Source organism: Microchirus variegatus, assembly GCF_963457635.1.
Source record: "Microchirus variegatus genome assembly, chromosome: 12".
NCBI classification, from domain to species: Eukaryota; Metazoa; Chordata; class Actinopteri; order Pleuronectiformes; family Soleidae; genus Microchirus; species Microchirus variegatus.
In genome coordinates, this window is record NC_139813.1 from 5,846,424 (window position 1) to 6,134,781 (window position 288,358).

The following is a 288,358-nucleotide window of genomic DNA, read 5'->3' on the forward strand; positions in this document are numbered from 1 at the left end:
AACTACCAACTGTAATTCATTGCGGGCCACCAGAACTGTTTCTGCGGGCCGCCATTGGCCCACGGGCCGTACTTTGAGAACCAATGCTCTATATGATGTGAACGGGATGACTTAGTGGTCTTACATTGCACCTACGTGAAATCGGCGTGTGTTTAAATGGTCGCCATGTTTGTTGATGCCTGCAACGTGGCACTCAGCACTGCCCTCTAGAACAGGGGTGTCAAAATCATTTTCCCTGAGGGCCACATCAGCATAATGGTTGCCCTCAAAGGGCCAGATGTAACGTAATGTCATACAGAATAAATGTAAACGCACCCTCGGAAAAAGACTTTGAAGCACAGCCGCAATAAAGCTAGCTTTCACTGCCACGTCGCTTTTTGGTGATGGCTTTTGTGAACACATTCTGCTGAGATTGCAGTTTGCCTTTTAATTCTTTGACAATTTGTTGTTTTTTGTTTAAAGCAGCATAGACCTCGCGTGCCACATAAAATGATGTGGCGGGCCACATTTGGCCCCCGGGCCTTGAGTTTGATACGTGCTCTAGCTTGCGTAACATTCATACTGACGCAAAAGACGTGGTAGGGAAGCGACGGAGAGAATGTTTGGGACGGACGGACATAATTCAGACGAAAATGGAGTATAAATCGGCTTTGACACTGACATGTAACATGATGTGCAATTTACCTACAGTTCCAGGAGAGGAGGCGGAGTCTTAGAACGCTCCATCGTGGAAATGCTAGACAAATATTAGCCCTGATCGTATCTCTCTTCTTCTTCTTCTTTGAAGACGTTTTAGCCACAGAACGAGCTTTGATTGGAAGTAAATTTGTGTAGAGTTGGACACTTTGACCTACTTCACTGCCGCCACAGAACGACTCACTGTGTCTGCATGCAAGTGGAACTTGTGTATACAGGACATCCTGAAATCAAGGCTTTTTAAAAAAAAGAAATGAGTTTATTAGTGAGAAGGGCTTGGATAAACATAATTATGTGCAGAAGCTGGCATTTCCTGCAGCACTCAAATGCAACAACAGCCAGCCTGCCAAACAAAACAGAGCTGGATAATAACACAGTGGCAGGAGTGTGAAAATTTGACTTATTTCTACTAGGGCAGTTTTTGCAGTGCAGACTGTGACCTTTTACCATTAAAACACACACAACACAGTGTGTGTGTGTGTGTGTGTGTGTGTGTGTGTGTGTGTGTGTGTGTGTGTGTGTGTGTGTGTGTGTGTGTGTGTGTGTGCGCGTGCGTGTGTGTGTGTAAATGTATTATATCTTTGTGAGGACATTTTGTCCGGTCTCCACAGGGGCTTTTTCAGGGTTAAGACTTGGTTTAAGGGTTAGTGTTAATGGAATAGGTTTATGTTATGGTCAGGCACATGGTTGTGATGGTTCAGGTTAAGGTAAGGGACTAAGGGATGTATAATGTCTATGATGTGTCCTCACTAAGAAACAAAAACAAGTTTGTGTGTATTTTTTTTACTCTATTAGGACTTTTTTCTGGCATAAACACTGACCTTGTCAGGACCAGTAGTCCTCATGGAACAAAACCTGGTCCTAAAGAGGTAGAACTTAATTTGTGAGGAAGTGGTTTATGACGTTATAATGTTTGAATTTTACTTGCACTTATTTTTATGGTTAACTTTGATGATAAGGCTTTCTTTCGGCTGTCCAAATAAATGGAAGTCAATGAGAGTCCTTAAAAGGATAACGCTGTGTGTGTGTGTGTGTGTGTGTGTGTGTGCGTGCGTGCGTGCGTGCGTGCGTGCGTGCGTGCGTGCGTGTGTGTGCGTGCGTGTGTGTGTGTGTGTAACAATTTGCTTCCCACTTTTACAAGCAGGACACACATAATATACAGGATCAAACCTTGAACTGTCACATGCTTCAGGACATGTAACCAGTCTTTGAGTGGAGTAATTAAATGAAATGACTACAAGGCAGATCGGCTTTCATAATTTATTGATTTACTTTTCAACAGCTAGAGATAAAAAAAAATAAAATAAAAGGCAGAGTGTCTTTGTAGCTGCACGCTCACTGAAGTTCCTGCCCTTCATACTGATATAAAGCACAAACAGAAAGATTGTATTCGATGACTGCATTCACACGGATCCATGCTGATAATTAGCTTTGAAAGTTGCTTTTTTTCTTTACTCATCAGTGTTTCCACATAAATGAAACTTTCATGTGTCCTTTTTTTTGCCAGAGATATCAGCTACAGGGCAAAGATAAGAAAGTGGGTGAAAGTTGCGTTCTAATATCACTCTTTGTCTGCTTTTATGACAGCGGTCAGAGGGCGTGTCCCGTCCTGTCCAGATGGGGGCGTCTGATTGGCTGAGACGCCTGAGAGCAGCTCACCTATGCTGCCGCAGTAGAGCAGGGAACGCATGGGCCACTTCTGAGGAGAGGACACCACATGAAACCAAGACAAAGTTACATTTTTATCACCGTATTTTAAAATACAGAAATATATGATGTCTGTTTTGTGCTGAGCAGTTCATTGTAAAGTCATGAGGTAACAGCTTATTTAGAGAAAGATAGAGCAGCTTTATGACGTCATCAATAAAATGTTTAAATCCATTATCAGACCATTACATTATTTTTACTGATGGACATGATTTTTTTTTTTATGATGTCTGACTTTAAACATTAAGTCCGACTGAAAACTTTGACACTGATTCAGGGCAAGTCATGTGTTTATTTTTGTAATATAAAAAAAAAATGTATTCAACATATTCACATTTACAGTAAGAGGCTGACATCGAGGAAATTGGATTAGCTGCTGGGATTAGCACCAGCGTTCACCGAGATCCTCATGTGCAGAAGTGGTAGAAGATGAGTGACTGAATAATAATAACAAAAAATCATTTCCAAGTGATGTCTGGTAAATGAATGCCTGGACGTAGCAGTGCATGCTGGTTCACTGTAACACAGTCCTGACATGAACTGTGCACAGCCATAGCTAATGTTATCAGTGAAACCTGTGATTACAGACACTGATATGACAAATCCTGCACAACCTTTAAACCTACTTTTGACCTACTTTTACCTACTGTTAACTTCTAACTACAAGACATGTTATTGCAATAGTATTTGTATGACCAGTTGTATAAAAGTATTAGTAATTGTACAACAATTGTGTTGTTATTTCTTCAGGAAGCACATTTTATTATGAATGTAATTATATTAGAATGTAAATACAGCATCATGTGGACACTAATAACAGGTGTGATTTGCTCATTCTAATTCTAATATACGAACACACATTTTACATTTTTTTTTTCTCAGATTTACAGTTACGTAAAATGACAGAGAAAGATTCTGGCTCTGAGTGTCCAGGTATTCAACATGCAATAAAGGTGTAAAGGTACGATTAGTGGTTTTAAGTACTCAAACAGTGGGTTTTTATTCTCTTAATATTATAATAGCATGCTAATAACGGCTAATTATCAAAAGCAGTGGTTCCCAAATACTGGGCAGGGACCCACAGATGAGTCATGGGAGATTTTTCTGGCGTAACCCCAAATAAATTTGCAGAATTTTTCCAACCTTTTATTTAAAATGTATGTGTCTATGACACAAACACATAAGGATGAGAGGTTTTGAGTATCACCCAGTGTTTCTTTTTTATTTATTTATTTAGAATTTCTTGCCAGCACAATTCAGAAATTTAGCAAATATATATAGCAACAAGAGGGAGAGGCAGATTCAAAATAAATAAATAAATGATAAATAAACTACTATTACAAATTCAAAATGAGATTAGGTGTTACAGATATGGCTGTAATTTGCTTCTGTCACAATTTATTTTGTGATTTGTGTCACAATACTCCCTATGTAGGACGTTTGGGAAACACTGATCTAAAAGTAACAGTAGTTATTTTATGTTCCTATATATTGTCTTTTAATCTGCTCGTTATCTGAAGGTCATAATATACTCGTAATGGGCTAAAATGTTAGTCTTGTATTGTAACTACACTCTACCTTGTGTATTGGCGCTTCAGCACCTGCTTTTGTATGTGCAGCATGTGTATCTCTGTCAGTTATCATGTGCTCTGCACAATTAGTGATTCAGCTTCACCTTCACAGGATGCAGGTATCCGTCTGACCTGGAGGACAGCGTGTTCTCAGCCAACATCCCTCCCTGGTCCAGAGTCTCTGTTAGGTAAGCGATGTAGTTGGTGGCCAGAATCAGAACGTCCAGCTTAGATAACTTAGTGTCGGGTGGAACTGAGGGCAGAGCAGCCTGTGGTGGTGAGAGGATGAAGTGGATCAGCTGGAACTGGTGCATTTGTAACTGCACAACATGCCCAATGTAAATATTGTTTTTCATAATTATTTATGGAGATTTTTCCTCTATCTAATGCTGTTGTACATTATATTGTTATTATAATGATGATAACAACAACAACAACAATAATAATAATCATCATTATTATTATTATTATATATTGTAAATTTCACTGTACATTATAATAATAACAAATACATAATTAAGTTTGATTTGGAGGCACATGAACCTTACAGTATGTGAACAGTTCTGCAGTTTTCTGGATTATAGAAGGGAATCCAAAACACAATTTACCATTCATGTCTAATATAACACTATTAAAACCTAATGTTTGCATTAAACTTCGTTCAACCATTGATTTACAAAGATAAGAAATGGAGAAGTGGAAGCAAGTGTCGGGCTGCAATGATTAACTGATTAGTGAATGAATTGTCTACAAATTTCATAATCTGTAGTGGTTTTCTCATCTTAAATGTGAATATATTCTTATTTAAGACAACATCATCATGTTGTATGAATCTAAATGTGCAAATAATTGTTGAGCTCTAGTTGGCATGTAAATTAGAAAGGTTTTGCAAATAACATAAATCTGTTTGAAAATACCGCCCTCAGTTGACTCGATGAGTTGATTGTCATTTATCCACTTTTAACCAAGTGTTAAAATACCTGCAGGCTGTGGAACGCCTGTCGTAGGCTGTGAACGCGGTTCCTCTCTCGTGCTGCATTCTGTGGCGAGTGTTGAGTCCTCAGAGTCCTGGACTGGACCACAGACCAACAGCTGGCACCAGGGTTTGTCCTGGACCCACACTTTGACTGGCCCTAATGCAGAGGACGTGGCAAGACAATACAATCAGTGGCAAAGCATTTCCTTGTTGTTATTTTCATTTCAATCATTACTTGAGTCAAGTATTAGAATTTCTTCAGGAGCTTTTCTGGCATAAACACTGACCAATAGTCCTCATGGAGAACAAAACCTGGTCCTAATGAGGCAGAACCTCATTTCTGAGGAACTAGTCATGTTTAAGGCTAAGATTTTAACTGTGGTTAGGTTAAAGTTAGGGTTAGACATGAAGTGGTTAGGGATAGCTGCAGCATAATAGCATCTTTGTGTGGACATTTTTCTCTGGTCCTCAACTTTAAAGGGCTTTTTTCAGGGTTAAGATTTGGTTTTAAGGTTGGTTTAGAATTAGATTAGGATTAAGCACTTAGTTGTGATGGTTAAGGGTTAGGGAATGCATTATGTCTCCGAGTGTCCTCACTACGAATGCTGCACAAACCCACAGTGTTTCAGAGCAGAGAACTTTGCCAAATTTTGCATGATTTACAACCTCATTTCTAAACACTTACTATATAATTTAAATTTGACAAGGTGGTTAGTGACACAGTTTTTCCTCAGGCTATGACAAACACAATTTAAAGACTAACTAATGGCTTCATGCTCTAAGACACTTTCCTCCAGGGGACTCATTGTGTTATTAGCAGAGAATAAACTGTCATCAATCACCAATAAATACTCTACCTTTAAAGTCTTGCTTCATCTCACTGCAACAAATTTAAACGTATTACTTTAAAAAAAAATAAAAACACATCCAGCGTCAGAAAGGTTCACAACTTTACTGTAACTGTAATAGTAAGCATTGGCTGTTTCTCCTGTGCTTGTTACTAATGATTATTTTCATCAGAGATGAATCTGTTGATTATTTTATCAGTCACTTGATTAGAAAAGGATGTAAGACGTCGTATAGAGCAGTCTGACATGTAGGGCTGTATTTCAGTTTTTTTTTTCTTCTTAAACCAAAGTCTTCAGAGAACAACAAATACTAAATAAATTTAAATGTTGTCGTCTGAAATAGTTAATTCTACACAAACAATGTAACGTCAGATTGTTACATTGTATGAGGAAGTCCCTGGATTCTTTTTTAAAATCTTAAATGGGGTTCTTTGTCATTGAAGAGTAAAGAAACCAGAAAATATTCACATTTATTTTTATTTAACTCTCGCTGGCACTGTAGCCCTAGTTCTTACATTAGCAATAACATCATTTGTATCAGAAACATTACATTTGACTCATTTTGTGAATACTTTTAAGCAACAAGTTACGACGTTTCCTTGTGATGATGCTTCTGGTTTCTCACAATCTACTTTGGAACCCAGCATTGTCCTTCATTTGTGAAAAGCCATGTCATATTTGATCTATTGAAATTTAAACTACAACTTATTTGATATTGTCTTTATTATTATTATTGACTAGAACACATCTTACTAATGCTTTAACAGTTAACACAGACTCACCCACTTCCTTGGCTGGCGGCGGCCGTTGCTGTGTGCGTCCTGCCTGTGTCGGTGCACAGATGCTGGGCCGCTGACCGCACCGGGCTCCTGGAGCCGCGGCTCCTCCGTGAAGCTGGAGTCCAGCTGGTGGTTCTCTGCAACCTTTTTGAGACCTTCAAGAGGATTCACAGCCATAGATGCAGCTGAGGTGGCTCTCCTTCAGGACTTTGTTTCGGTCTGTATTTGTTTGCTTTGAATATTGTTGTCAAACGATCATTTCACGATTTTTTCTTGGTAAATACGCAGAAGAACTTTGAAGCAGTTTGAGGTGATTTTTTTTATATCTGGTCTGAGAACACATTTTTAAAATACATCTTTCAAAAGAGACTGTACAAAAAGGATAACGTTCTATTCTTCTGCAGCAACAACAAAAAAAAAACCTTGCGATATTCAATGAAACGTTCACCACACCTTTGTGATGCCCCACTTCCACTCAGGTCCCCAAAGAAGTGGTGAAAACACCATCGTCACTTGCTGCTTCTCTGCGCATCAGTATCCATCTAGAGGATTCCTCAGTCTGACCCTCTCTCTCTCTCTCTCTCTCTCTCTCTCTCTCTCTGCTTGTTTCCTTATCGGGTGAGGTAATGTGGAGAACTTCATATGCTCCTTATCTCAGCCGCCCGGTCGTCCTGATCCTCCCTTGGCTGTTCCTCTGCCAAGAAGAGCAGGCAGGCAGGCAGTCGGGCCTGGGGGAGTACAACACTGGGTGGGAGGGTGTATAGAGCCAGGGCACTGGGGGGCTTGGGAAACTGAAAAGCTCTGCTAGCAGCTGGACGGGGCTGAGGGGGGTCAGGGGCTCGGGACGTTGCGACATTGACCGTTATAGCAAAAGGGAGGCGGAAATGCATTTTAGGCTTGTTGAAAAATGTTTTCGGGGCGTCTTAACTCTGCTGTACTGAATCTGTGACCTTCATGTGTGGTCATGCACAACAGCATCAAGGACAACAAATGTGTTTTTGGGACAGATTTCACGCCACAATCGGAGATATTCAAAATAACCGGGTTTGTAATCTGAATGGATCTGAACTTTGCAAACAACTTTTGTGACACTCTATTCTATTATAGTACTAGCTAATCACCTGACGGTCTGAAGCCAGGGTTCGCAGGGTTTTAAGCAGCAACTGTCCTACATGGTGATGTACAGCAGCATTAGCAGCAACAAGCAGCAGCAGCAGCAGCGATATTAGTCATTTTTACATTGAAAAACATATTTAAAATGGTTATCATGTGATATTTTTACAAATCTGTGCAAAACAAAAGACACTTTCTTCAGTCTGTAGAATATGATGTGCAGGTCAGGACAATATTTACTGTAAAATAGTATTTTGAGACACATTCTGGCTTTAACTAAATGGCCATGTTGTGATTTCGATAATATTTCGTTAATATTTCGTTAGTTTTAGCCCTATTTGATTGTTAACAGTTTTAATGGTCCACACCAGTGTGTAATGTTTAGGATGGTTTTACAGGCAGAAAGTGAGTGTGCCAACCATAACCAAACAAGCAATATAAGAACCTGGCAGCGGGAGATGATTTTTATATTACAGATGGATGGGGTTCAGCCAGAAAAGAGACGATTAGTGACAAAAGAGCTGGTGTTTGGCCAGAGGGTACACATATTTTTCACGCAATATGAGTAATTCAAATACTTAACAGTGTCAAGATTTAGACCTGAATCAATAAACATTACTAGATCCCCATATACACTGGCTCTCACCTGAGAAAAGTGACTTGGTTACACTATAATCAATGAGACAAAAATGCTGACGTACAGTATGTTATTAACACTGGAGATCATCTTAAATGCTCAATTGGACTTGAGTAAAGTTGTTTTATGTTATTTGGTTAGAGGAATGTCTTACAGTCAACACTGTAACAACGAGTAACCGCTGACCTCCCATCTGCAGCTGCTAAGTAAACTGTTCCCAGGACTACAAAGCTTGTTATGAGGAAGGCAGACACACAATGAAAGATCACAGGGAGAATGAAATAATGAATACATATTGGCATCTGTTGTTGCTTTAATATGCAACTTTAATATGCTTTAATGTGTTGGATACAAGTGAAATGGCTGGCTATATAACAGGTGTAGCATATCAGCTTTTACTCTAGCTAACAAGCTGAAGATGGAGAGTATTGGTTACAATAACTGCAAAAAAAATGATATATTTGTTTCAGTTTTGCATGACTTAACAGATCAGAATCAGGAACATATTTTCTGTATAAACACTGCATTTTATTGAGTTAAGCCCGATTTATACTTTGGCAAAAATGATCCAGTCGTCTCCATGGTAACTACACAGCTCCAAAATTAACTTACATCAGTGTGATATTAGTAGTATAGTGTATAGTAATAGCACTGTATACACTGTTGTAATATAAGTAGTACTTTTAAATCTGTACTTTACTTAGTTATTTATATTTCTGACAACTTTTACTCCACTACATTTCCTAAATAAAATGTGTACTTTTACTCCGATACATTTCCCTTTACTTCTAATACTTAAGTACATGTTATATCAGAAAATGACCACAGTACAGTAAATGTCAGGTACTTAAAGACTTTTACTCAAGTAATGTTCTAAAAGGTGACTTTAACTTCTACCAAAGTCATTTTCTGGTGAGATACTTTTGCCCTTGAAAGTACTTGAAAGTATTGCTTTCAAGTACTTTATACAAGACTGAGTGTATATCCTTCTGTCAAGTGGATTATTTGCTACTGCTACTTTTTCTTTATGAGGATAATTGATCGTGAAAACTGCTGAATTTAGTGAAGCAAGAGATTTTAAAAACTATAGACAGGAGGTAGACGTGGGAGTGTGTCCACTAAACAAGAGAGCAATCACACAGAAAACATAGGTCATTTCTGTGGCCCAACACAGTTTAAGTCATGTGCCAGAGTATAAATCAGGTTTTAATCATGAAGAAGTATGATTTGGAATACACTATATACAGTGCTTCATTCATATGTTCATACACTGTCTGTGTGTCAACTTTCAGTTCACCTCTTATTTGTTTTCATTCATTAAGCTTCTCATCGTGTGCCTAGGTTTTCATTCACCTGTTCCACTATTTCTTCTCCACGATCTTGGTGAACTTCTGAATGTCCTCTGCCATCAGTTGGGGCTCCTCCATGGCAGCAAAGTGGCCACCGCGGGCCATGTGACTGAAGCTCACAATATTGTGGAACTTCTTTTTGGCCCATAATTCAGGCGTGTACACAAGCTCGTCGGGGAAGCAGGCGATCCCACTGGGAACCACGACAGGTATCCTTTTAAGAGATGATGATGGATTCATATCAGTTTCAAAAGAGAGAGTTTTTTTCTTCACAATAAATACATTTTCCTGCTATAGCTTTAACATTGTGCTTTGCCTTTCGGGCTTCATCAACACAAATTCTGTTTTAGATATGCCTGCTGTTCTCACTAGGGCTGGATATTGCATAGCATTTTTTATTGACATCAATATCTGGACTACGATACGGTTATTAAAGTTTTTTTCCCCGAAACTTGTGTATTATATACATTCAATACACACAGACTGAAGTAGTTTAAGTCTTTGGTTCTTTTAGTTGTGATGATTTTGGCTCACACGAGAAAGCAGAATTCAAGATCTCACATATATATATATTATATCTACTTAATACTTGGTTGGGGCACCTTTTGCTTTAATTAATTGGTTGTGGCATGGAGGTGATCAGTGTGTGGCACTGCTGAGGTGGTATGGAAGCTCGGGTTTCTTTGACAGTGGCCTTCAGCTCATCTGCATTTTTTGCTCTCTTGTTTTTTATTTTCCTCTTGATAGACCTGAACCCCATAGATTCTTTGTGGGGTTCAGGTCTGGTGAGTTTGCTTTTACAGTCAAGCACACCAATACCATGGTCATTTAACCAACAGTGTGGGCAGGTGCCAAATCCTGGAAAATGAAATCGGCATCTTCAAGAGCTTGTCAGCAGAAGGAAGCGTGAAGTGCTCTAAAATGTCAGACACACAATGACATTTGTTTTCAAAAAAACAGTGGACCAACACCAGCAGATGACATTTTACACCAAACCATCACAGGTTGCGGTTCTCTCGGTTGGTGGTGCATATTTTTCTTCAACACTTTTTTTTTGTTAACAAGCTTGGATACAGCACTATGAACAGCCAGCTTTGGTGATAATTTTTTGTGGATCAGCAGTCTTCCCCATGATTGTGTAGCCTTGTAAATCAAACTGAGAGGCAATTTTAAAGGCTCAGGAAACATTTGCAGGAGTTGATTAGTTGATTGGCATGTGACACTATAAAGTTACAATAATGAGATTTTTCACCATATTCAATTTTTTTTTTGAGATACTGAATTTTGCTTTCTTGTCAAATGTGAGCCCAAATCATCACAATTAAAAGAACCAAAGACTTAAACTACTTCACTATGTGTGTATTGAATGTATATAATACACAAGTTTCACTATTTGAGTTGAATTATTGAAAGAAATTAACTTTTCTACGATATTCTAATTTATTGAGGTGCACCTGTATACCCAGCCTGAATTTCAATGCTAGCTGCTAGCTTCGTTGAAGTTTTCAAAACTATTTGGTATGGTATATAAGTTTTAGTCTGAAAATGATTGATTGGTTCTTATCAGTCACAACTTGACTGTCAGTTGTCAACAAAAAGCTCTTTACAACTGAAGAGGAGAAAATATGCTCTGTTTACACAGGTAAACACATGCGATATGGTCGTGACCCAACGTCTGGCCTGGACCCTAATCGATTTCTTTGAAAACTGTGGTATGGATTAGCCTTAGAGAAACCAGATGGTCGTTGTCACTCACTTGGCGTGTGGTGGGTTGAGGCCTTTGCCGAGGTTTTCTTTGTAGAACCTCATTGATGGGATGATGCATTCAGAAACCCAGTAGATCATAACATTAGTCAGCAGGTCATCCAGAGAGAACTTCCTACAACACATCATAGAAACATACAAGAGTTCATATTATTGCATATTACAGTTCTGCTATGCAGCTGTAGGACCTGTTTGTGAATTAGTACCTTTTACAATACAATGAATACATGTGTTTCTACCTCGATTGTACTACTCTACAAATTAATAATATCATGTACCTGGTGAGTCCTCCATCCTCCAGGTTCCTAAATTCACCTTTGGTCCAAGTGGAGAACTTCTCCAGAATATAGGTCGCCAGACCCACAGGAGAATCATTCAGTCCTCGACCTGAAAGGAAATTTGATCAAGAAAAACAATTGCATGCAGTGCATTTGCTGTGATTGTAAACTGGTGTAACCACACTACATGTGGATCTCAGGCTCTTCTTAACAACAGAAAACATTATATTTGACCACAGTGTCAGTTAAATGCAGCATTTGCAAACTTGGTGTGATGGCCTCTCGGTCCTTACCCACAGTGTCGGGCTTGGTGGCTTGAATATGCATGTAGCCACTCTCTTTGAGGACGTTCACCAACATTTTCTCCTTGCAAGGAAAGATGCCCTTGACATCCATGTCATTGAAGCCGAAGAGATTAGGGAAGTAGCGGCCGAACATCATGGATAAAATCATGGACAGACTAGGCTTTGCGATTGGGGCAAAGTTTACATGCAAGCCCTTGACTGTTCTAGGTATAAAAAAGTGAAACAAGGCAATGTAACTTTGAAGCATTGAATCATGTGCATAAAACAAAATACAAAAAAATACTGACTACACAAATAGAGGTCTGGTGTTTCCAGGGCAAGAGGTTGTGCACTTCACAAGCTAATGAATATAATATACAGCAACATTTCTAAGTGAAATTATTATTTTCAAGTGTTGAGGAAGCAGTTGTGTTTCTTACTTGGGCTCCAGCTGAGCCATGTTGGTGGTGATCAGTGAGCCCCAGTCTCCACCCTGAGCATAGAACTGCTGGAAGCCCAGCCGCTTCATTAGCTTCAAAAAGACGTTTGCTGCAGAAACTGAATTAAAGCCTGTTCACACACAAACACACATTAGAACCTTCATTTATTCTTTAAACCTGTATTTTGATGTTAGTGTGAAACATCTGTGACTGAATAAGAAGAGCGGGTCATATTAGAAACTAAAGGTCGGTAGGTTCATCCCTGGCTCCTCAAGTCTAGGGCTTATAAATTTGGGAAAAAAATTCTGACAATATAAATCCTTTTTTGAAGTTTCGGTTTAATATTTGCCGATATAGTTTTCAAACAAGATGAAGCATTACCAAATAACACCATCAAAAATATTAAAGTGATAAAAACAGAAAATCTCACAGAAAATTGCACACCTTAATGTAAACGCACCAGTATCCAACTTCCTATTCAACAAACTTTAAAAAAACCACCAGAGTCTGGGAACAACACCGTAAGTCAGTGTTTCGACACAACTATGTAAATGCTCCATACATGCTCTCACCTTTCTTGTGCGGCTCTTCGGAGAAGCCATATCCAGGTATGGAGGGACACACCACCTCAAACACAAGGTCATCTGGGTTTGAAGGCTCTGTTAACAGTGGGATCAGCCTGTAGAACTCATAGAAGGAACCAGGCCAGCCGTGAACCATGATCAGAGGAATGGCAGTTTTTCCCTGAGGCACTTTCTTGGGCTTCACGTGCAGGTAATGGATATCAATGCCTGTACGGAAGATGAATAACATACAGCAGCTTAGAGAGAGGACAAAGCCTTCATCATGGATGTTTCAAGAGTGTGTGTCCAGCTTCACCTTCAATTGTGGTTTTAAAGTGGGGGAATTGGTTGAGTTTGTCAACTTGACTCTTCCAGTTGAAGTCATTTCTCCAGTAAGAGATCACTTTTTCCAAATACTGCGAGTTAAAGCCATAATGGAACTGGCTGTCCTCCAGAGAAGCAACAGGACGTGTCTGATCTATTCTTCTGTGCAGGTCCTGGCAGGAAAGAGAGGAGATGTGAACCCTCTCATTGTTTTCATCAAACTCTACTCAACAAAGAGGAAATCTAACCTCCAGCTCTTCATCACTGGTGTTGACTTTAAATGGCCGTATGGTCTCGTCCTCCTCACCATCAGGGGGTGCTCCACTTCCCCACCAGCCATCGTCTACCTTCAAAACCTGGTTCTTGCTCCTCTGAACCAGGAAGAAGATGAGTCCTCCAATTACAATACCAACCAGCACTGCTGTGAACATGGTGCTCAGTGTCTGGGAGAAAGATGGCCAATGGTGAGATAAGATATTTAGGTAAGTATTCAAGATAAAAGTTTTTTTTAAATGTTTTAACTTAAGAAGTTCAGCAATTAAAGCTTTAGTCTCAGTTCAAACTCAAACGTCAGTACAGTTCTTCAAATGCCCTTTAGCTTTATCAGGCTTTCATGTATTCTACTTAAAATGGCTTCCATCCAGGCAGGCATAAATGTCTGATTGACTGATTGAAGGTGCTAAGAGGGTCATTCGACAGGTTGTCCAGCTCTGAGGAGAACAACCCTGTCAGAGTGACTCATACTCACCTCACTGATCATACTTTATATACCCTCTCACACATTTATCCATTTTGACCTTAAGCTAACTCATTGTAGTGTTTGCAAACTTCTGTTATGTCACTACTGCAGTGAATGAACACTCAGAGCTTAACAAATGGGTATATATACCTTTGCTCTGATAAATATGTGTCATTTTATCATGGAGGTCTAAAGTTCCTCCTCAACTAACAGTGAGAATTGTGGGACCTTATGTCCACATAGCGTGTTTCCTTGTCAAACAATCTCTGTTTATATAATGAAAACTCAAATACAGGGCTGGGTGATGTGTTATCATGATAAAGAAAATGTCAGTGGATAATTATAGTTATCATTATAAGTTACTTTAAGATTTTGCTTCTAGTTGAAAGTTAAAGAAAGTAAATTGTTTGTTTAAATAAATCACACATCTGGGACAAAGTTGTGCAAAAATGCAAATGTGACTAACACTAACTAAACCTGGGATGAGCCACTGTGATACTCACTCACATGCAACAGCATTTTAGCTGAGTCATATTGTGGGCTGCTTATTTCTTCTCAATGGGAAAATATTTGTTCCACAGTTGGAGAATTTTATTTTATTGTGCATTCCTAAATGAAACTAATAATAAACACTGAAAAAATGACCAAGGGTCACAAAACTTAAGGCTTGAATTGTAAAGTGGCCAATAGATGCACCTTTTGTTGTAAATGAGTAGTCAATAAATCAGGATAGTGTGGAATTGTAACACAGAATTAACTTCCAGTGAGGTAATTTCAGTCTGGGCCACAGACAGAGTGAGTGTTTTAGTCATGAGTGTAGAGATAAATATGGAAGCAAACAAAGGAGTTGTTGTTAGTGTTGCACTGTTGCTGTGGTTGTGGCCTCACTGAGAGGATTTAGTAAAGAACTGGCTGGCCAGGCCCCTCAGCTACAACTCCTGCGAGCTGTGTGACAAAAAGTGGTTAAAGTCATTGGGGAGAGCTACCACAATGGAAATGCACAGGTATTTCGGCAGTTTAGCCACTAAGGCTGCAGCTATCATCATGGTCGGCCCATGAGTTGTTGGTCCAGAAATTGTGAGAATATGGTGTGGTATTTGTTTCCCAAAACTCAAACTGACAACATCCTTAAATGCCTGTATTCTACACAAAGCAAGGATATTTAGTTAACAGTCATACACTTGCACTGAAACATAAAATATTCATAAAAGAAGCTGACGTTTAGAGCTGCATCTAACAATTAATATTATTATTATTTACAGTATCAGTAGCCACACAGCAGTTTGTGTTTTTATTTATAATGATATTGTGTATAATGGCCAACTCGTCTTTATTTTCTTATTATATTCATTTAAAGGTGCATTATGTAATAAATCTAAAGCAACTGGCCATAAAATCCTCCTAATATGTCACAGAGACTCAGGAATAATATTCATATAACAAAGTGAACTCACCAACAACAGTACAGCCAAAATATTTGCATAAAACATTTTTTTTTGCAGACAGCAAATCATGTTTATGTTTTGAAATCATGTTTTGGCATGTGGCGCCACCTACCAATCATTGCAGTCAGTAAAGTCTCAGCTGCCGAGCAACCACGGGTTGCCAGTTACCGTTTTTGGCCACATTCTTACATATGGCACCTTTAATCTTCATTTCTAATATTTTGGCTCATGTTCTTGCACCAATAACCAAAATACATTCCTTCCATTGTGAAAACTTCACTTGGCAATTAACCTGATTCTGATTCCAAATTCAAACCACCAGTTCCCGGGCACATCAACAACCTCTGTGTGCGTGATATAAAATCACTTATTTTCTCTATGGGCTTTGGTTCAGGGGAATTAACAGTTAACGGAGCATATCAAATGTCAGGTTCCAGTCTGAAAAGGCTCTCTTATAGCAATATAACACGGCAAACACGTTCTAAAGATAACATACAAGCAGGTGTGTAATTTAACTTTTGTTAAGTAACTAAACCGGTATTTCCTTGTGTCACTGGTAACAGGGGGCGCACACAGTCCACACTATGTCAATGGTATACATAGTCTACACACTTTAAAAAACAAAGACAAACAAAAAACCAACTTAATTTTCCCTTTGACCCAGATTTGGTCAACATGGGCGCACGCGCGCACACGCAGCATATTTTCACAACTTTAACATGAATTGCTGTCTTTCAGGTACAACATAATAATAATAAAAAACTAAACTGAGCATATGCTACAGTAACACAGTGATACAGAGGCCACACAGTTTCAAAATTAGACCTTAGCCTCAAACAAACGTTTTTGTTTGCTGCTTTCTAGAACAGTCTGCATCACCATCAGCAGACAGCGCTGTTATTATTTAGTATAACGGCAGAAGGATTAGCAGTCTGCTAAACTAGCTTGTGTGTTGCTGCTATGGTCTCATTTCGCCTAAAAGTAGCAAAAACATGACACTTGACAGGTCACATAAATACACTATGTACTGACTAGCTAAAGTACAATGTAGTTAAACAGTACTGCGTTATGTAACCGGCGCTTATTAAATTAAAGTTGTTCTCTCTATTTGGGCTCAAACTCGCTTCGTTAAAGTTAACTAACTGTGTAATGCTATATATATTAAATATGCGCGTGCTAGCTAAATATTGCATCTTACACCTTTACACCGGGACTTTAAAGTCAGTACTGTCAGCCTTTGCCCTACATTCGAAACCATTATCCTTTTTATTTAATAACGAGTCCAACAACTATTTAAACAATATCTGTTGCAGATATAAGACGATAGTGCTATTAAAATAATTACGTTTAACTAGAAGACACAGTCGATTTAAGTACTTTACCTGTTGCTGCTGCTGCTGCTGCAACGATGCGAAGTGACGGAGTCGCTTACTGTTCACGTTCGATTATTATGTGCTGCCCTCCTTCCTTCCTTCCGTCCTTGCGCCCTGGTCGAGTGAAGCGAGGAAATAAAGGGAGTAACAATGAGGGTTTGGTGCGTTCACGTACACTGGGTCACGTAAACTGCACTTTCGCCTCACTATCTAAACACGTACAGACTGAGGACGAGGTCTACCCTCTACCACATTGGTTCTCAAAGTGCGGCACGGAGGCCAATGGCGGACCGCAGAAACATTTCAGGCAGCCCGGTGAATTACAGTTGATAGTTTTAATCCAGGAGTTACTAAGCTTGTTAAATGTTTATTGGACATTACTGGATACAGACCAATAAGTGTAAACAAAAATAGAGTATTTAAATGGTTTCTATATGGTGAATGTTAGTGTATTATTGGGTTATAAGCTGGTACTAAGCAGGTAGCTACAGCACCCAATTACTAACTATTTACCCAGTAAATATATGGTAACAGAAATGTGTTACTTGGTATTAACCTGTAATTAGAAGGTAAGAACAATGGCCAAAATACTGGGTAATTACACAGTAAATTATAAAGCGTTATTATATTAATGCTTAAATTACATTATATTAGTACTTATATTACTTAACGCTAAACTGTAGAACTGCAATCTGGTCATTAAAATGATTACCATTGGGATTTATTTCTGTTTTTTTTTCCTTTTTTTCCTTTGGCGGCTCTCAGTCCAATGTTGGGTTCCTAAATTGGCCCTCAGGTATCAAAACTTTGAGAACCCCTGCTCCACCATGAAACCAGGGCTGACGACTCTTTTATCAAAACCAAATAAGGATCTAATGAAATGACATAATAGGCCAATAACACTTCTTTGTAATTAATTAAATGGTAGTCTTGTGTTTGCTAACTTAAACATGTTGTTTTTTTATTTGAGTTGAAAAAGTGCAAATTAATCCCATCGCATCATTGTAAGGATACTTAGATAATGTCCCTTCCTATACAAAGTGAGTTAAAACTATGTATACATACATGCCAAATTAAGGGAGGAAATGGAATTTCATGAAAAACTCGAGATTGTGAAAAAAATCATCAGAGATAGTGTCTGTAAGACTGGGGAAGAGATAGGCCTTGGTGATGAGCCTTAGTTGAGGAAAGCTGGACTTTATGACCTCTGAGAGTTGTTTGTCAAATGTAAAAACTCTGTCAAAGTGGAAGTCAAGGCTTTTAACAGAAGTGGATTGTTGGGACCAAAGGACCCAATGCACCCATATCTACTAAATCAGGGTGAGCAACATCATGAAGGCAGTCTGAAGGGCTGAAGATAGTCCCTGTTTCCCGATGGAAACAATAGAAATATACCATGTTTTTTTAAATATCGATCCAGATGCTGAACTAACAGTGTTATCCATTTTATTTGAACTAATTCAGACATTAGGGAAATGCATACTAATTATAAATCAAATTGTTTTCTGCAAATTCCACCATATTTTTTGAACATGACTCCAACAACTATTATAATTCACTCTTAGACTGAATCACTGTATTTTCACACTTGTGTCTGCATGAGGGGATATTGAAATTATTAAATGTGTTTCCCTACAAACTCCATCATATTCTTGCATATATTTCTATATAATAATATATAGATATATATATAATAAAAATGATATAAAAATATGAAATTCTTTACTGCAAACTTCACCATATTATTGTACAATGATTCTGTCACTACTGATTTGGCAATTCTCATTTTAATGTGGCAATTTTAATATCCTGCGGAAATCACTGTATTTTCACATTAGTTTCTACACAAGGGAATATGAACAATTCCATCAAAAAAATATGAAATCTCTTATCAAAATTATATTTTACAGTAGGGTTAAGTAGGTCACAGTAAAATTTGCACATTAGTGTTGACGATTGCTTGTAAATTGATGTGAATGTGGCAGAGGTCAACTGTAATGTCCTACCGTTAACCCTTGAATCTCACTTTGCTCTTAGGACACTTCATCTTTTAAAGAATATTGAACTCTCATCAACACAATAGGCTTTACAAACAGCAGCGTTTGAAAAGAAAAATCACTGAAACATTTTAAGCTTACTTTATAGTATTTTTTTTTTACACACCATCATGTAAGAAATACAGGAGAGATGCCAGTTATTCTGGGGTAAATGAGCATTTATTGAACATGTAACTTAACTATTCTCAGTATACGAGATGGCATTTAGAGGTTCCTCTTTAGAAATCATAGGTTTTCCACACTATAGTTGGGAAATAAAATCACAAGTCTTGCTTCATTCAGGTGACAAGTCCACGAAGAAGAAAAAAAAACTTATATAAATAGATGAGACATGCTGTGGCCTACATGTCTATCCTTTTCAGCCCCTTTATAAATAAATAAAGGCAATAAAAGACAAACACCCAATGAAATCAAGGTGCGAAATCTGCTTCAACGGCAGCAGAGGATTTATAATATTATACACGTTTTCCCCAAATCTGACGCATTTCCCATCTTAATATTCCCCTTAAATTTCCCAGCAGCCTTCCCTACTTCACATTAATACCATCAGAGATGTCATCAAAATGCCTGACTAAGAATATCAAGAGAGATTTGATGACTAAGAATGTTTTGTAATTAACAGAAAACCTGAGAGAATAATATATATACAGTAAACCTTTATATCACATCTCTGATGGTATTAAATTAGTTTAGCTGGTCAGATTCTCTCAAGACTCCACATTGTACTCTGGTACTGTGCGCTCAACAATCAGTGTCCTCTGAACTCAGTCCAGGTGCTTCTAGAGGGCGAGTGCCACTAGAGCACAGTTTTTTAATCCGTCTCCATGGAGCCAGTGTGTGTCTCCTTGGACACCATGAGTCGCATCAGTTTCCCGTGGAGCTTCTCGATCTTCTTCACATCTTGAGCCTGGTCTGTCTTGTACTGTAAACACTGAAGAGATGAATAAAAGAAAGAAAAAAAAACATGAGGGCTGTAAAACTTAGCATTGGCATAAGATTGTGAGGTTACATCAAACTTAGTTATAAACACTAAAATTGATTATGACAATTCTTCCATGAGCTTATGAAATGTAAGATATATTTCTATCAGCAGTTGCATGTATCTTGTTTGTTATGATGAAATACTTCTCAATAGGCATCTGGTGAATCCTGGCATTGTCATTTTGAAATATGCACCCCCCAAAAAAGAAAATTTTACCACTGTAACCTCCACCCCTGTAAATTTTCATGATTTTCCTTTATAAATCATTGGTTGTTTGGATAAGAAATTTCAGTTAAATATATCATATAGGAGACAATCATGGTGATATTTGAGACGTGAAATAAAGTTTATATGATTTACAGAAAGTGTGCAATAATTATTTAAACAAAATTAGGCATTTGCGTAGATTTCAAACTTTTGCATACCACTGTACGCTTTTGCCAGAGTTTTTTTTATCGGTCTGTTAGTTAGCAACATAACTCGAAAAGTCATTTGATTTGGATTTGGATGACATGTTCCTGGGACCAGGAACAAGTGATTAAATTTTGGGCGTGATCCGTGGACATTATCACTGGTTACAACACTCGCCATCTGACCCAGGAACGCCAGCAGGGTGTATTTTAAAGGTGCCTAGCTACCTTGGTGGAGGTCTTCGCTTTCCGAGTGCTTTTTTTTTAGTTGTGTATATTTAGCTAGTCCACTGACCTCATTTTTTGGTGCTTAAATGTACTGAACCTTAACCAGACAGAATCTACACTGAAGAAACATGTAAATGTAAGTTTAAAAGATCCATCACTTTTTCTTGTTTTCTTGGCAACTAGTCCACAGATTGCATTCCTGTACTGGTGCATTGTGGGTATCTGTGATAATAAATTCAATATCAGACAACAAAACTAGCAACTGGTATAGCATTTACCACATTTAAGATCACACTAGTGGCCCTCAATGGATTTCATCAGATGGATTTTTGATCATTATAGACTAATTGTAGCGTTTTTTATTTGAACTATACATTCTTCTGTATGACAACAAGTACTTTTATAATAATGTGAAATATATTAATAAATGCCATTATTAATATATCATGAAGAAATATCATGATATCACGATTCCATCTTAAAGCTCATATCACCCTCCCCTACTGAACATTTGTTTTTTTTCCCCACAAAGTTGTTTTTCTGTTTGTTCACTTTACTCTCCTCACCAGACCTGAAGCTCATGTGGCCCCCAGGTCATTCATGTTTGAGACCCCTGCTTTAGATAAACCTACGTGGCCATGTTATATATACTAACAACAACATTTGTTTACATAACATAGCGGTCAAACGAATTTTCAACACATTGACCAGAAGCCACAGAGAGATAATACTATACCATCCGTTAAAAAAGTAAAATGCGTATGACTGTCTAACAGCAGGTCAAATCAACCATGTTCAGCCCGAGTCTTACCACAGCATTGTCAGTCACTTTAATGCACAGGTTACCGTCGCAGTGTCTGTACTTGAGGACCACTCTGACCTGAAAACACAACACAGACCAGTCAATACATTTCACAACTGTTAACTTTCTAAAACAAATCAGCGCTACACTGTTAGCATAGCCATGTTGCTGGTGAGCTAGTCGGCTAACAAGCTACCCAGATAGCATACTACTCTGCTTGTAAGACTAATTTAACATGTTTTACCTTCATGGGGTCTGTCAGATATAATTTTTCTGCTGCGCGGGCGAACTCTTCCCAAGTCTGATAGTAAGGCATTGTTTTTATATCCAAGAGGGCAGCTATTCGACCGAAAAATCTGTTTAAATCGTGGACTCCAGTCCGCAGTCTTCAGAACAGTGAACACCACATCATCATCAGCACGATCACAGCCAATCACAGTGAAGAGAGCGTGGTGATGAAGTACTTCCGGGTTAGCCTTTCAAACAAATATACTATCCTATGTTTCTTTCGTCCTCTGGGACAACAAATAACAAAGGATTCATCAACATATACATTAATTAATTATAATAAAACATAAACAAAACAAAAAGCGCTACATATTCACCTAGCCTCTCGTCAGAGCCTTTCTAACTCCGGCCAAGCTTTATTTTGAAAAAGTTCCAGGCGTTTCCCTGTGCTGTTTTTGACGATTAATTCTTACATGTCACCATCTAGTGGCCAATATTAAAAATGACTGAATCTCCAAAACAAATATAAAAACACAAAAATAGCACGTCACGTCTATTATCTGACTCAATCTGACCTTTTATTGCAGTTTTAGAATTGAATATTTACTCTGACAGAATCGATACCTTTCCTTCAGGTTTTAGGTCCTAAAGTAATACCTTTATGTGAAAACACGTTTTCTTTTCTGGTACGTTAATATGTGAGCATTTCTCTGGCTGCTAAGATCACAAAGTTTAGGCAAGTGGTTAGCAAAACTGGCCCGTCAGCATGCATCCGGCCCTGTAGGTGGAATTAGTTATTTATTTGGAATGTATATATATATAGAAAATAGACAGGTTTTGGAAGCTCATGATCAGTGGCTACAGCTGTAATTCCATATGTTATCCACTAGATGGCAGACAAAGCACATGGGTGGTTATGGTTGACTAATTAAGAGCTTAATAGACTCAAGAGAGCAGCGTTTGCACAGTATGGAACTTGTACTTGTATTTATATTTGCACTATATATATAGTGAGGTCCAATAAACGTACAAACCTATGTTTGGGAGGACATTTAGTCTGAGGCCCACAACATTGAATGGTGTTTTCAGGGTTAGTGTTAGGGTTAGGCATTTAGTTATGATGGTTAAGGTTAGGGTAAGGGGGTGGTGGAGACCAAAATCTGGTCCTAAATGAGGCAGAACCTAATTTCTGAGGAACTGGTTAAGTTAAGGGCTAAAGTTAAGGTTAGGGATAACGGTATGTTTAGGCTGTCCAAATGAAATGAGTGGAAGTCAGTGCAGTCAGTGTACGCAGAGGAATACTGTGCACAAACACAGCTGATGTCACAGTAACAGAGCAGGTGAGGAGTGGGTGTTTCACCCGTGGCCCATTAATCATTATCTGAGTCAGTCACAGCTCAGTCACACAAGTGCACGACAGTGCGGCTATTTCAGAACCCACATCAGCAACAATACATACATGCATGCATAGATAAAGAGTCAGTGTATGCGTTAACACACCCACAACTTTAATTTAATTAAATCCCAACACTTTATTATTTCCTCCAGGAGCAATTTGAGGCAGTGAGTCTGCAAAAACAAGCAGACTATCATGTTACTGTGCATCACTGTCTTCAACACTCAGTGGTCCTGACCAGAGCTGTGGCTCCAGCTGTTGTTCATTTTTAAGGTCAGTCAGGACTCACCTGTCATTTTCATGTCACTTTACTCATTGAGAGAAAAATCGATAAAATATGGAAGGTATGGAAAATGCCCCTGCTGGACTATGATATTATTTAAAAAAACAAAACAAGGTTGGATTAGAAGTTTAAAAACCTGAAAACACGGAGGGAGTCAGAAACAGGCAGTAGAAAACATAAGACAACACATTGATTGAATTGTGTACAAACATCAGTTGTGCACAGACAGTTTTTCCTTAATTGACAAGGTAATGTGCAGAATTATTATCATTATTGTTTATTTCCATAAAATATACATATAATTACATTATGTTACATTGTGGTTGATTAAAGTATGCTCACATTCACGTTTTCTTCACGTTTGAAGAACATTACTTTACAGATACATAACACTATTAAAGCCAATGATGTTGATGTTGTTTCTGTTGTGGTAATTGTATAGATTTCTTATTGTTTATTTATTTTTTCTTATTAATTACTTAGTTATTTATTATAAATTATGGTTGACCTGTTTTTACTTTATTTCAGATGCTTATTCTGTAAAGATTTATTGAATGGTGCTTGAAATATGATGTTTCATTTCAGAGTATCTTAGGTGGTGCGTTCAAGAACATCTTTTTTACAAACATTTTGACATGTGGATAACTTTTTAGCACACGTCTTAAATTATAAGAAAAAGCAGCTTTATTTTGCAGATTTTCATAAAAAAACTTAATCTTAATTCAGACTTTTCACATAAAACTCCCATCACAGTTCATCAGATGTTTTGTATTTAATGTTTGGATGTACAAAAGCATGATTGTATAGTTAATATATATGATATATGATGTGTAGCATGAGGAGTAAATGAAAGCTGCTGCCTCTCAGCTCTGTAATGTCAGCAGCTTCTCTGCTCGCCGGCTCACATCACATGCACAGAGAGATCCAACTTGGTTGCCAATGGAAACCTGTACGTGCTCCGTCCCACACTTTGCGTGGACTGCTGCCTTCATGGCTCGTCGGAAATAATCAACTCGCGAAGAGGCTCCACAGAAAAAACAGCAGTAACACAATACTTGTACTTTGTATAGGTTGTATGCTATTCAATAAATTGCAGAATTTAAAGGTGTGAAATGTTGGTTGATATATTTGAATGATAAGTTAATAATGACAACCTGAGGCAATAATTTCTAACATAATTGGCCGTTTTGACTCATTTGGTAAACTATATTATTACCTACACCATGCTCTTCAAATAGGTCTAATAACATCACTCTGGCAATTTATTTGTGTAATCATAAAAACAATAAATAAAACAAATTAAATTGGGCACTAATTGCTAACCAAATAGGTCTAATAGCATAATTCTGTCAATTTATCTTGAAAATTAAGTGTGGAGTATTCTTTCATAACTACACCTCATTACATGCAAAACCAATCAAAAAACCCTTATTTCTACACCTGGTTTCTATATTATGTTATACATAAAAGTCACCTTTATCTAAAATTCTGTCCTTTTATTTGAAATAAAAGCAATTCGATGACTTTATTGTCATCAAAGTGTACAAAGAAATAGCTAGTTCTTCAAAGGTAAACAACAACAAAGGACACAACAAATGACTTTGAAAAATGTTTTTTTACATTTTATTTTGCATTGTTATTGTCTTTTACCATTACAGATGAGGTCTTAAACAAAGCCAAAGTGTTTTGTATGAACATCAGTGACAACAAACTCGATTTTAAATCTATAGTTACTACTGTAAATCTATTAACAATGATATATAAAAAAGGGCTAATCACATCATTCCGTCAGTTTATTTAGTTGATCATGATTAGAATAAACACTAGAATAAAAACACTTTTCATTTCATGATTTCAATTTTGTCATTAATAGGCCGCTGCTGCATTTAAATTGTTTTTGACACCGGAGTGTCGGAGCCTCCCGTGCGTTCGTGAACGCAGCACGCGTAGCGGCAGAGGCAGCGGCAGCGGCGCGGTGTGAGAGCGGCACAGCCTCCGCCACAGCCTCCGCCACAGAGCCGCAGCACAGCCCTGACACCCACAGTGCTCCAAAGACACGCCGCGACAGTCCCGCTCTCCTCCTCCTCCTGCTGTACGTGACTCTTCGCCGTCCGCGGAGCCGCGACGCTGCTGGAACATGTAGGATTCGACTGTTCCACTCTTTTCAACTCATATTTTATTTTATTTTATTTTTCTATACCTTTTTTTGTACTTTCACCGGATAGCCTGCAAACTGTGAAACCTCGTCAGACGGACGGACGGACGGACGGAGTCCCCCATTCATCTGGTCGCCTGTAGCCTTGAACCGAGCGGCGAACTTTTATTGAGAAGTACAGAAGAAGTGAGCTGCTAAATACCCACCGCCTGTGAAACACTCGGCCTGACAACAGCAGCGTCATGAGGTAAGAAAAGCTGTCAAATGTATAAAATATGCAGCAGTGCTGGAGAAGTGTGTTCTGTGTGGACATGGACACGGTGGAGTGAGGCGTTCAGGGACCACAGTGTTGCTGTGCGTTAGCCTGTTGTTGGCAACTTTACTCTTCACAGACAGGTTCTGAAACGTGGACGTACCTGGGACTGCGGAATGGAGCTTAGGTTGTTCTTGAACCGACACACACACACACACACACACACACACACACACACACACACACACACACACACACACACACACACACACACACACACACACACTGCACTTACCGTTAGATTATCTGGTGATTTGGTTTCATTGGTGTGATGCTGTCTCACACACATTAACACACATTTGTGCAGCTGTCATTGTTTGGACAGCCTAACCAAAAATACACCTAATGATGAAATGAAGCTGACATATATTTATTAGGTCTTCCTTTTATTAAGTGGCTAAAATATATTCTTGGTCTTAATGGCAGTCTAAGAGCATGCCTGCCTGTCCTCACTGATGTCTTGGTACAGGGGACATGCACAGCACAGTCAGCACTGACTATTATGTGTCAACCACATTTACACACAGCAAGTTAGAGATGCAGTTTTATTTCTATTTATAGTTTCCCTCTATTATCTACTCCACTGTTTTCTCTTTCAAGACACCAAATCCCCTGTAAAAACTATTGTTGCACTTGAGCTTTAACAGTCTTTGACAGCCTCACAACACACTGTCATGTTACCACCCAAGGTCCACCACAACTGGCCTGGTTCAGTTTTGACAGCAGGCTTGAAGCTGTTCTTGTCGACTTCTATGCCCCTCAGGAATGCGACCCGTTAAAAAAATGCCCGAGGTTGCTGATAAAGCAAAAAGCGTGAATCTGTTGGACGTGGGCTAACGGAGCGTGGCAGGTTCGGTCACAAAATTTCCCTCTGGATCTTGAAAGTTAAGATGTAAGAACAGCTTGTGTAGATGTTTGATTTTCCTTTTTTTTTTTGTCATTCATAACCTAACACTGTATTTATGTGTTAAGAAGTGAGACATGCAGTGTGGACAGGCCAGCCCCCCTTAACAAAAAAAAAGCCCCTAATTGAATCCAGCTGTTGGAATCTCTCTGTAGGCCAAACTGCAGTTAACAATAGCTTTGTTTGTTTCAGAGATTCATATGTTGTGTCCATGCCCCAGGGTGGAAACCACACACTTTTCATCTTTCTCTTCTTCTTCTTTGCACTTTATGTGAATTGTGCCATTAGTTGTATTTAGCCAGATTTAGTTGTGTTTTGGAGCAGGAAATCCCAAAACTTTTAGCCCCAAGTAACTGGGCCACACATTTGGAGATGTGTATCCCCAGATTGATGTCACACTGTTTCCTGTGTTGTTGTAAATTGACCTTTTACATCTGATATTATCAATCTGTCTGTCATAATCACTCTCAGGGGTCATGTGAGGAAAGGAAATCAGCAGTATGATGATATATTTTTACTTGGGATGAGCCAGTAAGATTGGTCAGATCAAATATCTGAAAGATGTTACATCCATCACAATCCAAAGTCTTCTATCTCGCAGTACTCCCTGTGCACTGTAGGACTGTAGGAGTGTAAGTCAAACAGCATTTCAGCTGAGTCATGTTTTGGGCTAGTTATTTCTTCAAAAAGCTCCAAAAAGACTGTATCAGTCTGATGTCGGCTTCTGGAAAATACTCATGTTGTGATATCGGTATTGGACACAAAAAAAGTGATATTACTTCATCCCTATTTTTGCGTTTTCACCTCTTTTCTGCTATTTTCCCCATTGCAAATTAATGGGCACCGATGCTGGACGCACATGAGTTAACATGATGGGGAATCAGCAATGTGAATGCTGCCGATCAAAGGCAGCTTTGTGATGACTCAGCATTCACACTGCGTTTTCTGCCAGCAAAAGTTTTTTTAAGGGGTAAGAGACCATGTTTTTTCCCCCATCTGTTCCTGTTTGCTCCCTGTCCTAAAGATGCAGCAGTAATAAAACTTCCCAGATTTCCTCAGTCAGACGTGGTGTCACGTCATCATAAGCATCCCTGCATGTAGATGTTAGGTGAATGCACGTCTCTGTAGTGTTTTAAATACTGTCTTTCTGCCAAAGTCTCAATCCTTTAGCCAAGAGGAAAACACGGTGAAAGTAAGATTTCAGGGGACTGATGTAAATATATTTTTTTTATATCACCATTAAGATGGTCATAGTTTTTTAACATTATAGTGACAAATCAAAGTCAAAAAGTTGTCTATGGAGATCAGTCTTGCAGGAAACCAATATTTTGGATCATATTTCTCCTGAAACTGGAGCAGTATTGAAGGAGAACACCTCTGCACCACTGAAGGCAGCTGAGCTAAGCAGAGACACAGTGACTTGTTGTTCTCCAGACGGCTGTGGTTGTTTTCCCTGCTGCTTTTTAAAGGGAGAGGTGCAGTGTCCAGAAGGGGGGAGCATGTATTGTGTGTCTTTGAGTGGTGGAACAGGTGTGCCTCAGCTGTTTGGAGCCGACTCATGCAGGACAGTTGTGTCAGTGTGTCAGTGTGCCATACTGTGAGGTGAGGAAAAAAAGTCTCTAGACATGGTGTCGAGACTTTCTTTAAACATCTTGTCATCAGAAGTGTATTAATGAAGGAACAGCTGAGCGAACACATGTAAACTTTTCACGGTCATTAACCATTAAGAGTAAATTCAAATTTTCTGCTCGGCTCAGCTGACAATAGATCTGTCAGCACAAGAAGGAGATGACACACATTGTGTTGCTGTTTCTTCCTCATTTTTCGATCATCTTTCCTATTTATTCACACGCTGTCGGCACAGCAGTTGTCAGCTGACAGGAGCAATCTGGGGTTAAGTGTCCCAAGGACACATCACATGTAGACTTGCGGAGTGTGAAACTGAACCCGCAACTTTACCACTGAGCTGCTTCAATGGCTCATTGAAAAAAAGTAATAATAAAAAATAAGTGATGCACAATATTATAGGCATGGTATCGGTATGCTTATCGGCTCTAAAACCCAGCAAACATGCCAAGATCCCCTGATATGACTAATGACTAAAGCAGTTGGCTGACTTCTATGCTTGCTCCCTCACCAAGTATTTTTTTAAATGTTCATCGGCATCTGCTGTGACATAATTATGTTAATTCCACTACAGAAGAGACTAAATGACCGCAGTACCACACTACATATCGGCATATAGGATATTGGCAAAAAGTCCAATATCGTGCAAATTGGCATTAGCTCAAGTCATTGCTATCTTAAGGATGTGGTCACTGCTTTACTGTACTGTTAGACAGCCTTTTCAGCCTGAAATCTGAAGTTTCAACATGGAGTTGTTGATCCACTGCTGCCTCCATTAGTAAGTTCAGTTCAAATGTGTTTATTTTTTGACTTCAGTGTTTGATGTGTGTTTGTTCAGCTTTACCAAAGAGACACAAAATTATTAGATGAGTAGTAGACCAGCAGCTCCTGCATTCTCATGATATAAAGTGCAGTTTTTCTATGGACTTTGGTGGGGAAGAGTGAGTGGACTACAATCTTCAGTTTCCAGTCAAAAAGGCTATTGAACAGTGAGATAAAGTGGCAAAAACATTCTTAAGCAAGTGTGAGTCTCAGGTTCTTAAGCTTGGGCAGTCAGAGTTCCTCATAGGGCTGAACGATTTTAAGAAAAGATCTAATTGCGATTTTTCTGGCAGATATTGCGATTTCGATTTGGCTGTGTGTTCTTACCTCACTAAAGTCACGGCATTGCAATTACAGTTTATTATATTATAGAGTGTGCCCCTCATCTGGTGCAGACAGACGGGCCTTTCTTTTCTGCGCACAGCCCCTGCGCTGTGCGCTCCTCCATCTCCAAGTGGGCTCTCCGTATCCAACACAGCCTGGATCATTTCTCTAGCTTTACCCCCACATCCAAATAATGATCTTAATGCGGAGAATCGAGTACAGTCGCCATGAAGTGCAGGGGATCCCAGTTGATCCTAGTGTGGTGAATGAGTGGTGTGAAGTGAATGTCGCGGGGAGTTCATAATCTGCGCTGTATGCAGCCAAGTTTCGCTTTTGCGCGAAGAGACTTTCCAGCATTAATTAGTTGCTGTTCCACATTGTACTTGCATCTTTGGTGTTCCAAACTGATCTTGGACAGACTCTAAGCTGGAATAGACAGGCATGTGCTGGCTGCAGTTTTTGCATGCGTCATCACAAAATGGTTTTGTTGTTTTGGTTTTGTTTTCGGTGATAAAAGTCTTTTGGCCGCAGAATTTTCAGTGCATCCCTAAATATAATATATTTATTGGCAAGAACAATATAACTGTAATAATGACGTATTTGATAGTGTGATTTGGGGTTCAGGCACCTGGCTTGCCGATTACTTGGGGGCGCATTGCCTTTGAAAAAACCCTGTGCCTAATTTTTATCACATTGAGCGAAGTTACTGGGGGAAACGGGAGGAAAAAATAGGGCGTCTTTTGGGGAGCGTTCTACCTAAAAGTAGGGCGTCTAATTTCTTATTATTTTCAGTACAGGATGCCCGAATGCCCTGCTAGCTAAAAGCACTGCAAAAAAATGGAGCTTTGACGATGATTTGTCTGAAATTGCAATTTTGATCAGAAAACGATAAATCGTTCAGCCATAGTTCCTTATACAACCTCACTGAATCATCCCTTTAAGGACCAGCAGCACATGGTTTTTACCTGACCATTAAGGTCAAATTGGGCTAGAGCACATTCCTAAATCATGAGGATAAGAATTATTTATACCGTGTTCCATTTGTGTTTCTCTGTGTTGTGTCGGGCCACATGTAGCACTGATGTCAGCTTATCTCAGTTTGATAAGCTGCATCGTCAGGGTGACGGACGGGGGCTGTGAAGTGTCATGGCAACAAGCCTTGACAGTCGCTGAAAGGCCTCCTGCCTCCCAGTCACTGCAGGTTCACACCATTGATGACAGAAGCTAAGGCCGGGGCTATGTCCAGCCCGGAACCTTTTTTTTTTCTTTCTTCTTTGTTATCTATCTACTACAGCAGTGGGGCTGATGGATAGTATGTGCTGACAAACACCCCCCAGTTACTGTGGAGTTCAAGCTGGACTTGGGCCAGTCACTGTATATTATCTCATCTAAATGAGGTCTTAATGAGGTCGGCCGGAGGCTAAATTGAAATGAGAATACATTTGTCATCAACATTGATTAAACGACAGTCACTGGCTCAAGTCTTGACTTTTATTGGGTCTAAACAGTGAATGACATACATATAAATGGTCTGATAAATAAATCAATAGATCACAGAGCTGTAATTTACCAACACAAATAGATGCATGAATGTAATATCACAAAAGTCAATTGAATAATAAGCTGGAAAAATCTGGAAATGTCCCTTTTCCCTCTCTATTTCCTTCTGAAAATGAGTCAATTTCATGGTTATTGAACACATTTTCTTTGAAAGCCATTGCCAATTGCCTCTGTATTTCCTTATATTCTCCTCCTGCTATTTTGAATGCGTCCAACACTTTACTGTATAATAAACATTAAATGCACATCAGTGGGATAAAATAGAGTTGTTGTGCTCACCTCATCTCCTTTTGAAGATTTTGGGTTGATTTTTAATTGCTACTGGCTTCCCGCCACCATCTGCCCCTTGCCCTCCTTATCTCCTTCCTTCTGTCCTCCCTCCTCAGCGTCTCTCTCTCTCTCTCTCTCTGCCAAACCGTCATCAGTCTCACTCCTAAAAAAAGGAGGGTGGGGGGATTTGCAGGCTTTTGCCAGCTTGGATTTCTGTTCCTTCTGCTTTTTCTAATTCATTCCAAGTCAAGTCAAGTCAAGTCAAGTCAAGTCAAGTGTTGTGACATCTTGTGTCTTATTTTGCAGCTGTCTGTCATCCAACTGTTTGTAGATATAAGGTCAACTCAGACAGAAAATTAACCACAGGTCACGTTTGGGGCAAGATACAGCTCTGAAAGACCTTTCCCCGTAGCATTAGTTGTTCTGGCATCAATTTGCTGTGGTCAAAATGTGGTCGTTTTTTTAAAAAACACGGTTTTTCTTCTTTATAAGATTTTAAAGGAAGATGAAAAGGACCAATTAGAAGGGATGAAGTAGAAGGAAATTCCTATTACAATTGTATTTTTCTGTCCTATTGTTTAGCCTTATTTTGAAGCAGATGGCAAATATAACACACTTGCAATGCATTTTTAACCAGCAAACATATGGCCCACTATATGGAGCATAATTACTGTATAACAGGTCCTATACCAGAGTTACATCATATGGAAAAACCTTAACCTTAACTGTAAAAATGTCCCCTTTTAACGAGAAACACAAATGTCAAAATTCTGATATTTGACATGTCAAATAATTGCAGTGTCTTTTATTTTGTATGTCATACCTTGTCATTTTGTGATTGATTTTGCATCATTATCATACACAGAACATTTGCTGTTGTTCTCTCTTCCCAGAATGCATTGTTTAACAAACCTGACATGTCCCTGATGATTTAACCTGTAATATTATATGAACAGAGCAGAAAGTAAATGAAGATCTCCGTCTATGTTGTTGCTCAAATCTCTTTGAAGCACATTTTTTCCCCAAATATTTGACATTATTGCTGATTTGATTTCTCCTTAGCACCACGCTGAAGGTCATGTTCAGTGTTTCAGTGTCTTTCATCATATCGGGTGATGAAAGACAGCAGAGGCAAACGATGCCATATCACTCTGCCCTGTTTTTCCATCAAGCTTAACTATTTTCCACATCATATTAGTGTTGTATTGGAGTCATTTTCTAGGGCTAAATGTTTGTTTTTTATCATTGATTAATCTGGGGATTAAAGGTTGACCGATATGTTTTATACGCAATGAATGCTGATTTTTTTCCCCCCTCCATTTGATAAAATACGATAACAAATAATAATAATAAAAAAGGTTAGCTTTAGTAATGAGTTTTTGAACAACAATCTAAATTTTATGTCTGCATTGCAGTGCAATTGTCTACTCTATTTTCAATAAAACTCATGTCTAAAATTAATATTAAAAACATGAAACAGGTGATGAATAAACAAACTAAAAATGAAGTGTAAGTGATTTGGCAGCATGAGATCCAAAAATAAACATAATTTGTAATAATTGACAGATTATAAAGTAATAATCAACAAAAATATGGCCTGTCTACCCCAACTGTGGATTCTTTTTTTTTTAATAATAATAACAGTTTTTGTCCATTTAATGGAAGAAAATTGTGTAAAAATACCGATCCGTGATCCCCAAACGAAATTGAAATGAAATTGCACCAATAATTTAATTCATTTAAAGGTGCATTATGTAATAAATCTAAAGCAACTGGCCATAGAATCCTCCTAATATTTCACAGAGACTCGGGAATAATGTTCATATAACAAACTGAACTGACCAACAACAACAGTACAGACAAAATATTTGCATTAAAAGAAAATTTTTTGCAGACTGCAAATCATGTTTATGTTTTGAAATCATGTTTTGGCATGTGGCGCCACCTACCGCCATCTACCAATCATTGCAGTCACTAGAGTCTCAGCTGCCGAGCAATCACGGGTTGCCAGTTACGTCAGAATACGAAACCTAAAAGACCTCGGTATTTTGAATTTTAATGTAGTAACCGTTTTTGGCCACATTCTTACATATGGCACCTTTAATAATTGATAAATTGTTGCAAGACTATTTTGCTTGTGTTCACTGCCTACCACGCTCATTATTTACCACACTATCACTCTATTTCCTCTGAAATGAAAGTGCAGTGTAGAGCGGCATCGCGGCAGAATATGACACTTCTGTTCGAACATGAGCAGCAGTATTTGAAAGCTGAGCCCGTTTCATTGATCCTATAGAAGGAGCAAGTCTGATATTGTTCACACTTGGTGAAGATGGTGATTGACAACTACCGATCAATAATGAAACGGCTGTTTTAAAAGCTATTTAAAATCCATACTGAGTGCTATTGGACCTTTTACTGTATGTCTGTATAAGTGGTGATGTATGATAAAAGACTGGTTTTCACCAACTTTGCTTCACATTTCCATTTCCCTCTCTCATGTTTGTTTTACAGAATATCAAGTAGTCAAGGTCTGTTGTTGGATTAGCAGCTGCGTCGCATTGACACGCCTTTTCACTTTTCACACACAAGCTTGGACCTACCTGTCAAAACCGCACACTTGATATTTATAGTTTTCTAATAGAAGTAGTATGATTCTAGCGTGATGGCTGTCAGGCAGGGCTGCAACGAATTATTATTTTCAAAAACGATTAAACTATCGATTGTTTTTGAGATGTTTGGTCCATAAAATGTCAGAAAAATGTTGACAATTTTCAGATCAGTGTTTCCAAAACCTCAGAATTATGACATTCTCAAATGATCCAGTTTTATTTATTTATTTGTTAAAGGCAGCAAAGAAACCAGAAAATCTTCACATTTAAGAAGCTAAAAAATTTAAAAATAAAAAACAATTGTTTAAATCCTACTGTAATGTAGTTTTTATTGAACAGTGCTTATCCTCGTCATCGATTAATGTTTTGATTACTTTTTCGAATTATTGATTAGTTGTTTGGGCTAAAATGATTTAAAAAGTTTTTAGTTTTTTTTTTAGTTTTTCTGGTCCGATATACATAGAGAAACCAACTTTGTAAAACTTAAAAACTTCAAAAACAGCTAGAATTGACTAGTTGTACTTTAACTCTCTATTGAGAGTAGAAGAATGCAATGTTTGTTCTTATGAAGGTAACGTGAAGTGTTTATGTGGTTGTTAAAGTTTAAAGGTGGAACAATGTGTCCACTTAGAAAGGTCAGAGACCACAGCACTGATGCTGTCAGTGTGTGTGTGTGTGTGTGTGTGTGTGTGTGTGTGTGTGTGTGTGATTGACAGGAAGCTTTGTGTGTTGAGCTTGTGAGGTGAAATTCCCTCACCTTCCTGTGGCTTTGGTGTGCTCCTGTGACTGACATCAGCTGCTTAGTACAGGAGGGTGGCACACTATGAACCTGTGTGTGTGTGTCTCTCTGTGTGTGTGTGTGTGTAGTGTAGTGTCTCCTGCTGGAGCAGAGTTTCAGCTCTGAAGCATCAGTCACTGACCACACATGTGTTGCATGAGTGAATAACAAGGCGCTGTCACTTTTTTTCAAAAATCACGTTTGCATGGATATTATGTGACATGATAACCCTTGTTTAAAGGTGCATTATGTAATAAATCTAAAGCTAACTGGCCATAAAATCCTCCTAATATGTCACAGAGACTCAGGAATAATGTTCATATAACAAACTGAACTCACCAACAACAACAGTACAGACAAAATATTTGCATTAAAAATAAATCTTTTGCAGACTGCAAATCATGTTTATGTTTTGAAATCATGTTTTGGCATGTGGCGCCACCTACCGACGTCTACCAATCATTGCAGTCAGTAGAGTCTCAGCTGCCGAGCAACCACGGGTTGCCAGTTGCGTCAGAAAACGAAACCCAACAGACCTCGGTATTTTGAATTAGAATGTAGTAACCGTTTTTGGCCACATTCTTACATATGGCACCTTTAACAGTAAATCATTTGTACAAGTAGTACAGTAAATTCTTTTTTTAGATATGCTGCTATATTGTGTAAAAAAAACGTGTAGCGTGTTGTTATCGACTGTAACAATGGCTAGCCCAGGATACGTTCGCGTCCAAATTTATTTTCTGACATCTCAACTAGAGCACGGTCCACTTTGAGGTGATGTCACTCCCAATTCCCAGTTCTGATATCAATGCAAGGTAACATAGTCAAGCTGCACTCAAAGAGCAATATGTTGTATCACGTGGTAATTATTTAAGACAGTCTGATGTGCTTCTAGGCTGTATATTCTGTACTAGAATTGGTCTGGTGTAATACGTTTGAACTTTCTTGAAGTTTGAACAGAAAAATCAAAAGTGACTGACTAGTGAGTGATTGAGAGTAGGGCTGCAACGAAATGTCATACTTTCATACTAATACTAATTAGTATATAAAAATTTATTAGTTCTTAGGTCTGGAAACTGTCAGAAAATGTTGATCTGTGTGGTTTTATCCATGAACCAAAATGTGTCAGTTTAAATGATTTCTTTGTTACAAGAAAATGAATGAATCATCTGAAAACTTCATTTAAAGGTGAAGTAAGTAGTTTATAGTGCCATCTAGAGGAGAGGCTGAAATTTACAACAAAGAACTGCTCCTCTGCTCACCCCCTCCCTTCCCTGAGCGATACGGTATCCTCAGCCGGTCAAATGTCGTCCTCGTTGTCTTTCTCCGTGTCAGCAGATGAGGTTCGTGAGGCGAGGGAGAGGGCGGAGCTACCACAGCCGTAGCAGACGAAGCGGAGAGAGAGGAGGCGGGACTTCCGCTACAAGTAAAGAGACGCTTGATTTGTTCTCTCACGTTTGTCCTTACAGGCTCCGGTAGAAACATGGCGTCTCGCTTCTAACAGTGGCTATGCAACCGCGGCCCGCGACCATGTTATTTTACATGACTTTTTGAAACACTACGAAAATGAAACAAAAACTATTATACAGCGACTAGACAATGCAGGAGCACATAATATGTATACAAAAGTGGATTTTGGGTTATATAAACCCATAAATACTACACAGTGTCCCTTTAATAATTAAAAAAACTCAAATTGACAAATTGATTATCAAAATAGATCATGTTTATTTAGTGAGAGTCTACTGAGAGTGCAGGCTTGCAACAATTAATCAATTAGTATTAGACGACTAAATTAATCACGAACCAAAGGGGACACAGTTTTGTCCCCATTTGAAAAAGCCATGTCCAAATAATTTGTCTTTAGTCTCACATTTGTCCTTAAAGTTGGCCTATAACAGAGACACTGCACACACACACACACACACGGAGAAACAAATACTTCTATCAGCAGAAGTGGTTGTCCCGGCAACACAACAATGCCGCTGAGTCGATGCTCCGTTTGCAGCCAATTCTGCCCTTGATAGATGTTGAATGAGCTGAGAGTCACAGCTCCAGGAAGATGATGAGGAAAGACAAAAACACGGTGGTGGAGGAGGAAGAGGAGGCATGAGTTAAAAAAGGAGCGAGCTGTGACACTTCGCAGTCAGGACTCATTTGTCCTCCATAATCAAGCAAACCCCGGACAAAGCTCCTCATCTTTGTTCCTCTGGACAATGACTATGCACTGTAAAAAAAAAACAATCATCAGACACATGAACTCAACACGGTCAGCTGTACGTGGGGTGGTGGTGTGTCTCTGTTTGTGTGTTTATGGCTGAAAGTGAGGACCCATTTTAATTCAGACCGATATCTTTGTGAGGGCATTTTGATTTTTGACGAACAAGACGTTGGCAAGCTGTTGTTAATAGAAGAAAAAAAACAACTTGTTTTAAGAGTTAGGGTGAGGCCTTAAGTTGTAATGGCTAAGGTTTGGGTTAAGGTCCACTGAACGCATCATATCCATGAGTGTCCTCACGAAATAAATAACAAAAAGAAAAAACATCGGCATCGGTATAAGCCATCGGCCAAGTTTTTATTTTAAACATTGGCCCAGAATTTCACAATCGGTGCATCCCTAATAAAGAGTGACTGACTAGTGAGTGATTGAGAGTAGGGCTGCAACGAAATTGCAGTGTCCTCACTAAGAGTGCTGTACATGAATGTGTGTGTGAGTGTCTTGTCAGGACCAGTAGTCCTCATGGAGACCAAAAACCTGGTCAGGCAGAACATAATTTCTTAGGACTAAGATTTGAATTGTGGGTTAAGGCTCAAAAAATAATAATACTACTACTACTACTACTGCTAATAATAAGACTTGGTGTTAGGGTGAGAAATAGGTTAGCTTACGATCAGTGGTGTTCACTCATTATGTGCTGTGCTTTATCGTCTATTTTCTAGACCTTAAACTAGTGATTCAGACCATTAACCCCTGAGGAAAATGTCTCCTGACATAGTAGAAAGTCATTTTCCCATATACTTTGTTGAAACTGAGATTTTTCCTCAACCAGGGGAGTTGCCCCCTAGTGGTCAACTCCCACTTCTGTCCTACTTCCTGGGCTTCAATTTTCTAGGCGATGTCAGTTTGTATATACAGTCTGTGCATATGTGGTTCCAGTGTTCTAACTTGTTTAATATTACTTTCCCTACCCTTGCAATGGGTTGACAAGTTTAGTTTCCCCCAAAGTGCTATGCCATTGTCTAATTTGCCTTGGCACAGTTTGTTAATGACTCAAAACAGTTTTAACAGTTCCCATAATAACAGAAGCTGTCATAATGCCACGTTGTAGATCTGTGTACAGCTCTGCTGTTCGTCTTGCGCTTGTTTGTGCTATTATGCTGTTGCACAGGCACGTAATTATGAATAAACATGTCACTGTCAGCTGAGAGCAAGACCTTCTTACCTTCAGGTGTGCTGAGGTTACTTTCACACTCTTGTCTGTGTACCTATCACTTGGGCTCTGTCGAGCATGTACAAGTTCACATGCACACACACATTATCTGTGGGAAACACTGCTGTGTGTGAATAAATTACATTACAAAAAGTAAAGGAAACTGCCAGACTTTGCTCATTAAACACTTAGTTTTGCAGAATAATGAGCTGTGTTCTGTCTCCTTAAAGATAATCATTACCATGCTCTGTCACACCTATTACATTTATTTAAACTATGAGATAAAGGTCAAATTGTTTAAAAAAAAAAAAAAAAAAAAAAAAACCTCAATCCTCTGAAATCTGCTCACAATTTCAAGAAAACTTTTTTTTTAAACTATAAATTCTAGTATGGTTACAGAAAAGTGTCCAGCAGAAGCAGCATTGTATTTGAGGTAGTTAGCACAATGATAAGCTAGCCTCTTGGCGCTAGCTAGCTTACATTTAGCATATCTGGTTTAACTGCTAGCTAGCTAATGTAATTGCAACCCTAGTGCTAAATCAATAATTGTCATTAACATAACTCCTACAGATTCCATTCATACATCATTACACACACGGGTGCAGGAAGTAGCATTACTTTAAAACAAACCATTAAACTAATGTTGTTAGTGATAGTTCAGGCTTTTTCTTTTGAGATTTTGCATCACATGTAGTACGTCTATTGGAATCTGAACATGTCATTATGTTTGAATAAGAAGACATAGTTCCATCATGGCAGTTTTATATGCTTTTAAGGACACTGCTTTGACTTCTGTTCATTTGGACAGACTTAAAAAAAAGCATTATCCTTAACTTTAACCATAACCAGTTAAGGCTTGAACCTAACCACAATTCAATTATAAGCCCAAAACATAACTAGTTCCTCAGAAATTAGGTTCTGCCTCATTAGGACCAGGTTTTGGTCTCCACAAGGACTACTGGTCCTGACAAGGTCACTGTTTATGCGAGGAAAGGTCCTAAAGTGGGAACAAACACACACTCAAAGTCCCTCTTTAATTTAGGGTTAGGAGCGATTCTAGGAAATGGTTTTCTAATTAGGTATTATCAAAATGAGGCACGCTCTGGCTCCCCGTTGCGGTGTGAATAGCTCTCTCTCTCCTTCCTCGCTTGCTTATCCCTCTGTTTATTTGTTTGTGTGTGTGTGTGCTGCGGAATAATTCATTTTGTTTGGAAGCGCAGTTTGCAGTTGGCTCATAGCAACTCCTGAGTTTACTTCTTCTGTCCTTTTTTTTTGTTTTTCCGCGCAGCTGAGTCATTGTGTGGTTACATTTGAAAACATTGTTCTTCTTTGCTGATCTGAAGTAAAAGCTGCTGTCTTACGGTTTTATACCACCATCTTTCATCTTGTCGTCCTATTACGCCTTTAATTTGAAAGGCCCAGTTAAAGAGATTGTGTTGTGTGTCTGATCCACTAAAACCTGAGTCTCCTTATGTCCTCACCGACTGACCTTTGGTCCAGTGAAGCTGTCAGTGGTGTTTGCTCTGACTGAGTCGACCCTACATGCTCCTCTTTGTATATGTGTCTATGATCTGATGAGAGGCTCTGCCCTGTTTGCTCTCTGACCCCCTTTTATTCACCATGGCTCCACCAACTGTTGAACCGTGTGAGTGTAGGGCTACATGTTATTCACTGGAAATTTGTCTGAAGCACAAAAAACGTTGAGCTGATCACTTTTTTTTCCACCATAGTATGTGTTGATAACAGTCTATTTGTTGTGTTTGACCAATTCCAAACAGTAATCCAAACCCAGAGCCCTGTTTTCGTAGAGCTACGTGCTATCCTTGGCTAATTTAGTCAAAATATTAATAAAAGGTGAAAAAACAAATTCATATTCCTCAAACCGAGATACTGGAAAAGTGTTGTTTTGAAGTCGGAGTGAAAATATTGCACTTTAATATCTATTAATCTCCACTTTGTTTTCACAATTCAGGAGTTTGCAATGTGACCTAGTGGGGGGAGCTATACAATTTTAGATAAAAAGGGGGAATTCTAAGGCTCCCTAAGGGGGAAATGATTGTTTCTTCTTGTATTTACCTTTAAAGCTCACATAGAGTGGTCCTGTTGTACATATATGTTAGTTATGGAGGTCTACTTACATACATAAACTTGATTTTATGGTCATAAACCTCCTAGTTGCTGTAAACGAGCCACTGTTTCCCAGCCGCGATATTTCAGACTCAGCTCTCACACCCAGAAGACAGAGTGTGTTGTGATTGGTCAGCCAGCGTAGAGCCTTCCCAACTGTCTTGTGATTGGCCAATACCCGGAAGTGACATATTCAGCACACCCGCTCTCAGAAATGCAGCTCCCCCCTCTGGAATGGTGGATGCACTGCTACTCATTATCAAAACATTGTTTTAATAATGTTTAAAAATAGCTTCTTCATGACTCCCCGCCGCAGTCCCTTTTGTGATAATGAATGAAGATAATGAATAGCATCCAACTCTAAATACGTTAAATTGGTCAAGGTGCATGAAAAACCTTGCAATTAAAGTGGAGATATCATACTACTTGCAACCATGCAGCTTTTTAAAAACGTTATATAATGTATATAAAGAGTAATGTAAAGAGTTATGCTGAACTGAGGTTGGTTAAAAAGACTTGAACTCATGAATAAAAGCGTTTTCATCATGGTTTGTTTGCTACAGGGACAGCACTTCCAGCAATGGTTACGTAGTGTAGCTTTAATGTCCTGCTGTGATGTTGGATGACCCTGTTAAACAAAGTTAAGAGAACATTTAATTATGCGTTAGGACAACTTGGTTTCATATGAATGTCCTGGACATCTTGAGTTCAAAGTCCATTGTGTCCTCACACTGGGACATTACAGTACATGGAGAACAGGCTGCAGGGACTGAAACATCAGTGGGAGAAATGATGTTCTGATGCTGTGGACTGAAGGAAAATAATCTGCAATTAAGATTGATCTTTACAGATTGGATGTATTGATTCAATTGTATTGCAATTTAGATTTTTTTCAAATCTCTTTCTTTAATTGATTTAATTATGATTTGATTTGTGATAAACCTTTTCAATTTAAGGTCAGTGTTTACTGTTAGATTTAAGACAAAACAGATTATGAGATCTTAATGCGAAGGACCATAATCTAATATAAGGATGGGAACATTATGTATTACATCTTTTTAAAATGACGTTGAACAAAAACAGTCACAAATAGAATAATTTAATTGTAGCCTTTGCAATTTGAATTGTCATTACAAACGTCAGCAGTTGTTCAGTCCTAATTTATTAAGACAGTAACTCATGAGTTTTATTTCCAAAATCAACACAATGAACGCAACACTGTTTTTCTTTTTTTAATGGTTATGGCAAAGGACAAAGGTTATCACCAGCACTTATTAGTTTAATACATTACAGTTCTTCCTTATTAACTCTTGTTGAACTGTAATAACTGATGACTATCGATATAATCCAATTATAGTGGTCTATTTTGAGTTGATGTAGAGATAGCATTCATTGTAGATGGCTTTAATAATAGCCTGTGTGTTGTTTTTATTGTCCTGTTTAGATACATTATATGTCTATTTATTGAATGTTTACACCATATTTCTTAATAAGGAAATAAAACATGGATTTTAATTTTTATTAAATGTTTCACTAAAAAGAACTTGAAATGACCATGCCGTGACTGAACCTGACATACATTGGAGTGTGTGAGTGTAGGACAGTCGGCTACTTGGAATCCTCCTCCTCATCACATCTACCTCTTCATGTTGAAACTCCACCTCGTCTCTATAACAAGACTCTAATTAAAATTTCAGTGGTGTGTGTGTCCCTGTGCGTCTCTGTGTGTGTCTGATGCCATGCTTTCTCCTCTGACAGCACACAGTCTGACAGCTGCTGCTCACATGCAGCCTGCTCGACACCTGTTGCCACACGAGAACACACTAACAGTCGTGGACGTACATTAGTTGTTGCTTGACCGGGGGCGTCTGCTTTTCTCATTACAGCAGACGGATGCTTTTGTTGTCCTCGCTGTTTGATTTCCGACTGCATCTCTTCACATTATAATGCTGCTGTTTGTGAATGTTGTGCTTCTACCTGTTTGTGTGGGAGAGAGGAGGTCAGACAGTAATCTTCATAGTGGACGTTAGTCAGATTAAAGCAGATTACAGCTCTCTCTCTCTTTCTGCTGCATAGTCGAGCACCACAGGAGGCTTCAGAGCTTGATTAGTTTTTTCCTGTAACCCTTTGCTTACAGGACAGAGATGCTGTTTATTTGCACATTAAGGAAAGTGAACTCTAAAATCATCCAAGATATTTTTAATGAGGGAACATCTGGGCTCTTACCTTTTCCCCATTTAATCTAGAATATGATCAGATCTTTATTGATCCCAAGAGGGAATATGGGTTATAATGGTTGCTGCAGCCAAAAATAGATGAACCTAACCCTGACTATTTGGGATGATTCTATTTAAGTAATGTTTTTTTCCTCCTAAAATGTAATTCTATTTAGATTTTTATGCTGCTCAGTTTTAATTAGGTTTTGTTTATTGTAGATTTATTGCTGTTGGCCTGAGTGACAATTTTCATTCTTTTTTAACACAAAGTGAACCTTAAAACTTATTTTTCTTTTAGATATTGTGCATTCTTATCTTATTTTTATTCTTATCTCTACTTTATTACTTACTCTACATTAGAGTGTAATTAAATTTTTTTTTTTTACCATATTGTATTTTATTTGATTCTATTTTTACTCTTATATTACGTTTTATTTCTTTTTACTTGTACTTAGAGTGTCATTTTTACCATATTGTATATTATTTTATTCTAGTCTTACCTATATTTAGAGTGTGATTTTTTACCATGTTGTATTTTATTGTATCCTATTTTTTTTTTTTTTTTTTTTTTAAACATATCTTTATTGATTTTTGCATTTAAACATCAACATCCAACAATTAAAACACATGGCAGTGATGAAAATAATAATGAAAATATTATTAATAATAATAATGATACAGAAAACGTAGATCAAATAACAAAATAAAAATCTAAAAAATGATTTAAACCAATAAATGAGTCAAAAAATTACTGAGCATTAAATAATAAATAAATGAATACATACAATACAATAAATAATACACTAAAAATAAAGCAAACATAATCCATTAATATTAATAACAATATACTTAATACTGGTTACATCTTACACTCCCAGCCATATTTTCCTTATCTCATTCTCCCATTGCCTCCTCCATATCTCCATCCCTCAACAGTTCCAGAAACATCTTCCAAATGTCATAAGATTCAGTAGCCCTCTTTCTAACAATATAGGTCAGCTTCTCTAGAGCCAAACCCGAAGTTAAGTTATTCAACCAGTGGTTAACAGAAGGGCATTGTATCCTATTTTTACTCTTATCTTTACGTTTTATTTCTTTTTACTTATTATGCCCTTGCACATTTCTGCACCTCTTGTCACCTTAACTGAGCTGTTGTAAATGTGTGTTTCCCCCCCGGGGGGAGGAATAAAGTCATTCAATTCAATTCAATTCATTTTTTAATATTCAATTATTACATTATTTTTTATTTATAGTATGTTGAATAAATAGATATTCAAATAAACCATGAACAAAACTATATATGAAAATGATTAATTACTCAGGCCTAGTATACAATACAGTATGAAACACACTTATACTGTAGATTGTAATGTGCTTTTCCACAATAACAGGCGGTGGGTGGTTAATATTATCCAAGTATTGCCAGTAAATGGGACATCATCCTTGTTTCCAGACATCACTGTCAGAGAGTCCAGCTCTTCCCACACAACACCACATCATTCATCAGTGTTTACATATGTCATTGCCTTCATGGTGTTAGTGTTTGAGTTCACGGTGTACACCTGGGCTGTTGGCCCACAGTGTAAAATACAAGCAGGAGCCTGGGTTAAGATGACAGTCAAATGGGATTATAGGGGTGAGAACCTGGGCAAGATGTAAATCTGTTTGACCACAGCCGGGGAGAGACGCTCACTGACTCTGCTCTCCACTGCACTGCAGCCTCACTTTGTAATATGCTGTGTTGTATTTGTATCACAGGCACCTCCACCTGTTTACACTTCCTCTGTCACTGTTATGTGAGCGCAGGGTCAGCCACTGAGCTGCAACTGACAGGGATTCTCTATTTGAGTATGATTTTTTTCCTTTCCCTTTCTTAATTTGCTTATAATCTAGTGTCTGGTGATTTCCTTAGATTATTTCTGTTTGCCTCCAGCTGCACTGTGCACACAGTAATCAATATCAGTGTTATAAAGTTGACTTTTGTAAGAGAATGTAGTTGCAAGATTAAAAAAAACAAACAAAAATAACCAACCCTAAAGTTGTAATTAGTTCCACTGAAGTGATGCCCTGATTTATCAGCTGTTGACAGTAGATAGCACAAACTTGTGACACAGAAGTCGCTGTTTAGCTGCTTTAATTATGCAAACTCAAATGAGCCACGGTTCAAGAATGACTTCCTGCAATCAGTCAAATTCTCTTTGCCAAAGTAACAAAAATAGCTCCGGTGGCTTATGTTTGTATCTGTTTATATTTTATATTTGTGCAAATCACATTGCAAGTGTTGCTGTAAACGGTGCTGAGTTATCAGTGTAAGTGCTGTATCCACACACGTAACCTCAGGCAGCAGATGTCATTGGCAATAAAAACTAGAAGAGGCTTATGAGGCAGCTCGTAATGTCACTGCCAAACTAATGCCTGATACCCTGCCCTGCCAGCTAGTTTCTCACTCCCCTCTCTCTCTCTCTATTTGTTGACCTTTTAGGTCCTTTTCTGACCAGTAGTACTCAAAACCTGGTCCTAATGAGGCAGAACCTTATTTCTGGGGAGCCGATTAAGTTCCGGGCTAAGATTTGAATTGTGGTTAGGTTAAGGTTAGAGTTAGACATTACGGGACTCATATTATACCCTATTTCTCCAAGTTAACCTAGTTCCCTGGTGTCCTTATGAACATGCCTGTGACATGCTTTGGTCAAAATACCTTGAGGATGAAGCACCACAGCAGTTCAATCACACTGCCAAAACAGGCCTGTTCAGAAGGGTCGGTTTTGAATGCCTGTCTCTTTAAATGCAAATGAGACACAGTAACTACGTCAGTGTCACTGAAGCCCAATTTATAGCCCTCTGTGTTGACGCAGAGCCTGTCGTCGAGCCTCTGCGTCGTCTCCAAAAATATTCAAATATTCAATATACAAAATATTTTTTAAGTGTCCGTCACTCCGTCAAGGGATAACGGAGACGGCAAGAGCTGCGATTGGTCCTCAGGACAGGCCTAGCTAAGCTGCTCTGTGCTGGCTCACAGTGCGCACCGAGCATCCAAAGAGGCGGAGCTGATCACTGCCGACAACGTCGCTGCCAAATTATAAATACGTCATATCTTAATACACAAACCACATGTTTAGACTCTAAATGGCCAATTTCTAGCATCAAATTATCTTAAAACTGCGTTTCCGGACACAGAAAAGTGAGAAATGGCCACTGTTTCAACAACAAACAGTCTTTCTCTCTCTTTCTCTCTCGGACGCCATTGCTCACTGTAGCCAAAAGCACAACAACAGCGACCCCTACTGATTGTGCGGGAAATTGCAGCGTGTAAGTATGAAGGCTCGAGGTGTCTCCGTGGTTACGCAGTCGGATAATGCATTACACAGTCGGAGATGTATAATGTGGCCTTAAGGCTCCGGCAGCTAACAGTAGTTAGCATTTGGGAAAGTCATAATTTGCCAACCCTAGCCTTGCTAGACATTGCTGTCATGTATAAAATGTATCCACTGGACATGTAAATCTGAGGCTGGAAGTTTGTGTAGAACTCTGTGCTGCACTGTGCAGCCAATTCCAGGAATTTGCACAATGTGACAACTCACTTTTGGCTTTTTTCCACACTTTGCCTACTCATGGGGCCTCCAGAGTCCCAAATATAACCATTACAATGATTAAAAAGTTGATTTTGTCTCCTTTAACTGATTATGGATAACACATATACACATCAGCTCTCCAAATGAATGGAACTCAATTGAAGAAATTTGTGAGGACATTTTTGGCTGCTCCACACAACTTTTAAGAGCTATTTGTTCAATAAGCAGCTATGGAAAGCTTTGTGTCAATGAGTGTCCTTGTTAAGTATGCTGTACATGAATGTGTGTGTGTGTGTGTGTGTGTGTGTGGGTGGGATGCTCTGTTCTTCCTCTCACACTCACTACAGGCTCTCCCAGTTTAAAGGCATCATCCACACTCTGCTGTTTTCATTTAAAAATGCATCAATACTGCTCTGGCAACACCTGCTCTCTACACGACCCCATGAGTTTTAAATGCTGGCTCAGTTTTATTTGAAAACTCCAACGCTGTGTTGTAGTGTGGACAGGCAAAAACCGTTCCATTCTTCAGCACCCCTAGCACCCAGAGTTAAATGGTACGGTACGGTCAGGGTGGAGCCGGTACGACAGTCAGCTGATTGGGTGACAGAAAAACATCATCCATTGTAACCGGTGTTTCTTCAACACCCGCAGTCTAATCTCATAGTTTCTTGGGACAAACAGCTACAAAAAAAGAGCTGCTGAACATCCTCTATTGCGTTGTGTTCAATCCTGCCATTTGTTGTCATTGCACTGCTACATTATGCTATGTATCTTGCTGATGCGACCATCGGGCACAGTCCACACCTCGCCTACCAAGTAAAGGTACTGTTCAGTCGAAAAACAGGCCTGACCCAGGGCTTTACCTTTCCAAACAATACCAAACTGTACTAAACCGAAACATACATTGATGGACACACAACATATCAGTCTCAAGTGGGTTTTTGCATGGGGCCTGGAAAGGGTTCTAAGTGGGCAAACACTGCTTGGGACCCATACCAAGCATGGGCATGCTGGCTGGGTTATAGTGCTCTGTACATGCCCAGTGAAACCTGACTGTTCATTTGATATTTCAGTTGTTAGTATTGTATGTTGAAATTGTGTTGAAAAGGACATCTGTGTATATCTGAATCAGAACCTGTCCTGAGCCATTTGCAGGCCATTGTGATGAGACGCTGTGGTTTAGTTTGTAGAGAACTGGCCAACCGGGTGTGAATGTGTGTGATGAGTCAAAACAGGTGGCTGCTCTGTTTGTCCATCTGTCCTCCCCTCCACATGTGTTATTCCTGCTCAGGTCAAGGGACGCAAACTATGATCTGCAGAGTCAGCAAGTCTGTTGCTTCTGGTTTTAGAGTGTGTTAAAAGTCTGGCAGCAGCATTGTGCCCCCCCCCCCCAAAAGGATCTGAAAGGGAGACATTTAAAGAATGTTTTAATATGATGGTTTCAAATGAGGCAAGAGTTAAACGAATAATTTCACCACCACAAGTGCGTAAAAACACACTCCTGAATATAGTTCAAACTAATGCTCCATTCACTACTTGAGCTCCTTTAAATGTAAGCATTTGTAGAGGACCTTTGCTGGCATAAACACAGACTGTCAGGACCAGTAATGCTCATGAAGCCAAAACCTTGTCCTAATGAGGCAGAACCTAATTTCTCAGGAGCTGATGAAGTTTAGGAGTAAGATTTGAATTGTGGTCAGGTCAAGGTTAGGATTAGGCCAATAGAAGTGAGGGTAATGGTTAGAGTCAGGCTCTGGAAAATGAATATAAGTCAATGTAATGTCCTCTGAAGTCATAAAAATAGGTTGTGTGTGTTCGTGTGTGTGTGCATATGAAACCTAGAGCAGTGCTTGTCCTACAACTTGTACTGTGCGAGTCAAGTCTGCTTATCAGCTCAAGATAAAGAGAAATGCTTCACTTTGCCTGTTCTGCTTATCTGTCCTCCCTCTCTCTCTTGCTCCTTTCATTTGATAGCCATTTTGTATTTTAATGAAGGTGAAGGTCGTATGATGCAAACATTTTCACACGTCAGCGTCTTCATTGTTAGAATTTAAACCATTTTATTATTAATTATCATGGTAAATGTCAGATAATGAATTATGCATAGATTGGGACAGGATTGGGACATTGCTCGTTTGAAGTCATAATCCTGATCTCAAATATCATTTCAGAGTCGATCTTTGCTTGTTTTTTTTTTTCACTTGATAAAGATCAGTGATCACTGGCAAGCATTTCGCCAGCTGCAGGGTTTTCCACAAGCATGTGCTGTCTGCTGCTGTATTAATAGTGATCAAGTTCTTCATGTAGCTCCGCTGTAGACGGTGTAGAGCTTTATCTAGGTCAGGATAGGAGTGGCATTTATTTCATATGGTCTATGTTTAATAAAACTGGCCATATTTTAGTACAAGGCTATTCTTCTTGGGACGCTGCATTGACTTCATTTGGACACCTTACAAAAAAACTGAAACTTAACCATTTCCTAAGAAATTGGGTTCTGCCTAATTGGGACCAGGTTTATACAGTATATATACATATATATAAATATATACAGTACATATACATATATATATATATTTATATATATATATATATATATATGTACTGTATATATTTATATATATGTATATATGTATGTATATGTTTATATGTATGTATATGTTTATATGTATGTATATATATATATACTTATGTATATGTGTGTATATATATATGTTTGTATATATATATATGTATATGTTTGTATATATATATATGTATTTGTATATATGCATATATACATATATATATGTATATATGTATATATATTTATATACCGATATACCAATACGCGCCCAAGCACTCTCAATATATTGGATATTAGCAAGCCCAATATCGTCCATCCCTATCTCATAATGTGTTTTCACTGAAACATCTTGATAAACATATTGTTCTTTTGTTATATTGCTAGTTCTACAACTGTGTACATTATTAAACCTTTCAGCATGTTGTTGTAACACATCCACCCAGTTTCCCCCTCCAGCATCTTAGTCGTTGAAGTGTGTTAGATTCTGTGCTGATGCAGCTTTCTGCACAGCGCGAATCCTTGTCATCAGAACAGTAAAAGCTGAATTTCCACCTCGTCTTTGCTTCTGTTGCTCTGCGTCAGTGAAACGTCTTGCATTATCAGCTCTTTAGCAGCTCTATGTCAAGTGAACGCTGTTTTTTCCAGCCTGTCTTTCACTTGTTTCTCTCCGTCTCTCTGCATCGTTCTCTTGTTGTTTTCATTCACTCCTGTCTCGTCTTTTTCTCTTCTCGCACCTAACCCCTCAGTCACTTTTCTCGCTTTTCTCCGTCTTTCTCACGCCCCCGCACTAACAGATGGGTCATAGCTATTGTTTCACACAGCAAACATTGCCAGGTTTTAAAGCCTCTGACAGCAATTATTAGTGTGCTTCATATCTTTCTGTGTGTGTTGGAGACTGAGACAAATCTCCAGAGTTGGGAGTTGCAGTTCTGGCCACAGTTTTGTGTCCAAACCTGAGAGAGAACTATATCATCGAACCCCAAATACATTCTGTTAATTCTGTCTGAATCTGACCTGATCAGTCAGGCACTGATTCAGGTTCAGACAGTTTCCCCACGGTTCCGTATGTATCGCGTTTTTTGGGCCACGGTATCGGTATGATTTTGATATCTTAATATAAAACTGCTCAGACTAGCAAAGGCAATATTACATTGTAAAAATAATTAAAAGCACAGTTATAATCACACCACAAACATTATTTAAACAATAGTGCACTATCAGATCAAATTAAACCGCAAACATAAAACCACACACATTAAAAACAAATAAAGTTTAGTGCGATCCAACAAAAATAAACAACATTTTAAGCCACTCACAGAAACTACAACTACAAAAACACCATGCTGCTCCAAGTCAAAGAGACGAGTGATGACGCTTGCTCTGGGTGGCGCTGTAGAGCGAGTGTCTGTCGAATATCCAACTTCAAACCAACTTCACTGCGCTGCATAACAGATGCTTGCACACACCGTGGTTTGATGGTTGACATTCATTTTCTCATTGTAGTCTACGCTGAATCCTAAATGATCTCACACAGCGGACTTATACGAAGGCGGTGCCGCTTCAAACTTCCTTTTTTCACTCGCGCTGATTGACGCTGAAGGCGGCATGAGCAGAGCAGCTGAGTGCGCAGAATCAAGTGGATCTAATCACGCAGCATTGCGTATTTTAATACATTTTGATGGACTGAAACGTACCGAAATACAGTTGCGTATTGAACCGAACAGGGTGTACCGAACGGTTCGGTAAAATTCCGAATTCCGTTGCATCCCTAGGACCGAACAAGTTCTCAATTAATCAAGAAAATTATCAACAGATTAATTGAGTATGAAAAATATCAGGCTGTACCTAACTCAACAAGCTACCCAGCTCTGAGTACAGGCCTTGGTCATCTCCTGACTTGACTCCTGCAAGACCCAGCTCTTCCAAGACGATCTTCTGTCCTAGCACTTACCTTACCCCTCCTTCTGCACTTGGATCCACTTCTGCACTCTCAAACTCTGTCAGTCCACTGTTCCTATCTAGTGGATTGCTTTCCAAGACGTCTTCTATGTAGCTTATTTCTGTTTTGTAAGTCGCTTTGGATGAAAGCGTCTGTTAATGCTTAATTGTAAATGTAAATAGGATATTGTCATTGTAAATATGTGTCTGTTTTACACAGTAGGTCAGCTCTTTTATCATCTGCACTTGTGTCTTGCGTCTTCAGAGGGATACGGGGGTCAAGTGGGCACCCTCCTACACCTTCCTTGGTGTTTCATGGATAGGCCCACTACTGTGTTACACACGGTGGCTGAATGCCTCCAGAAACGCCATCACAAACTCAGCAGAAAATTAATTGAACCAGAAAAACAATGAAGAAAGACACTTACCTTAAACACTTACGACACTTACCTAATCATGGACAGTTGAGCTCATTGGACTTGATGTTGGAATCCCAAGAAACGGCATCATCTTGATGGATTTTGTTTTTACTGATTGTGATTGAAGACACTGTCCCAAGAGAGTGTGAAGCAGAGGTGAGAGTAGGGAGGCATCCGCTTCATCAGGAGTCTTTGTTTCTCTTGCTGAAGCTTTTGCTGAGCTTTTGTTTTCTTTGTGAAATTCGGTGCCGAGTCAAGACCTTTGCATAAATGCCAACAGTGTGTGTGTGTGTGTGTGTGTGTGTGTCCTGCCACCTCACTTTTACTCCCACCTGTTGCAAAGACACAGAAACATAAGCAAAGGGGCACACACACACACACACACACACACACACACACACACACACACACACACACACACACACACACACACACACACACACACACACACACACACACACACACACACACACACACACACAAGATCATTACAGTACTCATCACTGTAATGAAGCCTGGGTTTGTCCAGGGTACTGCAGCCTCCACTGTTTGTGATAATACATGTCATAGAGTTTGTTTTATTACTGCTATTCTCACCAATATATGAAAGACATTCACCTCAGTTTGTGCAGAGTCTGTCAGCAGAGTCATTCAGAAAGCACGCTTGACACAGCTAATACGATTTCAGTGATGACCTGTACATTTCTTTTTAGAACAGAACAATGCAGCTCAACTTGAAATTAGCGAAGTGCAAAGGCTGCAGTCGAATTGCTTCATTCTATAATATAAAAAATCTAATGCAACCTTGCAAGTAAAATAGTCACCAATATGTTGTTCAACAAAGAAATCGTCCTAATAATTGTTTTGTCACCAAGGAGACAAAACTGTGTTAGTAGTGGGTTGAATCAAGCCAATGAACCTATAATTTAGACATTTCATACCCAAGTATGTGCTCAGCTCATGAAGGTCAATGTTTACCCTTGTTTTTTTCTTATGTTGGTGTTTTCAGTGTCTTCTCAAGGTTGACTTATTACTTCCTCCAAGTAGCTTAGGTTGTAATCAGTATGGGTCCGTCCTTCTGTTAGCAACTTCCTGTCTAGAGTTTTGACAGATCAATCTCAATTTTTCTGTGATGGGTATGTGATCACCCAAGTGCATCTGGACAAAAGTATTTGGCCAAAGTGTTAAGTATTGAATTCAGGTGTTTTAATCAGGCTTTGGGCTCGGCTCCTTGTCTCCAATGAAGGACAATATTAATGCTTCAATATACCAAGAAGACATTTTGGAAAATGCTTGTTGAGGAAGGCCCTTTAACATGACTGTGCCCCAGTACACAAAGCAAGGATTATAAAGACATGGTTTGATGAGTTTGGTGTGGAAGAACTTGACTGACCTGACCTGAGCTTCTTTGGGATGAACTGGAGAAGAGATTGAGAGTGCCTGACCTCATAAATGCTCTACAGAATGAATGGGCACAAATTCACATAGAAACACTTCAAAGTCTTGAGGAGTCTTCAAGAAGTGGGGAATATGTTAGAGCAGCAAAGGGGGGGACCAACTCCATATTAAAGTACTGTATCTCGATTTAAATACATCATCATATTCTCTGTTGGTGTAATGGTCAGGCTTCAGAATATGTTTGCCCATATAGTGTATGTTCCCATTGAATTTTGGTAAGAATCTGATGATCAAGAAATCCATTTCTCTTATAATGGGCAAAGCTGTAAAAAAATCATATCTTAAAACTTGGATCAAACATCAGATTTGAATGGAATGTGGTGTGTATGCAGATGCAGGGACTCTACCATCAGGCTAAATTTCAACCAGATTATTGATTTGGCTGCAATTTAAAATTTAACATGTGAAATCACATTTAACAAGTTCAGATAGATATCTCAGCAACATTTCAACAGATCAGGAAGAGTTTTGTTATGCTCATGTAAGATGATAATAGCTATATGCAGGTAAAGTTCTATACACATCCACAAAGTCTTCTGGATCCAGTGGATCAAAATGTAAAGATTTCAGTCGCTGGTTTGTAAAACACAGGTGACTAGTGTCGAAGCCTTGGTGGAGGGCTGTGAGCTCTGAGTGCTCTTGTTTGTCTAGATACTGTTTACCTCGGAAATTAGAAAGTGGTTGTGATTGACTGCTGTGAAAAATATTGATGCGAGACTAGCTGCTGTATTTAGTTTCTGTTAGTCACTGCTGGGGCTTTTCCGTCCAGGGTCTTACTCTGGAAACTGTTGAAGAAGAAGGACAGAGAATTTGTTGTCGGGAATCTTTCCGTGAGCTGATGGCTGAAGTCAAGCCCCCCCCCCCCCCTGCCTGCTTTGGTGGAGTAGTTCTTGCATCTTGCCACATGGGTGGATTATTCTACAGTTTGTGCACATGTACTGAATTGTTCCACTGACTGTCAAGGCTTCATAAAGGAATGTGAAACAAGATATGCGGACACGCACACACACACACGCTGTACTCCTATGGTGCTCCAATAAGTTTAATGACTCCCCAGGTGATTTATGTGTTTGGTTCAGACTGTCAGCTTGGTCTCATCTCATCTGGACCCAATCACAGGACCATAAACCACAAGTAGGTATAGAAACCCAGAGGAATCAGCTTCTCCCAGTTTTTTTTCCTCTTAATTTTTTTCCCCTCAAGCTTCATTACATTTGGACAATGGCTTTAAAGTTTCAGTTGGTAGGATTTTTGGCATGATTGATCAATAATTCCACAAAAATCTCTCCTAACAAAGAAGCCAGATGTAGCGTTTACAAATAAACGCAGCATAATAAAATGTTGATTATAAAAGAGTAACTATATTTTACTATGTACATATTTTCTTCCCAATAGAAGAAGATCATTTGTACAGCTCAGTCTGAGGCTCACCTGCAATACTTCCAAGGCAAAACCACATTATTCAGAAGAACTGCATTATTAACTGCACATTCAACTCAATTATCACCTACTTTTCAAGCAATCCTGGCCACCAAATTATTTTTCTTCTTCATCTTGGAACAAGAGAGTTGCAAATAGGGCTGTCTCATTTCCAAAAATCATTCTTAAATGTGTTTTGTGTGACATGCTAGTCTTCTCAGAGGTGTTTGAATACCCACCAACCCACAACATTTACTTTTATTCTTAGCTTTGCTCCTTCCCGACTTAGGGTACGAAATCCATTTTAATTTTTTCGCAAATTCCATTTTATTTTTTCCCCAAATTCCGTCTTCTCCATCTTCATTTTTTAGAATTCATTTTTTTGATTTTTTTTTTTTTTTACACCTTTTATACTTACTTCACCACCACAGAGTGCGTGCTTTTTGTGTCAATGAATAAAGTAATCAGCCAGTGAATCTTGCAGTGCTAGTCACGTAAAATAAATCAACATAAATAAAAAAGTGGTAGTGCTCCCTCATCTGGTGCAGACAGACAGCCCTTTGTTTTCTGCGCACCAACACATACTGAATTATTCCTCAACACACAGCTTTATCCCTACATACAAATAATGATCTTTATGACAAGGATCGAGTACATTTTTTATTTCCAATTCCGTGATTCCGTCCATTATTCCGTTAACGTGACATCATAGGGCCCTAGCTAACAGCTGAGCTTACAGCTAAGCTAAGTGCTTTTAGCTGCTTTGGTGTTGTGATTGGCCGTTCAGGAGGACAGTTTAGCTTCTTTGTGTCTTCCATTTTTACGGCAAATCAACATCGTCTTTTTTCTCTTGGGTCAAGAGGGCATGCAAAGTGGATCTAAGGTCTGGCGACGCTCACAGTGCCTCTGCTTGACAATGGATGGGAGTTACTTCAGACAGTCTGATGCGGTTCTAGGCAGTATATATTTTTTTAAACTTGACCAGGTTTTTAAGGTTTGAGTTTGAGGTTTGCTTTCCCTCCAAATTGGAACAGACGAACAGCAAAACCACGATCAGCTAAGATTCTGCCTGTGCATGGTGTGATTTAACTGTAGAATCTAGGGTTGAACAAAGCTATTTACACTACAGCACCCAAAACTTTTCCTCATGCAACTAACAATAGCGTTTGTGATGCATTTCTAACCCTTACCCAAAAAGTGTGTATGAAATATAAATTATGAAACTAGATAGCTACTGTATTATACAAAGGAAGAACAAGATGATTAATGAAGGCGTCTTCTGCTCACTGCTTGTAGCCTGGACAAAGTAAAAAAATAGCTGTCAGCTAAAATGTGAAAATTGCGAAACAGCTTTGCTTCCTTTCTGGAGACTGGATTTCTCTGTGCCTCTCCACCATCAATCAACTTATTAGCAGACTCTGTACTCGTTCTCTCATTCTCTCACCACAGTACAGCAGCAGGCTGGATCAGAGCTCCATGGTCTGACCACTGTCGACTCTGAGGATTATTAATATCATGGTCTGGATGAGCTGCTGAGGCCCTAAAAGGGAGCCTGGGTTAGAGACCCAGACCCAGTGTGTAACACTGTCTGCATGCTGATATCAATCCAGTTGTGCCGATGCATAACCGGCCTTTTCAGAAATGTAATTCACCAACAGTTTAACAAATAGTCTGCTCTGATTAAAATAAATCATGTGTTTATATTTGTACAGTCTGTACTAGGGATGGGACACGATACCTTTCATGATAAAAATCACTTCAGTTAACGTGATAATTAGCCCTTAGATTTTTACATTAATGAACCACTTGTTTTCAGAGCTGTAATGGTGTGTATCAGCGTCATTACCTTGTTTATGAAGCCCTGAAGGTTCGAAACAAACAGTTCAGCCATTGCTGAGAACGCCGTGTTTATTGTAATCTCGGGGCTCAACGAGATCTCTGAAAATCCCGTAATAGTTACGTAAACAGCGGTTCTCCTGAACAGCAGATCGTCCTGCTCCGGGCACTAGTCCGGGCACATCCGGTTGCGTACATTGAACCGCAGAAGAAGAATAACATCCGTTTGTGGAGGTGTTTCACGAGCGACGGTGTCTTCTGACTCCGGGTCAAAGTCATAAAAGAGACTGCGGCGGGGAGTCGTGAAGAGCTATTTTTAAACATTGTTAAAATAATGTTTTGATAATCAGGAGCAGTGCATCCACCGTTCCAGAGGGGGGAGCTGCGCTTCTGAGAGCTGGTGTGCTGAATATGTCACTTCCGGGTACTGGCCAATCACAAGACAGTTGGGAAGCCTCTACGCTGGCTGGCCAATCACAAGACTCTGTCTTCTGGGTGAGAGAGTTGAGTCTCAAATCTTGCGGCTGGGAAACACCGTCAGAAAAGAGGATTTCTATCGGCTCGTTTACAGCAACTAGGAGGTTTTTGACCATGAAAACAAGTTAATGTATGTAAGTAGACCTCCATAACTAACATATATGTGCAACAGGACCACTCTGTGAGCTTTAAGGCTACTATTTTTCTTTTTTTTACCAACTCGCAAAATCCCTTGTGAGAGAATTTCACCATTATTGCAATTTCTTACCAGTATCCTGTCCTTATTTTCCCATGGCACTTCTACATTTTCTCTATTTCATCTGCATCAGTAAGATTTCAGAAGACGTGCACTAACCTGGATGAAAGCCTGGCACAGTATGGACACAAGACTCATACATATGCAGCTAATAATGTGGAACATAAATTAGCCCTTAGGCTGCATTTCTCATTTTTCTAGAGCTTATTCACACCAGTAGCTGCACAGCACTAAATGTATCATAAAACCTCACAAGTGGCTTATGACACTTCTGCTTACACTTCATCTCCACATAAATAAATTATGTAATTCTCCTGTTCTAAAATGGCAATGATATACTGTAGGTGCTTTATTTTGACAACACCATCTGTCAATTTTTTTTACATTTACTACCAAAAGAGAAGGGAAGAGAAGGCAGGATTTTCTTGGCATTATTGATCAAAATTCCAGCCTTTCAGCATAATGCAAATCCATTGATCTGAGAGAGAAAGAGAGAAGAGAGAAAACGATACCTCTGCACCTCCTTCGCACTCCAACCGCAGAAAATATATGGCTTGATCCACACGACTATGTTTTCATTTAAAAGCTGAGTTTTCAAATATAATGTAGGCACACAAGCATTTTAGCTGCGTCAAATCTAAACCTTAAAGCTCACATAGAGTGGTCCTGTTGTACATATATGTTAGTTATGGAGGTCTACTTACATACATTAACTTGTTTTTATGGTCAAAAACCTCCTAGTTGCTGTAAACGAGCCAATAGAAATCCTCTTTTCTGACGCCTTTTCCCAGCCGCGATATTTCAGACTCAACTCTCACCCCGGCTTCCCAACTGTCTTGTGATTGGCCAATACCCGGAAGTCACATATTCAGCACACCAGCTCTCAGAAGCGCAGCTCCCAGCAGTGGCTGAAATGTTTGTTTAGAACCTTCAGGGCTTCTTAAACAAGGTAAGGACGCAGATACACAATAAAAAAACAGCGTTAATTGGAACTTCCGGTCTAGGTCCGCTTTAAAATGCGTATCACAGTACAGGTCAGGTACATGAGGCTTTCACATGGTGACATGGAAACAGAACTGTAATGCTACAATATTTTTCTTTCACTTGAGTTATCCTTAAACACGGCATTGTTTCAAGAAATGTTTTCATCCACACTAAATACCTGAAAGTGGATATAATCACAGAGACTGAATGAAGAAAGCCAATGCGACGAAGGAAAGAAAATAATAGTTGCCATAAAGTGAATAGACCAAATAAACTCCAAACTCAAGAGGAGGAAGACCCCGCTGCCAAAGATCGGGGCAGCTAAATAGATGCCAAATATTGCAAAAATAGAGGAGGGATTATGACATCATCGTTTTCTAAAAAAAGCGTATTGGTTGTTTACATGAAAATGCATGGGTGCCGTTTTGAGATTTTCTCACTCTGCGACCCCGTTTATCAAATATAGCATTTCAGTGCTCCCAAAATGTTAGTTCCGTGTGGATAAAAAGCTGATACAATAACACAACTTACTACAACACAGTAGTAAAAAAGCCAAATACTGCGGGTCCAGTACTGGTGGCTACTGCCTAAACTGGAAAGAAACCTAAAAATTAAAAAAGAAAGAGAGTCGGACAATAAACACAAGAAAACACATGATTATACGGGCAGAACTTGGACAGATTGCCTCTAGTCTCTAGTGATTGTGTCAGTCTGCTCTCATCTAAATAGAGGAGCTCAGGACAGAGAGCTATGACCACAAAATGTTACTTTATTAAAAGCCTGTGGATGAAACTAAACAGACAGCTATGTGTCCTGCCTAATGCAGCTTTAACCACAACTGTTAAAGATCAACATATAAAAACAAATGTTGACCCTCTATTTTTCACAACAAAGTGTGTTTAATTGGTGTGTCCACTTTTTGCTGTGGAGGCCTCGTATCTTCTGACCTTCTTAATGGTCTGCAGATGCCGTCACTTTGAACAGCCTTGTTGTGGTACAGGAGCAGCAGCCTGTGTAACTATACACCGAGGTCGCATGTCCTCACAAAACCCAGGAAACCGAGTCCATGAAATGAAACGGCCACACACTCACAAACAGAACCCAGTGTGAGAGGAATTCCTCGTTCTCAGCACAAAGCGGCTGCAGAGGAGGCCGAGACAAAACCTTCTCTCCACACTGCCTTCTCTATTTTGACCTGACCAAGACGTGGAAAAGACAGTGGCGAACTGGAAAGTTGCCCCTGTCCTCCACAGGACGCCTCTGTACTGCAGGTACAGAAGACCTCAGTCATTCACTCGATCTGCTGTTTGTATTAAAAACATTTATGGTTGCAACTTTGCTGTTGATGGAAAAGAGTGAATGTGCTGACAGGAACATTCTTGTACAGGAGGTTGCAGAACCTGTTCCTCTTTAAATAAAATGCATACTCATGCAGCATACTTGTGTCTTTATTGTAGATATTAAAGCGGACCGAGACCGGAAGTTCCAATTAACGCTGTTTTTTTGGTGTGTATCTGCAACATTACCACGTTTATGAAGCCCTGAAGGTTCGAAACAAACAGTTCAGCCACTGCTGAGAATGTATTGATTTGATGTATTGTAATCTCGGGCTCAGCGTGATCTCTGAAAAAAACCCTTCTGGTTACGTAACCAGCATTTCTCCTGAACAGCGGATCATCCTGCTCCGGGCACTAGTCCGGGCACATCCGGTTGCGTACATTGAACCGCAGAAGAAGAATAACGTCCGTTGTGGAGTTGTTTCACGAGCGACAGTGTCTTCTGACTCTGGGTCTGACTCTGGGTCAAAGTCATATAAGGGACTGCGGCGGGGAGTCGTGAAGAAGCTATTTTTAAACATTGTTAAAACAATGTTTTGATAATGAGTAGCAGTGCATCAACCGTTCCAGAGGGGGGAGCTGCGCTTCTGAGAGCGGGTGTGCTAATTATGTCACTTCCGGGTATTGGCCAATCACAAGACAGTTGGGAAGGCTCTACGCTGGCTGGCCAATCACAACACAGTCTGTCTTCTGGGGGTGGGATTTCAGTCTGAAACACCGCGGCTGAGGAGAGCGTCAGTAAGGAGAGATTCTCATTTACAGCAACTAGGAGGTTTTTGACCATAAAAACAAGTTAATGTATGTAAGTAGACCTCCATAACTAACATATATGTGCATAGAAGTTGAGGAGGGAGTGGCCTATGCAGCCAAGTGATTAGTCATATTGGGGGATCTTGCCGTGTTTGCAGATATCCAATAATACATTTTAGAGCTAATATCTGCCTTTAGTGATATTGTGCCAATAATACTGTGCATTCCTAATTTCCTCAATCTGATTATAAATACATATCTTCTGTATTTGCACATTTCCTGACTGCTCATGAATTCATGAATTGAGCTCCGATACGATTTTTACAATCATCGCATTCAGATCACCTGCAATTATTTTTGGAAAGTTTAATTCTGACATGAAATTTCATATCATCTCATGCGTGTACCAGAGATCTAGCACATCACTGCTGTTTTTCAGGGCCTGGTGAAAAAGTACATGTGTTCAACAAACATCTCAATAATTAAAGGCTGAGGAAGCAGAGTGAGGGCTTTGAGACATTTCTTACTGTTGACTCAGTGTTTGATTATGCTCCGTCTGTTCCAAACGCTCATAGTTTCATCAAAATGCATCGTAACACACTGCTCTCATGTTGCGTCACCCGTCAGAGGCAGTGGATTTCACTATATTTGGGCAAAAACTTTGAGCTTTTGGAACATAACTGAGCATATGGATTGACAGCAGAGCCGTGGTTTATATTGCGGCAAGGTTTTTTTTTTAAATGTACATTTGATACTTTTGCTCCTCTCCCACAAACTTTGTTGCTTTTGGATTTCATTGCAACCGATAACTCACGCTGAGCACTAAAGATGTTATGTTTAATGTTTTATAGGTTTGTTTTAAGGAAAACTGATCTTCTAGAAGTATACTAGGAGCAGGGTAAACCGATGTAGTGAGGAAAATGCAGCCCTGAATTGAGTACTGGAAAACCACAGTTTTGAGTAGAAGTATGTGTACTTCACCAGGAAATGACTTTGGCAGAGGTTAACTTAAAGTATCTAATATTGATTTAATGAAGATATTATGAAAGTCGAGGTCAAAGTTAAAGCTGCAGTATGTAACTTTTCTGTGATTGTTATTATTCTGCTTTGTCTTTGTGAACAGAAAAAAATGGTTATTTGAATGCTACGTTCTTCATCTGAAATTGGGATGCACAAAATGTATTTATGCGCAAAAGATATCGGCCGATATTGACGTTTAAAACGTTTTATTGGATATTGGCAAAGACTATATGACTAATGACTAAAACAGCAAGTTGTGACCTACCTCCCTGCTTCTTCTTTGAATTCTTTACTTGTGCTTTCATCAACTTTATTACTGCAAAATGATCAAAATTCATATCTTCATCTGCTGCAACGAGTGTGCAAAATATTATGATGTTAGTTTCACTACAGACGGAGACTAAATGACCTCTGGATTTTGGTGTAGCACTTTCGATCACATATTGGCAAAAAGTCCAATATCATCCAACCCCAATCTGAAAAAAGGCTTAGTCAGGCAATAGCAACTGTTAGCAACTATCAGACTTGACTAAAGGAGTGCTTGTGTGTGTGCAGCAGCATCGCAGGGGTGGTATTTATATCATCAATCTCCCGTGAACAGCTGAGCACTAGAATTCATTTCTGAAACTCTTATCGCCGTCGGTTCCGTCTGTCAAAAATGGTTGTGTTCCTCCTCAAAACCAGTTGGGCTTTGAAATGGTGAGAGCTGGCTTTTCTTGGGCTTCAAGAAATGTCATTGACCCACTAACCCTTTTCTGCTTTGTGAATATCATGGAGAATATATCTATCCATGCAATAAATATCTGTCTTTCTCGAAATTAACTGTGGGATGTTTGTCTCAAGAATGGAATTTATTTGTTTTGGAGCGGTTTAAAACTAAAATAAATTTAGCTTGTAACACGTCAATTTGTAACATACTGCTTATGGAGAACTTCATTTCATATTATGTAATTAGCGCAGAGTGTAAGCCCGAGAAACTAAAGCTGAGTGGGAAGGAAGTTGTTTGGAACTATGTGTTGGGTCACACACACGCACGCACGCACGCACGCACGCACACACACACACACACACCCTGTGTCTCCTTAATCCTGTCAGCTCATTGGTCCACTCGTCTCTCAATGGAATGAAAAGCCCATCACCATAGAGACCACATCAATGCACAAGAGGTGAACTGAGGAGAGGCTGTGAATAAGAGCGAGAGAGAGAGAGATGGACAGAGTGGGGGAAAGAGAAGATATTGAGAAGGAGGGGTAGAGCAACAGGAATGAACTGCAGGGATATAATGGTTGTTAACGTCAGGGTCAAAGGTAAAATCCAGGTCACTGGCCTTTCTCACTCTCTCTCCGTCTAAACTTTAAGACCAGACACCCACACTAGTTTGTGACTTGGAGTCTCTAAAAGGATATTTATAAGAACTATAAGAGTTGTTAATGAACAGAAAATAGGTGATGGAACTTTGGGTTTATGTGCTGCCCCTTAGTGACCACAACAGGAAAGAAAAGATTACTATGGGAAACAAAAGCACCACGACCACCAGCAGCAGCAGCAGCAGCAGCAGCAGCAGCAGGTCCTGCTCTGTGAGGGACACAACTTGTAGAGGGCAGCTCCTTGCTGGGGAAAGTGTCAGTTATGGCTAAAAAGCAATAAAGTGAATAAAAGAGGTGTATGAATGGACAGTGTTTGAGAGTGGGCAGAAGGAGGCTGGGGGAGTGAGAAACGTATAAAGTAGGACGTTTATTGCCATAGAAAATTGTGGTTTCCTTGACACTACGTGCGTAACTTTCTCTTTTTTTCTTCTTCCATTTCTGTCTCATTGTCTTCTTTCTTAAAGGCGCCATATGTAAGAATGTGGCCAAAAAGGGTTACTACATTCAAATTCAAAATACCGACGTCTTTTAGGTTTTGTTTTCTGACGTAACTGGCAACCCGTGGTTGCTCGGTAGCTGAGACTCCACTGACTGCAATGATTGGTAGACGGCGGTAGATGGCGCCACATGCCAAAACATGAATTCAAAACATAAACATGATTTGCAGCCTGCAAAATATTTTTTTAATGCAAATATTTTGGCTGTACTGTTGTTGTTGGTGAGTTCAGTTTGTTATATAAACATTATTCCTGAGTCTCTGACATATTAGGAGGATTTTATGGCCAGTTGCTTTAGATTTATTACATAATTCACCTTTAACACGATTGCTTTTGTATCTTATGGTGCCATTGTACATTTCTGCAAACTACAAATAGTTGTGAGCTAATGTTTCTGATTACTGTTTCTTATTTTACTGACTATATTATTGTACGTTTTATTTCTTTAATTTTTATTATATCTTGTAGTTTTTTATCTAAAACACTTTGGATGCCTTGGCTATATAGGTTAACGCTGATTGATTGATTGCTTGAATGATTGTGGCTGCGTATTACAGCAGCTCCTTTATTAACTTTTAACTGCACTGACAATGAACGGCATCATATCAGTTGAAGCAGCTGTTCCAATACGTGACCTTAGGTAATGTTTCTGTCTCAATACTATCATCGCATCATTTGCTGTTGTATCGATGTAATCAGCACAGCGAAGTCTTCCCTGCAATATTCTGCTCTATTGATTTGTTAGTTTTACTGACAAATATTATATATGAATATTCTATGGTATTTTTTTTGTCGAATATTTGAATATTCCAAACTCTGGTGCATGAGAGCTGCTTGGGGGATCTGCAGTATGTTGAGCCTAGAGGAGAAGCCTCAAGCTGCATTCAAGAAATGTTCAAGTCACTCCTGCAAACATACAAGGCGATCATTGATAAAACATTTGTTTTGTATCTTTCTAAGATATTCCGAATGATTGCAGCAACTAATCAACTTTTTATTATCAAGCAAATAATCAAATACTCATGGTAACATGGTAGTGCTTTAATTGATTTATATGCTTTTGGAATTTTGAGGAAATGAGCATGAAGATAACCGTTTACTGGTAAATAGAAGTGATTCCCATGTACCTAATGCTGTGTACCAGGCACATGTTCTGCTTTTCACTTCCTGAAAGGTATATTCTTTTTAAAAAAATAAATAAATGCTTTTTTGTATCTGCAAGGACATCAGTGTCTATATTATGATACGAAACAGCACTTAGCATGCATGGCTAAAGTGAGCAGCAGTCATAAAGGCCACATTATACTTCTCTGACTGCGTAATGCGTTACCCGACTGCGTAACCACGGAGACCCCTCGAGCCTTCATACTTCTCCATTGTGGTGCCGGATACGCACTGCAATTTCCTGCTTGATCAGCAGGGGTTGCTACGCAAGGTTGTTGTGCTTTTGGTTACAGTTTGCAATGGCGTCCGAGAGAGAAAGAGAGAGAAAGACTGTTGTTGTTGTTGTTGCAGCGGAATAACAGTGGCCGTTTCTCACTTTTCTGTGTCCCGGAACGCAGTTTTAAGATAATTTGAGGCGAGAAATGAACCATTTAGAGTCTAAACATGTGCTGTGTGTATTAAGATATGACGTATTTACAGTTTGGCTGTGGACCCTCGGTGCGCACTGTGAGCCGGCACAGAGCAGCTTAGCTCGGCCTGTCCTGAGGACCGATCGCAGCTCTTGCCGTCTCCGTTGTCCCTTGACGGAGTGACGGACACTTAAAAAATATTTTGTGCAGTCAGAGACAACGCAGAGGCTCCCCGACAGGCTATCCGTCGACGCAGAGGGCTCTTTACTTTACGCAGGAGTATAAATTGGGCTTCAGTCTGCATCAGACAGCAGCCACAAGGCAATCTGCAGCAAGGACAGCGACAACTGCTGATGGCTCATCGTCCACTGACGCTGACAATAGTCTGGTCCTGAGTTGTTCATGGGTCACTGACTGCTGCAGCTTGCTCAAATGCTGTCCTTATGTCTCTACAAGAGTGAACAGCTCAAATGTAAGAATGTCCAGTTAATCGCTGCAAATGATGGTGATAAAGGTTTTTACTTATTTCATCTTTGACCTCCTCTTTTTCCAACATATTGCAATTGTAAATTTGAAAAGATAAGAACCTGCAATAAGCAGAATGAGAATACGAACTGGATTTGATCAAATTATCCAACCTGATTTAGGAATGTGATTAGTTTTTGGCACAGAAAGCACCTGGTTAGGATTAGGAAAAGAACATGCCTTGGCATCAACATAATAACATAACCCCCCAAAAAACCAGTGCATCACAGTGTTAAAACAAATCAACATATCCTCATAATAGTATTAAAATTCACCAGGATGCTGCAGTGATTGATCTCAACTCTTATGCGGATGATTATGTGATTTATTTCAGGACCTTTCATGAAGATAATTATTCTTTGTGACTCATTTAATTCTCTTCCATTGTCAAAGAGGAAGAAGGACATACTGAATCTATTTTTCACTCTTCGGTTAATGAAAGTTTGAAAAACCTGGATGAGGAACCTTCAGAGAGATCATTAATCAGACCTTAAATTAACTCACATCCCGTAACGTGGTGAATGGTTATACAAACTATTACACCGGAGTTAAAACTCTGGTTATTTTCGGTCTCATTTTGTTTGAGTGATGAGCTACAGCATCCAATCAGATGGCCCCTCTCCGTCTGTGAAGGACAGCATCCTTCACCATGTCTCCTCACTCTTTACTCCTCTCAAGGGAACTGGGGAGTGGTTCATGATGGGAACTATTTCTGTGCTTCCCAAGGTTAGTTTCAGTTGATTGGGCTTCAAATCAATCACCGAGCGCAAGATGGTTATATACAGAGCGGATGAGACTGACTTGTTGTCATGTTGACGTCTCATTGTCATCTTGAAGGTCTTTGCTTTTCAGTTGAGCATTAAGAAATGCAATTTTCACCCAATGAAAAATCCTTTTAAAGAACTGAAACAAATCAGTGTGCTGGACAGCTGGTACCTACAGGAAGACGTCCACACATTAAAAGTGACCAGTGTTCAGTTTTATTTGTTTTGTTTTTTCTGATACTGGTGATAAACCGGTACATTCAAAATGGTGCATGAACCCCAAATCTTCATGTAAAATTAAAGTTGCACTGAGTAACTTATTTAACCCCCTCAGTGAATACCGAGTAATATTGTATTACCCAGTTGCAGGAAGACAGTTGAAACAGCTGAACATCCTAATTATTTTAGTAGTAAAATTTACATTTCGTGGGCATTTACGGTCTCCATCGGGTTTCATACCCCAACTTGTTGCAGCCGTCACGATGCGCTAGTTCAATACTGCTATTTTTTCCTTCCTCGTTGTCTTGACATAAAACAAATTATCTGAGAATGATGATTGGTGACACAAGCTTTAAAAAACGATAGACTGAGAAACACTGCGTGAATTCATGCAAACAGAATTCAGTCTTGCGCCCCTTGGGCTGAAGACAACTCCTGCAATGCTTCATAGTCTCCCTCTCCATTTGGCAATGGCTTAAATGTAACAGACATTCATTTATATTTAAATGTGGTACACTACAGCTTTAAAGAAAAACTTGTGAACTTAATACATTAAACCGCAGTTTATATAAACACCTTAACAAATGTCGGTAAATATACACAATGAATTCACATCATAAATAAAGCCTGACTTTTCAGCACATTAAAATAATTGAAAGCTGCTTTAATATATGGTGTATTTGCACTTTCATTTTATTGGTGTCTAAATAAATCATGTCAAACACAATAGGACTTACTGCACTTAATGTCTGTAGACATTTTGCTTTGCTATTTACATGCCCCTAAAGCCACATAATGCTGTCTCAAATCATTGTAGCAGTGATTAACAGCAGCTAAAATAGCTAAAGGTGGTACTGCTCATGGTTGTACAACTTGTTCCTGAATGTGATCAACTGTCATGAGACATATTCAAGTGTCCCAGTGAGCCATGTTGGTTCGTCAGTGAGCCAGCATGAACTGGGACCTTGAAAATGACCCCTGAAACTGAAGCAGCCAAATGGAACTCAGCCATCATTCATCCCACGCCCCCTTCAGGCAACTGTGTCCACAAGAGCGGAAATGTTTCATCACTGTTATATTTTAAATTCAGTCTTTGGCAACTATTGAAAACTATGATGTGTCTCTCTTGACACATGACTATTGGATTATTCGCTTCATTATAAAAAAAATCCATCAGTTTCTGTGCCTATTCATAATCTATTGGAAATACACAACATAAATGTTTTATCAATGATTGCATTTGTAGAAACAAATGTCTACTCCAGTGACTGCCTATATTTGCGGTGCATCTATTTAGAGCTGCAACTAACGATTATTTTCGTAATAGATTAATCTGTCGATTATTTCCTCGATTAATCGATGAACCGATTGGTCCAGAAAATGTCAAAAAATGTTAAAAAACATTGATCAGTGTTTGTCAAATCTGGAAATGATGATGTTCTCGGAAGTCCTGTTTTGTCCACAAACCAAAATGATTCAGTTTTAATGATTTCTTTGTTATGTGGAGCAAAGAAACCAAGAAAATATTCACATTTAAGAAGCTAAAACAATCAGAAATATTGTGTTAATAATGAAAAAAGCTTCAAACCGATTACCGATTATCAAAATAGTTGGCGATTAATTTAGTAATCGATTAATAATGGATTCATCGTTTCAATCGTTCCAGCTCTACATCTATTACTTCAACATAGCTGTGACAGAAAGTACTCCGATAGTGGACTTCATGTGTGTTTGCAGAAGTGATTCATTTTATGTGATTTCATGAAGCTGTTCCTCGAAGTTCAACATCTTTGAATACATCTCATTAGCCGCTCCTGTTAGCTCAACACGCTGTGAACCCTACATTACGCCCACAAGCTCTCATGTGCTGGAGTTAAGACTATTTAAATTTACCCATCCCTCGTATTTATACGGTAGTTTGCCATATGGAACGTGGTTCTCAGTACTGAATGGAATGTTTTAACATTTGAAACTGTGGCAAACACACTTGCCTGACTAAATCCTCGAGGTATGATGTCATTGATTTACTCACCGACATTTTTTTACAGATGACACATTTTACCTTTTTTAGTAGCAGATGGTTGCATGGCTGTGTTTCAGAATGGGTAAACCTTCTATTGCTAACGTGTCAGCAATCCAGGTTGATGACGAGTGCAGGTCAGAATATCTATTTTGGTCCAGGGTTGAGAGGCATTCTTCAGGGAGGGGCAGCCCCCACCCGCCTTCCACCCCGGTGGACCCCCTCAACTGAAGACTAATTGAAGCCCACCACCACCACCACTACCCCAACCTCCCTCTCGCAGAGCTGCTCCACTTTTAACCCTGGCACCAGTGAGGTTAGCAAGTGTAGGCGGATGTATGTCACTGTCTGTCTGAACACTGGTTGACTCCCCCCCCCTCCCCCCACACACACACCATCTCTGAAGTCTGGCAACCAGTCCCACAGCCACAGCAGCTGCTCAGTCTGCCAGTCAGTTGGAGAAAGTGAACATTTGACGAAATTGGACTTCCAGAGACCGAAAGACTTTCTCTGAGGTGGAGGTGCTGGATTCACCTGTTGCTGGTGCCAAGATGACTCGTGACTCGTAAGTCTTAGCGACTCTTTTGAAATGTACAGGCCAAGACGTTGCGGTAGTCGACTGTAAAATAGCCTTATTGTTTCCCCAGTCGTTGAGTTTGTCTTCTTCCCCACCTCTACCTTTCTGTCCATGCTCTTGCGTGACTGTTCGGTTTGTCTACCCACTAAAATGTAAAACTAGCTTTAGCTTTTAGCATGACTCACCTATTCATTCATAATATGGAGGCTCTGAAAGGGAAACTTTGATAATTATAGAACTGCTGTGGCTGCTGAAGACTTCATGTACAGTCAAACAGTCGTCAAACAGTCAACAGTCTCTTGCTGATGGGACACCGCTCATGTTAGTGATTTATTTACTAAAAAGATGTGAAGAAATATGTTTAAAAAGATCTTATCAAGCTGGTGATGGTCTTTTCTATGTCTCTGTTGAGTTGTATCATTGTGAACACTGTGGAGATGCTGCTAAATCCCGTTTAAAGCTTTTTTTGTACTTCATTACTTTCAGGTCATGCAGAGTAGCACTCCCATCAATTCATCTTGTAAACACAAGCTTTTTGTTGTAGTAACACTTTGCCAGCCTTGTACGTTGTACTGTATTTTGTCAGTAAGGGTCAGTCGTGGATTTTCAAAGTGTACAAGCATGTTTCTGTCTTTATTTTCCTTCATAAAGCTTCAGTCGGCGTTGACTAAGCTTCTATCTGCATGTCACCTTCCACTGCTCCTGCCACCGGCCGGGGCCAAACTCACCCAGCAACAATGACATCATTGTCCAGACCGGACAACAAAAGCAGTGCGGCTCAAATGACAGCATGTCAGAGTCTTGTTTCTGTCCAACAGAGACAACTTAAGTGTCCCACTGTTTCTGTGCTCTGTGGACTTTGAATGTCGGATTAAGTAGGATTTTTTTTTTTATGTCAGTGAGGTCTTTTCATATTTGTCTTGTTGCAGCCTCAGTCATCTTCACTACAGGATACACCCACACCAGATGGTCTTTGACCAAAAGCATTCTGCTCCTTATCAAATCCATTTGTGGCCTAGTTTCTGCATTTGATATTGAAAGTAACTGAATCTTTGAGAGTTCCAGTAGATGAGGTCTGCTCTTTTGGAGTGCTGAGGAGGCAGAGAGAGACTACTGAACTGTCCATTACAAGAGAGTTAACACTCTTGGTCTACAAAGTGGTGTTGTCAACAAACACACACACAATATCCAGAGTAGTTTTCACCTTGTGTCAGAAGCATAGGGCAGTGAGTTCACATTAAAGCTGCTGTCAATGATGTCATCTTTTGGCTAAATTCCTGTTACTCTACCCTTTGTTTCCTCATGGAGTTAGGGGTTCTGATTCCTGATTAGAAGCGTTATGGGATAATAATGGATACTAGATATAGGCTATATCCAACTACACCATTTTCATTGCCTGTTTTTGTTGTATAACTCTTGGACTGTATTTTAGTCTGAGCGGGCAAACACAGAGACCTTCGAAAAGATTGATGCCGTTACCGGCATGGAGCTCTGGGTGCCATGTAAGTTTGTAACACCACCATGGTTGCAGGAAAAGCTTCTGCAAAAATGAACAGTGCTAGTGTAGTTTTCCAGCCGACACTGCAGTTCACTGCACACTTTAAATCCATGGAGATCGAGCACTATATCACAAAACTTGACAGACTGAATGCATCTAACCCTCATTATGCCCTTGTGGTGCTTTTTTTTATATGGAAACAACTGTAGCGGAGATTATTCTAGACCTGCAGTACTCCAATCTTTATCTTTCTCATCCTACTCCAGAGAATGGTCAGACATCATGATAAAACATGCAAACTAAACAAGATATTTAAAGGTAGACAGCACTGAATTCTGTCCCTGATATGAAGTGATTACAACATAAGCTGATTCTGTTGCATTTGGGTTCCCATCTCTTCGTCTTGTATGCTTGATTTGAGTGCGTTTCATGGCAGATTCAAAACGTTTGCCGAAAATGTTCTCCCCTTTTCTTGTTCCTGACTGTTTTGGCTTCCAGGGGCACAGCAGTTATTATTTATATTATATATATACCATCCTCACATTTCTTAGCTGACAAAGATAGGAGTTGCCAGCACATTGCCTGGATTATATGCTGTCTGGTATATAGATGTGTCTATGTAATGGAACAGGGTGGCTTCTTGTTGCATGATGCTATTGCATGACATCATCTAACGGTACTCTCTTCACTACCTTATTGGCTCTTTTTGACCTCAACACGACTATCAGCTATGAAACACTTTTATTTTAAATAACCATGACGTTGCTGGTCAAGCAATTTGGTAAAATAGAAATCCTGAATCTTACTTCCCACTATTTTTTCTCATGAGTAGTACTCTCTGAAAATAACTGCATAGATAATTAACGTCCAACCTACAGTATGCATGGTGTACATTACATGGTCACAAGATATGTTTTCAGGTGTCTTGGTATGGATTCAGATGATTCTGATACATTACAAATGTAAATGCATGATTGCAGATGGTTTTTTTTTCATAATCTAAACAATCATCTACATCATCAACATCTTTTTCATGAGAAAATGACTTAGTGACCCAAACACTCTTGATCAGTAATTTAAAGTAGTTAGAGCTGATATTAGCTGCCACATGGGCCTATAATTCAAGGTTGAATCATTACACTTGATTAAGTTTTTAAATTTGCATTCAATCAAGCCTTCAGTCAACCTTTGCTTTACCCAGTCATTTTGAGGTCAATCTGATAAATTAAATAAGATATACAATAAAAAAAAATGCCAAAGCAGAACATCAGCTTGTGTTTCAGGTCGTTCTTTGTTGTGCTCTCATGTAAAATGATCTTCCAGCATTTCAGCATGTACCTGAACACATCCTGGCCTCTTATTCAAGGACAAAAGCTTTCTTTTTCTACTGTACTCTGGTCAGTTTTGGCAGTTCTTTAGTTCTTTCTGGGAGCGCTCTTTTTTTTTACTGCAATAGAGTGCTCACATGTCTGGTCTGTAGCATGAGAACAGTTGACTACCTATCATGTCTTGTCAGGATTTCTTTGTTTGAGAATTAAATGCGCCATTGTTATCGCAGTGCCGGCTCTGTCTTACGGGGAAACGGCGCCATAGAAGTCCTGGTGCACCTGTCCGCTACTTGATATGGAGGCTATTAGCTATTCATGTCCCCTGACGCTCACGCATGTGTGTCTCTGAGCAGCAGGAGGGTGTGTTATCGTTGGGGTTACTGTGCTTCACTGTCCGCTCAAGGATACTCTTTAACAGCAATGGATGACTTTGTGACCTCCTTGTCACCTGATCGTCTCTGTCATGATGTGTCTTCCAGTGTTTTTGCCGTAGTCAACAGGGGGACAACCAGTCACCCAGGGACACTTTGCTGAGCTACCATTCATGATTAATGAACCTTTGGCAGGCAGCTATGCACTGTCTTTTATAATCATGGCCAGCTTTAATCTCCTCCTCTTACTCGTGCAGTTGCCGTTCAATATGTGCTTATTTTTTGAGGCTGTGGAAACAGCCCTTTTAACAACATAGCTGTCCCATTTCTGCTGATATCTCGTACATTTCTTATTCAAGCAACGTCAAAGTTGGCACTGTGCACACTGGTGTTGTTAGCAAGTCACCTGCCAAGTTTGAAATGAAACGATTGTTAATCGCAGTTTTGCGATTAACAATCAGACATTCCTGGCATTTATACATAGATATTTTTCTGCTGTATCTCTCCTTGCTGTTGTCCCTCTGTCTTTCCACACTTCCACCTCTGTCTGTCTGTTTGTATTCATGCCTCACTTGTCTGCTTTCTCATCATGTCTCTCTCCACTCTTGCTCTAATCTACTGTCTCTGTGGGAAACAGTCTGGCACCAAAACACTACATCTTTCTTTTTGCTCATTTTGCCGAAAATAAGTCAGTTGTTCTCAGAGTTTTTCTCCTCGGGCTTGGCTTAAAGGTATATTTCAGTGTTTTTTTGAAGGGATAGTCAAGGTTTTCTGTGGTTGTTAGGGATGCACCGACCCACTTTTTTTCACTTCTGAACCGAGCCGATCTCTGAATTTGGATATCTGCTGATACCGATACTATTCCGATATGGATGCTCTGTTTGCTTTAATATTATTATCATCATTGTTGATGATATCATTTCGATTCTAAGGCTTTAATAAACTCCTTTATACAGGCAAGTATGATATGTACGACTTTTACAACGTTTACAGCAACTTTAAAGACCCCTGGCTATTTTTTTAAGTTTTTGAGAGTGAGATCCTGACATTTTGGCCAGCCAAATTCACGTGACAATGACCAAAAACCGGCATATATACCGGCTAACGTGAACCCTGGCTTGGACGAGTGTGATTTTCATTGTTTTTATGCCGCTGTCAGTACTGTTCTCCTCAGCGAAGCAGGCGTTTAAAAGCGGTGACGGCTGGGATTAAGTCGGCTGAAGAGAGCAAGTTGCGGAGCTGAGCTTCCTGGTTAACTCCTGGTCAATCATGGTCTGCTGCTAGCTGGCTGTACACTGTGGAATGGATTTCCTGAACGGAGTCATGCGTCATTACTCCGCGTCTCATTGAGACACGCCTCAGTTCAGAGAACCCATTCCACTTTTTGCAGCCAGCAAGCAGAGCAGTCAGGGAATCACTTGAGGAGACTTTTCAGCAGACACACTCACAGAAATCTCTATAGTTGGATCGGAAATTTCCGATCTGTCAATTACGTCCGTATTGGAACCCGATACCGATACTGGATCTGATCGGCCCCATCCCTAGTTGTATGAGGTACTGACATATAGTCAGCTCTGACTTTACCATGCACAACTGAGAACCAACCTTAGAAGACACAGGAAGCTGATTTAATCCAAGTTTCACCTAATAAAATCCACAATAATTAAGTCTACATTACTGAGAATATGGTTGCCCACTTTAACTTACCATAAGACAGAGTCTTTTTCTGACTGGAAACTAAACCGCTCATTCTCCACATCAACATCCATAGAGAAAATCAGCGATTTTAAACACAGGAGATTTTGATTCACTGTCGCCTCTGTCTGTGTATTCAAATGTTATTTCATTTTATTTAGATTTCTTGTGTGACTTTACTGTTTGGATTTACCTATGTGACACACATTTAGCACATGAGGCAGCAGTAGAAAAAGCAGCTCCCTTGTCCCCAAGAGCTAAAAATACCTATTTTCTCTATGGAGTTTGGTGCAGGAGAGGGAGCTGTTTACAAACCTCAGTTACAGTGCTGAGATAAAGAGGTTAACTTATTCTTAAGATGTCAGACTTAAGCAAGCGTTAGTGGCTTAAATCATTTTTTTTCTCGTCGTGTGTCCCTGCTGGCAGTGAGTCGGTACCTCACATAAGCACACTTCATAAAACTGAAGTATTACTTTAATAAAAAGGAAGGGATAATAACCATCGCAGCAGTATGTAAATGGGATCCTTCATTTTGATCAAATTATACTCCAACCTTTTGTAACGCCATTAAAATCAACTAAGCAGAGAGTTCAGTCAGTTTAAGTCGGTTCCTGTTGCTTGGCTTTGTCAATAATAATTATTGCTGCTTTGCACACAGGGGCCTGAAAATGGAGATATAAGTTGTTCTGCATACGTCGGGGTGAAACAGTACTACACTGGGACAGCACATGATGTGCATGTTACTCATGTCTTCTATCCAGGGAAACTACAAGTGTTGCTCACTTGCTGAGAAGAAATGTAATATCCCGAGATGAATTCTAAACGGCTCTTTGTCGAAACATCTGTCTTTTTGTGATGTAACTGCACGTCTGCTCACCGCCATTCATGAGCCAGTGCAGCTTTATTCTACTACTCCAGTGTTGTCTTTCCTAGTTTGTTATGCAAGCTTGAACCTATTTGATTTTCTGAGGTTCCAGTGCACCCCGAAGAGAGAGAATAGTAGTTTTTTGTCTTACATTCAAAAGACTGGAAATATAATACCAGATTTTACTTTATTTTGACAGCAGTGGCTGCAGGTAGATCAATGTGTCCAACTCAAATGACCTGGCCAGTGAGCGTCTAGTCTAAGACACTCTTAAGTATCGGGCGGGCAATATGAGTTCAAAATTTTAATCGTAAAGATATTCATGATATTTGACAGTATTTCTAAGTAAAAAAGCTTGTTTGATGTGGCAATGTATACTTCACAATAATAACTGCAATTAAAACACTAAAAAAGGTTATATACTCTATATATGTAATTTAATGTTGAATTTTATACATTTAATAATGTTATAATTACAATGGAATGCCTTATTATTAGTGTTATAAAAATATTGCTAGCAAAAAAACCAAAAACATTTAGTATTATATTCTGTCTATTTTCTATCACCTCTCTGGCAGCTGTTGTTCACCATTACGTGGTTGGCTGTATGTGATCGATCAGGGGGCCACATGTGGCCCGTGGGCCACCAGTTTGACACCTCTGCTCTAGATTATCAGCAGAAGAGAGTAGTAAATACACAACAACAAAACAACTGGAGCCGAAAAGATAGAGAACGTAACACGCCCTAAATGTAAAAGCTTTTCTCTGTTTTATTTTAGTTTTACTTTTGCCTGCTATAGCAAAAAATACTGCTGAGTCGCCTCATGATGTCATCACACACGCACACACACACACACACACACACACACATACATGCACATTGAGGAGGCTGTTTGTGGAGTTTAATTAAAGAGGAGGGCTGCTGCTGCTGGTGGTGAGTTATGGTTCCTTCACTGCGTCTGTGTCGAGCAGCCATTTAAACGCACTGTTGATATCAGTGAGGGAGCAGCTCTAATTAAATGTAGGCCATATTTGAATATTCATGTGTGTTTGTTTCTGTGTGACTTAATAAGTACATCAGAGGGAGAGAAACAAAGACAAAGAAGTTTGTGAAGCCCTTCTGCACCTGTATTGGTGAACATTATGTTTACCTACTTTCCAGCACTTGGCTCAAAGATTTAACAAAAATGTCCTGAACTCATAGGCAGTGTTGATCCTGGTAAGACAGATATAAAAGTCTACACGCTATGCTTTCCATCTATGCTTTAGTGGGGACCAGAACATTTTAACGTCATGTGTTTGTATAGAATATCATTGTAAATGCTCCCGTTTCAAGGGACAGTCCTGCTCTCTGTCTCCCTCTTTGTTTATCAGTGGTACTGCAGCCTCACTCACAGCAGGAGTCTGCTCTTCTTTCTGTTTCATCGTCTCTACTTCAACTCATCATCTCCACACATTTTAAATAAAGTGGCAGAGCTTTTCCCTCTCTGTTCCTTCACTGAGGTAAGACACATTTTGGGGACAAAGACATCTTCTCTAGCTCGCAAACCAGGGGCAGTTATGTAGGAACAAGTGCAGTTAAAAAAAAAAATCCTCATCTTATGTCTGGAGAGAAACTGTTTTCACTCTTTACTCCGTAATTCTCAACTGCACAGTTGTATTTTTTTCTCATGTTCTCAGCCACTATTTTCTAACATATATAATATGTGTGAAAAGGAGAATCTCTGCATTTGTTTTAAAGGATTGAGAAATAAACAAAAGTGTCGCTTGATATTTCTGTTGGGAGACAAATTGGAAACATACAATAGCATCATATTGTCCTTATGACCGGGTTGGATCTTGAGCTGATTAATACTGTAAAATACTTCATTTGATTGATGAAAGTGCTGGTTCTAAACTTTCCCACTGGGTTAAAAAAAACAGACGCGTTACAGGAGGCTTTTGTTTTCTCTTGGTTATTTTCAGCTTGTGTAAACTCTGCCTTAAAAAAGTTCACTTTTCACCTCATGGAACAACAAACAGAGCCAAGTTTCAAAATGTAAGTTCTTCTAACGCTGACCATTCATCAGGCCACAGGTACCAGATGGTAGCGTCACTTCACCTGAGTGCAGTCAGGTGAATGAGACAGAGAGAGGGGCTGCTGTTGTTGTGATTCTGTTTAAATCTTTTTTTTTAGTAACCAACAGTGATTCAGGATTTATTGAACATGATATAAATACAACAGCAACTTTAATTCAGATTGAGCAGTAAAGGTCTTTACCCTCAATGTTTCTAAATTGATTAAAAACTTTCAGAACTTTTTTTTTTCTTGCATTTGCTTGTGTTTATGTCACTTTTTATCAAATATAAAAGCTTCTGAAAAGCAGCAGTGTAGACCCTCAAATGAGCAACTCTATTTGGTGAATACATTTTGAATCAAATAGTGGTTTTGAATTGGGAAAAATCATTTTGATTCTCAATCAAATCAGGTATCTTGGAATTGAATCGTGAGACTGTGTAAGATTCACAGCTCTATTGAGCAGTTACTTTTACTTCGTCAGTCTATACATCGTGTTTACTCAGATTATTGTTTACAAAAATACAGAATTACATTTTTGCACTTAAGCAAAATTTTGTAAAAAAGGAAAAAGCTCCAGGAGGTAGAAAAATACATCTAAAAATTTTTAGATGTAAACTGTCTCATTATTAAGAGTCTTTCTCTTAATAGTTGCACATTGTCCAGGTCTTCTGAAGGTGTTGTGTGGGAAGTGTCTTTTTTTCCCTCATGTGTGTGTGTGTTTGTTTGTGTGTGTCTGTCTTTGTCTGTGGCCTTTCAGCCACCTGTGCCCTGCTGCCTCCTGTGGTGAAACTGCCTGAAATGACATCAGGTCTGAAGGGAGAGAAAGTGAGTCCTGCTGTTCGTCTCCATCTTTCTCGCTCTTCTCCTGCTGCCGTTGTCTCTGTTAATAGAGCCATCACAGTGTCTTACCCAAACACTTTCACTTTGCTGAAATCAAACACCAAGACTGTAGTTTGGATCATTGATATCAGCCTGAGAGACTTTATTTTAATACCTAAGATCTTTCATTTGGTCTTTACACTCCGTTAGTGCCTGTTCGAAAACTGGTATTTATTTTTATTTAATGGTATTATTTACCACAAGACAGCTATATGAAAAACAGAATGTGATGCAGCAAAATTCACCATTACATTGGGGACTTTTTCACTGCTGCACCTCCCAAAACGCATGCTTAGAGCTGAGCTGGAGAAGTAACTGTGGTAGAAAAAGCAGGTATCATGCTTATGTAAGATGATAATAGCTATTACACAGATTCAGAAAATCTTCTGTATGTAGTGGATCAGAATGTAGACATTTCAGGTGGCAGTGTGTAAAACACAGAAGACAAAGTGTTTAAACCGTGGCAGAGGTCTGTGTTCTCTGGGTCCTCTTGCTTTTTACCCTTAATGTAATGTTTAAAAAATCTATAAAATGTGGCTACACTTAAGCAGCTATGAAGTAAGTGATGTGGTGTCGTTCTCTCAGTGTCACTGTATCAGTGTGCTACTTGTTTCTGGCTGAAATGAAAATGTATCACAATAAAGATAATAACATCAATACAAAATACATAAATAAAAATAAAACTGTGATTTCCATCCCTGTAGTTATTAAGTACGCAATCAAATGGTTCCCCCAGATTATATTTACTATATCCAGAAGCACTGTTAAAAATATGAAGGTATAAACACTTGTTTCAAGAGAAAGAGGAAAAAAAAAAAACCTGAACTGTTAATAGATATTTTTTAAGAGCAGTTTCACACCTCAGAACAATAGAGGAAAAAAAAAAAATACATTTCTGTGTTTTGTTTCCAGGCCAGTTCATGTTCACTCTGGGTTTTTACTACATTTCCAGAGGCTTTAAAAATGAAGTTATGAAGACGTTGGTTCCATGTCATCAGGCTGTAAATGGTTCCATTGGGACTTGGAGCAAAACAAATTCTGTTTACTGGAGGCTAAAAGTTAAAAAAAAGGAAACAATCTCCACATTTCTGTGCTGCAGCACAATCGTCTGTGTGTTGCCATGGTTACCAAATGACATGCATACATTTATACTACTGTATGCAGATCTCTTACTATGGGATTGCTTTCTAAACAGTTCATAATAATAGGATGGATATACATTATCATTAAGCTGCTGAATTCATACTCAAATCATTCGTACATCCATCAGATCTGATTATTGCTCCACTTGCTTTTTGCTAACTGGGTCAAATCAACGGTGTATTTATGACTGTGACATGTAAATAATGAAATTATTGACAACGTCTAATGCACAATATTTCAGCTTGTATCTTCATCAGTTTTTGAGATATGGGCCCTTTGGACCCTAAAATAAATAATAGTTGAATATATAAAATATATATAGGTGCCATATGTAAGAATTTTTGACGTAACTGGAAACCCGTGGTTGCTCGGCAGCTCAGACTCTACTGACCGCAATGATTGGTAGACGGTGGTAGGTGGCGCCACATGCCAAAACATGATTTCAAAACATAAACATGATTTGCAGTCTGCAAACTATTTTTTAATGCAAATATTTTGTCTGTACTGTTGTTGTTGGTGAGTACAGTTTGTTATATGAACATTATTCCTGAGTCTCTGTGACATATTAGGAGGATTTTATGGTCAGTTGCTTTAGATTTATTACATAATGCACCTTTAATGGTTATTTCACATTTTTAAAATACATGTACTTTAAAATAACACTGAGTAGCATGTTCTTTTCAGACATTCAAATCATGTTCTGCGCTTATTATAATAACCACCGCGGCTCGTCAGTCAAATCACATCCAAACCAGAATGATCACCGTGAGCTTAGTGTTGGCTTGTTACACAAAGTCAATAATGTCAATATTTGACCTATAACGTGACATGATACATACAAAATATGGTCTTAATGTAATAATGTTGGATTAACAAAAGTATATTAAAAAGTATTTTAATAACACTTCACTTCAACTTCTTTAATTTTAAGCCTATATTTGTGTTATAGCTGAATGTGTTTGTAACACATGCAAATATCCTACATTTAACATTTAAAAGACAAAGAAATCAACCAACAGTAGATATTTTATTGTATTTACAGTGTATTGTGAGTGAATGGGTTAAACATCTCAAAAGCAAACATTTCATGAGCCCACAAATGAGCTGTGTGCTGCTTTATAACTCCATATGTGTCATAATAATAACCCATTATTATTTACAAGCCATATCATTATCAAATGATTTTTGAAGTTTTTTCTACATCATCCAGCACTAGTTGAAATCGTTTGGAAGTGAGTGAGTACATCACTTTCCAAATGACAAAAATGAGTGAAGGCAAATTCAGTGCAGGCTAAACTGATGATATGCATTTATAATGGACTCCATAATGGAATGAGATAAGGACTCATAGAGACTCATTCCTATCTCATTCCATTATGGAGTCCATATGAATGAGATTTCATATCCATATCCATAGGAATGAGGACACTCATTCGTACCTTCTCTCCTCCATCACCTCCCCTTCTCCTTCCTCCCTCACATCATCTGTGCTGCTAAATAAGGCAGGATCTTATTACAGGTGCCTCACACTTCTCTCTCAAACCCCCTCCCCTCACTGCTCATCCCTCTCTGTCGCTCTCTCCCTCTAAATGACTGTAATAGCTCTTGATGTGTGTGTGTGGTGTTTAGACAGCTTTTGACTGTGTACTTAACTGAAGTGTGACAAACCACTCTCCTTGTAGACCTTTCATTTATCAAAGCCCATTTCCTGTGACAGATGCTGCCTCTCACTGCTGCTTAAGACTGTTTTTTTTTTTTTTTTTTTTTTTTTTAAATATGTAATTATATACATCACTGGGGCGGCTCCATTTTAGGACCGACCCACTAATTATATGTAATCACATACATTCATTTTTTTTCTGTGATGGTAGAATTTGGATACGTTAGCCAAATATGAGTGTAAACAACTTGATCTTCCATTGCTATTCAAGTGGTTTCACACTTGCAATGGGCCTGTTTTTTTTCCTCTGAAGTCAGTAATGCATCGCGTCGAAGGCTGTGTTAAGCACAGTTGGCTCAGCATGTCAGTGTGCACATTAATATGCGGAACATAGGCACAAATGATTATCTCTCCTCTGGCCGTTGTAGTTCCGACCTTCATGAGTTTGGCACAGCCTTTTCCTGCAGCCCTGTCATTGTGCACTTTGTCTACAGTACTTTTATTGTCTCAGGGCACCACCAGCTTTGTTGTGTTTATGTCTGTTAAATTCTGTGATCGCTGGCATTCGAATTGGAATGATGAAAGTTGATCTTATATATTCGCAAAATGTCAATGAGTTTAACTCGTACAACATGTGCATGTTACGCTCAAGCATGTCCAGAATCAACCTGGTGTAACAGACCCTTTACACATGTAATAGTAAGAAAAACACAGGTTTTACCGAGAACCCTCTTATGACCATCATGGTCATGCCTGGATTTATTTAGATTTTATGGAAGTAGAATTGTCAAAAGATTTTTAAACGAGTGAGTGCTTCTACCCCTTTTTCCAAGATAACTTTCACTTTCGATATCTGGCAGTTATTCAACTCTTTAAGAATTACAGTGTTGAGAAGCTGAGGTCACCAATGTGTGATGCGCTTGTGAATCTTGTCTGTGATTGGACGGTCGTCCTGTGGAAGTCCTGAGAGGCTACCAGGAAGTATAGCGCAACGCTCTATTTCTCTGCTTTGCGGTATTTTGATTCTTGTTGAGTTTTGTTGGTATGAGGAGTGATGAGGTGACAAACATATGAAGCAGATTTTCTTTTTTTTTTTGCTTTCGGGCACAAGGAGTACACTCAGAGGCCCAGCTTGTGAACAGGCTAGGCAGGCAACTGCTTGGGGCCCCGAGCCGATGGGGGGCCCCCAGAACCTCCCTAAAGGGGCTCCACCTCACTTTAACCTCTGTGAAGTTATTGTTCTGCAATATATGCAAATATATTTTGAACTCATACATTTTTCGTTGTGTCAGATTATTTGTAACATAATGGTGATGAACACTGGTTGGAAGGGCCCCCTGGGAATTTTTGTTATGTTACTCCTACATACTCTAGAATCGCCTCTGAGAAACACTGGATGCAGCCCTCATGGCTGGGGTCACTTTAGAGTGTCCAATGAACAATGGGCAATGGGGATAATGTACGCAGCCTTTAAACTGGTGGGGATCTGAACCGGCAACCCTCCAGGCACAAGCCAATGTCTTTAAAAAAAAAAAAAGTCTTACCAGATAAAATAATGGTATCATGGAGAGAAGCCCTTTTTGACTGCACACTAAATCAAGAATGAGCTCCAGGATGTTGACGGTCATGTCAAGAACTGAAGAGACGTTAACAACATAACCACCAACTGACAAACACCTGTCAAACCTCACAAGCAGAGAAGCCCTACTGTGGTTCAGTAATAGAACTAATAGATGATTCCACTGCTGACTGAATTATCAGGAGAAATGCAGAGGTTACAATGTGTTGAGAGGAGTAATCATGGAGTACAGATTGAACCGAATACATCCGCTTTTCAATGTGAAGAGTTGGACTATCTTCGATTCCCTGATCAACAGGGCATGTACACCACTCGCTGAACACCAGAGGAACAACAGGGAGAACTCACAACTTGAAAGTGACTGCTGTGAAACTTAGTGTGAGAGAATCAACAGGGAAGACATCAAGGATTATCTGCTGATGTTTGTAGGTCAAAGCTGTCAAACATTCATCAATTATTAAGGATGCTCTATTCCAATCAGACACCAGTGTGACAATCAAAGTGGACGGAGCCCTCCTGTCTTGTGTTATGTCACAATTGTATTCCGTGTTATTTAGTTGAACGTGCCGATAATGATGAGGCATGTCCCCCATCTTTAGCGCTGTCACTACATTACGCTGGAACTGTGTTAACAGATAATTATTTGCCCTATATATTCAGGCATGGAACATTTAATCTGTTTCTTTTAATTGAGCTAGAGTGTGTTCATAGATAATTCATCATTTCATGTGACCATTTTTAGTCATAATGACCTCCCACGAGATTGACTTTTGTCGGTAAAGATTCAGTGATTCAGTAATGATGAATGCAAAACAAGCTTTCTTTAGTTTTTTTTCTTTTTTTGGCTGTTCCCAATTTTTGGGGCCCCCATAGCAGATCCTCTTTATCTGCATTGTTGTTTTATTTATGCTGGATTCCATTCCTGATACAACCCCTCTCCTGATACTTGCTGCTTCAAAAATGCTTTTAAAAGCCATGGAGAGAGAGAGGAAAAAAAGGGAACTGGATTCAAGCAGACATCACACTCTTGCCTTTGTCTTATTTTGTTGAGGATGAGTAGGAAAACCCTACCCTAAAAAGGGAGGATTTTTGGTCTCAAAGCCTGCCTCTTGCTTGATTTGATTGGCTGTCTGGACCACGTATGACTTCGATGAACAGTGTGACTCCTCGCATAGTGTTGAAAATATGAAAACTTGGCTAGGAGAGAGACACGGAACAATCAATGACAGATCACTTAAATTGCCGCCTATGCGATTTGCTATAAGTGCATTGTCTCAAATTGCTATTTCACCTTAAAATGCTATTAAATGCTCAGCCCTGGTACAACATGGAAATAAAGTAGCCAACAAACCTCTATGTTACCAAAAGAGTTGGCATAGCAACCGGCAAAACCCAGTCAGGACTGCAGTACAGGAAGAAGCGCAGAGGGAAAGCTCCAAAGTTTGGCTGCAAGCATCCTCCAAATATAGACACAGCCTCACCACAGTCAGATATTAGAACAATGCTTTTAATGATGAATTCAAATGGGAAGGCAAAAATATCAATGAGTGATTGTTTTGCAGCCTCGCGACATTTGATTTCATCACCGACGCCATTCAACTGTGCTTTTGATGCTCAGACTAGGATAATATGGTTTATGTTTTCATTCGGAACAAAGCTGAAGGATCCCAGCTGAGAGATAGGTAGTCACACGCTTCAGTGTGCTGCCCACAAGTGCACCATATTTAGACTGAGTGAATGGTAAAGACCTGCAGTGTTCCTGCGAGTGTCTCTGCACTGAGAAGAGGAGAATCCTTCCTGTCTGAACTGTGTTTCTGTCAAAAACGCTCCACTAATCCTTGTTCTGGTTCTAGTGAGCATCAGTAATTCTGGCTGGTGTCTTACTCCCAACTCTCCTCTGCATATTCTGCTCTGGAGAGAGTGAGAGAGATGGGTGGGTGTGTGACGAGTTTGAAATAGAGAGAATAAGCGCGTGTGGATAGGGCGCACAGATAAAAGCGAGGAGGGAGGAAGTAAGGAAGGAAGGAAGGAAGGAAGGGGAGCCAAGAGCCGATGAAAGCAGTGAGATAAGACAGATGTAGCAGCAGGAGCCACAGAGAAGGACACCCCTGCTTTAACCCTAACCCAGGCTGAGCCGCGCCAGGTTTGCGCGATTCCACCGTGGCGTTTTTGCCCCCGAGCGGCAACCCCAACACCCTTCTCCACGGAAGAACACAGGAGCCAGTTGTGCAAGGATCCTGTTGCCTGGATACCCCTCGCTGTTCGCCACGGCGGCAAGACGCCAGGACTGAAGCGTGTGCGAGCGACTGTGCGTTTGCAGCCGCTGCCATGGGAAAAACACAGCTGGCTGAGTGTGTGAATGGCTCCCTCATGCGCACGCTCGCTTGCTGGCTCCTTCACTGACATGCACATATGAATAAGGGAGGAATCACCCTCACACGGGGGCTTTGAGGAAAGGAGGCGGCGGCAGCGGCTGGTGGAGGCAGGGGGGGATCGGAGGAGGTAGCTGTCCCCCTGCTTTGGATGATGAAGAAATCTGTTTGGTAGGGAAGGGAAGAGAAGCCAGAGAGATTACCTCACCAAGTGGAAGAGAGGAAGCGAGGGGAGGCGAGACCCTAAAAGAGAGGAGAGCCAAGGAAGGGAAAGGCTTTTTGTGGTAGGGGAGAAGCAACGAGTGGAACTGGCTGGGTTTGCTCGGCAGGAAGCGGGGAGGTAGCAGCTAGCAGGCTGTGTGGAGCCATGCAGATCCAGTCTTCTGGTCCACAGTCCAAAGCCTCCAGCTTCCTCCTCAATCAGAGATGTGTGCTGTCCCCCAAAATGGAAATCCATCGGTACGTACCAGCTCTCTCGAAGTGGGTTCTTCTAATGTGTTTCCTCGTCCGCCTCCGGCACATGGTACTGTTGTGCTCACTTGACGAGGACTGTGCGTGTTTATATAGATTGCTCCTCTCTTTTAATCAATGAGTCCTCAAGGCCCATTGAAGGAGTGTTTTTCTGATGGTGCTCATTGCAGAAGTTCATTTGAAAGGGGACATCTCAAGTCTCTTTATAATTTTTTGATGGAGAAGAATTACTTTAATTCCATTAATAGTTCTTTTAATTCCAGTTGGACCACACCTGCTGTGCAGCCAAGTGCGTCCTGCCTCTGCAGTGTCCAGCACATAATAGAATTATGAACATATCTTGGGATGCAATATGAACCATTACAGGTGTTTAATCGACCTCGATCAATATAACCATTCACTAAGAAATTATGTAAAGTATTTTTGCAAATAGACAAACAATATTGTTTCACGCCTGAATTGTGTTGTTGCGAATGATATTATGGCTGCATTTGTGATATCAACAAATCAGTATGGTTTTGTATTACGATAAAGCTGTTGATTTAAATCCTTGTAAACAGATAATTTATTAATGTGACAAAACTTGAAACTTAATTGTATTTTCCATCCTTTGTTGATGAAGGTAAAGGTTAAGGCTCAAACCTCTGTCTCCTACAGATAATATTTATTTAAATGGATTTCCGAAACAGATAGAGTTGTCTATTAACATGATGTCTTGGTATTGTAGGTTCTGAAAGAAATCCTTAGTATTAGTTTAGAAAGGAAGGAATGGCATTGTTGATGTGATCTTCCACTTATAATCCTGTTTCTGAAACTGAAAGCCAAAGCTCCAGTGAGTGTGATTTAGTGCGAGTCGTTCTGGAACAGCCAGAGCACTGTAAAGTAAAAAGGATCAGTAACAAGTGGACAATAAGAAAGTTTTCCTACTAATCACTGTCAGAGCTTTTCAAGCTTCACATCCTGTTTTGGATTTATCATCATTTATCAAAAGGGGCGACGGTAGCTCAGTGGGCTAGTCTCCATGCCGATGTGTCCTTGGGCAAGACGCTTAACCCCACGCTGCTCCTGTGCCGGCAACGTGTGAGTGAAAGATGAGTGATAGAAAATGTGCTGCACATGAAAGTGTGAGTGAATGGGTGAATGCAAACTGTAGTGTACAGCAGCTTTGAGTGGTTATCAAAACCATTTACCAAACATTTCTTGGGTTGTACTTTGTTAGTGACACCGCCGACGTTTACATTTAGCAGCTGTAACATAATGTGAAACAAGGAGACTCTGCTTAATCATTGATCTTTTCACAAAATGTCAGAAAACGTCTTCCATGCACTCAGCCTGCCAAACAGGAGGCTCAACTCAAGGAAGTTTTCCTTAAGCTTGGGTGACGGTAGCTCAGTGTTAGAGTGAGCTGTCTTTCCTTGGGTTGTGGGTTTGATTCACAGCTCTGCTCGTCTACAAGTTGATGTGTACTTGGGCAAGACGCTCAACCCCACGTTGCTCCTGATGGCTGTGCCGGCAGCGTGCATTTGTGTTGTTTGAGTGAATGGCAAAACTGTAGTGTAAATCAGCTTTGAGTGGTCAAGACTAGACTAGACTAGACTAAAAAAACACAATGTAAATACAGACCGATTTGTCATTTCAAAACATGGCAACTACTGCATTTTGTTTTTCTTAAATGCAAGGAAATAATCCAGGACTAAGTGTGTTTCCACTGAACATTGTAATCACTTAATTTGTCCAAAATTATTCAGTTTAAACCAGAAAATGTTCACTTTTAAGATTAAAAATCTGATAACGTGTTTATAATAATTATAAATTATTAAGTTTAATAATTATGAAAAGGGCAAACCGATTAATAAATCAATTATTAATTATGAGTAATCGATCAGTTGTTACAGCCCTGAACCGATCGTGACACAAGTTCATTCACCCAAAAATCAATGCAAATAGAGGATGCAAATGTTGCATTTGTTTTTTACAGTTGAAATATTTTAACTTGATGCAGAAGTCAGTGTTGAGATTCTTCCAACATCCCAATGTTGTGTCAGACATGGAGGACAATTCTTGTATGAACCCTGAACACATAAAACAGGGCAATGAGGAAAAGATTAAAAAAATATGTGCATCATTTAGTTCAAGCTGTTTGTCCCACATTTATAATCGAAAAATGCAGATTGATTCATACCCACTATCAAACCATTTCTGCTTTTTCATTTGCAACATGTGTCTCTTTTATCCTTTTTGTCTTCCAGGGGATTTAAAGTAGAGTTTATAAATCTTGCTAAAGTAAATTGATTAGCATTGTCCTCTAAAATGTTCTCAGAGAAGAAGAAGAAGAAGAAGGAATAATACACTCTGAAACTATCACTAAAACTACAAGTGAAATCCTGGAGAGATTTAAATCTCAGCAAAGCCCACAGGAATGTTGCAGTGATGTGTTACCATGTAGACTTTACATTAAAGTCAGATCAACGTCTTTATGGATCACCAGTCAGTCTCCTGTTTCCTCTTTCATTAAGTTGTAGTGATGGATAAGGTGACCTGATGCTGCTCTGTCTGTCTTTCTGCACGGTTTCTGTCAGACTGTAGTGCCTCTAATAATGGAAACTCCTCACTCTCTCTGTTTGTGTGTGTGTGTGTGTGTGTGTGTGTGTGTGTGTGTGTGTCTTACTGCCACACTGTGTCATGCTTTGAGTGAGAGGTGATTGAGTTTATATTGGGGGTGGGTGGTAAGATCAGAACCAGCACAGCGATTGCCCACAGACGCCCCTCGGTGAGAGTCTGCAGACGTTTCCTCTGGTGTCAACAGCTCAGATTCACTCAAGTCAAACTCATTAGTGCTGAAGATGTTAGTTTCATTCCCCTGAAAAATATAAGAGCCTTTGTTTAGTGATTAAAACCACTACGATACAATAAAAGCAAGAAGAGGCAACAGTCTTTGTTTTGGGATTCAAGCAGGCTTTTGAAAAATTAAGAAAACTAATTTATGAAAACCATTAATTAGCCTTTTAAAACCTGCATGTTGAAGACATTTGAATGTAAACACTGTATAATTAGTATTGGTGCACATTGATTATGTGATTCAGTGAAATATGTTTTTGAGCTTCATAGCTCACGGCTTGGTCAGGTAGGAATGACGAGTCAGCGTTCAGGTGGGAAAAATTGCACTTCATTCAAAGGATAAAGCATAGAGGACCATTAGTGCTGTTGGTTACTGATGTTAAGCCAATTTTGTATTATTTGTTGACATTAAACATTTATATTTTAACAGATGGAGGGAAAAAATGGCAAAGTATCATAAAATGGGCATCAATGATCGCCTATAAACTCATAATCTATCAACCTCATCAACAGGATTACATGCCCTGACAACAGTGTTACTTTGCGACATATTATGATAATATATTTAAATTATTGATTGTCGAGCTAAGAGAAATTTAACCTTACATAAAGAGGACCATTTTTGTTTGGTGTCACACATTAATTAATCTCTCAATCCTGAGATTTATTTTCTCACACAAACTTTTCCCACAAGCCACCTCTGGTTGCCTGAGAGAGACACAAACGTCCCATTCACCAGGTGGATGTTTGGTAACTCAGCAGGATTTCACAGGTGTTTTATAAACTTTAAAAATAGTCAACTGTTGTGTTTCTGTGCGTAGTTACAAACAAGCGAATACTGTTCACCTGAAAGCGTTGATTGTTGGTCTTTGTGCTAATGTACGGGGAGTGATGGCTGATGGCTGTTTGGTCGTGTCCAGACCTGCTCTGTGCTCAATGTGTCCCCTGTCTGTGACTGGACTCTTGTAAAATGTGTCTGTTCCAAACACATGAGCCAACACATGCTAACATACACAGACTGTTGTTTAGGAGGAAGCAGTGTATGAAGTGTGTTGTGGTGCAAAATCCATCACGGTTTGTGAAAGAGAAACCTCTAGAGAGTAGCTTTTTTTTTTGGCCAGGAATTGATAAGATTTCCCATTTCTTGTTTTCACTGCAACCTGTTTTATTTTATTCAAAGCTGTTTTCATCATCATGAATTCTGGGGAAAAAAGTAGGTCGAACTAGAACTAGAATTTTTCGGTTTACTGCTCACATAAGACCAATGCAAAAGGAAAATGGACACTTTCATACACATTCAGGCAAGAGGTGGTGCCTGGTGGGAATGTGCAGAATAGACATGCAGTGATTAGTTAACATTGTTGACAGAAATCAGTGACAAATATAGTCACTGACAACTTTGATGATAACTCTCAGGCGCCTCATTGTGCACCTTTTGGTGGCTGTGGACATTGTTGTTCTTTTGTGTTTTACTTATCTCTGTGCAAAGTTGCACGTGTGTGATTCCTCCCTTAACTCCATTAGCTCTGGTGGAGCTAATGCCTAATTTATTCTCCTGCGTAAAGTGCTCTGTGTCGATGCAGAGCCTGTTGGAGAGCCTCTGCGTCGTCTCAGACTGCACAAAATATTTCTTAAGTGTCCGTCACTCCGTCAGGGGACAACGAAGACAGCAAGAGCTGCGATTGGTCCTCAGGACAGGCCGAGCGAAGCTGCTCTGTGCCGGCTCACAGTGCGCACCGAGCGTCCACAGAGGTGGAGCTGATCACCGCCGACAACGTCGCTGCCAAACTATAAATACGTCATATCTTAATACACAAACCACATATTTAGACTCTAAATGGCCAATTTCTCGCCTCAAATTATCTTAATCTTGTTCCGTGACACAGAAAAGTGAGAAACGGCCACTGTTTAAACAACAACAGTCTTTCTCTCTCGGACGACATTGCTCACTGTAGCCAAAAGCACAACAACCTTGCGTAGCGGCCCCTACTGATCGGGCAGGAAATTGCAGTGCATATCCGTCACCACGACGCATAAATATGAAGGCTTGAGGTGTCTCCGTGGTTACGCAGTCAGAGAAGTATAATGTGGCCTTAACAGCTAAACCGCTTAATGCGCTTCTAGGCTGTATATTACATATAATGTTATCATGAAATAGAGCCATTGAGTAATTGATGTGATTTTTCTGTTTGATTCGTCAGTAAATTGATGACTATTTGCCCATGTTTATATCTTTTCATTTATTTTAGTTGGATTTTATTGCCTTGTGTGAGCTTTTATGCATTTCATTTATTCTGTCTTTTATTATTTTGTAAAAAATAACAAGCCAACAGATACATGTATATACCAGTCAGGATGTTAAGCAAACTGAAAGAGCTTCAACAACAACTGAAACCTTTTGTCAGAGCGTTATTTGAAAATGTTTAAATTATCAAAAGTGTTGAATGACTATGGGCCTGATTTACTAAAGCTTTGCGCGTGCAAAAACGTGTGCAAACTGGATTGCACACGCAGATTAGCGTTGATGCTGATCTACTAACAGGGTGCAACAAGGAGTGCGTCCCTCAGACGGGCAAAATAGCACTCGCAACCCATTTAGCGTTCTTGCCTTAATGCATATGCAATATGGGGCGTTTACATGCTATTTTGCGTGTGATGGGAGGAGAAAATTTAAATATGTTATTTTAGCACGCGCAAAGTGATTTATCAAACCTGAAACTGATTGCGGTGTTTATTTCTGCGTCTATATTTAGCACGTTTGAAAGGCAGGTCTTAACTGGCACAGCGGTGCGCGCACATGGCTGCGGTTATTTATAGTTATATTTGTAAATCAGGAAATTACGCTTTTCCAGAGCATGTTCAACTACACGTTCACAGATGACGCACATTTGATTTCTTATTTGGTATATCTGAATAAATTAAATATAGATATCCATAGCAGGAGAAATGCGTGTTTGTACTGGTATGGGCTTACCTTGGTCTGAAGCGGGGTTCCCCATTCCTCCGGTCTTAACCGGGGAACCCGGCTTTACCTTAACGGGTCCAGCTCTAACCTGGTTTACTCTCGGTGCACGGCGAAGCGCAGGTGGCACAGTGCGCACACGTCACCAAAACCTCACAGGCAGGTTACCCTAACCCTAACCCTTCCAGTTCCAGACACATTTAAATGCAATAAATAATCACAACAATCACTATTTAATGTAACTATCTGAATCAGCTATAGATATATCATCTATATCGATTGTCCCGTCGCCTCTGACGTCAGATCAAAGGCTGTTGGCACGCGTAATGGAAACTCACCCCGACTGTATTAACACAGATGAAACCAGGGACGGACTGGGACTAAAAAGCCGTTTTGATGATCCGCTTTATTTATTTACTTATTGACAAGAAAGTGACTCATCCATTGAAATTAGACCTATGTGTAATCTTGATAGAAACACCAGAACTTGCTCCCTGTCAGCTGTCAGTGAGCTGCAGGTGAGTCAGGAGGAGAGCGCAGCACCTTCTTCTTCTTTTTTTTTTTTACAACAACATCCATTGTCCATAGTTTTCTTTGTTTGATACGTCAGGTAATGATGGAGCTGTCCAAAATACCGACGCAGGATTAAAATAATAATAATATAAAAAGGTCCTATGGACCCGGGGAACAAGGACGTCATATATCCCTCGATCTCAGTTATCAGCTCATCGCTGAACGTCACTTTCTGTTCAGTGGCTTCAAATTTAATTCTGCGCTTCCGTTGAGTCTGCTCTTTCTCCATGTGGACAACTCTTGACTCGCGCAAAATCCTCATTTAAATAGGGAGGTCTTAACCACTTCTGCGCCTGTAGTCAATTGCGGCCACAATCTTAGTAGTTCACCCGCAAAATATAATCCAGTAACAGGCGCAGTCTTTCTGCTCGCGCAAGCAATTTAGCGCTCGCTATTTGGAATCTTAGTAAATCAGGCCCTATGAGTATAAAACATCCAACACCATATCTATGAACATCTGAGCCAACATTAGTAAAATGTCCAGACTTCTGTACATGTCTCATCGTAGCCCATGTCTCCAACTTTCCCCTCTGTTGCCTCAGATTTGTTAAGTTGATATAACAGCTTCTCGATCTATTGTGACGTCGACTTGCTTTTACTGCGTCCTTAAGACCACGTCCTACACTTCTTTGTGACCCATTTGTAACTGATATGACAGATTGTGCTGTTTTATTGAATGAAAGGTCAGACAGGCCTATTGAAGGGTTTCCCACCCTGCTCTCTGGGGGGTGATAACAAAGCTTCTCATTACCATGGTGGTGAAAAGGGCAGAGTCATTAAAGGCAAAGAGAGCGAGGGAGGGGTAAACCTGTGGATCCCTCCTTTGGGGATCTGGGTGTTCACGCGGCTAATGGTTTCTGTGAGTAACTTCCTCAAAGCCTAATTAAGTCCAAGAGGATTCTGGGTGTTCAGGCCCCAACTACTCATTAAAGATGCCTGGTACTTGAATAGTCCAGTCAATGGTCCAGGTAATTACTGAACAATACATGTTTTATACTATGATAACCAGCATTTAAGAGACTAGAAAATGATTAGGAGACAAAAAAGCAGCACTGTTGTAATGTAGCAGCGAAAGCAACGACTGGGTCTGTTTTTGTTAGCCAGTCCAGTTATGTACTAGAGAGGGACATTTCTGCAAACTGCTGACTGCTCTGCACAGGCGGCCTCACCCACTCATCAGCCTGTCAATAACAAAGAGATATCTCTGCCTGTCTGTCCGTCTGTCCTTTGTTTTTCTTGACAACCACTCATCTTATAACTTCAGATTCGGCAGGTGTCGTGGTGAGGACTCGAGAAAATGCAGTGCAAACAAATAACTGCTTTAATTTTTTATCTATGCATTTCATTTGAAATGGATACAGAAAGAGTTCTGACATTATTTCATTGTCTATTTTGCAACAAACTGTCCACAGAATACAGCACTTGATTATAAACAAGTCGATCATCTACTATGGCTGTAATATAAAAAAAACAAAAAAAAAAAACACAAAAGAAGTGTTATATCAATAATTTATTTTATAAAAAAGCAAATATTCCTACTCCATTTACAATCTAATTTGTGGTGCATCTATTATCACAAGGTGGCAGCAGCAGCAAGCATTTAGTTAGTAGACTTCAAGTGTTTGCAGAAGTGATGAGCCAGGAATCAAACCGGCAACCTTCCAATTGAAAGACCACTCACCGCACCACTGAGCTACCTTCACCCCATATTTACCTGGGTCTTTGAATGCATCTCATTAGCTGCTCCTCTTACCTCAACATGCTGTGAACCCCTGCATTACTTTTACGAGCTCTCATGTGGTTTTGGATTTTGAATATTCAAGAAATAATGGTTCTGAAAACTGCTTTTTTTGTCTGTGGACAAAACGCATGTTCAAGAAGGAGATAAGGGATGCTAACAGCAGCAATGGACAGGAAGTGTGCCAAAAGCCAAAACACATGATCAGTGATAGCAGTTGGAACAAAAGATGTGAACTGTGTAATTACTAGGTTCATTTACCAATTTTCTACAGCTTTTACCTCTATACATGAGGGTCACACATGGAGCTGGAACCAATCAAAACCCCATCGAGACAATCAACCATTCATTCCTCCGGTCAATTTGGACGGTCCAATCAACCCTAATCCCCAATCTGCCTAACCTTCTGCCTGGAGGAAGTCGTAGTACCCGGAGAGAACACGTGCACACACGGGAGGAAGGTGCAAACTTCACAGAGAAATGCCCAAGGTTGAATCGGGATTGGAACCGGTGACCTTTTTGCTGTGAGGCAACAATACTAGCCGCTAGCATCACCATGTGGCCCAACTCCTTATCTTATTACTACTTATTTGAGCAGACATTGACCTTTGCTCACAGACACCGAGACTTTATTTCTTTAATTCTGTGTCTACCTGCTACAGGCAGGCACACACACGCCTTTGGGCTGTTCTGGGTTAAATATAGCGATGAGTGATGGTGGCTCCTTTGTCACACTTCAGGTGTTTTTTTTTGTTTTTTTGCAGCTATCATGCCACATGCTGCTCTTCTCCTGTTCTGCCTCCGTCTCCCCTACCATCTGTGAGTGAGTCATGACTGTGAGCGGAGGGTATTTTCCTCATGGTTCAGCCATACCTATGTCATGTGTGAGTGCATGTGTCTATGTGTACACTGGCAAAGTTGGCTCTTTCACATGCACAAACATCTGCTCATGCATAAAGGGTTAAAAGGTGCATTGATGAACATCTGTACATATCTGAGCTCGTGCTCATCTATCCCCCCCCCCCCCTCACTCTCTGTTTTTAGCAGCGCGCAGACCTTCGCCCACGTAAAGCTGGGTTGCTAGGGCGACGACTCGGTTTGCAGTACCTATTTTAAGGCCGCAGGGTTGGAAAGGCGAGGTGATGGGGAGACCTGTGCAGGGTTGCAGGAGTCTCAGTCAGCAGTGATGGGCTGTTTCCTGAGTTACAGCTGGGCAAACCCTCGTCAAACTCATTATCGAACCTCAAGGGAAGATATGGTAGTCCCCTAGCAGAGTGGATCACACACTGTAAATAGCTGTTCCCTCAAGCCTTTACATATTTTTTGTCATAATTATAGAAACCTTTGTTCATACATTTGTTTTGCCCCCATCGATCACAGGCTGGTTTGCTGGGAGTTTCTGTCAAAATCAGCTGCTGAATTAATCGTGCTCAGTTTTGCTGTTTATTGTGGGTTTGAGAAGTGTTTTGTTTGTGTGACGATGATAATTAAAATGTTTTGGTCCCGGTCCTGTCATGTGGATAGGCTTAGGGTGTGTTCACACCCAAAAATCTGTTTTGTTGATTGGTACCTGATATAAATTTCATGCATTGTTTAATTTTTTATCTGGTTCGGTTCATATTCACAAAGGCAAATCAGATATGTGTGGACTGTAGGTCAGAGCCCCACTGCTCTGGTGATGAGCAGCGCCCCCTGAAGGCCAGCAGGCAGTTGGTTGGTGGGCGCAGTGGAGCAGCTACAGGCTCAGTGTTGTCATCTAGTAGAGTAGAGAGAGAACCAGAAGGAGAGCCACTGAAACGTTGGAACAGTCAGAGGATATAATATGTCCTTAACGGCCTTTATCCTCCAGGTCTGTGAAGCCCGTGGTATACTTCCAAGCACATGCATATCACAGACTAGGGCTGAACGATATGGACAAAATGTCATATTTCAATATTCATGCCAGATATCTCGATATCGATACGATGCAATATGATTACAGGTTCGGTGAAAACCAAGCATTTTTCAGAAAAATAAAAACATAATACAAAAGACTTTGGAAACTTTCCACATGGAAAGTGCAGTTTTATTGATGAGAACTCACTGCCAGTCATCAATATCATTAATATAAAGTCACCAAAGAATAAATAAAAAATCAAACATTTTGCTTTAATGTTTGATGCGTTATCAGCCATCACGCAAACCTGTTGGTCCTCCTTCAAGTCCCAGTCTGCTAACGCACCTCTCATCTCCTGCGCTATATTATCACCTGTATGCTGCCCGGGGAAGAAGGACGTCTGCAGACAGCGCGTCTTGAGTTCGGAGTTTGTTGTAATAAAATGGATCGTTAAACTGATGTAAGGTTCGGTTGTCCGGCTTGACCACAGGTCCGTGGTTGTGGCGAAATGATCGATGATTTATGTTTTGGCACAAAATCGCCACCGGCCTCATTATCTTCCGCACTCATGTCACTTTTCTTTCTTTTTTTTTGATTTTCCCACTGTATGTCGTGTGTGTGAGTGTGCGTCTCAGTCTCCGCCTCCCTCCCGCCCTCCTATGTTTGTCATTGGTTTGCTTCAGCTGTCGATCCACAGCAAGCAGGTTTGTGGTTGGCTGTGATGCATTCGTGGGTCGCCAGGCGAGGCTCGGATGACTATCCTTGGCGACTAATTCCTCTGTTGTTGGGGGTTTTTCTGCATTGTGAGCAGGGCTCATACTCAACCTACCCACTGGGCAGGAGTTCAGTTCACGCGCACGGTTCCATCTGGGCTGCATGTTTGCAAATTGAATCATGTGCACACTGCTTGTTGAGTCTACCAGGTCTGTGAGGCACCAACTCCACAAGTAAGCTTTTAGCTGAGCTAGTAGCATTTTGAGCGCCGGAGCAACGCTAAATCGACGACTCGCCACTGTGGGTGAGAAACAGCAGCGAGTCTGCGCTTTTGTGGCGCTTTGGGGTGATGGTGCTCCTTCTGTCAGATGCGGATGAGCACACTGAGGCTGTAGCCGCACCAGATTTCACCTGCAAGACCACGTTCACGTAGATCCAAACAAACCGCACCAGGGTTCGATTTCACGCATTCAATCAGGCTGGTGTGAACACACCCTTATTTACATATAGGGTTGCAAAGTGGTGGAATATTCCTGGTAAATTTCCAGAACCTTTCTATGGGATTGGGAACTTAAATTTGGGAGTTTTGGAAAAAATTCCATATTGGAAACTTCGCATTGGAATTATGGGAGTTTTTGCAACCCTTTATATATCTACTGTATAGCTACATACATCTGACGCTTATATTGACTACATGGTGGTTACTTATACTTATTATACTTATATATATATGAATGAGGAGAGAAAACTCCTTATAAAGTACTTGAAACTGCTACACTCTAAATGTATTGTAATACTCCATGACGTGGTAAAACAGGGACTTTCTCTTGTCAGTGGGGCCTCTGCTGTTCCTCCCTGCCCCCACTTGATCACTTCCATATGGGCTGGAAACAGTCTGCATCTTCTGCACCACTCCATAAGTGATGGCTGATTAATGAGAGAGAAAGAGAAAGGGAATGAGAGGGTGAGGGGGAGACAGAGGGTTTGAGGATGGCAGTGGCGGGGGAGTGGTACACAAAATTACAATTTGTGTGCAGGAAAAAAAAAGGTGTGAGCTGAAAATTAAAGACCTAGTGGCAGAGCAAAGAAACGGAAGGATGCAGACTTGCTGCTGCTCCCCAGAGCGCCTCGATCCTTGAGCTCCTTCCGTCCAGCTGCACCCCTCCCTGAACAAACCCTCGGGTCATCCCTCAGCCCTTGTATACCTCTCTTTCTTGCTTCTTTCTTCGCCTGTCGTCCATTTTCATCGCAGGGACTCCCCCTGGGTCCTTCACCCAGACTTAGAAAAGCCTTCTTCAACATTTATGTGGCTCTGCTTGCGTGTTTTGCTTCAGCTTTACAGGATTTATAATCCTCCCCCAGCTTGGAAAGGAACTGACTCTGGTCTTTCAAAGTAGAGCGGTGTTTATTGTCAGATGGTTTACAGCCAAAAAGGGCAAACTGGAAAAAGCAAATCAATTTAGAGAGACAGATAGAGACTGAAAAAGAGAGATAAAAGGAATACCTGTGTTGTGAGTCAGTTCATGAATGAATATAGTCGAACACAGACTCTGTGTTTGTGGCAGGAGAATGTTCTTTTATCCCCACAGCATATAATAACAGAGGATTAGTGATAAGTATTTCTGTCTGTCAGTCTGTAATTATTCAGTTTCCCAAGAAGAACTGGAAATCATTTCAAATTGTCCTTGTGATACTTTACAGTTATGGTAATCAACTTTGTGCTGGTTTGAAGGAGGGGAGTATGTTGTTGTTGAAGCTGCTTTTTTTAATTTATTTTTTTTAATCTTCAAAGCACAGAATTTATTAAAAACGGAAAAGGTCAGTTTAAAAAAAGTAAATGAACCTAATCTGCATTTGTTGTGGACTGTGGGGCTCCATAGTACCCAGAGGAAACACACACACAAACATGAAACACTCTTCCTGGATACTGCCATCACCACATCGGCCACATTATGAAAACCTTATCTGGTTCCAATTAAGTTTCCCATACAAAACATATTTGCTACTGCAGTTTAGTTGCATAGAAACACTTCCTAGGATACGGGGTACAATTTTTTTTTTCTGTCTTGAGGGAAACAGAAGAACTAGCGGAGGCGGACAAGAGAATCACACCATAATAGTAACCAGCTGATTGAGGTCGAGCTGCTGAGATGCTGACGGTTTCAATGATTACATTGGAAACTTTGATGATGCTGCTGTTCCGGGCCAAACAAAAATACTCCTGAGAGTCCAGTAAAATAACCCCCATAACTGGCAAACGAATGCACCCTGTAAACAGAGCTGTTGTGTGTTGGTAAAGTGCCATAAAACAACAACTGGAGGAAGAATAAAGGACAATATGCAGTCATTTGTTCATTTCTACCTCTGTATCTTCCACAAAAGTGATCAAATCCCAGCTACTGCTGCCTCATTTGGTCGGTTTGTGTCACTGAGGTGAATCTGAAGAAAAGGATTTCAAGCTTTGATGTAGAGCTGCAACTAGTGATTATTTTCGTCATTGATTAATCTGTCGATTATTTTCTCGATTAATCTCTTGGTCCATAAAATGTCATATAATGTTAAAAAAAAACAAAAAAAAACGTTGATCAGTGTTTGTCAAACCTGGAAATGACGATGTTCTCGAATGTCTTGTTTTGTCCACAAACCAAAATGATTCAGTTTTAATGATTTCTTTGTTATGTGGAGCAAAGAAATGAAGTAAATGTTGACATGTAAGAAGCTGAAACGAAAAAGTTGAAAAGTATCAGCTCGACATTGAAGTCACAAAATAACACATTTGAACTTTATGATCAAGGTTGTAGTGGCTAAAGTCTGTTTTTACACACTGGCAGCCATTTTTGAACAGAGAGCTGGTTCCTGTTGTAAAATCGAGGAAACTATTACCTAAACTGCTGAACTGAACTGAAAGTTATGTTTTACAAAGGTTTTTTTCATCCTGACATGTTTTCTACAGGGACAGCACGTCCAGCAGAAGTTGCATAGCGTTGCTTTAATGTCTCAGACTTGGAAACATTTCCAGTCCGTGCATCCCTTTCTGAAAAACAACCACAAGCTGTGACATCTCTCAGTACTGGCAACATGAGGCCTCAGTCTCACCAGGTCAAGGTTTTAAATGAGTCTGTCTGTTTTTCAGCTGCGCTGCTCATTTAGCCCTTTAGCACAGTCTGTACAGCATGTTACCAAAGGCCTGCACATGTCATGCAGTGAACTGTTACAGACACGAGTAGAAAACAAGCTGCCCAGTCCCCTGCTGTCATCATCATCATCGTCATCATTATATGATGTGTCATTACTGTGGACTTAAAGGGATGTTTGTGTTTCATTAAAATCAGCTTTCTCCTCATTATTAAACACATATTTAATGCAGTCTGCTCTAAAACCTTATCAGTCTGCCATGCAGAGGAGATCTGAGTTCACAGACACGCTGAGTCACCACGCTCAGAGGGAGAAGTGTGGCTGGCATGACAAAAATTAAACTGTCCTTAATTGCCTGGGTTTATCAAATAGTTTTTGGCAGACACATTGAATGACATTCACCCCTCCACCCCACCACATATTTTCTTGCTTTCTATTTTTAGACAAGCCTGCTTGTCTGGTTACGCAATGTTGGCCCATCTGCAATAAAATTAGTCAGAATTTCCTTCCATTTTTAGTGATGTAGTGAGTTACAATTAAGGATGTGGTTTCTGGGTCAGACAGTCCCAACTAAGCTAAGCTGGCAGTGATTAATTCAGCCGGGGTCAGAGTTAAGGGTCAGGAAATGCCCCCAAATGTTTTCTATCATTATACATATTGAGCCGTTATTAAGCTAGTTCATCATTCATTATCTTTTCGTCTGTCTTCAGCCTGTTCGTTCACCCTCTGCAGCACCACACCGATACTGGCAGGATGTGCCGTCACGGCGATGAAGCCTTTTGACCTTAAACTCAGAGTGTCATTAACATTAATGAAGGAGATGAAAATAGTCTCATCTAATATCCTGTTACCCATTCTTGTTCTTTCAGTGTGTATTCATGTGTGCGTGTGTGTCCTTCAGCTCCATTAGGGACCATTTTTAGCAGGCTTTGTGTTTATATGTATTATATACATACATGTACTATATAAAAGTCGGGATGAACCAATGCGATACTTTGTGTTTATATGTATAGTACTATATAAAAGTCGGGATGAACCAATGCGATACTTTGTGTTTATATGTATAGTACAATATAAAAGTCGGGATGAACCAATGCGATACTTTGTGCTTATATGTATAGTACTATATAAAAGTCGGGATGAACCAATGCGATACTTTGTGTTTATATGTATAGTACTATATAAAAGTCGGGATGAACCAATGCGATACTTTGTGCTTATATGTATAGTACAATATAAAAGTCGGGATGAACCAATGCGATACTTTGTGCTTATATGTATAGTACAATATAAAAGTCGGGATGAACCAATGCGATACTTTGTGCTTATATGTATAGTACAATATAAAAGTCGGGATGAACCAATGCGATACTCTATGAAGACAAAAAATGTAAAATTCAATACAATCCAATGATCCAAAATATTGCATGCTTCACTATGCACAGACTGTAAAAGCATATAAGCTGAAACATGTTGTAGGCTGCTTATTTCTACTTTACCGGAGAATAATATTTGTTTCTCAGATAGAGAATTGTGTATTTAAAATGGCTGTAGGTGGTAAATGCATCAGCTTAAATGTGTTGTTCACATCTTTGTCATTTAAAAGGTAAAATGTATTGTGTTGTAAATTGGACTGATATCGGTGGTATCGTTATTGGTATCGGTGCTGGCCATGAAACATTTACTACTTTCTGTTCGGTTTTCGTCATGTAGCCAATTTAACAAAGTACTAGATGATGTTATGGTGCTTTTCCACGACACAGTTCCAGCATAACCTGGCTCGGCACGGCTCAAATCTATTCGATCTGGTATAATTTTTCATTACTGTAATACCACCTCAACGTAGGCGGAGTCGTTTTATACACAACACCCAAACGGGGGACGAGTGGTTTTCAGTGTAACTGAATCATTAGAATCAGTGATTTAAAAATATATTGTTCAATACTTCCTCCATGATCAGAGCACACACTCTGTCCTCATGTCTCCAGGATTTTTGAAGTCTTTTTAACTGATCTACGGTTTGGCATTGTTCTGTGTTGGATGTCACGCTCATGACTCTTCCAGTACCTCTTCTGTCAATCTGCCAACCAGTAGCTGGCAGTCTGTCGATGTCTAATTTAGAATTGGCTCAGCTTGTTTGGCTTCTCGCCAGAGCAGGTACTATCGCTAATGGAAATCGTCTTTAAAAAATACTAGTTTTACGCCATGGCATTTAACACAGGTTGAGTTGGTCTCCCACTGCTTTTGTTTGTTTGTGTTTTGCTTCTTATGTGTTTTTCTCTGCTCTATATCGTTTTTTTAAATGTTCTCATGTTTTTTAGGCTTTCTATTTTGGTTGTTTCTATTATGGTATTTGACGTCATTCTGTACAGCTCTTTGGTCAACCTTGGTTGTTTTTAAAATGTGCTCTATAAATAAACCTTGAGTTGAGAGCTGAGTCGTACTGGAACTGTGTAGTGGAAAAGCACTATTAGTTAAATCTTCAGCAGTTTAGTATAAAAGTAAAATATCTGTGATGTGTTTAAGTGAATAATACTTATAAAATAAATGTGACATGGCGGCAATAGCTAATATGTGATTCAATGGTGCAACATTCAAAATTATGCCAATGAATAGCACTTGTTTTCACCTATAAATGACTCAATTGTTAGAAAAAGCCTCTGTCAAGGTTACTGAGGCACCAGTGTCTCTCATTTCATGCTCAGGTCTCTCTGAATTCTCACAAGACTTTTTTGTGGCAAATGCATGTTGGAGAGAGGAGTTTGGAGTCTATTGAGAGAATGTATCTACTCTTTTATTATGGCGGAATATGAAGCTGATGTGGACAATGAAGACGAGCAACTTCACTGGCACTGGTGGCTGCTCCTGTACACGGATGAGGAGCTCCTTCAAATTGAAGAGCAAACGAGAGAAGGGAGAGGAGCAACAGACCGAGAAGGCTGAACTCCCTCTTGCAAGGATGAGGCTCTTGAAATCATAGTCGTATGACTGTGGGTCTTCCTCTTCCTGCATCAATTCACACCGAGAGTTGAGTGAGCGTAGTACTTCAGTAATGTGCCAGTCTCAATATGAACCATGTAGTGGAGAATAAGCACTTTTAGCGGGCATAATATATAGAAAGTTTCAGTCGCCCCATAGGATTACATTGGAGGAATTGCTGCTGTGGCCGAGCTGACCTACCGAACCAATTTGAAAAGTACTATTCACTGAATACAGCCACATTTATAAACTCATAGCCCAGTTTCCCACAATTCTCCTAAAAGTTTAAAGGTGAAGTAAGTAGTTTATAGTGACATCTAGAGGAGAGGCTGACATTTACAACAACAAACTGCTCCTCTGCTCACCCCCTCCCTTCCCTGAGCGCTACGGTATCCTCAGCCGGTCAAATGTCGTCCTCGTCGTCTTTCTCCGTGGTGCGGGCGTACGGTCAGGTACTGGTGTTCCTTTATCCGCTGTAAAATACGTGGTGGTCCTCCATTCTAAACGCGTAAAAAGATCTCAGCCTCGTCTCGGCGCTCGATTTGTTCTCTCATGTTTGTCTATACAGGCTCCCGTAGAAACATGGCGTCGTGGCAATGCAACAGCGGCCCGCGACCATGTTATTTTACATGACTTTTTGAAACATATTATACAGCGACTAGACAATGCAGGAGCACATAATATGTATAACAAAGTGGATTTTTGGTCATATAAACCCATAAATACTACGCAGTGTCCCTTTAAGTAAACTCTTAAACCACTTTTTCTTAGGAAATGCATTATGCTGAGTTCGCACCAGCGAGTTTGTCAATGCACAGATGTCTGCGTCAGCCGGGCCGTCAATTACTCCAATGCTCTGTGGTGAAGAATTTGTGTCGATGCGTTGTCCAATCAGCGTTGAGATTCTGCAAATGATACTGTATCACGTACTTGTCGGTGGCCAGACTGGTTACAACAAAAGTTGTTTTGTGGACCGGGACAGAAACAAAAAGGAGAAAGCGTGGCAAATGGTTAGCAGAGAAGTTGATGATGATGGCGCCGTAGTGAGCTTTGGCCGATGACGTCGACTGTTGATGCAGTGAATATGCAGTAATCCTGCAGCACGAGTGGCGTGATGCAAAAAGTAGCATTTGGTGTGAACGCTGCATAAGAGATGAAGAGGCTTGTCTTACTGAGCTGAAACTCGGCTTCACATTTCACTACCAGAACACAACCCCTGCACTGATCCCCACTCTCCCTCACTCGGCTCTCGACCCACGTCATGGCATTTTTCAAAATCAGACATTGGGCGACATTGAAACAGCCACAAGTACACGTCCCTCATCATTTATATCCTTTGTGTGTCACAGAAAACTGCAGACGACTGTCAAAGAAAAGTGGATCATACATCAACATTGTGCAATTGCATTTGGTTTTGTGTTTGCGAGCACAGTAAACATGCTCTAGCACTTGAAACAGCGTCGCCCCTAAAAGTTTATGTTAAAGTGGAGCAAGGATTAAAAAAAAAAGCTGCAGTGCAAACCCAGAATTTAATGACATTTAAGAGGTAATTGCTAATGATTCCAAATGAAGCTATAATGAAAACCATAGGTGTTTTTACAACCACAGCTATTATGCAAACACACTCTAAGGGTTTATACACATGTTGAAAGTAATTGAGATCTGTTACACAGTTAAACCAGCAGACTCTCACACATTATTTATTTAAGAACATGTTTATTTTGATTCACTCTTGTAAAATTGACCTTTTAATGGGTTTCATTGTATGAGAGATTTGTATTAAAGAAAAACACTGGCAGTAAACCAGTGTAATAATCGTCAAATGTTATAATGGATGTATAATTTAAACAAGTCATATTTTTCAGCTTCTTGAATATGAATATTTTCTGATTTCTTTGCTCCATATGACAAATAAATCATTAAAAATGAATAATTTTGGTTTGTAGACATAAACAAGTCATTGAAAACATCATCATATTAAGTTTTCCTCAACATCTTCTGACATTTTAACGACGAAATGAGCACTCGATCAATTGAGAACATAATTGAATGATTAGTCAATCTGGAAAATAATGGTTAGTTGCAGCCCTAGAATGGACTTTTCTCCACCCATACCACACCAAACAATATAGACACATTAACAAGGTCAAAACCTTATGACAGGGTCTTAAAACATTCTATTTAATATAAATTCAAAAAAAACATAGGGGTGCATGAAATGAAAAATAGATAAAACCCCAATATTTTAAAAGAGACGTTGACTCAGTGGAGGCAGGGGGCGACGATGAGATCAGTGGAAGGGTTAACAGTGAGACGAGGAGGGTCAACAATACTAGATTACACCAGTCAAGTGCTCAACAAGAGGAAATCCATATGACACTGAAATCTCTTTGTCCGGCATCACATAATTGCGGTTTGCTGCACAAACAAAGGGACACTGCATGAACACATAAACCTTCATGGAAGAGAAAGATAAGATGTGACATTAGTTTTCTGTCGTTTCTCTTCCTCTCTTCACTCTGGAAGGAATTTCTCCGTCTTTCACCTCACAGCAGTTGAAGTGGAAAAACGCTGAGGCCTTCATTTGTAATCACTCTCCACACAAACGCAAACCGCAGTACATTCACCTCACAAAAATGCACGGGTTACCAGCATGTACGTTCGTCTTAGTTTGCTCTGCTATTTTTAGAAAAGTCACATTAAGTCAACCCCCTCTGGTTTATTTGTAGTTGACTCACAATTGTGGCATTTTTTTTGGTTTCTTCTCTCGTTTCCTCCTCAGAGAAAAGCAGACTGAGACATTTTCATCAGTATTTCTGTTCATTAAATATCCTGCCTTCATTTCCTTTCTCCAATTCAACTTTGAGATTTTTTCCCCACCATCTGATAACACATAACTGTTTAGTGATAACAAATAAAACACAAAATAAGTATGTTTTGGATCAAATCATTTAGTTTTGCGTCTGAAAAAGGCCTAATTTTTAATAATTGGCTGATTTAGAAATAATACTCGGCCCATGCCATTTATTAAAATGTTGGCTTTATTAATCTACCTCTAGTTTCTATGCCCAGTTTAAATAGCTTGACTACACCGTTGATTCAAATTATACAATCACTCTTGGTAAATGTATTCACCAATAGTGATTGTATAATTTTAATTATATATTATGTTGAATGAAGAGTGTCCTCCTCCACTCCACTAGGGTGGCGAAACGCTCACTTTTAGCTTTGTTTGTATTCGATGGTTTCCAGTTTAGCATGCAGCTGGTAGTAGCATCACCACCTCACAAAAATATCCCATTTTTTAAAGCTGACAGATTCTAAAATTGGTCCCATTGTTAGTCCAAAAAATGTATTTGCTTGGATTCTGCTATCGAACTGTCCAGGGTGTACCCCGCCTATCGCCCAATGTCAGCTGAGATGGGCACAGCACCCCCTGCGACCCTCTGGTGGAGGATAAAGCGGTAGATAATGGATGGATGGATGGATTCTGCTATGTTTTGTCTCTGTTGTCTTATTCTTCTGTGTACCAACTCCTCGAGTACTACTTGGACCAACTGATGGCAAATGGTAAATGGTCTGTATTTATATAGCAATTTGTATACTTGATGACCACTCCTAGTTGCTTTACACTACAGTTGATGCCATTCACCCATTGCCCACAGACACATGTAGACTAGCAGAGCTGAGCTGGGAATCAAACCCACAACAAATAAAAAGACAACTGGCTCTACCAATGAAATACCGTCGCCCCCCCCAGTGATTTTCGTGGATTTTGCCTTCATTGTAAGCTCTTCTGCCATGTGCTCAATGGTGGATGAAACGGAGCAATATCAGTGAAGATCGTGAGGGCAGGATAGAGTCTATAGTCAGTCAGGAAAACGATGAAGAAGAGTACATACAAGAATTTAAAACTGACTGCCATCCCTACAGCCCTACAGGAAACAAAGTAAGTTGTCAAAAGTCGCATTGGACATACAAGGATATTGAAAATGGAGCTTGTCACCAATCTCCCTCGTTGGCAACACAGTGTAATATTTCCCAATAATGGCACAACTTACAAACAGCAGTCTCTTACATTCCACTGCTGCAAAATCCGTTTCTGTCTGTTTCGAAAATCAAGCACAATAAAATAACCTCTTCAATGTTTACCGTGTTTGTTGAAACCTGCAAATTGGCACTGCCCTCTAGAGGAAGAATTGTGTAATGTCCATATCAATGCAAAAGACGTGCAGAGGTAAGTAGAGTAGTGTCAGCGATAACCGTGACGTATAACAGACAAAACATTTATTTTTGCAAACAAACTTTGTCCACAAAGCTGAAACACTAATTTTCCATTTTAGCTCACACACATTTTGCTCTTTCCTCTTCGGTTATTTTCCGATGTTCTTCCCTTTTCCACCTTTGCTTTATATACGATGTATCTCCCTTCATTTGTTGCAGACCTCTGTCAAGCTTTGAGATGTTTGTGAAGTTCATGTCTCCATGGATACTTGTAGATAAATTGTAGAAATCTTTTTTTTTGTTGCTGTTTTGTGCTGTATCTTCCAATTCTGAAAACTCTTCAATGATCCTTGATGGAAAAAGTACAATAGATGTTCTGGACCAACATGTTTACAACGTGGGTTTAGTTGGACTAACACAGTCCATAAGCCTGCAGATTGAGTCGTAGTCTAAGTTCATCAGCTGCTGTGCAGTGTTAACACAGTTCAGCCTCTGCAATTGTAGTGAAGCACATTAGCCGAGGTGTGAATGTGTGTGTGAAAGCTGGGTGCTGGTGGATATGGACACACACCGTGCGTGTGTACACAGACATGTTTCAGAGCAGGTTTTTTTTCCACCTGCATAGAGAGTTGAATATTGAGTAGCTTTGACACACAGGGTTTACACTGCTGTGTGCCTGTGTTTGCGTTTGTAAGAGTCCTGTTTACACTTGACCTTCAGTGTTTTGCTTGTCAGTGCTGACCCTCCAGTTCCATGTGAATGTTGAAACAGATGCAGTTCAGTTCAAAACAACTTCATTCATTCGATTAACTTTGGGAGAAGCATGTTCTGCAGGTTTAGCAGAAATAATCCCTGCTGTCTGTCATTTGTCAATGCACACATGCCAGGATGTATTTACTCATAGAATAAACTGTGCTGTATTTTTGTAATATCAGGTAAAACAGTGTTTCATGTTTTTGTCCCTGCAGTGAACAGAGTATCTGCCAGGCGCGAGCCGCCGTCATGGTGTACGACGATGCCAATAAGAAGTGGGTTCCTGCCGGTGGATCCACTGGCTTCAGCAGAGTCCACATCTACCATCACACGGGCAACAATGCTTTCCGCGTGGTGGGACGCAAGATCCAAGATCATCAGGTCAGTCACGCGAAGTCACGGCTCAAGATAAGACATCACAACAAGTTAATATTGAGCCTTTAATATCAGTCACTGTCGAAATTGTACAAAATAGTAATGTTGAGAATGACTAGAATTTGATGATTATTAATTAGCCATTTAATTAGATATTTTGTCACTCAGCTGTAAGGACTGTTGCATATCAGATTTATCTGTTGGCACGGAAAGCAAACTCACAACTAATCACATTTTAATCAGAGATTGAAAAGTCTCCCTCAATAATTCTTTGTTATCTATATTTTCTGATGACAACGATGGTTTGTTTATAACAGAGAAGTGTCTGTAATTTAGTGTAATTTCAGCCACACAAGATTGAGCATGCTGCTGATTGTTGAAATTGCCATTGGTGATGTTGAACAGCACAAGACAAGCTCCTTTACTGGGAAAGGAGTTTTTGTTTGGTTTTATTTACTTAAAGACAAAACATGTATAAATGTTAAATTTGGTGTTAAAGAGGTATTATATAGCATGTTGTAATCCTGACAACAGGTGATGTGCTTATGAAACTTTATAACTGGTGAAGTAGTAGTACTAGTAGTAGTAGTTGTACTTATTCAGTCGCACAGATACAAACACGACAAAGTCTCACACAGCAGTGAGTGAAATGGGCACAGATGGAAGCAAAATGCTGATATTTGCATGTCCTATATTTCCTACCAATTTAAGAAGAAAATAAAAAAATAAGTAAACACATACAGTACATAAGTACATACACGTATGCTACATCCACATGCTTACACATACATTTACAGGTATATTAAAGCACTGTTGACAACATTTTATCTTTAAAGCTCACATAGTGTGGTCCTATTACACATTTCAATCAATTTGCCACATCTTCTTCAAAAAATATCAGATTTACATGTGTTGGACATTGTTGGAAAGCTTAGAAATCACACATAATCTGTAAATAACTATAACTCCAAATGTCCCTAAGTAGACTTGTGACCGGTTTTTCCATGGCTGGACACATATATGTGAGTTATGGAGGTCTACTTTACATACATTAACTTGTTTCTATGGTCAAAAACCTCCTTGTTGCTGCAAACGAGCCAATCTAAATCTCTCCTCACTGGAGCTCTCGTCAGCCACGCTGTTTCAGACTGAAATCTCACCCCCAGAAGACAGACGGTGTTGTGATTGGCCAGCCAAAAATGGCTTTGTCACGACCCGGAGTCAGACCCAGAGGCAGAAGACACCTCCACAACGGACGTTCTTCTTCTTCTGCGGTTCAATGTACGCAACCGGATGTGTCCGGACTAGTGCCCGGAGCAGGAGAATCTGCTGTTCAGGAAACAGGATCCTTACGTAACAATTCCAGGCTTTTTCAGACCACTTGCAGAGCCAGAGAATACAATAAAACCCATCATTCTCAGCAGTGGCTGAGCTGTTTGTTTCGAAAATGTCGGGCTTCATAAAAGAGATAATGGCGCAGATACACACAAAAAACAGCGTTAATTGGAACTTCTATGGGAGCTTTAAAAAACCAACCAAATAAAGGAACTACATGAAAGTATTATGTTTTAAAAAAAACAATACATCATAGGTCAGTTCATTGCTGACAAGAATTTAACAATTTTTAGAATCTAGTAATTATTGATCCAACATCTGCCGGTTTTTTGTCCGTGTAACTTCTCTGGATCTCAAGTTCTGTGTTGTTACGATTTAAACCAGCAGGGGGTTGCACATCAACCAACGCAGGAGCGTAATAAGCAGAAGAAAAAGAAGCAAAAAGATCCCTCGACGTGAAGCCAGTTATACTGAAACGAAAAGAAAATCCAACAAAAACGAACAAAAGTAAACACACTACTCTTTCATGTAACATATGTACTGCTAATGTACAATGTATACAAGTTAAAACCAAGAAAAACACATTCATTTTCTATTATTTCTGTTGATGACAAAAAGTAACAGAAAATGCATCACATTTGCAACAACTGCACTGCTCTACATAGCCAACAGTAGCAGTATCTTGCCAATCCAGCAGAAATATTGTGAGTTCAGCATTAGAGTTTACTCACTCGAGCCGTGGAGACGAGAGTAAACATTACATACCTCAGACAAGAAGATGCGTTCAACGGCAGAGTAAATTTAAACATCCCTATCTTCTCCCTGGGTCCACATGTCCCCGCTCATTTTTGGTACGAACGCAGACCATAATCCACCATGGACAATCCTGAGTTACCGTTTAACTCGATTCAATTCAAAGAAGTTAATTTCCCCCCAGGGTGCAATTCAGCGGTTCATAGAGCAGTCATGAAAAACATTTGAAAACATGCTTTATACGAAGAGTCAGAGAGAGTAAATCAGATCTGAGAGGACACGAGCAAAAACCTACGGTTACTAAATATAGCCTGTAAAAATAGAAATGAACATCACAGAGCCAGGTATTCCTGTAGTAAGAATATATCAATATATACATATACTTTATATATTACCCTCTAATAATTTAGACACAGACAGTATTTCCTCACACTCATGGTTGGAACTGGGCTATTTTCATCACACACAAATCACACACACACACACATACACTGATACTAAAGATAACCTTTATTGAATCACTGAACCTCTTCTCTGCATCTCACCCTGCTCTTCTTGACCCTTCGTCCAAATCCGGTGGATGTCAGCACATCCCACCGACTGCTAAGCTCTCCCAAACACACACACACACACACACACACACACACACACACACACACACACACACACACACACACACACACACACACACACACACACACACACACACACACACACACACACACACACACACACACACACAAGCAATAAACAGTGAAACCTCTCACATTTATGCACACACTGCAGAATCCTGGTGGAAGATATCAGAAACTCAACTGACAGCCATGATCCTCATTATATCCGCGGGAAACGTGCGCAGATATTATGGAATAGGTCTCGCGCGTCCGCGTGCGCAGATTTTAGCCGTTAACGCGATAACTGGAAAGGCTTTTGAGATTAAATGTTCTTATTTTTTTAATGGGTCACATACCCCCTGTAGATGATCCCTATTGATTTTGAGCTGTCTACCATTATTATTAATTAGTTAATTAATTAATTAATTAATTAATGATATAAAAAACATATTTTCGCCTGTATCTTCCAAAGTATTGCAGGTATTGGCTTCAAATTTTGCATGGGCATCACATACCACCTGAGAAGTATCCTTATCTTTGTAGCTCATTTGGACACATTGAGGATATCATGTGTTTATTTTGCACTTAATACACATAATATTTATTACATTATAATATAAATGTATTAATTATCATATAAAAAATAGTTGAGCCTCCATTTCTTTATTAATGCATTGAATGGAAAGTTTGAACATATTGTATGCTTTTTCATGAAATTTAATAAACATAGTGTATGCTTTTTCATGACATTTGGACACTTTGAAGATATGGCAGGTGTGGTTAGCATTTTAATATTCATAATATTTAACAAGGTATAATAGGTTAACTAGTTTTACTAAAAACTAGAGAGAAATTTATGAGTTCAGGTATTCTGTGTTCAATATCGAGTTTATATGGATACTTTGAACATGTATAAAGTGTAGTCAGCATTATATCATAATATTTAACAGTTATTTTGTTGAATTTATTAATAATTAAAACAGTTAGTGGCAGGTGCGAGTGCGTATACTTTGGGTATATTGGAAAGTTGAGGATTGGACAAGTTCGCGGATATACGCCTTGCTGTCGGCCCCCGACAGCGTAGGCTAGTTAAACATATGATTATTCCAGCCAGGTGTGATACACTATATACTATGAATATGTGTCAGCTCACCAGTGGACCAATCCCTGGATGTTTACAGCAAAATACAGCAAGAAGGTACTATAAGACTTAGGCCCAATTCCAATTCCTATCTTAACCTTCAATCTTAACCCTCAAGCTCAACCCTTAATCTTAACTGGCCCTCAAAACCAAGTGTTGAGGGTTATTTTGTCACTTAGAAATGGGACACCCGTTAAATGCAGATACGTCTTCAGACTGTAGGGGCAGAATAACGCGAAAGCTGCATCCAGTCTGTCAACTCCAAAAAAGAGGAAGAAGAACAGATTTACGTCAGGATTATTTATTACGATCCGTTTGTCAGTCAAGTTATTAGGTTGTCAGTTAGTTATAAGATGATACTCGTATCATCTTATAACATCGTAACATAAAAAAAATGTTTCGCAACAATGACGTCAGTAATCCATAATAAACTAAACTAAGATAATACAATGGTTTTCATCATTTTTCTCTATTAACAAAGAAAATAATTAATTTGTAGCCTACTCGTTCCGCTGCTTTTGGCGCCATCTTTTTTATGTGAAAACACGCAAAGCATTCTGGGTAGCCCTTGCTCCCAAGGGTGGTCTCGGAAAATGTCAATATTGAGGGCGATACAGCCCTTACACTCACCCCTCAACTTAATATTTCTGAGAATCGGGACAGCACTTGCACTAGAGAGAGCGCGCATTTTTGAGATTGAGGGTTAAGCAAGGAATTGGAATTCACCCCAAGACTATATTATAAATAAATGACTAAAATAAGTAGTTACAGGGAATCTGTTGTATCACAGTCCTGGATATTGTGGTCACAGAGGAGTCTTGAGGAGATCTAATTGGCTGGTTGCCTAGGACACCAGTAAAACCCTGCTCATGTTAGTATTGGGAGACATAGAGTGCATCATAAACTCTCTTTACAACCAGGTAAAAAATTATATTTTTACTACATTATGCGCTGCTGCAGTGTTTGTGTTAAAGTAGGGCTTTTAGTGGGAGAAGATTAGGGAGAGTGCAGATTCGGTAAAGAGTGGGTGACACACTGACTACTGTGTGTCTGTGTCTGTGCTGCAGCACTGTTACATACACTTCTCCTAACTGGCATTTTTTTTGGTCCACAGCTAAAAACAGCATCTTGTCACGATGACCTCTGTTGTAAAACCTTGCATTACTCATCAGTTTCTTGTCATTCAATGTCTTGTTACTGCTGCCAAACACTACTTTTTGCAGTGTGATGTTTCTGTCACTGCTGGAGTGCTTGCATTTACCCAGCGATTCATTTCAGGTATAGTATTTGATTTACACTTGAGTTGTGGACTTCAAGAGCTCTCATACTGTACAAATACAGTCGCACAACAGTTGCCAAACATTTCAGCCGGGCTTTCCTTTTGCAGATTAGAACTCACCGAGTTGGAATTCAGATGGTTGGCCGTCTTTTCACTTTCACAAAGTGAAGCATTCATCCTTTGTTAGCATTTGACTTCACAGTGTCCCCCCATGAAACATCCATTTCCTTCCAAATGTTGTTGCTAATGTCATATGACAGTAAGAAATGTTATTTCAAATAACTTTAACAAAAAAAGTGATTTAATAGCAATGAATCAGAGCTATGCAGTGGTTTTACACTGTTGTTTGTACTTTTTTTCCTGTGGCCGACCAGCACAGCTGGTGTATTTCATAATTTGTTCATATATATAATTTTGCAGAGGGGGATTTATTTTTTGTCTCTTAAAGGTGCCATATGTAAGAATGTGGCCAAAAACGATTACTACATTCAAATTCAAAATACTGGGGTCATTTAAGTTTCGTTTTCAGACGTAACTGGCAACCCGTGGTTGCTCGGCAGCTGAGACTCTACTGACTGCAATGACTGGTAGACGGCGGTAGGTGGCGCCACATGCCAAAACATGATTTCAAAACATAAACATGATTTGCAGTCTGCAAAATATTTTTTTTAATGCAAATATTTTGTCTGTACTGTTGTTGTTGGTGAGTTCAGTTTGTTATATGAACATAATTCCTGAGTCTCTGTGACATATTAGGAGGATTTTATGGCCAGTTGCTTTAGATTATTACATAATGCACCTTTAAGAGTATGACAAAAAAATGTTTTATATTACACTTGTGGGCCTAACATTACATATGTCTACGCCTCGGACGTTCATCTTTCCTCGTGTGTCAGTGAAGCCTGTGTTCTCTAGCCACAGTTGCCTGAATTCAATGATGATGTTGTGGTTTAAAAGAGAAGGGGCAGGTCATCGCCTCTAATCCAGATATTTCCTGTACACCGCTCCCTGTGTGTGTGCATCATTCATGAGACATAAAGATGAAGAGAGAGAGCAGGCTTATAGCAGTGGTGTAGCTTATGTGATACACAGGTTTATGCTATATACCCACTATAAAAGGGCCATATAATCACTCAAAAATCGATCCATATATATATAAAAAAGAAAAAAAATCTTATGACAGAACTTGCACTTGAGCAAATAAAAGGTGGTGACATTGGACATTGGTCTATTAGAAAACTAGTCAAATTGATTTAAATTCATTATATGCACTCTACTCAATAGTGCATATTTTTCTTATGTGTCGGCATAGAGTGTGCTGGGGTCGACGCGCTCAACCGTCACACTTTAGCAGCACTGCACGCTAATGCATCTCAGTTATGAGCAAAGTACCACGGCGAAATGAAACAGAAGCAAGTGAGTGTTTTCAACAGCCTGATCCTGAATATACAGCCACTTTAGAGTAGGGATGGGAATGACATGACATTTTGAGAGTCGATCGTCGAGGCACACGTGTGAAGTTTTAGTCGAATTGTCTGCCTTTTTTTTTATTTATTTATTATTTTTTTTACAGCAGCAGCAATGCGGGGGTGTCAACATTCTACACTGTACTACTTGTAGCCTACATTTTAGGCTCAAAAACATGACTGGAATTTCCAATATTGACCATCAAAGCAGTGATAAGCACCACGGACAGTGGCATAAGCTCCATAGTTACCATACCAAACCGCCCCCAACTATTCCATTCACAAAAACAATCCTGTGACTCCTCAAAGCGTGCACCATCACCTTAGACTGCAGGGAGCCTGGACAGCAGGCTCCCCCTTTCGTGCACAGCTTCCTTAATCTCGTTGGTCATAAACTTTAGGTGTTTGAGACATTTCAACTTTTTTTTTTTTTTTTGTCAAGGTGCACATGTGCCGATTGTTGATCGTTTTGTCAAAAAAAAAGTCCCATCCCTACTTTAGAGGATGATGTGTCTGCACATTGGGGTTGGGGATTGGAATACAGTACAGCCACTACAGTAGAGCCCACTATGCTATATCGGCGCTTCAAATAAAGACAGACATTTACCTACTTTATTGTTGTTTACCATCATTTACACAAGTATGAATGCATTTGGGAACAAACAGGCATTGAAAACATTTGAGTGAAAATGATAATAAACTGTCAGTGACCTTCTCACTTAATCTACTTAGATCCATGGAGGGTTGAGCTTCTTTGCTGCGGGCTATGACAGCTACAGGAGAGACTGTTTTCAGACTCTCACACACACACGTAACACTCATCAACTTTTAGTTTTTTGGGGGTGTGTTTGGGGTTGTTTTCTTCAGGTTTTTAATATTTTGCCTTTTCTGCCAATTTTGCATTTTGCATGACCAATATTACAGCAAGCAGTATCTACATTCTGAACAATGTAACCTCATCATCTCGCTCTCTTTTACTTTTACTTTCACACCGAGATGCATTCTTAGTTACATAAATATGATTTAGTGATTTAGTGTGAGTCTGTATTTTATAGTCACAATGTGTAACTCAACAGGTCCCAGTAAAAATACAGTTTGGTGTATCCACATCCCCGCTACGAACCAGTCTGAAGAAATTTTCCCTCTTTTCTCTTGTATTTTTCAGGTGGTAATAAACTGTGCAATCCCCAAGGGTCTGAAGTACAACCAGGCCACGCAGACCTTCCACCAGTGGCGTGACTCGAGACAGGTCTATGGCCTCAATTTTGGCAGCAAGGAGGACGCCAATGTATTTGCCAGTGCCATGATGCACGCTCTGGAGGTGCTCAACTCCCAGGACTCTGGTAAGACCACATCACACACACACACATATATACAAATATGTGATATATGTTTGTCACTGCAAGGCAAAGGTGGTTTGTTTGGCTTGTTTGTGAGGCTGTACTGAGTGTGGACAGTTTGGGGAAATAGAAGACTTTTGGCTCGTCCACTCACTGTCAAAGTGGTTGTTACAGGTTTTACATGGTGACATTAATGTCTGTTGCTTACTGACTCCTCATTGGGGCTATCCTTATAGTGGTATCTTAAGTTGTTTTCATGTCTAACGAGTTCACTACACACTGCACTTAAGTGAAACAAACTGGACCCTTTTAATAAAGTATTCCCCTCCTCACCTGAGGCGGGGCTGCATCAATAATCATTGAAGGAGAAGACGAGACAAACAACGAAAACAAACACGAAAACTTGTTCATCTGTTGGTTAATGCAGGACAACTTCTGTTTCTGTAACATAAGAGCAAAATACGGAGCTGTATCAAGTCATATCGTTTTATGTGAACATATGTGGCCAGCCATGCCAAAACCGGGAACAAGTAGGCCAAGGCACATGTTGAGTTACTTACAGATGTTACAGAGTGTTTCTAAGCTTACCAATGATGTCTAACACAGAAGATAGTATTTGCTCCTCAAACTGCTTTAGGGAGAATTTTAGCCTCAAAGATTGACACCTTCTGGGAGCCGAGAGACAGAATCATCACATTTGCATAGCACAACCCCCTCCTGGTCTAAGCTGTCAGTGAAACCACACCTCTCTGTATGAGCTACTTCTCATTTATCACAGTATCACCACACACAGTGTTTCACTTTAAATATGAACGTGAAAATTAAACAAAGGCCATGTGATTTTACTCCCCCCCTAATGCAAAAAAAACAAGAGTGACACTGGTGTGGAGTAAATAACACAGCTATAATAATAGTTAATGCAATTTATTGAGGTACAAATCAAATTCAGCTTCGGGCCCCATAAATGTTTGGGCCGGCCCTGGAGCGAGTGAATCACAATGCATTTGCACACATAACGTTCTGAAACACACAGTGGGTTATTAAAAGACAAAAACGTGTTTTAATCCCTGTATGTGACTTTGAATGAACACTAAAGTAACATAGATTAATAAAGTTAAGATATAAGAAGATAGAAGGTTAATAAGAGTTTCTGGCGTCAAATCATCTCAGATGTAACTAACCTAATGTAACCTTGTGTTCCTCAAGGTGTTTGTTGATTTTGCGACGATGAAGTCTGCTAATGCGTATGCTAATGCATTAAAAATACTTTTTGAATATTTGTTGGTATTATTGATCTAATGAATAAATAAAATCTACTAACTTGTGATAACAGATGCACCACAAATTCAGTAGTTATTGGAGTAGAAAGACTTGTTTTTTATAGATGCAATCATTGATAAAACATTTGTTTTGTGTCTTTAATATTATTAGTCACAATCACTTATTGACTTTTTATATTTAAAGGTGCATTATGTAATAAATCTAAAGCAACTGGCCATAAAATCCTCCTAATTTGTCACAGAGACTCATGAATAATGTTCATATAACAAAATGAACTCAGCAACAACAACAGTACAGACAAAATAGTTGCATTAAAACAAATATTTTGCAGACTGCAAATCATGTTTATGTTTTGAAATCATGTTTTGGCATGTGGCGCCACCTACCACCATCGGAGTCTCAGCTGACTTTTAGGGAAATTGTACGAACCATGGAATGGTCCATGAAACTACATAAGAGATAATAATTTGGTGTTTGCTCCATGAATTTCGTCTTTTTCTATACATCAAATTGTTTCATTTACTTTTTTAATATTTGACACAGTCCCTTATGAATAAATAAATAAATCTAATTTCATTTCACACATAATTGGAGACACTTAACATGAATTTGTCGTTGACTTTAACCTTTATAATCACAGCAAAGGTAGCTGTGGCAATGACGCCATGTTTCCTGTTGTGAGCTGAGCAGTGTGTGACTGAGAGCCACAGGTGTGTGTGTGCGGCTAAAACCAGACATTGTTTCATCCCAGTGACTCCTGAACAGAGTTAAAATAAAGAAAGCCTTGCAGTGGGAGAAATTAAACCATCAACCAAACAGTCACCAGCCACCAGATTTTTCCAACCATATCACAGCAGTAATCTGTACAGCCATATCTGTGGACATAAGCATCTTAAGCAGAATACAGTTGATTTGTGGCATTTTTCTATTTATTTTGAAAGCATTAGCCGAATGATTTGAATTGTCTGACTGTCTAAATATCCAGATTATGCAGCTAGGCCTTTTACAGCAGAGCTGTGAGAGAACAATACTGGGTCATGGCTTTTACAGCAGCAGTGAGACTGCTCATCTGAAGGATTTACATGTAGTTAATAACTGAGCTCCAAAATGAAAGTGCTGCTGCTGCTGCTGCAGATAAATAGCTGCTCTCAGTGTGCGCAGGAGGAGCAGATTGACTTATGGGTATGAAACGGTTAGAGGCAGGAAGCTCGACCGCACGGTATGGAAACATGATTTGAAAATCTGTCAACAATAAAAGTGTTTTTTTTTGTTTGTTTTTTTTTTTCAAGTGAGAGTCACTAATGGGTTTGGCAGAAACGATGATATGCGTTAATTCACCACAAAGACAGAGAGAGAGAGAGAGAGAGAGAGCTGCAGTTACAAACGTGACTCTTCTTAATCAAAACTTCCATTTCGAGCTGTCTGAACGCACAGCAGGCAGCTAATGATAGACGGCTCCGGCTCACAGCATGATTTAATGGGATGATGCATTTTTAACCCGAGAGCCCGAGTTAGCCTGATTGGTACTTACATCTGGTAATTCTAAATCATTTCTAAAACCCTATTAAATTGAGCACAGATCTAACTGGCAGCATCATGGCATCACACACACACACACACACAGCTATTCTTCTTAAGACACTGCATTGACGAGCATTAATTTAGACTGCCTTAAACTTAACCATAACCAGTTAACGCCTAATCTTTACCGATCCACAATTCACATCTTAGCCCTAAACTTAACCAGTTCCACAGAAATGATCAGGTTCTGCCTCATCAGGACCAGGTTTTCATGGTCAGGTCTTCCTGAGGACTACAGGTCCTGAAAAGGTCAGTGTTTATGCCAGAAAAAGGTCCTAAATGGGCAACAAATAGAAGTAAAAACACACAAACACAAACACACACATATTTGCAGGCTGTATTTTCAGTGGTTCAGTGGCGCACCACGACCTTGCTCCTTCGAAAACATGCTCTTATTACGTAGCTCCATCCTCTGGCTGTGTGTCTACGTTCTGTTAGTTGCCAGAAGGGATGTGAGGGAGGGAGGGAGGAGGTGACTGCATGTCTCCTGTGGTGTTCTGTGCTCACATTTATGCTCGCAGCGTGACCTCTAATCTTCACCTAACATGCGTGAAGCTGAACTTTCTGGTTTCTTCCTTAATTTTTTTTTATGTTACTCTAATGACTTTTTGTTTTATTTGTATGATTCCAGCTGCCCCTCCTCTCCTCTCTTCTCCCTGTAGCGTCCCCTGTTCTCTCACCATATTCACTAATTAACCTGATTTTCATGCTCCTCATTATGCTAATTGGTGCTAAGAGGTGGATGTGTGTGTGTGTCGTTGACTGTGAGGACAACATTTGATTTAAACCTGTCTTTGTGGGGACATTTTGACATTATGAGGACATTTTGGCTGGTCCTCACAACTTTATACGGCTACTTTTATTGTTAAGACTTGGTTTTGAGTTAGGGTTAGGTATTTAGTTCAGGCATTATGATTCAAACCTCTCTTTATGAGGACATTTAAACCTTGTGAGGATTGTTTGACTGGTCCCCACAGCTTTAACAGGCTTTGAGGGTTGGTTTTAGGGTTATGTATAGGCCCTAGGGTAAGGAACTAGGGAATGTCTACAAGTTCCCTATCTCAGGATGCTGAAGACGAATGTGTTTATGTGAGAGAGACAGAAAGAGAACTTGTCACCCCAATACTATGAAAACAAATGTTTCAAGTAAACAGGACAGAATTGTAACTAATGCAGGGTTAAATTTCAACGCACCTTTCTTATACACATTCTCTATCTAGAGTAAAAAAACCCAGAAAGAATAACACCATGGGAGGAAAACAGATGTGCTCACAGTAATGAGCTGCTGCTCACTTACTTTACTAAATATCAAGAAAGTCATTATGAAGAATTTTGGAAGTCCCCGTTTGTTTTGTCAGTCCTAACTGTGCAATTTATTTTAATATTTGGTTAGATGTGTACCCCTCTGAATTTTAACTCAGTGAAATCCCAACTCCTGTGGTAAAGTTTGCCATGGATACAGGTTCATAAGATGTCATGAAATGTAAAGGACTCACTCGCACACAAACGGCACTAAAGGCCTGAAGGAGACAGGCAGTGAGATGTTCAATTTATATCTGAAGAGACACACTATTAAACCAAGTTCAGTGAATGTCAGTGTTCTTGTTATCACAGACTTTCCAACAGTTGAGCTTCATAGAGTCTTCAAAGGTATGATGTGACTCTTTACGTGGTACGAAGATTAAAGCAACACTAAACAATATTTTAAAATGAACTGAGTTTAAATTACTCTTTAATAGGGAAGACAGTGACCAATCTCAGAAACTCCCCTCACGAGGGATGCACGATACAGTAGGCTTTTTGCTGATATCGATATGCCGATATACCAGGGAATATATATACAACATATAAACATGTATTCCTGAGCCCAACTGCAAAGATCATTTCGTCAAAATGTTATAACATTTTGAGTTCTCATGTCGTAGCAGTTCGAGATTCAAAGGGTGCACTGCAACACACTTCCATAAATGAGTAAATGTATGCTAATATTGGTCCTTTGGGTCTTCAAAATCCTTGAACATGTATAAAATTAGACATCGACTGAAAGCTCTTGGATTTATATATCTTGTTCTTCATCGTCTTTTGGCTTTAGGGGTTGCCAAAGGGGATTTGGAAGTCTTTTTCATACGAGATGCACTTCCTTCCATTTATCCAATTAAGTCAATCAATGGGGAATATGGATTGGGTACCTTGCTCAGAGATACTTCAGCCCTTGACCTGTCAGGATTTAAAGTGGCAACCCTCCGGTTACAAGCCAAGTTTCCTTTCCACTAGGCCATTGGCTGCCCCGAAGTGCTTGGATTTATATAGTTTATCTGAAAATAGAAGAGTTAAACTCATTACTAGTAAACAGCCATAATACTCCTCTCTGCTTGTACGTCTCCCATGAGTCTCAGTTCTTGAACCTGTGAAATATGGTTTTGTTTTCATAATCCATAGTTGTTTTTCTGTGCTGTGTTAGAGAGCAGGAGAGCCCTCACTCAGCTGAGAGTGGCTGTATGTTCAAACCTCTGTCATTTGAATTGTCTGTGAGCTTATGTAAAGGCTGGCAGCTCTCATTATACAAATGCTGTGTGTTTGTTGTGACTTTGATCCATATACCTGTGCATGAATGTTGAGGGTATTTGGCCTGGAAGGTCCTCGATTTCAATGTGTAAGATTTTTCCCCTGGCTTTGCATTGTTTAAATAATACAATAACACATGTAGTGAACAGATTTTTTTTGTTGACATGGCTCTATTCATGTGCAACGAATGGAGTGAACTAAATTATGTGTGAAAATCATTAAAGACTGATGAAGCTGTGATGATCCCATGTAATCCTCTGTGTCCATATTTGTGTGCCAGCAGTGTTAGCAGTCTGAACCTGTCTTTGATGCCTGCCACGCTCGTCTGTTGCATATCTCCTCTGAGCAATCTGCCTCCTGTAATCTGGCATGACATCGTTGTACTCATTTAAGCAGACATTGATGCTTGTGACTCCTAACATGTCTGAAGAGACATACATCAATATACTTAAAGGTGCCATATGTAAGAATGTGGCCAAAAAAGGTTACTACATTCAAATTCAAAATACAGAGGTCTTTTAGGTTTCGTTTTCTGACGTAACTGGCAACCCGTGGTTGCTCGGCAGCTGAGACTCTACTGACTGCAATGATTGGTAGACGGCGGTAGGTGGCGCCACATGCCAAAACATGATTTCAAAACATAAAAATGATTTGCAGTCTGCAAAAAAAATGTTTTAATGCAAATATTTTGTCTGTACTGTTGTTGTTGGTGAGTTCAGTTTATTATATGAACATTATTTCTGAGTCTCTGTGACATATTAGGAGGATTTTATGGCCAGTTGCTTTAGATTTATTACATAATGCACCTTTAATTTCAATGGTTGACACTGAGTTTGAGGTTAGTGCCACCAATGGCAGTCCGTGTAAGTGCAAGCTCACACTACATACATTTAGGGTTGCAAAGGAGTGGTAAATTTCAGAAACCTTTGATAGAAACTTTCATTTGGGAGTTTTGGGAAATATTTCAAGCATCAGATCTGATTGTTTTAGCTAAGACTATGCTACAAATATTATTTACCAAATATATTTAAGTTCCCAACTATCAATTTTGAAAATTTCCAATGCATTTTTGTTAATTCCCATAAATTACCATGAAGATTTTTGCATCCCTAAACACGTTACATTTAGAGTCATAGGATCATCATAGGAGAAAGTACTATAAGTCTAAGTCTTGTGATGGTGAATGTTTGCAGTTGCTGCAATGATTAATCTAATAATTGATTCATGGATAAATCATTTATTTATTTCAAAAATGGACAGTGTATATTCATGAACATTTCAAGGAATGTAAAATACAGGATTATAGCCAAAGCTAATTTATATCCTTAGTCCCTGGCAGGCTGATGGTCTCTATAAGTTCAGTTAAATAAATAAACAAGTTCTCAGATTTTTCAGCTTATTATTATCTGGTTTCTTTGCGCCATATGACAAAGAAATCATTCAACTTGAATGATTTTGGTTTGTGGACAAAAAGACATCTGAGAACTTCATTATTTCATAATCATGTATTTATTTATCTAAAGTAAAAATAAATCTCAAGAAGTAAAGTTATCGTTAGCTGCCTTCACCTCATTCTGGTTTCTGATTGGCTGGGTGTCTGGATTCACCACAGTTTCCGATTAATCAGCTACCTACACCTTTAAATATCAGACAGCAACTGCTGATCGGCGATTAGGGGTGACTGGCAAAGTAGGCTTTTTTTGAAAACTTGAGTGACATGTTATACGTTCGCCATACATGCTGTAAACACAAAGTGATTCAAATTAGTGTTCTTTTGACTGTTCAAATATCACAGTCAACTTATACTTAATTGGGTTTTTCTTTGGCGAATGCTGATACGTGATCTTCAGAAATCAGTGCAGTTGATGCTAACTACCAATACCAATTCTGATCAAATATCCGGAAGAGCGGAAGTCCGTAGTGTTCTATTCTTGACTGCACAGTGCAGCACAGAGTTCTACACAAACCTCCAGCCTCAGAGGATTTATGTGTCCAGTGAATACATTTTATATATGACGGCAATGTGCCGGCTAGAGTCAGCAAATGATGGCTTGATTGATTGAATGTTTGAAACTGAATACATTTTGTTTGTGGACAAAACAAGACCTTTGAGAACACTGATCGACATTTTTCATTTCATTTTATGGACCAAACGATTGAGAAAGTAATCGTCAGATTAATGGATTATGAAAATAATAGTTAGTTGCAGCCCTATAAAGGATACTTGCCCAAATATTTGGCCTTAACTGACTATATGAAAATGGCAAAAGGTCTAGCTCTCATCAAAAACCCACTAACATCTGACTGTTGTTTGCAGTGAGAAAGGATATAATTGGCATTTACTCCCAGGTCAAATGGCTCTGCAGCACACGTGGGTTTTAATCTGCTGTGGATGTGATTGGCAGTTATTTATACACGACACCCCGGTGACCGTTAATTTATTCCTCTTCTACTTTATACTGACAGCCCACATGCTGACTCAGCACTATTGGAGCAGTGAACGTTCCTTGTCTATCTCCTTCCCCTGCTTCCCATTGCCTCAGCTGTTCAGTGAACTGCACACAGAAGCCAGAGGAAAGCAGCCGGGTTTCCTCTTTCACTCCACTGTCTTGCGAGTATATTTGTAGTCCCGACAGCTGCTCTTGGTGGCATCTAGTCCACTCAGAGTCATCTGTGGACTTGACAATCCTCCCGGCACACGGTGACTCTATCACTCACTGGGTGGGTGTTAAAGTCCTGCTGCATTAGAGAAAGACTCAAGTCAGGTATTAAGGCCTTGCTGTGAGAATGATTATCATGAAGCTCTTAGTAGTTATTTTGATACCTTAGCTGTGATGTGCTGCATTTCTTTCACCATAAAAGCTTCCATTGGTCTGACATGATTTCCCACGCCACCTTATAAACAGCTTATTGACAGTGAAGATGAGTTTAAACAATTAATGCCTTCTTTATTTAATCTATTTTCCAATATCCATTGGCATATACACTCAACAAACATATAAATGCACAAAGAAAAACTTGTAGTTATGTTATGTGACAAAACAGAGTAACTATCCAAAAATAACAGGACAACTTTATCAATAAAGTGGCTTTAATTTGCGAGCATTAGGATCAATTTCAAAACAAAAGTCTTGGAGTAGTGGCAGGAAGAACACAATGGGGGTCGATGATCCAAATTCACAAACTTCAATAACGTGTGTGTCCACCATTAGCCTCATGCAGAGCGGTTCACCGGCGACGCATTGACATCACCAGGTTGTCGATCGTGGTCTGGGGGATGTTGTCCCATTCCTCCTGCAGAGCCACTTGAAGTTGGCGGCCGTTCTGGGGAACTGGAACTGGAACCCGCAGGCGGACACGCCTATCGAGAGCATCCCAAAGGTGTTCGACAGGCGACATGTCTGGTGAATACGGCGTCATTCAGTTGTGTTGCCACAGCTGTAAATGCTCAACCCAGCACTCAGCATGCCAATGGCACGCTCCCTCATGATTTGTCACATCTGTGGCATCTTGACAAGTGACAAAAGTCCACATTTTGGTGTGCCCTTTTATTGACCAGACCATAAGGAGTGTCTGTGTACTGCCATGCTCCATGACTCTGGTGAGTTGAAATACTCAATCTGAGATTGTAGTCAATAGGAGTGGCCGAGGGACACTGGACTACTGGGTTTGAGCAAAACAAATAATTCCATAAACAAATGCATCAAGAATCTGAGCAAATGTCATGACATTCTATATTTGTTCACCATTTCAAGTTTGTGCGTTTATATTTTTGTTGAGTATATATTTTTTTATTATTAAAAAAACATTGATCGACAACGTTTTTTTTAATTATTATTAAATAGTTACCGTATATTTTATCAGATGGAGGAATAAAAGAAGATCGGATGGGCCCAAAAAACCCATATTGGTGGACCCTTCAGTTAGACAAACAGGAAATCACACCATCATCAACATGAGCCAGAGAGTTGAGTTTAATGGAATAAGAGAAACACCTGGATGAGCACATAAATGGCAGCCATTCTTTCAGCTTGCATTTATAGTCGCTTTCACTTTTTATGCCCGATCTTGAGTCCACTCTCTTCTCTGTGAGCTGAGAGCACTTTCATTAACATTTATTAGCCCTGAAAACGGGAGACGTCAGAGAGGGAAGTAGAGCAGACATGAGGAGAATTCATTTTCTTTTTAATCTCAGTGGAAATGGGTTTGTGTGATAATTCCTTTTTTCAAACAATGTTTTACTGGACTTGTGTAATCTCTTTCACTTCCTGCTCTTGTCTAGTTTTCTGGACAAGAAGAAAAGACGTGAAATGAATCAACTGAAGGATGTGAAAGAACAAGATAATGGATGACATATTTAATAATGAAGTTTCTCCTTCTCCACTCAATATTTCTAACTGAAGCAAATTAAAATGTTACCATCACTTACCTGGCTCAAAACCTTTCCATATTGCTGTGGTTACAATTAACAACATGTCTTAAACTTGTCATTATGATATTAAAATGCTACATTTTAGTTGTGTTCGCAGAAACAAGGGTTTGGACACAAAGCACACCTCCAGTCAAATCATGTGGTGCCTCTAAACAAGTGAAATCAATAAGTTAATATACAACAAGAAAACCTCACAATATAAGAATAACGTTTGTTCTGAATCAGCTGTTTATCATAGATCATCTTACAAAATGTTCTTCTCATACATTCGCACAGCAGCATGGTGCATTAAAACCAGAGGAAGCTCAGCTTCAATTGCTCAATTTGCTATGAGACAGAACAGAATAGGTTTCTTCACTGTGGTGAGGGAGACGCTGATTGGATAAATGAGGCAAAATCGTCACTTCCAGGGAAACTCAGCATCTCTGGGGGTCAATGCAGCAGTGGGCGGGCATGGACGCTGGGCTGATGATTGGAGGAACTGTCAGAAAGGCAGAACCATTTTTTTGATTGACAGTGTTTAATGAATAAATATATGAATACATTACGGACTGCAATGAGCTTCCCCTGTTTCAAAGACCAGCAACTCCCACTGCTAATGATACGCAACACATTTCTTGTTGACTGATTATCAAAATAGTTGGCAATTGACTGAATTCATCTTTTAACAATTGATTAATCGACGCAGCCAAATCATGTTACGTTAGACGGCTGAGTTGCCAACATACAGGGGAGTCACGAGTGAGAGCAAGCAGCCAAGGACCAGTCAAGTACCCATCACAGATACAAGGAAACTTTTGAGTGGCTCCTCCTGTAACTGGTGTCCCACAGTCTATATTCAAGCTCCCCTAAAGCCCAATTTATACTCTTGCGTAAAGTCGACGCAGAGCCTGTCGGAAAGCCTCTGCGTCGTCTCCGACTGCACGAAATATTGGCGACAACGGAGACAGCAAGAGCTGCGATTGGTCCTCAGAACAGGCCGAGCTAAGCTGCTCTGTACCGGCTCACTGTGCGCACCGAGCGTCCACAGAGGTGGAGCTGATCACCGCCGACAACGTCGCTGCCAAACTATAAATACGTCATATCTTAATACACACAGCACATGTTTAGACTCTAAATGGACAATTTCTCGCCTCAAATTATCTTAAAATCTGCGTTCCGTGACACAGAAAAGTGAGAAACGGCCACTGTTCCAACAACAACAGTCTTTCTCTCTCTTTCTCTCTCGGACGCCATTGCTCACTGTAGCCAAGGCAAGGCAAGTTTATTTGCCTTGCCAAAATCACAACAACCTTGCGCAGCGACCCCTACTGATTGGGCGGGAATTTGCAGCGCGTATCCGTCCTTCTCAGAAGTATGAAGGCTCGAGGGGTCTCCGTGGTGACGCAGTCGGATAAAGCATTCCGCAGTCGGAGAAGTATAATGTGGCCTTAAGGCCCAAAACACACCACGCTGATGGTCCAATGACGGCCAACAAGAAACTCCAAGCCTCCAATTTGCATGTACCTGGAAAAAAATGGAAACCAACGTATGCCCTTTGCTCTCAGTGATCTTGATCCTTGTTCCTAGCACTCCCTTAGCTGTTTATTTGCATTTAATGAATAACGGCAACCACATTGCACTGTAGGTCACCTCGTAGATATGGCTAATAATGCCTCATGTTGTTGGGAATTGCATATTCTTTCATGTCCCTCTTTGAAGTTCACTTTGACCCAGATAACTGAACAAGTGCTTCTTGATGATTTCAGCTTTTCAGAGGTTTCACTGGGGAAAAGAGTAAATGGACCAGCCTGTCTTTGTTGTTGGTGATTGGTTGACACAGAAAACCAGCTTAGCGTTTAGAATACTCAGTGTGTGTGTGTGTCTTGTATTTGTTACCTTTTAAGGACCTTTTCTTGCATAAACCAGACCGAAACCTGGTCCTGATGAAGCAGAACCTAATTTCTGAGGAACTGGTTGGGTTTATGGCTAAGATTTGCATCGTGGTTAGGTTAAGGTTAGGGTGAGACGTCACCAACTGAATGGAAATCAATTCAAGTCATCAAAAGGATAGCACACAATTGGCTCAGAGCAAACTGTCATCATTTTAAAACTGGGCAGATTTGATTATTTGATTCTTATTTTAAAGACTTGATTAAATATTACTTATTCAACACACAACACATTTTTTTTGTCCTCGGAAATTTGATAAATGCTGCAAAGTTACTAAAACTTTGTATTTTTTAATTACCTATTTCATGTTAGCATTATTTACTTGTATTTCAAATAAAAAGTGGTCAACTTAAACAAAGCCTTATCCCTAACCTTAACCCAACCAATATTCAAATTATTAGCTTAAAACTTAACCAAACTTAACCAGAAATAATGTTCTGCCTCATTAGGACCAGGTTTGGGTCTTTATGAGGACAACTGATCCTGACAAGGTCAGTGTTAATGCCAGAAAAGGACCTAAAGAGGTAACACATACAAGTACATCTATAAATACACATACTTACGCACACTTGTCATGTCATGGTGTTGAGTTGGATGATGGTTGGGATTAGGAGAGGGACTGATGGGTCACAGGTCCACAAAGCTCTGCTCTGTTTGTCTGTGTTGTGGTTTGTCCAGTAATCCACTCCTCTCAGGCTGTGGAGGGGACCGGGTGAAAAAGAAAATAAATAACAGGAAGTCAAAAATGGAATGACCCTTGAATGACTGACAGGAGGTAGATGTGATTTGATGTATGTGGTCAGACCTGTGTCTCTGTGACAAACTGTGTAGCTCGACTTAACTGTGCATGGACATGTATTGATTGTTTTGAAGTGTCAACAGCTCACAGCCTATAAATCCAGCCTGTGTTGAAAAGGCTGAAGGAAGAATGTGACCAGCAGCACCACTGTCATATCAATCTATAGGAACGATGGATTGCAGCAGCCCTGTTGTTTTAGCTGTGTGTCTTTTTTTAGTCTATTGGTGGACACACACAAACACAACTGTCTTGTTGATCTACTGAACTACAGTATGTCATTTACACATCACTCAAAGTTCAATTACAATTAAAATGCAGTGGATATAGAAAGACGTAGGGGTTTTAGAGTTTCAAAAATCAGGGTTGCTGATGGATAATTAATGCCAAAATTCTTTTTTCCCTCCACCTGATAAAATATTACTGTTAAATGATAACAATAGGGCTGTAACAATATGCGTATCGCAATCGAAATCGCGATACTCAGAGCCACGAACCTGTCTCGTGGCGTGAGAAAACAGAATCGCGAAACGCCCTTTCTAACTCCCAGTTATTTTTCCAGTCAGCCACATGATATGAGCTGTTAGTGCTACCACACTTATTTTTATTAGGGGTGTCAAATTATTGCGTTAATTGTGATTAATTAATTACAGTCATCATAAACACATTATTTTTTTTAATCGCGTTAATCTCTTCTTTACTGATGTCCTCAGTACTGGGGGCAGCGTCAGACGCAGCGACAAAAACGTCATAAAACCTAACTTTAACAAACACAGACATGCTGCATACCCACAGAAAGGTCAGAAACTCAGCTAAAAGCACATATAAACCATTCTTATGTTCACCAAACACAGTTAAAACACTGATGGATCAAACCTGCAGGAGCGGAAAAAACCTGTTACAGCGCACACATTGAAAACGGCACTGGAGCGTCAGCGTGTTTATGTAAACAGCGGAGAATTCACAGATTCCAGCGGTACCATTTTTATCACCCTATGCACAAGATTCATGGATCCAGCCCCAAAATAAGAGCAAAACAACAACTGACTTTCAAGAAATACAAGCGGAAATGTTGTCTTACCTTTACTGTTTATCAAAACAAGTTATTTCCACTGGAACAAAACTGCTTCCAATGAAGAACTACACTTCCCAGCATGCTTTGGGGAAATCTCAGTCTGATTGATCATTTACTTATTTTTCAACAGTATTATTTTGTTACAGAAAAGAGAGAAATCTTTGGTTATTTATTTATTTATTTATTTATGTTCAAATCTGTTCACAGTGTTCCAAAATATGTGCTATTAAATGTTACATTAAGTTGCTATATAAGTAAATACTTTTTTTTTTTTTTTTTTAAATCATGGAATGTATCGAATCGTGGGTCAAAAATCGTGATACAAATCGAATCGTGAGTTTGTGTATCGTTACAGCCCGAGATAACAAATGTTAAAAAAACGTTGCTCAGCGTCAGTAATACCTTTCATGAACAATGTCATGGTCTGTCTCTCCAATCTACATTTTATTCAGATTCAGGAAAAACTTTATTTATCCCTGTGGGGCAATTCAAGGGCAAAGAGCAGCACATAGAGGGGTACAATATATGACAGTGGAACAGTTTACAAGTGTGGCCAAATATACAACATATACATACATATATATATATATACTCTAGATACATTATAGCACTGAGGTTTGTGTATTAAAGTTCAGCAACAAGAGAGTTCAGGGAATTCAAAGAGTTCAAAAGGAGAACAGCCTGGGGAACAAAGGTCGCTCTCCTCCTCCGGACACTGTAGCCTGCGACGAGGCGGCAGTCTCTCGAACACAGGAAAAATAGCGTGGGTGGGGTCACTGAGGATCCAGGCAGCCATGCCACGAAACCCGCTGACCCGTTTTAGTATTTTCAGTGCAAATAATGTATAATATAATCATGAAATACATGAAGCTGGATGGACAAATGCAGTTTAGTGACTTAATGGACAATGCAGATTATTAAAAAATTGCAAATATTGGCCTAATTGATGAATCAGTCTATCTCTCAAAAGAAGTAGAAAGTGTACCAAGTACTTATATATGCTGCTTGCTGACACAGAGGAAAGAATCAATGATGGAATGGATTGTTGAGACGTTCTGACAGGACGAGCAGAATCGACCTCTGGTCTTTTTTGGCTGCACAGTCAGACTCTGATTTGACAGCAGCTTGTCTCCACACAGACGCGTGAAAACTTGTTAAATGGGGCTTGTCACTTATTTTCAGTCCTCGTGGTCCCTGCCAACAGTCGGCCATGTGGCCCTCGATCGTGTGAAACTTTTGCAGGATGGAGGGGGTTTGAAATCTGAGAGAGACTGGGCTTCACAAAGGTACAAAGGTACAAAGACACACACACAGTCTCTTCCCACTCGTCCCATAGAGACAGGCTACGTCCCAGCAACAGAATGAGTTTGTTTTTCTGCAGGTCACGAGACTGGAATCATGGTGTAAACATTTAGGGGAAGCAACATCATCACATCATTCTGGTATGTGTTTATGGGTTTCGGATCTCAACAGCCTGGCATCCCCAACCCGGCACCCCCCCACCTTCTAACCCCATGTCTGCCCGCCTGCCCCACTTTTCTTTTTCTTAACAAGCTCATGGTGTTGAGCATCAAAATTTAGATTGGTAGAGACGCGGACTTGAACACTTGAACAGCAGCAGACGGACAGTGGTAGCAGAGTGAGAAGTCAGAGAAAGAAATCAGGTTTAGGTTAAACAGAAAAGGGAGGATAAAGCCAAAGAAGAGGTTCATTAGCTTTGTGTATTTTTCTTGCTGTGGCTGCTGGATGCTTTGGCAAAACAAGGACCCCCCCACCCAGCGTTAGCTGCAGACATGCCTGCCACAACAAGAGTCCATCGATTCTCCCAGGACAGACAGAAGATCAGCCGCACTCAAATCATCCTCAGGAGTGAGTACAGTCAACCTGACAGGACAGTTGGATAGAGAGGTTTTTTGGAAATACTCCAACATTGTACTCTGTCCCTTTCTGATAGGAAGTCTCGTTGGTGCTTCTTTTGTCTGCTATTAGGCTTGATGGGTATTTTTTCCACTTTAATTTCCTGCAGTGAAAATTCCTTTGCTGTGACTATGTTGCTGAAACAACAGCCACAGAAACATTTATTTTGGAATGTTCGTCAAGCAAAAGCAACAAACACCAATCATCCTCTGTTTGTTGTGACTTAATCATGATCATCTGCTGTTTTTTCTGTTTTTCAAGTCATTTTAAACTCAATGTCTTTTTGATTTGTTGACACATTTCCAGATTAATACATGCAATTTATTAAGAAACACCATCTCACAAAACTAATATACCATGTAATTACACTCAACCCAGTACAGACAAAATGCAGGTCAAATAGTATTAACAAGAGACAAGTGTCCAGCAATATTCCACTATGATATTATTATTATTTAAACAGATGCCCAAACCTTCATTATGGGCATCTGGGATGTGATTGATTCAAACTCATATTTTTTATAGCACTCCGATTGTAAAAGTTTATATAACATAATTTAAGGGACCATCTTGACTGTCGAGATTAAAATGGCACGAACCTACAGGGAATGTTGATGTTAGGACTAAGCTGTCTGCTGATAACTGCAGTTGGCTGGATCACCTGAAATGTCTTTGATTTTGGGGATTGTGGCTCTCTGTCCAGAGTCATGGTCAGATGCTGTTGTTTCATATGCAACAGATTACGTCTCTTAAACTCTCTGCTGATATTGACTCAAGTTGTACTTACTACTTACTTGTTATGTTGTACTTGCTGAAGTATCAATTCTTTCACCAAAGCGACCCTTAAAGAACAGCCAAAAGGAACTGCTCTGTGATTGGTCAAACTCTAACATGATAGGACAGAATAAGCAATAAACACTGTTTTTCTGTCCATCATGTGAGAGAACTTAGACGATCAGCAGAAAGCATTCTCTTGATCAAACCATCAATTGATTTCATTGTTTCCTCATAATTTGCTTTGAGAGCAATTATGAAACTCTTAATGGGTTATCATTGAGTTACCCATTACAATAGACTTGAGGAAGAATAATCATGCAGATATTCGCCAATTTTATGATATTTGTCATTGGCTGATGACATGATACTGAAGGCTTATTCTTAAAACTGAACTTTTAGTTTTGTGTGGATATGTTTGATCACTGCTGCCATGGACATCCATTTAAAGTGAAGTAATAAACAAAGAGGGTGTCACTTTTTATTGAAATATGTTCTGTTACACAAGCTTCAGACATATTTGAGCTGAAAGCAAGGTTTTACTTGTCTGGCCATGGAGCTCCTCTGTAGTTGTCATGTAAAAACAGTTGGTCCGCTGGAGGGAGGAATGACACAGTTGCCATGGTCTCCTGATCTTTGAAGGGGGGGAAACAAGTTTAATGTGAACCACAGCACAAGGATGTTTTTGCGCTTCTCAGTAGTCTGTACTGTTATTAAAATGTGGAAAATGGATTCAAACGAGAAAAGACGTGGAAGTATAATGTGGGCTTTCAAATGAGCGAAAACAAAAGGAGAGCTGAGAACAGACAACAAACACACTCGTGAGCACATCACAAGGGAATGTTAAGTGTTTGGAACACATAAAGAAGCATACTTGTGTAGTGTAGCATACCACTGCTAAGCACTAACCTTGTTTCTGTGCTCATAATAGCTTCCTGCAATTTTTTCACAGAGGTTGCAGTAAGTCTGCTGTCTCCTCATTGACAGCTGTTGCTTGGTAGGAAAAAAAAAAGACCAAACCAATACGAATGAGGATATTACAGACCTGTACCAAAGCCAGAATTATAATAATAGAAAAATCTTGGCATCCCTGTACCCTGTGTATAAATATGCTGCATTACAAACCCTGTTTGTTCACCGTGTTTACAAGACAAGCACATTGCAACACTTCCCCGTCATACTCAGGGCCTGTTAACTCCTAGAATGTCTTGTACAGGACTTCCCATATCATTTATGAGTTCATGAGTTGTGCTTTATCTCTACAATAGTTACAGCAAGTAACATTTTATTTAGTGGCAGAAAGTCACCAGCTGGAGGCAGCCGTGAGCAGGGTTAGGGTTCTGAACATTGTTCAAAAACTCCCTTGTTTGTTTACGACACCATCTACTGTTTCATGCCCTGCATTACTTGATGTATGCAGACTAGGCCTACACAGGACAAACGTTGAGTCGTGGACATTGTCCACTGTCTCTCGCTGCCATTGACGTGAAATTCCACGCAGAACAATTAGCGAGTAACGTTAAGTAAGAGAGACCAAATGACAAGATGCCTGGGAAATGCAAATTCGCCGATGTCTCACCAAAGAAAATTACTATAATTAAATATATTGGTCAAATCAATATACAAAATCAAATTAACAAAAAGTGGACACCATGGGCGAATTGGCTATTACAAGTTGCAATCCTGTGTCGGCACACTTCTTAAATTTGAGGAAATCGGTCCTGGAAAGTACTTGAATTTTACATCAGAGAGGGGAACAAAGAAAACTCCGCTTCTCCTGGACTCATAAGTAAATTGAGGCAAACATAATGGTTCATGTCTGTTTTGGTGTCGGCGTGGCCATCAAGTTTGTGGATGGGATTGATCATAGTCACTTTCATTTTGGTTTGACATTCTAGTCAGCAGTTTACAGTTTTAAAGATCCCGGAAGAAATGTGATGAGTGTATCTTCTAATTAGCCTAGTTCAATATATGCAATGATGTCAGGTCCATATAACTCTCAGTATATCAAATAGTATGAGATCTTCTCATGCCGCACACCGGAAGTCATTTGTTTTATGTCGAGATTGACAACAGAGGCAGCCCAACATTGTGCTAGTAAAGCATCACAGTTGCAAATAGATTGGAGTATGGCTACAACACAGAGAAGAGTGTCTGAAAAGTGAAAAACATTTATTTTCCTTTGTTCACAAAGACTAAACAGAGGCAGAATAATAACTACAGCAATAAAAGAAAAAGTTTTAGTATTTTGTCAAGAAAAAGAAGAAAATGGGCTGTGGAGATACACAAATTATTAGCTATGTTGTATGGTTTTTAAGGCCAAAGACCAAGTCCTGATTGGATCATTATCTACACAGAAACTAAAACCTCCACAGTGTTTCCAAAAGAAAAGTAAAAAAAAAAACAGAACAGTGAAACAGTCGAGGCCTATCATTATCATCTCTTGGCCGACACAAACAAAACATCCATTGACACCACAGGGCCAAAGTCACGCTAATGTCGTTCCATGTTTTAGCCTCTGGCTAACAACCCATCACATGTTCCATGTTCACAAACTTATCATTGCTTTCCCACGATTCAGTCATCCTTTCTTTGTTCAGTGTGGAGTGAACTCATTATCTTGTTCTAACCTAATTGGTGTCATATAACCAGCCATTATAACGCAGAGTCATCATGTGGATTTCTTTTGCTCAGAGTTCTGTTTTCTTGAGCCTGACTGTTGCATTATACTGTTTACCTTTGTTGGGCTTTGTGTCCTAGCTGGGAGTGATTTTCTCCATAATTTGATAAGAATGTCTAATTATTATGAGTTATGTCATCTCTTTGGCAGAGCACAGATACAGACAATACAAGTTGTGTGTAAAGTACACCAGCATTGAGAAATGCTCAAATCGCAGGGTTTTTCCCAAGTCTTTCCAGCTCCGAGAACCAACATTTCTGAATGCATTGCGTTGACCATAATTGCATATTTGTGGAGATCTTTAAAATTTCATGGCAGGCGTCATGATGAATGAATGCACGGATATGTTTATGAAACATCTGTTTAGCTCTGAGGATGATTTACATACGAGTGTATCACTCCCCCACCATCTTAATGGATCTGTGCTTGTCTTTTCGGATTCAGCTTTGGTGAAATTATCTTTTCCCCTAATTTGTTGAAAGAGGCAGATTTGTGTACACTCCTTTTCCAACCCAGGATCATATGTTGCCTTTGTGCGTCGCTACAAACCACAGATTAACTAAAGTGATGTTGTTCTATTGACATATCTACACATGTACCAATCAACGTGACAGCATTTTAACCACGTGTGGTACTTTTGGCTGAATGGAACATGATGAGAACCATGTACTGGTGATGAGTGTGGTTAGATTTACGCACACAAAACACCTGGGGAGGGTTAGAAAACATGGTTTTCCCTCAAAGCATCAGCATCCTCTCCATGGAAAACATACACTGTTGTGTCCTCATAGCACCATTACATTTCTGTTACACTTTTGGTCTAAAACTGTAATCACAGACTTCATGCAACGTTTCATTCCACCATTAACCCCTCCACCTCGGTTTGAGAATACTTGTCAAAGATGTTGCTTTAAAAAACAAAAGAAGAAAATATTGAATGTAATAAATGTAGAAAACCATTTGCAAATTGTTTTCCTGCATAGAACGTGCAAATGCAACGTTTCTGATGGTTTCAGTAAAGTCAAATAGCTACATTTTTTCTAGGAGACCAAAATTAATTTCCATTTCCTCACGTTCATATAGAATTCATCATATCCCTTTGACTTTTTTTTTTGCCAAATAACATTTTCCACCATTAAGAACGTGTGAAGGAAGACGTGGTCTTGATTTGTTTTCATAAATCTACCAATCTATCAATCTTTCTCTCATGTCTGACCATGCTAAAGGATCTCATATTATACCTCCTTATCTGATCCTGTTTGTAAATAAACAAACATCTTCCATCCTATTCCCCCTGGCTTCTTTTTCAGGGTCCGTCCAGCTATGCACGGAAACTCTTTGTTTTACTGAAGGAGCGAAAAACTCTTTTGTCAGACACTTATTTAACACTTTCATGTGTGAAATAGTTGCATATTTGGATTATTCATCCCCATACAGTCTCCTTTGTTGGTCTGCACCTGGATATATATATATTATCCATCTATTATATGGATAATAGATAAATTGTTGGAAAACGTGCTATGAATTGTAAGTCATGTGATGAGAAAATACCGCTCAGTTATGGGTCAGACAGGTCTGTTTGCCCTTGTCCTCTTGCCTGTGATCAAACGGCAGCAAATGTGTGGTTTGGGGTGACCATGCTTGGCTAAAATGTGCTAGTTTTCCCGCAGAAGTGGAGTGTTTCTCCCTGTTCTTCTTCAGTGACACCGACTGTAGCGGTAACGCTACACTTCACACTTCCCCATAAACAAAGGAGCTAAACGCACCAGGGTTTGATTTAACCATACTCAACGAGGCTGGTGTAAAAGGACCCAAAGTCTCTTTATTTGTCATGCAGTAATTGGTTTTGTGTGTCTTAAAGTTGCAGATTGTGGCTGAACATCCCAGAGAGCTTTTCTCTGCCTTTAGAGAGCTCCTTGTTGTCATTATTATAAAAACAAGTATCATCTCGTGCAGCATCTCGTGAATAACTTAAAAACTTAAATAATTAGTGAGAGCTCAGAGCCACTGTGTTCTTGTGCCCCGGCTCTGTTACTTCAAAAAATAGCCAAGTCTCTGCTTTGGCTTAAGTCAGTTTACGTCACGCTACAACATTTATTTGTGTAAAGAGATCCAAATCTGAAGAGTTATGTGCTTCCAGGAATCTAGAAAAGCCTCTGTTGATATAAATCTTTTCTTTAGATGAGATACTTTTGTACCCAGTTTGTGTTTGTCCGTGATGGAGAACACGTCATCTGGTGCCTGCCAACGCTGCCCCCTCAACACCAGTGAACAGCCCAGTGTTTACCTTAACCATTCATGGCTGTTCATGTTGCCGTGCAGATCTGAAACTACATGCGTGTTTGTAGCCCTTTGATGCCCTTTGACTGACACTGGTTTCAGGATCATCTCTGCTGTGTCACTCAGATATTCTGACGGAGAGTCGTGGCTTGGAATCAAATGTCCAGCAGTCGGACATACTGTAGGGGGGTGATGGAGATGTGGTTCAGGGTGAGGACGGCAGAGGTATAGATGTCATTGCCCCTCTGGCCCCTCGAGACACTGTGACTCCCTTGAGCCCCAAAATAATCCTGCAGCATGTAGGACACAGTGGAGGGGTCACAGGTGGAGACTCTGAAGGTCTCACTGGAAGATCTACTGTAAATTTAAACTCCTCGAGTACTGTATGTACATTGAGCCAGTCCTTTCTTTAACATAGCCAATCATGTATTTATTGTATTACTTTACTCAAGAAGACAGAAGTCCCATTTTTATACTGAGTGAAGCAAACTATATTTGTATTTTCAAAGGTGCATTATGTAATAAATCTAAAGCAACTGGAATTAAAATCCTCCTAATATGTCACAGAGACTCAGGAATAATGTTCATATAACAAACTGAGCTCACCAACAACAGTACAGACAAAATATTTGCATTAAAAAAAATCTTTTGCAGACTGCAAATCATGTTTATGTTTTGAAATCATGTTTTGGCATGTGGCGCCACCTACCGCCGTCTACCAATCATTGCAGTCAGTAGAGTCTCAGCTGCCGAGCAACCACGGGTTTCCAGTTACATCAGAAAAAGAAACCTAAAAGACCTCGGTATTTTGAATTTGAATGCAGTAACCGTTTTTGGCCACATTCTTACATATTGCACCTTTAAATGCTGCATTTAGGCATGGGCACGAAACCAATGTCATAAAAATCATCACCAGTGTGAAAATGTGCCACAACATGGTGGCAGTTATAAATGTATTAGGGCAGCAACTGAAGATTATTTCCATAATACATTCATCCGTTGATTATTACTTGTTTTGTCCATAAAATATCAAAATGTTGTCCTTAAACCGTATAATTCAGCTTTAATGATTTCCTTGTTATATGGAGCAAAGAAACAGGAAATACATGAACGAACAGGAAAATATTCAAAATGCTGATTACTTGTTTCATTATTTTAAAAAAAACAAAACAAAATTGATTACCAGAAAAGTTGATTAAAACAATGAATCAATTAATTGTTGCAAATTAAAACGTATTTGCTATATTCATTAATATATATGCTGATAAACAGACCTGAAGATAAATGAAACTGTGGCAATGTGACTTAGGCTGCCACTATTGATAAATGATTAATTGGTTCCTAAATGAAGTGCCCCAGTTTGATAATCAATTCATTGGTGTGTTGTGTGTTGAGTGTTTTCTTTAAAAAACCTGGACAAAAGTTTAGTTCTCTGCTTTATAAATGACCACATTTTCTAGTTTCCTTGCTTCCTCTATGGCAGTAAAGTGAATATCTGTGGGGTTCTTTAGGGTCATTATGATAATTTTGACATTTTAGAAACAGATTGTTCAGCATCTAATTATTTTTGAAAATAAGATTACACAGATTAATTGTGACTAATATAACCATGATATGTAGCCATAGCCACATATGCTCATCACTAAACAATAAGTGAAACACTGTGTGGAAAGGTTGAAAGTTCTAACAAAAAGAACTAGTCACTTTCATTCGTTCAACAAATCATTCATTGTGACTGGCACTTTTACAGTCCCTAAAAAAATGACAGTATATAAAAGGTAACTGAAGGAATATCTATGAAAGACATGAAAGTCCATTTGTTCTTGTTATTTGTAGAACAACAACATTTGAGGTTTGAGTATTGCTTTTTTTAAATAAATAATTTAAGCCTGGTTTCTTAAGAAGATAAACCTTCAAAAAGTTTTTTAGAAAAACTCATGAAAAAGTTGCTTGAAAGGAACAATGTCAAGGTGAAGCGGGGATAAAGTCTGTGGTTGCCAAGTTGCCCATTTTCACTGGCCATCTTTTCTAATGTTATTGATGGGACGTCTGTGAAAGTCTTTAAAGAAACATTTTAGACCTCAGCTGGAAACACTGAGGTCAGCAAGAAGCAGGAAAGAGACAACAAGTTCTAACTTTCTCTGCTCTCTAACATAAGTAGTTTCATAACAGTTTAGTTGAGTGTTTTTCTCTAGTCTAGTATGGATGTATCGATTCTGTGAGAGTAAGTGCTTATCATATGTTTTTATTGGACACATGCTGTTTATTCATAATATATGAATATAATATTGCACACGTTATTTGTTATTTCTTGTGAATAGAATTGTGTAATATTAGCATATAATATCATTACCTGCCAAATAAGTATTTATATAATTCCATATCAAAATGCTTACTCCCGTTTACTCCCTTACTATCTAAGTATGAGGATGAAGTTTGAAGTCCAGATTTCCAGGATGACTTTAATGTGTTCCTACTTTCTTCGATTAGGAGTCAAAGGTGATTAATCAGCTTTAATTTCGCATATATATTTAGAAGGGCAGACTAACTGGAGCTGCCAAGAGATAGCAGTCCATTGATTAAAAGATTCTACAGAAGGACTAAGGATGAGTAATTCTTACACAGGGACTTTGCAGATTTGAAAAGAAATGATGAGTCATCGTGAAGCAAACCATTTTTTTTGATAAATCAAACTTTACTCGTATCCAGTTTTTGTTTTTGTTTTGGTAAAACCATGTCCTCTTAACTGAATGTTGTAGTTCAAGATCAGTGTTCCAGCTTCTCTGCAGGACGCCACACTGTGAGGTTACTTTACATTCATTTTGACCTGAGAGTAACATTTGATCAACGTAACCAGGACGATGTTTTCAGAAAGCAAAAAAAAATGTTGGTGTAATGGGTCACAGGGCAGGGGTCTCCAACTCAAATGACCTAGAAGCTACTGAGTGTACTTTGGTCAGCACGTGTCGGTCAAGTGGAAAAAAAAAGTCACAATTTTTGAGAAAAAGACATGGAAATAATAATATTTATGATGATAATTTACCTGATATGGAATGATGAATAGTTCATGCTGAAGATTTGTGTAGCCCATTGCACAACTCTTGTAATGTCCTGCCCCTTTCCTGCCACTCAATTAATGTGATTGTCCCTCCTATAATGTAAAATAATATGAAAGCTCCACTGTGTGTCTTGTCTCCAGTGTCCTATAAGTGTAGCGTTTAAGTGGTGTTCCAAGTATGCATGGAACTGCAAAGAATTGCACTCTGACTGAGTCCAGGGATTTAAATCAAAAACACATTTTCACATTTTGTGTTCCCACTAGCCACGCAGCAGGCTTCAACCCAGACAGACGCTGCCCTCATCTTACTCTAATCTGAATGCTGTGGCAACATGGTAGTGGCCAAAAGTGTGTTTGCAGGAATAGCATGCAGGTTTCCACCCCGTCCCTATTCTATCTTCTTTTTAAGGCCAATCGATCCAAAATAATAACCTGCAAAGCTAGCCAGTGCGCCACTTACTGGCAACACAAAGTACACCTTCAGTAACATTCACATGAAACTCTCAGGGTGTGGTCTGCAAATCACAAATTGCTGATGGCCTCTCTCTCGGGCCACACAATGGCCATTACGGTAGCTCCAAATCTGTATTTGGGGTGCTGCATTTAAGTTGCTTTTTGTGATTTAATTTAAATGTAATTGTGAAAAGTTCACATAGTATCACAAATTATACTTTCTTTAGGATGTTTTTGTCTGTCAATGTCGTTTTCTCCGTTTCAGTATTAGGAACAGCACAGTGGCAGCATTCATGCAAACGGCCTATAATGACAACAGCAAACCAAAAATGTTCTTTCTTATCAACCCTCTGTAGAGTTGCAGACCCCCTTTTTGTTTATTTATCTTTCTGACTTGATCCTCACAGTCTTTTTTCAAAGTCATTTCCCAGATAATGTACATGCATAAGCTGTGGAAATGAACCGCTGGAAACAGTGAGAAACCATTTTAAGTGGTTAAGCAATCATAAAACAGAACTGTGCTGCCTCGCTGTTGCATTCTGTCTCTATTTTATAGTGAATAAAACTCATCAAAACACAGCTACATAATTGGACCTGAAGGAATATTTATTTCTTCATAGTGTCATATGCTTAACTGCCATAAAGAGTCTCACATTAATCAGAACTGGTATAATAAAAAAGGCTTTAATAGCTTTTTTTTTTTTTTTCCCAAATGATAGCATCTGAAAGCTGTCCAATATTAAAGACGTGCTAACATTTTTATAATCATAAAGGGTCTTTAAAAGTGGAAAATGGAAACACTGGAAAAGTGGATGTGATGTTTATGACTAGCAAGTAGCTTCTTAACAATATCGATGGGTATTAAATGTACATGCACGATGTGACATTATTTTGAGCACTGTAAAATAATACGGTTGGACATTATGTCACATCATTGATTCATATTACATTGGACATTCATCTAAAGCTTAGTGGTATATTCAGCATTTACTCCTGTCTATAGTTTCTCATTATATTTCTGGCTTTTATCCAAAGCAACTTACAAAAGAGGAATAAGCTACATACAGGTAGTCTAGAACTCTATCGATAGGAACTATATAGGAATAGTGGATTGATAGAGGGTGAGAGTGCTGAGGTGGATCTAAGTGCAGAAGGAGAGGGGGAAGGTAAGCGCTAGGACAGAAGATGCTCTCGGAAGAGCTTGGTCTTCAAGAACTTCTTGAAGATAGACAGGGACACGACCCTGTTCTGGTAGCACTGGGTAGGTCATTCCATCAGCGTGGAACGACACATGAAAAGAGTCTGGATTGTCTTGTGCGTGGACAACAATCCTTTGATGAAGGGAGTAGTCGAGGGGTAAGCCTTTATGAGAGCATTTAAGTAGTTGGGAGCAGACCCATGGACCACTTTGTAGGCTAGCATCAGTGATCTGAATTTGACGCGGGCAGCTAAGGGTCGCCAGTGGAGCGCAATAAACAAAGGGGCAGGCTTTTAGCCAGCAGGGCGTCCTGGGGCCCTGTACTGAAAATAATAAGAAATTAGACGCCCTACTTTTAGGCAGGACGCCCTAAAGACGCCCTATGTTTCCCCCGGTAACCACCGAAACGATGTTGTGATGACGCGCGGGTATAGACAGGCGCGTGCTGGCCGTAGTTTTTGTCAGCATGCGCCTGTCTATACCCGCTTAGAGTCTGTCCAAGATCAGTTTGTAACACCACAAGATTCCAACAAGATGCAAGTACACGGTGGAACAGCACCTATTAAATGCTGGAAAGTCTCTTCGCGCAAAAGCGAAACTTGGCTGCAGCGCGGATTATGAACTCCCCGCGAAAGAACTCTCTTCTCTCTCTCTTTGAGCAGTTAACTAAAGAGATCAGCTCATCTGATGCATCTGTTATTCCCTTAATTACAGCGCCAAAGCATCTCCTAAAGAAAGAATGAGACCACGGAGTAAAAACAATGAGAAGTGCGCTCTTGAGAATCCGTCAACACGTTTTACTAAGATCTTCTCTGATCCCCTGTATTTCATCGCGACTGTACTCGATCCTCGTCATAAAGATCATAATGTACGTGTCATATATGGATGTAGGGATAAAACTGCGCATAGAGAAATTATCCATTCTGCGTTGGATACAGAGTCCGCTTACAGCGGCGCACAATGCAGGAGAGAGAAGAAAAAATAGGGGGGGGACACCCTCTAAAAACATCCTAGCTAAAAGCCTGCAAAGAGGTGACCATCTGTAGCAGTTTCACAGCACAGGTCAGGATGCTAGCAGGGCTGTGCAGTAGTCAAGGCAGGACATGACCAAAGCCTTCACTAGGAGCTGGGAGTATTATACAAGTACTGTATATTTATATATCTCGTGTCATGCTGTTATGCCGTCAAGCCTGGGCTGGAGCCCTGGGTTGTACCTATAGATGCTGTCATTCTTACCTGACAACGGAATCTGGACGGTGACATCAGGACCTGCTTATGTGGCTTCTATCTTTTCTTAAATATATCCACACTGTAACGTGACTCTGTTTTACCACGTTGTTTTAAATAACCCTGGTCACGGACATTTGTCTGACAGACAGGTTGGCTCTGACGAGAGTGAAGAGATTTTCCACAGCAGTCTGTGATTGCAGTGTCCTCCAAACTGACAGGGACAAACACTGCCTTTAATCACTGGCTGCAGGAAGTGAAGGTGTTCAGTCATAACAACCTTATTAGACTTAACAAGACACAGGTACTTAGACAATTAAATGCATATGAATTTGAGCAAAAACATATGTAGGGTTTTGTTATAAACCCCCCTCTCGTCCTTTAACAGCAGCCATCTTTAGGTCTTACTTTATGTTGGGTCTCTCTGTCTTCACTCTGGTCTTTACTGACTGGAATGCTGCTTAGTGTGACTGACTTAAGCCTCTTCAACATGGAAACTTCTTGGTTTTAGAGAGTTCTTAAGACTTTGCAGTTATGGAAAGAGGAAGAGTTCTTGAACCTTCTTTCAGCACTCTACCACTTGAACTTCATGTTTACCTTTTCTTCTTCCAATATCGTCCGGCAGGCTGTACTCTAAGATCTGCAATGCTACCCCTCCACAGTTTGAAGTTCTTCAACACAGATCAAAGTGGCCTTTCATTCCCATACTTATTCTTCCCCCAGAGTTCAGTTCTTCTTCTTCCAATAAGTTCCAGCAGGCTGTACACTAAGAGGTGCAATGCTGCCCTCCACAGTTGGATGATTAAAGTTTCCTATCATTCTCATCCTTATTCTCTCCCTGTTCCTTAATCCTTCTTGGTTCCAATCTGCAGTTTAAAAATGTCTGCCTGCGTCCTGGAGATAATTCTTGACTTGCTGTGCAGTCATAAAAGGGGTTTCATTCTCTGTGCATATTAAAGCGGACCTATATCCTGGAAGTTCCAATTAAGGCTGTTTTTTAGTGTGTATCTGCGTCATTACCTAGTTTTGAAACACAGTGGCTGAGGACAGCGTCAGTAAGGAGAGATTTCTATCGGCTCGTTTACAGAAACTAGGAGGTTTTTGACCATAAAAACAAGTTAATGTACGTGAGTAGACCTCCATAACTAACATATATGTGCAACAGGACCACTCTATGTGAGCTTTAAGCTGTTTTTCCATCGTAGTGCGGTACAGTTTGGAATGGTGATGCTTATGTTTGGACTGAGAACAGAACCTTTATCGGTAGGCGGGGTGTGGAGATACGTAGCATGACGTTGTGCTGGTGCGACGACAGCGACAGTAAAATCAACAAAACTAAACAGGTCCAGTATTTTTGATTTGTCCTAACATATTTGTAACATTTTTTTTTTCATTTTCTACTAACTTGGCAGTGATCGCGACTAATCATTGGTAACCGACATGTGACCTAGTGTGGAGCTGTGGAGATGTCCCTTCTTCTATTTATAATAAGAAGAAATAAGAAGATTATATCAAAATAAGTTATTTTTATTTTGTAAAAACATCCTCAGACTAATAATCTGATTAATAATTCATGGATTCATTAATTGTGTATAATATCATTTTCTTCAGTGTACTGCTGCTACATAAATAAGGAATACTGTGATGTAATAGTGATGTTTAGATATTGATAATAAAGTTCTATGTGAGTGTATCTCAATACTTTAGTACTGACTCTGCAGCTGATGCTGCTTCCGTTGCTCTGAATGAATAATTTAGCTAAAATACACTTATATGAAACTTCAAACTTTGAGCTTGTTTCTCATCCACTTTATACATACACTAATTCTTGTACAACATTCTGGTGAGGACACTATTTGACTTAATGCATTCCACCAGCCCCTTAACCATCACAACTAAATAACCCTTTACTTAAGCCTAATCGTCTAATCGTAACTCCAAGTCTTAACCGTCAAAAGACCTTCTCATTTGTGAGGACTAGGGCCTCAATTACCAATCTGAGGATTATTTTCTCAATTAATGAATTTGTTTTTTGGTCCATTAAATGCCAAATCATTTTGAAAAATGTTTATCAATGTCTCCCAAACCTGGAATTGATGATGAGCTCAAATGTCTTGTTTTGTCAACAAACTAATCACGAGAAAAAGGTGTCCAGAAAATAAGTCACATTTATGAATCTGAAAAATCCAAGAACTTAATCAAATGATCAAAAAGAACAACATTCAAACCAATGGATCGATTATCAAAATAGGTGGTGATTAATTTAGTAATAGATTAATAATTAATTAATAGAGATTAGTCATGCAGCATGTGAACAAGCTTTGTAATAGAGAAATGTGCTGCACATAAATGCACTGCGCTGTATGAATATGTGAGTAAATGGATGTGAACGCGTGTATTGCAAAGCTGTAAAACTGTTGTGTTACGCAGCTTTTAGTGGTCATCAACACCAGAAAGTTGCTACATAAGTATAGACTTTTACTTTCCCAAATTGTCTTTGGTAATATGGTCTTTTTTATGTTTTTTCGGTCCAAATGACACCGATTTTATTGATTTTAATCTATTTCAACAGCCTGAATAAAGCATTATTCCTTTCATTAACCATAACCAGTTAATGCCGAACTCTAACCTTAACCAGTTCAAACTTAACATGAGCTTCAGAAAAGAGGTTCTGCCTATTTGGGGCCAGTTTTTGTCTCCTGACAAGGTCAATGTTTATGCCAGAAAGATAACAAACACACACACACACACACACATATTCTGCTAATGATATTGTGAGAAGCAGCTTTGTGTCCTTATCTTTATCCAAGCGTATGAATAATAGATTAGATCCAGGAAGTACAAACACACTGACCAGCCCATCAGGTAGCGAATGCCACACCACATCCTCTCTCTCTCTCTCTCCCTCCCTCCTTCCCTCTCTCTCCACATCTTTTTGTCCCCTTTTGTGTGAAGTCTGTTTGCTCTCTCTCCTCATTCTTTGTGTCCAGCTGGCTTTTCATTTCTCTCTGTTACGCTCTCTCTCTTTTGTGGGTGCTTGTGTTTATCCCTCCCTCCTCTCCACTCTCCATCCCTCCCTCTCCTCTCTCTTTGTTTCCATCAATTATGATCTATTGGAGAAGTGGCTCAGGGAGGAACCACACCCCAGCGTTTTCAGCGTCATCGTTAAAGGTGTACCGTCAGACCATTAAGGCGTCACGTTACAGAGGACACAACACTTAACCTGGCTACTGCAACAGAAGGAATCCTTTATTTCCCACTTTTTCTTTGATAAATCTCGGGGGAAACTAGAGTTTATCCGTCTCTGTGAGCTGCCGGATGATGCTGAGCTAAGGCAGAGGAAAGTCAGAAGGGAAGAAGAGAGACTGAGCTATGGTTCTCTATGTGACCTCCCAGGATTGTGCTGGGGGTGCGGGGTTTGTGAGGGGAGCTGGCAGTGGCGTGGTGGTTGCACTGAGGCCTGGAAGTGGGTCAGACGTGACCCATCAGGGACTGTGGCGCTACGTGTGCTGCCAGAGGAGGCCCATACTGACGCTGCTTTCATGTAGGTACACAGCAGTGATGGGAACAGTGGCTGTTTTATTGATTGTGCATGTATTTGGGAAATTGTATTGCAATTCTAATAGTTGTCAGCTCATACTTGGGTATCAGCTGTGGTGACATGTGTATTTTATATTGAAGGAGAGGCTTTTTAAGGGTCTTTACGTGACCTTCTCCTCTTGTTCCCTCATTATTTATATGTGAGCTCATATCAGTATTTTGTCTGTGAATACCATAAAAGCATTAGTTTATGCTTTGTGTTTACCCAGCCTCTCTCTCTCTCTTCTGTTCTCCTTCACAGTAATGTGTCAGATAGTGGTTTTTGGTCACTTTATTATTTTATTTATTTATTTGAATGCAGAAGGACCACTTATAATAATTGAAGCTCAAATGTCACAATTTAAAGCTCTGATTATATCTTACAGAGGTTATTCACATGTGCAGTCTGTTGGCAGAATAGGACAAAAGGCAAAGACAGCACATAATACTATTTTTATGATTTCATTCCAAAAAAAACTATACTCAAAAGAATCACATTACATAAAATCAACTCATTAGGACTTGGGTCATGGATACCCAACGACAATATGGATACATGACTCAAGCTTGTGTGTTGACGGGTCAGCTCAGGTTTGGACACAAATCCGGGACTGATTGTCGGCTGAGGTCGGGTTTGGTTATGTCAATTTGTAATTTACGAAGTGAAACACAGAGTAAAATAGGCTGAATTGAAATATGGTGTCCACGTCTATTAAAAGATGTATAACAGGTAAAAATAAGTGATACTAAGTAGAAACTGACTGACTGACAGTGAACGCAGCACACTATTGAAGCCATTCATGGTGGATGTTAGACTTTTCCTCCACAAGAACCTAAAATAAACCATGATGGTTGAAGTATGTAAAGAATTATAAAAGAAAAGAAAAAACTATAAAGTGTCAAAATCTTAAAGTACAGAGCCAGTTTTAAAAAACTTATGCTCTCTATACAAGTGCTACATTAAGATGCAACTCATGATTATTTTCAGTATCGATTCGTCACTTATATTTGGCCCATAAAATGTCAATCACTGTTTCCCAAACCTTGAAACAATGATGTCCTCAATTGTTTGTCCACAAGCCAAAGATATTCAGTTTATTCTCAGAGATGAGCAAATCATTCACGCCACGAGTTTCCCATATGCAATTGACAGGCCTATGTGAGTTACACCTGCTTTTAAAACAGAAATACCATTTTTTGCCATCATTTTCCTAAGGGAATACGTGATTATTTTTTAATTATTGCACATGAAAAGACACAATGACCAAGATAAAAGAAAATATTATAGTACAGGGAGCCTCCACCTTAATAAAAAACACCCGTTTAAATAGAAATATACAGTAAAACTACAAACTATTCCGTGCCCTTGGCAGTTTTATGGATGTGCAATATTTTTATACATACCCTGTCATGTTTTTCTAAACTCATCGTGACACAGTGACATCTAATATGGAGGCTAATATGTAGTACACCTGTCTCTTCACATTTGGCAGACAGAGTTATAGTGTGCAATTTTAGAAACGGAAGATGCTACACAATCCAGTTTCTTGTTGCACACTGTACGTTACAGTGATCCTGGTCCAATGTGAAAACAAGACTGAAATAAATACGCAGCCTGATGATCAGATCATAAGACTTGCCTCCTGCAGCTGTCGGGGGCTGTGACCCCTGCAAGGCTGCTGTCTGTGTTCTGTCATTAGCACACGAGCTCCATTGTAATAGACAGCAACAAGATTACAGCCCACAGGCAGCGGAGGATGAGACGACCATGTCAGCAATTACACTCACAGATATTCACTGCACTCATAGTTGTAATACAATCATATTTCAGTTCAGCTCATGTAGGGGGAAAAGGAAACAAGTGAGCGCAAATGAGGGTCAGAGTGATTATGAGCATCTTAATTGGTGTTCATATAGATTTCCATACGTTTCTTGTAAAAATATATGCGCATGAGAAATGCTGTGTAGAAAAGACTTTATTTGGATGTTAAACAGTAAATGTGACTCTGATATTTGACTGTCTTTACATGTCAATCTGACATGTCATCACATAATGTCAGAGTGGGACATTTCACGTCGCACCTTTGAAATCCCATTCCACATCACCAACATTGCAAAGCCTCTGTCTGATATCAGTCTGATACAGTCACGTTTTAAACTACAAAGCTGTGAACAACACATTCATGCTGATGCATTTTCCACCTATAGCCATTTGAGACAGTGTCACAAATATTCTTCTCCCATAAAGAGAAAACAAGCAGCCCACAACATGACTCAGCTAAAATTGTTGTTGCAGATTTATCAGATGTTTGGATTGTATTGGATTTTACATTTCCATCTTCCTGATATCTGATCCAGAGAGTTCAACCAGTATTGGACCGATACTGATCATTAAGTATCATTATATATCATTGTTAGTATAGAGATGATCAAAGCAGCACAAAAGTAATGCAAACCTTGTTGAAGGGAAAATAATGTACACATCCCAGAAAGAGGATCCACTGTCAGTATTTTAGCATTTGTTATGTAGCAAAACCCTGTAGGGATTCATGATATTATTGGCACAATATCGTATCAGCTTTAAATCGTATTATCGGATATCGGCAAACACACTGAGAACCCCCCGATTTGACCAATGACTAAATCAGTAGGCTGAATAGGATGCTAACTGCTTGACTTCTGTGCGTTAAACATTATTAGGTTGATTTAACTACTTAAGAGACTAAATGACCTCTGTATGTATATCGGCATTGGTTTTCAGCCCAAGGACTTCCACTGTAGCAGATATTGGCTAAAAGTCCAATATCTTACATCCTTAAAACCCAATATGAACCTGTGACACACCAAGACATCAAAACTTGCACCACTTGACATCCGTTGCTATTAAGAGAGTCTAAACAACACCAACCCTATCAGGAAATTAACGTTCCCTTATACAGTATTCATCCTTCACATCTGGTGCTGGATTGATTGATTTTGGACTGTAAATGTGTGAGTTAGAATAATCAAACAGAATTACCCAAAGGTTCATGCAATGTTGTTTCACAGTTCACAGTGTCAACATGTAGACATGTGTGACCCTGTGCTCCAGCACCTCATTCAGTGAATGTAAACTGTTTACACATCACATAATGCATTCCATACCCGCCTTACCATAACCATGACCTTTCAAAATAAATGTCTAATCCCTCTTTACCATGACTGAAACCACTGTGCGAAATACAGGGGGGTATGGGGGGGTTAGACCCCCCTGATTAACACTCAAGACCCCCTGAAAACCTCAAATGCAAAATCTGAGGGGGGTCTTAACATGTTACAGTGTAATTGGAAAGCATGTTTTTATCCTAAATATGTTTGTATGTCATTTCTAATTGTGTGTTTTTAATGTTTTAATAATTGCTTTCCAAATGGCGCTGTGGAAAAGGCCCACACAAGCCCACATCTGACAGGGATTACTAATGGGTATTTCGCACACTGACTGAAACCGAAGTCCAGCTTCAAAAACTAGTCGCATCCCTCAAAAAGTCCTTTCTCTAGATGTGAGGACTGACCAATATGTCCCCTTAATGATGTTTTTGGGACAAAAAAAATCTTCTAAGGTCTGCATGACCATAGAAAGAAGCATACACAAAATTCAAAGAGGTGAAAAAGAGTGAAGTTGCATAAATATCAGTGAGAAATAGCGATGGAGGAAACACGAGTAATAGAGTTTCAGCTTCTAGCTGAAGTGTATACAGTAAGTGATGTCGTGCGGATCAATAAGAAGCATTTATTGCCCTGTGACTGCTTGGCGGCTGGTGCTGAGTCATCAGCCAGTGGACTGGTCTGGCTTCCAGTAAATCTTCTAATGCTTGGAGTTTAGTCATTGTGGTCAAAGGTCAAACTAAAAGAAGACACTAAAGGGCTCCTTTATTCTTCAGAACGTTGTCTTCGCAGCACAGATGAGTTTGGTTACTCTAAAGTTTCCGCTGGTCCTCTGGGGTTTTTACAAATCTCTGCATGATGTCACTGTTTTTTGAGGTTCTATGGCTTTTTAAAATCTTAGATATAAGACAGAGAACTTGATGCGTCCAGGCTTTTGTTTTTCACCATTTACCGCTACAATACATATTTTTTTATTTAGATTTTATTGGTGTATCTTGCCTGTGTTTGTTTCCACACCTGGTGGTAATGAGTCTGTTTTTGATCTTGATTTTCATCTAAAGCAGAACTTTGAATGTCTGGTTGCTTTTTCTCTACGGAGCTCCCCCTACAGTTTTGGAGTACATATTTTTACACTTAATCCACACTCAACCTCTCCTGGCCATGTGCATTTGTTTTCAAAGGACATGCCAGTTGGCATCCATTTTAATTTTATTAGCCATTCAAAAAAGGTCGGCCCAATACTTGTGTGGCCTCTCGCTCGGTCCGACAGTCATTTCTTATTCTTTGCTTCCTTTTGACAATTGTTTTCTCTGCTTCCTTTTCACCGACTCTGCAATGATGAACGTCTAAAATAACGCCACCACTTGATCTCATATCCGGTACCTGGCGAGGGGTGTTTGTGTGTAGTGCCGTGAAGAATTTGTGTGTCTTCAGAGGTGATTCAGAGGATCAGTGGCCCTGATCTTGCAAGGCTGGTTTTCCACTAACAGACAATTAGCAGCGATCTCAACGCTGCAAGTTATTTAACCATTACAATGACTATGAAGCTGTTAAATTAGGATAAAAATCCTGCATAGGTCTGCTCTAAATTTGTGCCATGTTTCTCATGAAATTTAAAGGTGCATTATGTAATAAATATAAAGCAACTGGCTGTAAAATCCTCCTAATATGTCACAGAGACTCAGGAATAATGTTCATATAACAAACTGAACTCACCAACAACAACAGTACAGCCAAAATATTCGCATTAAAAAAAATCTTTTGCAGACTGCAAATAATGTTTATGTTTTGAAATCATGTTTTGGCATGTGGCGCCACCTACGGCCATCTACCAATCATTGCAGTCAGTAGAGTCTCAACTACAAGCTACAATGGCGGAGAAAACGAAACTTAAAGACCTCGGTATTTTGAATTCGAGTGTAGTAACTGTTTTTGGCCACATTCTTACATATGGTGCCTTTAAAATATCAGAAAACAACAACACGGATTTTGTTTCATATATGTCTCCTTTTCAAGGCCACATTTAACTTTTCTTGCGCGTCGTACTTTGACGGGAAATGTTGCGTTTGTAATACCGCAGCTTTATGTCAATGTCAAATTTCATTTAATGGAGCATTTTGAAGCCATGACGTGAAGTTGCTGATGCTGCCACTTTAATGTCTAACAGCATCTGTGTGTGTGTGTGTGTGTGTGTGTTGTCCTGTACAGGCCCCACATTGCCGAGACAAAGCCCACAAGTTCAGAATGGCCCCACACCAGAGGAGCTGGAGCTGCAGAAAAGGTAAGACACAGACAGTCTGGTTTCCATGACTTCAGAGGACACTACATTCATTTCCTGGAGACTTACTTTAACCTTAACTTTCACTGACCTAACCCTAACCTTAATCTCATCCCAACTAAACAACACCACCACCTTAAATGTAATAATTGACATTATGGGGCCTTATTTATTGTCCTCATAATGTGACTGTGTAAACAGAGCTAGGTCCCCACAACATATGTAATACCTGGAACACACTTTAGACAGATTTTTAAATTGAACGGCAGCTATTTTTATAATCTATTAATCAGTGTGATTCTTTGGTGTCTTTCCTCTTCCAGTACAGCCAAAATATATATATATATCTGATATCGAGGATGTTGTACAGTAATTTGCACCTTCTGCGTTTTTTGGATAATGAAGAAAACAATGAACATAATCATAAGTCTTCGTCTTTTGTTATGCATGATTGCCTTTTTCATTATTGTACTTTTTTTACAGTTATTAATTATAACACAGTATTCTTTTGACCAAGCTTTTCAAATGTCAGTGTCTTTAACTGAATTATAAATACATGCACCCTCAGAGTTGTTTCACTTGCCCATATATGGACAGTATTTTCCTCAGGTAATAAAGATTCAGTGGTGTAATAGCACACACACACACACACACGAAAACACAAACCACAGACACTAGACTACACAAAACTGTATTAACAGAAAGCAGCTGTTGGACAAAGTTCAGGACAAAAATCATGTTTTCAAGCTTTAAAAAGACTGAATATTTATTTCTTCTTCTTCTTTTTTTTTTAAAATCACATTCTGATGTAAAGATTAACTGAAGGTCCTGGATCAGGACAAGAGATAGTTGTGTCCACTTAAACAGTCAATAGGTTGAAGTCAGGGCCAGCTCTCAATCAATACACACGTGTTTCTTCTCTTGTTCTTCTCTCACGTCAAGGCTTCTTGGTAGGAATAGCTGCTGAAGGACATCACTGCAGCTGAGTCAGAGACTGGAGCAGACACATAGTTCCTGCATTAGCAAGCAACAGCGTACACAAGGAGGTAGAAAGATCTAAAGGAGCAGAGGGAGCGAGGGAGGGGTGGGGCTTTAGTCACACACTCGAACTTGAAGTTTATAGTGATGACTTCAGAGTACAACTGCTAGGATTAGATAGATGGATGTTCTCAACACAAGAATACGTCTGGCTTTAAACACGACCATTTCCATCACCGTCTTGGATTACTGCTGTTCTTCGTCCTTAGATTTTTTCTTCTTTTAAACTGATTAATTTTTTTATTAAAAACATTGCAAATAAATAAATAAAACATTTATCTGCGCTGTTTTCAACTGATCAGATGTGTAGATTTTAGAGTTCATTTTTGTGGTCTCTAGCTCCTGTGTTATCTCTACACAGTGACTCAAATATTGTAAATATAATAACAACAATATAATGTATATAGTGCTGTGTGATTCAGAATTTTTTTTTAGCTTTTCGGCTTCTTAAATGTGAATATTGTTGGTTTCTTTGAGCTGTATAACAATACAATAACTAATATAAATCATTAAAGATCAAAATGTCATGGTTTGGGAAATGTAAATCAACATTTTTTGACATTTTCTGTCAATTAGATTATTCAATAATGAAAAATAATCACACACACACACACACACACACACACACACACACACACACACACACACACACACACACACACACACACACATGCGCAGATACAAACATGTAACTTAAGTGTCAGTATTGTGAGCCAAACGGTGATTTGGTAACCAGTTCAGATAAAGCACGTTTGCGGCACACCGCACATATCATGTTCTGAAAAAAAAGTCAGTCTGGATCAATAACGCGTGTGTGTGTGTGTGCGTGTGTATATATACAAAACCCAGAACAAGCATCAGAAGAACATAATGAATACAGATGCTTCCATACATGGCAGACTCTCCCACAAAGTGATCTCAATATGAACAACCCTGTGATTCATATAATAGTATCCAGACCCTCGCTGCTGCTGCTGCTGATGAATCCTTATTTAACATTTTTTGGAGTGACGTGTGAGACGTACAGTATGTTTCTCTCCGTTGTTTTAAAAAACAAAATATGAGAACATGTTTTGGAAAATCTGTCTTTATATTCAATTTTGACAATGTTATTCTCAACTTGAGTTTGGTGACACTGAATAACAGACTTGAGGTGAGCTTAGATTTCAGGCTGAAACTTTATTATTAGTTGTTGTAACGTTGTTATTATATCAGAATGTCCTTTGAAAATGAGCTTTAACCACAGATTTGCTGACGACCTGAAAGTCAGGGGGCAGAACTCTGCTTCTTTATCAGAGGTTTATCAGAGGTGTTTACCCTCAATGATTTTAAATCGATTAAAAACTTTCAGAAATCTTTTCTTTTTCAAAATCCCCACACCATTACAGCGTAGTAGCAAACAAAGACTTCAGCTTTATGATTACAACTGATCCAGCGTATGTCATACCCTCACGTAACCATTTCAGGTTATTCCCAGGATACTTTTGTTTGGCATAAATTAAAGTCATTTTTTTTTCTTGCATTTGATTGTGTTTATTTTCCAAATATAAAAGCTACAGAATTAAAAAATTATTTTGAATCTGAATCGTTTTGATTTTTAATCAAATCAGCTATGTTGTAATTGAATTGTGAGAATTAGCATCATGATTTTACTGCTTTTCTCATCATATTTTATCGTTATAAGATAAAAAATGATAAGAAAACAACAACATTGTTTTATTAAATTTAATAAAAGATTAAAAACAAATCGTTAAAATAATCATGTGTTATACTTTATAACAGGGGTCTCAAACTGGCGGCCCGGGGGCCACATGCGGCCCCCCAATCGATAACATGAGGCCCCCCACTTAATATCATGTTATAATGAAAACATGGCCCACGACCTCACCGTCTATTAAACACAGTGTGTAACTGAGGCACAGCTGCCAGTGATAGAATATAATGTTTTTTATAACAGTAATAAGACATTTGGTCATAATTATCCCATTATTAAATATAATATATTATTATATAAGACATTAAATTACATATACAGTATAAATACGCTTGTTAGGGCCCGAGCCACAAATGGCAGTGGACGAAACGGCTCCTGGTACGAATTTTAATTACAGTTGCCCACACTAGAGCTGATACGATTAATCGATGAATCGATTATTAATCGATTACTCAATTAATCGCCAACTATTTTGATAATCAATAATCGGTTTGAAGCTTTTTTCATTTTTTATAAGAAGATTTCTGTTTGTTTTAGCTTCTTAAATGTGAATATTTTCTTGTTTTTTTTGCTCCACATAACCAAGAAATCATTAAAACTGAATCATTTTGGTTTGTGGACAAAACAAGACATTCGAGAACATCGTCATTTCCAGCTTAGACAAACACTGATCAACGTTTTTTAGCATTTTCTGACATTTTATGGACCAAACGATTCATCGATTAATCGAGAAAATAATCGACAGATTAATCGATTACGAAAATAATCGTTAGTTGCAGCTCTAGCCCACACTATTATTTATGTAATTTAAAATAAATGTCAGTTTTTGATCTTAAAACATTAATTTTGCATCATAAATAGTATTATTAAGTATGCGTGTGATATCATGATGGAGTATTGTGAACAGTTCTTTTTTTCCCACTTGTTGTTCTCTTGACCACAATAGATGCGCATTGGCCCACAGGTCATTTGAGTTTGAGAGTCCTGCTTTATAATAAATGCATTGCACACAAAAGTATCTGACAAACAAAAATGTCTCGGCTGGAAATAAGGAGTGATTATGTTGATGATCTGTCAAATGGACTGCAGTGTGTTTAGCTTGTGCTAAAAAGTGGGACAGTACAGCTCGGTCATTTTTGCAGCCTTCTCCACCTTTAACATGGAAACACAAACAATCGTTTGTGTGATTTACCAAACTGAACTGAACTGTTCCACAGGGCTTTACAGTCCTCCAAACTCTCTTCATCCACTCACACACGCTTATATCAGTATGGATGAACAGTCATTAAACACTGAGAAGCTCTTGCACAGTGACTCTCTTCCTCTGGTTTATCCTGATGTGACCTTCCTTCCTCACATCTGATGAGAAGCCCTTTGGTCAGGAGTGAGATTACCTCTATGATCTTCTACAGAAGAATACAAATCATTGTAAAACACTTGCACGTTCATTCTGTCATCTCAAAGACATGTGGTCTCTGTTGGCTCTGTTTCCATTTTCGCTCTTTTGATCTTTTTCACTCACAGACATAAATGGTTAAGCGTTCCTCAGGTGTGACTCAGTGCTTCTTGTAATTCTCTTTGAGGTGAACTGGGATCTGCCAGGAAATCTGGAGAATGTGTAGGTCTCTTTCAGCCTCCCTTCCCCCGCTCTCTCAATTTCTTTCCTTTTTACGCTTTCTTCCTGTCCCCCTTGAGCTTTTCTCACTTTCCACCCTTTTGTTTCTGCCTGACTGACTTCACTTTCTTTCTCTTCTCACCTCTTTTTGCCCTCTCCTCTTCCTGTCCTCCCTTTTGGCTGCTCCTTATTTAGCAGCAGATGACAGACAGGCAGAGTGGATCAGTGACTGAGGTCATGTGCTCATGCATAGAGACCAATATCACACCAGTGGGAGAGAGAGAGAACAAAAAGGATGTAATGAAAGAGGAGATGTGGAGTGAGGCGAGTCATGTAGAAACACTCAAACCTTCTGTTTCTTTAAAAGAAAAGAATGCCTCATTTCCTTTATTTGTGGATGTATAAATGACCCTACATGACTTTATATCACTGTTAATGGTGGATCGGGTTAAATTAGATGACACCTTCCATATTACTGGTGTCAAATTTAGACTAATGTTTCATTTTCTAATTATTCTTTCTCAATTATGTAATACTAGTGTATCAGTGGTGTCCAGTCTCCAAAAAAGAAGAAGAAGAAGAAGAACACATTTACGTCAGGATTATTTATTAGGATCCGTTCGTCAGTCAAGTTATTAGGTTGTCAGTTAGTTATAAGATGATACTCATACAAATACCACAACCATGGACATATTCAGCTGACAGTTACCACACACCACGGCTTATTGAAAAGTAAACGATCGCGTGTCCCGCACCGGCCGGCTATTGACAAAAGATCGTAAAATAAAAATAAATGTTACGCAACAATGACGTCAGTAATCCATAATATGGGCCTAAACTAAGATAATACAATGGTTTTCATCATTTTTTTTAATCTCTATTAACAAAGAAAATACTTAATTTGTAGCATACTCGTTTCGCTGCCTTCGGCGCCATCTTTGTTATGTGAAAACACGCAAAGCATTCTGGGTAGCCCTTGCTCCCAAGGGTGGTCTCGGAAAATCTCAATATTGAGGGCGATACAGCCCTTAAACTTGCCCCTCAACTTAATTTTTCTGAGAATCGGGACAGCACTTGCACTAGAGGGAGCGCGCATTTTTGAGATTGAGGGTTAAGCAAGGAATTGGAATTCACCCTTAGTCTTAAAAATGTCTTTGCTCATTGCAAAAACTTGCAGAAAAGCTCTGCTACTTTATTGGAAATTCGTAAAGATGAAGAAATGAAGTAGAGGAGTCACATACTTTATGTCACGTAATCATGCCAGTCTGAGAACTCTGATCCAGTACAGCTACAGATACGGTGCCTGATCCACATTAACGTGACATATTTACGTTTTGTTACTGCTGTATTTCCTTTACAAAAAAGCACAATTTCACAGATGTAAAAGTGGAGGAAAATGAGAAGGACAGTGGACAGTGAGGGGACGAGCAGGTGTTTGGTGTTTTTTGTTGACTGTGGAAGTAAAGCTTCTTCTTCTGCTTCTACTTCCAGAGAAGTAGACACTATAGCCGGTACCCTGGCTGTTAGGCGTGTGTGTGGGGTGTGTGTGTGTGTGTGTGTGTGTGTGTGTGTGTGTGTGTGTGTGTGTGTGTGTGTGTGTGTGTGTGTGTGTGTGTGTGTGTGTGTGTGTGTGTGTGTGTGTGTGTGTGTGTGTGCGTAGTGCCATAAGCAATTTGTGTTTCTCACGACACGTGAGACTTCGTGAGACCTGCTGATTCTGAGGACTATGACACAGCTCTCTGTGAATTTGAGCTGTTACATGACATTCTCAGACCTTTGTCCTCACTAAAAAGTGTATAATCCAGCATGTGTGTGTGTGACAGGGTGTGAGAAGGAGAGGAGGGGGACAAAGCAGGTGAACCTCACTTTTCTGCTTTTATTTTGAACCTGGTATTTGATACCGTGCGTTTACATTTAAATTCCGTGTCAGCTTTTGTTGATGTGCTGTAAGATCCTTGTGACAGCTGATGTTGTGGCTTCATTTAGTTACACTGCTGCTTGTATGTGTCATACTGAGCTCTGTAGCCAGAAAATAGAGGAAGAGAGTGAGAGAAAAGACGTTGGAGATATGGATGGAGTGTTTACAACCCCATTCCCCAGTGACCGCACATGTCCACGGACAAAATGATCTCCATTTCTTTCTCTCCTTGTCTGTGTTCTCCCACCTCTTAATTCATCCACCGCCAGCTCCAGCAACTCTTGTTTTTCTCTGACACATAGATGGATGAAGAGCACCCTGCAGGCAACGCAGCCTCGGGGATGATTGATAAATGACTCTTCACTGCATGTGTGAGTGTGAATTCATGCTCAGAAAAGAGTGCCAATAATAATAAAAATAAATAATAATAATAAAAAAAACACCTGTTAAGAAATGCAGGGTGCTGCCCTCAGATTAAAAAGACATGAGCTGCAAAATAATAGGCTGTGGTATAAATAGCGTGTGTGTGTGTGCGTGCGTGTGTGTGTCAGCAGCGAGAGAGACAGAGGAAATGTGTTGCATCATGTTGACTGAAGGTGAGGATGGAGAAGAGGAAAAGGATGTGAATGTGTGTGTGTGTGTTAGCATTCTATTAGCATTTAGCCCTCACAGATGATAAAAACACTCCTGACATAACCATGAACCAATGTTGACATTTTATTTTCTAACACCAGTTTTAACTATGTAGACGCACTGTGTGATATTGTTTGTCCTCGGGGGTTTAATGAGGTGCCCTGCGATAAAATTTTGTCATTATATTATTATTGCAATCAACTATTTGCTTTTGTTTTTGCAGCACTTCCCAGCATGTGAGCTGGAGCTGTGTTGGGCTGTGACAGGTCATTAAAAATGACGATACATAATCATTTTCAAGTACAGTTCTGTACTTATGCTTTACAATCAATTAGAAAATAAATTCAATTACTTTCTTTTTTTACTTTTATCTGACCTGTTGAATTAACTGCATAACGTGTGTCACTGGATTTTGTGACTCACATTCACATGAGAACATTTATCTTGCACTTGTTGTTGCATCATTCAAACCACTTCATTATGTGCTGGGTGTTGATTAGAGATGGCATTAAATGTTAAGTGGGCTGCAGGAAATGTTCAAAAGGTGTGGCTATATTTGGAAATGCCTGTTTTACACCTATATTTTTTTGGCCATTTGTGGGACAATTGGTGTTCTTTCATATGGGATGCATGCTGTCAGGGAAATTTGCATATATGTACAAAAAAGTAACATAATTTAATTATTCCACAGTCTGATCTCATTACACACTGAAAAATCCTCTTTACTCATCTATTACTTTTATGACACAAGCATGGGATTACATGAATATGAAAATGTATTTACCTGAATTATCATATTGACATTGACAGTTTTTTTTTGCAATATTTAAAAAAAAAAAAAAAAAACAGAACCATTTTTAAATCGGCTTTAAAACATTCAACATTTTGATTTGAAACAAATCTGTATTGCTGATGATATGTTTGTTTAAATTATAATTATATATAGGGTTTTATTGCAGTAACTGTGCAATATGGGACTTTATTGTGTATTTTATGCTTGAATGGTCACTTTTTTTTTTTTTTTTACATATAACATAAAATATTAAAGGTGCCATAGGTAAGAATGTGGCCAAAAATGGTTACTACATTCAAATTCAAAATACTATATAATAGTCTTTATATATATAAATAATAGTCTTTTAGGTTTCGTTTTCTGACGTAACTGGCAACCCGTGGTTGCTCTGCAGCTGAGACTCTACTGACTGCAATGACTGGTAGACGGCAGTAGATGGCGCCACATGCCAAAACATGATTTCAAAACATAAACATGACTTGCAGTCTGCAAAATATATTTTTTAATGCAAATATTTTGTCTGTACTGTTGTTGTTGGTGGTGAGTTCAGTTTGTTATATGAACATTATTCCTGAGTCTCTGTGACATATTAGGAGGATTTTATCAGTCAGTTGCTTCAGATTTATTACATAATGCACCTTTAATATACGCTACCTGACCTGGTCACTCTGTAATATTTTGCTGGGCCGCCTTTAGCTTTGATTATGGCACTCTTTGCTGTGCCATTGTTTCGATAAGCTTCTGCAATGTCACAAGATTTATTTCCGTCCAGTGTTGCATTAATTTTTCACCAAGATCTTGTATTGATGATGGGAGAGTCGGACCAAAACCTTCTCCAGCACACCAGATCTGGATTCTGTGGTGGCCAATCCATGTGTGAAAATGATTCCTCATTCTCCCTGAACCACACTCTCATAATTTGAGCCCGATGAATCCTGTCATTGTCATCTTGGAATATGCCCGTGCCATCAGGGAAGAAAAAAATCCATTGATGGAATAATCTGGTCATTCAGTATATTCATATAGTCAGCTGACCTCATTCTTTGGGTTCATTATGTTGCTGAACCTATAGACCTGACCAACTGCCAAGACTACCAACAATTAACGGCTACTGTAAAAAGGTGGCGACTTTTTGCTTTGGTCAGGCAGTGTATTGACCTATTAATAATAATAATAACAATGATAAACAATGACATAGTTGGATAATAATTGCGTGTGCACTCTCTGATAAAGGCTCACTCACTGCGATAAATCTGTCACATTTTTACTGACATCGCTTGCATTTCTTATTCAAGCAAAGTAGTCAGCACAGCACACGCTCTTATTGAGTCACCTGTCAAGTTTGAGGCATGTTATGTGAACTGCTGAACAGTTATGCATTTAACAGACAGACAGATTTCCCTTGCATTTTTTGATAGATGAGGTCCTGGAATATCTGTAAAGATACAGACTCTCCAACACACATCAGTATGACTCAGGCTCGAGAGCTTTTTCAGTCACTCATGTGAAATATTAATGACTTTTTTTCACATTCACAATCAACCCGATAATGGAAATTCACCACAATTATTGTAAAATACAGTTCTCAAATCCAACCTCAGACTCAGTCACTGGAGGAGACGTGAGGCATTTACTAAAGATCAGCAGTACTGAGGGAGATGAACGCTGTCACTGCAACGGAACATTTACAAAAGGCCACAATTTACATGTTTGACAAAAGGTCTGTATCATGATCTGGATACAGCATGACCTTTATTGTGACAGGAGCTTTTGGTCTTTTCAAACTAGTGATTGCTCGAAACCACTTTTTGTGTCCAATAAAATACAGATATTACAATTTTGAGAATCTTTCAAAACTGATATCAGTTGGGTTTGTGAAGGAAAATACTGCTTAGTGATGCATTTATGATTTATTTAGCGTTTACATTGTATATCAGCAGCTGATACTGTGTGTCATATTGGCTCATCCCTGTAAATAACACATTGAGTGTGTGTGTGTGTGTGTGTGTGTGTGTGTGTGTGTGTGTGTGTGTGTGTGTGTGTGTGTGTGTGTGTGTGTGTGTGTGTGTGTGTGTGTGTGTGTGTGTGTGTGTGTGTGTGTGTGTGTGTGTGTGTGTGGGGTGTGTGCGTGTGTGTGTGTGTATGTGTAGCACACTTGGACCCGATCATGGTCTGGCCGAGAACCATGTGGTCCATTTGGGCTCCACTTAGTCCAAGTCAACACTTCCTGAATCTGTGAGCCAATCAGGCGACCTGCTGAGTTGCTACCTGATGTCACCAGACTTCATTATTACACATAGTTGTAATTTGACTCACAAAAAAGCTCATTTAGAATGAATTGCATTAAACCCCTTGATATAAAATAGACCTGTATGAAATCTATAGGGTGCAGAAGATGGGGTGATAAAAAAAATATGACAGGAAACGTATAGTTTCCCTTTTAAAGCTGTGTACTTTTTTTTATAGCCCATCAGTCAGTTATATATTTAATGTCAGTATATGTTATATTTTTTATGCTCGACTGCAGTGAAGTAAGTCTCTGATTTAGCTGCTGTGATGTGAACCAGGGGATCAATAATGTAAGGCTTGGGTTCCTGAGATGTTTAATGGTATCACACAAAAAAAGACAAAGCTCAGCTACACCAACTTGCACTTAAAACTATACAAGTTTGTAGATTTTTGTGAAAAATTCTACAGTTTTTCCTCTTAGGGGCATTTAAAATTCCTTATTGTTCTAGAGGCTGTGGTGAGTTTAAAGGAGGAAAGGTGAGGGTTAGCAGTTCACACAGAGCAACATATAAGTTGCTCCAGGCTGTGACTTCAGTGGCACCTGTTGGGACCAGGTGAACATGATGGTGAATTTAAAGACATCTGCTACATTCTCACTTTCCTTTGAATTTCTTTTCATACGTTTTATGATCTTGCTAGTTTGTTTCTCTGGTCTTAAGAAGTGCTCTTAAGGTCTTAAGATCATATGTTTCATTTGTCCAAGCATGTCACTGTAAATAAGTTAGAAAGCAGTGTAGAGAGTAAGCAACCAACAAATAAATAGAATAAAATAGAATATAGAATACAGGGTGGAAATTTGCCTTTGGCTCACCAACATCAAATCATAAAAGGAAATGTACAGAAAGTCATAAAAAACAATACAAATTTATATCAAGAAAAGAGATAGAAACTTGTAAAAAATCATGAAGAAAATATGACAACTCGTAAAACTGACACTTACAAGATTCAGTTAGATTAAAAAATAAACTGTTTCTTCCCGCTGCTGTGAATAAAAAGCTTGGAGGTCACTTTGTGGAGTTAAGAATACACGTTGTGCTTGGAATGAATTATTCTTTATATACAATTTTCGATGCCAGAGGAACTCGGTAGCGCCTCCCAGAGCTCAAAGGCTCAAACTGGCTGCAGAGGAGATGGCAGCTATTTCTGCCAAGTTCATTCTGTGAAGTCAAAGAGTGCAGGGGTTTTACAGTGTTTTCACTTTGAACTTTGCAAGTCTGGTCACTTTTTCACCTTGTTCTCAACAGAGCTCCACCTACAGTTTCGGAGTACATATTTTTAAGACACCTCCATAAACAGCCCCATCCATTGTCCACCACTGTTTTAGATCCCTCAGATTTATCTCCTCTGTATTAAACGATTTTACTTTACTATAAAGTAACATTTCAGAGATTCTAATCTTCATACTCCGTAACTGCAGATCTACACAGCTTCCCTCCTCAACGTTTCCCATCTCTTAGATTCAACATTTAAATGTTCCGATTGCGATGTTTCCCCCAAAATCCTCCGCGTGTCTCGTCTTTCTCACACGGCCTTGAACTCAGTCATCACAAGTCATTGCAGAGTGTAAAGGAATAATGTGCGCAAGTGCACGTATGTGTGCATGTGGGGATTCAGGCCGTGCCACTGCCCACGCTCCCTTAGCAACGGTTTCCCCGGCAACATTTGTCAGGAGGCGAGTGAGATGCCAGTTAAATGATGCAGGAGGCTTTTCACATCTTTGAATCCTGTGACGTTTCCCTGCAAAAAAAAAAAAAAAAAAGCCCGAGAGGGACGTGAAGAGACGAGATGAAGAAGAACCTGCTTTAGAATCAACACATCAGGAGGAAGGAGGAGACCGTAGATGAGAAGATTTGTTTTAGGAGTCGCTGCACTGGTTCCATAGAAGTGATTTAAAACTCTAATTTATTAAACAGCACTCACTGTCAATAGTTGACAGAGTTTAGTGAGAATTTACTAAGACGAAGGTAGGCCTCTACTTATTCTGAATAAAAATGATGATATAGTTGCATGTAGAGTTTGTCAGTCCCGCAATAATTTTATATTTTACCTTCGGAATGAAAAGTAAGCTGAAAATAAAATTAGCCTTTTTTGAAATACCAGGGATTCTTTTCAAATAAACTAGCCTACGCTGTCGGGGGCTGACAGCAAGGCGTATATCCGCGAACTTGTCCAATCCTCAACTTTCCAATATACCCAAAGTATACGCACTCGCACCTGCCACTAACTGTTTTAATTAATTATTAATAAGTTCAACAAAATAACTGTTAAATATTATGATATAATGCTGACTACACTTTATACATGTTCAAAGTATCCATATAAACTCGATATTGAACACAGAATACCTGAACTCATAAATGTCTCTCTAGTTTTTAATAAAACTAGTTAACCTATTATACCTTGTTAAATATTATGAATATTAAAATGCTAACCACACCTGCCATATCTTCAAAGTGTCCAAATGTCATGAAAAAGCATACACTATGTTTATTAAATTTCATGAAAAAGCATACAATATGTTCAAACTTTCCATTCAATGCATTAATAAAGAAATGGAGGCTTAACTATTTTTTATATGATAATAAATAATATATTATAATGTAATAAATATTATGAATAAGTGCTAAATAAACCCATGATATCCTCAATGTGTCCAAATGAGCTCAATAATAAAGAAAAAATGCCTTAACTATTTTTTCTGTGTTCACTAATAATGTAACTATTACCAATCATAGCCAAAGTAATAATGATTGTACTTGTAGATAGTTGTTACATGAATCATTGTACAAAATTTGAAGGCAATATTCATACTCCTATCAGTCTGGAAGATAAAGCCGAAAATGTGTTTTTAGCACAATAAATTAATTATTTTGCTAATTAATAATAAAGCTACAAAGATAGGGATAATTCTCAGGTGGTATGTGATGCCCATGCAAAATTTGAAGCCGATACCTGCAATACTTTGGAAAATATTTATATCATTCATTAATTACAGTTTATCCTGCTGTCTTATTTCCCATACAACAACACAAGTATATAAACAAATTTGGAAGATTATAATGGAAATATTAATCAGTAGCACCATTAATGCTGTAGCTCATAGGTGCTGAGATGCTGTGATGTGAATCTTAATCTACACGTGTGTTCATATCAGTAGTAATCTGCATCCTTCCGACACCTAGAAATGTAAATCTCATGACATTAGGGATGCCCAGGCTGCACTCTTAGAAAGAAAAGTGCTAAGTAGAACCATATAAGGTTCTTCGGCTTGTCCTCCTAGGAGAACCCTTTTTGGCTCTAGGTAGAACCATTTTATAAAGGTTCCACCTGGAACCCTTTTGGAGGGTTCCACCAAGAAAGGGTTCGGGAAAGGGTTTTTCAGAAGCAAATGGTTCCAGGTAGAACCTCAGCCCTTGTAGAAGAACCCTTTGCCTCAGACAAACAACAATGGTGAGAAGCAAAAACAAAGATTGTGGGAATGAGATTATTGACAAGTGATCATCAGGTTTGTGGATGATAAGAAACAGTCAGGTAGAGAATGCATTGTTTTCAAAAATATGTGTATGTGAGACAAAAATGTCTGGGATAATGTGAATGACAGATGTTTCTGCGCAGTTTGGCGCCAAATGTTGTTTGGACTGTTGGTTTCCTCCCACAGTCCAAAAACTTCACTTTATGTCAGCTGGAATGGGCTCCAGCTGACAGTAAATAGTAGGGAAAGTGGACAAGTTTAAATACCTGGGGACAACCATTCAAGGCAATGGACAGTGCACAAGAGAGCTGAAGAAGAGAGTGGAGTGGGGTGGAGACAAGTATCAGTGCTGATGTGTGACAGAAGGATAACAGCAAAAGTGAAAGGGAAGGTCTATGGTAGTGAGACCTGCTATGATTTATCGTTTGGAGACAGTGGCACTGTCTCAAAGACAGGAGGTGGAGCTGGATTTGTTTCTTGTTGGGAGTGACCAGGATGGACAGGATTAGAAATGAGCGAATTTGAGGGAAAGCTCAGGCTCAACAGCTTGGAGAACAGGTAAGAGAGTAAAGGTTGAGATGGTTTGGTCACGTGCAGAGGAGGGTAAGGGATTACACTGGGTAAAGGATGAAGATGGAGATGCTGGGCAGGAGGGAAAGAGGAAGACCACAGAGAAGGTTAACGAATGCTGTGAAGGAGGACATGAAGACAGTTGGTGTAAGAAAGAGGACAAGATGGTGTAAAGGGAGAAGCTGAAAGATGAAGAAAAAGTTATTCCCCATGTCTTAATGGCTTGTAAATGGCTTCATGGGTGTAATCCCGTCTTTGCGGCATAAATGCACACTTCTGTCTTCTCTAAATCACTTCAGATTCCCAGACCTTCAGATTTTTGGATGTGTCGAAAGGGAAAAACAAGCTGTCAGCTGTAGTGACATATGCACATTCATCAGTGTTATGCACTACAGCTTTAAGTTATTTGTTACACCCACTTTCATACCAGAAAAGGTCAAATCAACTGTAGTTTCAGTCCACGCATCCTGTCGTAACTATTGTTATCGTTGGCTTCGGTTATGGAAGCATATCTTGAGTTTTGTAGCCTTTTTTTTTCCCCCAGTTGAAACAATTAGTGTGTCAGGAAATGAAATTGATTTCAGCAGGCGGCCGGCTAATGTGAGCAGTTGACACAGAGTTTTTCTCTCCCTCTCGCCTGCCATTCTTAATGAGAATGTGCTGCACTTGTAAAAGTTCTAGCAGAGAGAAGCTGCTCTCATTGGACAGGAATGTGCGTGCGGAGAATGTGAGCGTTACTACCTCATGACATCAGCTGAAAGGCTCGCGTGGGGACCGTAGTCAGAGGTGTCCCTCGGATGAGCGGCAGACTCGCTGTCCCCGTGTTAGTCTGCATGTACACACACACACACTCACTCACCCATTTCAACACGTCTTTTTAGTTATTTCAAGATTGCAACAGACATTCTTCAAGATTGTCTTTGTCTCCAGTGCAGGCAAGTGATGGAGTGTTTGTCTTAGTGTGTCCTTGGATGAAGCAGGAATCTCAAAGCAGTTCATTGACCTTTGAGGGCAAAACAGTTGAGTTCAAAAAAGGCTTTGAGAACTTGAAGACATTCATCAGCAGAGCCATTGAACTATGACAAAGGAAAACTACAGTGCAGCAGCACAGCACATGGTTACCTCTCTTCTCTAATTAGGACACATTCAGCCTTTGCACCCTCTTCACCAGTACAAGTGTAATGAAAGGAAAGGAGACAAATTACACTTTTTCTTCAGTCATATCGCTCTGGGGATTAGTCCTTCAAGAACTGATGAGAGGGCGGCTTGAAAGAGGCTTAAAAGATATCAGGTCAGCCAGTGCAAATGTTCCATCATTTACATGGACACAAAATTAAAGGTCACATAGAGTGGTCCTGTTGCACATATATGTTAGTTATGGAGATCTACTTACATACATTAACTTGTTTTTATGCTCAAAAACCTCCTAGTTGCGGTAAACGAGCCAATAGAAATCCTCTTTTCTGACGCTGTTCCCCAGCTGCGAGATTTCAGACTCAACTCTCTCACCCAGAAGACAGAGTCTTGTGATTGGCCAGTACCCGGAAGTGACATATTCAGCACACCCGCTCTCAGAAGCGCAGCTCCCCCCTCTGGAACGGTGGATGCACTGCTACTCATTATCAAAACATTGTTTTAACAATGTTTCAAAATAGCTTCTTCACGACTCCCCGTCACAGTCCCTTTTATGACTTTGACCCAGAGTCAGAAGAAACTGTCGCTCGTGAAACACCTCCACAATGGACGTTATTCTTCTGCGGTTCAATGTATGCAACCGGATGTGCCCGGACTAGTGCCCGGAGCAGGACGATCTGCTGTTCCGGAGAACCAGTGTTTACTTAACAGGACCGGGTTTTTTCAGAGATCTCGCTGAGCCCGAGATTACAATAAAACACAGCGTTCTCAGCAGTGGCTGAACTGTTTGTTTAGAACCTTCAGGGCTTCTTAAACAAGGTAAGGATGCAGATACACACTAAAAAAACAGCGTTAATTGGAACTTCCGGTCTAGGTCCGCTTTAAATGATCCAATCGTGGTGTGTGAACACCTCCATCAAGTGTCAGAACAGACTGTTTTGATACACACTAAGAAATCAAAGTACGAGACTGTACCTACAAAGGTACAAATGCTGTCGCTCCAGTTGTACCCTATGAGGGTACAAGCACTATGCATTTCTCAGTGTGTTCCAATCAGTACATTTTTGTACCAGGACATAAAGGTACATTTTTTGTCACTAGGGGTGCAGAAATGTTTCTTTAAAGGTACAAACAAGCAGGTACAAAGGCATAAAGGTACAATGCTTGTACCCGGATAGGGTGCAACTGGAGCGACAAAGCATGTGTACCTTCTTAGGTACAGTCTCGTACTTTGATTTCTTCGTTTGTATGCACAGTGGAGTTGTCTCTACCCATCCGTTTTTCTACCGCTTTATCCTCCACATGAGAGTCACGGGGGGTGCTGTGCCAATCTCAGCTGACATAGGGTGATAAGTGGGGTTACACCCTGGACAGTTCTCCAGTCCATGGCAGGGACACATAAGACAGACACCCATTCACTCTCACACCTATGGTCAATTCGAGTGTCCAATTTACCAAATCACTATATTGCATGTTTCTGGACTGTGGGAGGAAGCCGAAGCCGGAGCCAGAGAACTGGCAGAAATCACATACACACACTGGGACATGCAAACCCTTCTTCCAACTGGATCGTGAACCCGGGTCTCACTAAAAGCAGAACCAGAGTACACAAACTTTCCACGTCTGCTCGTCCCATCACCATGTCATTTTCCTCCTCTTTCGTGTCTGGGACCTTTGTGTCTGTGCATTATTAATGTTGGAATGTAAAGACACCGTGTTCTTCAAACAGATCATCAGTTCAATACGTCACGTTTACTTGGATCAGACACGTGATACCACCAAACTACAAAGTCATGATTAGATGGACTCTTTATAGGAACACTGATCTGAATGATGATCACCATACTAAAGAAAGTACAGGGAGTTATTGCCCAGTTTGAAAAAAAAAAATCAGATCAGTTCATGTATCTATGTATCATTAAGTCTCAGAACAACAACTTGACTGACCAGAGACATCAACTGTGAGGCTATGCTACTATATTAAAATCTAATCTCTGAAAATGTAGTTTAATATCTGCCTTAGTCTGATGTAACACTACTGTATATGTTTTCTGATCCTGGTAAGTCAAACAGTAGGTCTGTGTGTGTTGTTCTCTGGGCTAACCTCAGCATAACAGCATATTTTACACTGTGATTCTTACCATAATAGCCACACTGTTAAAAGACAGACTGTACCAACTGCATCACACCTACAGTCAGACTCCATTTGGGGTTCTGTTGCTTTTTGCTGCTGAAAACTCTTACATGAAGCCCTTGTGATCTGCCTGATTAGGCTAATTTTACTCCCATCATTACTGTTACATGATGAGATGAATTTCATCACAAAGATCTTCAAGCCACTGTTGCACTGATGAGGAGCCTACAGGAACTCATTTACCACTAGAGAGAGAATATATTATAGGAGATGAGGGAAGAGTCTGCCACACTTTCACCAGCTGTGAATCCAGGTTACCTCTGTGTGTCTGTAATTACATCAGTGGACCTCTGAAGCACTGGGAGAACGAGGGCTTTTCATGTGTGGGGACCCTCAGTAAGGATGGTGTGTGTGTGTGTACCGCTAATGAGCAACAGCAATACTTTTGTTTTAGCCAACACAAAGAAAAATGACGATACGATACAATCCGTTCCACACTGGTGAACTTTGAGACACGTGATATATATACAACGTTGGCAATGTAAACAATCCACATACATTACCATGGATTAATATGGTTTGAATTCCATGATCAGTGACGCAGCAGGTCATATGAACAGGATAGGAGGCTCCAACATAGTCCATAAGGTTGTTGATCACAAGGTCAGTTGGTTTCATCTACCAATCTCTATTGACATCCTAAGAACTCAATGTACGAACACAGGCATTCATTTAAACACTATTTATAAAAACAAGGAGAAAAACAATAAAAACTTTCAAGGAAAAGGAGTCATGTGCGAGGTGTTCTCTAGAAAATGGAATCAGCCGATAGTTGTTGACAATGAAAGCTAGTAATGCAAGATTTCAAGAGGACTGCAAGACTCATCAGTTTGCACCGAGAAAAAACATTTTTGTTAGTCTTTAACAAGAGTTTGTTAAACTAATTCATAACATTTAAAGACCAGCCATTGATGGTTCATACTGCATTTATATTGATAGTGGTCTGTATATCGATATATAGTATTTGGATCTTGTACTTTATAACCAATTCCAATTTGTATTATGTATTTGTCAACCCCTAACTAAAAACATTATACATTGATCTATTAAACTCAATTAAACTCTTCCATCTTATTGGACAGATAATCCAGTGAAGCAGACTCTGTAGGTGGATGTGAGGCCGTATGTCACCGCTAAGCAGTACTATTTTGAGGGGAATTAGCTTCATTCAGTGCTGCTCACATTCACTTTAATCAGCCTTTATTTAAAATGCATTAGGTAAATGCACTGATTGGATCCTACTCCTCCAGGTGAAGGCACACTAAGAGGGAACAGGGACAAAGAGAGAGTAATAGCACATTTAAATGAACACATTTAAGGGGAATTGTGCCAGTGAGTCAACACCTTTGTTGTGTAATTATGTACCAATTATGCTTCTGTTCATATCTGACTGCTAGACGTTGCTGAAAGAGCAACTCGTGGCAGATTCACATCTGTGATGTTCCACTCTGATGGACAGCGTCCAGTTTTTGTTGTTGTTGTTTTTTTTTAATTTGAACACTTATATTATGATTCACGTTTGTGAACCAAAATGATCTTAAAATATCATATGTCTTGCAAACTCGACTCATTCAAAATTATACATAATGTTCTGTATTTTCATATTGCTTGGTGGTTGTTTTTTTTAAAAATATCTTTGCTTCTAGAACATCGTAAATGTGTTTTGCGTGGGACTAATAATTAACTTCAATCTTTCCTTTTTTCATCTAGCATAACAGCTAGATAGGAGTTATGAGAGAAAAGTCTAATCTTCAGCCAACTTTAAGTTTAATTACTCACACAGTCTTATAACCAGACTTGGTGTACAATATAAACAGCCATAACGTAGGATAAGACACACACTAGGTGCCTTCTAAGGTTCCCTCCCGAGATACCAAGGCGCCAGAGGCATCTGGACCCGATACACAATCTCAAGTCTTACTCCCTATATGTATCGCTGCTCACCAGGATCTGTGACGATGCCTCACTGTTCATATGTCAGGCATTGTCTCAGTTCTTCTGGCCAACTATAGAATGTTTTACTGAAAAGGAAAGCAGTCCAATTGACAGCTCTGACTATAAGCAGCTAAATAAGACACAGTGTGACATGTAAAAACACCAAATAACATGAAAATTATAATTCTGAAAGATTAGGCTCGTGTCTCTTTCAAGACAAATCGTCATTATGCTAAATTTACAAGTCAAATGGGGACAAAACTTGTCATGTTGCACTGGTCTGAATGACTTGTTGTGAAGTTGTTGTATTCAAAGTCAGAGAGGAGATATTCCCAGGCACTGTGTCCAAACTAGACCGTGGGAAAGGACCGTGACATCACCGATGTGTGTGTGTGTGTGTGTGTGTGTCTGTGTGTGAGTTTGTGCGTGTGTATACCTGCAGGTGTGTGTTTGTAGAGGTAGCAAACGTTTATGTGTTAGTGTGTGTGTCACCAGGATGGATGGGGAAAAAAAAGGGAGGGAGTGTTTTGCATGAAGCAACATTAATGCTGATGATTGACTTTTATATGTGAGTCAGCTTTCAGCAGAACCGGATGAGCAAGAGAAGATGACAGCATTTGATCTTAATGATGTGTGTGTGCGTGGGTGTGTGTGTGTGTGTGTGTACGTGTGTACACAGAGAGAGACAGAGAAATAAACTGCATATTGGCGTGCAGTTTCAGCTCCGCCACCTCTCTCGTTGCTTTTGTAATTTATGAATGTAGCACTTGCTCATTTGCTGCCAGGGCAATTTACGACCAAGTAAATCACAGAATGTGACAAAACAGCTCAGACTCTCCAATTAAATCAAAGATTTCCCAGGGAAACTTACGTGCGTTTGAACCTGACAGAGTACCTCCACCCACAACTTGTGTATGTCTTTACCCTTTTCATTTATTTTCTCTCTCTTACTTGTACACCCGTTGTTTGTTCCCTTTTCTGTCAGCTATTGTGATCAAAAACAACATGTTTCTTTACACGTTTACTTCTACAAGTGCCTTATGAAATAGTATAGATATGTACATACATACAAGTACTTTATAAACCTTGATGCACACATCAGCCACTGTTTTTTAGGAAATGTCCCAAAGGCCCAACCCAGTCATACGTTGCCATAGTATTTGCAAACCACTAATGTGTGAGCTCATGTTTCTCAACCAAAATGATGTTTTAATGTCATGTACCATAAAAACGCTGCAAATGTTTGACCTCCAGACTAATTATGAGTCATGTTCCTGAACCGAAATGATGTTATAATGTTATGTATCAGGCACACAACACATTTTTGTGCATATAAATTTCACGTAGTGTTTTCACCAGAGTCATTACTGTTTCCTGATTATGCATGTGGCGATGTTAGGGCACCTGTGGTTAGGCCTAGGCTTTAAAAAAAAAAAATCAAAAAAATATCTAAAAAACACCTGATAACAGCTCAACCTGTACTTCATTATGCATTATTTACTCCATTATTATGTATGTATGGCCAACCCCTGAATACGAACCACATTTTTATATTATTACCTAGACACAACTTAGTTATGGGCCACAAAGATAGTAAGGTTAGGGTTTAAATAATAGCATGTCACATATCATGTGTAAAAGTCTGACATGGGAGTCAAACCTGTGTCGATCACACCAAAGCACAATGATTTAACCACTAAGCAAACTGCCAGTTACTTGATGACAAGACACCCAAGGTACCAGATTGCTGTTGTTTATACTACTATTGGGGCGCCTGTTTTAAAAATGTACCTGTGTTTCCTGCATATGACCCATAGATACGTTTTGTTGGAGGACAGTCTCTTATAGCTAGAAATGGATCCTGGTTTTTCCTTGTAGCATCTACATCCTCTCCATGTAGTGTTAAAACACTAGGAATTAGAACTCCCATTTTGAAGCCTTAGAAATTCACGATGACTGTCAGGCCTGGACTCAAGGCAGGACTTGGACACAAAGATGGTTCAGTTGATAAGAATTTTATTAATACAGTGATATGCAAAAGTTTGGACACCCCTGTAAATTCTCATGATTTTCCTTAATAAATCATTGGGTGTTTGGATTAAAAAAAATCAGTTAATATATCATGTAGGAGACAATCACAGTGATATTTGAGAAGTGATATAAAGTTTATATGATTTACAGAAAGTGTGCAAGAATTATTTAAACAAAATTAGGCATGTGCATACATTTAGGCACCCTTGTCATTTTATTGATTTCAATAACTTTAGCACTAATTATCAGTCGAAATTGGTTTGGTAACCTCAGTGACCTTTGACCTCCATACACAGGTGAATCCAATCATGTGATAGGGTATTTAAGGAGGCCAATTGTAAGTGTTTCCCCTCTTGCATCTTCTCTGAAGAGTGGCAACATGGGAGCCTCAAAACAATTCTCAAATGACCTGAAAACGATGATTGTTCAACATCATGGTTTAGGGGAAGGATACAGAAAGCTATCTCAGTGATTTAAGCAACTGTGAGGAACATTGTGAGGAATTGGAAGACCACAGTCACAGTTCTAGTTAAGGCCCGAAGTGGCAGACCAAGAAAAATCTCAGATAAGCAGAGGCGAAGGATGGTGAGAACAGTCACAGTCAACCCACAGACAAGCTCCAAAGACCTACAACATCATCTTGCTGCAGAAAAAGCCTTTTCTCTGCACCTGCCACAAACAGAGTCACTTGAGGTATGCTAAAGCACATTTGGACAAGCCAGCTTCATTTTGGAATAAGGAGCCGTGGACTGATGACACTAAAATATAGTTATTTGGGCAAAACCAGGGGCGTTATGCATGGTGGAAAAAGAACACAACATTCCAAGAAAAACACTTGCTAAGTTGGGGTCGCATGGGTTCCACTCAATATCAGCAGATTCTGGAGAACAATGTCCAGGAATCAGTGACAAAGCTGAAGTTGTGCCGGGGCTGGATCTTTCAGACAACGACCCTAAACACTGCTCAAAATCTGCTAAGGCATTCATGCAGAGGAACAAATACAAGGTTCTGGAATGACCATCTCAGTCCCCAGACCTGAATATTATTGAACATTTGTGGTGTGATTTAAAGTGGACTGTCCATGCTCGGAAACCATCAAACCTGACTGAACTGGAGATGTTTTGTAAAGAAGAATGGTCCAAAATACCTTCCGCCAAAATCCAGACTCTAATTGGAAGCTATAGGAAGCGTTTAGAGGCTGTTATTTCTGCAAAAGGAGGATGCACATTTTTTTTTTTTTGTGAAAACATGCAATATGGGGATTAGGTGATTTGGTCTCTTTAAATTGACCATAGGTGTGAGAGTGTGAGCCCTGTCAGCTGAGATAGGCACAGCACCCCCACGACCCTCTGGTGGAGGATAAAGTGATTTGGCCAGCATCATGTTACTTTTTAAACGAGATGTTCACCAGGGTTTGACCCCTCGCCTTTTTGCCCTATGTCACCTGGGATTGGCTCCAGGTCCCTCGTGACCCTGATGTTGAGGATCCAGTGCTAGAAGATGAGCGAGTGAGTGAGGATGTACAATTTAAGCATTTCTCATGGTTTGCAGAAAAGTATTCCTGGGAGACCAGGCTGCAAGGCCCCCACTTGCCACACAAACTCAACAGTTGTAGGGTGAGCCAAAGTATTGAGTAAGTGCTCGTAAGAGCCTCGTTGAAAGCATTCTGTACCTTTTTATCATGACCATGTGCTGCAGTGATCTGTAACAGTGAGAGCAGGGACACAGACTTAAAAGCCATAAAAGCAGCTAAGTACTATGAACTCTTCTAGAAATAAAGGTGACAGAATGATCAACGACCCCCTCTCCTCCTCAGCACAGTGAATCCGAACTTGTATCCTCAGGGAGACGTTATAGATCACGATGGCTAATAGAAAAATCTACAAGAAATCCTCATGTCCCCAGTGCTGTCAGGGTAATAAATGAAAGCAAGAACTGGTAGAGTAAAGCTACAGATGGATGATCCTGACTCTGCTGCAGTGTTAGGTGAATGTGAAATGCAAGTAGTGCAGACTTGTATGTTTCTATGAAAGAATATACTTAAACCATGAATAATTATACACATTGTATGTAGAAAAATGCCCACCTAATAAAATCTGTACCTGCTTAAGTCTAGGATTTTTCAGGAATATGTAAGATGCCTTGCAGTTTGACAACCTTTTCTGTCTGGAAACTGACGTTTGTGTCACTTTGTAAACCGCTCACTCCCTGCACCAAAGCCCGTAGAGAAAATCTGTGATTGTTGTACACAGGAGTTGTTGATCCACTTTTGCCTCCACATGTTGCTCCAAAAAGGTTTCAAGTTTCAAATTCTGCATTTGCAGAAGTTGAAAGTAACAAAATACATTTACTCAAGTAACTGTATTGAATACTTTTTTTGTGTTTTGTATTTTTTAAGTACAATTTAAAATCAGAATGTTGTCTTTTACTTGAGTACGTATTGACTCAAGTATTGTACTGAGTTACTTTATAAATCCTATCCGTTACTGAGTAAAAATAAAAATTCAGCACAATAAAGACCTACAGGGGGAAAATATACACCAGAACCAGACGAATGATGATGTGATGTGTTGCGCCGGACATGTGAGCTCCAAAATCGATTTGGATTTCTGACCCCTTGTCATATTTCTACTACCCTCACACCCCACGCAAAGTAACTAAGTAACTTTTACTTAAAGTACATTTCAAATTAACTACTTTTTTCTTCTACTTGAGTACATTTTCAGATGACTACTTTCACTTCAACTTGAGTAATATTTCATCAAAGTATTGGTACTTTTACTTGAGTACAATATTTTAGTACTTTTTCCGCCTCTGTGCATTTGGTTTTACATAAAAAACATTGGATTTTCTCTATGGACTATGGTTTGGAGAGTACATTTTTAATTTTTCAGCTGAAAAAGACTGTTTGATGGTGACTTTGTGTCAGTCACTCATACAAGAAGCTTCTACAGTACCAATATAACCAATAATACTGTATATCTATGTGTGTGTGTACACATACATAGATACATGATCATCAGTATATTGTTTATGTGGTATAGGGATATACAATGCCTTTAATCACTTTCAGTTTTCACAAAGTATTAGCGTACGTATATTCAGCATGATGTATATTTTTAATGTTTTTTTTAATGCAACTCTTTATGTCTTTTGTGTTAAGCTGCGTCTATAAAGTGTTCTCTGTGAACACACATTTTTATTCACAGCTCAGTGCATCAAGGCTCTACATAATACAGTCTTTATCACCATGGATTACTGTACTGCACGTCCAGTGTATTATCCTCTATTGTCTGTTCACTCTCCCTCTGTTCTCATTTTGTCTCCTGCTCTTATTTTTGATGTTCTTGCACAAACTGCTGCAACAACAGTCTCGTATCCCCACAGGCATATATGTATATATATATATCTGTTGAATCTCACAAGTAGTAAAAATGGAAATGGCTGCCTTTCCCTATGCTTGAACTCAATTCTCACACACGAGCACGCACACACTGGCATTCGATGCTGACTAAATGGTCCATTTCTCAGTTTCCGCTCAACTGCTCCTGCAGGCTCACGTTACCAGCCGTACCTCTGCTGTCTTCTGCTGACACCTAGTGTCCCAACCAGGGTCTGCAAATAAACATCCTCAGGGATTCCCCCCCCGCTTCCCAACCCACCTTACTTCAGCATCACAGACATAATTAAGATACTGCAGCCTCTTAATGAAGAACATTAAACAAAAAATAGATTATTTTTCTGTTCATTTAGTTTCTCATCTGTCAGTTGTCTCTTTGCAGCCATCTTCAGCTAAGACAGTATTTTCATCACAGCTCCAAGTATATGTATTTTAATGTGGCCAAATTTAATCAGAGCTGACTTTGGCATGGATATTGTGCCATAGAGCCGTTATTATATATTGACAGCAGGGTCACTGGGGTCAAGACAGGTCACACACTGATCGACACATTCTCCTTATTCATTTGCAGTGAATCTCTGTATTAAGGAATTGTTATAATCAATTTGTAAACACAAGTAGGGTTGCAACTATATTGATGGTTTTATTACGCCGTAGAATGTCAGAAAATAGGGGTTTATTTTTATTTATATCGTTTATTTGATAGGGACACTGCAAATATATATAATTAAACTCACCCTGCTTACGTGTATGCTGTAGTAACTGATGATTTACACTTAGAGATCATAACTATAACTAGTTTCCAACTCCTGTTCCTAGTTAGGCCTTTAAAAACAGATATCAAGGTTACAAATGGTACAGACAATAGCAGGTTTATGATTTTAGAATTTAAAGCGTTTAAGGAACTGTAGTAACACATTTTCACATTGTTTATTATATCTTTTAATGTTTTTTGTTGTTGTTGTATTTCAGTTGGTAATGTGTTCCACATTTGTGAGTCTTTTAGAAAAAAAAAAGACTCACAAAACAAAAAATGATGACATCTACAATAATGATAATAATAACCCTTAAATGTCCACAGATGTGGGCAATTGTCTTTGGCTTCACAGGTTGATTCAAAAACACATCCCATAAATCACACATCAGGATCACACAGAATTTGTCTGGCTTTTTGCCAAACCTGTTTTCATACATATCATAACTGCTTGATCTTACTCTCACGACAGGTTATAATTCTGGACACTGCTGTTTTGTCCATGCATTAAATGACAACTCTTATAACAAAAGCCTCTCTAAAATACGATGCCAAATACACTCACTGCCTTGTCTTTATGAAACTGTATTACATGTTTCCTCCAAAACTTATAGTGCATCCAAATAAGGTTGTAATTTTAAATGAAAAAAATGTTTTACTTAAGTATAAGTACATTTTATTCTTATGTCTTATATGTCTCTTCTCCTGCTCCAGGCAGCTTCAGGAGCTGCAGAGGCAGAAGGAGCTGGACCGAGAGCGCCAAGAGAGGGAGCGTCTGGAGCACGAGCGCCAGGAGCAGGAGCGCCTGGAGCGAGAGATGCTGGAGCGCGAGCAGGAACGCGAGCGTCAGGAACACGAGCGTCAGGAGAGGGAGGCGCAGGCGGAGAGGGAGCGACTGGAGCGGGAGCGCCAGGAGCTGCAGGAGCGCAGCGAGCGTGAGCTGATGGAGAGGGAGAAGGCGGAGAGAGAGCGGCTGGAGAAGGAGCAGCAGGAGCAGTTGGACAGAGAGCAGCAGGACTGGGAGAGAGGGAGACGCATCTCGAATGCCGGTGAGTGTTTTCACTTTGGTTTGTTGCTCACACACAAACACACAAGATAGTTTCTGGAGGCCAGTGTTTAGACTGTTGGTCTGAAGATGAAAAGATTCTACGATTTCCTTGAGCCTATAAATAAATAAATAAAATGATTGCTTTTTTTTTAACAGTGTCCATACAATTCAAACAGTAAACGTCAATATTATTTAAAAAGCATCAGACATGGTAGTGTGTTGACTGCAATAACATGTTTACATCAGATAATAGTCTCTTCATTGACTGGGCAGTATTAATTAATCAGTATTAATCAGACATCCCAGTTCCATGCCACACACAAATGATATACTGTCATTGTCAAAGACATTTTGCAGCTAGACCTGAAATAATAATCATATCAATAATATGTTATACTAACAGGAAATTATGTTCTAATGCATGTCAGTGAAATTGTGTTCATCTGAATTGACAAATCCTTGTTTAATCATTTTCTGCAGCTCATGGTTACTTTGGCCATTGATCTGTGTTTAATTGCATTTTGGGACAAACGTGCACATCAACACGTATTAAATGCTCACTTATTTTAGGGTTTCTTTAATTTTCCAGTGTGAACAGACTTAAAGGTGCAATATGTAATAAATCTAAAGCAACTGGAATTCAAATCCTCCTAATATGTCACAGAGACTCAGGAATAATAACAAACTGAACTCACCAGTACAGCCAAAATATTTGCATTAAAAAATATATTTTGCAGACTGCAAATCATGTTTATGTTTTGAAATCATGTTTTGGCATGTGGCGCCACCTACCGCCGTCTACCAATCATTGCAGTCAGTAGAATCTCAGCTGCCGAGCAACCACGGGTTGCCAGTTACGTCAGAAAACGAAACCTAAAAGACTTCGGTATTTTGAATTTGAATGTAGTAACCGTTTTTTGGCCACATTCTTACATATGGCACCTTTAATGTGGACTTAGATCTATTATAGAAAGTATAGGATAGGGAAAGAACTTATCTGATACTCAGTATCAGTTGCTATCTGATATTAGTAAAATCTACTAAATTGTATATTAGAACGTACTATTAGTATTATTGAGTCATTTGTAGAATAAAAAAGACTCGAAGAAGAAGACTAGTTAATCTCGACCAAGGACAAGACACTCCCACCCAGCCTGGTGTAGCTGTGAAGTGGCAGGTGAACACACTTCCTCTGACTGAATGAAACCCTTGAAGCCTGGGAATTGGAGAGTCTGTTCTCTGTGTCTGTTGTCCATCTCGTCAGTGCTAACATTGTTATCTAACCTTGTTAGTTCTACTGTAACGGTCCACACTCTGCACATCTGCCCCATCGGGAGGAGCAGGAGCTATAGGAACAGATTGTAAAGGCACTGGGCCATGGAGGGAGATAGTTGTGTGAGTGTTTGTGCATCAGTGTGCATCATATTAAAAAGAGCATCTGCACACGGCACAGGGCTGCAATAATGAATCCACTGATAATAGACCGCTAAATGAACTGTTTTGATCATCACTTCATTGGTTTGAGTTTTTTTTCAGCTTCTTAAATGGGAACATTTTGAGATTTTCGCTCTTCTGTGACAGTAAACTGAAATTTCTGGGTTTTATGTTTGTCGTTTTCACACGTTTTATGTACCAAACAACTAAATAATCAAAGAAAAAATAGCCGTCAGACTAAAAGCTGATGAAAATAATCCAGAATAGCAAAAGCCCTCAGTAAATTGACTTGATTATCATTCTAATCACTGAACTCTTGGAGTTTGGAGTGTGCGCAGCTTATTTATACATGAATTTTGTGTACCCGCATTAAAGAATATATTCAATATATCCAGTGGAATTAAAACTAGCAGAGCCACAGGTGAGAAAACAGTGTTAGCACAATCTTAAGTGGGGCTGTGATTGGTCGTGGTTTGGGTGGTGTGATACTGAGGAAAATAAAATATTCTACATGTAAGCTCTGGGTCAGTAGGGAAGACTACGTACGCTGTGAGGCACGCTTCATTACTATGGTTGGCCTATTAGCATATACATGTATTAACACATGCACACACACACTCACACACACACACACTCGGGCAAGTACAGTTCAGTAGAGTTAGTCAGAGGCTAAAAATACATCATCAGGGAGAATGTTGGTGAGACCCTGGGGACATTCTGTGTGTGTGTTCTTGTATTTGTTACCTATGTAGGACCTTTTTCTAGCATAAACACTGACCTTGTCAGGACCAGTAGTCCTTATGGAGAACAAAACCTGGTTCTAATGAGGCAGAACCTCATTTCTGGGGAGCTGGTGTATGTATTTGTGGTTAGGTTAAGATAAGTAATTGTGTTAAAGTTAGGGATAATACTTTGTTTAGGCTGTTCAAATGAACTGAGAGCAATGCAGTGTCCTGAGAAGAATAGCTGAACGAAGCTGTGTGTGTGTGTGTGTGTTACTGTATCAGTCAAAAGCCCTAGGATAAAAGGGTGGAGTTATTCACATGTCATACACACACACATCTGAGGGCTTTAATTAGAGCTTGTCACTTAGTATTTAATGTGATAATCTGGGACACAGCTTCAAGGTGTGAGTGAAAAGAAAGAAGAAAAAAATGAATTTTATGACATAGCATGTATGGTACAACCTTTGGTTGGGTAGTTGTACTTTTCAGAATGTTAGGAAATCTGAATATTTTTTTATCATTAGCACATTCACTAAATAAATGCCATTCAAAATCTGTTCCCGTTAAGGCTGTTTTCTTTTTGTGTTGCTTACTCACACACAAAATGCAAACATATTTCACATTAAATAATATCTATTAAATTATTTTGCATCTTGTTACTGACACCAAAATTAAAAACGTAACTCGCATTTATTTGCCCAAAACTCCTTATTATCACCATTGGCACATTTCAATGATCTGGATACTCACTAAACTGTGTCCCATTTCCAAGCTTTTAGATCAAATAATAGTAATAGTAAATAATCCAGTGAACCCACTTGACCACCGGGCTGTTTTAGTCTCTTTTTGTGTGCTTTTCTGTCCCACATTGTCCCTAAAAGTGCAGATCAGCTGCACGAGGAGCTGAGCTTCAACACTCTGGCTTTGTCGTCTTCACATGTATGCACATGTGCTTGTTGATGTTCCTGCGTGTCCAGCAGTCAGCAGTAATCAGTGTGTTCTGTGAAACCTGTGGTCATTGTGGAATAGTTAGAGCAAAGCTGGGGGCCTCTCAGTCACATGACCAGCCCAGTGCTACAGAGAGAGAGAGGGAGGATGAGGAAGAATGATGGAGAAGAGTCAAATGGATCGTGAAGAGTGGTTCAGTGGCGTAAATTAGAGGAAATAAAGGTTGGCAGAATCATGGGAAAAACAGGAATAAATAAAGCATGAAGGGAAATGATTGAGATTTTCGCTCAGTTGAAAGAAGCAAGGTGTCACACACACGGAAGAGATGAGCTAGGCGGTCGTACGGTTGACTTGGTCCTTCAAGTTCATGTGAAGCTGAGTAGCCTGAGTAGAATCAGAAGCCTCACTGAGCTGTTTTTTACTGATCCAGCAGAGTCACGTCCACAAGATATCGACTCAACCACAGGATAATTACATGTAATCGATGAATACAAATGCAGACACTAATATTCGGAATTGCAGTTGGCCATTATGTTCATGTAGGTGCCATAAGAGTTATAGTCGAGCAAACTATATGGGTCCCAACCGGGTTTGTCTTGCTGTTTCTGGGGTGCCCCGTACATGTTTGCCCACTTCAAGCCCATGTCCGCTTAGTAGTAAGTGGGCACTAAACTATGCAGATCCCAAGTTGTTTCAGTAACATGGTTTGTAACACGAGAGGGACCACAATGGACGCCAAGGACAAACCCGCCCTTATGGGGCCCACATGGACATACTGGCTTGTTCTCATGCTGAATCTTTAACAAAAACTAATCCGTAAGAGTTATCACGAGCATAAGGACAGGGAATGACATTTGATAGTGAGGAGTAAATAGAGCAGAAGGTGAAGAACTTAACACCATCCCCACACAAGGAAAACATATGGCACGTCCATCCAGCTGTAGTTCAGCCCACATTAAGAGCTAAAATAGCATGTAAACAAAAGCACTTAAGCTAATGAATTCTAACATTAGGATTCACTGTAACACACTGTAAACTCCATTAGAAAGAGTCTAAAAAAAGAGTAATATTCTTTTCTACTGGGGTATCTAAAGTAAGGATGGGAGGTGAATGCAGTATAATTACAATAAAAATAGAGTGTAATAAGATGAGTTTACATAGTGCAGATTAAACCTGACACAATAATATGAACAAGAACAAACAAAGCTGTAATTACACTGTCCTCTGTTTACAACTCTGGTTGCTCAGCAGCACTCCACTGGAAATGTACAGTAAAATATAAAAACACACTTGTTTGTTGAACGAGATGCTGGTCAGTGTTCGATCTGGTCAGTGACTCATGTGACATCAAAAACAAACCTTTATTTATTTTCCTAACCTCTGAAATATCATTACATTTAAATAGTATTTAAAAAGCCTTCATGGTTGCACATCATCAAAACGTCAACACTGGCTTCTTTTGTAAGATTTAAGCTTTATTATTTATTTATGGGTCATTTGATCGAGACAGATACGGTGTCCTGTGCACGTGTCATCGTCTCATGAAAATTACAACACCCTACCGTAAAAGATCGTTTATCAATATATTAAACAGAGACATGCAATGTTAACAAGATTTAAGATTAGCAAAGATTAGCGGAAAAAAACACTCAAACCAGTTAATCAGTCATAAAAATAGTTGAATATGAATTTAGTAATCGAATAATAATTGATTAATTATTGCAGCTTTACTTGAAATACATATTTAGTTGTGTTATGCTGCAGTCAGTCTACTTTCAAACACAATCTGCCCCAAAAATGTATGGTTTTAAACTGTAATATCATAATGAATGACAATCGAGAATGGATCTGAGGCGACCTCCTGTATGAAAGTCTAGCATGTTTGATTTGTGTTGTGCCCTCTACAACATGTTCCACATCGTCAGTGACAAACAACTCAAAAGAGTGGTGATGACGTTACCTCAAATTCTCTTTCATGGTGTGATGGCCCAAGTTAGTACACATAGCTTTAGTCCCCATTGTTTATTTCTCGACTCCACCCCCATGGTCCAGCCCCTCTTGATTGTGATGATTGTTTGGGTCGGGCATCACCGTCATTCCTGACAAATTTACAGATTACTACTGATACGGAGCTATACTGCCCATCTGGACATGATAATTTAGGTTCTAAAAGTCTGCTTTCAACTGGAAATGTATAAGTTTGGATGTAGCCCTAGTTGTTTTTGCTGCTGCTGCATCGTGAAGAGTAACTATTTAGTTCCATATCGAGCAGAAATATTGGGAGTTCAGCATCACTGTGTCCAACAGTGGAAAGCAAAGTCACTGTAAACTGTTTTGAATCAAAGTATCAGCTAACATCCACCTGTGTTCATGAAAACAGTGGTTAAATTTAACTTGTATTGTCCAAACTGACTGAAAGGTTATAGTGTATAAGATATACTGTATGCAAATTACACTGGATTGTGATGAGTGATATAACCTGTTGCATGCTGGGTCTTTTAATTCTAGGTGCTAGAATTCTAGGAATATCATGTTGTACAGTCGGTGTGTGAAGTCTGAATTCTCCTCCTCACTCCATCTGTTCTTCACTTCCTCTCTTCTCAAGAAGACTGTGAAAGCTTTTGTGTCTTTGTGTGGCTCTGTCCACAGTGCTAACACGTGTCCACTAACATAGTAGCATGACCTCAGGCCCACAGAGGACACAACCCATGAAGAAAACGTGTATACAGTAAAGCTCTTGTGCTGGTTATTCCTGCTTCAACTGCCCCCTTTCTCTTTTTTCCTCCCTTCCTCCTTCCTTATTCCTCCTCTCTCTCCTGACCTGCTGTCTTTCCCTCCTGTGTGCACAATGGCTGCTTCCTTCCTGCCGTCTTTCCTTCCTTCTGTCTCCCCCTCCCCTTCTGTCCTGTCTTGTCCTTGACCTTGGTTTGTCCATTGGTGTGATGTGCGTTTAGCTTTTGAAAGCACCCTGTACAGTCCCACGCCACAGGAGTACAATAGAACACCCTCCGCACCTGTATCTCCATCCATGCCCTCCTACCCGACTCCTGGGACTCCGTTATCACCCTCCTCCTCCAGCGCCACGCCCCCGACCCCGCCACTCAGGCATTCGGCCTCCAAATTTGCCACTTCGCTCGGTTCTGCCTTCCACCCGGTCCTGCCTCACTACGCCACGGTCCCGAGGCGGCAGCAGGCCGTACCGCAGGCTCCGCCCCCTGCTCCGGCTCCTGCCCCTGCACCTCCTGCTCCACCTAAGTCTGTGGTGTGGTCGGCGTGCAATTTCACCCCACTCCCTCCCTCGCCCCCTGTCATGATAAGCAGCCCCCCCGGGAAGGCAACCGGTCCGCGGCCACTCATCCCTATTGCAGCCCCTTCCCCTCTCACCCAGAAGCCTCCCTCGCCGTCCCCCAACGGCCCGCCCATGTACCCCGCGCCTTCTCCCTTGACCATCTCACACGGCCACGCCCTCCTCAGCATCGCCTGTCCCACCCCGCCTCCGCCGCCTACCCCGCCCCCTCTCCCTTCCCCTGTAGCTCCCTATGCGTCCTCCACCTCGTCTCCCCCCTCCTCATCCCAGGCTCCTGGTGTGCCCTCTCCCTCCACAGCGCCCCCTGCTGCTGCAGCCACTGCCGCCACCTCTGCCTCTGCTGAGCACCTCTCCCTCCCTGTGGGCCTGGGCCTGTCGGGGCCGGGGGAGCTGGACACAGCTGCGGGCTCAGAGCCCTACCCGCCTCAGGGGGGCTTCTCCTGTCAGCCCCAGGGTAAGGCCTCCAGTCTGCATTCTGTTCACTCCTCCTGACTCACTCACTAACACAGGGTAAAGGGGGAGGCTACTAAACACTCTTTATCTGTAAAGTTGAGTTTTCTTTTTCTAAAATGTGAGGCAATAACTTGTCCTAAAGCAACAATGCCTAGCCAGAGATACGTTTGCATTTCCAATTTTCTTTTTAACTAAAATGTAGTGGAAGTTGGAGCTCCCAGTTCCAGCTTCCGATGTAAATGGAATGACGCATGGATGTGATTGGATCACTGAGGTCGGATGTTAAAACCTGGTCTGAACAGGTGCTTGATAAGTTTACAACATCTAAAGAACGTGTCTGCCACTTTATTTTGCTTTTAGACGGCCTTTTCCTTCTGGAAACTGAACTCTTTCAAAAATTCATTTTTCTGCACAAAAGTCTATAAAACCATTCCACATTTTTTAGGTTGCAGGGACATAACAGCTGCTGGTCTACTGCTGCCATGTTTGGAGATTTCAAAACTCCAAAAAACATTAGAACATTTGACGTCACTGAAGAAGGCAGCAGTGGATCAACAACTCGTGCTATAATATAAACTATCCCCAAGTGACAGAAATATGTTTCCTGTCAAAAATGGCTGTCTAAGGACGAAATAGATCAGCAAACGTTCTTGAGAAAACTCAGCATGTGTCATGTTTACTAATGAATACAATGCACTACATTTATAAAAACTTAATTTAAAATAAACAGCAGCAATTAAGCAATACATCACACTATATATACACAAAACGTTTAATAAGACTTATTACTTATTTATTTTTATTATTCTACACTTGGAGGTTGAGACTGGCTCAGCCAGGTTTAGCATCACAACTGAAAAAAAGTTTTCCCAATGCACTTTGGGTACTCCGGGTACTATGTGATTGGCTCAGGTGAGATGCCAGTTTTGGGAAACATCATGGACTTCAGCATGGCCACTAAGAAGGATGTATTCATGCCAGTTAGTTTGTAACAAACGTTGTGTGTCCTTTGTGCTCCTTTATCCACACAGAGCCGGTGTTTTGGGAAAGCATCTGTCTGAAAACATTATTTTGGAAAACGGGTCCTACAGTGAAAATATTTCAAAATGCAACATTCATGTAGACAACCAATAATTATAATTATGCTACTTTGGGAAAACAATGATGTGATAGCACCACCTCTCTCTTGCTGTTTCACTCACAGTCACTGTCTTCATCGTTGTTGTCTTCTTCTTGTGTTTGAATATTGTTTATATTATTGCTTTATGAAAACGTTTATTTTCTTTCCTTAGACGCTCGTTTGTTTCATTGTCGTTTGTTCTGTCTCTTTTTCTGTGACTGTGTTCAATCTCATGTTCAAAATTAGGCTTTATTTTTTTGTTTGTTTGTTTGTACACAGTGTGTATGGAGCCCCCGAAGTTACACGAGAAAAAAAAAAAGCGGCGAAAAAAAAAAAAAATTTAAATCTCGAGTTTCCAAAAAAAATATGAAAAAAAACACTTCACTTCGTCACTTCGGGGGCTCTGTAGGCATGTGCCGTTACAGCACTACATACAGGCCTGGAATATGTACTACAGCAATAATTATGTGAGGTTGCTCACAGTCCATGTGGAGCACAAAAGACCTCGATTCATTGGCTATCATTGATGGATTTTTAATTGATCAGCATTCATATGCAAATAGATGCTGACAGATTGAAACTGAATTGCAACTTCTCGTTTTCATATCTCATGTTCTCTGTTGGACTGTGAACCCCAAAATTTTATACCTTTTCCCCCGTAGAAGTGAAAATGTTGCCAGAAGATGTAGCTAATGTGCTCCAATATTCCTCATGGAGCTAATATTGAGGAAGTTAAAAAAAAATGTGGTCCAGACAAAAACATACGTACCTTTGGTGCAGCCTGTCCTGGCACTCTGAAGATAAACTGTTCCCTATTAAGGTGAACAGAATGTGAAATTGCAGTGTTTTCACAGACAACTGCTCCAGGCTGAGGAGACAGAGGAGGCGCCTTTATGAAGATAGCGATGGATAACGTGAATCCTTCACATGAATTAAGTCCAAATAACTGAATAAGTGAATAGAAGCTGACAAAGAAGCCAAGGCCTGTAAACCTGTTCTTAACAGTACAACAGTATGAATCAAAGTAAAGCTGTGGTCACACTGAACGTGAATTTTTGCATCTTGCACTGCACCATTTTTGGTGTGCATTCGCATCTGCCAGGTAGACTGACTTCCTTATTGACTTTAATCCCAGCTCTTTCTTTTTTTTAATGTGTCATGCTTCCATAGAGCTCCAGATGTGAACACACAGAGATGATACATGTTGGGCTAGCTGACTGCCGGACACGGATGTGACGTTACGTCTTGAGTCGGAGAATCTCAGTGCTTATTGGTTGACATGTGTCAATGCAGCAACTCAAACGCTTACTACATTCAAAATTCCACTCTTGCAGATTCTGCATTTTCATATGCAGAAGAAATATTGTGATTTTTTTAAATTACAAGAAATGTTTCCATCCACACGAGACCCCGCAAAAACAACTCTGAGCTCTGTAGTTCATATTCCAGGCCTGTGTGTCATGTAATGCTGCAACAGAAATAAACTAAAAACAGAGAAGAAGACTTATTTTTCCTTCTCCCTGGGTCAATCAGCTCATGTTGCTGTCACTGCAGCACAGTCTACCTTCTCTGTCAGTCGTCTCATAAACTCTCCTTTTATATGTTATGAAATGTGTATGGGCCTTAAGTGAGGCACCTTCTATTGACAGGAATCACTAACTGATCACTGACTGAAGTCTGTGAACTTAAGTTGATTGGGAAATCAACTTAAGTTCACAGACTTCAGTTAACTTAACTTTTCTTCTTGTTTGTCTGTTTCCCAACTCTGTGCTGATCTTATGTTTTCATCATTTGTTTTCACCCTCATCAGACACACGAGGATGTTTTCTCCCCATCCTGTACTATTATATAATTCAAAAAAGCAGTCATTACGCATTGTACTACTATTTTGCAACCGATCAAGCAAAAAACAGCTCCTTCCACGTCGTTTCATTTGTATTTTATCTGATAGGAGCGTCGTAGAGGTCACAGTGGTGCACTTTTTATTTTAAATTAGTGTGTTTCATATATGTTGTTGTAGTTATTATACATTCTAATAGTTGATTGTGACACAAAAATCGAATTTATCCTAAAACACTGGCTGTGTACTTGCATACATATACTGTATGCTGCTTCAGTGACCTTTGACCTTGGAGTTTTCTATTATTAGCTGCAGGAGACACTCTAATGACCTTTGACCTCTGAGACCATTGCAATGATTGGCTTGAAGGGACTTAACTGCCTGAACAATACTGATCCCTTGTTCACACTAATGGACTCACTGATTTATGACTGTAAATAAAACCAAATTATTACTCGACCTTTGATTAGCCTTGAAGTACTTCTTTTTTTTTTTATTTGTCATCTGTTAGCAAACACAATTAAATCAGGCTTTGAGTGTGATTATATAAAGACAGATGGCACCGACCTAAAAACGAGTGCTGCCCATCTTTCTGTGTTAGTTATCTGTGTGTGTGTGTGTGTGTGGGTGTGTGTGACATCACACCAAACTGTATGTTTCATTGATTATAATGGAGTCGTTTTTCACTGGAATGTAAACCTTCAACATATGACTGGCCAATAATAGGAATCATTTATACCGTTTACAAAAAAAACTAAACAAACTAAATCACTACTCACCAAAGCTGCATGTGGCTAAAGCGATGTTTGCTGTGATTAATATGTGGCATGATGTCATAGCTAACACATAATACTTCATGTCGATCATCTATTGCTGCTCTGCAGGTATGACACTGTTGTGTAATCTCTTGTTATTCAGGCTGATAAAGCGTTTAAAGAGCACTTTATTAAGAACACATTCCTATACTGAACACACATTTTACCAAATTATAGCTGGTCTGTGTGCAAAAAAATTTTTTTTCTTTTTTAAGGGCTCCGGTGAAGCGAACAGCTAAGTCTGCAGATGTGTTCGTTACTTCGCGATATTCGGTTCTGAACCAGAAATTGTTCCACATGCTGCTTTTCAAGTGTGCTTCTGTCTTCCATTGTTACCTCAAAACAACACCACTTACTTGTTTGTTACTTTAAAATGCCTGTTGTGTTTTTAGGCTGGGTATTTTGAACTTAATCAATTAATTGATCAATTAATCAAATATTTTTTATTATCACCAAAACTGCACTGGAGAATTTCAATGTGTGTTCATACTGAAAGACAAGTGCATTCATGTAGCTATCGCCAGGTTAGAGAGATCACTGAAATTGGTGTGGAAACTAAATGAATCCATATTGAGTCAAATCAAATTGGATCAAACATTTTATAGACTCGGAATCAAATTGTTTCATGAAATCAGCCCCAGTGACCCTGGATAGGTCACCAGGCCATTGCAGGGCCAACACACAGAGACACTCTCACATTCACACCTACGGTCAATTTAAACCCACATGCGAGCCACTTTGTCGCCATATGGCCATCTTTGGCTCCTTTTGCAACAAAATGAGTGGGAATACACAAGATTTTCACAGTAAAAATGTGACTCCTTTCTGGTCACCAGCAGACGAGTTTAGATTCCTCTTTTTTCCCTGCTGTTGTTCATCTTCTTTGATGGGGCAAACAACCAAATTACAGCATACAATAGAACCCTGAACAAGCTTAGAGCAATGGTGCGCTTCATGATCTTATGCTGCCAAAAGTAAAGCTTTAGATGGTGATATTACGAGTGTGTTCACAAGGTTTACATCAGATTGAAGTCGATAAAACTTTGTACCGACAAAAGTCAGGTATTGGCGGTTGTTGTTGGGTTTTCTGACCAGTGGAATGGTGTTCCTAATAAAGTGCTCACTGGGGGTTTTCCTCTGTGGTTCTTTTGAAAACTGACAGTTAAACTCAGTTTTCCTTCCCTGTGTCTTTTGCCCACCCCCCCCCCCCCCCCCCACCCCCACTTTCCCACCCACCCCCACAGACGTGGTGCAGGCCCCGGGCTTGACCAACCCCACCCCTCCCCCGCCCCCTCCACTGCCGCCCAGCTCCACTGTGACCTCCGCCGTCCCCTCTCACCCGCCCCCACCCCCTCCTCCCCCTCTCCCCCCCACGCTGACCCCGTGCGGGACGCCGCCCCCACCGCCAGGTCCACCTCCTCCTCCAGGGAACCCGCCACCACCCCCAGCACCTCCCCTTCCCGCCGGACTGTTCTCCCCTGCTGAGGACCGCCCCATCTCGGGCCTGGCCGCCGCCCTTGCTGGAGCCAAGCTGCGCAAAGTGTCAAGGGTGAGTGTTCGATTGGCCGTTTGATCAGTGGGAAGCTTGACATCCCGCTCATTACCCATTTATTCTGTCCTTTCTTCTTTTTGAAACACGCACAACATCTCTGAGACACTGCAAACATGTAATTGCACAGAATCACTGTCACTGAATCAGTCACGTGTACACACACACCAAGCTCATGCAAGATCTCTCTCACACACACAGTCACATGTCATCTGTCATGTCTTATTTCAGACTCTGAGGAGATTTAGCATTTTTACACAGCATCCCTGCCAAACTGTGTTTTAACTTGACATAACACAGAAATCTGCTATAAAATTAACATAACAGTAGGTTTTTGGCTTTCCTGATTAAGAAAAAGAAATTTTTTATTATTATTACTATTATCATTATTATTATTATTATTATTATTATTATTATTATTATTAATAAAAAGATCATCTGTTATGTTGCTTTGTATTTCACGCCTGTGTCTCCTCAGAGTGATGATTCTGGGGCAGCTCTGGCAGCCGCCTTGTCAGGAGCTATAGGAGCTGCAGGAGCTGCAGGGGCCAAGACTGAAGCCAGAGGCAATGGCCCTCTGCCTGGAGGAGGAGGCCTTATGGAGGAGATGAGCGCTCTGTTGGCTAGGAGGTAGAGTCACCTCATTCATTATGACTGAATTCATATGTCTCTGTCACTATGTCTATGCCTTTTATCAGCCATAGATTAAAGTATAACATTTTACACAATTCAGGGAGCTTGTGATCAATCTGCAAAGAGATGCCATCACAGTAATGGCGTCTTATTTAAAATATTTTTGTTACTTTACTGTATTGGTCTTAACACATTACGTGTTAGTCAAAATGGAGTTTGTTTCTGCCACCACAAATTCATATTCTATTGTATAAAAACCTAATTTAAATTCATAAAACTATAAACATTAGAATGTTGTGAAGTAGGGCTGCAATAATTAGTCATTTAATTGATTACTAAATGAATCTGCAACTCTTTTGATAGTGAATTGCTTTTAGTGTTCTTTTAAACAAACAATCTCTCTTAAATGTGAATGTTTTCAGGTTTCCTTGCTCCATATAACAAAACAATCAAAGTGAATCATTTTGTTTTTGGGACAGAATAAGACATGTGATATCATCATCATTTCCAGGTTTTTTTCTGACATTTTGTGGACCAAACAAGTACCCGATTACTCGAGAAAAAAATCAAGCGATTAATAGATTATGAAAATAATTCTTAGTTCCAGCCCTAATCTGAATTCATTTTTTAAACTCAAGACACATAAAGTCAACCTGTTATGTTCCAACATTAATCATTGACTCTTAATCTTACAGGAGAAGAATTGCAGAGAAGGGCTCATCACCTGAACCTGACCAGAGATCAGTAAGTATCACGAGTCTCTCCTTCACGTCTGCCTTGTTTGATTTGGGTCCAAAAATGTCCTCATTACTCTCCCTCTGCTACTGACTCACAGTCACAATAGCCTGTGTGTCTGTGTGATAATGATGTGCATGGATTCTTCAGTGTGTCCAGACTGTTCACAGTACACTGCATTCACTGCATTTCTCCTCAATCACTCATCGCTTTATCTGTGTGATATAGTCCACATGCCTCTGGTGGACGTTGTGCACCGAATTCCAGTTTGTAAATCGTTACCGTCACATAATATCAAGAGTCTCTAAATACTTATCTGAACTGCAAGAGGCCAGGTTTTTATTTAAAGCAAGCATTTGTTAGTATTCTATTTCCCTATGCTGTTGTGCTGTAAGTGGAAATGCAAATTTAACTTTTGTAAAATAAATATAGGGTGAATTCCAATTCCTTGCTTAACCCTCAATCTCAAAAATGCGCTCTCCCTCTAGTGCAAGTGCTGTCCCGATTCTCAGAAAAATTAAGTTGAGGGGCAAGTTTATTAGCCGGCCAGTGCGGACAAGTGATTGTTTGCTATGGTTTACTTTTCAATAAGCCGTGGTGTGTGGTAACTGTCAGCTGAATGTGTCCGTGGTTGTGGTATTTGTATGAGTATCATCTTATAACTAACTGACAACCTAATAACTTGACTGACAAACGGATCGTAATAAATAATCGTGACGTAAATGTGTTCTTCTTCTTCTTTTGTGGAGTTGACAGACTGGACGCAGCTTTCGCGTTATTCTGCCCCCTACAGTCTGAAGACGTATCTGCATTTAAGGGGTGTCCCATTTCTAAGTGACAAAATAACCCTCAACACTTGGTTTTGAGGGCCAGTTAAGGAATTGGAATTGGCCCATAATGTCTGAATAGTGCCATACACATCTCTTTTGTCTTCTTCACTTCACTTCACTTCACAGTTTCTTCCTTTGTTATTTGTCCTTTACCAGCACTATAGTGTCACTTTATTTACCTCCTCCAGAAGTCCCTAAAATATCTGCTGCACCTATGAATCAGTGTTCTCTCTGATTATCACATCAGTGACCCCTGTGACTGTGACTCATCTTTGACCTTTAAACCCCCGTGTTTCTCTCTGTCCAATAGGAGGAGGGCGATTCAAACACAACCCCTAAAATGTCAGCCTGTAGCACACCAGGTAAGTGACCATCACAGTCTGCAGAACAGGGGGAACCACAGCAGCAGCAGCGATAAATATGCATCTTCCCATCGCAGGCAAAGATGATGATCCAAGTTAGCACGAAAATAGCTCTTTTTCCTTTTAGGGTTGTTGTTTTAAGTCGCATTGGTGTTTTTCTGTTGTAATCTTCTGAAATGAATTTGACTGATTGTGTGGTTTTTCTCCAGATATGCCCAGGAAGCCATGGGAAAGAACTAACACCATGAACGGTAGCAAATCTCCAGTCATTGGAAGGTACAGTCGTCCTCCACTTCTCTCACATTACATCACGATGTGTTGCACTTTTTCTTTTAAATCACACTTTAAAAGGGTAAATCGCCCTGACGTTTAGTTTCCATATCGCTCATCGTTGGCTATTATTTTTCCCTGCTAAAGTATTTGTGTTTTGAATGGCTGTAGCAGCAACGCTACTAAACACCATCACCCATTTTAAAAGGAACAAATAGCATCGCATAGCGTTAGCATGGCGGTACAGAGCTGGGGCCGTTCAACGCTGGCTAACATCACTAAAGCTTATGTTGCCTTTGAGTGCACCTTGGATGTCGCTGGAACTTACTGCTGAGGTGCCAATGAGCAAGAGAGGAGAAGGATATCGGACGATAAGATCTACACAAAAAAAAAATTGTAAAATATAATTAAACGTGCCATATGAAAGAATGTGGCCAAACACGGTTATTACATTCATATAAAAAGCAGAGGTCTTTTAGGTTTGGTTTTCTGACGTAACTGGCTACCCGTGGTTGCTCGGCAGCTGAGACTCTACTGACTGCAATGATTGGTAGACGGCGGTAGGTGGCGCCACATGCCAAAACATGATTTCAAAACATAAACATGATTTACAGTCTGCAAAAGATGTTTTTAATGCAAATATTGTGTCTGTACTGTTGTTGTTGGTGAGTTCAGTTTGTTATATGAACATTATTCATGAGTCTCTGTGACATATTAGGAGGATTTCATGGCCAGTTGCTTAAGGATTTTTTCCATAATGCACCTTTAATGTTGTTATTGCTATAGCATGATGGGATATCTTGATAGAACTTTAAGCTAATATCGTCACATGGCTAATATCGTCACATGGCTCCAGGTCATTTGAGTTTGAGACCCCTGTCTTAATCCATTAGATTTAGTTTGATCCATAAAATGTCAGAGCATTTGGGGAAAATGTCTCTCATTATTAGCAAAATCTCAAAATGGCAACCATATTTTTTGCCCACAAACCAAAACTAGTCAGTTAAACACGAATAACCCCGACCTAAACTTATTAATCGATTTTCAAAACAGTTGGTGATTAATTTACTTGTTGATTATTAATGTATTAATGAATTGTTGCAGCTCTAACGTTAGTGTAGACAGTCTATAGGAGTTTGCGTTCAGTCCTGAGCCATAGACAGACACTAAGCCATTATTTGTAAAGTCAGTGTCTCTGCTGCTCACACAGACGAGAGTCTCCGTGGAGATTTCCCATGGGAGCAGATTCCTCCAACAGGTAGAGAGAAAAGGCAGTGGGAGAGTTTGACAACTCCCTTTTTCTTTAAAACAATCTCCTCTTTCCCCTTTGAGGTTTGCTGTGATGGACGTGTTTTTTGGGGGTTTTTTTTGGGGGGGTTTTCTGGAGAGAGCCGTTCTTGTTCCTGTGCCTGAATGAAACGTTTGGAGTGATTACTGTGTTGTCTTGATCAGCCTGCAGGGGCCCGGTTCCGTTCATCTGTCGGGTGAAATGTGCCAGTTCTTCCTCAGTCGTGTGGCTTTTAAAGCAGTCTCTTGTCTGGATGAGTTGTGCTGGACTTTATTTTCATGGATTCCACTTATCGTTTTTTTGCATGCTGCCCTTTTTCCCTCCTCTCCCCTCCGTCAGAACAGGGAAATCTATATGTGTGCGTCACATGCTATACACCCAGCCTATCATACACACCAACACAAATATGACCACCCATTGCTGGATAGACTTGGCACGGTGTTATCTTAATACAGCCGGCACAGATCCAGCAGGCACTCGCAGATATGGCCCTGCTATGTGTGTGTGTGTGCGTGTGTGTGTGTGTGTGTGTGTGTGCACTCAGACACAGAAGAGTAGATGGGCGTTTTTTTATTCCATCCTATTAAAAATGACTTTAAAATGTGATCTCTAGGGAGCGAAGTAAGAGTTACTGTTAACATTATTGGACTTTTTATTTCAGATGAGCTAACCACCGTAGCCCGTATATACAATACAAGCTGTTAGCCACCAGGGGGCGACTGTGCTAGTTGCAAAAAATATAAAAATTAGCATCAGGAAAGAATTTTATGATCTCAATCACTAGTTTTAGCACATGACGTCAATTATGTTCCCATTTAGAGAAAAATAGATGGCACAGCACATATGGGTGGACACCGGTGTGATTGACAGCTGGTCTCGTCCAATAGGAGCTTGGTTCAAGTGAAGCCTCTGAACTACTTTGCTTTTAAACTGCTTTCAAGAGCTCACATGACTCTGGTCAAATCTTCCATACAGGTGACTGCACTCTGGTGCTCCCTGTGCTGAGAGGCAGCTGTTTTTAGCCACTTAAAGGTACAGTGTGTAAAACTTCAGTTAGCATGTTTAGTTTGTCTATAGTGGGCTAATCGTTCCAAAATGGCAACCTCTTGAGAGCTGAGTCGGCTCCTGGTATAAATATAATAGGCTCATTGGGGGTAATGAGGTAATTGGGGTACAATTATTTCATCTTCAATTTCTGCCATTTTTACACACTGGACCTTTAACAAAAGTCTTGCTTATAAGGTCTACTGTAGGCCAGCTTAATATCTTATTTTGCTGTTAGACAAACGCATTTGTTTCACTCTGTAAATCACTCACTCCCCAGAACCAAAGTCCTTTGACAAAAACAGTAAAGGAGTCCAGAGGAGCTGTTTGTCTCCATCAGTGAGGTAACTGTTCCTAATGTTAGGTTTCAAACACAAACATCACAAAATAACACCTCATATCGGTGATGTATAATCACACTTCCATGTAGAAACGAAGTCGACCAAATAAAGTAACTTAATTTTACCTGTGAAATAATATAATATTCATGGACATTGTACAAAATAAACTGGACTGTGAGTGAAAAGAATGCACCTGTGATCATCTACCTGAATATATTTCTCACCTCATCTGGTTCTTGTATCTAGAACAAGGACTAAAACAAACATACACACAAAAAGAAGAAAACTCAAGGGCTTTAAAAGTCATTTCCTGCTTCTGCTGCTGGTGAAGTTACAGGGTTTCCAACCCACAGCTACTAAATGATCTCACTTCCTTTTCTTTCACTTGTGCTTCCTTTCTTTCTTCTTCCTGTCGCACTTCCTCTCTTGAAAGTGACTCAGTTGCGCTCCACCTCCCCGCTCTGTGATGACACGCAACATCAAGAGTAAAGACTTTATAGCTTGATCATAGGTGGTACCTTTTCCTCAAAGGATGTGAGATGGATTGGACAAAATGGATGTGTTCATTTCCACATATCAAATGTCTCTCTGAGGAACGTTATAAATGAATTACACTAAATCTCACATCAGGCCTGTAGTTTTTTCGTAAGCTCTGGAGTTTGTGTGTGTACATGCATGTTTTGTTTTTTGAATGTGTGTGCATGCTTCAAGCAGTAACTTCAGTTTGGCTTTTCTTTTTAATAATCATGTTATCAGACATTTAAGCTGCTGACTGCTAATTTTATGCAAATGCTGTCCATTGCTGTCATTTGCATTATCGTTAGAATATAGTTCTGGCTCCTGATTGGTTTAAGTGTTGTGGGATTCTAAAAATGTTTTTTTCATGATTTACTGTCAGCACAGGCGGCCCAAAGACAAATGTGATCAAGGGCCTTTTTAAATTGTCAACGGTGTGCCAAATTACTACGAGGCCACTTTTGTGATTTACAATGCTCAAAGATTAAAAAAAACAAGAGTGGCACTGGTTTGGTGTAATTACCACAACTATAATTAATGTTCATTTATAGTGTTGCAGTTGAATCAGTAATGAAGCACACTCTGAAGTGGTGGAGGGGCCCTAAATCAAATTCTGCTCAGACCTATGTGACCGAGCACTACCTGGATCAGTGTTAACTGTTATAGAACTACTTGATGCACATTTTAAATGAATAACAGACATTGGTGCTTTCTGTCATTATTATGCAGCAGTATCAAAATGCATAAAAAAGAAGACATGCACGTTTCCACAGAGTCTGTGTTGTATTTTGTCATAAAAAGCACTAAAAAAATCAATTTCTCTCTGCTCTTTTTCACTTTATCGTTCATTGTCTCTTCTTTCAGACCTAAATCCACTCCGACACCTACTGCATCCTTAACTGCCAACGGTGTGCCAACAGAAACTGTGGACTATGACAGATTGAAACAGGTAAAAAGAAATGTGTACATACTGTATATAATATATACTGTATATTTATATATAACATCTACTGAGTACATTTAAATGTGTGTGTCTGTTTGTTTCAGTTAGTGGCAAATGTTAAAAACCCAAACTTTTGGCTTAAAAATCCATTTAAAAACATTGTATCCACCACAAGCATAACATGGTTATATGTCAATGTATTTAATAGAAAAAAAAGTTTGGCTACTTCTCTTCAACTGGTCAATTAATCGCAAGGAAAATAAATCTGCGACAATGTACTGAGTATAACTTAAAGGCGCCATATGTAATAATGTGGCCAAAAACGGTTAATACATTCAAATTCAAAATACAGAGGCCTTTTTGGATTTGTTTTCTGACATAACTGGCAACCCGTGGTTGCTCGGCAGCAGAGACTCTACTAACTGTAATGATTGGTAGATGGCGGTAGGTGGCGCCACATGCCAAAACATGATTTCAATACATAAACATGATTTGCAGTCTGCAAAATATCTTTTTTTTAATGCAAATATTTTGTCTGTACTGTTGTTGTTGGTGAGTTCAGTTTGTTATATGAACATTATTCCTGAGTCTCTGTGACATATTAGGAGGATTTTATGGCCAGTTGCTTTAAATTTATTACATAATGCACGTTTAATACTAAGTATACGTTAATAAAAAAGACTATATGTACCTTCATATGTGTGCACTATTCAGAAATTGCAGATAACCTGTATTTTAACAATAAATGTGTTTCAAATTTAGCTGATATGCGATAAACGTCTGCAATATTTTAGGGTTCTCATGTTATTTTGGGTCAAAATTGTAAGTTTAAATAATTTCAAGCATGATCTACACTGTAAAAAAAGGTCAGTTTTCATTGGTTGGCCTGTTGTTTCTGTCATTAATTATGCAGCGCTCTCTTACGGGTCAAACAGTGTGGGTGTGCGCTGTGGCCTGTCCCTGTTATAAGGCAGCTTCTCCCGCTGACCTCTGTGAATGAGGCTGTTAGATAAGTACAGTGTGTGTCACAGTGCTGCCTATCTGTCACTGCAGCAGCAGCAGCAGCACTGGGACACCAGTGACACCCTAAACGCACTTAAACACAACATCAGGGTCATTTTCCCAAAGCCAAAGATCACAGTGCAAACTGATACTGATGCTAAATTACCCACATATGCTCTCTGTCTGTTTGTTTGCATGTTTGCCTCATCAAGTTAAGTCTTTCAGCCTAATCTCACTGGGATTTCCCCTGCACACAGATTATCTTCTTTGTTAAAGTAGACAGAGAATCTCCCTTCGCCAGTTGGCAGTGTACGTTCACCAAGTTAAATCCTAAGAGCTAAAGGATATTCTCAGTTTACGTCTGCGCTCCACAGGCAGCTGAAGGTAGAAATGAAAGCTGCCTGGTTCGGAGGAGTCTGTGTTGTCTCTGTTTTGTATGAAAATGTCATGTTGCATTGTTTATTTTGTTTTGTTTAGGACATTCTGGATGAGATGAGGAAGGAGTTGTCGAAGCTAAAAGAAGAGCTCATTGATGGTAATCTTCATAACATCTTGTGTTTCAGGGTTTCACATACGCATGAGCCAGTGAATATACAGTAAACAAATGTTACGGTAACGCTTTCTTTTACAGTCCCCTAATTACCAGGTATTTACCTGGTAAATTCATGGTAACACCAAAGTGTTACTAGGTAATTACCAATGGTAATAAGAAAGTAAATACAGTGAAACTGTTGCCAAAATACTGGGCATTTACCTGGTAACTATATAGTTAATTATAGCGTGTTATTACTGCTGTTAATAAGAAGGTATGTACAGCTAAACTATGGCAAAACTATGGTAAATGTAAGTGTATTATTGGGTTATAAACTGGTAATAAGCAGGTACCTACAGTCCCCTAATTACTAGCTATTTACCCAAGGGGTAATCTAACAAACCTAACCCTAAAAATGTGTGTAATTACATGGAAACAAGCTTGGCTTTCTTTTACAGTACAGTTTTACTTTACTTACCGAGTACATTACCGTGCATTACCCAGTATTTTGGCAACGGTTTCACTGTATTTACTTATCTTATTACCCTTGGTAATTACCTAGCAACACTTTAGTGTTACCATGAATTTACCAGCTAAATACCAGGTAATTAGGGGACTGTAAAAGAAAGCGTTACCAATGTTACTTCTCTTTTATCTATTTTTCAGGTTTAGTATGTTAGTAGGTTTAGTACGATCAAATATTATATACACTATGTCTATTACTGGTGTTGAGGGTACAGTATGTTGACTCAAAAGTTGACTCAAAAGTCTGTTGAGTCAAAAGTTGAGATAAATTAATATTTAAAGTCTTATTATTATTATTATTATTTTTCCTTTACAATAACATTAACATGAACAATTCTGTCCTTCTAAATCTATAGAATGGTAACATACCTTTATAATTAGCCAAAAATACCATCATGTCTGTAGTGATGGGATCGGCAGTTCATTTGAGTATACTGAATCACTTGAATCAGTTCATTAAAATGATTAGTTCACCCAATCGTTCAGTGCTAAGCAGGAGCACAGTGCCCTGCTACGTGACTCACCTCCTCCCTGAGTGCAGTACGTTCGCGCCGCGGGTCATAGAGTGAGTGACAGCGCGGACGAGATTCATGTCCTCAGGGACAGTTCACCAGCTCTCTGTGTGTCAGTTCGTTCGCGAGATTCACATCCACAGCGACAGTTCACCAGCTTCTCTGTTCGTTTGCGAGATTCACGTCCACAGCCACAGTTGACCAGTTCTCTGTGTGTCAGTTCGTTTGCGAATCATGACTGAGTCAGTGACTGACGGCACGAAGGAATCACAGCAGCACGGCAGACAAAGTTCTTCTTACTAGTCACTCCCTCCCCACTCGGCGCATGTTGGCTGGCCGGCGAACGACTTCACGAGTGATTCACAGAACACGGCAGTTCCACTCCCGGCCACAACACTTGCTGCTGAGCTCAACTGAACTAAGAAAGGAACGAATCAGTTCATGAAGTGATCCCAGTCAGTTCGTTCACTCAAATGATTCGTACTTTCGAACGAATCACTCCTGACCGACACACCACTACATGTCTGTAAATGAATTATTCCTGTAGCTACAGCTTCACAGTTCAGCACTGGAATCTAACTATTAGCCACCAGGGGCAGCACACAATATTATAGTCGTAGGGCTTGAGAAAATAACTTAATCCTAGCGAATGTCTATTATCATGATAATTATGAATGGAGAAAAACAATATTTGATTTGACTTGCAAATCCCGTCTAACTCATGCAACATAACTAAAATATATTGCAAATTGCTTTTATAATGGTCAGGATAATCGTGATGGAAATTGTCCCATGTTCTTCATATCATGCATCAGCTTTGAGATGATGGTCAGCCCAGGTGAAAGATAACTTGTGTCTGTCCTTCACTTTGTGTCCTCAGCAATCAGGGAGGAGCTGGGTAAATCCAGCACGGCGTAGAGGATCCAAACATGCTGTTCAGAACATCTCCACCAACGTGACAACGGCAGAATACAGCGATAAGCAACAAGCGGTGGAGACGGCCCACGACGATGATGACGATGATGATAATCACACGACAGAGGACTTTATTTTGGGGGGTTGGAGCATCGCTGGACAGAACGACAGTGGACAGGGTAGTGGTGGAAAGACAACGCTCATAACTCTGATAGCTGTGACTCACAGATTCCACACCCCACACCCCGTCTCATCCTGGGGGGGACAGTGCGTGAGAGAAGTGAAAGGTCTTTATGCAAAAGACGATTTCGCTCTCTCTCTCTCTCTCTCTTTGGCCTATAATAACAAGAACAAACCAACACACAGACATAAACAAACTCTTGGATGATACTGTATTAACCATTGACGCAGAAGCGAACGGCGGAGAATCTCAGAGAGAACTCTTGTGATTTACGATCGACGGGCGCGGGTTTTATTTAGAGAGCGTGGTGATGTGAGGAAGATGGAAAAATAAAAAAAAGTCTCTTTTGTTTCCCATAATGCCATAGGGGTAGCGCGTGTGTGCGTACATGTGAGTGCGAGTGCGGGTGTGTAAGTGAGTGCGTATGGGGGGACCGACAAGTCTCCGGTGAAGTCCACCACTGCAGGACACTGTAAAGCTCGTCTTCCTAAAAATACTATTTTAACCTGAACGTTAAAAAGAGAGGTAAAGTTATTTAGAGGAACCACGTATCTTATGGAGCGTGTCTGTCTCAGCGTAGATATAAACGGCCATATCAAGTAGCTCAATAATCAGTCTCTCTCTCTCTCTCGTCTGTCTCTTCATCTGTGGAATCCTCGTTTGCCGCCATGCTAGTTGTCCACGGCCAGACGTGTAGATAGAAATGACTTCCTTTCTTCCTCGTACGTTTTTTTGATTTCTCTCTCTTTGTGTCCGTCTGTCTGTCACACTTTAGGTGCACGCACGGTCGTTTCCTTTTACGAGGTTGGGGCGGGGGGGGGTCACAAGTCTGCCACGAAATCATATTAACTGTCACAAGTTTTATTACAAGCAATAAGTGTAGCATCTATTTTAAGGCCCGGTTGCTCGAATCCCACCACACACGCGTTTCACTGTTTGTCCTTTCTGGCCACATGTTACCCGTGTGACACAACGTTTTTCTGTGACACTGAAGGCTGACTTATCAGAACAACACGGAAGTAAGAAATTATTATTTCATGTTATTTCTCCAATACTTTTCTTAAAAAAAAAACCACACACACAATCCAAGGATACTGTATCTTTAGCCACATTTGAGCTGAAGTGAATTTGTATTGTTTATGTTTCATTTCATAGCATTTATTTAGCTTCTTTTTTTTTTCAAAGGTGCACAGATCAATCCAAATGTGTAAGAGTTGGTGTCCATACGAGGACGTGTTTGTGCCATTTACGTTTTTTCACCAGTGCTGACTGTCTTTGCCTTTTCATTTCTGCCATTTTTCTCTCAACATACACATGTAGAAGTGACACTTTATTCTGAAAACACTGCTCCTTCGCTGTTTGTTCCGCTCCAGTGCTGAGTTTGTTGAGTACAATCAACCAGAGAGGGAAGTGATGGCGACCTGTAGCTGTTGTGTCAAGGTAGCAGATGGAAGAAGATAGTCCACGTCAGTTCTGTATCCAGATGAGATCCTGAGCAGGGACGGCCGCACTGATACAATCAAACATTTCAACTTTTTTGGCCACTTCACAGTGGAGTCTGATACATTCTCTGATACAGTAGAGTGGATTGTGGGTCATATGTACATGGATTCATTTATAAAACCCATTTTATACAACCATATGCACTACTCTGAGTGCTACAAATGACACTCAACACTGAGATCTTATGTAGAGGTCGACGATATGTTTTTTTTTTCTAAATATTAAATACATGAAAAACCTAGCAAATATATTTGTTGGATGGAAAAACTACATTTAAAAAAATGCATAATTTATAATACTTGATTAATAAATGTGACTCGACCATGCCAATTATTAAAAAATACCAAATATTGGCCCAATTGATTAATCTACCTTTACACTATTGATGGACATCAACTGGCAAACATATTCTCCCTGTTGCTCTCCTGATTGTTTCAGCTACTTCACAGACCTCTGGTTTTTTTTTACTCTCCCATTGTTCTCTAAGTAAAATTAAATTCAAATCCATTCATTTTCAAAATGTAGAAAAAGCACAAATTATGCAAACACATAGAATGATATACTGATTGATCAGGACGCCACAATGTAAGAGCCGGCTGGAGGATAGTGTGCGGTTACTATGGAGACGACAGACGCTATTCAGGGAAGCATGAATTGAAAAGGTTACATGACTGTTCTAGTTTTGTGAAGCGACACAACGAGTATAAACTGGGCTTAACTCGTCTTTGAATGGAAAAGCAAGTTTTTGTGGGTCAGATGGCATTAAATTGCCTACTGTATCAGAGAGTGTAGATGCACATGTGTACTTATTAGGGCTGCAATTCATGATAATTTTCATCATCTATTCATCTTTCTGTTATTTTTCTCAATTCATTGATGCGTTGCTTCATTCATAAAATGCAGGAAAATGGCATCAAATATCAATCATTGTTTCCCAAACCTCAAAATGACAACACCCTTTAAAGCAGCCTCTCCCAAACCCTCTATACGATTTTTAAAGATGGCAAACATGGCAAATAATTGTTACGAATTCTCACAAATCTCAATTAGTAAACAAATAATTTCCAATAAATGTTTGGTAAATTAAATAAAACTTAATGCCTAAAGGCCACACGGTTGGTGTAGTGGTTAGCGCTCTTGCCTTTGCAGCAAGGAGACCCAGGTTTGAGCCCTGGTTGGGACAAGGGCCTTTCTGCATGGAGTTAGCATGTTTTCTCTGGGTTCTCCGACTTCCTCCCACAGTCCAAAAACATGTAGATTTGGGTATTAAGTGAATTGGTCACTCTAAATTGACCGTAAGTGTGAGTGAATGGTTGTTTTTCTCCATATGTGGTCCTGCGATGGACTGGCGAACTGTCCAGGGTGTACCCCACCTATCACCCTATGTCAGCTGAGATAGGCACAGCACCCCCCGCGGCCCTCTGGTGGATAATAAAGCGGTAGATAGTGGATGGATGGATGCATGGAAGGATTGATCAAAAGGTTGAGGGACCAAAAAAAAAATCTGTGACCCATCTCAGGGTCCCGACCCATTGTTTGGAACGAGCTGCTTTAAAGATGTTTTGTCCACAAACCAAAGATATTACGTTTACTGTCATAGAGGAGCAAAGAAACAGTCAAGTATTCACATTGGAGAGGCTGAAATCAGAGAACTTTTTGTCCGACAAAAAAAAGCCGCTCAAACTGATAAATTGATCACCAGAATACTTGTCGCTTTGGTCAGTAATTGATTAATAATCGATTACCCTGGTATGAATGTGAAACCTGGGTTGGGTTAGCATGGGGGAGCTTGTACTATGATGTAGTCACACACCCTTAGACCCCAGAGTTGATCTTTAAATACACTCTGGTCTACACTTCCTATAATGCATCTCGGCTGTATCTTTTCATGAGACCCGTCTTGCCTCATTCTGCGTTCCATTTACATCTGAACTCGGAAGTTGTTAGCAATACCAGTCAATAACAATGTTCTAACATTGTATCTTGTGCACACAGACAGCGTAGCAGCATGTCTACTGTTAAAAAATGAACCAGTACTATGTGATTTACTGTGAGATAAATACAACAGAAGTGATATTAATGGTAAAAGTAGCAGTGTTTTTAAAGTGGCAGCCATTTTGGAATCAACCATGTTGGGGTTGGCTAGGTTGCTTACCAAGCTGGAAATTAGAGTCCATGACCTCGGGATTTCCGTCTTCAAAAAGAACTCACCATCAATAACAGCTATGTTTTTCAACCTCCATGCTCCCAGTTTGTCCTGTTCTGTAATAAATCTGTGGACTCGCCAATCTCAAGATTAGCTCAAGTCTTTCAACTTTGTAAACGGCCGTCAGAAGAATTGGCTAATGATTTATCACACTGCATATGTTTAAAATCTGATATCCAACTATAAGGTTTTTGTTCATCAGAGGCTGTCTGCTAAACAGCTGTTCAAGGGCTCGGATGTTATAGCTTTGTTATTTCAGGGTTTTTTTTTTGTCTTTTAAATCACACTAAGGAAATATTTTTTACCATTGGTTTCTGTCAAGATGCCTCAATGCTTTGCTTCAACCTGAATTTTTTTTTTTGCATCTGTTCTCACCGTTTTCGCTCCCTATCGATGAAGCCGCGCCATCTTTTTCGTCCGCTCCGTGTCCTGAGTGTTTACACAGCATCGATTGCACTTTACAAATAAAATAAAAAAAACCCGCAGAGAAAACAGACGTAACTCTCAACACAGGTACTCGTAGAGCCTCTGTGGCTAAACAGTGTGGCTATCTCACCAAAGGATTTAAAGTGGCAGCCTCCTGCTAAACACCATCACTCTCAACAAAGTCGCCTTTCTTATTTTTGTATCATTTTGTCGAGAAAGATGTCCGTCTCTCCCTCTATATTCAGTCTTTTGGACGTGATGGCAGGTGAAATGTTTTGGAGCTATGTGGTCTGTGCCTTGTTCTAAAGTTGCATTTATATGTTATAGATATAAAGATGACTAGTAATAATATCTAGAGACTGTAATTATGATCACATGCAGTTATTATTATTTTTTCTTTCTTTTTGTTGTTGTTTTTCATCGTAGTCATTTGATTTGAAGGGAATTCAGTGACGTTGCGACTGTTCCTCACCAAGAAAACATCTTTTCACCAAGATCTTCTTCTTTCTTTTTTTTTACATTTAATGTGAGTTCTTTCTGTACGGTTGTGAGGTTGCTTTTCTTACAGCTCAGAAGTACAATCAGACCTTTGTGTCCTGAGACTTTATAAGGGTTTATAGATGATCTTTTCTCCGAGATGATTTTTCTAGACCAAGTCCTGATGAGTCTGGCTGCAGTGTCCTGTGTTCCCCTCATTGCCATGTAAATGTCACAGAGACTGTTTTTTTTCTGTTCAAAAGCTTATGTTATTTTTTTTGTCACTTGGAAATCTGTGAGGAAATCTTATTTGGTCCTCTGCAGTGAGGTTTGCTTCATGGAAACTTGTACTTTTGTCCATAAACCCATTTTTTTCTGTGTGGGGAGAAGATGCAGAGATGAATTTGGCTGAAGCAGCTTTTTTTCCAGACTTTGATCATCCACATTGTACCATACTGTTCTCACGTTAATTAGTCTTTCTTACATGCTAACATATTGTTTTGTTTGAGCAAATAAAATAAAAAAATCGCAATATACAATCTGTCGTTACTGTGTTTTATTGTTCATGAATTCAATTTATGATTTTAAATTCCCTACAAACTCTTTCCTTTTGCTTTTTAAACACTTTTATTGAATTTCAAACAACAAGAAACACATGACACATTACATCTCTACTTCACGGAGATGCAAAAAACACATACAAAAACTGTAAAAGACAGTGTATATAAAGTGCAAACAACAATATAAAAAAAGTGCAAAAACAGTGCAAAATACATACAAAGGGTCCACATTTTAAAGAATTTAATTTTCCCATGGGAGGAGCTGATCCCTATTGAGGGTTTTTCTCCTCCTAAGTTCTGATAAAACTTGTTTATATACTGTGTTACTGTCTATTTGTTTGTTTTATGACCATTGCACAACAAGTTTTCCATAATTTTGACCCTACAATGCAGATAACCAACTGCATGAGGTCCTTATCTTTCTGGTTTATTCATTTTTTTATCTATAAGTGAGTAAATTATTGTCTTATAATCGATGTCAATGTTAAGACCATTGCTTTTAAGTTTTTCTCAGACTTCCTGTGCTCGATAACAAACCTCTTTCCCTCCTCGCAGCATCCACATGCTTCGTTGCTGAGGGTCGGTTGGAGTTTGACGGTCCATTAAATGTGACAGTGTGTCTTCCTGCTCCACAGCGCCTCATGCTCACACTCTCTGGAGGACAGCGTGAAATGGAAGGCTAACTGAAAATGAGTGCCTCATACTTTTTTTTTTTCTTCTTCAAGCCTGCATGATGTGGGTGTCTGCCTGAGCCGAACTGCTGCTGCTGCTGCTGCTGCTGCAGTGCTGGAGGCTGAAAGAACGACTCTCAGTGCTGTCACGATCTGAACCCACAGTCCTGCAAAATGTGGGTTTTCACTTTTTCTTTGGCTGCAAGGATTTGATGTTTTTGATTGTGCAACATCAAAATTAATTTTCACACTTTGTGCACTTGGAGAAACTTCCTGTCCGTCAGAAAATGCAGTATGCCATGTTTGTTTCGTAGGATGTGAGACAGTTGTGTTATAAGGGGAAAAAGCAAAGTGCAGGTATTGTGCATATTTTAATCCTTTTACAACTCTTGTGTTGTTTGAATATATCAGTGCTGAGTTTACATTAAACAATGTAGATAAAGGCTTTGTGACTTTTTAAATAAAGTATTTGTTCTTACTGCAATTAAGTTGTGCCAATAAAAAGTTTGCATTTTTTGCACAAATTGCAGCAGGTTTCTGGGGGGATGGTTGTGTTTTAAGATGAACATTTCCGAACTCTTTGGCTGTAAAACGTTCCTGTGCAGCTTCACTTTACAGCACACTTAAACTGGCACTTCCTGTGAGCGGAGCGCGGGGAGGACTACCAGTGCGTCTGCAGTTCATTTGAGGTTTTGTTGGACCTGCAGATGGAGGGGGTGGTGGTGAAAGCTGCACAGAGACAGGAAAACACCCTGAGCTGCACAAACACACACACGCACACACACACACAGCGAGAGAGACAAGCTGAGATGCTGCAATTGGAGAATTTGAATTTTCAAAATCACGTTTCTTCCTCTTGTTGTGTTTGGCAGCTTTTAGCGCAAATGACAGGTGTGTAACAGTCAGGTCGAACGGCTGTACGTGTTTGTTCATGCAAATGATGTGAGGCGCGCAGCTGGCTCTGACTCTACGGAGGGACTTTGTTCACATGCAGATGGTGCATGTGAATTGATTAAGACTCAATGCACGAGTTATTATGTTCAGAAGGTCACAAAGTATCCAGGTGTGTTTATCCATGTGTAGCCTGCAAACATTGCATTGTTTAGTTGTATTTTCATTCAAATATTAATAATAAACATTAGTAAACATTTGTTTCAATAATGGTGAAGCACTGGCTACTTCAAGGCCACATAAAGGTAGCCAGCACTATTTGCAAGTATAAAGGATAAACAGCTATTTATTATGCAACAGCTTCAAGTGCCTTTAGATGTTAATGAAATATTCATAAAAGCAATACAGCAACTGCTGCATCACATTTAAACTCTGTGCATCGGTTCATTACAAACCCTGACAGCCAAGTTATTTGAAATAGGAATGCCTGTGTCCTCAGAGCTCCACTGATTTGCATCATTATGATGACAGACTTCCCACAAACATGCAATTATCTCCTTACTGGGCTCTATGTCAATGTAAGTGCTCATTTAAAAAAATTACACACTCCTGCCTTTAAAATAAAATGTTACAGTGGACAAAATCTGATTAAATTGGGCAAATGTCTTTTTAAAATCAGCAGGTTTTCGTTTTACTTAAATCCTTAAACCCTACTTAAAACTTTGGTGTTTCTTGTTCATGTTCACTTCAATGTCTATAATTTTACTGCATCTCTGCTGTTTATGTTTATTTTGTGTGCCACACTGCCACTGTGGTTCCTGTCACTTCTACCATTTTGTCTGACTGTAATTTGACACCGGTAAACAAAGTCGTCGTGACTCCCTCACAGCCAATCAGTGTTGAGTTAAAATCCGTCCACAGCCAATCAACTCGCAGAACGGTTTGAAATGAACGCTAAGCCAGCCAATCAGCGGCCTTCGCGCCTTCCTGGTTACTGGTGGGTTTTACCCAGAAAGGGAGGGAGAAGGCGCTTTACGTCAAACGTTAACGGAGACAGTTCTAAAATAATATAAAGATATTTTTATATATTCCGCGTTTTTTGGAGGAGTGTTTTTTCACTTTTACTCACTGGAATTATTTACATAACACTCAGGTAAGTGATTCCGTGTAGAGGCTGTTTGTGTGATGCACGTTAGCAAATCGGTTTATGCTTCTCTTTGTTAGGAAAGTAGTGCTTAGCTGATGCTAACTCCAGCTAGCTGTGGAGCACTGCTGCAGGCTCCGACTAGTTCCTGGGACGTAAACTTGTTTGCTGGCAACGTTTCACTGCAGTAGTGCATATGTTTTGGAGAAAGACTGGATACTTTTTTTAAAAGTACTATGGCGTTAATGCTGTGTTTGGGCGTCTGCATGCAGTAAAACAACATGGTCAGAAAAACAGCGGCACCTGCTCAGTGAAAGTGCATTGCATCGAAAGGCCAACATTTGCACAATCGTACGCTAAATTGCAAGTGCGTCATATATGTAAACGGTCATTAAACTCAATCTTGCAAACTAATTCATTCGTGGTTGTGGGTCGATTCTCATCGGACGCGTCTGGTGTTTGAATGCATGACGTTTTCCCTCCTCGGAGTTAACAACGCAAGCGTTATCCTCATTTATTTTAAAGAAACAGTTCATTGTCATCATAATTTAATTCTAGCGTCGGGAATATAGCAGGTACTCGCACAAAATAATTAAAGGCGCGTTCATGTGTCTAGTATTAGAATATTGAACGTTATAGACATTAGAGTACATCATTAAAGCTGAAGCAGCCGTGCATCATAGACAGCGGAGTTAACCTGACGTCATTCGGCAAAGTGGACTTAAAAGCTACTTTTTAAAGCCTTAAAAGAAGGGTGTTTTACATTGTAGACTCCTCTAATGCCTTTTAAATAATCAAAATATTATTCTAATTTTCGTCACTTGACGACAGCTGTTTTCCAATGTTCAGTTGGCTCATGACTGCCCCTTGTGGCATTCGAGGTGAACACGCCGAAGATAACTGCGGGTTTCTAACCGTCGTGTACAAGTGAGCCTCCGGTCTGTGGGGGGCAGTAGCCACATTGAGGCAAATAATAACCCTGTAATTGAAAAGTTCTTTGACAACAAAAAAAAACACATTAACGCTCCAACACGAGTGTTTTTCGAGCACTATTTGCGGTTTTAGATTTTTATCGTGTTTTTGACGAGGACTGAGTGGTTAGTTGTTGAAACAACCGTCGCCCATCTTCATTAAACGATATTTTCCTAAGTTATTCATGGATGTTTTTTTTTATGAATGGTAAGTAACAGCAATAGACACAACACCTAGTTTGTCTGCATGGGATGCATTTACCAACTTACATGAACAAAAATTCCATCCTGCCTACTCAGCACTGTTTAGAATTTCATTGCTGACATTTGTGGCCTTGTTCCACGTTATTTACTGTAACTTTTAAATTGCATGTCCCCTCAATTGTTGTTGCCAGATCTTGGAAACAAAAAAGTGACAGATTCTAGTTCAGTTGCTGCTTTTAAATCATTCTTGAAAATTAACTTTTATCGTGCTTGTTCCCTCTGAGTTGCTATTTGTTATATATTGTTTTTGATTGTGATAAATATTGTACAGCATGTTGTAATTATAAACAAATCATATTAATTGTATCACATTATGACTGTATATGTATATATTCGGGCTGCTGATTATTTTCTCCACAAATTAATTACTTGTTTGGTCCATAAAACATCTGTAAAACATTCATTCATTCTTGTGTTTTCCATATACCAAAGATTTTAGATGATGCATTCATTGATGCTGCCTAGAACAATAGAATAGCAAGATGGTTGGATCTTATTTGTCATCAATGATAGGCACTTTGTCTGTGTTTGTACTCTTCAGGATGTTTTTTTTTTTGGTATATGGTTGAAGTTGGGATTAAGATGTGGGGTTAGGGTTAGGTTGTAGGGTTAGGATGATTATAATAGACCTGAACTGGTTATGGTTAAGCAGATTGACATGGTCTTGTACAGTGTAAAGTGAGTGGAAATCAGCGCTGTCACAACATGAATAGCTGTACAAACCTGTGTTTTTGCAACATCCTATTTGACAGATTATCCCAACACTGTAGAAGTTAAATGTTCTGGTACTGCCCTGTGAAGCTAAACGGCTGGTGGGACTTTACAACTCAATTCACATGTTACATTCCAATGGGGCTGCATTCCAGGTGGAGCTAAATAGCAGTTGTGTCAGCCTGACCTCTGTGTCAAGCTCCACCCTCGTTGGAGCCAGATCCTGCATCGGTTCAGCCTGAAAGATCTGATGGGAATCTCTCATCAGTCTCGATTCAGCCCTGACTTTGATGTCCCATATGGAACTCGGCAAATGTGCCAGGAGAGCAGCACAGGGACTAACTCTGGGTGTGTCTGATTGAGCTGGTTTTTACACAGATGTGTATGAGCTCTGTTTTATTTAGTTATTAATTTTATTGTATTAGATACTATTGGAGTACGATTTGGCTGCATGTGTTTGACTCCTTCCTCCGTTTGTCCTATATCTGCTGAGCTAATTTCTCTATTTACTCCTTTTGCTATTAATCAGTGGAATTAATTTTGTGTTTGCCAATACAGAAGGGATTATTGTTAACACTAGATTCAATTGTGCATCAGAGTGGTTTATTATTTGGGTGAAGTCATATCCTCAAGTTGTATATAATTTCTTCTTGTCTGATCGACACTCTCTCACTGAAGCACAGCCCTGTGTTCACTAATCGTAATCTACTGACAGGAGGCTGTATTTTTGGTGTGTGGCTAACCTTTGCCTTGTTTTAACCAAAACCTGTTGTACTGATATTTGAGTCAGTGTTCTGTTTTTCTGTGTTTTCTTGTGGTCAGTGTAAATATAGATTTTTATGAACAAGCCTGTGCAAAAGCTATATGTGATTTTTCTATTTAATTCTGCTGGAAATTCTTTGGTGGTTTTTCCAGCTTTGAAGTTGATTATATTGCTCAGCAGAACTTATTAAAAGTAAAGAATTCTTAGTTCTGACTGGGCACACATTTTATAGCTATCATCAAACTAGCTGCTGCAATTAGAACACTCACAACCACACTGAACTCTGCTGTCATTTATATCTGGTTCAAAACTCTTGGCCCATTTGGCTGTTACTTGAATGTTACGACTCTTTTAAGCAGACAGCTTTGGCTAAACCTAGCAGGGACAGACCTGTCAGCAGTTCTGCAGTCGTGTGGTGGTTTTCTAGACACAGAGCCTCCCTGGTCACTAATGTTCCATAATGCTGACGTTGTCTGGCCCACCGCATTGTTTCCAGTGTTGTATGGTACCAGGATATTGCCAAGTTTTATGTCGTCTACTGTGATCAGGTAACACGTGATTTTTAAACCTGAACTCAAACATAAAAGATGAAGGTGGTCGTGTGATATTTGAATGATTTACATTCATAATTTTTGAATGTCTAATTTATGGCTGACCTGAAAGGTATGTGGCACTTTTCTGTAGCTAATCTGCTCACTGTTTGGATGTGTGTAAAGTTATTTGAAGAAGTAGAAACACCTTGATGGATTTGCAGCAGATAATTTATTACCTAAGCTGATATTTTGGCACTTGTATCTCTTATCCCCCCTGGTGTTTGGTCATGAATGTTGCTGTAACCATGTGCTGTGTTGTATTGTCTTATTGTTGAACAGGTCTCCTTCGTTGCTTGTGGAGAAGATGATATCCATCTCCTTAATTCTCTTTCCTGTCTTGTCCTATAATTCCTGTCTGTCCTCTGTCTTATCTCCTTTATTTTGTACCTCCTTTTCTTACCACTTCCTACCTTGTCCTGCTCTCATGATTAATATCTTGTGTTTCACTCTTTCTCAGGTCAATGAGGATGCCGACTGTGAAGTATCAGAGAGGGGACAAGGTGATGGGCCGCTGGCCAGGCAGCAGTCTGTATTATGAGGTCAAGGTCCTAAGCTTTGACGCCATCAGTCAGCTCTACACTGTCATCTACAAGGATGGTACTGAGCTGGAGCTCAAAGAGCAAGACATCAAGGTAAGACCAGTGTCACACTGATGCTTAATCTAAACTTCACTACAGTCTCACATAACTGTGTCCACCACAATAAACAGAAACAAAAATCAAAATGCAATTTGAAGCATTTGAATTCACAACTCCTGGTGTTTCTGTTGTGTTTATTTTTCAGAGTGTTACTGGTTTCCAGACACGTCCCCGCTCCCGTTCTCGGTCACCGGGCCGTCGCCGCAGCCGCTCACGCTCCCCAGCCAGGACAACACGGCGCTCATCCTCTCGCACAGCGGCGGCCGTCGCTACCGCAGCTATAACAGACAACGTCCTGTCCTCTAGTCGGGATCCAAAGCTGAAGGACACATTGGAAGTCAGAGTGACCCCCCTGGTAATTACCTCTCTGTACTCTCTTATAGCATTGGAGATGCTAGAATAGCTGATTTCACTGCATTTGTTTGAATAGTTGTTCTAGATTAACATGAATTTATCATACCAATAAAGTATTACCAGTATTGTTTATCAATGTAGGAATGTAAGGAGATATTTTTCAGATAGTCTCCAGAAGAAATTCACTATGCTGCACTAAATCTAAAGTTCTAGAGGTAGTTGTGTAACAAATATTCAAAGATGGAGACAGCTGACGTGCAGTTACTGAAATAGTGGTATAAAGTATGACTTGATCTTGTCTTGTTTTTGACAACTTAGGGCCTAGACAATACACTGTTTTGTGTAATTACAAATCTTGTCAAAATGTGTTTTTCTGGATTTAAATGTGTAGCATAACAGAGTCACAGTTTCTGTGTTGGGTCCTCACATTGTGTTTCCTCCCTTTTTGTCTCCATCACTCTCCCTTCATTGTTTGATGTGCAGAAAGAGACAAAAGCAGCAGAGAACAATAGCGACAATATACATGAAAAGAAAGAGGAGAATAGCACGGCTAACAAAGTAAATGAGGTGAGTTGCGACTTCTTAAAGAAAAATTTATTATGTGGAAAATGTTTTTGCAACTGTTGATGAACTCATGAATACAAACCAAGTCATTTAAAACACTGACGCTAACCTGTGTTGATGGATGGTCAGTGTGTGAAGTTGTGGGTTTAGAACCACCACACAGACTTTGTACTCCAGAAAAGGGAGGGTAATGTGAATTCAAAATTTGGGTAAGCTGCATATTTAAAAGCCCATAAAAAACACAACATAACGATTTTGTGTGTTGCTATATTTCCAAGCGTTAATGTCACTATTTTAGTCACAAACTTTCCTTTTGATATTTCTCGATGTAATGAATGGAATGTCATGATGTGTACCCCACGAACACATCATGACATTCCAAAGGGTGGGGGGGCTCCGTTTGTATTTGTGCGTGTGTTTTCCAGCAGAGAGAGGCTCGCTTTATAAGATCATGCTTTAGTCGGTCAGTCACATGCTGTGCAAACATGTGCTGCCTCTTTACGCTCCTTGCCTTTGGAATTTGCGAGACAAACGGTTAGCAAAGGTTTCCCTAATTCACATCCCGAGAGCTGTGAGTTTTTAAGGAAGGGAATGGTTAAGTTGGTTTGAGATTTTACATATAATCAATAAATGTTGAATATATCAAGAAATGTGTCTTGTAGCTTTTTTGTTATTGTTCAAGACTGATATATTTCAAATACTATTACAGATTTTCTCTGCTTTATAATCGATCCGTTCATTCAACGCCACTTTAGCCTCCACTTGAGGTTTGCAGCCAATACCAGCTCATATTTAACAATTTTCTTCTTCTTTTTTATAATATAACATAATGTTGAAGGTGGAGGTTACAGTGGTCTGATACACAATTTGCCTGTAAGGAAAAGAACCCTAAGATGCTTAGAAATGAATATCAATGAACATGTAGACGGTTCCAAAGACTAAAAGAGTTTCATTTGTGTTTGTCATCATTTAAAATCCTAAATCGTCTTAAACATGTTGACAGAAATCTGAGGAAAGGGTGGAGGCAGATGCTGAGAAGATCCAGGGTCGTTACAATCTACGACGCAGGAAGGACGATAGCGGAGCCAAACCAGTGACAGAGCAGTTGGAGAAGAAGCCCACCATTGTGGCTGCACCTCCTGCTGCTCTCTCCACCCCACTAGACTTTGGAGGGAAAATAGGTGAGTTTCAGGTCACATGCAGCTAATATACTGGGGCACAGAGCCAAGTCTTCCAGAGTTAAATTTACTATCAGACAGTTCACCTTTGTACTTGTCCACTACCACACTAAAATTACATTACTCACTCTCACTGGGAGAACTAGACAAACCAGTGGGGTTATCAGAGCAGTGAGAACTATCTGTCCCTCTGTGTTTATGAGACTTAAGAAATACTAAAATAACTATATTTTGCCAGTCCAGGTTTGTTGCAAAGCTGATTACACAAAATACAGAGGGCTCAGTTGTGTGACTCCATGTTACGCTACATTCACACTCAGTTTTTGTTTAAAAATGTACTTTACCCTCGACTACTTATTAGGGCTGAACGATATATCGTTATCGTGTCGATATCGAGATATGAACATTCAAGATATTAATATCGAAAAAGCGACGATATAGATTTTCCCCCGTGCTCGCCCTGCATGTACACATCTTTTTTAAGTTTCCCCACTGAATGCACCACTTCGGCCAGCCAACCACAAACCTTATTTCATGCTTGCAGTGGATCGACAGCTGAAGCAAACCAATGACAAACATAGGAGGGCGGGAGGGAGATGGAGACTGAGACGCACACTCACACACACGACATACAGTGGGGGAAAAAAAAAAAAAAAGTGACATGAGTGCGGAAGATAATGAGGCCAGTGGCGATTTTGTGCCAAAATAAATCATCGATCATTTCGCCACAACCACGGACCTGTGGTCACGCCGGACAACCGAACCTTACATCAGTTTAAAGATCCATTTTATTACAACAAACTCCGAACTCAAGACCCGCTGTCTGCAGACGTCCTTCTTCCCCGGGGAGCATACAGGTGGTAATATGGCGCAGGAGATGAGAGGTGTGTTAGCAGACTGGGACTTGAAGGAGGACCAACAGGTTTGCGTGATGACTGATAACGCTTCAAACATTAAAGCGGAGCTGCAGTAAAATGTTTGATTTTTTATTTATTCTTTGGTGACTTTATGTTAATGTTGATGACTGGCAGTGAGTTCTCATCAATAAAACTGCACTTTCCATGTGGAAAGTGCAGTTTCCAGTCTTTTGTATTATGTTTTTATTTTTCTGAAACACTACGAACCTGTAGTCATATCGCATCGTATCGATATCGAGATATCTGGCATGAATATCGAGATATGAAATTTTGTCCATATCGTTCAGCCCTACTACTTATTCAATTTTGGATGTTGTGTGATTAAAAAATGAGCCTGAATTGATGACATTATAATTCATGATAGGGTTTTTTTTCTTCTTCAGGAGCATACTTCTGGCTGCTCTTTCTGCCAGCTTGGGTTCTCTTTCTGGCACTCCAAGTGAACATTGAGGACCCCAGCCTCACCAACTTCCCCCCGCCTCTGCCTCCTCTTGAAGCCTTCTGGGATACCCAGGCCTTTGGCTTTGTCATACTCTGGATCCTCTTCCAGGCCCTGCTCTACATCCTGCCTGCTGGAAAGGTGAGTGTGTAGTGTTGACCACTGTACTTTCGTGTCCTGAATTTTAGTCCACATTACTTGACTGTTCTCATCTGCCTCATGTCATGGGGATTTACATTGACCCTGAGTGGGCTTCCAGGTGTCACTATGATGTGATGAGTAAACTAGTAACGTACACATTGTACTTGTTGTGTTTCGGTCTCTGAATTATCAATGCATCCCTAAATATAACATCTTTATTGACAAGAACAATGTAACCGTAATAATGACACACTTGATAGTGTGACTTGGGTTTCAATCGGCACCTGGGCAAGCGTGCACTGCGCCGATTACATGGGGGAGCATGCGCCGTTGTTCCCCGGTGTAGAAAAATCTGTGGTGTATAAAAAAAATCTATTTAAAATAAATAAACAAGCAACGCTAAGCCTGGCGGGGGGGCAAGTAAAGCCTGGTTGCCCACCAGGCTTATAATACACTGAGGGAAACCCTGGGCCATAATTGTATTAGAAGTTGTAGGAGAGAAGAATAACATTGTAGAATAAACCGAAGGTCACTTAAATACCCTAAATATGTCTGGAACCATGATGCGATTTATTTATTTATTTATTTATTTATTTATTCATTCATTCATTCATTCATTCATTCATTCATTCATTCATTTATTTTTCTCCTAGTTCTCATAATTTATTACTCTCTTTGCATTAGGGCTGGGCGATTAATCACATTTTAATTGTGATTTCGATTCTAGCTTCTCACGATCATAAAAACATTATAATAGAAGAAAATCGATTAATGCGCCGCACGGCGCGCCGTGTATGTAAAATCCTATGCTATAAAAGCACCTTGAATGCACCAGTGTTAAGTGCAGCTGCAGCAAGCGTGTGACTTGTGTGTATCAATAATATGAGGAGCGAGCGATTGAAAACATGGCTGAAAGGTAACAAAGGTAGGAAAATATGAGTTATCTGGAAACATTTTGGCTTCAATGTGACAGACATTGAGCAAACAAAATTGTTTGCAAAGTTTCTCGCGCTGTCATGTCTGCTCCTGAAGGCAACACGACCAAATTCATTTCAATCCCTTAAAGTTCAGCCATGAAGTGGTCTATAACCATGCGATAAAGCTCGTCAGCCAGCGCCACCGCAACACAGTCCTCTATTAATGACACTCTTTATAATGTGTCCCAATATATCCCACCACATCCCACAGACATCAAGAGATAGTGGAGACTGTGACGTTAATTAAAAAAATATGTTAGCAAAGGACATGTAAGCATCAGTACCATAAGCAACCCAGGATTCAAGACGCATGTTAAGACTTTGGACAAGCGTCACGTGTTGCTGTCACGTACACATTTCAGCAGTTGCTCGCCCAGCCTTGTATGATAAATGTTGTGCGGAAGAAGCAAAGGATGTGCTGAGGGAGTATAGCATTGTTTTGTTTTTTGAAAAAGAAGAGCATTTTATTTTGATTTTGTCCTGTGTTATTAGTGATGTATTGTTTTTATTGCTATCATTATTTTAATTTACTATTATTATTTTACTTGTTTACGTGTTACTAATTTATTTCTCACTATTCTTTTAAGTTATATTTAAATTTGAGTTTTGTTGGTTCAATAAATACTCAAGTTTTGAAATCAATGAATAATCGTGTTTATTAATCGTGATTTCAATATCAATCAAAATAATCGTGATTATTATTTTTGCCATAATCGCCCAGCCCTACTTTGCATCACACTTGATGTGCATGGGAGTGACAGACACCAATTTTTATTTATCAGGATTTGTGAGATACTCCACAGGGAAAAGCAAATTCTTTGTCGACCGGGTCATCTCTGACACTGGTGTTCTCTCTTTAGCTAAATTATATATCCTATATACATTATTAGGATGATTGTTCACTTTTTCAGGTAGTTTGTAGTAGATCAAACATTGGGTCAAAGTTGAGCCCAGTTAAAGCATTAAAAGAAGAATATTTTAGACTACAATGAACAGAATAATAGTGTTACTGTGGAATCGGGGTAAAAAACAAACGTCACTGAAGACGAGGGTTGTGTAGTGCTAACAATTTGTCAGCGCGCTCACTTATTCGCTGTCGATGTTCCTGACAATGACGAGCTCCGTTAACACTGGCGCACAAACTTAATGTCCAGTTCAGTTTCTGTCCTCTCAAACAGCTCCTGCAGCTAATGTCTCAGAATGTTCAAGGGTGTAATTAAAGCAGTGAAACAGCGAGGTCAGGCTACTCATTAAAGGCATGTTTATAGAACAGTCCTTCTGATGAAGGATGTCGGGACCCATCTGCCTTGAAAATCGAAAATAGTTTTTGATCGTTGGGGAATGACAATCAAAGACAGATCTGGGAGGACTTCCTGACAGAAAGTCTAGCACGTGTGTCGCATCGGTGGCATTGACCAATGTTTACTGCAGATCATGTAGTCTGACCCCAGCATCACTCCCATCTGCCCACTTTGGGTGGATCCTGTTGGTCAGTGACATTTACAAATGATCGTGAGCTAAAACACCAGTATCTAGTAAATCCGTATCCAATGGGGTTTAGCACTCTTGTATTTAACAGTGAATAACTGACACTCACATGATGATGATGGATGCACTTTGTCAGGTGTTAATCTCATTATTTTTCTCCTCTTCTGTTTGTCTGCAGCTGAGTGAGGGCATGCCACTGAGGTCTGGTGAGAGACTGAAGTACAGAACCAATGGTGAGGCTGCATGACTCAATACTGTAACTGTAACACTTCATCCTCAGGGTGGAGTCCTCGCTCATTTATTACTCTGAACTGATCAATACATGCAAGTTTATGGTCAATAAGGAGCCATTATTTAGTTGGCAATATCTGAGTTACATCTTAAAGAAATGCAGGTCTATGATTAATCTTCAAGTTTTTAAGAAGGTTGTTGATTTAACTGTTTATGTTTCAGGTGCAGTTTATTGTATATTTAAAGGTTGCCATGTTATATCGTTCAACCATTTATGTCACAGAGGGAGGACTAAATAAGAAGCAGTTATTTTTTTTCAGTTTCTCAGAAACCAAATATAAATTCAGTTTTTTACTAGTACAAGTTTAGTAATTGGTGATTAATTTGGTACTTTATTATAAAGCCCCCTAATGTCATTACTCTCTTTTTTGCATTAATATGAAACTTCCTCAGAAATCCACATAAAAATTAAACCAGTGAAGGTAATCATTTTGGATATTGATTATCATGGTCCATAATCATACATTTCACAGTGAGGAGCAGCTAAAAGGTAGATAAAAGACAGATGATTTTTATTTTTTTTTTAAATTAGAAGTGCTGTAGTAGCACTAGCTGGGTACATGAGTTTTTGACATCATGGGACCTTCTAAGAAAATATGTGCTTTAAATATCCTGGATAGGCCAGTTTGATATACAGGACATCACTATATTATAATTCCAATTGGGGATGTAATATTATACCGTTGAATCAAAAACCTTTCCAAAACATTTAGAGTAAAAACATAGCCTCCACGAATGTAGGAGTTGACAGCTGTAATATGAGATGGTTTTTGTTACGTTCAACAAGTGAGTGTCCATGCTGTCTCTGTTGTGTATTGAAGGCTGTTTTGTTCCGTGTTCTGCACACGTGTCCCGTCTCGGTGTGCGTGTCTAAACTGCTGTGTTTTCACAGGTTTCTTTGCCATCGTTGTGAGCGCTATAGCAGTGGCAGCAGCAGTCTACCTGGGCTTTGATCTCACCTACATCCACAGTCACTTCCTGCAGTTCGCTGTCGCCTCCTTCCTCATCTCCGTCCTGCTCAGCATCTACCTGTATATCCGTTCCCGCCATGCCGTCTCGGAGCAGTTAGCACTGGGAGGAAGCTCAGGTGAGCAGAAAGACCTACAGTTCCAGTCTTGATGATTAAATACAACTACAGTATATACTGTTGTGACTCCATTATTGGTTCATGTGTTTTGGCTGAGGTAGCCTGATTTCTTTGTTCTCCTGTTTTCCTTCAGGCAATGTGGTTTATGACTTTTTCAAAGGACATGAGCTCAATCCTCGCGTCAAAAACTTTGATCTGAAATTCTTCTGTGAGATGCGTCCTGGACTGATAGGCTGGGTGAGAAAAACTGAATGATTTTAAAAATGTAGCCATTCTTTGCTCTTTAAAGACTTTATACAAAATTCCCTTTGACATGTTTGAAGTGAGTGAAAATTCTCAATATGCGCCATTCTCAATGATTATTAAACCAACGATGTAATAATAAGTTTTGTGATTATGTGTCTGTCTAAATGTTCAGTGTTTGATCAACTTTGCTATGGCGCTGGCTGAGATGAAGAAGCACGGTCTGGATGCTCCGTCATACAGCATGATCCTGGTGAATCTCTTCCAGCTGCTCTACGTGGTGGACGGTCTCTGGAATGAGGTAAACTCCACAGAGCACAAGACGCACAAGTGACAACTTTATTTAAAATGCCACAATAAGAGACCTGAATAAAAATAAAACATCTGTTTATGCGTGTGATTTTCCTCAGGAAGCAATCCTGACCACAATGGACCTGATGCACGACGGCTTTGGCTTCATGTTGGCTTTTGGTGATCTGGTGTGGGTTCCGTTCACTTACACCTTGCAGGCTTATTACCTGGTCAGCCATCCCAACCTACTGAGCCTCCCTGCAGTAACAGCCATCGTCATACTCAAACGTAAGTAGGAGCAAATAATCAGTATTATTTACTGGTCAGTAGGATTCAGGATTTGAATTATTATTGGGTTTACACACCTGTTTCCCACTGTCTTCCATCATTTTCTTTTTTATATACAGTATATATAAAAGGAACCACTCCAGTTGTGTTATGTTTTTGTTTCTAACCTATTCCTTTCTTCTGTGCGCTCAGTCGTCGGCTTCTACATCTTCCGGAAATCCAACTCTGAGAAGAACGCCTTCAGGAGAGAACCATCAGACCCCAAACTATCTCGTAAGTTGTCCTGGAGGTGTTGTGTTAAACATGTCCTGGCCATGTGATCAGTTATTTATTTAGTTTTTTTGTACAGACATATTTATTTATTATGCCCCAAATGGAGAATTACAGAGGTAGCGAAGTCATTAAAATGGCTGATGTTTGAGAACTTAAGTATTCCATCCCATAGACTGAGACTAAAGTGAATTTGCATGTGACAGACTTGTCAGTTGTAGTGGAAAGAAGCTGCAGTGTTTTAGTTGGAACAAGGCCATTTATATTTAGCATTAGGAGGCATTTACCAAAGAAAAAGAGACAAAAACACAAAAGAGAGGGAAAGAAAAGTATAGCTGCAAAACTAGCAGTAATATGCATTGTTAACTATGAACTTTCTAAAAACGGCACATGATGCACTGTGAGTGAGATTAATTGCAACATTCTCACTGTAACCCTTCGTCTCTGTGTCATCTGCAGATCTGAAGACGATTCCCACAGCCACAGGAAAGAGTCTCCTGGTCTCTGGTTGGTGGGGTGTGGTGCGTCACCCGAACTACCTGGGAGACCTCATCATGGCCCTGGCCTGGTCTCTGCCCTGTGGTGAGTTCACTTTATTTAAGAAAGTCATGTCTGGAAAGTACTTTGCTGAATATTTTCAATGGTTTTCAGACCATGGATGTCACAAATAATTGTCATACAGTTCAGCATTCATTTATTGAATAATTATTAGGGACTGAGCACACAAGCATGCAAGGATCTATTTTTATAATTAGAGTTGAAGGAGAGTAAAACACATTGATAGGAAGAGCAAAATCAGTTTTTCAAGTTGATGTAGTGATGCAGGAAGGGCTGTAGCAATTAATTACCAACTATTTTGTTTGGTTTTATTGTTATTATTATAATAATTTAATCAAGCTCTCTGGTTTTACAGTGTCTTAAATGTGAATCTTTTCTGGTTTCTTTGCTCCATATAATAAAGAAATCATTCAAACTTTTGGTTTGTGGACAAAACAAGACATTTGAGAACGTCAGCATTTTGGGAAACATTGATCAACATTGATTTTCTTTTTTTTTGGGACCAAACAACTAATAAACTAATCAAGAAAATAACAACAGATCAAGCGATTATTCAAATAATTGTGAGTTGTAGCCCTAGACATGGTTATGCAACAAAGGATTTTCTTATGTGTGTCATTGAAGAAAAATGAGTCTGGAGCCCTGATGGTGTAAGAGTTTTTTAACTCCAGCAGATGGCAGTGATGCAACATCATAGATGCTGTTAAACCTTCACCAAAGCCACATTATTGTCATGAATGTAATTATTCTGACTTATGAGTCACCCTGCTTGTTTACCTATATGAGTTTACTTTTTTTTTAATTCTTCATTTGTAAGCAGTTATGAAAGATCCTATCTTTTTTTTTTTTATTATTGAAAGTTGAAGGGTGTTCAGCATCTGCTGCCTGGCAGTTTTTCACATAGCACTTTGAGCATTCTTAATTAGGAGCCAGGTGTTTACAAAAAGGTACTCTATTGTCAACTTGAAAAAGACAGATCATTTGTAAAAGGTCATTATATTTTGGGGATAATAATAAACAGATTGGCATCATTCCTTTGCGTTGTCATATAATGTTGCTTTGAATGAAATCATGATGAACCGCTCTGCATTGTGACTGCGGGAGAATCTTATCATCTGCTTACATATCAGATTATTGGCACAAATTGAACAAGGTGAAACTGCCGTGGACAGATCAGACATGAATGTGCAGCCTGGTTCATCGTCTTTGTCGTGTCCTCTTACCGTCTGCAGGCTTCAGCCACCTCCTGCCATGGTACTACATGATCTACTTCATCATTCTGCTCGTGCACCGAGACTCCCGCGACATGAGCGAGTGCAGGAGGAAGTACGGGTCGGCGTGGGACGAGTACTGCCGGACTGTTCGCTACCGGATCATTCCCCGCGTCTACTGAGGAACCTGACGCTGGGCACTCAAGCTGAGGCCTTTTTTAAAAAACTAACAAAAAACAACCACTATCAGAAGGCTCTCAAATCAAAAATATTGACTCACCGAATTGACAATTTTTTAGATTTTTAAGCATTTTAAAAATCATTCTGGACTGAAGAAGCTGCAGTACATTGAATTTTAATGTCAAAGAAAAAAAAAAAAGACTCATTGGTTTTTATGGACTGTTTGAAGAATTCTGTTTTTAAGTAGTAAATACTTAAGAAAATATTATCAAAATCTCAAAAAAAAGAAAAACGTCTTGTTAGGATGTATATATTTGTACATACACTGCTGCTTTCAGAATAACACACCACTTTTGCTTTGCTCCCATATTCAAAATTGCAGTATCATCTTCGCTGTTATGAATAACATTTGTACGTATACCCTCCTACTATCATTTTACAGTTTATTTTTATTGACGAGGATGGGATTAAAATGCTACTTTTTCAAGGAAAAAAAACAACCTGTACATTTAATCCAATGACCGTGTGTAAAAATGGACGACATGTTTCCACTGTATGTAACTGAAGCTGCACTATCAATTATCTGGTTCCCGTTCATGTTATCAGGGAAATGCACATTTATAGGTGTTTGCAGCCACTGCTGTTTAATTATTGGGAGTTGGTTCACAGAGACGAGACAGAACTGGGTGATATGAATAGATAACAGCAGTTGCTGCTGATATATTGTCACATAATACTTCTTTTGATCTATTATTGCATTAATAATAGTTTCTTATTCCTTTTCTCATATTAGACCACACACTCGTCTCGTCTGCTGTTTATAATGCAGAAGCTTTTTCGTTAAATCTGTTTCTACTTCACATTTCACTTGAATTGAGACGCAAACTTTCCCACAAAAACGTTTAAACGATAATTCAATATGTTTGGGATTTTGCTCGTTTTTCCGTTAAGGTTTTTCACACACAAATCCAAAACGTGCATAAAAACAAGGTCATTTTTAAATGAACTTGCACAGGAGAGCACAGGAGTAAGCACAGTTTTTGTGGCTTCATGTCGTCTATCTTTACCTCTCGTCATTGGTTGGAACTAGGAATTGTGTTTTTTAATTTTTTTCATCTCAGGACCCAGACCAAACATTGCATTAGGAAAAAGGTTTTGTCTTAATGATTTTGTTGTGTATAGTTTTGATGCCTAAGTAGTTTTGACTTCGGAGTGTAAAAATAATGTTTCTGAAGTCTCAAGAAAGGAAAATGCACTAATGCATGAAGGCATTTTTGTTTCACTTTTTTTTTTTTTTCTTTTTTTTAAATCGGTTCCAAAGTGTTTTTTAGATCGGGCTTTTGCTACCTCAGGTTTATGGTCTGTGGCTCTTCCTCCGCTCTCCTCTAGGAGGCAGTGTGTGAAATGTGCAATGTCACTGCTGAAGATCGGAAAAGGACATGGACTTTTTTTTTTTTTTAAGTTTGTAATATTGGCATCTGTTGAGATTGGGCATCACAGATATTCCCATCTGATTTCAATCAAGATCATCCATGTTCCCTTTTTTTTTTTTTATTTCCCGCCTCAAACGCATGAATTAACCATTGCCCTGTTTCTTGACCAGACTGTGATGCCATGCAGAGCGACTGTTAGCATTTTAACCTGTGAATATGCAAACCCCTCAAATTAAAAGGTCTTATTTTTTCGCACCTGTGCAGCTTTAGGTGAAAACACAAGTAGCAATAATATTTAGGTTTTTAATGCTGTGCCGACTGAATACCTTGTAAATATCTATTTTTTAATCATGTTATTTTTTTGAGTCAAAGAATTGGAAGTAGCAATATTTCTCGGTAGGTATTTAATGTTTTTATTTTAAGTTAATTATCGATAATTTTGAACCACTGTAGTTATGTTTACAGCCAGCTTTGCCACATTTATGGGTAATTCTTTTTTTTTTTACAGTGGTAATCTTCACTCTGGACCGTACTTTCAGACGCCACCAGCCTTTTACACCCACTCAAACACACATGATGGTGATTGTGTTGATTTTTAAAAAGTGTGATGGTGGTAAAAACTGTTTGTTTATTTGGCCAGTTTGTGAACGGAGAGCAGTGAACTCTGCGACAGTAGGTAAAGCTGTTCTGTACAAATGTTGCAGCATCAAATAAAGAGTTACAGTATTTTTCCTTTTTTTTTTACTCTGTCTGGACTTTGTTCATTTCTGTGTGATTCATTCAATGGTCAATACGTACCTGTTTGTGTTTGGAGGAGTTTATAGTAAAATAATTTTTATTATTATTATTATTTTTTTTTTTACATTATATCCATTCTTCAACCACTTGTCACAGAATTACATTTTATGTGATCAGATTGATCATCAAATGACAACAAAAACAATAAATACATAAAAATGGTAAGTGTTCGTCAACAGACAGGGAAAAAATCCACAGATTTCCACATTATTACAATAAATGATTTACCCTGAAGTAATGACTAAGAAACTGTTGCTCATTTCTACTGAAATAAACTCTTAAGTAAATAAACATTCACTCTTCCAGGAATGATCAATGGTCAGCTCATGTCCACTGTCACTAAAATTCAACCTTTGATTCATATACAACTGTTGTATTTTTTCATATTATGGTAACATTGAGGAAGGTTCTCATGATAAATATCAACAAAAATATATACATTAAATATACAGCAAGTTCTCAAAATCCACTGTCTTATTTTGAAATGGCACTGGCTCCTGCTGCCACAAGATGGAGCCTTTTTCCATTACATAACAGGCTGTGACATGTAAATGGAACTCTACTACAAAGTGAAGTGAGCTTATTATAAAATAAACCTGTTAGTTAAAGGAAATGGTTGGATTTTGTTTCTTTTTTATTAATTAATGAATTAATTCATTCATTCATTAATTAATGAATGAATGAATTAATTATTTTATTTTTGGATTAAAGTTATTTGTGTATTTAGATGAGATGTTTTTACTTGATGTTTTATTTTGTAGCATTTGAGCTCTCTGTGTGTATATTGAGCTTTACTTCCTGTTAGTGTTTGTTAGTGTTACCTTCCTGCCTTCCCTGATTACCCACAACTCCTCCTGATTGTCATCACCTGTGTTTCTCACCACTTTCTCTGTAATCGCTCTTGTTATTGTCGTCCTGCGTTTTTCTGGAGCACTTTGGATTTTTCTTCAATGAGCAAATTTAAGCTATAATATAGCTTAAATTAGTGAAAGTGTTTTCAAACTGATGAGTAAGTGCAAAACAATATTTTATAATGGTTTAAGATTGCTTGTTTTGTCTTAAATAATGGACATAGTCATGGTGAGAAATCAAAGTTCCTGTTTGTAAATGTGAAGGGATGAAGCCCTGAGGCCTGATATGCTGACACATTAACTACCCTGGTCATTTACCTCAGCTTTGTCCTCATGAGTTCATCACACACACACACACACACACACACACACACACACACACACACACACACACGTATATATATATATATATATACATATATATATATATATAATGCAGATGATAATACAGCTCCACCATGTGCCAGGAGTATTTGAACCCATAAATTAGGTGATATCATGTGGAAAAAAAGTAATTTTTAATTTAAAGCAGCAATGTGTAACTTGGTGTTGTTGTTGTTGTTGTTGTTGATGCTTCGGTATGGTCCTTGAACAGAAAGGATGTAATTATTATTTGTGTCCATCATCTGAAAACAAGCAGAACTATCAGACCTAACCGAGGGAGCATTTTATGAGTATACAGCAGCAGTGCAGGGGCAGGCAAGGACAATCAATGTTTATCCCGTGAAACTGCTGAAACAGGTTTTTTTTTTGAGCAGTAGAATTCACTGTTTGTTGACAAATTGTGGAATTTTCATCCGTTTTCCAACGCGTTTTGCTTTATGACTGCATTCTGTCTGGATATGAAACAGATCACTTCCTGTGTGCAGCACAGTAATGATCTAAACAGAGCTATACTGAGAAAAGTAAAGTTGTGTGGACTTGATCAACACTGTTTGAACTCGTTTGAAAATAGTTTGAATGCAACAGACATTTGGTCAACATTTGCACACACTACACCTTTAAAACGCACACGTGTAAATATTTTCAACTGACAGCTTCAGCAAACACCAGCAGTCATTTAGTGTTATATAGATTTCTGTTGATGTGTAATTAGAATTAGTTTTGACAGTTGACAGTTGCATTTAACCAATCTTTAAGGCCACATTATACTTCTCCGACTGCGTATGCATTATCCAACTGCGTAACCATGGAGACCACTCGAGCCTTCATACTTCTGCGTCGTGGTGACAGACACGCGCTGCAAGAAATTTACGATGTCCTAATAGTTCCAAGAGTGGCCATTGGAATAATGTAATATTTACATAGTGTATGATGTGCTTTGATGTTTGAGTACAATATACAAATAGCATATTTCTAAGAAAATGTGCAAAGTTTTCAAGACTCTTTTACAAGGCAGTTCCTTTTTAGTTTTGAGTTTATTAGAGTGATCTGTTGTTGGCGGGAATGAGGTCTTAAGAGCAAAAACAAATGCCTGCATCAGCTCACAGGCTCCAAATGATCCTAATGATGATCCTCTGTGGGTTTGTGGACCAAGTGAACCTTTAAAAACACACAAGTACCTTTAACAAACAGTGCATGACAGGAAGAATTCCGAGGGCAAAGCTGCTGTCCCCCCGTCATACATCACACACGCCCTGGATATGCCAGGTAAATGGGACATTTTAAGGGGTAGCTATGCTAATGCGGTTGAATCACGGCACATTACCCTCTGAGGAGGCAGCTGTCCAGGGTTAACTTTGAATTTGTTGCCATGGCAATGCATAACAGAGCCTGCACTGACACAAACTTAATGTATTTTTGGAATCCTAAGTATAAGCTGTGGTTGTGGCCGTGTTCCAGGCCACGACATGTTAATGGCTCATTACATGAACGCTTGTACACATAATAGATTGTTACAATTGTTTCCAGGAAGAGTCGTGGAATAGAATAACCAGCCCCACACTTCTCTAACCACAGTGAGTCACATGTAGCCAAACTTTAGAGATTTGAGGCCCCTTAAAATATTAAATATCCCACACCTAGATTGGTACATAGAACAATGAAGTCAAACTCAAATATTTTTTTCTAAATTCCAATAAAAAAATCATTTAGAAATAATCACGATCAGCTGGTTTTAATTTTCTCAAAATAACTGAGGGATATGGTGTCCCAGAGGTGTCAGGCCAAATACAAAAGCCACAACACAAATACAAAAGCCACAACACAAAAAAGCCACAACACAAACGCAAAAGCCACAACACAAAGGCAAAAGCCACAACACAAACACAAAAGCCAGAACACAAACACAAACGCCACAACAAAAACACAAAAGCCACAACACAAACACAAAAGCCACAACACAAACGCAAAAGCCACAACACAAACGCAAAAGCCACAACACAAACACAAAACCCACAACACAAACACAAAAGCCAAAACACAAACACAAACGCCACAACACAAACGCAAAAGCCACAACACAAACGCAAAAGCCACAACACAAATGCAAAAGCCACAACACAAATGCAAAAGCCACAACACAAACACAAAAGCCAGAACACAAACACAAACGCCACAACACAAACACAAACGCCACAACACAAACACAAAAGCCACAACATAAACGCAAAAGCCACAACACAAACACAAAACCCACAACACAAACACAAAAGCCAAAACACAAACACAAACGCCACAACACAAACGCAAAAGCCACAACACAAACGCAAAAGCCACAACACAAATGCAAAAGCCACAACACAAACGCAAAAGCCACAACACAAATGCAAAAGCCACAACACAAACACAAAAGCCAGAACACAAACACAAACGCCAGAAACCCAAACACAAACGCCACAACACAAACACAAAAGCCACAACACAAACACAAAAGCCACAACATAAACACAAACGCAAAAGCCACAACACAAATACAAAAGTGTAGTGATAAGTGTAAACGTTGTTCTCTAGCTAACTATGATAACTATCGCTATGTGATTGTCACAAATGAGCAGTGTTGTTCAATGTCCTTTATATTTATATACTCTGCCATCTAACCTACAAGGAGTAACGTTAAGGGGGCCCGGTTTCAGAAAGCGGGGTGAGGGAAAACTTTGAGTAACGTTATGTTAAGCATGAGATGAGGGAAACTGGGATTTCCGTTTCAGAAACCGAGAGCAGATAACAATAAACCCTAGATCGGTAACTGCTGTAAGTTAATTTATGCAACAAACTATTTGTTTATCTGTGATTCCTCACCTCCTGCGGACACATCGGTTCATCTCCTCATTCATACTGTCCATTCCTTCGCAGAAGTGTATGTCTTTAGAAACATTGAAATCACAGTAAGATATTGTTCGTTACTAGGGATGGGGATCGAGACCCGGTTCCAAAATGTCTCAAAACCCGAAAATCAATAAGGTCTGAGCTTATCGATACTGCTATCGAGAGCGTCCTATAATGTCAACATTCGTTACCGTTGACTTCCGTTGTGGCGTTTGTATTTGCGTTGTGGTGTTTGTGTTGTGGCTTTATTATTTGTGTTGTGGCTTTTGTTTTTGTGTTTGTGTTGTGTCGTTTGTATTTGTGTTGTGGTGTTTGTATTTGCGTTGTGGTGTTTGTGTTGTGGTGTTTGTGTTTGTGTTGTGGCTTTATTATTTGTGTTGTGGCTTATGTGTTTGTGTTGTGTCGTTTGCATTTGCGTTGTGGCGTTTGTGTTATCGTTGTGGCTTTTGTATTTGTGTTGTGGCTTTTGTTTTTGCGTTGTGGCTTTTGTGTTGTGTCGTTTGTATTTGCGTTGTGGCGTTTGTGTTATCGTTGTGGCTTTTGCATTTGTGTTGTGGCTTTTGTTTTTGCGTTGTGGCTTTTGTGTTTGTGTTGTGGCTTTTGTATTTGTGTTGTGTCGTTTGTATTTGCGTTGTGGCGTTTGTGTTATCGTTGTGGCTTTTGCATTTGAGTCGTGGCTTTTGTTTTTGCGTTGTGGCTTTTGTGTTGTGTCGTTTGTATTTGCGTTGTGGCGTTTGTGTTATCGTTGTGGCTTTTGCATTTGTGTTGTGGCTTTTGTTTTTGCGTTGTGGCTTTTGTGTTTGTGTTGTGGCTTTTGTATTTGTGTTGTGTCGTTTGTATTTGCGTTGTGGCGTTTGTGTTATCGTTGTGGCTTTTGCATTTGAGTCGTGGCTTTTGTTTTTGCGTTGTGGCTTTTGTGTTGTGTCGTTTGTATTTGCGTTGTGGCGTTTGTGTTATCGTTGTGGCTTTTGCATTTGTGTTGTGGCTTTTGTTTTTGCGTTGTGGCTTTTGTGTTTGTGTTGTGGCTTTTGTATTTGTGTTGTGTCGTTTGTATTTGCGTTGTGGCGTTTGTGTTATCGTTGTGGCTTTTGCATTTGAGTCGTGGCTTTTGTTTTTGCGTTGTGGCTTTTGTGTTTGTGTTGTGGCTTTTGTATGACTAAAATCATGAATGTGTGTGGGTGTGTACAGCTCAGAGCAGAAGACAGGGCTCCTCCAGCTGACATACGCTTTAGTTGGGACTAAAGCAACTAAACATTGCTGCTCATCTGTGATGGTAAATAATATTAACGTAAATTCTCTGGTATCAATTACCATTTTGGTCGCAGTTTAACAAACTACTACACATTGACACAGAGCTGGTTTGGCTACACTCCTGCTCTCTGCCTCCCTCTTTGTCTGTCAGTGATACTGCAGCCTCACAGCAGGAGTCTGCTCTTCTTTCTTCGTTACTTTATTTTCTCAATCTTTATGAATTTCAATTTCAAGTATCAGAGCTTTTCTGTCTGTATCTCAGCTATAGCTAGCAAATCAAAGGCAGCAGAGAAGGAGCGAGAGTGCAGTTGAGCCAGATGTTACACACCACTGAACTCGAGGTGAACAGTTTACAATCTTTACTCCACAGATGTCATTTTTTTTTCGAACATGTATAATGAATTAGGAGGAATAATTTGCTTTACATGGTCTGTAATTCGCCTCATTTGTCTCCCGACAATTACCCTTAACTCATTCTGGCTCCTGATTGGACGAAATGTTGTTGCTCATTGATTTTGCTGTCAGAGCCTCAGACTGAGGGTCAGACATAGCAGTCTGAATATACACTTATTTAATATGGATTATTAAAGCTGAAGTAAGTAGTTTATAGTGCCATCTAGAGGAGAGGCTGAAATTTACAACAAAGAACTGCTGCTCTGCTCACCCCCTCCCTTCCCTGAGCGATACGGTATCCTCAGCTGGTCAAATGTCGTCCTCGTCGTCTTTCTCCGTGTCAGCAGATGAGGTTCGTGAGGTGAGGGAGAGGGCGAGCTACCGCGGCCTTAGCAGACGAAGCGGAGAGAGAGGAGGCGGGACTTCCACTACAAGTAAAGAGACGCTAGATTTGTTCTCTCGCGTTTGTCCTTACAGGCTCCGGTAGAAACATGGAGTCTCGCTGCTAACAGTGGCTATGCAACCGCGGCCCGCGACCATTTTATTTTACATGACTTTTTGAAACACTACGAAAATGAAACAAAAACTATTATACAGCGACTAGACAATGCAGGAGCACATAATATGTATAAAAAAGTGGATTTTGGGTTATATAAACCCATAAATACTACATATTGTCCCTTTAACTATATGATATGACTGGCAGTCGTACAAAATGATCGCCATCCTTACTGTTCTATTCCAAGAGAAATGTACAACATGGACCATTTGTACAATGGTGCAGCAATTAACAGCCTCGTTCCTAATGTCTGTGTATAGTGTTGTTAGGTTAAATGGTAAGAGACAGGTGAGGAAGAGTGGAGAGACCCTCTGTAAAACAGACGAGAGGAACAGAGGAATCGTTCAGCTCCTCACTGACTGATCGAGCAGAAAAAAAACACAGGTACTTTGCTGTAAAAGCACCGAGGTAATTTAGTTTCAGAATGAATAATAAAAGCCAGTTTATTCCACAAAGGTCAGTGTGAGTTTCATTGTGCAGCACAATAGTCACTTTAGTCAATCAAAGAGAAGCTGTGCTGAAGCTGCTGTGGAGTCTACAGCTGACTGTGTTTGTGCTTTATCAAAACATGCAGGGTCTGCACACACACACACACACACGCGCACACACACACACACACACATTAAGGATGAGGGGGGTTTTGACAAGACTAATTGATTTTAAAATCCTTTTGAAGTCAGGAGTGTGTGAAGCATGAAATAGCTTGGTGCTTTATTTTGTTTGTGCACGCACACACGCAAGCACAGCCACTGAAACACCTCATGTTCTTGCTCCTTTTTTTTTTTATTCCCACCATAATAAAATGTTTCACATGCTGTCAAGGTCACAAAGGATTGCGATGTCAGAAGGCACAGAGGTGCTGTTACTGGATTAGTACTGAGAGTGCTGTGTACACAGTTATCACTGGTTACTGAAAATCTCACCCATTTAACCAGTCATGTAACTGCAGGTAGAGATGACATTGGCAAAACTCTGATCAGAATCTGTTCACCAGGCCCAGTGGCGTAGCCAGGTTTTTTCAATAGGGTGGTTGAAAAATGGGTTTTGCGAAGTAGGGTGGCCCACTATATTTACTTTTTTTTTTACATTTCTAAATAATCACATTATAGTCAGCAGGCCTACAGCAATTGTCCTGAAATTAAACTGCATATTATTTCATCACATATCAGACAATTGGCAAACATCGATTAAAAACAGCTGGCGCCGGCCTCCAGCCTTGGATTAAGCAATATAAACAAGGAGTGACTTTGTATTATTATTAGGCAGTATTTGTCCCAAAATTAAACATTTGATTTTATCACATATTAGACGATTAATAACAAGTAACAATAGGGTACAATGATAAATAGATTATACTTTATTCAGGTTTTTTTAGGCACAAAATGCATGCATATGTGATTTTAAAAATGCTTTGTTAACAAAAAAAAAGGTGGCCCGGTCAGACAGCCTGACCGCTGAAAATAACAAACTACTGACCAAGAAAGACTATTAACTTTAACAAACATTTGAGTGAGTAAGTGAGACAGACAGACAGACACGTAATCTCTCACCATCCAATTCAAGTTAATGCTGGGCACTTCTGATAGGGTGGGCCAGCTGTCAATCATAGTGACACTGGCTCATGTGGCCCTTAAGTGACTACGTGCCTGACCAGGCCCTTTGGCCCTGAAACCCAAACCTCTGCCTTCCTATCCCAATATCTTTGCTATTACATCATTTATCCTTATATCTCAGTTGGGCCCTCATGTAACATGGGTTATGTTATTCACTCAGCCAAATAACACTGGGTATTATGTGATGTCTTTATAGGGCCCCTTAGCCCATGGTACCACCCTGATGTCTCGATGGGGCCGAACAAAGCGATATGTCTAATACAGCCTCTCATTCGTAATATTACTCTTATTCTTATTGTTGTCCATCCATCCATTATCTACCACTTTATCCTCCACCGGATGGTCGTGGGGAGAGCTGTGCCAATGTCAGTTGACATGGGGCAAAAGGCGGGGTCACACACGGACAGTTCGCCATTCCAACACAGGGCCACATACATAGACTAACAACCATTCACTCTCACAATCACACCTATGGTCAATTTAGAATGTCCATGTTTTTGGACTGTGAGAGGAAGCCGGAGAACCCGGAGAAAACCCACGCACGCACAGGGAGAACATGCAAACCCCATGCAGAAAGGCCCTTGTTCCAACTGCGTTATTATATTATCATTATTATTATAATTAGCCAAAACACATTTAGCTGGAGAGTGTGTGAGATTCCTGACATGACAACCCTTAGAGCAACCTTTGTACCTCTGTTGGTTTGTGCGTGTATGGGGGGCCTTTTCCCCCTCTGTGCCCAGGGGCCCCACTGGCTCATAATCCGTCCCAGAAGGTAACAGACACTGCAGAATAAGACGCGACAAATAAAGGCTTTCCCTGAACTATTCACACAACTATACATTGCACTGCTTACAACACACAGCAGTTTTCACAGCGGCTCACCTCTCACACTCGGCCGACTCAGCTCCTGCTCATCACTTGTGACTTTTGAAGGCAGATATCTGAGGCGTCAGCACGGTTCCCTGCTCTGAATAATTCTACGCGGTGGATTTCGTCCTATAATGAGGTGTTTGATGGACACAGTCTTTACATGATGTGCAGAGGCACATCCACTGTGACCTGATGTAGCTGTTTTTTAATGCAGAGATCTCAGCTCACAGCTGCGTAAGCAAGGAAACAATGCTGTCTCTCATCTGATGGAGAAAGGGGCTGTATAATATGATCATTACAGATCTCTGTTGGGAGAATTGTCTTTCAGTTTTCTCTAGTGTCACAGAGACCAAAGATACGGTGCCCCGCTAGGGTCAGGTGTGTTTCTGCTTGTAAACTGTTCCCTCAGTTTAGTAATCCATTCCCTCGCTTTAGTAATCCGTTCCCTCGGTTTAGTAAACTGTGCCCACGGTTTTGTATGCCAATCCTTTGAAAAAAACAAATAACAGTGGTAATTCAGTGGTTAAGCAGGTGGACTTGTGTTGGGAAGGTTGTAGGATTGAATCCTGAAGGCATCAATATTATTTATCTTATTATTGTATAAAGCATTATGAGTATTGACCATTCTTAATATGCAAAGCATATTGTATAAAGCATTAATAAATATATTGTGTGTGTGGTGGTAACCTCGACTGGGCAAGCCATACATACGCATGCCACGATGTCTCACTCAAAGGTTTTCTCAAAAGTAGGCAGTCCTGCAAGAGGAGAGGAGAAGAGGAGCTCCAACATTTCAAGTGCGCCTTGAAATGTTAACCACTGGACGACCACTGTTTTCTTCAAGTGGCAAAGGATTGGCATACAAAACCGAGGGAATGGTTTATATCCTCATTCCAGAATAGATATAGATTGATTATTCTCGGGTAAAATGTTTTTTTTTTTTTTTACCTCATTTATTGCTGTAATAATTACAAAAAAACACAAAAAACTTTGCATTAAACTCTGAAAATGGCCATCAAGTATACGGAATTCAGTTTTCGGTCACATTTTATTTTTAAAAAATTGTCAGAAGTGGATTTACAATAGACATGGAATGATTATCGTAATCTAAACATGTATGTTCCCATAATTGTTCAAAAAAACCTTTGATATGAACTCTTAAAATAGCCCTCAAAACACAGTGAAATCACTTTTACTTACATTTTATTTTGAAAATATCTTCAGAATGTGCAAAGAAAAATTATAATAACATTACAGTTTTTCTCGATTGTTTACACACACATTTTCTGAAAGCATGCCTCATGCTCTCAGAACTCTACACACAAATCCAAAAACACACACAATGGGCAAAACCCCTCAATTATCCTGCAAAATGAAACTTTACATTCAAAACAATGTTATTTCTTCTCAAAATGGTATTTTGAGTTCAAATGACACACAAACCATCATATCAATAGACATTTATAAGAACCAGTTGAACACTGATGTGCTCAATGTAAAACACTTTGTCTCCATTGATCATAATGACTTAGGCCTTTTTTAGTGTTAAGTGTTACACTGACTACAGACAGTACATACATAAGTGTGTTGTAAAATATTTTAGAATATTGTTTTTATAGGCCCTGTGATGGACTGGTGAACTGTCCAGGGTGTGACCCCGCCGATCGCCCTATGTGACCCTGCGACCCTCTGGTGGAGGATGAAGCAGTAGATAATGGATATATTGTTTTTATACTCAAAACACACAAATACACAGTAACAAATATATTTTATTCCTATTTATTTCCCACAAAAACAATGTACACAGTGTACAGTCCAACCAACACAAAGTTGCACATACAGTGGTCTACATACAAAACAGAACCCTTTTATGCTCACGCACTGATTGTAAATTGTAAACCTGTGTTTTCCCATGTAATGAGTGAGTTTGCATAATAGGGAAATTAACTTTAGAATTTTGAATGACAGTGTGTTCCTTGTGAAAACAAGATATTTTTTTGCATGAAAATTGTGCCATATGCAGAGAATTGTGTGTAGTGTTTTGAAAAAAGTGTGTTTTAGAACTGCAGTTTGAGTGTACAGCAGGAATTGTGCTTGTAGTTTAGCAGAGTTGGTTCAGGATGTTCGTGCATGAGTTACATGTTGTGGTCATTGTGTCTCAAGTACCAGAATTTGTGTGTAAACAATTGAGAAAAACTGTAACTATATTATTTGTTCCATAATGTTAGATAAACATTGATTTAAACTCTTAAAATAGTTCTCAGACTCTAAAATCACTTTCCACATTTTATTTTGGAAATAACTTCGGAAGTTTATTTATAATAACATTATATATATAAATATATATATATATGTATATATGTTTATGTATATGTGTATGTGTATATGTATATGTATATGTATATGTATATGTGTATATGTATATATGTATATGTATGTATATATATATATTTATATATGTATATATGTATATGTATGTATATGTATATGTGTATATATATACGTATATATATATATACGTATATGTATATGTACATATATATATATACTATGGCATGCCGTTCAGCTTTGGGCACGTTACTCACACAGCGGATTGACAGACAGTTTTAACAGTTACACTGTATTCATGTATGTATTTTGTGGTTGATATATGCCATTAAACTGTGTTGCAGTGATAAACACAGCAGTAATGTAGTAATATATTTTTTTAATTCCATAGAAGTTTTCTCCGTAAGGCATAATCTCATTATGCATTTGTCTGTCTGTCAATCCGCTGTCAAACTGACAATGTGTCGCCGATCATCAAATACGTTCAATATTAAACTAAATATTCAGCCTGCATTGGTCTGTGATTGTGGGTGATTCGTATTATGTCCAAACAATATATGAAGAGCTTCTCTTTCATTTCACAAAATCCTTGTAGTCGCAGCAGTCAGAGCACAGTGCCATTACGCACGGCCATTCACTGTGTTTACCTTCATTAAATCACCTGAAACCTAAATCAAGCTAACCATACAGACCTATACACACAGCAGAGTGTTCCGTTAATAGTTCTGCTTTTTTATGAAGGATTCGCTGTTACCAGGGCTCATCATAGCTGCACCGAGTTTTAGAATATGATGTATATCTTTATATGTAATCTACTGAGAGCCCTCATCTAGTTTTAAATAAAGCCTAGCTATTCTTACCGCTTGTGTCTTGGGCTACGGCCAGAGATTGTACACAGGGGCTGTTTTGGGGCACTTTTGTGAGGTTGAAGACATGCTGAGATTGGCCTGATAAACAGCTGTTGTAGTCGGTCTGCCACAGTTAAAGAGGGAGTGAACTTCTTCGTCAGAAGAACGGGCAGCATATTGAGCAGGTGTATCGGGAGGATTTTCACACGCATTCGCCAGTGTCTTAATGATGTACTCATTGTTTAATATTGCTGCAACGAGATTGCGAGCGGCCTGACTCATTGTCACTTTTTGCTGCAGCATCCACTCGTTACACAAGATGGCCGCAGGCATTTCCGTGAAGTCTGACATTAGTCAAGTTTCATTCAATATATTCAAGGTTTCATTCAATATATTCAAGGTTTCATTCAATATATTCAGAGTTTCATTCAATATATTCAAGGTTTCATTCAATATATACAGGATTCATTCAATATATTCAGAGTTTCATTCAATATATTCAAGGTTTCATTCAATATATACAGGATTCATTCAATATATTCAGAGTTTCATTCAATATATTCAAGGATTCATTCAATATATTCAGGATTCATTCAATATATTCAGGATTCATTCAATATATACAGAGATTCATTCCATATATTCAAGTTTCATTCCATATATTCAAGTTTCATTCCATATAGTCAAGTTTCATTCCATATATTCAAGTTTCATTCAATACATTCACCGTTTCATTCAATATATTCAACGGCATGCCATAATATACATATATATATGTATATATATATATATATATATATATACACATGTGTGTATATGTATATATATATACATATATCACATCATCACAATATCATCCAGTCATGATTGTTATGCGTTTGTTTGAAAATGGAAATGAAATGTGAAACTTTTTTTTATTAGCAGCTAGATACATATTACACACAGAGCAACATTCACTGGTAAATATAGGGCCGATGTTAAGCTTTTAAGCTGTTGGTGACATTTTACCCTAATTTAATGTCTTTAACCTGCCATAGAACAGTGCCATGAAGGGTTGATTATATCTTTTTCAGACACAATACAAGACATTTAGAAGTAATTTTCACACAAAGGGTTGTCCTTTCACTCCCCTCTGTTATATCACGCTGGTCCCTTTCTGTCCACCTAACTTTTGACAGTGGGAAGGTGAAACAGCTGCTGAGATACACAAATGGTTGAATATGTTGAAGTGCAGTGTCAGACTTGTTATAATGCTAATAATATATTATGGGTATACTTTAGGAGTAATGATGATATTAATACCACAGCAAATATCTGTGGACTCTAACGTATGGATGTATTCAGTCTTCTCACTGAGTGGCTCTCTCTCACAGCAGCCATTTATTGACAATCAAGCTTTCGGAAGACACAGACGACTCCTCCATAAAAATGCCATCTGATCACTATTAGCTTTGATCTGATGGCATCGAGCCACTGTTCACCTGGAGGCTTGCCATACAAAATAAATGGCCATCTGCTGTGATAGAGTGGCTGTAAACTGCCTCAGATTGTTGTATGAAGAGAGAGAGATGACGATTATGACGACGACATCATCAGTGCTGTCTGCTAGCCTTAATTCTTATTAAAATAAATTACATTTTATTACTACAGCACCAGGTAAAGGCCACATAATACTTCTCCGACTGCGTAATGCGTTATCCGACTGCGTAACCACGGAGACCCCTTGAGCCTTCATACTTCTCCGTCGTGGTGACGGATACGCACTGCAATTTCCCGCCCGATCAGTAGGGGTCGCCACGCAAGGTTGTTGTGCTTCTGGCTACAGTGAGCAATGGCGTCAGAGAGTGAAAGAGAGAGAAAAACTGTTGTTGTTGTTGTTGCACCTGAATAACATTGAAACAGTGGCTGTTTCTCACTTTTCTGTGTCACGGAACGCCGTTTTAAGATAATTTTAGGCGAGATATTAGCCATTTAGGGTCTAAACATGTCGTTCATGTATTAAGATATAACATATTTATAGTTTGGCAGCGACGTTGTCGGCTGTGATCAGCTCCGCCTCTGTGGACGCTCGGTGTGCAATGTGGCCGGCACAGAGCAGCTTCGCTTGGCCTGTCCTGAGGACCAATCACAGCCCTTGCCGTCTCCGTTGTTCCTTGACGGAGTGACGGACACTTAAAAAATATTTTGTGCAGCCGGAGACGACGCAGAGACTCTCCTAGAGGCTCTCCATCGACGCAGAGGGCTCTGCGCAACCTACGTAGAGCACTTTACGCAGGAATATAAATTGGGCTTAACACAGCCAGACGGAGACCTTTCTTACGTATTGTTGGGCCATAACAGTATGGCTGTAATCTATTGTTCTCTGACTAAGGCCTTTATGCATGATTTGAAGCCTGAATTTGAGTTTCACACTTAACAAATCCTCCATTTTGTAAGACTCCTTGGGGTTTATCACTGAAGAGCCCCCCAGGGGGTAGCAGGCTCCTTTAAGTCTCATTGGCCGTCTCTGTTTTATGACCCTCGACTGGTCAGCCATATAAAACAAAGAGACACTCTTTGTTCACTCTCTTCCTCTTTTACTTCTTCCTTGATCTCTTCTCCTGGTTGCTCTTCTAATTGCTGCTCCTGTTCCTCTCTTGCTGGTGGCCCGGGGCCCCGTGGCTCCGGCCATGCCCTCCGGCATTCGGCGCTCCTGTGCAGCCCGAACGATGCGGCTCTTCCACTCCTCTGCCGCGCAACCCTCCATACCTGCCGCCGGAACTGCTTCCACTCAGAGACAAAGAGGATCAACAGCTGTCCACTGTGAGCCAAACAACGGCCCGTCCACACTCCGTGACTCCAACAAACTCGACCGGACCCATGGACAGACCACAAAACCTGAGATACCCTTACAGTAAGAGGCAAATGTGTTCTGGGCAGAGTTATATTTCTGTTTGTTAACTTTTCTTTCTGTTGAACGTGTTGGGGTGCACACCCACACGCTGGCATTTGTATTATCGTCATAACCATATGTTTCTTTGTTTACGTTTTGTGTTCGTTATTTCGTTCGTTATATTGTGGTTTTACTGTTGAAGGTATCCTCCCCTGCTGTGAACGAGCAGGCAGATCACGTGGTGAGATAATGGCTGTTTAAACGTTACGCCTCACAGACTGGCCTAGCCTCGCCTGCGTCAAGTCTGTGTGGTTTACACTGCCATCAACTTACACGCGATCCTGTCACAGAACACGCTGGGCTCGAACCACCCTCTGTGTCTGCCGTAAGATCCATCGTGTACTCCCGCTTTCTCTCTCGCTCATTCACTAACTCTCTCTCTCTTTCATTCATGAATGAAAGGTCTCACAGGCGCCATCTTGAGTCGAACACACGCTCCTACAGCCATGCTGTCGCGTGTTCGGTCTAAGATCTGCAGCCTGATGTTAATGTGTTTTGGCGCCATCTTTGTTGGAGGCGTGCGTTACAGTCACAGCTACTGCGCATGTTCCACTATGTTGGTGTCAAAAGGGGAGTGACTATCAACGCGTCACTCACTTCTCTTATCTTATCTCTTCCTGTTCACACACACACACACACACACACACACACACTGGTGTTTATGTTGTACATAGTTGTGTGATTTTAGCTTTAGCAAGTAGGATTTATTGATTCAAATTACTAAGTTATGTTCATTGACTTAGATCATTCAATTAACCTTGGATACTTGATGTTGATGAATCAGATTGTTCACTTGATTCTTGTTATTTGATTTAATAAATTGTTACTTTTGTTCATTTAAAGGAATGGTCTGTGTCTTTTGTACATGAATGTTGTGACAAACGGTGGTTGCGAGGGTCAGTGCTCGGATTCATACCTTCATTACTGTTCAATTGGGATATCTTTGATATAGTCAATAACAGTGATTATTTAGACTGATTTTGAAAGGCATAGATTGTCTTTTCCCTGATTTCAGGGTGGTGCCCCGATCTAAAGTTAATTAATTATTAAACAAATTAATTAATGTTTATTACTTTATTTACTTTATACTTTATTACTTTTATCAATCAAATTATTGCCACTATTGTTGAACCACAACATAATGGTGCCCCGTGCAAGGGTTTTAAAGAAAATTAATAACCAAAAATAATTATTAAAAATAATTAATAATTTGTATTAATATTTTCTGACCAATTACAAGTTGAATCACAACATGTATGTTATCTCTGTTTTCTATCTCTCTCTTTGTCACTTATCTCCCTTGTCTTTCCATTTAAGCTTCCTGTTTTTCTTGCTTTACTTTGGCTCCATCCAGACTTAATAATGGATTAAACCAAAAGTACATGTTTCAGGAATGACGTCTGTTTAGGCTCAAGAGCAAGTGTGTAACTGAGAGGATAGATTTATTCATTTGATTCTCCAGGTTTTGTTCACTCTCATTTCTCATTGGAAATGTTAAGGAAATGTTGTATTTGTATAAGAGGAATGTTCAAAAGTAATGGTTTATCATGACCTGTAGTGACCTAAGATTAAGAGACCATTACCACAGTTTGCGATACTGTCGTAAAACACCTCCTTATTTCCCCGTTTCCCTGTAGGGAGTCATCCTTTGTCCTCTTTTGCTGTAGGTCGTAAAGTAGTAATTAACATACTGATAACACACCCAGAAAGACAGATAAATTCAATGCTTCTCTGCTAGATCTTTGAGTCTTCACTTGTAACAGGACCTGCATGTTGCTCTGTGAATGCTCCTCTTGTACAAGATCAAACCCTTGTTTGATTCCTGAGCAAGGCTCCAGCTTCCTTCCTTTTTTACTAAATTATTTTGACAGGAAACTTGTATTTAACAGATGTACAGAATAGAGCAAAGAAGTGCGCTTTGTGATTTACTTTTGTTGTGGAGCTGTGTGCTGCTGGAGCTCTGTTGCAAAGAGGAACAACTAAAGCCATTTTCAGATGTGAACTGATGTGAAATGTCCAGAGAACTGGGTCCAGAAAGTTTGCTGTTCATATGACAAAGGCAGAGGGAGATTTGTCTGAGTGTGATGCGTTGATAATGGAAGGAGAATATCCAAAGGATCCAGACGAGGGGTGGTGTATGTCAAAACCGACCCCCAAAAATGTGCGAAATGGTGTGAGGGTGCCCTTATGTGGCACACGTACACACACAATATCAGTTGAAGTGCAGAAAAAGCAATTTACCAGACAATGATAAATAAATAATTAAAGAATAATTCCAAAGAGGAATAAATAATAAAATGTTAATCCCCTGAATACGCTGGCTTGACTTGACAGCCTGATGGCAGTTGGGATAAAGGACTCGCAGTGTGGGCGGAGATATAAAACACTAGCACTGAAGGTGGTCGGGATGTGCTCATGTATGAATATTATTAGACTTATAGTTTAAATTTAAGTGTATATTGGTATTTATTGACCTTTAAAACATCTTGCAGTTCCATCTGCAATTTGTTGTACTACTGACCTTTATATTTCTCTGTGTGTGTGTATGTGTATATGTATACAGTGGTATGCAAAAGTTTGGGCACCCCTGTAAATGTTCATGATTTCCCTTTATAAATCATTGGTTGTTTGGATAATAAATTTAAGTTAAATATATCATATAGGAGACAAACACAGTGATAATTGAGAAGTGAAATAAAGTTTATATGATTTACAGAAAGTGTGCAAGAATTATTTAAACAAAATTAGGCATGTGCATAAATGTAGGCACCCTTGTCATTTTATTGATTTCAATACCTTTAGCACTACTTAAGGGAACTCAAAATTCCCTCAGTAACCTCAGTGACCCTTGACCTCCATACACAGGTGAATCCAATCATGACAAAGGGTATTTAAGGAGGCCAATTGTAAGTGTTTCTCCTCTTTGCATCTTCTCTGAAGAGTGGCAACACGGGAGCCTCAAAACAACTCTCAAATGACCTGAAAACGATGATTGTTCAACATCATGGTTTAGGGGAAGGATACAGAAAGCTATCTCAGAGATTTAAGCTCTCAGTTTCAACTGTGAGGAACATTGTGAGGAATTGGAAGACCACAGTCACAGTTCTAGTTAAGGCCCGAAGTGGCAGACCAAGAAAAATCTCAGATAAGCGGAGGTGAAGGATTGTGAGAACAGTCACAGTCAACCCACAGACCAGCTCCAAAGACCTACAACATCATCTTGCTGCAGATGGTGTTACTGTGCATCGTTCAACTATTCAGCGCACTTTACACAAGGAGATGCTGTATGGAAGAGTAATGCAGGAAAAGCCTTTTCTCTGCACCCGCTACAAACAGAGTCGCTTGAGCTATGCTAAAGCACATTTGGATTAAGGTGCTGTGGACTGATGAAACTAAAATAGAGTTATTTGGGCAAAACAAAGGGTGTTATGCATGGTGGAAAAAAAAAACAGCATTCCAATAAAAAAACTTGCTACCTACAGTAAAATTAGGTGGCGGTTCCATCATGCTGTGGGGCTGTGTGGCCAGTGCAGGGACTGGGAATCTTGTCAAAGTTGAGTCGCATGGATTCCACTCAATATCAGCAGATTCTGGAGAACAATGTCCAGGAATCAGTGACAAAGTTGAAGTTGTGCCGGGGCTGAATCTTTCAACAAGACAACGACCCTAAACACTGCTCAAAATCTACTAAGTCATTCATGCAGAGGAACAAATACAATGTTCTGGAATGACCATCTCAGTCCCCAGACCTGATTATTATTGAACATTTGTGGTGTGATTTAAAGCAGACTGTCCATGCTTGGAAACCATCAAACCTGACTGAATTGGAGATGTTTTGTAAAGAAGAATGGTCCAAAATACCTTCCGCCAGAATCCAGACTCTAATTGGTTTGCCTAATTTTGTTTAAATAATTCTTGCACACTTTCTGTAAATCATATAAACCTTATTTCACTTCTCAAATATCACTGTGTTTGTCTCCTATATGACATATTTAACTGAAATGTCTTATTCAAACAACCAATGATTTATAAAGGAAAATCATGAAGATTTACAGGGGTGCCCAAACTTTTGGATACCACTGTAAATACACACACACACACACACTTCTACCTATCTGTCCTCCTATCTGCTCTGTCATCCCTATCTCTCGTTAATGACACTCTTCCAGATGGCACGTCTACTCTGTGTGTGTGTGTGTGTGTGTGTGTGTGTGTTGGCGAGGTTTGAAAGGGATCCTCTCTTGCTCTCTCTCTCTTCCTCTCCCTTACAAAAGAATCAGTCCAGTCAGCACAGCTGTCTGTCTGTCTGCTGCCTCTCTTCTCCAGCAGAGTCTCCATTAATCCCAGAGTCGTGCTGCACAGTTTTGGCGTGTGCTCTTCCTCCACTGCTCCATTTATTCTTGCTTTCTTCATCTATCAGTCTTTTTTGCCACACTTTCTTCTCCTCCGTTCTCATATTCAGCCTCATTCTCCTGCTGTTTCTACTCTCTCTGATCCCTTTCTTTCTCCTCCCACTCCTTCTCGCCTCCTAATCTCCACCCTTCTGCTCCATCATTGTTTTCTCTTGGTTCCTTCTTCCTGGTCCCTCTCTCTCTCTCTTCTCCTCCCTCAGTCCCCCCCCCCCCCCCCCCTCTTCATTGCTGTGTAACAGACAGTGACATGTTTGGCAGTCTCTCTGCTCTCCCCACTCAGAAGGAATTCCTGACCTGACCCACTTCCACATGCAGCTGCTGCCACATCTACAGTGCTGTGGAATAACGTGTCACACAAACTGCCACAGAGAAACCTGTGACAAGTTGGTATAACTTATCTCAACATGTTGGAGAAACGACTTCTTTGACAAATATAAATCTGGGATTTCATCCATAAAATGTAATAATAATAATCATTGGTTGTAATAATCAAGGAAAAACAACTTGAGTCCAGCAGTGTTTGACCATAAAGCTTAAAAAGGACATTCATTAGAAAGATACACATGCATTTACTCAGTGTCTCTATATCTGAACACTAGTCTGCACCATAACATGTCTGACATCACTTTCAGCATCTTCTAATTTGCTGCCCTCTTCTCAAGCAAGTAGTACCATCCTGTCTCTGTAAACAGGCTCAAACAGGCACAGAACCTAATTATCAATATAAGTACATTTGCACTTTTAAACAAATATACACCTTGAAACGGGTGGCTATGGTTCAGTGGTAGAGTTGGTCAGAAGGTCAGGGCTTTCAATTTCATACACTGTGTTCTATGTTCATTCTGTGTTCATATTTTGCATGTACATTAGTAAGTAAAGTTTATTTTTTGAAGCAGATTTAACCACAACTCGCGCTGAACAAAGTGCTGCACATAGTGCATAAGCTAAAGAATAATAAAATAGGACAAAATAGAATAGATAATTAAATAAAATACACATACAGAACAGTGATTTAAAGGTGCATTATGTAATAAATCTAAAGCAACTGGCCATAAAAACCACCTAATATGTCACAGAGACTCAGGAATAATGTTCATATAACAAACTGAACTCAACAACAACAGTACAGACAAAATATTTGCATTAAAAAAAATATTTTGCAGACTGCAAATCATGTTTATGTTTTGGCATGTGGCGCCAATCACTGCAGTCAGTAGAGTCTCAGCTGCAGAGCAACCACAGGTTGCCAGTTACGTCAGAAAACGAAACCTAAAAGACCTCAGTATTTTGAATTCGAATGTAATAACTGTTTTTGGCCACATTCTTACATATGGCACCTTTAAACACTTAATTACAGACATAACAGGGTAAGACAATTAAAGCGCAGGGAAGGCCGATGTAAAAAGGTACTTTTTGAGCATGGTTTTTGTTACAACGTGGCTGTGTCTAGCAACAGAAAAGGCGCTGTCCCCTTTTTGCTTAAGCCAGGACTGTGGGACATGAAGGAGACCTTGGTTGGAGGACCTGGGGGCCACATGGGGATGAATGATATCAGTTATGTAGCTGGGGGCCAGGCCATGAAGAGCCTTTAAAACCAGTAACGGTGTTTTTGAATTGTATCCTTGACTGGACTGGAAGCCAGTGCAAGGAGACTAGAACAGGTGTAATATGTTCACACTTTTGTGTGTTGGTGAGCAGCCTAGCTGCTGCATTTTGGACCATCTCAAGCCGGGCCATGACATTAATGTCTCCACCCCATTTCTATAAACCTATTCACTGCTGTAAAGGACAGAGAAGTGTATTTCCTAATTAAACATCTGATACATGGAAATAACTATCTGATGGAACAATATCTGTTTTTTAACATCACCTTAATGTAAACCTTCAATCAAACTGGCTGCTGCATCAGGGGCCCATTGTCAGCAGAGGAGTTTGTATTTTTCTTTTTTCTTCCTGTCAGTGACTCAGGGTCACAAGCCCGACGTGAACGACCTATATATTATGTGCAACGCAAGCACCTTAAAGTAAACTTGCACTGTAATACCTTAACTGAACAATGTCAGGTGCAGACTCTGTGACAAGACTGCCAAAAAAACCAAAACATAGACGATGAAATTACAGTGTTCAAGTGTCATGTTCACATTTCTGCTGATATAGAGCTGCAGTGCTGATAAAAGTCTCTGTTGCAAAAACATTTTCCCCGAAAGCGAATGCCAGTTTGTTGTGTTTATTCCAATTGCAGACGGAAGCCAGGTGTTGGGTGGATGTTAGTGGATTATTTGACCTGCGGTTGTTGGTTAAATTTGTGTGGAGAACACCATGAGCCTTGTCAAGTTTCAAGCTCTTCTTCATAGGGTACTGCTTTGACTTTTTTGATGTATTTGGACAACTTAAGCAAAATGTTATTCCTATCTTCAACCATAGCTCGTTAATGTCTTACCCTAACCCAGGGGTCTGCAACCTTTAGGATGAAAAGAGCCATTTTTTTGTCTCTCCGCCCAAAAATTCACTTTCCACTCAAAAAAACCCACAAGATGAAGATAATAACACATATAAAGGTTTTTATACAGACAAACTATATACAATAGTAATAGTCTCTTTCATTTATGACATTTAAGAACTACAACATGTTCAGTTTATACCCAACCTCTAGACCCCGTAGACCTGGTTCTTCCATTGGGACCGTATCTATGTTCCCCGGATCCTATGTTCCCAGGGTCCTATGTTCCCCGCTTTGTATGTGACCGGGGAACATAGGACCCTTTCTCTAACCCTAACCCTACCCTTTTTCAAAAAAAGGGTCCCATGTTCCCCTGTCGCATACAAAGTGGGGAACATAGGACCTTTTTTTGGGAAAACGGGGAACATAGGACCCGGGGAACATAGGTACGACCCCCTTCCATTGTTTCATTGTTTGTGGCAAATTAAAGAAATTAAAATGAACCCACTTTGAAATAAATGAAGCAAATATTTGGATTGTATGTTGTTCGTGCTCAAGAAAAACGGTATGTGGATCCAAAGATGGACAGGACACATCCAAACATGTACTGAATATTGCATTTTACGTCGACATTGGATGTTGCACAAGATATTAAAACACTTTTATTTGTCGCCTTGATCTCTAAAGCTACAAGGTGCCACTGCAGAGTGGCTGAAGAGCCACATGTGGCTCTAGAGCAGGGGTCACCAACGTGGTGCCCGCGGGCACCTGGTAGCCCGCAGGCAGCCAAGACGGTGCCCGCGGGCTCACTTCACTTCACCTCACTTGCATGTATCCGTATGATCGCTCAGTAAAATATCCTTGATATTGTTTATAAAAACTGGTAATCGTTAGTAGTAAGCACTGGAATGAATGTGTATGCAGTTGAATGCATGATATTAATCATTTAAATGGTAAACAAAAAAAAATGTTAACGTGGTAGCCCTCCATATTATTTTTTACCCTTCAGGTAGCTCTCATCTCAAAAAGGTTGGTGACCCCTGCTCTAGAGCCACATGTTGCAGACCCCTGCCCTAACCCAACCACAATTCAAATCAGTCCTAAACTTAACCAGTACTTCATCAATGAAGTTCTGCCTCATTAGGACCAGGGTTCAGTCTCCATGAGGACTACCAGATCCTGACGCAGAAGAGGTAAAAACTAAGTTACACACACACACACACAGATGGACAGTAAACCTGGCAGTATAACATGGATCAGTGCCATAATCTGTAGATGCCACATTTCTCTGCACTCTGTGACATTGCAGACCTTGCAGCTCCGAGAGTTTCACACCCTGCCTTCACTGTCTGCTCAGGCCGTGCTCCCGCGTTCCCACACCAACACACTGGCAAGTGTTGTGTAGCTGCTTTTATGTCAAGTCTGACAGCAGCTTCAGTTTTCTACTTCGTTTCGTCTGCCTGCTTCATAAGCCACTGGAAACTGAGAGCTCTGGAGTAACTCCATTGATTTAAACAATGCATTAGAAGAAAAAAACTGTATATCTGCAAAGAAAAAAGAAAAGGACCAGGACTAACACAGAACAGTGGAGCAGACACAAAATCCCAATCGGACAGAGGTGGAAACATCTGTGTGAACTACAGTCTGTTTTGGTAAGATTCATCTGTTTTTTTCTTCTAGTTCTGTTCAGCTTTTTAGGAAGAAATTAAATGTCATTGGAAGATTTGTTTGTAACGACTATCGGACAATAATGTTAATAATGATGAAGCTAATATTAGTTAGCATTTTAAATGTCTACATGTAAACTGTGCTGTTCAGAGGCGAGGCGAGCTGGGACCATAGATGGAAAAGAGGCTTTAGAACTGGTTTTCCCACATCTACAATTTGATTTTAGAAGTAATCATTCTTAGTTTTTGTCAAAAGGTACAGACACATATGTTTTTTCAGATACCTAACTACATTTGTAGAAAGACTCAGTCTGAATTGGTCAGATTGTTGGACAAAAACAAAATGAATATGACGAACAACCTAACATTTTCTCAACATATTCCTTTCTGATAGACTGGAGACTCTTGTACAGTGAGCTGCGTATTTCACTTGGCTGATGACTCCTGGACGTTACTAATTTCCCCAGGGTCATCACAGTTTCATCTCATCACTTATTAAATTCTCTGTCCCTGATCTAATGATGTATGTTATTGGCTTCTAATGACCACATCTGGCCCTCACACATATCTGGATTTGAAAACTCAAGTGATATAAGCAGCTTCTTGGTTATGTAACCACAAAACTGAGTTCAACAACAAGTAGAACTCCGTTTGTGATAAAGGCCATCAATCAAAAACACTTTTTCATAATTTTTATAATAATATTATATATATATATATATATATATATATATTTATTTATTCCTAAATTAACTTGCATAATTTATTCATAAATGTGTTTCAATTATTATTATTATTTTTTTAATTATGGCAGTTTTGGTTTCCCATACTCTCACGACCACCGAAATTACATCTGTTGGAATGTCCACTCATTAACTACAGCTTTGGCTGAGTCATTCATGCACCGCAGCAAATAAAAAAAAAAACCTGAATCATAATTAACTGTTGCACTTGCTTACTGAATCCGGGGCACAGACTCTGACACAGTCATTGAACTGAAATACTAAATGAGTCTGTTAACATTGCATGTTAATATGGTCTCAGCTCGCTTGGAACCTCATCAGAGCAGGTACCAAAAAAAGTACCAGGTACTATCCTTAACGGAGAAGCAAAAAAAAGTATAAAGCATAGTCGAGCCGAGCTGTGGTAAAGTGCTGTTATTGTGTTGTGGCATAAACAATTTAGCTAGTTTAGGAGTGAAAGTAACTGAAGGACAGAGCTGTAGAAGAGGTGTTGGTGGTATTGATAGAGTAAAAATGGAAAAAAAGTAATTGATTTATTTTACTACATGTGTGTCTTTGGGACACAAGCACATTTATGCTAAAAGTAAAGGAGGATAAATTTTAGGGGACATGCTGGTGAAATATCAGGATCATGAATCACCTTTTTAAAAAAAAAAGATCAACCAACCACAGTAAAGAGAACTGCTTTCTCAGGGTCAAGGCAAACCCAAAGCTCGCTAATGTCTCTTTTCTCCTCACTCCTGTTCCTGCAGTGGAGATGCAGCACTCAAGGTGGTTAATGGTGGTGATCCTGTGGGTGTCACAGACTGTGGAGAGCTGCCCTGACATTTGTATATGCTCCAGGACATTTGATTCAGAAAAGTCAGCGGTGAGCTGTCAAAAGAAGGGTCTCGACAGTTTCCCCTCCAATCTGCCTCCAGATGCTTGGATTCTCAAACTTGGTGGGTGTGCTTTTGTGATTATTTACTCCTCTTTTAATTGTTGTGATTTTCCTCGATGACAATTTATGACATACAAGTGGGAAGCCATAAGAAATGTTCACACTTGTATGAACAGGTGAGAATGACATAACAGACCTGCAGGCTGATGCTCTGAACTTGGTTCCAAACGTCGAGAGTATCCTCCTGGAACACAACGCCATCAAAACAATCCACCCCCAGGCCTTCTCTGGTGCAAAGCACCTTAGGCTTCTCAATCTTGAGAGGAACCACATCACCAAACTTCCACCAAGAGGATTCAAGGTAAATGATTTGCAAAATCACATCATACCTCGTACAACGACACTGCAATAACACTGCAACAACCTTTTGTTTGTTAGGATCTCCTGAACCTTCGCTTCCTCATGCTCGGACAAAACCAGATTGGCCTCCTCAAAGCGGACATGTTTGCTGGCATGAAGAACCTGTCCGATCTTGACCTTCCTCTCAATTCATTGACCTCGCTCCCACCTAATGCATTCAAGTATCTCACTGCCCTCAAAGTTCTGGACCTTTCTTTGAATGTCATTCAAAGAATGTCCCCGAAGGCCTTCACTGGCCTCCAACAGCTCATGTTTCTCAACCTGGACAATAACAGGTTATATAACCTGTGCCCTAATTAATGTGGATGTGTTTCAGTAATGTCTTATATTTTTTTTCATTTGATTTGACGTCTCTCAAATCCAGTCTGAAGACCATTCCTGCTGGAGCTTTTAAGCCACTGCGATCTCTAGAGATGCTGGTTCTAGATAACAACCTTCTGTCCTCACTGAAACAGTCAGCTTTGGATGGTCTGGATAACTTGCAGGTATCACAATATGTTATATAAGATAAGAATAAGAATTTGGCTACCTTCATATTCTGCCAAGCTCTCACTGTGGCCCTGTTCAGACCTGGTATTATCATCCGTTTTTATTGATCCCATCGCACATAATTTATCGTTATCGAAATTTACGACATTTTGCCGCTATCGATACATTCGCTAATTAAAAAAAAAAAAAAAAAGAAGTTGTTTTTGGCTGTGTGTAGGTAGGCAGGCTTACCTGTATGTTCATGTCCCTTAAAGACACTCAGACACTTATATCAGGCAAATGGTCAATTATGCAAATTAGGCAATGGCGTCATTTAGAAACTTCAAACTTATCGTTCATTTATCGTTATCGAGGTGAGCTGCTCAATATATCGTGATATTGATTTAAGGCCATATCGCCCAACCCTAATCTGCATGAATGACTTCAACTGAGGACTGTGAGGACAGATTGTGTTCTTGCAGCTCAGGAATTTGATCACGTGTTGTCAATCCACCTCTGAATTAAGTTTTTGTGATCTAATTCGAGAGGTTGTTCAGTCCCCTCCTTGACACAAATCTAACACAATCTGATCACTTCACTCAGGATGGATATTGATACCAGGATTGAGCAGTGTCTGAGTGTGCACAAAACCTTTTCTGTGTACATACTGTGTTGTCCTCTAAAAAGATGAATGAATGTGCTGAATATTTAACCAGGAACTTTACCTGAGGAAGAACAATCTGGAGCAGCTGCTCCCTGATGTGTTCAGCAACATGCCCAAGCTTTCTCAGCTGGCTCTCAGTGGAAACCGCCTGAAGACTGTGAATGGAAACATGTTCATCCATATGCCTAGTAAGACTAATGCCAGCAGGTGGCCTTTTCACTGTCCCATTTTCACAGGCGAAAAGGAGTGAATGTCGTGACTCATTCCCTGATACATAATTTGAGTAATCCTTTTTCTTCTCTTGCTTCTCTCAGACCTGAAGAAGCTGCATATCCATGACAACCCATGGCGGTGTGACTGTAACCTCAGTTCCTTGGTGCAGTGGCTGAAGCAGACTAAGGCCGCCCTGTCTCCTCGGACAGCCATGAGATGTCTTAGTCCTCCTGAGCTCCAAAACAAAATCCTCAGCAGTCTCAGTGATGACAAACTGCTCTGTCGTGCCTAATACCAGAAAGCGTCAAAGGTCATGGCCTGGGCTCTGACAGATTCAGATAAACATCTTCCTTTTTACTCTGTAACCTACTTTGTAACCTATGTAACCTACAAGCTGCAAAATAGTCTATATGTATTTTCTTGCAATATAGCACATCTCTTTTATTTTAAGAACACAATGACATGTTCAGCTACACTTCTAGTATGAAATATTACCTTATAGAAACTTTGGTTTTGTTACCATCTATTTTTGAGTTATAAATATAGCTTCATCCCATACTGGAGCATGAAACTCTTCAACAGTAAAAGTATGAAAAAGCTTGAGACCTGCAAAGCACTTATAATATATGCAAATGATGTCTTTGACAAATTCAGTGTTGAGATTAAAGGCTATAATATTGATCGCCAGTAGGTGTTGAATTTGTGGATTGGTAAAATGGATCTGTGACACTTTGGTTGGTAAAAGCCCAAAGTTTGGGCTCCAGCAGGTCGGCAACAGAATATCACCTAGTTCTCCTATATTATATCACTGGAACAAGATGTAACCCTGAAGCACATACCAGTGTGGGATGTCAGTGAAAACGCTTAATTTGTTAACTTTGCCAAAGTTTTAACTGAAGCTAAAGGCCATCACTCCAAGACACAGTTGAGTTTCCTTTGTTCCAGTCTGCAATCCAGTCATCATTAGATGTTACTAATTCTTACACACCAGACCTTTTAGGGCTGTAACTGCTTGACCGTTTGGGAATATCTTTTCCACACGGTGAAGTCCCTCTTTATTGTTTTACTGGTCTTGGTTGCCATGATAACTCCCCTCCCAGCTCCTAACATAAGCTTTGTTACTTCTAGACCAGATGGAAAGTCTTTTTTTTCTGGCCTGGAGCCATTTATTTGGCAGATCTGACTGAAGAACCAATATAACTAGATCTGAAAATGCCTCAGTGGAAAGGCTGTGAGTGAGCTCCCCTGCTTTATTCACAAATACAACACATTCACCCTCTGTTTTCCATACCAAATGTATAGACTAACTTCTGTCAGTGCACCTGCACTACTATTCTCAGTATGGAATGCAGCTGTTGTACTGCATCTTCCTCTAAATGTCAGTCAGATGCACTGGCTTTTACGTTCAGTGACTGGACATCCACAGGAGGGAAGTGGAGTGAGCAGGCAGACACAGTGAATATGATGGGAGGAAAAGTGAGGAGATGGAGACGGAGAGAGAAAAGGAAGAGGAGTGTGCTGTGATGGGATGATAGGAGGGCTGGCAGGGTTGCGATTTCAGACGGGGGCTGGCAGAGAATGATATCCTTCACCAAAACCTTGTGTTATTGACAAGGTGACTCCCACCGGCCTCTGCACACAATGGTTTTGACGTGAAAGTCACAGTGTCTTCCATTCCTACAGAGGGAGATAATCGCCATAATTTCCACCTGCATTAAACCTGCTATTACATGAAAGTGCCTCTAAGAACAATATAATAGCTGTTCTGATACATGGCTTTTCCTCACCTCTTCCAGCATATTATACAGTAACGTCAAATAGATTTAATTCCCTCTTCTTCCCAGTGTTTCTTTATTCACCCGTTTCGTTTAATTGGCTGCTGCTAACCCTATAATTTTGAAAGAAGGCTGCCTTCGATCATCACGCGTTCACATTTCAACACAAAAGAGTTCCTGATGCATTGCTTTTAGATTGGGGTGTGAATTACAACACAAAACAGCAGCTACTGCATAGCCTGGGTGAACCCAGCGGTGTGCCAGAGATTTGATTTTGCTCTGCAGACACGTCTCGCAAAGGATGCATTATGTCCATCTTCAGATTTTCCAAAAGAAGGAACAAATATTAAACAGGTTTTTTTCCCCTTTAGACATGCTAGAGGTGGGCTTAACTGACACATTCTCTTCCGAGAGCGTCGTATACAGCCACGCTTTGTCAAAGCGTCAAAGAGATATGTTGGGCTTTCAATTAATTCCAATGTGAACCCAAAAATAGAACTGCTACGGATTGATATTGATGTGCCAAGGAGAGCGGCTGCTGGGACGCTGCTGAGATGTGCCGCGGCACGCCCGGTGGAAATCAGGGGTTATTCTGGTTCCGGTGCCGATGGTCTTTGCGGTCTATTTTGGTTTGCTTAGAACTATGCATATGTGAAAGCAAACTATACCCACGTCTGTTCGCTACATTCTAACTACATTCTGACTGGTGCAGACCAAAGCAATCGAGCTATAGGTCTGAAAGCGTCCTCAGTTTAAAGACAGGAACATGACCTAGGTTAAGGTTAGTAATTCCACTGTTGGCTCATACTCTGATCTAAGCGTCTTAAAGCTCACATAGAGTGGTCCTGTTGCACATATATGTTAGTTATGGAGGTCTACTTACATACATTAACTTGTTTTTTATGGTCAAAAACCTCCTAGTTGCTGTAAACGAGCCGATAGAAATCCTCTTTTCTGACGCTGTTCCCCAGCCGCGAGATTTCAGACTCAACTCTCACCCCGGCTTCCCAACTGTCTTGTGATTGGCCAGTACCCGGAAGTGACATATTCAGCACACCCGTTTTCAGAAGCACAGCTCCCCCGTCTGGAACGGTCGATGCACTGCTACTCATTTTCAAAACATTGTTTTAACAATGTTTAAAAATAGCTTCGTCACGACTCCCCGCCACAGTCCCTTTTATGACTTTGACCCAGAGTCAGAAGACACTGTCGCTCGTGAAACACCTCCACAACGGACGTTATTCTTCTTCTGCGGTTCAATGTACGCAACCGGATATGTGCCCAGACTAGTGCCCGTAGCAGGACGATCTGCTGTTGAAGAGAACCGGTGTTTACCTAACCGGACCGGGTTTTTTCAGAGATCTCGCTGAGCCCGAGATTACAATAAAACACAGCGTTCTCAGGGCTTCATAAACAAGGTAATGATGCAGATACACACTAACAAAACGGCATTAATTGGAACTTCCGGTCTAGGTTCCCTTTAAGTGTGGTACGAGGTAGGATACCTTGTGCGTTGCTGAGGGACAGTGATAGTGAACAGGCTGGTTTAACATGATAACGACAGAGAAGCGGCCACCAAAGAGCAGCTGTTGCGTCGATTTTAAGTGACTTGCTCCACGGAGCTCTCCTAGGCGGAAGTCGGCATTACTCAATAGCTATTGCTGCTAGAAAACTACAACAAGACCCTTTCCAGACTCGTACTTAATCTCAAATGAGATTGAGATGCAGTCTGGCATTAGCCAAGCTCACTACTGCAAGTTTAATGTGAACAAATGCATCTTTAAAAAACCTTTTTCTTGTGTATGACATGTTTAATAGTTGTTTTTCTTTCATTTTGTTTGCGTGGCCTAAGATTCATCATGCATCAAATCCAGACTCATGAAGCTTGCTTCTTGCTATTGAGATGATTTAGGCTGTTTACTTTTGTGAAGATACTTTATAATGAACTTTTTATGCTTGCTCGATTGCTTGGTTCCTCTTTTCCAAAAATGTTTTGTACCCTGTGAAACATGAATGCATTGATGCACTTCCAGATATCATCTCTGTATGGAAATATATATTACATTATTTAAGGCAAACCATGCTTTGCTCTTTCAAAGGATCATTTCTGAGGGTGCACAAGCTGCTGCTGGTCTCCTCTTAGAGAGAGGTTAGCAGTGAATTTCATTTGTGATCCTGTTGAAGTTAAAACAATCATCTCTTGACAACTCTACATAACTCACAAGCTTGTTGATTGCTCAGTTATGGACTGTCAACGCTGTACTCGGCAATATTGCTTGCATGATATATCCCTGGCCTAGAGGAAAACGGGGTGCATCTTCCCACTCTTCACTCTCCAAAGACTCAAACTCAAAACAAAGTGTATCACTCCAGAGAAGAGCAATGCCCTAATAACAAAACTTCTATAACAACCAAGACAAAGAAAAGGAATACAAGAAATAAACGACTGATTCATGCATTCATATCCACTAGAATTTATTATTGTAATACACCTTTTGCTGGTCTGACCATGAACCAACTGAATAGCCTCTAAATCAGGGGCCAACATCAAAATCTGTGTCCACGTCGAGGGTTAGACGAGGTTAAAATTAAACGATTCAGCAAAGCAATTCAACTAAAATTTCCGGAGGGCCAGCTTTTCGGAAGGCTGTCCAGCCAGTGGGCCGGTCAACCCCTGTACTACTATTTTGTGTTGCATATACACGGATACAAATAGATACAAAATTTTATAAATTATTTAGCACTTATTTATTGAAATAGCTGCTAGTTTTGTGCTAAAAAGGTAAGGAACAAAACCACCAACATTCAGGCACAATAGAATTTGCGTATAGTGCAAAAATGTTACAGTTACAGTACCACCAACATTTGGGTATAACGGTCACCATTGGCTCTTACAAAATTAGAGGTAACAATATAAACAACATTAAGGTGCAATGGCCACAAAAGGCTATTTTTGCAGAAATAAAGTAACAGTAACAATCAGGTACAACTGCTACAGTTGGCTCATAGTGCAAAATATTCTGGTACATACATAGGCTGCCTACAATTACAGCTGTACTAGTATTTGCCAAAAAGGGATGCAAACTATCACAAAGTGTTAGCCTGACGAGCCAGACCCACATCATGATGTAGGGTCTGGGAACTCTCCATAGGCAGGGCTCAATCGGAGGGGTGGGATAAACGCTTGTCCTTCAAATTCCCTCTCCACGCAATAGGATAGCGCTACAACCAATCAGAGCAACGAAGGAGGTGACGAAGTCAGAGCGACGTAAAAATGAGGTGTGGGAGTGCTCTGTGTTCATGTGCTGTTGTGAAGTTTGGTGAAGACATGCCGTAATCAAATGTTGTAATGGAGATCAACGACTGTTGCCGTTTCTGTGAAAGGAATTTGAGGATTTCGGGCGTCATTGCGCATTCAACAAACATCTTTCAAAGACAGAAGAAAAAAGAAACTGTTGCCGAGAGATTACAATATGTTGGAGTGGCGATAGGTGACACACCGGCAAAGTCGAAACGACTTTGTCAGCGGTGTCTCAGACCGTTTTGTCGAGACTAGAGCGTGACTTGCCGGTGTACTGGAAATGGGTGGAGGACGAAAAGGACGTGGAAGCCTCCGCAGCAGATGGTCATGCAGATAAAAGAGACCGTGAACTGTATTGTTACATATATTGTAATATCATGTGACAGTGTACAATAGCCTGGTTTTCATTACAGGCATGTTTCCAACTAGTTTTGCCGGCAGCAACATCATTTGATAACATGGTTTACTTGTACTACCCCTGTTTTCATACGCTCTAACCTAAGCTGTTATGGTCGTCATAACGTTAAGCCCGTCTACCGCGATGTGATTGGGCCGTCCGTTTTGTCGATTTCTCAGCTCCTAAGCTCAATGGAGTGTAGCTAGACTGCCCCGCCAGCCGAATTACATTTGCTGCCGCTAGGGGCGTCTAGATTTCTAGGCTAACAAAGTGTCGCAAAGTGCCAGAAATAGGCGAAGCTATTGTTTTATTGGCTTTTTAATAATACACTCATTATTTATGGGTTAATGTATGGTGGCCCGGATGTGACCTGCTGGCCTTGACTTTGACACTAGTCATTCAGAATGCTGTCGGAGAACAAACCAGAACCAGCAGATACGATCATATCATTCCTGTTTTGGCCTTGTTTCACTGGTTCCCACTTAAATATTTTTACAATTCGATGTCCTGCCTGCTGCTATGCTGTTTTCTGACATGTTGGCTGTTTAGTTGTGTGAAAGAACTCAGGAGCAGGAAAAGTAGCAGCTTATCTGGGTTTAAAGAAACCTGCAAATACACACACATACACACAGGTATAAAAGAGCTACAGTACTTTTGGCTCTAATTTCTCACTAACAATGACATTTTTGTTCCAATTAAGCAAGTTATAAGCTGGACAAGTAAACCCCAATCCTTCCTACACACAATTAACTGCCGATGTGTAGTCACTGGAGGATCTGAAACGCTTTGGACTTGATTTCGATTTCTAAATGCACAGTGCACAAGAGAGAAAATAACAAACCAACAGACATACAATTACAGAATTTCCCTATTGTACATGCGTCTGTCTACGAAATAAGCTTTGGCAGTTTAGAACAAATGCAAAGTATAATATTTATTGGAATTTTAAAGGTGCATTATGTAATCTAAAGCAACTGGCTGTAAAATCCTCCTAATATGTCACAGAGACTCAGGAATAATGTTCATATAACAAACTGAACTCACCAACAACAACAGTACAGACAAAATATTTGCATTAAAAAGAAATATTTTGCAGACTGCAAATCATGTTTATGTTTTGAAATCATGTTTTGGCATGTGGCGCCACCTACCGCCGTCTACCAATCATTGCAGTGAGTAGAGTCTCATCTGCCGAGCAACCACGGGTTGCCAGTTACGTCAGAAAACTAAACCAAAAGACCTCGGTATTTTGAATGTTAATGTAGTAACCGTTTTTGGCCACATTCTTGCATATGGCACCTCTAATATAATAGTAATTATTATGGCATTTTTGAGAATGAAAAACAGATGAAGCATATATCACACATGGATTTATAGATGACTCCCTATTATGTTTAACTGTCCACAAAAACAGCTCCCCAGTCACAGGCAGGAACTGGGACAGACATTTTTGGAAGTCAAACCTTCTTTGTCCTGGAAAAAAAAAGGCAGCTTGTGTTCACCGGTTCCCAATTTACAAATTCACTCAGTACATGTTATTGTATGTTGACTGATTACAAACTTCCAATGTTGGCCTCATTATCTAATCTGTTCATTTAACCTGAACATCCTCTCTGGGACTTGCGTGTCACACTAAAAGCCCACTTGAGCTGCGCTAAGTGAGGAATAGTTTAGGAAAAAGAGGTCAGAGATAAATGTTGCAGAGGACAAACTAACAGCTGTCTTTACTTAAATGGGTCAGAACCAGCTCCTCTGGAACTTGAACCTACATTTTCTGGCCTTATTGAATTATTTTAAGCTCTGCTTCATTGACAATTTAAACTCTCTTTCTCTGAGAGTCGTGTAGTGTTAGAAATATATTTGTGTTCTCTTGCATTTCCCTTCCTCTTTTGTGGGATATGTTTTCTATTAGTTTGTCACCCACTCCTATGTAAACTGCACACCTTATTTAATCTGTCAACATCTGTTAATTGGCTGCAGCACTGAAACCCCACATCTTTCTTATGTCTGTCAGATAAAGTCAGCTGCAAGTTCAAGCCCGTTATAGCAAAATTAGGCATTAAAAGTAATGGTTTTTCACATATTAGAAATATACAATTTGCTTATTTTGGATACTAGGACACAATTCTGTTTTCTTAAATTGGTGTTTCAATTTGTTTGATAATCTCGCCACATAATGTCAGCAACTGTAAAGTAACGTATTGTCACTCTACATTTGGACAATTTTTCTATAAAAGGCGCTCAGTTGAAATCAGTGCTGAACTAATTTTAGCTAAACTTATTTGTTATAATTGTTGTATTGTGTGTGTGTGTGTGTGTGCGCTTGCATTTTACATGGAAAAGACCCAACTGAAGTTGTAAATTAGCAATATCTAGAAACTGCAGCTCATCAGCTTCATGCTATGTCTTGGAACTATGTTAAACTGCACTGTCCCTATTAAGAAAATAATTAAAAAATAAGGAATATTTGGTTTCAGTGTCTATTGTCACTACACTGCAAACACAATTTAGCTTTATAAGATGTCAGGAAAAAATACAAATCAGTAAATATGCTGCATTCCACCTGACCAATAAATGCATTTTTCTGCTGTCACATTCTTGATTGGGTTACATTCTGAAAGCTCGTAGTCAAGGATGTCCTCTATGTGACTTCATTAGCTTGAATGTTAACCACCGTCCCCATTGCGCCCTGACTTGTGAGTATTTACTACTGGTGTGTAATACGAAAGGTTAAACACAGAGGTCAAATTCACTATCGCTAATTGGTGTGTGTGCAAAAAATGGCTAATTTTGATTCTAATTCAAATGAACACGGCAACAGACTCCATGAATAATGAGGCGTTCAAAGAATCTAGCTGAAGGCAATGCTCCCAACGAGCCCTTCTCCTCCTTGACTTGTAGGTTGATGCACACTGTTACGTCAGGATGGTGTGTGTGTGTGTGTGTGTGTGTGTGTGTGTGTGTGTGTGGGGGGGGGGGGGGGGGGGGGGGGGACAGGTGCCTCTACTCCTACAATCAGGCTGTGGGGATTATACAAGACTGGTGTCTGTGAGTCTGTTTGCAGCTGAGAAATTTGTGATCATTTCTACTGTGGAGATGATTGTGCTGATATTGATTATTAGTTACAGTTTTTTTTTTTGGTTGAGTCGCGTGTGATTTTGTTTATTTTGCTCTGACATGCTAGTGCTCTGTTATACATCGCATCTTAAGTAAAAATTCTGATTTTTGTGACACTTAAAGGTGCCATATGTAAGAATGTGGCCAACAACGGGTAATACATTCAAATTCAAAATACCAAGGTCTTTTAGGTCTAGTTTTCTGACGTAACTGGCAACCCGTGGTTGCTGAGCAGCTGAGACTCTACTGAATGCAATGATTGGTAGACGGCGGTAGGTGCCGCCACATGCCAAAACATGATTTCCAAACATGAACATGATTGGTGAGTTCAGTTTGTTATATGAACATTATTTCTGAGTCTCTGTGACATATTAGGAGGATTTTATGGCCAGTTGCTTTAGATTTATTACATAATGCACCTTTAAATAATAAACAGTGACATCTAATGGTGAAACTGCACAGTGCAATCAACTCTGCCACAATCTGCTCAACACTCCCTTTACCAATGTTAAGGGTGAAATGCAATGCCATAAAGATGGAACGTTGATTCGTAAAATCATGGAACTATGGTGACCCTCTCATTGACTCTTTTTTCTCCGTCATTGGTGTATGCCTTGGGTTTGTGCGAGCAAAGCCGTTCACCGCTGTTGGCTCAGAAAGCTCCTGAATTTGCCAGACTACCCCAACCGGTCTTTTAGTCTGGTTCTGTCGGAGATTTCTTACTGTTAAAAGGAACCCCGGCTATAAGACTTGTAGTTCTTAAAAGATAAATGTTAGTATCAGTTATAATACATTGATATAAAAAACCTTCTTGATGTCTTCGTTTTTATAAAAATTGTAAAAATAGTTTAAATCATAGGTCGCCATTGTTGTTAACGTCGCAATGCACTCTGGGTAGTGATGTCAAAAGGTTGTACTGGGGGCTTCGGGACCCTGTTGTGACTGTTCAGCATAAACATGTCATCTGTTCAGCCTTTTCAATTTGAACCCGAGTGAAACATACAGGAGAAGGACAGCACTGACAATGTTTCACAAAACGAGCATCAAAATGAAGAGCAAGAAAGACGGGATGAGGCGAGAGTGGGACAAAACCGGTGGTGTATGTGCGGCAACTGCGTCTCCATGGTAACCGAGAGGGAGAGTGTTTGATGTCAAGAGCTCAAAATTTTTGTCAGCAGATGTTCACGGTAAGCTATTGTGTGATCAAACTTATTCCAATATCAATAATTTTGGAAATTATTAGCATCCAGAGCTGTCGTGTGCTTTATAGATAATTAGGATATACAGTGAAGCAGCGACTGCAGACGCGGGTTGTCTGCTCAGGAGAGCATCCAGCGTCTCTTGTCTCTGGCGCTTTTTAACGCGAATTTCACTCGCTTCACGCGGGCGTTTAGGCTCCTTATGTGGGAGAATTGTCGGACAGGCATTTGGTTTAAGTCTGGATTCGGGACTGACACATTAACTTTGCCTACTTCAACTTCAGCTTTTCTCCTGCCGCAGAGGTGGTGTCTCTGGCATCCCAGTTGATTTATCTTAGCAATTGTTAGCTTAGCTAACTACATTTTTTTTTCTGTCTGAAATATCCTATGGTTCTCGACCGGAAAAAGGTGGCTTGCTCCCTCCGGGTCAGTGGAGAGATCCTGCCTCAGGTAGAGGAGTTTAAGTATCTTGGGGTCTTGTTCACGAGTGAGGGAAGGATGGAGCGCGAGATTGACAGGCGGATCGGTGCAGCGGCCGCAGTAATGCGGTCGTTGTATCGGTCCGTTGTGGTGAAGAAGGAGCTGAGCCGAAAGGCAAAGCTCTCGATTTACCGGTCAATCTACGTTCCTACCCTCACCTATGGTCATGAGCTTTGGGTTATGACCGAAAGAACAAGATCCTGGATACAAGCGGCTGAAATGAGTTTTCTCCGCAGGGTGGCGGAGCGCTCCCTTAGAGATAGGGTGAGGAGCTCTGTCACCCGGGAGGAGCTCGGAGTAGAGCCGCTGCTCCTCCACATCGAGAGGAGCCAGCTGAGGTGGCTGGGGCATCTGAATCGGATGCCCCCTGGACGCCTCCCTCGGGAGGTGTTCCGGGCATGTCCCACCGGGAGGAGACCCAGAGGAAGACCCAGGACACGCTGGAGTGACTACGTCACCCGGCTGGCCTGGGAACGCCTTGGGGTCCCCCCGGAAGAGCTGGAGGAAGTGTCCTGCGAGAGGGAGGTCTGGGCGTCCCTTCTCAGACTGCTGCCCCCGCGACCCGGCCCCGGATAAGTGGTGGAAAATGGATGGATGGATGGATGAAATATCCCAGGAATGGGTGGACCAAAAAACAGTTTCCATATTTTTCTCTTTTTTTTTTTAGAATTTTTTTTTCCCAAATTCCTAATTTTCCAGTAATTGAGTATTTTTATATGTTCCCCTCATGACCCCGCCTTTCTTTCATTTTGTTAGACATGACACAGTTTAAAATCAAAGAACACTACTCAAATTTGTCAGGTATTGTCATGTTTTGATATAATGACAACTTCTTTTTATTGGGTGTATTATCTCGGGGTAAAAATCACCTGGCGTTAGTGATGGTGTTTTGAATTTGAGCGATAGTGTTCTAGGGTTAAGTGATATTAAAGGGGAAATAAGTAGTTTATAGTGCCATCTAGAGGAGAGGCTGAAATTTACAACAAAGACCTGCTGCTCTGCTCACCCCTCCCTTCCCTGAGCGCTACGGTATCCGCAGCCGGTCAAATGTCGTCCTCGTCGTCTTTCTCCGTGTCAGCAGATGAGGTTTGTGAGGCGAGGGAGAGGGCGAGCTACCGCGGCCGTAGCAGACGAAGCGGAGAGAGAGGAGGCGGGACTTCTGCTACAAGTAAAGAGACGCTTGTTTTGTTCTCTCGCGTTTGTCCTTACAGGCTCCGGTAGAAAAATGGCGTCTCGCTGCTAACGGTGGCTATGCAACCGCGGTCATGTTATTTTACATGACTTTTTGAAACACTACGAAAATGAAACAAAAACTATTATGCAGCGACTAGACAATGCAGGAGCACATAATATGTATAAAAAAGTGGATTTTGGGTTATAAAAACCCATAAATACTACATATTGTACCTTTAAAACTTGTGTATTTGAAGCAAACCCATGACTGCGGTTGGCTCAAACATCATTACATGTCAGTGAAGCAAAGATAAATGCAAAGAGCTTCATTGTGTTTCAGTAAATTCTCCTCATGTGCATGTAGACATTAATCATAGGCAGTGAAGTGTTTCTGCAAGTCAGTTAGATGGCAATTAAGTTTAGCATAAGCTAAGTAGTCACACTAGAGGGCTGTAACAGCAAAAAAACCAAACCCTGAGCATATGAATTGAACATGAGTGTGTTTATTGCTAATTAATTCAGCTCCTCATGTGGAGAACGTCTGTGAGATTTTTTTTTTTTTTTTTTTAAAGACACACAGTATCATTGTAAAGAAGACAAAGAGATGGCGAAAGAGAGCACAAATCTGCAGACATGGTCATCGTTTTTGTGGGCACGTGTTCTCTGTAGACCTCTGCAACAGTGTGGTGTTAAAGCATAATGTGCACACCAACCTGTTTAACTGCAGGCAGACTGATGAGGTAACGACGTGTGAGATGTGTCACACTGAGCTTCACGCCACAATGATGAGGCGAACGCGCGGTGACGAACGTCTGGTCAGACGCCTCAGTGCCGTGTGGTTTAACACAGTCCTGCTGCTGTGGCACAACCACAGTCAATCACTGTACTCTGTGTTCGCTTTCAGCTCACAGGGTAATGTCCTGGGAACACTGAACGTTCACAAAACCCCACTGATGGACTGGTTTTGCTGTATAATAATTAAAGGGAAAAAAAATTAAATTAAAAACATCTGTGTGAACTACAGTCTGTTTAGGTAAGATTCGTCTGTTTTTTTCTTCTAGTTCTGTTCAGCTTTTTAGGAAGAAATTAAATGTCATTGGAAGATTTGTTTGTAACGACTATCGGACAATTATGTTAATAATGATGAAGCTAATATTAGTTAGCATTTTAAATGTCTACATGTAAACTGTGCTGTTCAGAGGCGGAAAGAAATGTGGGGGTTGAAAAATCCTTTGAAGACACCAAAGGGAATCTTAGACCAATGAGGTTTGTCAAAGCATCAGATGATAAGAAATTAAGAATGTGTTGGATCTACAGACAAAGATTGCTATTATCACCACAACACAAAACTCCTAGGGTGTTATTTTGCTGGATGTCGACACAGTCTGTGGAGTTCACAGGAAAAAAAAACCTCATAAGAGGCAATAAAACAATGTAACTCAATCAGGGGGAAGCTGTGGATGTTCAGGATTCAATCTGTGGACGTCATTTGACAGTATGTGGGCACATGTGACGCTGTTGTGTGAAACACATACTTAGGCGCTGAATACACCAACAGGACCTTTGCAGTTGGGTGTATAAATAACACTAAGGCCAGTGAGCTGTAAAATAATACCTTGTCTCAAAGCAACATTAAAGAGTGCCTGTACATTGTCTCTCTTGAGATCAGGTTTTGCTCTACTGCTGTGAGTAATCAGACCAATGACCTGAAGAGAGCTTCATTTGGTGCCTGGAGCATCAAGAGTATAATATTCCTGTAACCAGTATGTGCAGGTGGACTCAAATGCAGGACAAAACACAGGAAGGTTCAGGCAAAAAATTGAGTTTACAAGACAAAGGGCCAATTCCAATTCCTATCTTAACCATTAATCTTAACCCTCATCTCAACCCTTAATCTTAACTGGCCCTCATAACCAAGTGAGGGTTATTTTGTCACTTAGAAATGGGACACCCCTTAAATACAGATATGTCTTCAGAATAATATAAACAATAATAACACGAAAGCTGCGTCCAGTCTGTCAACTCGGAAAAAAGAAGAAGAACACATTTACGTCACGATTATTTATTACGATCCGTTTGTCAGTCAAGTTATGAGGTTGTCAGTTAGTTATAAGATGATACTCATACAAATACCACAACCACAGACATATTCAGCTGACAGTTACCACACACCACGGCTTATTGAAAAGTAAACCATAGCAAACGATCTCTTGTCCGCACCGGCCGGCTATTGACAAAAGATCGTAAAATAAAAATAAATGTTACGCAACAATGACGTCAGTAATCCATAATATGGGCCTAAACTAAGATAAAACAATGGTTTTCATCATTTTTATATCTCTATTAACAAAGAAAATACTTAATTTGTAGCGTACTGGTATCGCTGCCTTTGGCGCCATCTTTGTTATGTGAAAACACGCAAAGCATTCTGGGTAGCCCTTGCTCCCAAGGGTGGTCTCGGAAAATCTCAATATTGAGGGCGATACAGCCCTTAAACTTGGCCCTCAACTTAATTTTTCTGAGAATCGGGACAGCACTAGAGGGAGCTAGTTTGAGATTGAGGGTTAAGATTGCAAGGAATTGGAATTCACCCAAAAACTGGGTTCAGTACACAGGCAGTTGCAACTTCTTGTTTTGGCTTTTCCCTTTAGGGGTCGCCACAGAAGATCATCTGCCTCCATCTTGTATCTTCTGTTACACTGACTGTCCTCATGTCCTCCTTTACAACATCCATCCGTCTTCCTTTTCCCTCCTGCCCAGCAGCTCCATCTTGAAAATCCTTTTTTTCCACTATAATCACATCTGCACACTGTTCAACCTGAGTTGTCCCTTGAATATGCTGATTTCTCGCCCTGTACATCCTGGTCACTCCCAGCGAAAATCTCACCATCCGTGCCAAGTCTTACATCATAGCAGGTCTCTCCAGTGTCTAGTAGACCTTCACGTTCACTGACATTCATCTCCACCCACTCCACTCTGCCTGCACTCTCTTCTTCACCTCTCTTGTGCACTGTCCATTGCTTTGGCTCGTTAACCCCCAGGTATTTAAACTCATCCACTACTCGTTGCATCACCGTCGTACAATCCGTCATTCACACACACAGGTATTCTCTCTTGCTCCTAGTAACCTCCACTCCTCTTCTCTCCAGGGTAAACCCTTATTTTGTGCCTGGAGCATTGGGAGTATAATATTCCTGTAATGACTGTGTGCAGGTCCACCGCTAAGAGTTGTACATGTTTTTGGTTTTTCACTTGCCTACCAGCCAAAGGTGTGTTTCAGGGTTACGGACAGAGATCAATGCAGGACACAATACAACACGGTTCAGGGGAAATATCTGAGTTTACACTTGACAGAAACTGGGTTCAGTACAGGCAGTCAGTCAAAATGATAAAACGTGAGAACGAACACCGCGACATTGTTGGAACTGTTGCATTAGTCTGGAAATATGATCTGACAGGGAGTGGAAACTGAACTGGGTTTATATAATTGGCGTGAAGGTAGTTTGGGTGTGTCCATCAACCACTGGGGGCAGGATTGGAGCAAGAGAAGAAAGTGAATGAATATGCAGTGAGAGAAAGTATTTCTCCATAGAACAGGATATGTTAAGTACAAAGAAAAAGAAAATATGACTCGACAGTTTTTAAAAAGGGAACAATCAAAACGGGTGCTCACAATAAGAGCTTTCTTGTGTGCGTGAGGGTATTAGTATTATCTGATGCTGTTCATCACCGTCGTGCGACTGATTTTATTTGATAAATACAAAGTGATTTAATTTATATCGCTAATGTAATTACAACTGCGACAAGTCACATGCTATTTTTGAGGCATCATTTTTTTCTGTTCTTTTATTTTCCAGTTCTTTGACCTTCCTGTTTTTTTTGTTCATAAATAGTTTCTTTCGCTAAGCATCTGCATTAATGCTCTGGAAACCATTTCCCTTTGGGCTTGGGTTTTAATGACCGCAACAGCAAAAACATGAATTAACAAACTTTAATGAGTAAGGGCGCTTCCAGTCGTGAGGCACCCTTTGTTCCAAACTGCAATGTCACTGCCCCCATTCTGTTATTGTCCTCCCTGAGGTATATGACAACATATGCTCTGCAATTTGGCAAAGGTTCAGCTGATAATATCTGTTCCCCTGTGAAAAAAAAAAAAATAGACCCTGAAGTCATCTTTGAATGTTTGTTGTTATGACCCACAGTTCTGTTGTGTTGTTAGTATGTAGAGTCTGTGTCTGGAGTGGGTGGATGATGGTTCTCAGTCTTTAAGTCTTAAATTGGAAAATATTGTCGTTTGATGATCCTGACAGTGATTTTCACTTATGCTCACTGCTATTTGCGCTAGGTCAGGTGTGTCAAACTCATTTTCACTGAGGGCCACATCAGCATATAACTTTCTGTATTTATTACTTATTCAAGTTACAAATACGATGCATTATAGATGTAACCTGGTCCGCGATGGTGTTTCCTGACAAACTTACAGTTTTACAAGTCTGTATTTGGTCGGGGCAGAACCTGCTCACGCACCTTCAGCATGCACTGCTTCAAAAACACACCCTCAGAAAAAGCACGGGTGATTTCTTCAGCCACAATAAAGCGAGCTTTCACTGCCTCATTGTTTTTGGTTGTGGCTTTTGTGAACACATTCTGCTGCGATCACAGTCTCGATCTCAATTTCACTCGTCGCATGATGCGTATTCAATGATACACTGCGATGTAGTGGCGGGAAATGTAGATTATGGTCAACTCACGCCTTAAAGCAGCAACGACCTATTTTAACGCAGATTTTTAAGACCAATTAATCACTCACGGGCCACATAAAATGACATGGCGGGCCACATCTGGCCCCCGGGCCTTGAGTTTGACACTGCACTAGATAATGTGTGAATACGTGTTTAAACATGTAAACAGCATTACTTTTAAACATAAATGACATGTTTTCATTTCATCCTGCAACATGCTGGATGAAATGCTACGTGCAGCACACAGTGTATTGATTTTTATGTCATGACTGACGGAGATGGGATGGAAGAACACAAACTACCCTAGTCAAGCAAGATAGTAGTGAACAGTTGGAATATGGACCTAGAGTTGTTCTTTCAAAGAACCCTGCAGGCTCACCCGAGAAGTCACATGCACCCATGAAATTCAGTTCACATCTGTTTTTACTACCAGCGGGGTGTTCTTGAGCTTGATCATAACTGCTGAGAAACTATCATAAAATATCTTTAGTGTCTTTGTTTCAGTGCTCTGTTTGTTTAATGTGGAGTGGGAAGCAGATTGGCCATGAATGGGGAGGCGGTGTGGGCTTACCTTTAAAGATAGAGCCCTGAAGGCCCTGGTATACCCAACATGCATCGTGCGTATGGCGTGATTTTACCCATCAATGCGCAGGTCAGATCTTGGAACTACTTGCAAAGAGCGTGTTGGCTGTGTGTGGACAGCGCATGTGCAAAATGAATTTCCGACCCACCTGTAGGTGGAGTATTAAGCCCAACTATCCGAGCAGAAAAGAAGTACTCTGCAAGGGTAGTCATCCTCGACCTGTTGGCACCACAACTAACCCTAATCCTAACCCTAACCCTGGACCTTTCAGCTGATGAGCCGCTCCAAAAAAAACGTATCTGAGGGAGCTGGAGCATCTTCTTCTTTGGTAGGAATGCATCCTATGCCCTGCGTCCAGACTTGTAGTGCCACCCAAAGGTGAAGTCAGATACTACAGGACCCTGACGCTATTATATATTCTATTGCTAATTATTTCTCAGACCACCAAGCCATGGGTCAGCAACACACAGGGATCCCAGAACCACACAATCGAAAACACTGCATGCTGCATGCAGAGTTCAGGGAACAAGGAAACTAAGATCTTTTGGCAAAGCAATTCCTGGTTTGTGTCACTGCTGTGTTATGAAATAGTCCAAGTAAACAAAATAAAAACAAATGTAGACATAAACTACATGCCCAGAACAATTTGATAGTTTTCATACAAATACAACTCAAAAGTACTTTAATATCTAAATTCTGTATAGCAATTATGATCTTTTTTTTTTATTTCTTGTTGTTTTATTTATTTACTGTATGTGTCTAATTAATTAATGAATTTATTTTTAGCAGCATAAAAAAATGATGGGTCTTTGTCCACCTCCTCGGGCTACGCATGTGCTGATTGTGGTGTAAATTTCCTCTTAGCTGTTAAATGTTATTTCTCTTACATTGATGTTTAGGGTGGATTTTTTTATTTTTTTTAAAATATGAATTGAATTTAACTTCCACTGCTAATTAAACAAATAAAAGTGTTATATAAAATTATATATAGAGTTTTTATTTTTACATGTTGGCCATTTGGCCTTGTGATTACAGAAGAAAGATCATCACCTTGTAATACAACTAAATACCTTACTCTACCATACTTTTTACATATACATGTATTTTAGCTCCGTTCCACTTGTACAATATATTTGAGCTCATTCTCACTATAAATGTGTGCATCCTCATTAAAAGTAACTGGTGATTGATGGGTATTTAAGTATGTGACTGTGGCGTCATAAGATTTAGTTGATCTAAGATTCTAAAGCTTTGTCTTGATTTTTTTTTATGCAAGCAGGAGATGTTCCAAATTATTGATGTTTTGTGTATGTAATTTTGTGTGTGTGGTTGAGCATATTGTGCTCGGGTAGTCATTATGTGGTCATGTTACATGAATGTATACCAGGGCTCCGTTTCACAAAGCAGGTTTAGTGAAAACTCTCTGTCTGTTAACCCTGAAATGAGGGAAACTCTGAGTTTTCCCTTTCACAAAGGGAGGCAAGTCAAACCAGAGAAAGAGGAGTAACTGTAGCCTGTTTTACAGAGAGAGGTAACTTAAGCTCTCGGTCAGTTACCATGGTAACATACTCTATGAACCTCACCTGGTCGGGACCAGGTTTTTCTCATGAAACCTTGAGTTTCTCTCTGTCTCCACCCTCTTTCAGACACACAGTATTTTATTTCCTCATTCATTCAGCCAGCAGGTGAGTTTTGGTGTAGTATAGTTCTGCTGTATATTAGGTGGCGACTATTTCACTACCATGACATGTCCTTTTGAGAATGATCCCGTGGATGAAGGTGCAGCATTACTGCGCAGAGAATTAAATAGTAATCGGGAGATGATTATTAGACCGCACATAGATGTTCTTGCATTTCCAGACATCTTTTTTTACCGCTCATCTTTTTGAGCAGTACCGTTTCACGTCACAGTTCATCATTTACATACACAACTTAATCCGTCCTTACATTTCCAACATTACCAACCGAAGTCATGCTCTCATATCCCATCAGACATTGTGTTCATTGTGTGTCATTATGTTCTCAGGTATAGGCCGATAATCCTTATATTCTGTCGTCTGCTGTGACCCTCTAGCTCAGCGACCTTGGCCCTAAGAGACTCGTTGTCACGCAGCATGGCAGAGCATGAAGTCTCCAGTTGTTGGATGCGGTGGTCAGTTTCGGTGGCATTGTTCTCCAACGAGGAAATGCGTTGCCCATGATCAGTGACCTTTGTGAGCAGGGTGTCCAATGTAGAGCTCAACGAATCAGACGATGACTTGAAGTCAGCAGCAAGCGCACGCCTGTGTTCTTCCAGTAGAACGGTAATCTCCGCAATCTCAGTGTTAGCAGATGACATCGCAGAATGGCTTTCATCAACTTTGCCCTTAGCCCTACCTGTATGGTACACTGTAGTATAATACTGAAAATGGTAGGGCTATAATCAACCAAAGAAACTCTTGGTCGATTAAAGCCCTGAAATTTCGACTAAAGATCGACTCATCGGGGCGGGGGTGGTGGTTGCTTTGCGATTGCGGCTATTTTAATTTGAAAAGACCTGCAACCACTGCTGCAGCTTCACGGCTGAGACACAAATAGACCACTGGACGCTGCCACTGTTGCGGGCAGGTGCGTCTGCAATTATAAAACCAATCAACGATTATTAAACCAAAACATTGAAATATGCTAATAATTCTGATATGTTCATACTCAAAATGGACGGAGCAACCTTAGCTTACTGTTTTTAAATGATATGCGATGTTTGTAGTAGAGCTGTGAAAAGCAAACTGTTGCTTGTAAAGTTTGCGTTCCACTTTTTTTTACCGTCATCTACTTTTGAAAAATGCTGCCACACTGCTGATGTCTTTGACATGGATGTGACGGGAGGACTGACTGTAGCCTCAAATGAAAAGTTTAAAATCCACGTCAAATTAATGGCAACGCTAATCTGTCTGTCTCTCATGAGCCACGGAGCGACAACAACCCACTGGGCTGGACTAAACCAAAATAGTGGAAAACAAGGGGGGTGTTCGCTGAAGACAGGTTGTTACCTGTGAAACCCGGGTGCTCTAAAACATCCCTATTAGCATGTGGTACTTTCCTCCTAATGAACTTCACCATAAAATAATAATAATAATTAAAAAAAATAAAAATAACACACTTGTATAAGAATATACTGACAAAAGCTAGCATAACAGGTAAATGAAAATATTAGTTGTGGGAGCGAGCCGCTCACACGTCTACTCCGCTCACTGCATTCCGGAAATCCAATATTGTTGTTTTTTTAGCAGCAGTTTTCGTTCATTGAAATGTCAGAGAGTTGAGTCACTATAGCTTTGTTTTGCAGGTGCATTTTCTATTTTGACTAATTGGGAAAAAAAAAACATTCTGGGTTTGGGTGCCTTCAGGGGGCACCCCAGCCCTTGGCCTGTCCCTGGATTGAACCTGCAACCTTCCAGTTTTAAGCCAAATTCCTTTTTTCTTGGCCATGGGCTGGCCACTACATATAACCTTCTGATTGTTTGATCCTCTTGTGATGTAACAACACTGAGGCCTAAAGAGAAACTTTCAACAAAGTTTCTGTCCGTGTCACTGTGATTTCTGTAAAACTCAACCCTATACTCAGCAACTTAATCACAGACTCAACAATAAAGTAAGAAAACATGTTAATTTATACTGAAAGCATGAGGTTGAGGATGAAGGTTGTTGTTGTCTAAGTTTAGAAACACAAATTAGACACACGGGAACTTGTGATGGCTGATTAAAAGTAATGTTTTCCCCTTTATTCAAACAAATTACCACACATTTCCTGTCAAGTGAATTTTTCAGGGGAGTAAACTCATAACAGATGCTCCTTTAAAACACACGACTCAGTAAAACGAACAAATGATTAAACCACAATCTGCTTTTTTATTATTATTTTAAACACAAGCACATCATCATATTCAGTTTCTGCTGTGATTTCAAAATGATGGAGATTAAAAATTAATAAATAAATAAATAAAAATGGCAGAACAAAGTGATCATCATCATGCATTATGGACACCACACTGGACTTTCTGCCTTTGTGTTTGGCCTCCCGATTAATAATGGAACATTTCTGCTCCCACATGAGAGCATTAAATATTAAATGGGAAAAATAAGCTGTTTAATGGGATCCTGTGCTGCACATTTGTCATGTGTGGCGACAGCAGCTGGAGCACACACACACACACACACACACACACACACACACACACACACACACACACACACACACACACACACACACACACACACACTGTTAGCGCAGAATGAGAGAGCGAGCAAAGTGAAAACTTGGCAACTGACAGCTGAACTCAATGCACTTCATAAACACATGCAACTTTAAAAACTGGAAATCAAGGTTTAGTACAAACCTGAAGAAAATGTTTGAAACAGCGTTCACATTCATAATTCATAAATCAAAGCAGCTTTAATGCTTTATTGAAAAATAAAAATGCTTATCTTTTTTTCATTCTGTGGGGCCAGAGCACCCACTCACTTGTTTAGTTCATGATTTCTAGTTGAATCATCTTTCTTTCTTATTTAACCAGGAATAAAACTGTTTTTATGTACTTTATTATGTAGGTATTGCCATTCATTACAAGGACATGTTTCATCATTAATTAATTCATCCTGCCATATTTATAAAGTTTTAAGAGGTATTTACCTGGTAAATTCATGGTAACACAAAAGTGTTACTAGGTTATTTCCAATGGTAAAAGGAAAGTAAATACAACGTAACTACGGCCAAAATACTAACTATATAGTAAATTGTTGTGTGTTAGTGTGTATATACTGCTGATAATAACAAGGTAAGTACAATGAAACTATGGCTAAAATGCTGGGTATTACCTGGTAACTATATGGTAAATTTTAGTGTATTATTGGGTTATAAGCTGGTAATAAGCAGGTAACGTCAGTCTTACTAGCCATTTACCCAGTAAAAACATGGTAACAAAAATGTGTTACCAGGTATTAACTTGTAATAAGAATGTAAGAACAATGGCCAAAATACTGGGTAATTACCCAGTAAATTTTAAAGCTTTATTGGTACTAACTACTGGTGATAAGTGGGTAAATACAGTGAATCTACAGTGGAAATACGGAGTTGACCAAAGTGCTGCACAGATTAAGAGCAATACAGACAATAAAAATAAAAATAAAATAAAAGTGACTCATACAGTGCTGCATTGGAAAATGACCACTGGTAATAAGCAGGTTAGCATTTCCCTCTTAAATGTACGGTAAATGAAAATGTAGATACCTTTGCCATTGAATAAGCACAAACTTTTACAAACATGTAGGTTCAGATGTATTACTATACAATACATGATCATTTTCTCAGTAAGTAAAGTGAAACTGTAAAAGGAATCCTTGTTTGTTTCCACGTAATTAGCATGTTCTTACATATATAATTTGTATTAGATAACTCCCCTCATTGGTAAATAAACATAAACTTGTACCATGTAGGTTCTGATATATCTTGCTTGCTAAAATTTCCAACATCACATTAGCAGGTTAACATTAACAGCATTGGAGACTTACACAATCAAATATACATTGTTTTATTATTGTAGATAACGAGCAATGGTTGCATGAACGAAGCATTTGTTTTTTTTACTTTTGTTTTGCATTGTTTTCCAGAAGGAAATATATCTACAGTCTCAGATTCTATGATTTTTTTTCAAATGTGGTGGAAAATGTTTGACAGGCAATTCGTGATGTGTGGGGGTTTTCATAATCGGAAAAATAACTTAAATCTGTCAAATATGTAAACGACATTGTAGCTCCATTGTCAAAAGATATGAAACCATAATCTGACAGTTTTCTATTTCACTTTATGAACAGTAAAAAAGAACCAGCCTCACGCCTGGTGATATTGCCATTACTGCAACTTCAGATACAAGCAACACAAGAGCGACACAGTACAATTTATTTAAAAAGATCCCAAATCTTTGCAGGTCAGATATCTTAGTGTAAACCTCACATCTGAAGGAAAAAAAAGCACTTGGAAGTTTTCCTCTTAGATAACTTGCTAGTAAATTGTGGGTATAATCAGTTACTGACTATATTTGAAGGCGCTGTACTATTTTTACTCAAAACATCTGCAAAATTTTCATCAAGATCTAAATCAGAGTTCTCTCCCTACACTTCTTTAGCTAAATGACAAGCTAAAACTTGCATTAAGTTTTTGAAATGAAATTCTGTTGCTGCTGATGGTTTATTAACTACCTGTAAACCGCACTAATGAGGAAAAGAAGAGAATGTACATTAAATGTAGACCGACAAATACTGTCTGCCTGCGAGCTGCAGAGAACGGCCGAGGCATGTGGGCTGTTGGACCTGCGCTGGAAATGTGCTGTTGAACCAATTCCATAATCAATAGTCTGAGCTCCCAACAGCAGCTTCTTCAGGCACCAGGGAGAACTGCTAATGAGAGAGAGGAGAGGTGGATAGTGAGCTTATGAAGAAGAGTCTGCTTTTCATAAAGGCTGACAGCAGAACTTTTCAAAAGGGGGACATGTGGGTCATCTCAACTCTGGGAACCAAACTTAAGTGGATGGGCAATGAGTGCTCGACACATCAGAAACTTAATTGCAAACCTGGGTCAATTTTAAATGTAACCTCAAAGCTAATTTGGCCTTGTGGATATGGACAGAACAGACAATATGGAGCAGTACCACAGCATATTGTGAGGGGGCAGTGTAGCTCATAGTTGAATTGAGACATCCATAGGACAAGAGGAAGACCTGGTGGAACTTGTTGAGGACAATTTCTAGTTACTACTAAAGCAGTTTGAGGAGTGCTTGCAGTCAAATGACTCAACTCAACTCAACTTTATTTATAGAGCGCTTTAGGCAGCTATAGCTGGGACAAAGTGCTTTAACAATACAATAAATAAAACATGGCACATAAAACATAGGAGACAGAATAAAAACAATAAAAATGTTTAAACAATGAAAACAATAAAACACTAAAACAAGAGCAGAGTCTCATGCTGAGTTGAATGCAGAAGAATAAAAATGGGTTTTAAGATGAGTTTTAAAAAATGGACAGTGAGGGGGGTGTCACGATCCACATTTTAGCTCCTGCCCAGCTGCGTCTGATCAGCGATCATCCGGGCATATAAGGCGGGACTTCGCGTCTCTCTGGTGTCAGTTCCACGTTTTCGCTTAGCTGGTAAATGCTTCTCTACTTCGCTACTAGAATTCCTGACGTTTCCAGTACTCATCTCAATCTCCGTCTTCAGGTCTCCACGTCTCCTGCCGTGAGAAGAACACAGAGTCTCCGCGGGTTTCCTACCACTCCTGGAATTGCCTACTCTTTGCTCTTTGAATTACCTTGTTGTTGAAATGTGCTATACAAATACACTTGCCTTGCCTTGATGTCTTCAACACATAATAGAAGTGGCTGCAGACCAGCATCTTCAATACAAACAACCAATGTCAATATTTGTTTTAACAGTTTACTACTGCCAATGTAATCTTTCACTCTCCTTCCCTCTTTTGTGTCCTCGTTCCTATGTCACATGAATCTGACAGAGGCGGAGCTGATCCCCGCCGATAACGCCGCTGCCGAACTATAAATACGTCATATCTTAACACACACAGCACATGTTTAGACTCTAAATGGCCAATTTCTCGCCTCAAATTATCTTAAAACTGCGTTCCGTGACACAGAAAAGTGAGAAACGGCCACTTTTTCAACAACAACAGTCTTTCTCTCTCTTTCTTTCTCGGACGCCATTGCTCACTGTAGCCAGAAGCACAACAACCTTGCGCAGCGACCCCTACTGATCGGGCGGGAAATTGCAGCGAGTGTCCGTCACCACGACGCAGAAGTATAAATGCTCGAGGCGTCTCCGTGGTGACGCAGACGGATAACGCATACGCAGTCGGAGAAGTATAATGTGGCCTTTAGTCAGTCCTGAAATGGAGCTGGGTTTGGTTTGGTTCTTGCTGTTTGCAGGGACTAGTTTGGGGCTGGAGAATACACAGGCCTTGAATGTGTCTCAAAGATGTGAGGAGGACACCAACATTTTTCTCCGGGAAATCAACCAGGAGACACCCAAGAAATATGCTGTTTTCAGTAAGTGGTGCTGCTTTATGAGAACGCTTATTTGTCTTTGTTATGATGAATAACATACTTCAGATAACCTGAAAAAGATACATAGCATGAACATATTTCTTCTTTTTGGGCCCTAAACAGAATTGAAATACTTAAGTACAGTAAATGACAAATCTTATTATGTACTTTATGGTACATAAGTGTCAAAAAGTAAGTATTTTTCTGATTTAAAATGTACTTAAATGTGTCAGGAGTAGGGTCAGTTGTCTTTCAACTGGAAGGCTGTGGGTTCAAATCCTGGCACTGCTAGTCTATGTGTCCTTGAGCAAGACACTTAACCTGTATGAAGAAATGTTGAAGCATGTGAATGGCGAAACTGTAGTGTAACAAGACTAGAAAAGTGCTTTATAAATACAGACCATTACCAACTGGTTTTATTTGGTAGTAACAAAGATAGTTAGGGGAAATGTAGAGGAGTAAAATGTGCTACAAAGTAGCAAAGTAAAGTACAGACATGTGAATTTTGCACACAAGTACAATTACAACACTGCTAATTGGTCTTTTGGTTTATTGGATTTTTATTTCCCTTTTGTAGAACACTGAATAGTTGCCAGTTGTAGCAACAGGGGAAGTATTACTGTTCAGGTGAAGGTACTTGATGACACCATCTTCATGTCTACTCGCTGGAAAATGAACAATTAATGTACCTTTTTGCTAACATGACAATTTGGTATTCATATCCATCAGTGCAGAGTGCATCTGGAAAGATGGGTGGCAATGTTACAGAAGGTGCCAAGAACCAAACTGGTTTGCTGGAGCAGTGTCAATCTGCCCATGGTCCTACTTTCTCTGGACAGTACTGCCAGGCATTTCTTTCGCAGGTAAAAATTATAATAATAACAACCCAATAATAGAAAATATAATGTAGTCTTAGCATCTAAATACAAGGTGAGAAAACTTGATTTTGATAAAGATGTTTTCACTATCAAAAGGGAGCTGTCCAGTATGTTGTGGGTGTTTGTGTCCCTGACTCCTGCAGTGAAGAGGACGTACATTTTCTTCAGCTGCATGGTTGGTGATTTTATATTTCCATTGTTCTCAATGCATTCAGTCCTATATACGATTTGTCTTAAATATGACTTGGGTCAAATTTCTTAACAGAGAGACTTCAAGATAGTCAGACATGGCATATTTCACCAATACTGGTCAATCAGTCCATTCAGGAGATGACCAGGATACGATGTTTGCCCAACAACATCGCTCCAGATGCATCGTATCATGGATATGTGGCCTGTCTGTCAGTATATAACATTTTTTTAACCCACTGTTTTGAAACTGTGCACTGAACTGCATGTTGAAATGGAAAATGTGAGGAAAGAGAGGGTGACACTGTAAACACTTCTGAATCAACAACCAGGTTAAGTGACAATAAAACGAGGTTACCCTGCTCCCCCGCAGGTGCATTAAGGCGACACTAATTCGTTTTTTTTTTTGTGAAGATTTTTTCTTATTCCTAAGGAGGTTCCTCTCCTTAAGAGAAGAGAACACAATGGATATAATTGCAAAACACTTCACTTTTACTCACAAATTCATACATGTGAGCACTTGGATAATCACCGAACATACATACCTGATATACTTATACCTCTTCTTTTGCAGGTTTGTGTGTGGCTTAATGGTTGCAATTCCTCTAGTAGCTACCATGTTCACTGCTTTGATAAGGTGGCAAAGGAACAAGGATGTCAGTCCATCTCCAGAGGCATGCTGTACAAACACTGGACTAAACCCTTATGGGGGTTTGAAGTCCAATGACTCCTGCAGCAGTGAAATGAACCAAAGTACTTCAGAGGAGTTTAGTACGTACAGTATTTATTAAAAGTTTGGTGCAAGTGATTGCTCTGCAAAATGGTCTGAATTCATCATATTGTACAAAAAGTAACTCTAAATACAAGCACAGACCAGTTGCTACATTTTGAGACAACATATGAAGGCAATTGTACAAAAATTCACTACTATTGCAGTAGTGACACCTTTTTTTAATCTTTATAGATAAACACACACCCGTCTGTTTTCCACGACACTGTCTGGAGTGGTGGCTGCAGGCATTTTCTCTTCAGAATACCTGCCGTGGTGTCTTCAGCACAGTCTCGTCAATCCCAGGAGGAGGATACTCCTCCCTGAATGGAATCCGTGCTCTCTCCCTGTTATGGATCATATGTGGCCACAATAGCCAACTCACTACTACGAATAACTTGGGTATGTCAAGGTTTACTAATGAATGCTTATTTAGACTGCACGTCATTTCCATTACTTCTTTATTCATCTAAGGTGGTTATATGTGTTGCAGATAATGTTAAAGAATGGTATGAATATATAACAAGCAGCCCTTTTCATATTATCACGAGTGGACCATTCTATCTGGCTGTAGACACCTTCTTAGTGCTTGGGTGAGCGTAAAACCATGTGTTATAATAATATTAATGATTATTATTGTTATTGTTTTAATGGTTATCTAACTTGCAACTTTGCACTTTTGTGTTTCAGCGGTATGCTTAGTGCCAAGTCTCTGTTAGGCTCCATCAACAGGGCAGAGGGCAAACTGAGTGTCTCTCTGGTGGGCAGCTACTTCTACAACAGGATTATGAGGTGTTTTATGTGTTTTTATTCATTACTTCACAAAGATCTACAGTACCTGACAGACACACCCACCTATGCCTGTTCCAAGGGCTGCCCAGCGTGCTCTGTCTTTGTTGAGCGAGGAAGTACTGGTTCACTTTCCTTTTTGTGGACCCTGATCTGCTGTTGATTTACACGGTTGGTGTCGTAGTGAGCCCTCTTTCCTTTGCAGCAAGCAGACCCGGGTTCGTGGGTCTTCTTGTTCGAGTTTGCATGTTCTTCCTGTGCGTGCACAGATTTTCTCCAGGTTCTCTGGTTTCCTCCCACAGTCCAAAAACATGCAGTTTCAGGGCCAAAATGGAACTAAATGTGATGTTCAAGTCACATTATCAGCGCAAATTCTAAACTTTCTCTTTGTCTTTACTTCAAAACAGGGTTCAGCCACTGCATATGTTCTGTCTGTGTCTATATGTCGGTGTGTACTCTTCGGTCAATTTGGGACCGTACGTGACATTTGGGACAGAAATAGACAATTGTAAGAGAAATTGGTGGTCTAATCTTCTGTTCATCAACAATCTTATACATTTTAAAGACATGGTAAGTTTCACTACTACAATATAGTTGTTCTGGTTATATTTTTGACACAGATTATATGTCTACATGTATTGACCTTGTATTTGACCTAAGTATGATTTCCAATTCTCTCTCCAGTGTTTACCTGGGACATGGTACTTGGGTATAGACTTCCAGTTTTATGCCACCACTCCCGTATTGCTCTATCTTCACAAACTGTAAGTTCAATGTCTTTCATATTGCTCCAAAAAATCATTTAAATGTGCCATCATAAAAGAGTTACACACATTGGCAAATGTACACATGTAATCTCACACATCTTCTTTGTGTTTATCAGGAACAAAGGTGTGTTTGCAGCTGTGGTAGGAGGTTTGATGCTACTCACCACTGCTGCTGGTGCTATTTTAACAGCACTAATGCACCTGCAGGTCTATTCACTACCTTCACCGTAAGATTCAAGGATTGTGGTCTGGTGCTATTACAGACATTTTGGGAAGAGATTAATATATAGATATATATATATATATATAGATAGATAGATAGATCTGTTGTCACTGCATATTAAAATACAATGAAATGTTTCGCAGGGAAAAAGTACAAATGATGGTACTATATTGGACGCAGTACTATGATAAACCTTATACAAGATATGGCCCATATTTACTTGGGATCCTGACTGGAATACACTTTGTGACAAAAAAAGATCAGCTCATAAAGAAAAAGGTAAGAATGATTTCAGACTTTCATACAGTACATGAAAGTCTTTCAGCAAAAATCTGAACCAGACATTGAACACATGATGTTTATGTACTCACTGTTGCTTTTGCTGGCAGTGGCAGGCAGCACTTGGTTGGTTATGCAGTTTTTTCCTCATGGCAGTGGTGTTTGGTCTGGCCTTTGTCCTCAAGGAGACCCCAGACTACCCATCTGTGCCACATGCCCTGTATCAGGGACTGCACAGAACAGCCTGGGCTTTGGCTGTCATCTGGATCATTGTTGCCTGTGAGGAGGGATATGGAGGTAAATTATAGAAATGTTCCAGAGTCTAAACAGCACACTGCTGCTGCCTGTCTTGGCCCTATTGTAAGACATTTTCAATCCCAATGAGGTCTTTCTAGGTAAAAAATAATAAAATATCATATGCACAAAATGCAATTGAATAAAATACCAAAGTAGTATTTTAATTTTGAGCTCAACTTGCAGTTTAACATTACATTACTACATTTGTATAGCTGAATAAATGGTACAAATGAGAGCAAATACATTGGACGAATGCACATTTCTGAGTTATGTGACTCGTGTTGGAGGTAAAAGCCCTCAATTTCAGAAGTCTGTGTTTGATATAATTTTATTTTTTTATATTTTTATGCTGCAGGTTTAATCAAGAGCGTCTTGTCACTGGGTTTCTGGATTCCAATTTCCAACATTAGTTTTGCTGTCTATCTGTTCCATCCTATTTTAATAGTCATGCATGATGGAGTGCAAGAAACCAAATTTCACTTCACAGTCTTTAACTTCGTAAGTGCTTTAAACAGTCAATGACATTAAGTGATTTCATGTGTTCATCTGTGGTGTTTTAATGAATGTCTCCATCCTCTCTTGGTAGATGATCCTGTACTTTGGCCGCTTAGTGCCGTCACTGTTGGTTGGCTACGCGCTGACTGTGCTGGTTGAGAAGCCCTACTTCCTAAAATACAACTTTAAATAGATACTGTGGACATCAGAAAAAAAGATTGGCAGCACTTTATATCAGAGTCTATTTTTTTTTAAACAGACCACCAATATCAGCAGTATGGGGTTTCAATAACGTACACAACACTGTATAAATTGCCTTCCTATTTCTGTCCCACCTCATTTTACCTACCTCATATTTCCTTTCACCCCAACCGGTCAAGGCAGATGGATGCATATCTTTGAGTCCGGTTCTGTCAGATTTCTACCTCCCATGGACTGGAAGTTCCAATTAACACTGTTTTTTGGGTGTGTATCTGCGCCATTACCTTGTTTATGAAGCCCTAAAGTTTGAAACAAACAGTTCAGTCACTGCTGAGTACGCTGGGTTGTATCGTATTCTCGGGCTCTGCAAGCGGTCTGAAAAAGCCTGGAATCGCGACGTGATCGTGAAGGATCCCGTCTCCTGAACCAGCAGATCTTCCTGGCCAGGGTTTTAGTTTTCTTAGTTTTCACTGACAGAATTTGTGTGTTAAAAGGTCTCTGATCAAATAAAGAGTCCAACAATCTAATCTTAGTATTTGCTTTGAATTATAGTTTATTTTGTAATTAGACTGCCATATGCTTTGGAATATGGAAAAATGAGTCTCGTCATTCATGTGCGGTGTGTTCCCTTGACACACCTGCTGACCTTGAATAAGTATTCCTCAACTTACACAAACAACACGTGGTTGTGACTCTATCTTCTTTCATGCTGTTACATGCCCAGCAGGGGCATCAGGATTGTTGTTTGTTTTTTTGCTCTTGTCTCTCCCTCCTCTAGCATTCCACCAGTGGCTGATCAGGATAAGCTGCACCTGAGATTAAATGAAGCCACCACCTCCTTTGGCCTGAACTTCTGCCATGTCCAATCACCTGACTGGAGGCCCAATAAAATGGAGCCTGCTGAAGAGTTCGCTCTCTCATTTGGTATCTTGACAGAATCTTGAGCAGATGGTAAAATGTGTGTGGTGGGGAAGGAAGTTAGGTAAGTTTGGGTACCCTATACATGTCATCACCTAGTTAACTTTGTCTATATACACTAGGTCAGCAGTGGAGCATTGCCACCCGTGTACTTTGGCAGTTGTTTTGAACTCTTTTTTTTAGAGAGGACAGGGTTTTCTTTTGTTTAAAGACTAAGAGTTAGAATAGGCCATGTTTTGTTTTATTGATTTCATTTCTTTGGCACTCCACCTCCTTCCTTTCCTCCACCACATTTTGTAAACTAAGCTGTGAGTTTAAGTTTGGGTTTAAGATAAAAAATAAAACCATTTTTCAATACCCATCAACTTTGTCTTGTCTGACTCCTGGGTTTGTCGTGTTGCTGTTCCTGTTCCCCTGGAAAAAGAACTAAGGAACGTAACAAATGGGGGCTCGTCCGGGATACTTTTGTTTCCTGAGCTAAAAGACAATCCAGAGGTTTGATGAGTCATTGTTTTGTTAAAATATTTGACCATGGGTTTTGAGTTAGATGACTTTGTTGAAAATCCAAGCTTTAATAAGCTGGACTTATGCCGCAAAGATGATTTACTGGCTATTGCAGCACACTTTAATATTCCAGTGCAAAAATATGGTGTTAAAAGGGAGATCAAAAACAAAGTATTGGAGAGGTTACTTGAGCTGAATGTACTCTCAATGTCTGTGTCTTCTGGTGATGATCCTTCTACTGAAAGAATGTTGTCTTATAAAGCTGACAATGTGGAGGCAGATACACTGACTACACCTCCTGCCGAAATGGCTGAAGGTGGGGCTGCTCCTCCTACTTTGCCTCGTTTTGTGCCTTTCTCCCCAGAATCCCATGGATCCAGTATGGATGCCAAACTCAGAGTTCGCCTAGCTCGTCTTCAGCTGGAGGCACAAGAAAAGGAAAACATGCGTAAGGCAGAGTACGACCTCCGATTACAAGTACGCAAGCTTGAAATAGAAGCTGAGAAGGAAGTTAAATTGCGGCAGCTTGAAGTGGAGGCCCAGAGAATTTCTTCTGGCCTTACATTACCACAGTCAGAAACGTATAAGCAAGCAACCCATACCAAGCAAGTTTTCAATGTTGGTAAAAATGTAGCTTTGGTGCCAACATTTCGGGAGTCAGAGGTTGACTCCTATTTCAATGCATTTGAGAGAATTGCTACTGCATTAGATTGGCCTAAAGACATGTGGCCCATCTTGCTTCACTGCAAGCTGGTAGGCAAAGCACAAGAAGTAGTAGCATCTCTTTCCTTAGAAGAAAGCCTGAAATATGACATGCTAAAAGAATCTATATTACGTGCATATGAGCTTGTGCCAGAAGCTTACCGGCAGAAGTTCAGGGTCCATAAGAAGCCTAGTGGACATACCTTTGTAGAGTTTGCACGAGAAAAGGGGGTTCTGTTTGATAAATGGTGCACTGCTAGTGGGGTTAAAAATAATTTTGAGTCCCTACGTCAGTTAATGTTAATGGAGGATTTTAAGAATACTTTGCCAGAGAAACTGGTAGTGTTCTTGAATGAGCAAAAAGTGACCACCTTGTCTAAAGCTGCTGTCATAGCTGATGAATTTGTTTTAACCCACAAAAATGTGTTTGTGTCCTCCCGTCCAGAAAGGATTCCGGTATCGGGTCCTGTGAGACCTAATCCTGGCTATGCTCCTTTTGAGAATGCTCAGTCTCCACCACGAGAGACTCGAGAATGTTTCTACTGCCATAAGAAAGGTCACGTTCTTGTTGATTGTTTATCGCTGAAGCGTAAACAGTTGCAGCCTCACAAGGCCCAGCCGAAAAGCATGGGCCTGATTAAGAGTAACTTTCCTGAAATTGATAACTCACAAACTACCAGTGACCCTGATCCCTGCTTTAAACCCTTCATTTTGGAGGGCTTTGTTTCAGTTACAGGGGATCCAAAAGATCAGCAGCCAGTTAAAATGTTGCGCGACACAGGAGGTTCTCAGTCCATTATTAGAGAAGGCATATTACCTTTGTCCCATGAATCATCCTGTCACTCAAGCGCAATCATTCAGGGTGTTGGGATGAAGTTTATATCTGTCCCTTTACATCACATACATATTTGTTCTTCCTTGATCAATGGGTTCTTTAAAGTTGCTGTGCGCCCTGCTTTGCCCATTCATGGTGTAGATATTATTGTGGGTAATGATCTAGCAGGGGGCAAGGTAATGCCAGTCCCTGAAGTACTGGACAGTCCTGATTTAAATTTAGAGTCAGTGAGCATCACACAACCACCTTCTGAGGTTTTTCCTGCTTGTGTGGTAACAAGAGCTCAGTCAAAAAGATATGGCATTGACCTTGCTGATTCTTTTCTGAGTTCAGAACAGCTTCCTGATGTGGTGACTGGGTCCAACCATCAACTTGTGGCCCAGCAAGATGATACAAGATCGTCCCTCCCTGGTCCAGGAGTTGGAGACTTGCCCGCTACTAGGGAAGAGTTCATTGTAGCGCAACAAGCTGATTTAACGCTCTTAAAATGCCACTCCACAGTTGTTAGCCAGGAAACCGCTAGGCAGAAGAGAGTAGCCTATGTCCTTGATAACGGCCTGTTGATGCGCCGCTGGACTAGTGGGGTTTCTGAGAGTGGGGAGTGGGGGGGTGTTTATCAGGTTGTTGTGCCTATGGTTTTTCGTTCCCAGGTATTGTCCTTAGCTCATGACCACTCATGGTCAGGACACCTGGGGGTCACAAAGACCTATAACAGAGTCCTTAAACATTTCTTTTGGCCAGGACTTAAATCTGATGTGGTACAGTACTGTCGTTCTTGTCATGTGTGTCAAGTGGTTGGTAAACCAAATCAAGTCATTCCCCCTGCTCCCCTCTGTCCCATTCCAGTAACAGGTGAACCATTCGATAGGGTTATAGTAGATTGTGTGGGGCCACTGCCGAAAACTAAAGCTGGGAATCAGTTTCTCTTAACCATCATGTGCGCTTCCACCAGGTTCCCAGAAGCTGTGCCGTTGCGAAAAATTACAGCTCCAGTAATCACCAAAGCCCTGGTGAAGTTTTTTTCGTTGTTTGGTCTGCCAAAAATGGTTCAAACTGACCAAGGAACCAATTTCAAATCTAAGCTGTTTGCTCAGGCCCTGAAATCCTTAGGTGTTAAACACACAACATCTAGCCCTTACCACCCTGAAAGCCAGGGGGCACTTGAACGATTTCATCAGACTATGAAATCCATGCTGAGGAAATACTGTATTGACTCCCAGAAGGATTGGGATGAGGGTGTTCCCCTAGTTCTGTTTGCTGCCCGTGAAGCAGTCCAGGAATCACTAGGTTTCAGTCCAGCTGAACTAGTATTTGGACGTGAGGTTAGGGGTCCTTTAAAGGTCCTTAAAGAGCATTTGGTCAGCCCTGAATTAAAAGAAAAAAGCATTCCTGATTATGTGGCCAAGCTCAAAGAGCGCCTCCAGTTGGCTTGCTCTTTGGCTAGGAACGCACTGACCTCTTCCCAAAGGAAGATGAAAAAACATCATGATCAGAGAGCAGTTGCTTGTCTGTTTCAACCAGGAGACCAAGTATTGATTCTTTTACCTGTACCTGGTTCTGCTCTTTCAACAAGATTTTCAGGTCCTTATGTGGTGGAGAGCAAACTGAGTGATACAAACTACAGCATCAAAACCCCTGACCGCCGGCGACAGACCAGAGTATGTCATGTCAATATGATGAAACTGTACCACCGAAGAGAGGATGAAAAGGTGCCACCTCCACCCAAAACTGTTTCACCAATGGCTTCACTCTCTGAAGTGACAACTTCTGCTGCTGCTGATGGCTTGGTCATGCGCAACGCTACACCACAGGGGGCGAGACTTAGCAACACTGAGGTATTGTCTGATTTGCCTCACTATTTGTCTCATCTCCATGGTGACCAGAGTATTGACATCACAAACCTCATAGATGACTTTCCAAGTCTTTTCAGAGATATTCCCTCACAGACATCTGTCATTACACATGACATTATTCTAACAAATCCTATGCCAATTAAACAGCGGGCCTATCGGGTTAGTCCAGCTAAGAGAGAGGTGATGAATGTGAAGTGAGTCTTCTTGAAGAGGATCAGCTGTTGCATGGGTCCGTCATAAATGATTTTGTATCATGGTGTGATAAATCCTTTCTTCATATTAATGTGTCAAAGACGAAGGACATGATTATCAGTTTTAGGAAGTCCAAACCTTGTCCTGCATTAACCAGCATTAAAGGTGCAGAGATTGAGCTGGTGGACAGCTATAAATATTTGGGAGTGGTCGTTGACAATAAATTGTGTTTTGACGCTCATGTTGCCTCCACAACAAAGAAAGTACAGCAACGGCTTTATTTTCTGAGGAAAATGTATTCTTTTAATGTCTGTTCGGAGATGATGACCCTCTTTTATAGAAGCTTCATTGAATCTGTTCTTATGTTCTGTGTGGTTGCCTGGTATGGAAACCTGACTCTGGCCAATAAAAACAGGCTCGCCAACCTTGTTAAAGTGGCCAGTAAGGTTACAGGGAGGAGTCAAATGCAGCTTACTGATATGTATAGCAGGCAAGTTCTTAGGAAGGCTCCCTTGATTCGGGAGTGTGTGGATCACCCCCTCCAGTCTGAGTTTATATTGTTGCCCTCAGGCCGTCGGTGGAAGGTGCCTGCTCTTCGCACCAAGAGATTTAAGGTTTCCTTTGTCCCCACGGCCATTCAGTTGCTAAACAGTAGATAATTAATTGTATGTATATACAGACTGTTTATGGCTGTTGTAACCTGTTGTATTTGCACTTTAGGCCCCTGCTGTTTATTTATTATTTATTTGTTTGTACAGTGTACATTATTGGCATTTTGAATCATATCTTATCTTGCAGTAGGTCCCTTTAATCTGCCCATGATGATACGTTATATGTTACATGTTATTTGGTGTTGTCTATTTGTGTATGTGTTTGAATGTGTGGATCTTCCCGGCTGCAAATCAATTTTCCCTGTTGGGACAAATAAAGACACTTTGACTTTGACTTTGACTTTGACTTTTGACTTTGACTTTGACTTTGAAGAAGGAGGTTGAATATTTATTGCTGAATGGATTTGCAGTACCAAGTTGCAGTTCCTGGAGTTCCCCTTGTCTCCTCGATGTCAAGTCTGATGGGAGTCCGAGATTCTGTACTGACTTCCGAAGGGTAAACTCAATCACTGTCCCTGACGCACATCCATTACCTCGTATTGATGATTGCATAGATGAGATTGGACCTGCAAAGTTTGTTAGCAAACTTGATATGTTAAAGGGATATTGGCAAGTTCCTTTAACCCGCCAGGCTTCTGAAATTTCAGCCTTTGTAACCCCTGATAACTTCCTACAATACACAGTTATGCCTTTTGGACTATGCAATGCTCCGGCTACTTTTCAAAGGCTAGTAAATAAAATTTTAGGTGATGTTTCAAACTGTAAGGCCTATTTAGATGACATTGTGGTGTATTCGGATGACTGGGCTGGACACCTAACCACACTGAGGGAGGTTTTTAGGCGGTTATCTGCCGCATCTCTAACACTGAACCTTGCCAAATGTGAGTTTGGGAAAGGTACTGTTCTTTATCTGGGTCAGCAGGTTGGTCAAGGAAAAGTGTGTCCAGCAAATGTGTAAACCACTGCCATTTCTGAGTTTACCGTACCGACTACCAGAAGAGAGCTGCGCCGCTTCCTTGGGATGGCTGGTTATTATCGCAGGTTTTGCAGAAACTTTTCCTCTGTGGCAGCTCCACTGACCACTTTAACTAGTCCTTCCAAGCCCTTCGTCTGGTCTGGTGAGTGTCAACAGTCATTTGACAGCCTTAAAGGTCTTCTTTGTTGCTCCCCAGTTCTGTCTGCACCAGATTTCAACTCCCCCTTTAAGCTGGAAGTAGATGCCTGTGCAGTTGGGGCTGGGGCAGTGCTACTGCAAGAGGATGACCAGGGCATCGACCACCCGGTGAGCTACTTCTCTCGCAAATTTGATAAACACCAACTTAAGTATTCCACCATTGAAAAGGAAACTCTTGCACTTTTGCTTGCTCTGCAGCATTTTGAGGTTTACCTCGGGTCAAGTGAAAAGCCTATCAAGGTTTTTACAGATCATAACCCCCTGGTATTCCTTCATCGCATGTACAATCACAACCATCGTCTTATGCGTTGGTCCCTAATTGTTCACAATTACAATCTGGAAATCAATCATAAGAAGGGATCTGAAAACATTATAGCTGACGCACTATCACGTGCAGCATAATTGGCCGGGTTGTAGATTTTTTTTGTCTTGTTCCAAACACGAGGTGTTTGGACTTGTATGGGTGGGGGTGTTACATGCCCAGCAGGGGCATCAGGATTGTTGTTTGTTTTTTTGCTCTTGTCTCTCCCTCCTCTAGCATTCCACCAGTGGCTGATCAGGATAAGCTGCACCTGAGATTAAATGAAGCCACCACCTCCTTTGGCCTGAACTTCTGCCATGTCCAATCACCTGACTGGAGGCCCAATAAAATGGAGCCTGCTGAAGAGTTCGCTCTCTCATTTGGTATCTTGACAGAATCTTGAGCAGATGGTAAAATGTGTGTGGTGGGGAAGGAAGTTAGGTAAGTTTGGGTACCCTATACATGTCATCACCTAGTTAACTTTGTCTATATACACTAGGTCAGCAGTGGAGCATTGCCACCCGTGTACTTTGGCAGTTGTTTTGAACTCTTTTTTTTAGAGAGGACAGGGTT

General features: G+C 39.8%; 7 protein-coding genes across 11 annotated transcripts; 4 read left to right on the forward strand and 3 right to left on the reverse strand.

Annotated features, from left to right (window-relative positions):
• Positions 1-2,257: 2,257 nt before the first annotated feature.
• tcf23 (transcription factor 23) lies at positions 2,258-6,754 on the reverse strand (the record flags this gene model as incomplete). Its single annotated transcript, XM_083898467.1, has 4 exons — positions 2,258-2,395; positions 4,079-4,243; positions 4,955-5,107; positions 6,581-6,754. 4 exons carry the CDS (start codon positions 6,752-6,754, stop codon positions 2,258-2,260), a joined length of 630 nt encoding a protein of 209 aa, XP_083754593.1.
• A 1,872-nt stretch (positions 6,755-8,626) lies between these two features.
• ephx1 (epoxide hydrolase 1, microsomal (xenobiotic)) lies at positions 8,627-16,977 on the reverse strand. Its single transcript, XM_083899108.1, has 9 exons — positions 16,896-16,977; positions 13,578-13,772; positions 13,322-13,502; positions 13,015-13,233; positions 12,443-12,572; positions 12,012-12,226; positions 11,719-11,827; positions 11,433-11,555; positions 8,627-9,890 (listed from the first exon to the last, which is right to left on the reverse strand). The coding sequence occupies exons 2-9, from the start codon at positions 13,758-13,760 to the stop codon at positions 9,689-9,691; spliced, it is 1,362 nt and encodes a 453-aa protein (XP_083755234.1). The 5' UTR covers positions 13,761-13,772; positions 16,896-16,977; the 3' UTR covers positions 8,627-9,688.
• Positions 16,978-19,093: 2,116 nt separating this feature from the next.
• Positions 19,094-21,754, reverse strand: srp9 (signal recognition particle 9). The gene is made up of 3 exons (XM_083899224.1): positions 21,610-21,754; positions 21,375-21,443; positions 19,094-19,874 (listed from the first exon to the last, which is right to left on the reverse strand). Exons 1-3 carry the CDS (start codon positions 21,679-21,681, stop codon positions 19,755-19,757), a joined length of 261 nt encoding a protein of 86 aa, XP_083755350.1. The 5' UTR covers positions 21,682-21,754; the 3' UTR covers positions 19,094-19,754.
• Positions 21,755-25,644: 3,890 nt separating this feature from the next.
• On the forward strand, positions 25,645-204,741 carry enah (ENAH actin regulator). 5 transcript variants are annotated; one of them, XM_083898366.1, is made up of 14 exons: positions 25,645-25,674; positions 105,910-106,075; positions 113,823-114,000; positions 150,178-150,250; positions 176,452-176,786; positions 182,847-183,653; positions 188,672-188,976; positions 189,455-189,606; positions 190,305-190,353; positions 191,485-191,536; positions 191,746-191,812; positions 195,860-195,944; positions 197,418-197,475; positions 199,390-204,741. In XM_083898366.1, exons 1-14 carry the CDS (start codon positions 25,670-25,672, stop codon positions 199,425-199,427), a joined length of 2,370 nt encoding a protein of 789 aa, XP_083754492.1. In that variant the 5' UTR covers positions 25,645-25,669; the 3' UTR covers positions 199,428-204,741. The 5 variants fall into 5 exon arrangements, with proteins under 5 accessions (XP_083754492.1, XP_083754491.1, XP_083754494.1 ...); XM_083898365.1 differs by lacking the exon at positions 25,645-25,674 and adding an exon at positions 67,831-67,970; XM_083898368.1 differs by lacking the exon at positions 25,645-25,674 and adding an exon at positions 67,831-67,970 and having other exon boundaries at positions 183,498-183,653.
• A 6,487-nt stretch (positions 204,742-211,228) lies between these two features.
• On the forward strand, positions 211,229-221,902 carry lbr (lamin B receptor; the record flags this gene model as incomplete). The annotated part of the gene is made up of 13 exons (XM_083899010.1): positions 211,229-211,417; positions 211,569-211,778; positions 212,261-212,344; positions 213,345-213,522; positions 214,820-215,016; positions 217,660-217,714; positions 218,665-218,859; positions 218,993-219,096; positions 219,278-219,403; positions 219,513-219,681; positions 219,874-219,954; positions 220,411-220,533; positions 221,742-221,902. Exons 1-13 carry the CDS (start codon positions 211,247-211,249, stop codon positions 221,900-221,902), a joined length of 1,854 nt encoding a protein of 617 aa, XP_083755136.1. The 5' UTR covers positions 211,229-211,246.
• Positions 221,903-238,783: 16,881 nt separating this feature from the next.
• Positions 238,784-251,245, forward strand: LOC310934673 (uncharacterized protein; the record flags this gene model as incomplete). The annotated part of the gene is made up of 7 exons (XM_083898468.1): positions 238,784-238,916; positions 249,061-249,249; positions 249,365-249,549; positions 249,627-249,883; positions 249,973-250,093; positions 250,793-250,928; positions 251,055-251,245. The coding sequence occupies 7 exons, from the start codon at positions 238,784-238,786 to the stop codon at positions 251,243-251,245; spliced, it is 1,212 nt and encodes a 403-aa protein (XP_083754594.1).
• A 25,312-nt stretch (positions 251,246-276,557) lies between these two features.
• Positions 276,558-280,687, forward strand: LOC310934674 (O-acyltransferase like protein-like; the record flags this gene model as incomplete). The annotated part of the gene is made up of 11 exons (XM_083898469.1): positions 276,558-276,671; positions 276,783-276,861; positions 276,952-277,087; positions 277,450-277,556; positions 277,840-278,046; positions 278,138-278,237; positions 278,335-278,436; positions 279,567-279,702; positions 279,813-279,999; positions 280,355-280,497; positions 280,586-280,687. 11 exons carry the CDS (start codon positions 276,558-276,560, stop codon positions 280,685-280,687), a joined length of 1,413 nt encoding a protein of 470 aa, XP_083754595.1.
• Positions 280,688-288,358: the final 7,671 nt, after the last annotated feature.

Excerpts from the sequence above, each read along its gene's own strand:
- ephx1 (XM_083899108.1), bottom strand. The coding sequence starts at position 13,760 with ATGTTCACAGCAGTGCTGGTTGGTATTGTAATTGGAGGACTCATCTTC. Across the intron at positions 11,828-12,011 it reads CACCAAGCCCGACACTGTGG|GTCGAGGACTGAATGATTCT; the intron begins GTAAGGACCGAG and ends ATTTCCTTTCAG. Across the intron at positions 11,556-11,718 it reads GAGGATGGAGGACTCACCAG|GAAGTTCTCTCTGGATGACC; the intron begins GTACATGATATT and ends GATGTGTTGTAG.
- srp9 (XM_083899224.1), bottom strand. The coding sequence starts at position 21,681 with ATGCCTTACTATCAGACTTGGGAAGAGTTCGCCCGCGCAGCAGAAAAA. Across the intron at positions 21,444-21,609 it reads ATCTGACAGACCCCATGAAG|GTCAGAGTGGTCCTCAAGTA; the intron begins GTAAAACATGTT and ends TTGTGTTTTCAG. Across the intron at positions 19,875-21,374 it reads AAGTGACTGACAATGCTGTG|TGTTTACAGTACAAGACAGA; the intron begins GTAAGACTCGGG and ends TCATCTCTTCAG.
- enah (XM_083898365.1), top strand. Across the intron at positions 183,654-188,671 it reads CTTCTCCTGTCAGCCCCAGG|ACGTGGTGCAGGCCCCGGGC; the intron begins GTAAGGCCTCCA and ends CCACCCCCACAG. Across the intron at positions 195,945-197,417 it reads ACTATGACAGATTGAAACAG|GACATTCTGGATGAGATGAG; the intron begins GTAAAAAGAAAT and ends TGTTTTGTTTAG.